Source organism: Linepithema humile, chromosome 3 (assembly GCF_040581485.1).
Source record: "Linepithema humile isolate Giens D197 chromosome 3, Lhum_UNIL_v1.0, whole genome shotgun sequence".
NCBI lineage: Eukaryota > Metazoa > Arthropoda > Insecta > Hymenoptera > Formicidae > Linepithema > Linepithema humile.
In genome coordinates, this window is record NC_090130.1 from 14,532,710 (window position 1) to 14,760,483 (window position 227,774).

The 227,774-nt window shown below is 31.4% G+C and overlaps 11 protein-coding genes, 5 long non-coding RNA genes, 1 other non-coding gene and 1 pseudogene across 28 annotated transcripts; 9 read left to right on the forward strand and 9 right to left on the reverse strand.

The window, feature by feature from the left end:
* Positions 1 to 271: 271 nt before the first annotated feature.
* Positions 272 to 1,501, reverse strand: LOC136998972 (putative uncharacterized protein DDB_G0291608). Its single transcript, XM_067352361.1, has 3 exons — positions 1,495 to 1,501; positions 574 to 795; positions 272 to 462 (listed from the first exon to the last, which is right to left on the reverse strand). Exons 1-3 carry the CDS (start codon positions 1,499 to 1,501, stop codon positions 272 to 274), a joined length of 420 nt encoding a protein of 139 aa, XP_067208462.1.
* A 2,237-nt stretch (positions 1,502 to 3,738) lies between these two features.
* Positions 3,739 to 23,228, forward strand: LOC136998767 (uncharacterized). Its single transcript, XM_067351949.1, has 6 exons — positions 3,739 to 8,306; positions 8,882 to 9,155; positions 9,224 to 9,297; positions 10,078 to 10,245; positions 10,335 to 10,429; positions 21,149 to 23,228. Exons 1-3 carry the CDS (start codon positions 8,291 to 8,293, stop codon positions 9,237 to 9,239), a joined length of 306 nt encoding a protein of 101 aa, XP_067208050.1. The 5' UTR covers positions 3,739 to 8,290; the 3' UTR covers positions 9,240 to 9,297; positions 10,078 to 10,245; positions 10,335 to 10,429; positions 21,149 to 23,228.
* Positions 23,229 to 23,235: 7 nt separating this feature from the next.
* Positions 23,236 to 38,581, reverse strand: LOC136998766 (probable serine/threonine-protein kinase tsuA). Of its 2 annotated transcripts, none has more exons than XM_067351947.1 (5): positions 38,463 to 38,581; positions 25,348 to 25,408; positions 24,126 to 24,358; positions 23,676 to 24,020; positions 23,236 to 23,566 (listed from the first exon to the last, which is right to left on the reverse strand). In XM_067351947.1, exons 1-5 carry the CDS (start codon positions 38,503 to 38,505, stop codon positions 23,343 to 23,345), a joined length of 906 nt encoding a protein of 301 aa, XP_067208048.1. In that variant the 5' UTR covers positions 38,506 to 38,581; the 3' UTR covers positions 23,236 to 23,342. The 2 variants fall into 2 exon arrangements, with proteins under 2 accessions (XP_067208048.1, XP_067208049.1); XM_067351948.1 differs by having other exon boundaries at positions 25,348 to 25,439; positions 38,463 to 38,570.
* LOC136998768 (uncharacterized) lies at positions 31,909 to 32,864 on the reverse strand. The gene is made up of 3 exons (XR_010889307.1): positions 32,567 to 32,864; positions 32,240 to 32,442; positions 31,909 to 32,164 (listed from the first exon to the last, which is right to left on the reverse strand). It is a non-coding gene; the product is annotated as an uncharacterized lncRNA (long non-coding RNA).
* Positions 38,582 to 40,217: 1,636 nt separating the features above from the next.
* Positions 40,218 to 41,877, reverse strand: LOC136998765 (uncharacterized). The gene is made up of 3 exons (XM_067351945.1): positions 41,518 to 41,877; positions 41,014 to 41,425; positions 40,218 to 40,873 (listed from the first exon to the last, which is right to left on the reverse strand). The coding sequence occupies exons 1-3, from the start codon at positions 41,727 to 41,729 to the stop codon at positions 40,334 to 40,336; spliced, it is 1,164 nt and encodes a 387-aa protein (XP_067208046.1). The 5' UTR covers positions 41,730 to 41,877; the 3' UTR covers positions 40,218 to 40,333.
* A 50-nt stretch (positions 41,878 to 41,927) lies between these two features.
* LOC105678942 (ran-binding protein 3) lies at positions 41,928 to 50,494 on the forward strand. 2 transcript variants are annotated; one of them, XM_012378672.2, is made up of 5 exons: positions 41,928 to 42,063; positions 42,292 to 42,429; positions 42,736 to 42,816; positions 43,479 to 44,173; positions 44,914 to 50,494. In XM_012378672.2, exons 1-5 carry the CDS (start codon positions 42,048 to 42,050, stop codon positions 45,223 to 45,225), a joined length of 1,242 nt encoding a protein of 413 aa, XP_012234095.1. In that variant the 5' UTR covers positions 41,928 to 42,047; the 3' UTR covers positions 45,226 to 50,494. The 2 variants fall into 2 exon arrangements, with proteins under 2 accessions (XP_012234095.1, XP_012234104.1); XM_012378681.2 differs by having other exon boundaries at positions 42,292 to 42,387.
* Positions 50,495 to 70,236: 19,742 nt separating this feature from the next.
* On the forward strand, positions 70,237 to 71,018 carry LOC105678882 (uncharacterized; annotated as a pseudogene).
* A 2,976-nt stretch (positions 71,019 to 73,994) lies between these two features.
* Positions 73,995 to 103,696, forward strand: LOC105678898 (titin homolog). Of its 3 annotated transcripts, XM_067351941.1 has the most exons (7): positions 74,897 to 75,210; positions 78,439 to 82,436; positions 90,243 to 90,344; positions 92,634 to 92,767; positions 97,139 to 97,633; positions 100,564 to 100,818; positions 100,891 to 103,696. In XM_067351941.1, exons 1-7 carry the CDS (start codon positions 75,128 to 75,130, stop codon positions 101,095 to 101,097), a joined length of 5,274 nt encoding a protein of 1,757 aa, XP_067208042.1. In that variant the 5' UTR covers positions 74,897 to 75,127; the 3' UTR covers positions 101,098 to 103,696. The 3 variants fall into 3 exon arrangements, with proteins under 3 accessions (XP_012234041.1, XP_067208042.1, XP_067208043.1); XM_067351942.1 differs by lacking the exon at positions 90,243 to 90,344 and having other exon boundaries at positions 74,898 to 75,210; XM_012378618.2 differs by lacking the exons at positions 97,139 to 97,633; positions 100,564 to 100,818; positions 100,891 to 103,696 and adding an exon at positions 93,298 to 94,785 and having other exon boundaries at positions 73,995 to 75,210.
* An 805-nt stretch (positions 103,697 to 104,501) lies between these two features.
* Positions 104,502 to 151,807, forward strand: Grip (Glutamate receptor interacting protein). 4 transcript variants are annotated; one of them, XM_067351943.1, is made up of 8 exons: positions 104,503 to 104,970; positions 105,249 to 106,425; positions 107,495 to 107,521; positions 107,891 to 108,442; positions 119,339 to 119,856; positions 144,416 to 144,735; positions 147,987 to 148,211; positions 151,215 to 151,807. In XM_067351943.1, the coding sequence occupies exons 4-8, from the start codon at positions 107,908 to 107,910 to the stop codon at positions 151,537 to 151,539; spliced, it is 1,923 nt and encodes a 640-aa protein (XP_067208044.1). In that variant the 5' UTR covers positions 104,503 to 104,970; positions 105,249 to 106,425; positions 107,495 to 107,521; positions 107,891 to 107,907; the 3' UTR covers positions 151,540 to 151,807. The 4 variants fall into 4 exon arrangements, with proteins under 4 accessions (XP_012234062.1, XP_067208044.1, XP_012234069.1 ...); XM_012378646.2 differs by having other exon boundaries at positions 105,249 to 106,213; positions 106,293 to 106,425; positions 107,495 to 108,442; XM_012378639.2 differs by lacking the exon at positions 107,495 to 107,521 and having other exon boundaries at positions 104,502 to 104,970.
* Positions 112,685 to 113,841, reverse strand: LOC136998663 (uncharacterized; the record flags this gene model as incomplete). Its single annotated transcript, XM_067351740.1, is given in 3 exon segments — positions 112,685 to 112,934; positions 112,936 to 113,781; positions 113,783 to 113,841. Coding segments are annotated over 3 exon segments (1,155 nt in total), but the record flags the coding sequence as incomplete, so codon positions are not given.
* LOC136998770 (uncharacterized) lies at positions 126,076 to 130,437 on the forward strand. The gene is made up of 2 exons (XR_010889309.1): positions 126,076 to 129,891; positions 130,272 to 130,437. It is a non-coding gene; the product is annotated as an uncharacterized lncRNA (long non-coding RNA).
* Positions 151,808 to 152,609: 802 nt separating the features above from the next.
* On the reverse strand, positions 152,610 to 177,030 carry LOC105678873 (solute carrier family 35 member E1 homolog). The gene is made up of 3 exons (XM_067351946.1): positions 176,271 to 177,030; positions 160,423 to 160,631; positions 152,610 to 157,762 (listed from the first exon to the last, which is right to left on the reverse strand). Exons 1-3 carry the CDS (start codon positions 176,596 to 176,598, stop codon positions 157,250 to 157,252), a joined length of 1,050 nt encoding a protein of 349 aa, XP_067208047.1. The 5' UTR covers positions 176,599 to 177,030; the 3' UTR covers positions 152,610 to 157,249.
* A 2,219-nt stretch (positions 177,031 to 179,249) lies between these two features.
* On the reverse strand, positions 179,250 to 183,411 carry LOC136999044 (uncharacterized). Of its 2 annotated transcripts, none has more exons than XR_010889456.1 (3): positions 183,064 to 183,411; positions 181,151 to 181,368; positions 179,250 to 180,969 (listed from the first exon to the last, which is right to left on the reverse strand). It is a non-coding gene; the product is annotated as an uncharacterized lncRNA (long non-coding RNA). The 2 variants fall into 2 exon arrangements; XR_010889457.1 differs by having other exon boundaries at positions 181,138 to 181,368.
* Positions 183,412 to 183,627: 216 nt separating this feature from the next.
* On the forward strand, positions 183,628 to 185,334 carry LOC105678891 (uncharacterized). Its single transcript, XR_001101759.2, has 2 exons — positions 183,628 to 183,780; positions 183,884 to 185,334. It is a non-coding gene; the product is annotated as an uncharacterized lncRNA (long non-coding RNA).
* Positions 185,335 to 187,153: 1,819 nt separating this feature from the next.
* On the reverse strand, positions 187,154 to 188,672 carry LOC136999042 (uncharacterized). The gene is made up of 3 exons (XM_067352441.1): positions 188,500 to 188,672; positions 187,800 to 188,096; positions 187,154 to 187,736 (listed from the first exon to the last, which is right to left on the reverse strand). Exons 1-3 carry the CDS (start codon positions 188,565 to 188,567, stop codon positions 187,445 to 187,447), a joined length of 657 nt encoding a protein of 218 aa, XP_067208542.1. The 5' UTR covers positions 188,568 to 188,672; the 3' UTR covers positions 187,154 to 187,444.
* Positions 188,673 to 188,816: 144 nt separating this feature from the next.
* LOC136999043 (uncharacterized) lies at positions 188,817 to 194,967 on the forward strand. Of its 2 annotated transcripts, XR_010889455.1 has the most exons (4): positions 188,817 to 190,111; positions 193,131 to 193,720; positions 193,866 to 194,581; positions 194,644 to 194,967. It is a non-coding gene; the product is annotated as an uncharacterized lncRNA (long non-coding RNA). The 2 variants fall into 2 exon arrangements; XR_010889454.1 differs by having other exon boundaries at positions 193,131 to 194,581.
* A 7,801-nt stretch (positions 194,968 to 202,768) lies between these two features.
* Positions 202,769 to 202,841, forward strand: TRNAV-GAC (transfer RNA valine (anticodon GAC)). Its single transcript has one exon. It is a non-coding gene; the product is annotated as a tRNA-Val (tRNA).
* Positions 202,842 to 218,439: 15,598 nt separating this feature from the next.
* Positions 218,440 to 226,948, reverse strand: snsl (snustorr snarlik). Of its 3 annotated transcripts, none has more exons than XM_067352443.1 (6): positions 226,833 to 226,948; positions 224,014 to 224,155; positions 223,752 to 223,832; positions 221,651 to 221,781; positions 221,394 to 221,555; positions 218,440 to 219,787 (listed from the first exon to the last, which is right to left on the reverse strand). In XM_067352443.1, the coding sequence occupies exons 2-6, from the start codon at positions 224,063 to 224,065 to the stop codon at positions 219,572 to 219,574; spliced, it is 642 nt and encodes a 213-aa protein (XP_067208544.1). In that variant the 5' UTR covers positions 224,066 to 224,155; positions 226,833 to 226,948; the 3' UTR covers positions 218,440 to 219,571. The 3 variants fall into 3 exon arrangements, with proteins under 3 accessions (XP_067208544.1, XP_012230251.1, XP_012230249.1); XM_012374828.2 differs by having other exon boundaries at positions 226,767 to 226,930; XM_012374826.2 differs by having other exon boundaries at positions 226,624 to 226,929.
* Positions 226,949 to 227,774: the final 826 nt, after the last annotated feature.

Genomic DNA, 227,774 nt, shown 5'->3' on the forward strand with positions numbered 1-227,774 from the left:
TATAATGTTATCACATAAATTAGATTAAAAAACATATTATTAATAATAATAATAAATCAATAAAAAAAATATAAAATGAAAATATAAATAAAAATATAAAAAATAATAAAAATATCGTCAAAAATAATAAAAATATAAATAAAAAATACAAAAAAAATTTTAAAAAATAAAAGTTTGTTAAAAAAATAAAATTAATATTAATATGAAATTAATATATAAAATTATTTTTATATTTATCTAATATTTTTTTAATTTATATAATATTTTTTTATTATGATATGGCCTCTTCCGCCCTGGCCACCACTCGGTCCCCACCCACCTCTGCCACCCCATCCACCTCTGCCGCTCCATCTACCTCTGCCTCCCCATCCACCTCTGCCTCCCCATCCACCTCTGCCACCCCATTCACTTCTTCCACCTCGCTGGTGATACCAGCGAGCGCGAGACTTTCCGCCTCCTCTCCTTTTTTCTAAAAAATAAGCACATTTACAGATAAGTACTATATTAAATAAAACAATCATGCATATAAATTAATCATTTAGTTACAAAAAATAAAAAAAAAAAATAATGTACCTCTTGTTTGTTCCTCTGGCTGCTGCTGCTCTTGGATATTTTCTGTGTTTGTATTTTGCTGCTGCTGCTGCTGCGTTGTTGCACCACTACTTATTAACAAATGCAGCTGCTGCTGCATTTGTACCAATTTTTCTTGTTGATGCAACATTTGTTGCATCAACTGTTGTACAGCAGCATCTTTCTCCTCCAGCGTCATACTTTCCACTCTTTGTGTCATGTCCTCTGCAAAAATTAATATATATTTATTAAATTAGTAATACATTTATGAGTTTAAAAAAATAAAAACTGTTATATATGTATAAGAGAGGAGAAAGAAACTAAAGATTAAACATTTTGCTAACAAAATAAATAACATGAAAAACGGTAGAAGAATTATGAGCTACAGCTAAATAATATGTGTTAACCTTTCTTATATTTACAAAATTGTCTTTAAGAATATAAACAGTTGACTATTCGACCATTCTCAATATACATAAAATTAAAAGAATCAGCAATTTTAATATTCAAAATACATAAAATTAAAAATTTTAATCTTTAAGCAAGATTTAATGTAAATTTTTTTAAAAAGCTATGCTACTTGAGAAACTTGCAACATAGAAACAATAGATTGAGATTAGCGATTATTGGAGTAACGTTATATTATAATAAAGATTCTCTATGTAAAATAGAGAAAATATTAGGAATAGGAATAAATATTAAATATTAGGAAAATCAAATTGGAATTATTTTATTTGAAATAAGATAACGAAATGTATTAATTATTCCTAATTCTTAACACATAATTCTAGTCATAATCAATCTAGTCATCACTCTTATGCCGTTTTTCATATTATTTAATTAAAAATTTTATTTTTAATTAATAAATAATAATAATTTATATCTCTTATGATGATTTTAATAATAATTTAATTTTCTACTTACGATCCATATTTCGCAATATTCTTCAAATTGACTTTTCCGTCAAGTGTATTAACTGATAAGGAACCGAAGGAACTAGTCTGATCTCTGTTTGTACGCGACTTATAAACACAATTGAGGACGCGGATCAACGAAATCGCTCTGCGCTCGAAATCGTGTAAAAATATCGTCTAAACGTCTCAAAATTAGAAAGTCGCAAAATTAATTTTTCTTAAACATAGGCTTGTAGAGAATGACGAGACGAAACTTTTTTCTATTTGCAGTTTTTTTGTTCGATGCTTATTTTTAATAATAAAAATAAAAAACTGAAAAATTTTTATTCCCAAATTCAATAAGATTTTAAGATATAAATCGTCGTAATTTTGCCAAATTTTGTTGAAATTGTTTAAAATTTGGTATACGCATGCAGTATAGTCTAGTGATGCCTACAAAACAATAAAGAGCTGAAAATCGCCTATTGTTTAATAATAATTAATTGCAAATTGAGGCCAATTGGTAACCACGTTTCTTTAGTTTCGCCGACAAAAAGTATCGAGGGAACTTGAAATTTGAAACAACTTCCAGTGAGACATTTGTTCCTCACTATTGAAGGAAGATTTCTGAAAATTTTCAGATCGATTCATTGCAAATTTGCGGAAATATGCATTTTATAAGAAAACATGCGACACCGTCGATGATAGGTCCGTGAGCGCTGAGCACCATCAGGCAGCATACTCGAAGTTCGGCTTTCAGTCACATATTTATAGATAAATAAAATATTACTAACATGTCTGCAAATGACATCACATATGTATAAAAGAAATATATAGAAAGATTAATGAAATGTGGTATAATAGGGCTCCTGGCGAAGGTCCACTAAAAAAACCTAACGCGCCGTTAGTGGAACCTCGAAGGTGGTGCGGAAGACCACTATTAATAATACTATTATAATTACTAATAAATACTATTATAATTACTAATAATACATTATTTTTACAATATTTTAACAAGAGTACAATAAATCTGACTGCATTTATAATATATGTTACCGTCTCCTCCACTCATCTCCATAGTACAGTAACTTTTGCTAATATGCAGTAGTTTAAAATAAATAATTAAAAATGGAATAAAATATATATATATATAATATGGCATATGGAGCATATATCATAGATTGTTGGTGTGAAAATTTTAATTATCTTTTATATAGAAATAATTCGTCTACATTTGACACGTTAAAATGTACACCGATCTCAGATTGAGATACTAGAGTGTACGAAAATTAAGTACATTATTGATCTCACTATTCGGATTCTCCGAATGTACGAATAGAAAATTATTGAACGGGAGAAAAAATATCAGGACGCGAGTGACTAATTGTAAGTTGGGAAATAATTAAAAATTTTACAGGTATGTAAAATCTTTCGAGTCGATAGACATAAATGCCAAAGCAAGCATGGCTAAACGAATAAGGCGAGTGGCAAGAACATAGTATATGTTAAATTTACACTTTGTTGCAATATTGCAAAATAACTTCATTTTTCTATTGACAATAGCAAATCTGAATTATTTCAAAAATTGTTAGTTTTAACATATGCGAATATTATTAATAAATATAAACTATTATTTTTTAAGCAAAAAAAAGATTATTTGATAATTTACACTGTTAGAAACAAATGCGGAAAAAAGAAAAGAAAGTTGCGAGAAGCAAATCTCGAACACGGGATTTTTCATATTCCAGCCACATGCCTTAGAAACACTTACTTAGCATTTATCGTCTGTTGCGTCGGCTCGGTGAAAGGGAGACGGCGTTCTCTTCCATTGGTCGACCGGGTCGAGCTCACACGGATAGGGTGACGTCATCGGTTCTCGGTTGTATTAGTGTGATGCCGCCGCTCGTTTCTGGCAGCATTGCTCGCGGCGCTCACGGTGACAATGGAGAGATGGGAAGAGTAGTGGCCCGCGGCGGAATGGCCGGGCGCATGTGTTATTAAGAAGACAAAAGAAAGTAGACTCTGGAAACTCGGTCTCAAGCGCTCGAGCATTTGTTTCGGGCCATCACTGTCGTCAGTCGTCATCAGTATACAATAGTGTTATCGTCATACTCATTCGCTTATCGTCCATGAGAGGATATATCCGCGAATTCGCGAGTTAAATGAATGCTGCTTTGTTTGATCACTATATATTATTATCACCGACCGCCGACGAGTCTCCCAGAGAACATCGCGTAATGAATAAATTCGCGTGTGTCACATTATAACAAAAAAAAGTAATATCTATCAAAAAATTACCTTTTTAAAAAAAAGGTAAAAAAAAGGCGCCAAGTACACGTTCTTGTCACAACCAAAACAAGTTATATTTTATTGCTTTTATTGCTTTATCTGTCCAAAAAATTGTCGTACATATTTAGAACCTTTCCAAAAAACCTGTCGTATATATCTAACCAAAACAAAAATTATATTTTATTGCTTTATCTATCAAAAAAATTGTCGTACATATTTAAAACCTTTCCAAAAAACCTGTCGTATATATCTAATAACCAAGTAGGACTAAAGAACTATGAAAAAAGTTGTTAACTATTTCTATAAAATTCTTCTATAAAACTCTTGTACATAAAGCTGTCGTATATATTAACCAAAAAAATTGTACTTTTAAAAAAAGTTGTATATACCAAATAAAACTTCGCTATATATTCTGCCTATAAAAGAGGTGATATCAGAAAATGACGCCAAGTTTAAATATACTTTTAAAAAAAGTTGTATATACCAAATAAAATTTCGCTATATATTCTGCTTATAAAAGAGGTGATATCAGAAAATGATGCCAAGTTTAAATAAAAAACCTTTCCAAAAAAGTTGTATGTATATATTATTCTATAAAACTCTTCTATAAAACTCTTGTACATAAAGCTGTCGTATATATATAAAAAACAAAAAATTAAAATAAAAAAATATAAAAAATTTAATCAAAATAAAAAAATATTTATTATAAAACGCAAAAAAACTTGGCGCTGCTACACTAAACTACATGTTAATTTCATTGCTTTATAATACTTTGTGGTGTAGCAGTGCCAAGTTTTTTTGCGTTTTATAATAAATATTTTTTTATTTTGATTAAATTTTTTATATTTTTTTATTTTAATTTTTTGTTTTTTATATATATACGACAGCTTTATGTACAAGAGTTTTATAGAAGAGTTTTATAGAATAATATATACATACAACTTTTTTGGAAAGGTTTTTTATTTAAACTTGGCATCATTTTCTGATATCACCTCTTTTATAGGCAGAATATATAGCGAAATTTTATTTGGTATATACAACTTTTTTTAAAAGTATATTTAAACTTGGCGTCATTTTCTGATATCACCTCTTTTATAGGCAGAATATATAGCAAAGTTTTATTTGGTATATACAACTTTTTTTAAAAGTACAATTTTTTTGGTTAATATATACGACAGCTTTATGTACAAGAGTTTTATAGAAGAGTTTTATAGAAATAGTTAACAACTTTTTTCATAGTTCTTTAGTCCCACTTAATTATTAGATATATACGACAGGTTTTTTGGAAAGGTTCTAAATATGTACAATTTTTTTGATAGATAAAGCAATAAAATATAATTTTTGTTTTGGTTAGATATATACGACAGGTTTTTTGGAAAGGTTCTAAATATGTACGACAATTTTTTGGACAGATAAAGCAACAAAAGCAATAAAATATAACTTGTTTTGGTTGTGACAAGAACGTGTACTTGGCGCCTTTTTTTTACCTTTTTTTTACCTTTTTTTTAAAAAGGTAATTTTTTGATAGATATCACTTTTTTTGTTATAATTTTGACTATAAATTGAAACTAATTTAGGATACTCAGAACAGAAATATTAAATTTTGAGCTATTTAATTTCATTTTATTAGACAAATCATACAGTAAAGTCTCAAAACAGTTGTCACATAAGGCATAATAATAATTGGTATAATTGTATAAATTTGTTCAATTTTACCACACATTCTGTCAAAAAAAGTACATGTTTCAAGACATTAGTGTATAATTTGTCTAAAATAAATAAAATTAAATAGCTCAAAGTTTAATATTTCTGTTCTGAGTATCCTAAATTAGTTTCAACAATATTTATTTCCAGTCAATTTTATATAATTCCAGTTTAATAATTTGTGTTTATTATAATGTTTCTTATTTTCTATGGATTTCTTATTTACTATGATAAATATTTTGTATGGATAAATATTCAATAATATACCTAAAATACGATCTGAACATTTTCTTAATTCTCTGCCCACACTGTAATGTGAAAAAATTTTCTTAATTCTCTGCCCACACTGTGACGTGAAAATAATTTTGTTGTCAACCATAGCGTTAACTACAGAAGGTGACTTATGCTATATTTAAAAAAAAATATAATTTTGACTATAAATCAGAACAGAAATATTAAACTTTGAGCTATTTAAGTTTATTTATTAGACAAATCATACACTAAAGTCTCAAAACAATTGTCACATAAGGCATAATAATAATTGGTATAATTGTATAATTGATATAATTGTATAAATATAAATTTTTTCAATTTTACCATGCTTTCTACATCTTCTTCAAAAAAAGTACATGTTTCGAGATATTAGTGTATGATTTGTCTAAAATAAATAAAATTAAATAGCTGAAAGTTTAATATTTCTGTTCTGAGTATCCAAAATTAGTTTTAACAATATTAATAATTTCCAGTCAATTTTATAATAATTAAAAAAAATATAGCATAAATCGCCTTTTGTAGTTCCATCACAATGTGGATAGAGAATTAAGTGTAAGAGAATGTTTAAATCATATTTCAGATATATTATTGTGAATTTTATTTATCCATAGACAAAAAAATTATACACATAAACTCGACAAGAAATCTTGCAATACACAAAATAAAATTGACTGAAAATGATAAATATTGTTAGAACTAATTTAGTATACATAGAACAGAAATATTAAACTTTGAATATTTAATTTTATTTATTTTTATATATTTAATTTTATTTATTTTATATATTTAATTTTACTTATTTTAGACAAATCATACACTAAAGTCTCTAAACAATTGTCACATAAGACAGTGATAAATGTTATGATTGTATTTAATTGTTGTACCATATATTCTGTCAAAAAAGCACATGATTCAAAACTTTAGTGCATGATTTGTTTAAAATAAATAATCAAAGTTTAATATTTCTGTTCTATGTATACTAAATTAGTTCTAACAATATTTATCATTTGCAGTCAATAATTAAGTCGTGGCGGAATAAGCAAAAGCGGAATATCCGTAACTAATAATTATTACAATTAAATATTGCGTATTATTACATTTTTTAATATTTTTATATTAACCAGTCAAATTTTATTTGTGTATTACAAGCTTTCTTGTCGAGTTTGTGTTTATTAATATTATAATTAAAATTTGCGTATTATTACATTTTCAATTATTATATTAACCAGTCAATTTTAATTTATGTATTACAAGATTTCTTGTCGAGTTTGTGTTTATTATTAATAATTATTATCAATTATTGTATTAATTTTATGAAAAACATTAATCTGATAGTAATGATAATAACCAAACATTTTTATATTACACCAAGCGAAGTATTGCACAAAAATTTTCGTGTTACACCAAGCGAAGTATGCGCAAAAATTAAAATTGACTGGAAATTAATAAATGTTGAAACTAATTTAGGATCTGACAAAAAGCACATTAGTATTGTCTAATATATATATTAAACGCGAACATTCTCTGTTGTTTCTTTATAAAATCACACCTCAATAACCAAAAACTCTGTGTAAAATCAACACATATATATATATACATTTATACACTTATTTCACTTAATACGAATTTCTAACAAATTTAGTCACTCGCACTACACTGCTCTGGATAAGTACTCTTAAGTATGCATAGTGCAAATGGCCAAATTTGTTAGACCGAATTCACTATAATTACTTTTTTTTTATTTTAACACTTTCTGAACTGAAAGGTTATGTAAATGCCAAACAAACGTAAGCGCGCGCCGCGCGGCTTCTCAGCGCCATCAGCGCACCTAACGTCAGAAACTTGCAGATTCCACCATCTGCACAAAGTACACTTTCTGTCCACTAATTATCTAACTACAGAATACTGAGAGTGTACACTTCTGCATTTTAAGATCGAAAAAAATTTTTTTTATGAAGAATACTATTATTTTTGATATACACTATCTTTATTCGTCTCCACAACACGTTATATATACATTTTACGTCCGATACTAATATATAAATGTAATTAATATATACATCAAAACTGCGAGCTGACAGGTCTGAGCGCCGCCATGTTAGAAAATGTTGATGACGCTGACCAATAAGACACGAGCGACATACATCTCAACGCGACATCCTAGCGAGATGATTTTCTAGATTTCTCGACTTTAAATGCATATATTTATTTTTATAAAGCACACAGAGCAAAAACAAGCAGACTTTTCTTATGTAATTTGGGTATGCGCTATCGATTGAGCCTATTGCCAACTCAATCGGCTCAGCCGTTATCGAGATCCGATAATCTCGGCTCGTCTCAACTTTCGGGCTCGCGTAAAGATACACGGTCGGTCTTGCGCTACGCGTGAACTTGGCGCGAGACACTACCGTGTCTCTTGATATTTAAACACGTGTTCGCATCACAGTGCAACGCAAATAATCCAGACAGCATCCATAAAAAATTTTAGCGGAGATGTTGACAAAAAGAAAAAATACAAAGAGTATTGCAATGGAAACATAAGCGGGATATGTACAGCAAGGATGCACTTTGTGGAAAGTGAGTAATAATATTAATTTCTATATTACACAGATTGTCAGATAGTTTTATATTTTTTTCTATATAAATATTATATATATATATATATATATATATATTAATATGTCAATAATATATTTGTAATCGATTTTGAATGTTTCTTTTCTGAATTTATATACAATATTTATCAGTCTCGGCACATAAATAAAAAATATTTTTTACAAAACTCTTGAAGTACTTTTAATTTAACAGAAGCTTTTTCTATTTATATAAACTATATATAAGAACTATTTGATTTTTGTGCCGATTGGAATGTATTGTGTTTTATATATGTACTTCACATGCTTTGTATTGTTTTTTTTGTCACGACGACAAATAGGCCAGAGCTGTTTTATAAGACTTCAGACATAAGACAGTATTGTGCGTCACGTGTTTTAAAGTAATGCACAATACTGTCTTATGTCTGGAATCTTACAAGACAGCCATTCTGCTTAGGCCCATAGTCGTATACTATACGTTATTGACAACAAAAAATTAATAATAAATTATAATAAAAAATATTTATTTTTGTACATTAACAAATATTAAATGTGTAGACACGCAAGAGAAAGCTACAGAACGAATACTGAAAGAAAGAAGAATAAATATTCCGAAGCATCTTATGACTGATACTACGACTGATGTCGACAGCGATAATACTAATGTTCAGCAGCCGACAAATAAAAAAAGCGAACAGGAACGTCAAAAAAATATGACGAACATATTGAGGAAAAAATTAATTGCTTCCGAAGCTGCATCAGTACTGAAAGAACAAAATTTAAATCGTATTAATGTATCAGCATCTGTTGAGACGAGATGCAACGAGAACCGGTAAATACCACTGCTCATATGTAGAAGAAACTTGTAATTGTGAAATAATGCTTATAACATTTTTTCAGTTACCTAAAAGGATGAACGTAACACTTGAAAAAACACCAGATGAAAAAAAGGGCCTTCCAAAGATGCAGACAAGGTAAATTACAAATACGTACATTTGAAATTCTTTCCAAGTAGATACAACAACTTTGCATACGAATTTGATATGAATCGGAAAAGGAGAAAAGCATGTAATAATTGAAATATGTCTTTATGAAATGTTAAATTGTTATGTAAATAGTATAAAATAGTCTAATAGTTCAAAAAATAGTCAAAAAATCGTGAAATTGTTAATAACAAATCGGAGAACTTGTTTAAAGCGCGTGAAACTGTTCAAAATTGTTTTACAATGTTTACCGAAATGTTATGCATTGTCAGATAATTTCCTGATTTATAAACTACTTTTTCATTCTTAAAATACTTCTCAATTGCCAAAATACAATTTTTTAAACATTTAAAATGTTTTTAAAAGTATTATGCGTTTTTTAAACTTTTAATTTTAAATTTTTCCATTTTTTAGACGACTTGCCGATGTTGTACACAAAATTTTTACGATCGAAATCTTTTTAAAGTTGTTCAACAGTTTCATGTGTTTTAACAAATTCTTTGTTTTTTGTAACATTTTTCCGTTTTTTGGACAATTTTCTTTACTTTTTAAATGTATTATTAATATAACAATTGTAAGTTTGTAAAAATATTGTTCCAGCTTTTATATGTTTTTATGCTTTGAATTTCAAAATGTTGGATTATAGCTGGACACCCTTTTGTATAGAAATCAATATATAAATAATGTTTTATATTTAATATACTATTCAATATAATATTTTATACGTTTTACAGTGTTTAATATTAATACATTTATTGCAATCATTTTCAGATGTTAATGGAAAAAGATCAAAAAATTGATTATTTGCAAAACGTCTTTTGCAAGTCGAAAAGTTGCTGGAGAGCGAGCAGGCAGAAAAAAAGGAATTGTTCTCCTGAATTTAGAAGTTGAATTTAGAATTGCAAAAAACCGTTATTAATCAGTTCGCAGCCGCACAAAGTAAGTTATACTTTTATATACAAATTTATTGTATTCTATTTACAATTACTAACATTTGACATGATTCCTTGTTTTGTTTCTCAAAATAGCTTCAATTTCCGATTTAAATGCTGAAATAAAAAGCACAGCGAAATCCGCAGGAAAAGAATGCGCCGACGTGCTAGGAAAAATCGACGATGAAAAGGTAAAGCAATTTATGAAAAATGATACGTAGTTTGTTACTGTTATGAGCATATATAAAAATGGAAAGGATTAAATGCTTATACATTTGAATCCTGGTTTCAGTTGAAAAAGGTGAATAGAAATGGAAAGGATTAAATGCCTATACATTTGAATCCTGATTTTAGTTGAAAAAGATGGATAGAAATGGAAAGGATAAATCCGGATCGAAATCAGGATTCAAATGTATAGGCATTTAATCCTTTCCATTTCTATCCATCTTTTTAAGCAGGGTTGTGAAGTCTTTCAAGAAAGCATTGTAATTCTTAATCTTCTCATAACCATGATAAATAGCAATCATGAATATGTTTTTTGGATAATCTGCCAATGAACAGAGAATGGGATAAACGTGACTTCGTGAGCTTTTACTTAATGGTAGACCGTCAATATTTACTAATAGCTCAATCTTTTCTAAAACATCGCCAATTGAAGCACTTAATTTTTGAAGTGCACTTTCTAATCCCAAATAGGAATATGTTCCTGATTCCATATTCTTAAGAATAATGTGACGAGGAGTATTAAAAAATGTTCTTGGATCATTCGGTAAGTTTGAGTGCTCTAGATACGGTAATGTTTTAAGCATTTTTAAAAGATCTCCCATAGCTACATGCGTTATGTTATATTTATGTGCCCACGAACGTAATTTATATGAAAATTCTACTGGAATATCATTATTTTCATTTAAGTGAACATCTTCATCGTTATTGATAGGTATTGGGACATTGATCTCATCATTGGTATTAATTTCTTCTGGAACTTCATCTGTATTACAATTTGTAATATTTATACGTACCTCATCTGGTGGTTTTGGCATTTCATTATCAGAAGTGTCAGATAATTCTCCGTTATATGGAAAAATCTGTGCTTGAACGTTTTCCAAAGTATCACTCACATTTTCCCTTAAAACTTCCAAACACATTTGTGTGCCTTGTGCTACTTTTCTGTAGAAAGTCGTATTTGAACGCTTGCGTTTCATCGTATGTTTTAATAACTTATTTAATTTTTTTATGCTTTCTTTAATGATGTAATTTTTTTATAGAGGCGGTAACGAACTAAATATTTCAATGATGTAATGAATTTTTTAGGTTAGTCTTAATCAATAAAAAACAGAAAATGCGTATGCACAAAAATGTACAATATGAATGTACAAAGAATATTCGGTGGATATTTAATGAATATTCAGCGAACATTCAAGTAACATTCAGAGAATATCCAGTGAACATTCATAAGTACTGTGCGGTATATTGAGCATGTTCTGTGAATGATCTGAAAAGATATCACCAGAGTATGTATCATAGAGAACATTCAAAACCTGCATATTCATAAAACATTCATAGAACAATCTTTGGGAATGTTCTTTATTAGTCATAACTGGAACGTTCTATTAATGTGCGTAGAACATTCAATAGAAATATTCCTTTTCAGAATATATTTAGAATATAAATAGAACGTTCAGAGAATGTCTTGTGCTATCTGGGTTTATACGTAAACTATAATAGATGCAAAAATACTCGCATATTAAACACGAATGCAAGCTAAACAGTAAAAACAATCTTTTCATCTATAATTTGAGAAGACTATAGTTATGAACCGTCGCAAGAAAGTGTGCAAATTGTAATCTTGAATTTTAGAGTACAATTTACGAAAAATTACGACATAATGTAAAATGAACAAAGATATACATTTTCAATTAACAATCTAACATATATAAAGGAAAGGCTCAAATGATAGCTATCACATAATATAATAGAAGAGCATTGAGAGCCGTCGCGGGATGTTAGTGCGGAATTTTAATTTTTCTTAAAGAAATTAATTTATTAGTCTACGTGAGACAGTTAACTTTGTACACCGATTTCTGGTTCGAGATACTTAAAGTGTATGAAAATTTTAGTACATTGTTCTCACATATGGAGAATCAGTACATACTTAATCAATAGACCATGTTATTTCATAATCGGGATATGATGCTATTATTTTTCCATCGCAATACAAATATTTGTTTTTTTAACAAGCTTGCCAATCTTTTTACCAAATGTGGAAAATCAAATGATGCGTAATATTTTTTTTCATTATGTATAAAATATGTCTTATCTGAGTGCACACCAAGTTGAGCATAAACGCTTTGATTAGATGGATCTTGATCGCACGTTATAAGTCGTACATTAGCACCCGTTTTGCTCAATCTATCTAAGCATTCTTTCATTAAAATCACTATTTCTTCCGCTTTTATACATTTTCCTGGGAGAAAATATGTTAGCGGTTGACGCCATGGATGAGGCGCATTTATACTATCCACACAAAATACAAATACGCATTTTGTCCTTTCACTTTTCCTTCCCAAGATCAACGAGTCCTTCTATTTGATCCAGACTAAATGAGTATTCTTCATATGATTTTATATACATTTCATCCCATTTTAAAGCACAAACTCTTTGTTCTACAGGCAACTTTGAAATTTTTTCCTGCAATTTGCGGAATATAACATCACAAAATCCTGGCATTATATTAAATTCTTCGTGCCATCTTCTAATAGTTCGTTCTGCAGGAAAATTGCAACCTACCTTTCGTAAACGACGCAATGCAGATGCCGAATAATAAAAAAGCTGTTTCGAAAGAGTTTTTTCTTCCTCTGTATATGCCGCATGTGAAGTATGGTGTTGTAAATTAATCATTGCTTTTGCAACGAGATGCAGATTTTGTTCATTAATTAAATTTTGTATTTTTTTTTTATTTATTTTTTTTTTATTTATTTTTTTTTTTTTTTTTGGTTCTTTGCGACGTTGTGAACGCAATTTTAAACGCTTTATAGTCTGCCGCAAACGAATATTTTCACGTTTTAAACTTTTAATTATCTTTTCTGGATTATATTCTTCTTCACAATTTTCTGTCATTAACAGATCACACTTATCAATGTTTTCATATCTTACAGGTTCTAAATGCATCCATTCTGTAATACCTTCCTCTTCTAATGATTTGTCAAAATTTAATTTTGCTGGAAGATAAGTTTGTTTGAATCGATCTAATAATTGATTATTTATTTTATCATTATGTTTGATATTAAATGATGTTCCTGCAATTGCGTTATTATATGTATTTTCTACTTCTTCCATTTCTTTTATTTGGTTTTATTCTTTTTTTGCTCTTTGCATCTCTTCTATTTCCATAGCTGCCTCAGATTTTTCTTCTAAATTTATCAAATCATTAAATCGAATTGGCACAGCATCGCGTTTTAATGTTTTCTTGCCTTCTCCCTTAAATGAGTTAGCATTAAATGATCTGCACACAGACCAGCACGACGATATGAATTGACAGTCCATTTTTCTAATTTAATATTCCCTAAAATAAAGTAATGAAAAACGATTGACAAATAGTAAATATTTTGAAAGTACTTTCAAAACATAATTATTTTATTTTCAAATAATAAATGAGATAATAATTGAGGGCGCGCATCAAAGAACTCGCTCTGCGCTCAAATCGTGTAAAAGTATTGTCTAAACGTCTCAGAGCATGAAAATTTTGAAAGTCGCAAAATTAATTTTTTTTAAATATAGACTTGTAGAGAACGACGAGACGAAACTTTTTTCTTTTTGCAGTTTTTTTGTTCGATGCTTATTTTTAATAATAAAAATAAAAAACTGAAAAATTTTTATCTCTAAATTCAATAAGATTTTAAGATATAAATCGTCGTAATTTGGCCAAATTTTATTGAAATTGTTTGAAATTTGGTATACGCATGCAGTATAGTCTAGTGATGCCTACAAAACAATAAAGAAGCTGAAAATCGCCTATTGTTTAATAATAATTAATTGCAAATTGAGGCCAATTGATAACCATGTTTTTTTAGTTTCGCCGACAAAAAGTATCGAGGAAACTTGAAATTTGGAACAACTTCCAGTGATACATTTGTTCCTCACCACTGAAGGAAGATTTCTGGAAATTTTTAGATCGATTCATTGAAAATTTGCGGAAATATGCATTTTATAAGAAAACATGCGACGCCAGCAATGATAGCTTTGTGAGCGCTGAGCACCATCAGGCAGCGTACTCGTCGTTCGGTTTTTCAGGACTCGATTTTATAATAATTTTTTACAACTTTAACTATTGTTATTTGTTAAATTACTATCGTCCTAAAAACCGCGTCTCTGGAGTGTATGTGAAATATTTCGAAATAATAATAATAAAAGTATTTAATTAAGAAACCGTATAAATAATAGTTCATCATTTCGATATTTCGTGAGAAGTGAGCGATTGTTCAAATGTATAACCATTAAAAAATCATTATAAAATCGAGTCCTGGAAATCCGAACGGCGAGTACGCTGCCTGATGATGCTCAGCGCTCACAAAGCTATCATTGCCGGTGTCGCATGTTTTCTTATAAAATGCATATTTCCGCAAATTTTCAATGAATCAATCTGAAAATTTCCAGAAATCTTCCTTCAGTAGTGAGGAACAAATGTATCACTGGAAGTTGTTCCAAATTTCAAGTTCCCTCGATACTTTTTGTCGGCGAAACTAAAAAAACGTGGTTACCGATTGGCCTCAATTTGCAATTAATTATTATTAAACAATAGGCGATTTTCAGCTTCTTTATTGTTTTGTAGGCATCGCTAGACTATACTGCATGCGTATATCAAATTTCAAACAATTTCAATAAAATTTGGCCAAATTACGACGATTTATATCTTAAAATCTTATTGAATTTGGAGATAAAAATTTTTCAGTTTTTTATTTTTATTATTAAAAATAAGCATCGAACAAAAAAACTGCAAATAGAAAAAAGTTCCGTCTTGTCAATCTCTACAAGCCTATATTAAAGAAAATTAATGTTGCGACTTTCAAAATTTTCATGCTCTGAGACATTTGGACAATACTTTTACAGGATTTCAAGCGCTGGGCGAATTCTTTGATCCGGGCCGTCAATTCTATTGGCCGGAGCACAGACTTTTGCATAAAGCATAACGCATAAGCATAAGGAAATTGATTGGTCCATTTCCTTATGCATTTGCTTATGCTTATATATAGACCAATCAATTTCCTTATGCTTATGCGTTATGCTTTATGTAAAAGCTTGTGCTCTCGGCTTATCTATCTGTTACGCTCGGTCGACCCACTGAACTTATTTTTAGCCGAGCGCGCGTCACACAGGTACAGCGTTTCGTGTGTGCGTGAGATGTGCTTGGGCTCGAAATCCCGCTGATCTTATCCGCACGCGCTTATATTGTACTTTATTTAACTATTCTTTAATGTTTTTTTTATAAACTTTTTATATCAAAAAGTTTAATTTTTTGTGAAATCTTTACATATTCAGCAAGCACTAAAATACATATTGATGCGCGAAAGATGCCGAGATCACCTCTCTATTGGGCAATATATAATTACCAGGAAAATATCAGAATAACAAAAGTCTTAATTTATTTTATCCATAAATTCTTAATACGTTCTTTAGCCTATTAAAAATCAAATATCAAATAACTTTGCTCCACAAGATATCAAAACTCGAATTAAGAGTATCATTTTTAAATCATTTTGTAAACAAATTTAAGATTGCTACTTTTACTTATACATTCGACAGCAAAATTAAAGTATCACTCATTCTGCTCTCTAAAAACAGGCAAATTTCGAAAGAGTGTAACTTTGTCAAAAATGATCATAATGAAATATTCCATATTCAAATTTTAAATTTGAAATCTTTACTTTTCAGATTGGTACTTTATTAAACAAGTTACTGATTTTTTACGAAACTATACGGATACAAATAAACAATGCAAAATGCGTTAAATTTCAAAATTTTTGTATGAACTTTGCAAAGTTCCATGACATAAATTAAAAATTGCACACAAATGCGGTTTATAGCTTTTGAAAGTGTTAATATTGAAGCAAAAATGATTTTTTTTACTTTAACATTGATTAATTTGTTGAAAAAATTGCACAACGTTCAAACGAATAAATTAAAGGTAAAGATTTATGCTTTCAAATAATGTAAACCGCATTTGTATGCGATTTATAAATCACGCATTGGAACTTCTCAAAGTAAAAAATTTTAAAATTTGACGCATCTCTATTTGTATTTAATGTAGCTTTGTAAAAAATCAGTAAGTCATTTACTAAAATACCGATCAAAAGTAAAGCTTTCAAGTTGTAAAATGCTTCTCAGAACATTTTATTATGCCTACTTTTGACGAAGTTATAAATTCTCTTGAAATTTGGAGGGCAGAATGGGTAATGCTTTAATTTTGCTGTTAAATGTGTATACATCAACACATTATCATTGGATATATTTATATCATTTAAAGAAACATTTCTTATTTTTATAAACACGATTTCAAAAATATGCAAAAGTATGCTTTTAAAAAATAACTTATAAACAAAACTTACCACTGTTGCGTATCTATAATTTTTGTCTTGCATCTTGCTTTGATGGAAATCTAAATAAATGTGAACCTGTAGTATATTGTCCGTTACGACAGTTTTTATAAGCACATTTATCATAAATTGTTTCCATTGTCCACTGATCATTTATTATACTTTATTTAATAAATGTTAAATATGTTTCATAAACTTTTTAAATATAAAACTAAAAAACTATATAAATTAAAGGATAAAGTTCCGATTAGCGGAACCTTTCGATTTTTTTGAAACTACACTATTTTTTGTATTTTTGCACGTTGATTACAAATATGATAATGAAAATCGCCGACAAGGTCATTTTCAAGGTCAAAGCATTAAAAAACTAAAAAAATATCACTTTTTTAACATTATTTCAATAAATATTGACGTAACAAACAAATGTTTAAAATAAAAGTTGTAGTTCTTGTAAAAATACATTATTTATGTTCTATGCATTTTTTGTGTAAAACTGATAATTTTCGAGAAAATTGACGTTAAAGATTAAAAACTTTGGTAAACAGGTAGGCCTTAGCTTGCATGCGCATGCCGTTCAAGAATATAGCGGCGTGTGTGTGTATACAATTTATGTATATTTATTAAATCTTTGCCTTGCTAAAAATCTAATGAGTCTACAATATACTAAAAATATTAGATACTGAAAAGATTAGCAAGACCCCTACGCAAGGTGAAGAGCATATTGTGTTTGAAAGTTATTTTAAACTTCTATAATAGTGACTAGCCATGTGATAGGCGGAGGGAGAGGCAGAGCCCCTCCCCCCTGCACCCCCCTCCCCGCCTGCGCTTTCTGCCCCCTCGGGGGGGCTTTGCCCCCCTCAACCCTCCTTTTTTCGTCCCCCCAAACCCCTCCTACCTGTTTACCAAAGTTTTTAATCTTTAACGTCAATTTTCTAAAAAATTATCAGTTTTACACAAAAAATGCATAGGACATAAATAATGTATTTTTACAAAAACTATAACTTTTATTTAAAACATTTTTTTGTTACATTAATATTTCTCGAAATAATCTCAAAAAAGTGATATTTTTTCACTTTTTCTGACCTTGTTTTGACCTTGAAAATGACCTAGTCGGCAATTTTCATTATCATATTCGTAATCAGCGCGCCAAACTACATAAAATAGTGGAGTTTCAAAAAAATCGGAGGGTTCCGCTAATCGGAACTCCACCCAAATTAAATAACAATTAAACAAAAATAAAAGAAAATATAAAAACAATATTTTATAAAACGATAATATTGCAAAATGAGAAATGTGAAATGAAGTTGCACGGTAACACACAGACTTTCCGTTGCACACTGACTATGAGCGTAGCGTATTTATCTCAATTTTTACCGAGATGCTCGCTGCTTACTTGTTTTGCTAGGACAGTGCTCGGAATTTGTTGAACATTTCAGCCGATTTCCGCGGTATACCCCTTTTTTTGTCTCTATACCGCGCTTGCTGCAGCCGCTAGGGTCAACGCTGCCGAGCGTTAGGAGCGGCACTATTTAATTATGAGTGGATTCTTCTCCCTATTTATTAAAATTTTTAAAAATTTATTAAAATTTTAAAAAATTTGTTAAAATTTATTAAAAATAAATTTATTATTAAATTTATTAAGTGAAAATATTTCAATAGATTTCCACGTCACCCATGAGGTACTAATGCTGACGCGTTTTTTTAAAAGTGGTTTTTCCAGTAGATCCGCTCCACTGAAGATAAAAATGCGTCAGCATTAGTACCTCATGGATGATGTGGAAATCTATTGAAATATTTTCACTTAATAAATTTAATAATAAATTTATTTTTAATAAATTTTTTAAAATTTTAATAAATAGGGAGAAGAATCCACTCATAATTAAATAGTGCCTCCTAACGCTCGGCGGCGTTGACCCTAACGGCTGCAGCGAGCGCAGTGTGGAGAAGAAAGAAGGCGTATACCGCGGAAATCGGCAGAAATGTTCAACAAATTCCGAGAACTGTGTTAGGAGATTGTTTTATAAAACTATAATCTCTCTCAGGACTGTCGATGATATATATATATACTGTAAGTCACAAAATTATTCGCTCAGTCGAGAATGCAACAAAAATGAATGAAATAATGAGACAACAAAGGACTTTTTGAAATTTTTTAATTTGGAAATACATAATTTACAGTTCAATATAACAGAATTGTAAAAAAATTTGGAACATTGTGGTTTATAATTACAGAAAAACAGGTTATAACAATTCTTTACACGTTTCCACGTCACAAAATTATTCGCTCATTTTGTAGAAATCATTATTTTAATAAAATTTATACTTAGTGAGATATCCTTTTTGTTTTATAGCTTCGGCAAGTCCTTTTGGCATCGATCCTACTATTTTTTTTCAAATAATTGCTGTTTATTTTTTGCCATTTCTTTTGTAATCTATTTTGCAACTCAGTTTTGCTTGTAATAGAATGTTTGCGAATTTTATCCGTAGTACTCTTTGAACTGTTTCGTGGGAAACTTCTTTTTCAGAGAAATTTTGAAGAAGTAAGTTTATTCGGGGAGCACTTATCTTCGGATTTTCTTTAACTTTCCTAACTTTAACTTTCCTAACCAATCCTTTATAAATCAGATATTGTCAAAAATTATTTTAAAAATGTTATTTATAAAAGATTGATAAATAAAAATATGCAACAAAAATGAATGAAATAATGAGACAACAAAGGACTTTTTGAAATTTTTTAATTTTGAAATTCATAATTTACAGTTCAATATAACAGAATCGTAAAAAAAATTTGAAACATTGTGGTTTATAATTACAGAAAAGCAGGTCATAACAATTCTTTACACGATTTCACGTCACAAAATTATTCGCTCACGCTATGAACCGACTAAAACAAATGCAGTTTACTAACTTCGATGGGTATTTGTTTCTGATTGTTGCTTAAGATAGTCAGTATAACATAGAAAAGCGTTTGCTCTTCTGAGAAATTTAATAATTTCTTTCTACCACGGCCTGTTTTATTTTCTATTCGTCCTTCTTCTTCGTATCGTTTAATAACGTATCGCGCCGTCAAATAACTTTTACGAACAATACTTCCAATTTCTCTTAAAGATTTACTATTTTTTCAATAAAAAATAATTAATTTCCTAACTTCAAGATTTGTTTTTTTGCTTTTTCTGCCCATGATAATGAATTATTGAAACGAGAAGTTATAAATGAAAATCGATGCTTACTGAATGCTTTTCTATGTTATACTGACTATCTTAAGCAACAATCAGAAACAAATACCCATCGAAGTTAGTAAACTGCATTTGTTTTAGTCGGTTCATAGCGTGAGCGAATAATTTTGTGACGTGAAATCGTGTAAAGAATTGTTATGACCTGCTTTTCTGTAATTATAAACCACAATGTTTCAAATTTTTTTTACGATTCTGTTATATTGAACTGTAAATTATGAATTTCAAAATTAAAAAATTTCAAAAAGTCCTTTGTTGTCTCATTATTTCATTCATTTTTGTTGCATATTTTTATTTATCAATCTTTTATAAATAACATTTTTAAAATAATTTTTGACAATATCTGATTTATAAAGGATTGGTAAGTACACAATTTTTAAACAGAGCAATTTTTAGGGTAGTCATATTTTAAAAAATAAACAAGTATTCGATCCGACCAATATAGTTTCAAGTTTTATGACACGGTTTTTTTCAATTGATATACAATATTTGTTTTAGAAAAAATTAAAGTCTTCCAGAACAAGCACACAAAATTTTGTGTATGTGTAGTGTTAAGAATATAGAATTAGATTTTAAAACTTAATTGTTAAATGAAACTTTGTGCAGTGCACACTTGCTTGCGGCGGTTCATGACTATAGTCCTCTCAAATTATAAATAAAAAGATTATTTTTACTGTCTAGCTTGCATTCGTGTTTAATATGTATTTTTACATCTATTATAGTTTACGTGTAAACGCCCAGCCCTGGCTTTTAATATTCAAAATAAGTTATTGGTCATTACTGTATAAAATATCTATAAAAGTTTATCATCTTTTTAAATATTAACAAAAATGCAATACTTTATTTACACACACGCACGCACACACACACACACACGAAATTATAGAAGTAATTTATTAAAATAATTTAAATGTACATTTTCAAATTACACAGGTTATTGAAAATAACTGATATTTTGCTAAATAAACTGTAAATGCAAAAATAAATGCTACAATACATGTATTTACAATACGTGTGTATTTATATTTCAAATCTGATTGATATACATAATCATGTTTTACAAGTATGCATTACCGACACTTTGTAGATATAGCACATATCGGAACCAAAAAGTCGTGGACATAGCACGGAAGAGACCCAAAAGATCGTGGACATTACCTACGGGATTTGTGGACATTGGCTACGTAGTTCAATGTGCACGTTTTGTGCACATAGAGGCGCTAGCCCACAGAACACGAAAAATGCGGGCATGTCCACTCTCAGTCTTCTCTCTGTTAAGCCTTGTGTCCACGATACTAGAACTCGGTCCGAGATCTCGGACTGAGGGAAAGTTACTAGAACTCGGATCATGTACACACTGCATTTGGATGCAAAACTCGAATAAGAAGCTCAAACGAAAAAATGCGATGCGTCCCATTTTTTGGTACGAGTTATTGCGAGTTATTAGATTTTACTAGTTTCTTTTACTATCTGTCAAGACAAAATATAAGATACTTATAGTGATACGAGATACTGTGAACAATATAAATAATATTTTAGTAAGTAATTATAGAATTGAAAAAATAAGAGAAATATAATTCTTAAATAAAATAAATTAATAAGATTAATAATTAATAAGATTTACATAAGTAGTTATTATTAGTTTTAATGCAGATTAAATTAGACATTAAAAATATATTATAACCTATATATACATATTATTTTTCAAGAAAAGTATAATAATATATAAAATTGATTTTCAGAAAAACTTCTTTTATAATAAAAAATGGATAATAAAGAAAATGTTAAAATTTTATTAATGTTATATCAACAACATTCTTGTTTATATGTTACAAAAAGTGTTGATTATCATAATCGTATGAAACGAGATCAAGCTTTACAGATAATCTGTAATCAGTACAAAGAATTAACAGGACAACCACTAACAACTGAAATTGCAAAAAAGAAATTAATAATTTAAGATCACAATATCTGGACCATCTAAATAAAATAAAAGATTCGAAATCAAGCGGTGCATCACTTGATGATATCTATAAACCAACTTGGCAATATAACATAGATCAGAAAATCATCGTAAAGAATCGTAACTCGATTACAACGCTAACTATATTCAGCCAAGTATAAATATTATTGTTCGAGGACTCGGACCGAGATCTCGGATTGAGTTCTAGCATCGTGGACACAAGGCTTTATAACTACCGATGTTAGATGCCGTGTAAACGCTATTTTACGACGAAGTAACTACATCGATGTAATAACCACAGATATCTATATTATAACTAGATCGCTAACTTGCTTTAAATACATAGGGCGGTATTCATAGTCCGTTTTTATATTCAAAATCGTCTTAAGCACGGACAGTGATGCGATCTTTCCCACAGCGGTCCCGGCTCGGCTGTGCTCGGCTGCCTCACACAACCTTACAGAAGCGCTACGTCACGTATCCGTGTGCACACGGATACGTGACGTAGCGCTTCTGTAAGGTTGTGTGAGGCAGCCGAGCACAGCCGAGCCGGGACCGCTGTGGGAAAGATCGCATCACTGAGCACGGACTTATATTCGCTCTCTTCGTCACACATAGATTGTGTCTGACGAAGAGAGCGAATATAAGTTTGTACTTAAGATCTTGAATATAAGAACGGACTATGAATACCGGCCATAGCCCCAAAATCTATGTACTAAACTTTCGCGCATGCGTAACATTGGTAGACAGCGTAGACAATAATTATTGGTTGATGTTATGTATAATCTGTACACATATAAGTATGAAACTTGTATATATAATATTATAATAAAATTTTAAAGTAATATGCAACTTTTCTCATCTTTTAAGTAAAAAATTAGCTCCTAAAAATAAAATAATGTAAAAAATATTCTTAAAATATGCAGTATATTAAAAAACAGACAAAATCAAAAATGTTTATAGTAAAGATATATAATTTTTAAGATAAAAAGTTAAATATTTAAAACAATTATTTTAGCTATATTTAGTTAGCAATGTTTACACAATTATAAAGTAATAATGCAATTTTGAAAGAAATTTAATAAAGATTTAATATCTTTATATAAAAAAGAAACATTTGTTAAAAAAAAACAATATATATTTTAATAAAAAATAAATAAATAAATATATATATATATACACACACATATATATTAGTATACACACACAAATATAGCAAACTTATTTAACAGTAGGCACACAAGATAGGATATAGGTATAATATATTGAACAGGATATATGTTAGGTATAACATTCATCTCTAATTACATAATAAACTCTAGGTTTTAATATTTGTCTCTTTACGTTGTACACTTTTAGTTAAAGCTTTATTTTTTTTCCTTTGAAGTTCTATGTTTTTTTTAAATTCAGCTTTGTTTTTATTAATAATTATATGAAACATGTTTGCTTGTTGTTCTAATCGTTTTTCTTGTGATATTTCTAAATCTGTTATATTCTGTTGTAACATTTTATTTTGTACTTTTAACTTCTCACAATTTATACCTGTAATATATTAAAAATAATTAAATAATTATAAAATGTATAATTTTAATACATAATAAATAATAACTATTACAAAATTGTTTTTAAATTACAAAAAATTTGTACATACATTTTGATATCACAGAAGAAACACTTTGTTCCTTATCAATAAGCATATCGTTTTGATTAATTTCTTCTTTATTATTTTGACTGTTTGTTGCTGTTTGTTCCTCATCAATGAGCATATTGATCTGATTAATTTCTTCTTTATTATTTTGACTGTTTGTTGCTGTTTGTTCCTCATCAATGAGCATATTGTTCTGATTAATTTCTTCTTTATTATTTTGACTGTTTGTTGTTGTTTGTTCCTCATCAATGAACATATCATTCTGATTAGTCACTACTCTTTCTTTATCATTTTGATTGTTTGTCGTTGTTCGTTCTTCATTAATAATAGGCAGGTCTTTATTATTATCTATAATAAATATTTATATTATTTTGTTTATTACTGAATGTAATGTATGCTTAGTATACTTAATAATAAATAAAAAATTTTAATACATAAAATAATGTTACTCACTTTCGTTAATTTCATCTGCTTTAGCTAACAATTGGACAATATTTTTATGTACATGTTGAGTTGGGAATGTATCAGGTTTTAAAAATTTTTTGCCAACATGCTTTGTATGATTAAAATAATCATTATTTGTAAAATGTAAACTACATATTCTTGCATTTGAAAAAGAAACTAAATCCTCTCTTCCAGCAGCCGCAATCCAATAATGGAAATATTTTTTATTTGACGATGGAAATCTAAAATTATATTATTAGAACACATTTAATTTCTAAAAGTAAATAGTATGAAAAGTTTTGGCCAAAAAATATTGTACATTTATATTATTAATGTTATAAAACAAATAAATCTTAACTTAAATATTAAAAATTATATAAATACTCTCCGTATGGACATATCAAAGTTTTATTCCATCCTTAAGGACTTCAACTTTCTAATGGGACACCAAAACATTTTATCAAACTTTATATTCTTTGGACCTTCTTATATTCAACTGATATTATGATCAAAGGTAAATGTTGCTCTGTTTTTCTTGCAAATTATGTGACTAACGTCTTTCCATTCGTGTGTTGGGTTAAATTCGTTTCACATTTTTATAATAGTCTCTATTTTATTTCTTTTATTCATAATTTTCATAGATTGACCGATCACTCGTCGGCTTCTTATTTCCTTGCAATCCGTTAAGCATAGTGAAAGGGTGGCAAAAAGAAAAATGTCTTCAGAGCGTTGCTGTTGCATGTCGCATATTAGAACACATTGACTTATAATTGGTTCGAATTTTGAAGACACATTTACTTCTACATTTTATCATGGACACGCAAGTAAGATCTTCTAACCTGCATTTATTATACTATGACTTTGCGTTTGCGATACTAATTCATTATTATTTTAATTTACTTTGTATATTTTATTTTACAACGAACTTTTAAAATTTTGTCAACCGATATGCGTTAGCCTTGCGGAACATACTTGTTTTATTATTGCATGTTTCTTTTGTAACGTTTGTTTACTTATTTTGATATTATCACTGAAGATGGCCGAAATAAATGTGCCGAAACGTTTGAATTGACAATTTAGTTACTTATTATTTTTTGAGCATCTAACACCCGGCTCTGGGTCAATACAGCCAATTTATTTTTTAATAAATACTCTCTACAATACTAAAAATAATAAAAACTTTGGTTATTTAAATTAAACTCTTTAATTAATCTAAAAGATTAATACTTACCTATGAAATGTTATACGTGAATGTTTCTTCCAAGAACTTTTGCATCCTTTCACACTACAAACTGTAGGCATTTTGTATAAATTAAAATCTGTCTAAAATTTATAACCTGTTTATAATAATTAACCTCACAGGAGTAATAGTCAACAGTCATGCGCCATACTACTTTTCTACCAACGTCACGCATGCGCGACCATCGTATTACATGGTTTTCGGGAACCAATTTTATGTACAACATCAATGGAAATTAGCGATCTAGTTATAATATAGATATCTGTGGTAATAACTTCGGTAGTTTTCCACCAAGAGACACAAGCGACACAAAAGTATTATTCTCTTTGTTGCTCATTGAATATCGAACAAAGACAGAATGATACTTGTGTCGATTTGTGTCAACTTGTGTCCTTTGCTGGAAAACAACCATCGTCATAAAATAGCTTAGAACATATATACTGGAAGGGGCATAGTCCATCTAAATATACATAACAAAAGTGTCCCCTACATCTATCTATCCTTGTCTGTACGAAATCGGTCAATGCGCTTGCGCGAATAAATAACCGCTTAAGTTGAAAGTAGAAAGATTTAAAATAGGTGGAAGGCATTTGAAAATTTGATTATAACAATTTATTCTTTAAGTTATATTATAATATAATTGCAATATATTATAAATTATATATAATAATATGTAGTAATATGTAATAATAGTCTTGCAAAATAAAATAAAAATAATGATGCACATAACCAAAAACAAATACTGTAATAAACAATAATTATATACAGGATGTACAGGATGAACTAAAATAAGATAACAAACTTTGAGGAGCGAGAACAAACATAAAAAAAAATTTGACATCAACATATGTCCGTCAAACCCACTGTTACTGATATAAAATATATATTATTAATGAAAAATAAAAAAGTAATATTTATTATTATGTAATATTCTCGCTCCTCTAAAGTTTGTTATCTTATTTTAATTATATCTTGTATATATAGTAACTAGTACAATAAAAATTATTATAATAAATAATAAAAAAAATATTTAAAAACTTCATTGATGTTTAAATAGTATTAGTTTTGTATACTTTTTTATGATTATTTCTTTAGACTTGATTATATTAGAAGGCTTGTCATAGATAAGCTTGTCTAGTTTGTCATCACACACATCAACATAATCGACGCATGCGTATTGCAATAAAATGTACAGACAAGGATAGATAGATGTTGAGGACAACGGCAAGTCAGCTATGCCCCTTCCAGTATATATGTTTTAAGTAAAATAGCGTTACACGGTATCTAACGTTAGTAGTTATAACATCGATGTTATAACTTCGGCGTAAATCGGGCCGTGTAAACGTAATCATTGATATATAAATTGTAAATCATATAAATTGATATAAATTGTGTAAAATCAGGAAATTTTCTTTACGATTAAATTTGATTCTACTGAATTCAACGTATGCAGTGTGAACAGCATTTTGCATGGCTTCGTACCGTCAGATGACGGACGACGCACGTCGAATGCAGTGTGAATCCAGCATATTGTGTCACTGCTCAGTCCAATCACAGATCCGATTAGGGTGCAGTCCCATTGAGCACGGATCGGAATGACGGATCGGATTTCTCATTAGAATTGAGTGTTCCATTCACGTTCCGTTCCGTAAAAAATTTCTCTACCAGTCCCATGTAGCAAAAACGGAACGGAATGTTGCCTCGATCGCAAGTAAATGTACTTAATTACGTTAATATTTCGTTATTTACATGTGGTTGAAGCAATTATATATATAATTTCTGCAATTTTCTTGCAAATTACATTGCTATGAGTACTTAAAAATACTGAATTATTAGGGTGCCGTTACATACAGCCCGTAATCCGTAATCCGCACCGGAAGTCCGCAAAAGTTACTAGATATTTCGCCCGTAATGTTACGTGTGTTTTTATCTCCTTGTGTCCCATGGAGCCGTAATTCCATGAAATTTCCGTAAAAGTTACTACAAGTTGCTAGTTATTACTAGTAATGCTTTTTCTAATTTTATTTATTTAACTAAATTTGACGATTTAATTAAAACTTTTGTTAAAATTATAATATATTCTGTAGTTTTCTTATGAATAAAATACAAATAAACAATTATAATCTGTTAAATAAAAAATAGTACTACCGTTACGTCTGTATTTACTGCTTCATGGGACACAAGGAGATAAAAACACACGTAACGTTACGGACAAAATACCTCCCGGTAAAAAATTTCTCATACATAATTAGACAAAAATAGTACATATCTAATTATACAAAATTATATACCGAATTTGTCCATACATAAATAGATACACCTATATATAAATGAATATGAATATATATATTTATATATGATTATATAAAGGTGTGTATGAGTAAATATACATTTTCTTGTTTCATTTTGTTGTGTTTTTATTGCGCAAACATAAAGTACATAATCATACATACATCACATCATATATATATATATATATACTCATACAGTACACAAAGATTGCATACACATTGCATCAATCTTTCATCGCAATGTTGCAATATTGCAAATTCACTGCAATATGTTGTTGCATCATTGCTGTGGGATTGCAGCAACGTTAAAATGTCCGCTTTTAGGAAGATTGTAACGAAAGATTACAGTAATATTGCAATGTAATGAATTTGCAATAATGCATTGTTATTGCAATCTTAGAATAATGTTGCATATATTTTTATTTATTCGGACATTTATCTGTCCAATTTTTGAACAATCAGTTCAATATCTGAATTCCCTGTGTTGAGGTCGTATCAGAAAAATTAAACTGATAAAAATAATTACTATGTCTTTAATCTTACTAGCCACTCTTTGCAAGTTTCATATAATCATCATGACTAAAACTTAAATACGAGATAGATTTTGCAACGCGCGTCGCATAGCGGTAAACGAACGAACTAGCGATTACCGAATATTGCTATTGCAATGTTACTGGAATGTTGCTGTCACATTCTCATGAAATATTACAATTACAGGTTGCAATAATGTCTCAACAATATTACATTGCAACTTGCAAGATTGTAACATTGCTGCAATGTAATTGCAATGTTCTGTGCTGTATGGGCAGTAAGAGTGACTTGATGAGGTCCTTTCTTAAAAATCTCTTCTTTAAATACCCCAAGCACTAATTTTCGAACTATTTGTATCATTCATAAAATGTATTTATATCTCATGTTATTTATTTTTCTCATATTATTTAGAAATACAATAAATAACATATATTTCTTATAAATGTAAAATAGTGTTTTTTTATTTTATTTTGTTTATATTCCTCTCTTGCATGCACGCGCGCGATGAGAAAAAGGTATAGAAACTTTTAGAAAAGTAAAATATTTTTAAATCAAGGCATTAAGTGAAATTAAGGAAAAAGTGACACAATTAGCCAGAATTTCTCGTTTATACAAAATCATATACAATTGCGTATGACTATATCTGAAATTTGCTTCTTACTTATATATGTTTATACATGATGCAAGACTTATACATAATCATATATTAGACTAACAGAGATTCATATATAATTATATATAAAATATTGTGGACATTATATATAAGTATGTATAAAAAAGTACTTACATGTAATTCTATACTGCAGTCGCTCCATTTATATATATATATATATATATAACGTTTTATATTTCGTCATGTATAATTATACATATTTTTACACAATTATGTAAAATATTGTATAACTCTATTAAATGCTACATAATTATATATGAGAAATTTTTTACCGGGCTAGTAACTTTTGCGGACTTCTGGTGTGGATTACGGATTACGGGCTGTATGTGACGGCACCCTCAGAGTGAAATATATTTTGTAACTAGATTTCCGTTCCGTTTTTGCTACATGGGACTGGTAGAGAAATTTTTTACGGAACGGAACGGACACATGTGTGAAGAAACGTAAACTATATTTTGTAACAGACAGTTTTATATTAGACAGTTTTAACCTCAATGCGACTAAAAATATTCTAAATTCATAGAGATGGATGAAAAAACAGTTTTATTAGTCATATTTGGCACTCATTTTGGCTTGTTACTAACACTAACATCGTTCCGAACAGTTCCGGATGTTTTAAACAGACAGAAATACGCGTTCCGATCGGAAGAAATAGCAAGATCAAAAATTCACTAGAATTCTGGTGAGAAATCCGATCCGTCATTCCGATCCGTGCTCAATAGGACTGCACCCTTATGCCCGATTCCACCAACGTAGATTAACTTTAATCTCGGTTCAATTTACTCTTTACCTTTTTCTAATTCTTAAAACTAGAAAAAGATGAAAAGTAAGGCTGGCGTCACATAGAACCCGTAATCCGTAATCCGCACCGGAAGTCCGCAAAAGTTACTAGGGATTGCGTCCGTAACGTTACGTATGTTTTTTCTCCTTGTGTCCCATGGAGCCGTAAATACACACGTAACGGTATTACTATTTTTTATTTAACAAATTATAATTGTTTATTTGTATTTTATTCATAAGAAAACTACAGAATATATTATAATTTTAACAAAAATTTTAATTAAATCGTCAAATTTAGTTAAATAAATAAAATTAAAAAAAGCATTACTAGTAATAACTAGTAACTTTTAGTAACTTTTACGGAAATTTCATGGAATTACGGCTCCATGGGACACAAGGGGTGTTTACGATAATTCAAGTTCGAGTTAGTTTCACTAGGACCGACAATGAGATATACATAACCATCTAGAACCTTTATGATTCATGACAACTCAACGCTGTCTTGTATTGCTTGAGTTAAATTCATTGAATTTGTTGAGTTTAATAAATATAAAATTATATACATATATATATAATTATATCTATTAAAGAGGTATACCAACATACATACCAACATTATTTGTTTCTTTCATAGATTGATTTGCAGTTAACATTTTTTTATTACAATAAAATTTGCTCTATAAACTCAACAAATTCAATTAATTTAACTCAAGCAATACAAGACAGCGTTGAGTTGTCATATATCATAAAGATTCTAGATGGTTATGTCTATCTCATTTTTCGATCCTAGTGAAACTAACTCGAACTTGAATTATCGTAAACACCCAAGGAGATAAAACACACGTAACGTTACGGACGCAATCCCTAGTAACTTTTGCGGACTTTCGGTGCGGATTACGGATTACGGGTTCTATGTGACGCCGGCCTAAGGGTGCCGTCACATACAGCCCGTAATCCGTAATCCGCACTGAGGCCGGCGTCACATAGAACCCGTAATCCGTAATCCGCACCGGAAGTCCGCAAAAGTTACTAGGGATTGCGTCCGTAACGTTACGTGTGTTTTATCTCCTTGTGTCCCATGGAGCCGTAATTCCATGAAATTTCCGTAAAAGTTACTAAAAGTTACTAGTTATTACTAGTAATGCTTTTTTTAATTTTATTTATTTAACTAAATTTGACGATTTAATTAAAATTTTTGTTAAAATTATAATATATTCTGTAGTTTTCTTATGAATAAAATACAAATAAATAATTATAATCTGTTAAATAAAAAATAGTAATACCGTTACGTGTGTATTTACGGCTCCATGGGACACAAGGAGAAAAAACACACGTAACGTTACGGACGCAATCCTTAGTAACTTTTGCGGACTTCCGGTGCGGATTACGGATTACGGGTTCTATGTGACGCCGGCCTGAAAGTCCACAAAAGTTACTAGGTATTTTGTCCGTAACGTTACGTGTGTTTTTATCTCCTTGTGTCCCATGGAGCCGTAATTTCATGAAATTTCCGTAAAAGTTACTACAAGTTACTAGTTATTACTAGTAATGCTTTTTCTAATTTTATTTATTTAACTAAATTTGACGATTTAATTAAAACTTTTATTAAAATTATAATATATTCCGTAGTTTTCTTATGAATAAAATACAAATAAATAATTATAATTTGTCAAATAAAAAATAGTACTACCGTTACGACTGTATTTACGGCTCCATGGGACACAAGGAGATAAAAACACACATAACGTTACGGACGAAATACCTAGTAACTTTTGCGGATTTCCGTTGCGGATTACGGATTACGGGCTGTATGCACAGACTTCTATATATTACTAGACTGCTAACTCCTTATGTATAAGGCGTCTTCATTTCTTATGTACGAAACGATACATAAAGTATTCCTTTCTGCGCATGCGCTTTGTGATGTATGTCCCTACATGCTACACATTCACATATAAACACACATACATAATACAATTAACTAATATCTCGTCCAAAAAACAGAAATCTATTAAAAAAATAATAATATTATTAAATAATATTATTAAGCTAAGTTAATTTAAATGAATCAAGCTTTATAAAATGTGTAGTATGCAAAACATTTTATATAAAAATACTAATGTATAACACTAAAATTGTATATAAGAAATATTATTTTTAATGTTTAATGTTTTTGTATATAAAATATATTATTTTTAATATTTTTATTAAATGATATTATAAAATGATTGATATATGTATATAAAATATTTTAAGGATAAATAAAAAATACACACATTTTACATTTATATTTTATTTTTATATTATTTTAATTAATTACATATAAAAATATAAAATTATTACAAAATAAATCAAAATAAAATTCATATATTAAATAATTTTCTGATTTTTATATAATATATATTATAATTTATTATTTTTGTACCTAGCTGTATCGTATTGTATGTTGTATCAGCAGTATCATATTGTGCAGTAATATCTGTTTCACTTAAAGTTTGGACATCCAAATTCTCGCTATTACATTCATTTGAATCTAGATAAATCAAAATAAAATTCATATATTAAATAATTTTCTGATTTTTATATGTGCAATTGTTGATATACTTACTTGAATCTTTATCAGAACTTTGATCATATAAATTTTGAGTGGGTATAATATCTGCTTTTAATCTTCTCACTTTTGATGTATTTGCAAAATCACTATCAGTAAAATGAAATTGGCAAATACGGCTTGATGATGTTGGTATCCAATTTGTTCTATTAATTGCTATTATCCATTGTTCCAATAAATAAGGTATACTTATAGGAAATCTAAATTATTTAACAATTTATTAACATTGATACTAAATATATTTAGAATTTCTTTTAATGATCAAAAAACAGCAGTGTCACGACAATATAATTCTACCACATATTTTTATTAAATAATACTTACTTAAAGAAAGAGATTTTGTCATTTTTCTTTCTGTATACTGCTGTGCTTTTGCAATTTAAAACAGCACATTTAAATGGCATTGTTGACTTCTTTTTATGACGTTTTTATCACGTATCGCGGATCACTTTTCTCATGTAAAAAGATTAGAATTATAGGTTAGAAGAACCGTATTATGGAGAATATATTGACTATATATATCTTTTTGCTTCTGCGCATGTGCACAATGAGACACTTTAACACATGCTTTTTGGGGCCATAGCACATAAGCGAAATTTGGGAAGTTAGCAGTCTAGTAATATATAGAAGTCTGTGGCTGTATGTGACGGCACACTAAGTTGAACCGAGATTAAAGTTAATCTACGTTGGTGGAATCGGGCATTAGTTGTCATCAGTGATGCGATATCTACTACCGGGCTCGCGGCTCTCGTGCCCCAACACAAGTAAGAAGCGCTTACGTCACGCGTCTGTGTGCGCTCGGCCGTTCGGCTATAGAGAGAGAGCGGACGTCTCTGTCTTGCTACCATCGAGCCGACGTAAACACATTGCGGACGGCTAATGCTCAGAAACAAGCGCTTTTAATCGAGTAAGGCGAGTGCCTAGCGGATTCGAAGTCCCGTATTCGAGACTTGATTTTCGCAACTTTTTTTTTTCTTTTTTCCAAATTTGTTTCTAACAGTGTAAGTTAGTTAATAATGTTTTTTTGGCTAAAAAATATTATTTCGTATATTAATAATATATTTGCATATGTTAAACTAATAACTAATTATTTTAAAAAGAATACTAATTTGCTATTATAAATAGAAAAATGAAGTTATTTTACAACATACATATTGCAACAAAGTGCAATTTAACATGTGCAATTATTGTTAATAAATATAAAATAATATTTTTTAGCCAAAAGCATTATCTAATGATTCACTTGATGGTACAGTGCTAGAAACAAATATCGAAAAAGAAAAAAATGTTACAAAAGCAGTTTTCAAATACAAGATTTTCAATATTCCTGCCACTCGCCTTAATCGATTAGCCACGCTTGCTTCTTAACATTTATCTCTATCGAAAGATTACACACCTGGAAAATTTTTAACTATTTATTTTAAATTACTGCATATTAGCAAAAGTTACTGTACTGTGGAGATTAGTGGAGAAACGGTAACATACAATGCAGTCAAATACATCTTACAAATGCAGTCAAATAGATCGAAGATTTATTGCACTCTTGTTAGCATGTTAAAGTATGTGTAGCGTATTATTAGTTCATTAGTAATTTTAAGTGTTATTAATAGTGGTCTTCCACACCACCTTTGAGGTTCCACTAACTAGGCGCGTTCGATTTTTTTTAAGTGGACCGTCGCCTGGAGCCCTATCGTACCACTTTTTTAAAATTGAAATTCAAGATAAAAGTAATTATTATTGTTTTGATGTTGATGGACCATCATCTGCAATATGTAACGTTATATTTTTTTTTATTTTCCCAGGACTACTGGCGTACAGTGTCTTTGCCGACATCAAAGACAAATGCCTCTCATTAATGTCCATATTTAGCACTGTTTCCTTACGCGATTTTAATGCTGATTTTAAAACACAAAGAGCGTTAACATTGGTGACCGTTTGTTGCGTTTTTTGGTTTTTAAATCAGATAAAACTGAAAACATCCTTTCAGGATCTGCATTAGAATTAGGCAGTGTTTGAATAGCATTCACCAAAGATTTCATATTAGGATATTTTATAGTGTTGTTACTTCGTAAAATTTTTTTCCACATATCATCAAAATTTAAATTAGAAAAATTTATTTTGTCTGTCTCAGTAAAATCTTCATGTAATTTCAACCATTCTTCCCGCAAACCGTTTTCGTCAAATCCGCCTATAGTTTTGGCAATAAAAGAAACATCGTTAAATGATATTTTTCTATCATTATCTGATAAAGCTACATTTGCTTCTAAAACTGTCAATGTGGACAAAAATTTGTCATTAATTGGTAATCTTTTACTAATTTCTTCAGCAGCGGTGACGTAAAATTGTAAACAATTTTCTCGTACATTTGTAATTATGTTACATTTGTAATTGTACATCGTGTCTGTAGATCCTTCTTTTATTAATTCATCGAGATATTCCTCGCATTCGGATCCCAAATTTATTTCTTGTAAAGATTTTTGATTCTCTTTTTCAGAAAATTTAATATTAGTACATACGGTTTTCAATAATTCTGGCTTCAAAAAGTATTTGCATATTGTTGTTAAAAATTTTACTGACTTTGGTTGCAATAAATGAATTCTTGTTTCTGTTGCTTGGAAAAATGCATTAAATGAATTAAAATAATCTAAAATATGCTCTAAAAATAAAAAATATGCTTTTACATCGTAACTTCCCATGACAGACATTAAATCTTTTGCAGACTTTGATTTGTCTGCCAACGCCATATCAGTGAGAAAAAGCTTAATAGCATCCCAAGATTCAAGAATTCTTTCAATACATGAATGGCGAGAAAGCCATCGCGTATGAGACAATTTTAAAATGTTGTGACTTGTTTCCAAAAAGCAATCACTAAAGTCTCTATAAATAGCTGAACGCTTAGGACTACTATTAATATAATTTGAAATTTTTTTCAAAAATTCTTCGCAATACTCTGGTATTTTTGCACATGCAGAATGTGCAATCAATGCAGCAGAATGGCATGGACACGCAAATGTTAGTAAATGTTTACAAGTTTCTTCTAATTTTCTTTTAAATGACGTATATTTTCCTACCATAACAGGCGCATTGTCACATGATAAAGCAATAATATTTGTAAATGGAATCTGTAATCTCCACATCTCATTTTGAAATGCATGAAATATTTTGTCCGCACTGCTACTTTTCGCGTCAATATTAATTAATTTTACTAATTGCGTGCGAATATCTAATGTTTCAGAATCAACAAATCGAACAAGAAACGTCATCCACTTTTCATTAGAAATATCAGACGTTTCGTCTATAAAAATAGAAAATTTGGTATTTCGAATGCTTTCAACCACACGATCTGTTTCTATTGGGCATAGTACATTTGAAATAATGTTTGTACATTTCTTTCGGCTCATACTCATTTTTTGTAATACGTCCGAATCCTTTCCTATCTCTTGGAAAAAATTGAGAATATCTTTCGCAGTTTGGAAAGGAATATTTCTATCTGCGATCAACGCTGCATATCGAATTTCTGCCAATTTTCTTCGCTCTTTAAGTGAAATCGATTCCGCTATCATATCGACATCTTCGTCTGTTTCTTGTTGTTTGTTTTGTTCCACGTGTTTTTTAGAAAATGCGTGACGATATACGTTAGATAAATCTCCAATAAATGATTTGTTGCAAAATGTGCAAAAAAATGCACGCTTGTCATTTGACACTTCGCGTAACCATGGCTTAAATAATGCTATATCCAACCATTCTTTTTGAAATTTAATGTCATATTTTGAAATTTTGGTTCTTGGACTTATATCGTCATCTGATATATTTTGTTTTATCTTGTCCTTATGACTCGCAGAATTTGCATGTCTTGCAACATACGATGAATAGCAAGACATTTCTTTATTGCATATAATACAATAAAAAAGACTTTCGTCCGATGATACTTTACGAATCCAAGGTTTGAAACGATCATCTTGAAGCCAAGATTCCGAAAAACTTCGTTTACGTGTATTTTTTGCCTTGTCACTCATTTTTATAGTAAAAAATAGAAGTTAGCGAATAATATAGAATAATTTGAAATGCACGATCGCAGTCGGAATCCCTGCAATACGAGTTAACTGTCTGAACACGAAAATATTACAAATGCATATAAAATATAAAATATAAATAAAATATTTACTTGCAAGTATAAAGTAACAGGACTTTAAGACTCCAGTTTTGTTTGCCAATGCGCCAATAATTAAAAAACTATATAATAATAAAACATTTAAAAAAATATAATAAAAGAAAAAAGAAATATAATTTATATCTCACTAGTTACGGCTATAGTATCTCCTTCAAACAGCAACACGCAGCGAAACAATGTCTCGTAAAATATTAAATTATAATTATTATAATAATTATAGCACTGGGAAAATAAATATACGTATTCAACAAAGATTTTCAAAGATTTTTACTGGACTGTAACCGACGGTAACAACCAAGAAAGTGAGCATTGTGTTTTGATATTAGGAATTATATTTTATAGATGTATACAGAATTGATCGTGAGACGTGCGAGTGAATAAACGCAAAATCTTGAAACAGACGAAGACGGAAGAAGTGTGTTAAGATTGCTGTTTTCGTATTCAGCTGTTGTTGTATTCAGCTGTTTTAATAGAAAAATAAAATATGTATATACAGAAATTGTTGAAAATTAAATTACATATAACACTAAACTTTCATACATTTATTTTCAATAATTTCTTTATACATTTTATTTCTCTATATGTACTTTATACTACTTTATAACAATTTTCAAACCATAAAAGAATTTTTTAATAGACGGTCAAGAATTTAGAGAAATTTACTTTTATTTTAACTTTAATTATTTATTTTATTTTTATATTTATTTCTTTTATTTTTGCACAAGATATGGTCCATCAACATCAAGACAATAAAAATTACTTTTACCTTAAATTATAATTTTAAAAAAGTGGTACGATAGGGCTCCAGGCGACGATTCACTTAAAAAAAATCGAACGCGCCTAGTTAGTGGAACCTCAAAGGTGGTGTGGAAGACCACTATTAATAACACTTAAAATTACTAATGAACTAATAATACGCTACACATACTTTAACATGCTAACAAGAGTGCAATAAATCTTCGATCTATTTGACTGCATTTGTAAGATGTATTTGACTGCATTGTATGTTACCGTTTCTCCACTAATCTCCACAGTACAGTAACTTTTGCTAATATGCAGTAATTTAAAATAAATAGTTAAAAATTTTCCAGGTGTGTAATCTTTCGATAGAGATAAATGTTAAGAAGCAAGCGTGGCTAATCGATTAAGGCGAGTGGCAGGAATATTGAAAATCTTGTATTTGAAAACTGCTTTTGTAACATTTTTTTTCTTTTTCGATATTTGTTTCTAGCACTGTACCATCAAGTGAATCATTAGATAATGCTTTTGGCTAAAAAATATTATTTTATATTTATTAACAATAATTGCACATGTTAAATTGCACTTTGTTGCAATATGTATGTTGTAAAATAACTTCATTTTTCTATTTATAATAGCAAATTAGTATTCTTTTTAAAATAATTAGTTATTAGTTTAACATATGCAAATATATTATTAATATACGAAATAATATTTTTTAGCCAAAAAAACATTATTAACTAACTTACACTGTTAGAAACAAATTTGGAAAAAAGAAAAAAAAAAGTTGCGAAAATCAAGTCTCGAATACGGGACTTCGAATCCGCTAGGCACTCGCCTTACTCGATTAAAAGCGCTTGTTTCTGAGCATTAGCCGTCCGCAATGTGTTTACGTCGGCTCGATGGTAGCAAGACAGAGACGTCCGCTCTCTCTCTATAGCCGAACGGCCGAGCGCACACAGACGCGTGACGTAAGCGCTTCTTACTTGTGTTGGGGCACGAGAGCCGCGAGCCCGGTAGTAGATATCGCATCACTGGTTGTCATAGGTAGTTTTCCACCAAGAGACACAGGGTGTTTACGATAATTCAAATTCGAGTTAGTTTCACTAGGGCCAAAAAATGAGATAGACATAACCATCTAGAACCTTTATGATTCATGACAACTCGACGCTGTCTTGTATTGCTTGAGTTATATTCATTGAATTTATTGAGTTTATTGAGCAAATTTTATTGTAATAGAAAAATGTCATTTATTATTATTATTAATTATATTATTATTAATTTATTAAAGAGGTATACCAACATACATACCAACATTATTTGTTTCTTTCATAGACTGATTTGCAGTTGACATTTTTCTATTACAATAAAATTTGCTCAATAAACTCAACAAATTCAATGAATTTAACTCAAGCAATACAAGACAGCGTCGAGTTGTCATGTATCATAAAGGTTCTAGATGGTTATGTCTATCTCATTTTTCGGTCCTAGTGAAACTAACTCGAACTTGAATTATCGTAAACACCCACAAACGACACAAAGGGTGTTTACGATAATTCAAGTTCGAGTTAGTTTCACTAGGACCGAAAAATGAGATAGACATAACCATCTAGAACTTTTATGATTTATGACAACTCGACGCTGTCTTGTATTGCTTGAGTTAAATTCATTGAATTTGTTGAGTTTATTAAGCAAATTTTATTGTAATAAAAAAATGTCAACTGCAAATCAGTCTATGAAAAAAACAAATAATGTTGGTATGTATGTTGGTATACCTCTTTAATAGATATAATTATATATATATATATTTATATGTATATAATTATATTTATTAAACTCAACAAATTCAATGAATTTAACTCAAGCAATACAAGACAGCGTCGAGTTGTCATGAATCATAAAGGTTTTAGATGGTTATGTATATCTCATTTTTTGGTCCTAGTGAAACTAACTCGAACTTGAATTATCGTAAACACCCAAAAGTATTAAGCCGAGAGCACAAGCTTTTACATAAAGCATAACGCATAAGCATAAGGAAATTGATTGGTCTATATATAAGCATAAGCAAATGCATAAGGAAATGGACCAATCAATTTCCTTATGCTTATGCGTTATGTTTTATGCAAAAGTCTGTGCTCCGGCCATTATTCTTTCTGTTGCTCATTGAATATCGAACAAAGACAGAGTAATACTTGTGTCGATTTGTGTCAACTTGTGTCCTTTGCTGGAAAACAACCATAAGCACCCTATGGCTTAGTTTACACCAATTGTTTAGTACGCGTACCAAGTACTAAATCAGCTTCTTTGATTGGTGTAGATTTTACACTAAACGATTTATACCTATCGGAGAAGCAGATTTAGTATTTGGTACGCGTACTAAACAATCGGTGTAAACTAAGAGTGCGTTCGAAAATAAGTTTGGTTGGTGTTGGGAAAAAAGATAAAGTTGGCAGTATTGAAAATTACCAGTGCTGCGTTTCGTTTCTTCCACTGGGATCATTGGAATTATACGTTATACCAGGGATCACTGAGGTTTGTTGAGGTTATTAAGGACATAAAAAAATTTGCTATTTGAGGTATTATGAAAGAGGTAAAGAAGAAGTAAAACATATTTTATAATAATATGCTTTATCTATATATATATAAATAAATATATATGCTATAGTTATTATATGTAATAATTAATGTAATCATAATTAAATACAGTAAAACAAATGTATTCTAACCTTTACTTCTTTTTCTCTTTTTTATAAATTATTGTTTCTTATATTTAAATGTAACATAATTGTGTAATATTTACAGATCACTTCTCTTGTTACTTATTATACGTCTCTTAAACATATATTTAAAAAATGAAGAAATCTGTGCAATTAGTTAAGAAACACAACACTCGTCAATTGAAGTTGCTTGATGAAATAACCAATATAGAATATATAATAGAAGTTAATGAAGAAGATTTCAATCGCGCTTATAAAGGTATTATTTCAATATTAAACAGTTAACTATCCAGATAAGAAAGCATGCAAAAATAATTATATATTGTTATAATAAATATTAAAATGTCAATTCATTTTATTTCATTTATTTATCATATATTTTAAAGAATGCTATATAAAAATTAATATACTTTACAAATATTTATATATTTACACATATACGCACACTACATATTAATACAGAAACTAATTCCTTTCTTGAAAATTATTATTTGTAATTATTTCCATTAATCGATTTCTTTTTATATTTCCTTCTTCTCTCAATTCATTAGTAATAGCTAACGGTTCCATTTCGTGTAGCATGTCAGGTACAACAATAGGGATTTCAATAGCATCATTATTCAATAAACAAATGTTGTGTAATACACAACAACTAACTACATAATATGGAACTAAATCTGTCCTTGTCATTGGTAATTTATCCAATAAATAACGCCATCGTCCTTTCAATAATCCGATTGCTCTTTCTACGGTTATTCGGGCAGATGACAAATAACGATTAAATTCTTTCTGTCTCCTAATTAAATGACCATTATTGTAGAATGGTACCATGACATTTTTTTGTATACTATACGCTGCATCACCTAATAAGTGACTGTCTTCGGGGAAAAATTCTGGAGTACAATATTGCTGCACTCCAGAATAAAGAAACACTCGCATGTCGTGCACACAACCTGGCATTCCAGCAAAGACATGAATGAAAGACAAATTATCTTTACAGATTACCTAGAAAAAAAATATAATTCTTAACAAACAAAATTCGCTCTGTTTCTACATATTGTTCATTCAATTTATATTAATAAAGTTTGTAATATTTATTATCTCTTAAAATTAATATATTTAATAAAAAAAATATTTTTCCTTACTTGTAATTGGATGGAGAATCTGCTTTTTCTATTTATATAACTACTAGCATCTCTTTTTGGCCGGGCAATATTTATATGTGTCCCATCAATGATACCTAGGACTTTCGGAAATCCATATAATGTCTGTATGTTTGTCCATATTGTTTGAGCTTCTTCATAGGTAGGCCATCTGATGAAAAGATTTCGAAGGCCGTACAATGCTCGAACAACTCTTTTGACGCTAAACCACGCAGTTGATCTGGCAACACCAAATCTTTCACATATGGAGCGATAAGAATCTGGTGTTGCCAAAACATAAATAGCTATTAATAACTGTTTTGTTGTATTGATTTGTTCTCTTCCCATGAATGGAAAAGATTCTAATTTGGATCCAATAAAATGCAATAAAAAATAAAAAGTGTTACGCTCCATCCTATAACAAATAATATCACATACATTATTATTAACATGAATGTGTGTTTTATATTAATAATGCTATAATTATAATAAAGTTATATGATTTACCTAAAATGTGATTTAAATTCAATATTTGTATATCTTATAACAACATTTTCCAAATAATTTGTTATTTTTGGTACTATTCTCCTTTCATCTCTATTGTTACCTCTATTATCGAATAAAATATTTTGCAATTCTTCATTATCATCACTGTCTGAAGAAGAGGAACTACTCGAAGATTCAAACATGATGTTTTGGAATATAATATATTCTTCCATAATAATAATCTAATTGCAACACTTGAAATAGGTTATTTATGTTTTTCGTATAACGCAGTGATCCCAGTGGAAGAAACGAAACGCAGCACTGGTAATTTTCAATACTGCCAACTTTATCTTTTTTCCCAACACCAACCAAACTTATTTTCGAACGCACTCTAAGCCAATGACGTGCGTCTGCTTTGACACGTATGAGCGAGACACCGAGCCCCGCAAATCTATCTATCTATCTCAAGCTCGCTATTTACCAACGTAGTATGGCAGTACACATTCCAATATAACTATAGTTCAGTGGTCTGTATTCATTTCGACAGAAAAATGGCGGATTGTAAAGGTGCGTTATGTTTATTCAGATTTGATTATATGTGTACAAAAGTGTTGTGAAATAATATCGAATAAATATTAGAGATGCTTTGTGTCGTGTAAAATTGTGCAATGTATCGTATATCATTAATATAACACTTTGTTTTTTCGCAAATTTTTTATTTATAACCGTTTGAAGATTGATCAACTAATTGTTTATGATAATGATTTTAATTGTTTATATTTGTGTTGTATTTAGAGAGTACAGAGAAAACCGATCATCCACCACTTGTTCTGAAAGTCGATCCACCTGAGGAGCCACCAAAAGACAATACTGAGGGAGATTCAATGAACAGTAATTCAGCCATGCTAGCTGACTGGAATACACATACTAATAGTTACCTTAAGATATTGATGTTTTATCTTGCTTGAAGAAATATTATAATTGGAGCACTTGATTAATTTTTAGAGCTGCAAGGCGTTATAATATTTTAAAATTCAGTGTTTTGTTTTATAGTAAATTGTGCATTATATATTGATTTTTTCAACTTTACTTTTATTGAAGAAAATTAGACAACTTGAACAATCCAATATATTACTTTCTAGAGCAAAACCTTTATGACTAAAAAATTGTGATCTTTTAAAGGTTAATGCAATAATATATTTAATCACTTAGTAATGTAATAAATTTTAAATTTTACAGATGAATCAGAAAGTCTTGCAGTGGAACCAAATGATCAGAAATCTGAATCTATAGCTAGTAAGCCTCCTAATAAAAAACATTGTAAGTTGTATTATTTGATAAGAAAACACTATTGATGTTTTCTAGTAAGAAAACAGAGAGACACTGTGTCACATAGTTGAACATAGTACATGACTAATGAAACGTCATTGATCTTTGACACATACTAATTCACTCCAATGTAGATTTTTTTATGCTTAACAATAATCTTTATATTTATCACTTTTATCTTAAGTAACTGTAATATATAATGTCTGTAAATATTAAAATGGATTATCTATCTATTATAATTATAATTTAATAAAAAAGTAAACTTTTGTTTTCATATAGTGATAAATTCTATTATGTTGTTAATAACTCATTGATCTATTAAACTTTAAGTAAAAAGAAGATTAAAACAAAAATGGTATTTCAATACTTAATGCTTCTAGCGTAAAAATGTTTAAAATTTTTTTAATTGACGACTATGATTCTGACACAAATATTTTGACTTTATAGGTCTGTTCTTTATAGCTGAACTAGTGCAGCCAGTATTTTCAGCTATAAAAAACAAATCATATATTAACTTTGACTGCACTGTCATTGACTTGTAGCAGCTTATGTCATTACAGAAAAGGATTCATATCAATATTATATCATACTGTCTTGACTATATCTTGGCAGAATGTACCATATAATATGATTTAATATACATATATTTATAGGTTCTGTGTTAGCTGCTTCAAAATTTGGGAATTTATTTGGCGTTAATGAATTCTCAAGTTCTGTACCTAATAAATCAAAGTCATCTATATTAAGGCCGTCGCAATTAAGCGCTGTCACCAATAATTCAACAAGTGTTACTGACAAGTCTGTTTTGCAACCTGCAAAGTTTCACAATCCATTTACAAAAGTTACCAATAATTCTATAGAAGAGGATGAGTCTTTAACAAAAAACAATAAAACTGAAACGAGTAAAGATTCTAAAAGTGAAGAAAAGCCTACAGAAGACACAAAACCAAAATTCTTACCTCTGGGTGCAAGTACAAAAGAGAACGAAAATAATGTAAATAGTACTGTAGCACCTAGTGCTTCTACTCCTAGCTTTGTGTTTGGTCAGAATTTAAAGGAACGTGTCACTGTTTCAAATGATACAGAAAGTTCAGATAATTCTGAGAAAGAAGAGGTGAAAAACGAAGAAAGTAATGAGAATGGATCTTCTGAACTTTTATTTTCAAATGCAGCTACAAATTGTCGTACCACAGTGAGACCAAGTTTAACATTAACTCAGGCGGCACAAGTATTGGAGGAGGCTAATCGTGCAAACAAGAGAAAATATAATCAAGTAACATTATTAACTGGTGAAGAAGGAGAAACAAACATTCTTCAAATTAATTGCAAACTATTTGCATTTGATAAGGTATGTATAAGGTTATATAGAGTTTTGAATTGTGGATAACTTAATTTTTTAAGTATTAATGACACATAAATGCATCATTTCAAAAAGTATGTTCCACCTATAGGATTTTTGTAAAGCACAATATCTGCAAGTTTTTGGAATTACTGAATTCAAATCTCTACTTGTAATTTTTGAACTTAATATATGACAGACTTAATATAATAAATATAAACTTGAAAAATTTTATTTTTACCAAACTTGTAATTTTTAAGATTTTTTTGGCTTTTTAATTCGAATTTGACATCCACATTTTAAAATTGAAAAATATATTTTTGGAAAAAACAAATATTTTTAAATTTTAGATTATACATTTGAGTTAGGTACAATTCTTTAAATATAATCATATTTTATCTTAACTTTATTTTTATTTATAAAATTTTAATTACAAAGTTTACATTTTATTTTGCAAATCAAAGATTTTTAAAACTCCCCTCCTTTGAAAAAGTTTGATATAAAATCTATTATTCAAATTTCTAATTGAATATACGTTTTAAAATTTCAAAATTTTGGCTGCAGATATTAAATTCAGCATCTCTTCAGCATCAAGAAATTCGTCAAATATCTTTATATGTTTTTTTATAACAATTACTTTTAATAATACAATGTTTTTACTTAACAGTTAAACGATTAATATGAATAGTTATAAATGTTATATGAATTAAATTATCGTAATCATCATATCGTTTATTACTGTATTGCAGACCAGTAGTAGTTGGCAGGAAAGAGGGAGAGGTACACTGAGACTTAACGATCGGGACGATGAATCCCGTTTAGTTGGTCGCACTGCTGGAACACAAAGATTAATTCTGAATACGAAAGTGTGGCCTGGTATGACCGCGGAACGGGCTGGACTTAAATCATTAAGGCTAACTGCAATGGATGTTCACGGAGATATTCGAATTTTTATTGTCCAAGCGGCACCTAAAGAAGTCGATCAATTGCACAATCTTCTGTTGCAACGACTTAAACGTGCACAGGAACGCCACCCTAAAAAATTAGCTACAGACCACTGACGACCAATCTGTAATTCTTGCGAAGCGAGTGCTTTCGTTAGCTTTATTTATGCAACATAGAGATCATGTAAGAAGAGCTGGTCCTTTAAAAATACAAGGCTCTATCTATGATGCACACAATAGAATGGCTATGTTTTGTGCTTCCTTCCGAAGCTGCAGTTCTCGGCGATTTGACACCAGTTTAGTGGGAAGAAAACAAGGAAGATTAAGTCACGATGCGTGTGCAAGTTGATTCTCTTGTAAATTGATATTTTTAATCTCTTTCTCGCGAACACAAAATCTTTTTTACAATCATTTCCAATTGATAATTTTTCATTTGAAATTTAATATTTCTTCAATCAGGGTGTCTACCTAGAAATCTTAGAATTCTTTTCTGCCCGAGAAATCAGAAATTCTTAGAAAATTTTATCAAGAAATTTTGTATAAATTATTGAATCCTATATGATTTTGCTTTTATATTATGATTTAAGAGGTTGATCATAATATCAAAGTCTTCCCTCTTTTTCCAGTATGTTTCCAAACTTAATATTTAAAAATTGGATTTTAAGTTATTCTTTATGAATAGGAAGTATTAAGTTTGTACAACGAACAAATTTATTTTAAATTCGAAAATTGATTGAAAGTGCCTGGAAAATAGATTAATTTTTTCTTACGTTTAATTAGTCACCCTGTAAGTAAAGATATATTTGTTATAAAAAGTAGATGGAAATTTTGAACAGAAAAAGGCTATAAAAACCAAAGTGTGGACGTCGGAGTGCAAAATATTATTAATCAATATAAAATTACCAAAACGTTTGGACCCAATTTTAGACCATCATCAGTCTGATAGGATTGTAAACGGTATGATGATAAAATGCGTAAATAACATACAAAATGTTTTGGTAATTCTATATCGGTATCACTACTTCGTATTAATTGATAATACATTTTTTTGCGCCCTGAATCCGCGCTTTGGTTCTTACTTCTTTTTTTCCATTAACTTTTTTTGAACAGTATAACGTAATTTCAATGATACATTAGTCACTATTACATATAATATCAATTATATGTAACAAAATTGCAAAACAAATAGCAATTTACTTTTCGAAATAATTTTTTATATATTTTAGTAAGTTTATGTTTACATTGTGAATCATGCGAGTTTTTGCAGTAAACATTTTTCTTTTTCAAAGGTGATGTATTGCATTAATCAATCATAAATTTGAACAAATAGTTTGCGTTTATATTTTATTATTAAGAAATGCATAAAGATGGCTGGAGAGAAACGTGTTACTATTTATGTAGCATGTATTATTGCCGTTACTTGTACTTTAACTTGTATTTAGCAAAAGATTCGTGGAAATGTACAATACGACGGCATTATATAATATTACAATGATATAAATAATAATAATAATGATAATAATAATAATAATAATAATAATAATAATAATAATAATAATAATAATAATAATAATAATAATAATTAATAATAATTAATAATAATAATAAATAATTATAATGATAATAATAATAATAATGGTGATGATATATTATTATTACAATTAAGAATACGTTGTTTTATTTTAGATGCAAATAAAATCTTCGATTTAATAGCGAAAGAAAATTTCTATTTATACTTTTTTTAATCCTCAGTGTTACAAGAGAATAAGCTATTTTTAAATCTAATTTCTGATTTTGTTTGTCCATATTATAAAGCTCATTTTCTGTGCTCCTTGCGTAAATGGATCGAGGGGAATAAAAATTGTATGTACATTTTGAATAGCGATAAAATATTTTGACGTTTTCTTACATTTATTTACTAATTTTTCAAGAGTGTTATATATGTTGTTTGAAAATTTACTCATTAATGTTATGTGTGTATGTATATGCACGCATGCGCGCGCACGCACACACACGCACGCACGCACACATACACACACACACACACACACGCGCGCGCGCGCGCGCATATATGTCGTATACTAATGATGTGTATATATATATATATATATATATATATATATATATATATATATGTCATTTTAAAAGAAGTATTTTTTATCTATAAGGCCCTGACAAAACATGGTATGTAGAATTGCTGAATTCGAATTTCTTATCAAAATTTTTGAATTCAATATATAACATACTTATTGTCAATATAAAAGGCGTAAACTATTCCATTTTAATAAAACATGATTTCTATGAATTTTTACAGTTTTTAAATTCGAATCTGACATTAAGAATTGAAAATTTGGGAGAACATTATTTTCATAAAACACAAAAAGAATAAATTAATATTTTGAAATATTAATTTACACATATTTAACAATTATTTTTGAATTTAATTACATTTTATCTTGGGTACTAATGTGAATTACCAAAGTATTAGGTACTGTAGTTTTTTATTAGTTATTCTTAAATCACAAAGCGCTTACACCTTGATTTTTAAATTAAAAATTCATAAAATTTCCTAAAAAAATTTTATATGAAATCTATTGTTCGAATTTCTTGTTGCTTTATTAAGTTCACGATTCGTAATTTCAATATTTTGACCAGATTTAAATTTATCGTCTCAAGAAATCTTGAATATACAGAGTGTTTCGTAATTCGCGAATCAAGATTATAGCATAAAAATTCTCAAAAAATAAAATAAAGTTCTTTACAATTTTTCTATTTAAGCAATAGTTTTTGAAATAGGATTTAAAACTGGTCAATCAGACTCTAATTAAACAATCTTGGTCCCTGAGCGCGCGTATAATAATATTGTTGATTCACGAATAAGTGACCACTTAACAGAGTTTGATTGATCAATTTTAAACCCTTATATTTCAAAAACTGTTGCTTGGATGGAACAATCATAAAGAACTTTTTTATTTCATTTTTTGAGAATCTGCTGTAATATTTAATGCTATAACATCTTGATTCACGAATAAGATCTTACGCACAATAGAGAAAATATTAGAAATAAATATAAATATTAAATATTAGAAGTAAGAAATTGATATTATTTCATTTCAAAACAAGAAAATGAAATGGATGAATGTATCATGAATTAGGAAATAAGAATTAGAAATAATTAATCCATTCCGTTTCCTTGTTTGAAGTAAAATAATTCCAAATTGCTCTTTCTAATATTTAATATTTATTCTTATTTAATATTTAATATATCCTTAATATTTTCTCTATTGTGCGTAGGGCCTTACAGGACACTCTATACCTATACAATCTTTACGTAAGTTTAATGGTTTGTTTATAGAAATTAATTTTTGTAACGAAGTGTTTTTATTTGTTAACAGTTAGAGTTATAATATTATTATATGTTATTAATAAATTGATAATATTTAGTCTGTATATATGAAATATAAAAAATGTATCACTCATTGGTTACACGAAAATAGAAATGTTCGTATGTGGAAAACTTTTTTTGCATACCGTCTTTACATAATTATATTACATATGAAGATATGTAGTTCATATATTAATGTGGACAATAAATCAAGTTTAACAGAAATATGAAATCATAAATTATTCAAGTTTATTGTCGACTATTTATTTTTAAGATATTTTTTGATTGCTTTTTTCTCGAAATAATTAATATAATTGCTTTTACATAAAGATATAACATGTGTATTATTTTACTTTTTACATTCTACTTATAAATAATACATTGATAATATGTTATTTTACATAAAGTAGAATTTTTTATTTTTTTAAAATTGTAACAAGAAAACAAATTCAGATGATTCTTGATCTCTTTGTTTGAATCGTATAATGGAAACGTGAAGTGCTCGGAACGATACTTATACGATATTCGTGTTGCATTTAAAATAGAAAAAACTATATATAAAAAGAAAAAATTTTCTAATGTTGACGAATGGATACATAATAATATTTCTAATAATAATACTCATCTAAGGAGTCTCTTCAGTAAGAGGCATTAATGCAGAAAACTTTAATAATAAAGCTTTTTATTTTAATAATTATATTTTTATTTATAAATTTAATTTTTTAGAAAAATTATTGAACTTTTCAAAAAGGTATGAATTTGTTTTTAATTGAGCAAATTTTAATAATATTGTGAATAAAGAGATTAATAAATATAATATGCATCCAATTCAATTGTATAGTTGTTAAAAAGATATTGAAAAATGGATAAGATATTATTAAAGAATTTTTAAAAATTTTATTAAATAGATTTTTTTTAATATAACGAATAATTTTTGTATAAATTATTTTTAAATATATTATAAAAAATGTAAAGATATTTAGTAAGAAAATAAAATAAATAAAGTACATATATTTAAAAACATTGGAGTTTGCTTTTTAAAAAAAAATAAAAAAAAAATAGAAGAAATATAATGAGAAAATCTGTAATTATAATTTAAAAAGTGTAATTTAATATATACAATTAAATTATACATATTTTTCATTTCTTTCGATAACAGATCATATCATAACATATTGAGTACTGCTTGTGCACAGTTTACGAAACACCACTATCGGAAGGTATATTATTGTCATTTCCGCATATCGATTTCACCTTCCAGCCTGGAAAATATGTATTTGAGTATAGCTATTACGGAGAGAGAGCTTCGCGATATTTAACACAGTTGGCGTGATGATCGTACTGTGCCGCACGAATGGCGGGCAGCATTCAACAGACGGATATTTATAGACTCGAAGTTTCCTGCAAACCCGCGACGGTCTAGGCGTCAAAATCCAGTTTCTACGTTTATCTCGGTATCCGTCCGATGTTCGTCGAACTCGATTTGACGGATGCGCGATGATGCGATATTACGAACAACCAGTGACGGACGATAATGACGCTACGTATCACTAAGAAAATTACGGGAATTCTAATGTAAGACCGGGACCAGCTGTGCCGCATGCCTGTCGAATCGTTAGATCATTGTCAGTCTTTCGCGACAACATATTCTGCTTAGCTTGATATTGTGCGTTTTTCGGTACCGCACCGTCTTCGTTGCGGCAAGCCGAATTACAAGCCGCCAATCACAACGACGCCAACGACACGATTATCGTCCCTTCAAAAGCGCAAAAGAAGAAAAAAAGAACAAAAGAGAAAGAAAAAAAAGAAAAAACCGCATTTTCGAGCGGCAAGTGATAAGTTGTTTGAAATCAGAAAATGAGTCACAACATTATTCGATCTATAGTTATGCGCACAAGGACTTTATTTAACGCATTGTGTGAAATGTTTTTGGCCCATTTAGTAGTTAAAGTAACGTGAAAGACAAAGAAAGAAAGAGAGAGAGTAAAAAAGGAAAAAGGAAGAAAGAGGAAGATAGAGAGAGGAAGAAAGAGGGGAGAGAAAGAAAGAGGAGAGAGAGAATAGGGGGGACACTCATCCTGAAGAGTGATTATTGTTTGAGAATTGTTTGTCATTATTTTGACTATTTTTGCATGTGTTTGCCAATTTTTATTTAACATTATGATTATCGATGGTGGGCGTATAAAAATTACTGAGTGACATATTCACCTTTTTTTATCATAATAAGCTAAACTTGATAAAATACTGTTTTTTGCATTCGTCTTGGTGATATTAAAGATATTAATATAATTAAAAATATGTATTTTATTTTCTAAAAAAAATGTTCAACGCAATAGAAAAAAATATTAGAAATAAGAATAAATGTTAAATATTAGGAAGAGCAATTTGAAATTATTTTACTTCAAATAAGGAGGTGGAATAAATAAATTATTCCTAATTCTTAATTCTTAATTCATGTGTTAATCATTCTATTTTCTTGTTTTGAAATAAAATAATTCTAATTTCCTATTCCTAATATTTAATATTTATTCGTATTCCTAATATTTTCTCTACTGTGCGTTGGCCAAAACTTGTTCAAATACGTGAAGTTGTAGTAAATACTACGTTTGTCTTTCGCGAAGAAAAAAACTTGGGATTGCAGATGTAATCATAACTCTATGGACGCCGTGGACCGATATACATCAACAGGGTTGGACGTTCAATAATTTATAAGTCTATATCTACGCATTAATAACGCAAATTATATCTAGCATGTCGTTTATAACGTACATAAAATGCATTTATAACGTATAATTTATGGAATACAATTTTGCATTTTTATTAAAATTTTATTAAGTAAATTTGTTTAAATTTTTACCATAAATATGCAAGATAAAAGTATGTTTTTTATTTTAGAGGCAGCATTTTTAATATTTCAAAAATTTCGATAGCTTGTATAGCATATTACACAATTACATTTAATACGTCAAACGTTTGTACTATTGCATTAATTTTATAAAAATACATATTACACTTTTGTGTAGAACAATAAAAAAATGCTCTGTTATAGTAATATATAATAATAATATAATATAAGAATAATAATACAGTATGCACAACAATTAAAGGAACGCTTTAAAACTTGCAAATTTTACCGATTTTCAAGAGGTTGTATCTTAGCTTCGTAGAACAAATTTTCTAGATGCGTTTTAAAAACTGAAGCTTCGACTTTAAGGTGAGTAGAGTGACATTGTCCACTCCATGAAACTTTCTTGTGAGAACCAAAATCAGGTCTTGCAAAAAGCCTGGACATTTTACGATTTTGTGGCTTTCCATGGGAAAAATAAGGGTGGGGCGAAAAATATTATCACATAAGTTTTGAAATCGGAAACTTCTTTCAAATAGTGGCAGAAATATTATTGCATTTTGCAAGATTTTAGTAAATATCGCCGGCAGTTAGCGTTATCCGATGTAAACAATAAGGAAGTTGCTCGGTCGGATTTTGCACATCGTATATAAGGTATATGTGAGTGCAGTGTGAAATGTGATGCGTGTATATATGTGTGTTTGGAGTGTGTGATTTGTGTGAAATTGTGTGTTTGAATGATTTTTGTTATTCGACGTGTGTGAATTATATTGAGTGTTGGATGTCTGAATGTGATTGATGTGTCTGTGTATGCGTGCGCGCTATTAATTTATAATTACTCACATTCAAATATTTAACATTCAATGTTATTGATTCATACACATTTAAAGAACAAAAAGCACTTAAACAATTTTTTCACATATTGCATACTCTAAATACACACATAATGTGCAAAAGCCGATGGAGCTTTCCATCGTGTACATTGGGTAACGCAAATGCTGTTGGTATTTACCCAAATTTTGCAAAATGCAAGGATAACTTTGAAGCCTGATAGCTCAGCTTCTAGATATGATAGAGCAATATTTCTGGCACCATATGAAAGGGAAAGTAAGTCTATGTTATAATATATTTCGCTCTATCCTTGTTTTTTTTCAGTGGAAAGTGACAAAGTCGTGAAGTGTTCAGGTTTTTTGTACAATCTGATTTTGGTTCTCACAAAATAAAAAAAACCATTTTGATGAGGCGGACAATGTCACCCTACTTATCTTAAGATAGAGGCTTTATCTTTTAAAATGCACCTAAAAAAATTGTTCTACGATCCCCCAAAACTGAGGTAGGTTTCTTGAAAATCAGTAAAATTCACAAGTTTTAAAGTTCCACTAATTGTTGTGCATATATGCTTTAATATAACATTGTTAAGTTATATATAATAGAAAATATTAATTAAAGGCATGTTTACATTTTTGTTAATTTGTCATCTTGCAACATATCATAATAAAAATGTTGACGCAAGAGATTATTATTTATTGCAACTTTTTAATTAAACATCCAAATTAAGATCCAAATTAGATATCTTAATTATTAATTTTTATAATAGTTTACATAGGTTTTATAAATATTAAATAAATAAAATATAAACAATTGATGAAATATATGGCACAATTCTATATACTGATAGATTAATCTTTGAAAAATGCACATCAATTCGACATTAAAAAAAATTTTAGGATTTTCGAGAAATGTCAAACGTGGGTTTTTGTGTTGGCTTTGCTCTTATTCCATTTTTAAATATAACATTGCGCGTATGACTGGTATGGGACGTAAAAGATGGTAGAAAATGAAACCAACTGATAATCCAAAGCGTATTTCTCGCAACGCATATTTCATGCGTAATTGATGACACAACGTATGTAGGTGCGGATTCGCAATCGCACGACGAACGGTTATTTCCGGAATACAACGGCACGTCGATAAACCGCAAAACTATTGGATATATATAATGACATAAGTTTTACGTAAATTTCGCATTGGTTCGTGTTGCCATTCGTCATCAGCAATTAATCGATATCCGTTAATTTCACTGCCCCATTCGACCCATTGATTCGAAAACATTAAAATTCACAACACACATATACTTATGATCGAATTATATTCGCGCAGATATATTAATTATAAAATAAAATTATAAATTATGAATTGAAACTATAAATTATAAAATTAGAAATAGAAATGGTGCAACGATAGTACTGTATCGTTATGATAGTTGATGAAAGGAATACTAATAATAAAGTGAAGTTAAATCTGGCTGTCAATAAAGTTGTGGAAAATGATGTTCACTGGTGGCTCACACGCGAAGAGAAGGAATGCCGGTGGTGGCGGATCTGGTTCTTCAGGAAGAAAATCTTCTGTAGATCATCGAAATTCTGCTGCGCGCAGTATCGGCGCGGAAGGATACACGTACAGGTGAGCTATTCGGTACGTAAAAATCTATGTTAAGGCATGTGCGTCATGATAACAAAACAAAAAACAAAAAGTACATATGCAAATTGGAAAAATTTTTTAAATGTAAAATATTTTAAATATTTTAAGAAATCTAAAATATTTAATTTGTTTATTTATTTATCCGTTTATTGCGTAAAATTTCTTAGTGCATTAGATACTTTAAGTAGATAATTTATTTACACCGGTTATGTTGGTATAATCTTGTGATATATTTGACTTTTCGTCAACTTTCTTAAGACGCAAAGTATGCGTACATGAGAAATGTCCTGGGGATCAAATGATTTTAGGACGAGAGTGCCAACACTTGTGAATCCTACGGAATTGCCGCCTACAACCTCGACACAGAGTAAAACTTATATCTACAGAACCAGAGTTCCCCGAAGAGATCCTACAACGGAATCAACGTCATCGACGTCCCCTCTGTTGCGAGAGAACAATGTCGGACGTGCCATCACGAGAAGAAGAGGAGCCGTTAAACATAATAAAGTGCATGTTGTGCGAGGTCACAAACTTGTGGCCAAATTCTTCCGGCAACCAACATTTTGCGCTTTCTGCAAAGATTTTTTGTGGTAACATTTTATTTCTTTCTTTTTTCTTTTTTGGTTCTTGAATCAATATCTTTTTCACGGTTTTTGAATTCTCACTTTTCTATTATTTAAAATTTTTAATAGCACAACTGTATTGGATGAGTACTGAATTCATAAAATTAAACATTTTTTTGTTGTCTGGAAAAAAGTAATTTTTTTATATGTTTTTATATCCAAATACAGCTTTACAAAAAAACTATTTTACATTTAATAAAATCAAAGAAAAATATGTCCAAATAACAAATTTTGCCATATTTACGATATTATTCCGAAAAAAATAAACCTTTTTTTTAAATAAATATTGCGTTATTTTAAAGTATTAACTACAATATTTAAAATAAATAAAAGAAAAGAAAATGTAAAAATACGAAGAAAAGAGAATTGTGATGTAAACAATCTCTATGATATACTGTGAGTAATCATATTGACTAGAATTAATGTCAATCATGCGGCTAGATTACTTGTTAGAGTTAACCCAGACAGCACACATGTCCAAAATACATCCAAAGGATATCCAGAGGATGTCCTGTCGTCCCAAAAACGTCTTTGGGATATCCTCTGGACATCTTTTGGATATGTTGTGCTGTCTGGGAACTTACAATAAATACGATAAATCTTACACAAAAAACACAAATACAACAAAACACAAACACAACATAATAAAACAAAAGATCTGCCCATACAAAGATATATTTATTGAAAAATTGTTTTTTTTTAAAACCAATAATAAATCAGTTTTAAACAGTAGTAAAGAAACAAAATAAAATTTATTTAAAAGAACATAATATTTTAAGATAACAAACAAAACTGCAAAAAAAATTTTTTTTAATAGTATTGTAAATTTCGCAAAAATAGCTATTTTTGGTATCTTTTTCTTTAATTTTTTCCAAATTTTGATGTGGTACACGTTTTTTGAAATTGTATTCGGATTCAACATATAAAAACTACGAAAAATTATTCTTTTTTTTCAAATACCTATGCAAGTTAATATTATCCGTTTGCAGTATTTTAAGAGGAAAGACTCATTAAAGTTATATGCAGGGCTAGGCAAAAAGTATTTGGAATACAAAATACAAAATACTTAATCTTAGTATTTTGATAGATGATTGATAGTATTTTATATTTTGTATTTGATAGAAGATTGATAGTATTTTATATTTTGTATTTCAAATACTTAATGATGTATTTGACTCAGCCCTGATTAAGATTGACAGTATTTTGTATTTGTATTTCAAATACTTAATGATGTATTTTGTCCAGCCCTGGTTATATGTGACACATTTTATTTATATTGAGAAAATGTTGTTTAACCAGTTCAGTGGTAGACTTTTCCGAAAGATTTGTGCCAAAAGTGGTAAAAGTCAAAAGTTAAAATATCGAAAAACGGTGAAACATGGGTTCAAAGTTTTCGAAAAAGCAACTTTTTGAAATGGGTGTGACCCCCCCTCGCCCCTCAGGGCGTGGCGGGAGAGGGCAGAATAGGGGTAGAAAATGTTAAATGGCACTATAGATCGAGTGGAAACTCATTTGAAAGGGCGAGAACAATGATTTTTGAAAATATTTACATTTCAAGACGGGCACAATGATTTTTGAAAATGTTTACTACGATCTTCCAGTCAAAAGTGGAGATAAATAAAAAAAGGGGGGTAGAAAAGCTATCACCTCCGATTTGGCTTATATTCAGCCTAAATACTTATTTTATCTAGTAAATAATATTCCAAAATGAATTTTTGGCGCAAATGCCCCCTCCGCCCCCAGCCCTCAAAGGTTCAAAAGTAAAACTGTTTTTGTTAATTATTTCAGAAAGTATTTATTGTACGGAAAAGTTGTCAAACAAAAAATGAAGCTCATAAAAAGCTCTATAAATAAGGTCTTATACATATTTTACCTAACTCCAATATTTTAGTCGTTTTAACAATTAACAGTCGCCATATTGGATCCGCCATTTTGAATTTTGCAATTTTGACATCAGATTCGAATTCAGCAGCCCAAAAACCCTTAGGATATCAAGTTTTATACAAATCTGTTGAAAATTATTGGAGTTACTTAAAAATGTACATATATGATACAATATCACGTTTGGCATTTTTTTTTGTACATATATGATACATTACCACTCAACTGGTTAATACACTTTTAGTATAACCAATATAATCAATATATTTAACCAATATAATCAATTAAGTCAATACTTTGTGCTACTAAGAATATATATTTTGTACTGATTACTGACAAAGAAATTTTCTTAATCGTTTATTTTCCATTATAGGGGTTTTGGAAAACAGGGATATCAATGCCAAGGTAAAGCTTTTATTTCTTATTTCGCAAAGTTTATTAATTTATATACAACAAAACTTATAACGGGATTCTTTTTATTACAGCGTGTCAAACTGCGGTACATAAAAAATGCCACGACAAATTGTTAACCAAATGTCCCGAAAGCGGGAGAGAATCGGAAAATACAATAGTAAGTATTGATATCTATAATAAAAGAATAAAATTTATAAAACAATTCTAATATTTGTATTAAGATAAATTATTTCGAAAAGCTCGTATGATACTATCAAATATAATATAATACTGGAGCACATCGAGCCGTCGCAAATATTGCTGCGAAAATTTTATTATTTTTTATATAAAAACTTATTCGTCTACATTGAGATGTTAAATTATACACCAATCACAGATTGAGATACATAGAGTGTACGAAAATTAAGTACATTGAATTCATATTCTGAGAATCAGAATGTGAATAGGAAATTATTGATGGAAAGAAGAAAGAACGAGAGAAAAATTTTCATACACTCTATGTATCTCAATCTGAGATCAGTGTACAATTTAACGTCTCAATGTAGACGAATAAGTTTCTATATAAAAAATAATAAAATTTTCACACTAACATCCGTGACGGCTCGATGTGCTCCAGTATTATATAATATTATATTTGATAGCTATCATACAAACCTTTTTCTTGTATTTAAATCAGGCCGGCATAAAGACGCGTCTATCTTCTACTGAATTGTTTATTTCCTAAACCAACGGGAGTTAAATATTAGAAGTGTGGAGTCTGAGTAGTTTAGTGGAAAGAATAGTCGTCCGATAAGCGAAAGACTCGGGTTCAAATCCCGGCTTAGCCATCCCCCGGCTCGCATCCTGATATTTTTTCTCTCATTCTTCCTTCTTTCCTTCTTTCCAATAATTTCCTATTCGTACATTCTGATTCTCTGAATGTGAGATCAATGTAATTAATTAATTTGTAATCAATGTAATTTGTATCAATGTAATTAATTAATGTAATTAATTTTTGTACACTATATGTATCTCAATCTGAGATCGGTGTACAGTTTAAATTTACGCGTCTCAATGTAGATGAATAAGTTTCTATATGAAAATTATTTTGATTTATAATATATATTATTATACTTATATTACTTATATTAATTTTATTATTATTATACTTATTATATTATATTTATATTTACATGTCATAAAAGTACACTTTAGTGATATAATAGACAATGCAGTATTGCAGCGATAATTTTGCAATTTATAAATTTTATATTATCTTCTTTATTTATTTATTTGATTGCCTATTATTTACTTATTGTATTTCTGTTTATTAGCTACTTATTTTATTATTTATTTAATTTTTTGCCATTTAATTTTTTGAATTATATATTTGTTTCATTACAGTACTTAAGAGAACGTTTCAAGATAGATGTGCCCCACAGATTTCGCACTCATACTTTCATGTCGCCAACTTTTTGTGATCATTGTGGATCGATGCTGTATGGATTGTTTCGACAAGGTTTAAGATGCGACGGTAAGCATATGATGTACTATTGAAAGCATCTCCTTAACAGCGTATAAATTACACAATTGAAAAAAATCTTTAATGCATCTTGACTGGTTTAAGTTGTTCTATTTGCATATCAATTGATTGACGCGGACGGTTAATTCGACACATGACACGCGCGAGCAGTGTTTTTACTTGAATAGCATTAACATATATGCGAGAATATTGTAACACAATCACATTCTTACATTTCAGCATGCTCATACTCTTTTTGCCTTGCATGTTTCGCGTCTTAGATTTTTAATGTAAATTTAGACAAGATATAAGCACAAAATTTAATTGCTAGACAGCTTATTGATATTATATGTATTTTGTTGTTATTGTTTATGTATTTTTTGTATGTATACTTATGTATACCAAAATATTCTTATCAATATATATTTATATTGATATTGATATATATTTATATCATTGTTTATATGAAATATTGTGCGATAATATCTGTAATGCTTTATTGGAAAAAGTCTGTTTAATGAATCCCCAGCAAGATCGATTTGAATTTTATTTAAACAAGTTTGATTAAAAGGCTTAAATTTTTCAGTAATTAAACATGATTTTAATATTACTTAAAAAAAGTAAAATATAATTTTTTTAAGAGGAAAATAATGGTATAATTTTTATGTTGATCTATTAATTCTTTTATCAGCGTGAATAATAATTAAAATTAAGTGTATATTTATTTATCCACTGATTAATACTACAAATATATGAAATAAAATTATAATATATTGTTATTACGATGAGAAACCGTTGTGTGCACAATTTGTTTTCAATTTTTTCATGATTTGTAAAGATGCAGTCTAGCTTATGTGAACAAAATCATAGGATGATGTTAGGAATCTTTAAAAAAAAATTACAAGTTGTATTAATTCAAAATTTTACAAATAATTAAAATTAAGGTAAAACTCCCGTGTAGAGGAGGCTCCTCCAATGATCTTGATCTTGACATATGTTGATGAGTCCTGAACAATCAAAAGGTTTTAGCCGTTGTTCGTTGTTTATTAACAAGTTATTAACAAAAAAACTTACTGAATAGATCATCATTTTTCGACATCGTTTTCCTTGTACATACATTTGAGAAGTAAACATATATGATGTGTGTTATACACAAATATCTAGCATATAATACAGTTTACTGTTTTGTTTTGGTTTTTTCGATCAAATACCTTATCGATCCAATAGTCAGTGCGTCATATAGTTCTGTATCAGATGATTGGATTATTTGAAGATTTTGTGAACTTTCAACATGCGTTTGCGAATTTCTCAATATGACACACAATTTTCATTCTTTGTGGAACTTTTTGTGTGAAAAGAAAGTCGTTCGTAGTGAAGTAACGTGTTCAAGATGTCAAAATTTGTTAATACTAGTAAACAGTTCCGAAAATCATTTATTTCATTGTACGAAAAGCTATTATAAAGTTATTAAAGGTCGAAAGCTACGAAAAGTAACGTGCAATTTTAAACTCATGCATTTCACAGATATTTGAACGAACGTATAGATCTAGCACACTGGATCTAGTGAAAATTTGTCGTTTTTTGTTGCGTACTTTCTAATGCTACAGCCACCACGATATAAATTCTACAAAATTGAATTGCAATTGAATAATAACGCTGTAGTCGATTGGACGAATTTTTGTCGAGAGGTAAATAATGTACTCTTTACTTTATTAATTTATGTTTACTCGTAATATTGCGTGTTTCTTTGCTAAATCAACTCTAGTTGCTTCAACAGTGGCTTTTAACGAAACAAGAGCCAATTGGTAGAATGAATAAAATCGTCGAACTAGATGAGGTAAAAATAGGTAAAATACAATACTGGACGCATAATACGAGGCTAATGGGTTTTCGGTGGTATTGAGAGAAATACGAAAAACGTTTTTATTTTGCCTGTACCAAGTCGAAGTGCCGAAATACTATTGCCGATCATTCAGAAAAATGTTGCTCCTGGTTCAAACAGACAAATGGCGTATGATGCTTCACGTAATGAAAACAGATACATACATCGAACAGTGAGCCATGCAACTAATTTTGTCGCTCTAGAAACACGAGTCCATACACAAAATATAGAAAGATTATGGAAGGACATAAGAGCAAATATTCCTCGCTACGGCCCACGCGATTAACATTTCACAAATTATCTTGCTGAATTTTTATTTAAAAAAATATAATATAATTCCCACACAGCATGCATATCCAAAAAACGTCCAGAAGACATCTCAAAGATATCTTTGAGAGATACGATATCTTTGGGATGTCTTCTGAATGTCCCCCGGATATGCATGCTGTGTGGGTTTAATTAATATAATAATATAATTTTGAACGCATCGATGCCTTCTATGAGATAATAAATTCTATGTGCACACGGTCACAGGAATACCTTAACACATGAATTTGTCAACGAGTGTCAAGGCACATTTGAATTGGCTTGTAAAATTCACACTCGTGCAAGTTCATGTGTTAAGGCATTTCTGTGACCGTGTGTACTTATTAGATCCATCCAATATAGTTTAAAATTTTGGTGAATAAAGTATTAAAAAAAAAGAAAACTAGTTTTTTTTTCCTTTTCGTATCACATACTATCGTACATGTGGACCTCGCTTCGCGCGAAAAGTTGCAAACTCATGTGGAACAGTATAATTATAAACCTCGTTTCACGTCTGAAGCACCGGGTGATGTGAGCTGGACCTCGCTTCGCGCAAAAAGTTGTAAATCCACGTGGAATCGTATAATTATAAACCTTGGGGTAAAATAGTCAGCGTTGTCATATAGTTTTGTATCAGACAGTTGGATTATTTGAAGATTTTGTAAATTTTCAACATGCGTTTGCACGAATTTCTCAATAAAAATAAGTAAAAAGTAAACACATGGACGGGGGAGGGGCTCCACCCACGCATTCGATTTACTACACATAAATAAATAAATCTGCTAAAAGTACGCTCTATTAAATGTACATGGTGTCAGAAAATTGCGTTCTACTCATTAAATTTTTTTACAGTAACCAACAGCATTTCAGTAACTTTTTTTAAAAACTTTAATAACTGTTTAATAAACAACGAGTAACGGCTGAAACCTTTTGATTGTTACTAAGGACACTGACCTCGACAACAAATGTCAAAATCAAGATCATTGGAGGAGCCTTCCCTGAACGAAAGTTTTACCAAAATTAATGTTTTATATACAGGGTGTCCGATAATTGCTGAATCACCTCTCGGATGCAGGTAGAGCGGGTTAAACCGAGTAGAAAAGTCCTCTATCATTTTTCGATTTTTGTAATAATTAATGAGAAATTAATTTAAAAATATCGGCCAATTTGCGCGAGTTTAAGTGCGCAGCGAGAAGAGACCCGTAGCGGTACAGTCCACTGTTATTTGGTTACCAGACGCGCGATGAAGCGTTGGGAGGAGCGCTCTCTACAATTGACAACGGCAACATACGAGCGGTGCGTAACGCTAGATCCTTGCGTTCTAGCGACCACGTAACAATGCACTGTCTCTTCTCGCCGCGCGCTTAGACTTGCGGAAATTGGCCGATCTTCTTTAATTAATTTCTCATTAACCAGTTGAGTGGTAGACTTTTCCAAAAGATTTGTGCCAAAAGTGATAAGAGCCAAAAGTTAAAATATTGAAAAATGGTGAAACATGAGTTCAAAGTTTTCGAAAAAGTAACTTTTCGGAATGGGTGTGGATTCCTTCTCTACGCCCTGGTGGGTGAGGGGGGGGGGGGGGCAAAATAGGAGTGGAAAATGTTAAATGGCACTATGGATTGAGTGGGGATCATTTGAAAGGGCATTTCAAGACAAAAACAATGATTTTTGACAATGTTTACTACAATTTTCAAGTTAAAAGTGGAGATGGGTCAAAACAAGGGGGGTGAACTTTCGAAAAGCTATCACCTCCAATTTGGCTTATATTCAGCCTAAATACTTATTTTATCTAGTAAATAATATTCCCAAATGGATTTTTGCCCCCTCCGTCCCCCAGTTCCCCTCAAAGGTTCAAAAATAAAACTGTTTTTGTTAATTATTTCAGAAAGTATTCATTATACGGAAAAAGTTGTCAAACAAAAAATGAAGCTCATAAAAAGCTCTACAAATAAGGTCTTATACATATTTTACCTAACTCTAATATTTTAGTCGTTTTAACAATTGACAGTCGCCATATTGGATCCGCCATTTTAAATTTTGCAATTTTGACAACAGATTCGAATTCAGCAGTCCAAAAAACTTTAGGATATCAAGTTTTATGCAAATCTGTTGAAAATTAGTGAAGTTATTTAGAAATGTACATATATGATACATTACCACGTTTGGCACTTTTTTTTTGTACATATATGATACATTACTACTCAACTGGTTAATTATTGCGAAAATCGCAAAACGGCAAAATGGTACAGCACTTTTCGACTCAGTTTAGTTCGGTCTACCTGCTACGAGTGCTTTGTCAAAATTTTTGGGACATCCTGTATGTATAGGATGTCCGGTAAAGAACCTTTCTCGGTTTAATCCGCTCTACCTGCACTCGAGAGGTGATTCAGCAATTACCGCACATCCTGTATATACGTGTACACATACAGTCAAAGAAAAAGTGGTACAATAGAAAAATAAGAAAAAATTATGAAACTTTAAATTCTTATAACACAGTTAATACTAGGTGCGCAATTAAGTTTCCGGGTTTTTTTTTATCAATGCAAAATGGAAAATTTCAAGAGAAATACAAAAAAACGGTTTATTCAAAGTATCGTCCCTCGCTAGCTACACATTTTTGCCATCTCTCTGGCAATACATGAATACCGCGACGATAAAACGACGCGTCTTTGCATCGAAACCATTTATCCAATCAGTTTTGCACTTCTTCGAAATTGGCCAAGTGTAGCCCAGCTAAGCCATGTGCCATCGACCGGAACAAGTGATAATTGGAAGGGGCCAGGTCTGGTGAATACAGCGGGTGCGGTAGCAGATCCCATTTCAGCGTTTTGATGGTGTCCTGGACGATGGAAGTGCGATGGCACGGAACGTTGTCGTGCTGCAATATCACTCGTTCGTGTCTCGTGTCCCATTCTGGCCGTTTTTCGAGCAATGCATGGTTCAAATTTATCAGTTGTTGTTGTCTTGTGTTTGCGTATCATTTTCATCCAATAACGCTTGCAGATCGGCGTCCTCAAATGTTTTTGGTCTTCCGGAGCGCTCCTTGTCCTCAGTGTCGAAATCGCCATTTCTAAAGCGTTTAAACCAATCTTCACAAGTAGTTTTCGATTGTGCATGTTCGCCGTAGGCTTTCTCAAGCAAACGGCGTGCTTCAGCTGCATTTTCTTTCAAGTTGAAGCAGAAAAGCAAAGCTTCCCGCAAATGCTGTTTATTTGGCACAAAACTCGACATCTTTATTGTTAGAAAAAATATTTTTGCGTTGCAATATGTGTTGGTATTATGACTGGTTATTGTTGACAGATGTCCAAGTTAATAAAAAAACACAACTTTAGACATGTATATCGACTACATGTATCGTTAGCGCCATTCATGTGTGAAACCCGGAAACTTAGTTGCGCACCTAGTAATTATCGTGTCAAGGTACTTAAAAGCGAAAATAAAGCTTGAAGTCTGTATTTTGAAAAACTTTTAATGCCGATTGTGTGTGATTAGTTTTCCAATGGCGGATGATACAGTAAAGACCTGCAAAATTAATTAATAGAGAGTCCAATTTTCTGAGTTGCACGGAGTGAATTAATTGATGTAGCTTAATGGGATAAAAAGCGCGTGAAAGTTCAAATTCTCTCCTTCAAAATGCGCTATTGCGGAACTTGATACGATAATTTTTCGCTGAGTTATGCTAATCTGGATTTTATACCAAATAATGATAAATTGTGGTTTAAAATGCCGCCGTTATTAATTCGAATCATTACAATTCTGTTCAAAATGTATCGGTGTGTGTGTGTGTGTGTGTGTGTGTGTGTGTGTGTGTGTGTCAGAGCAGAGATGAGGACCCCACGGTTCGTCACTCCCGCAGTATTTTATGACTCCTCTCTGCCGTGTGTTTATGTATTCACATTATTAACACACTATTCCAATTAATACAAAAACATACACAGCATCCACCAATGTCTTATCGCTGATGCAGGTTTCACGTCTTCAATTCAAATAGTATTGTGTTTTTGGAAAATTGATTAGATTTTGGTTCCTAATTATTAGAAGAATCATAACGCAAGTCAATACTTATTGAGCCCAACTTGGGACTTGAACCCAATATTCAATTTAACCATCAAATCGCCACCTCTAAATCTTAAAGTACATAATTTTTTCTAGAATTCGTCAATTTTTAAGATTATATGCCCAAAAATTGACGATTTGTAATGAATTACATAATAATAACTTCGATCAACGTTTTGGGCCTGTTGGAAAGGGTTTAGCAGCAAATGACCAAGAACAAAATTGTTTTATTTTGAGGCCAAATCTGTAGTAAAAAATGGGGATTTCTATTTTAAAAAATTAACTTAGACCCTACTAGGCCTAACACGGACCTCGGACTCAAAATCTAATAAGATCATCAATTGGCCCCCTTTAAACCCTCTAACTTTTATATGAAACATTTTTCTTTAAAATACATTGTTCAAGAGATATTTGTGGTCGTCGTGAGATACAATAAAAAAACGGGGGACAATCATATCTCAGAACGAGCTTTGCCGCTTATAGTAAACAACTCCCCGCGCGCCTAACGACCATGATAGCTGGACGATCGTATCTTGCTGCGCGTTTGCATTTGACAGTAGGCTGGACACGCGCTTATTCAGCGATCTTTAGTAATTAATAACTCGTTAACTGTTGCGAAAATTGCAAAATGGTACAGCACTTTTCGACTCAGTTTAGTTCGGTCTACCTGCTACGAGTGCTTTGTCAAAATTTTTGGGACATCCTGTATGTATAGGATGTCCGGTAACTCACGGATCAACTCTCATGAGCGGATAGAACACATTAAACAAAACAGAAAAGTTTTTTACCATTTTGCAATTCTCGCAATAAATATTTAAGTATTAATTAAAAAAAATAGCATAAGCGCGCGGCTAGACCGTAGGATGTAACTGTAGGCGTGTCAGCGGCGAGTCACATGTCGCACGGCAACGAAATGTTTGGCCGCGCGACGAGAATCGCAGTACGCACGAACAGTAGCAAGTGGGCAGAAGCCTACAGCTATATCCTACAGTTATATCCTACGGTCTAGCCGCGCACTTATTCGGCAATCTTTTTAAATGAATACTTAAATAATTATTGCGAGAATTGCAAAATAGTAAAGAACTTTTCTGTTTAATGTGTTCTATCCGCTTAAGAGCGTTGATCCGTGAATTATCGGACACCATGTGTATAAGAATAATCCATTTTAATCAATCCATTAGATTATCTCAAAATCCTTAAGTTTAAGAAAAAAATGTTTGAGACAAAAGTTGTTCAGTTACTAAGGGGAAAGAAGATGGTGAGCTTGGTTAACCTAAAAAAATGCCATTATAGTCAGGTCAAATTCACCTAAAATTTTTTAAATTAAAACCTTCATTTTTCATATCATATTTGTATAAGTGACTTCAAGACATTTTCAAAACACTATAATAAAGTATTTTTTCATTAAGTACTTTACGAGTTATAAGGCTTGAAAGTTAACAGGTCAACATTTAGTCAACCCACTATCTTAAAGTAATTAAATTTGAGATAAAAAGAAGATAATGACCTTAGTTGACTTTGACGTGCTGTCCTCAAGCTAGGTCGAGGTCACCTTGAAATTTTTAAATACATTTTTTATTCCAATTTTACTTTTAGCGCTATCCAGGACCAACGGCGTGAAGTAGTTTACTGTTCCCTTTGAGTTGCTTTATATAACGTGAGTTCCCCTTGTCGCTCACGATTTTTTCTAGATTTATTACAAAAGATTAAACAGATTTTCATTTTCTCGAATACACAACGCAATTTTCTTCTGGAAATATCTGACAGTTTGTAATAACAATGTTGAACGACGTAGAACTTTTAAGTGTGTGTGTTTGGTGTGGCATTATCAATCGCTGTCTTTTATCGACTTGTATACAAACGCTTTTGACAAAAATAACATGTTCATCTTATTAGTATCTCTGTTCATTATACGCCGGGTAGTCACTGACAATGAGTCACGACAGTAATAAAACGTTCAATTCAACAATCTGTTTCACACATCTGCCATTATACATACATATGTATGCATGTATGTATCTTGAAAAGATACATATACAAGGTGTCCGGTAATTGCTGAATCACCTCTCGGGTGTAGGTAGAACGAGTTAAACCGAGTAGAAAAGTCCTCTACCATATTGCGATTTTCGCAATAATTAGTGAGAAATTGATTAAAAAATATCGGCCAATTTGCGTGAATTTAAGAACGTGGCGAGAAGAGACCCATGGCGGTACTACTACTGTTATTTGGTTACTAGGCGCGCGACGAAGCGTTGGAAGGAGCGCTCTATATGACAACGGCAACATAGGAGCGGTGCGTAACGCTAGATTCTTGCGTCCTAGCGACCACGTAACAGTGGGCTGTCTTTTCTCGCCGCGCGCTTAGACTCGCGCAAATTGGCCGATCTTCTTTAATTATTTTCTCATTAATTATTGCGAAAATCGCAAAACGGTAGAGGACTTTTCTACTAGGTTTAACCTGCTCTACCTACACCCGAGAGGTGATTCAGCAATTACCGGACACCTTGTATACCGAAGATATAGATGATCTATAATAGATCTATTCTGGGTAGATTGAAAAGTTTCCGGAATCGCCACTAGGAGGTTGCTTTTTTTCAAATATTTTTATGTCGCTGTGTTGGCAATTCTTTCATATGAATTGACTGCAAATGTCAAATCGACCTGTCAAATAGTCTGGTTTTGACAAGTATTCAAGTCAAACACCTTTGTGTGTTTTCAATAATGGATAAAAACGAAATTCAAGCGGTCATCAAATTTTTCCATTTGGAGGGAAAAACCGCAACGGAAATCAAATCGAGGATTAGATGCTGTTCTTGGGGATTCATCACCTTTATTTTCCATCGTGGGTTTTTGGGTTTCGGAATTCAAGCGTGGCCGCATGCACACAAGTGATAAACCACGTTCAGGATATTTAAAAGCACCAGAAATTAAGGTTAAAATCCATGACATGGTTTTGATAGATTGCCGAATAAAAGTGCATGAAATTGACAAAACCGTGGGCATCTCTTATGAATGAATAGTTCATATTTTACATAATAAATTGGGCTTAAAAAAACTTTCTGCAAGATGAATGTTGTATTTGCTCAATCCGGAGCAAATGCATCATTCATCCAAAAACGCATTCGAGCCCGAATCTCAGCCGATTGTTTGGAAGTGTTTAAGAGGAATGCAACGGATTTCAAGAGACGATTTGTGTTCATGGATGAGACCTAGATTCATCACTACACACCATAAATAAAAATGCAATCAAAACAGAGGATTAACGGTTATTTTAGGGATCTCGAAGAAAGTCACTTCCGGGAGGAAATCGAGAAACGTTGGACCAAGTGTGTTGAGCTTATATATATATGGTAGATTGAAAAGTTTCCGGAATGTCAATGAAAACAAAATAAATCTGATTCAAGTTATATTTTATTTTTCAATATAATTCCCTCGAAGCTCAACACACTTGGTCCAACGTTTCTCGATTCCCTCCCGGAAGTGACTTTCTTCGAGGTCCCCAAAATAACCGTTAATCCACTGTTATGTATATATACAGGGTGTCCCATTTTAAAAACCCCACGTGAATAACTTTTCAGAGAGACATTTTCAAGAAAAATGATTTAGGTCAAAGTTGTTGGGTTTGGAGGGGGACATCCGATGATGACATTGGTTTAACCTAGGGTGTACATGCCAAGGTCATATGGAGGTCAACTTTGTTTTTTTAAATAGAACACCCTATTTTTTATTCCAAAATCTAATAGCTGGTGTCAAGAGCATTTCAAAACACTATAATGAAGTTATTTTTTTTGAAAATGTCTCTCTGAAAAGTTATTCACGTGGGGTTTTTAAAATGGGACACCTTGTATATTTATAATGTTATGTTTTCTGATAAATCAACATTTAAATGTACTGTTGAACTAAACAGGCGTAATTGTCATTACCCAGTCAGCTATTAATTCTTGTTAGTATCGGCAAATAGATGCTCAACATCGCTGGAATATAAAGTTTGATGTGGCATTATCAATGGTTATCTAATAGGTCCATATTTTTTTATGAAAATATATTAACAGAGGAAACTTTTTGGAGTGCCTACGAGATAAACTTCCAATTTTGCTTGAAAATGTTGATTTACATACAAGGTAAAGAATGCGGATTCAGCTAGATGGGGCGGGACCACACTATGCACGAATTGTAAAAAATTATTTAAAAAGGTACTTTAATAGAAGATGGATTGGACGAGGTGGACCCGTACCATAGCCCCTGTGATTGCCAGATTTAATTTCGCTTGACTTTTATTTGTGGGGGTATTTAAAGAATGTTGTCGATGAACAGGAACCAACAACTAAAGAAGATATAATCAAAAGAATTCAAGCAGCTTGTAGAAACATACGGAATGTGTTATTACAAACTGTCAGACATTTCTAGCAGAGAATTGCATTATGTATTTCAGAAAATGGAAATATCTTTGAACATCTGCAATAAATTTGGAAAAAATCATGAGAGGTAAGAGGAATTCATGTTAATAAAGCACCCCAGAGGGAATAAAAAACTACTACGTTTACCCCGTTCCCGGGTAGCGCTAAAAGTAGAATAAAAATAAAAAATATATTTTTAAAAATTCAAGGAGACCTCGACCTAGCCTGAAGACAGCATGTCAAAGTCATCCAAGGTCATTATCTTCTCTTTGCCTCAAACTTAATTGCTTTAAGATAGTGGGTTGACTAAACGTTGACCTATTAATTTTTAAGCCTCATAATTCGTAAAGTATTTAATGAAAAAATACTTTATTATTGTGTTTCGAAAAGCTACATAAATATGAAATAAAAAACTGGGGTTTCAATTTAGAAAATTTTAGGTGACCTTGAACCTTAACATCTTAAAATCAACCAAGATCGCCACCTTCTTTCCCCCTAGTAACTGAGCAAATTTTTGTCTAAAACATTTTTATCTTAAATTTAAGGGTTTTATAGGTGAGATATTCTAGTGGACTGATTAAAATGGACTATCCTGTATATTATATACAGGGTGGGCCAAAAGTCTGGACACACACGTAACTTTTGAACGGATCGAGGTAGAGAGTTAAAATTTGGAGAGATTTGATAGGATCATGAACGCTATTGTTTATCAGAATGGCATCCATCCCCCACCTTTTTGGGGCAAGGGGGCGGGGGTGACTTAAAAATCTTAAATGGCATGAAAAGTCAACTGGGAGCTCATTTAAAAGATCTTTTAAAGACAAAAACAACGGTTTTTGAGAAAGTTTGCTACGACCCTCCAATCAAAAGTTATGATTATGTAAACAAAAATTTGCATTTCTTATTCTTTGCGTTATCCAAAGTCTACGGCAAGGACGTGACGGTTATTAGAACCCGCGTGTTTGTGTTTGTGTGTGTGGATGAGTGGGTGTGTGTTTACAGTAAGTATTCAAACTGTCGACCTTCTACAGTTTGACAGTGGGCCAAACGATTGTAAAAACTAGTTGTAATGTTTTGTAATATTTCGGTGGTAATTAATGCCACTTTGTCGATAATTCGTAGTTGCAAGTCATTAAGACTTTGAGGTTTAATTCTGTACATTCGGTCTTTTAAATAATCCCAGAAGAAAAAGTCTAGGGGAGACAGGTCAGGTGACCTGGGTGGCCCCTCGATTGCGTCTCTCCTTCCTATCCATCTTTCAGGAAAAGCGTTGTTTAAAAAATTCCGCACTTGTAATCTAAAATGTGGAGGGGCATCGTCCTGCTGAAACCAAACTGAATCAAAATCTGGATCGAAAATGTTGCGAAGAATTGGTATAATATCGTCTCGGAGCATGGCCTCATACTTTTGTGCTGTTAGATTTCCATCAATGAAGAATAGCCCTATTATGTGCTGTCCAACTATTCCCGCCTAAACATTTTTGTGGATGTGTCAATACGTGGAACTGTTGTTATTGGTCGCAAGTTAATCCTCACTGGTTGAGAGAAATGGATCATCAACATATTTGGAAGGTGAATGTTTGGTGCGGCATTATTGGTAGTCAGATCGTAGGTCCTATCTTCTTTGAAGAAAATTTAAACGGTAATAGGTATTCAGCCTTGATAAAGACAGATCTTCCTGTCTTATTAGAAAATCTATCTCTGCGATTGCGCCTGGATATGTGGTTCCAACAAGATAGATGCCCGTCGCATACATCAAGAGTTGCCCGTGCAGCTCTAAATACTATGTTTCCCAATAAGTGGATAGGCAAATACGGTCCGATCAATTATCCACTTCGATCACCGGACTTTACTATCCTAGATTATTATTTGTGAGGAAGGGTAAAAGACTTGGTGTACCGTAAATGTCTAACTACAAGGGATGATATGATTCGTAGGATAAGAGAAACAATTCAATCTTTAAGTAATGATGAAATTCTTCGAGCAACCAATTTCTTCCAAACCAGAGTAGATGCTTGCATCGCAGAGAATGGTGCTCAATTTGAACATGACATTTGAACAAACACACACACCCACACACACATACACACATACACACACGCGCGCGCGCGTGCGTGAGAGGCAAGGGGACTCACGTAAATCAAGCACTCCGATGGAATCAAATTTTCGTCACGTCCACGCCGTTGATTCCGGGTAACTCTAAGAACGAGAAATGTTCATAAACATGTACAAATTGATGCATGATTCTCTTTACGAAAAACAAACATTTTTTTTTAATTGCTAAATTTCTTCAAAAATTATGGATTTTCATGAAAAACGTGTCAGACAATTTTAATGCAGAATTTTAATGTTTTTTCAGAATATGCAATGAAAAATACTACATTTCATTTAAAAAAACAAAGTTGACCTTCATATGACCTTCAATTTTACCTTCATCAAAAACTCAAGCCCACCATCTTGTGTTCCCCTCCGAACCCTACAACTTTTATCTGAAACATTTTTCTCCAAACTCAACAGCGTTTGAAATATTCGCCTGGCTAGATTAAAATGAAACACACTGTATACACACAAAGGATGTCCCAAAATTAGACCAACAAACTTCAGGTTAGGTTATAAAAGACACCAAAACAAACCAATTTTATCAATAAACCCATGTCCGAATGTGCCAAATGATTTGCCATTTTGGCACTAGAGAATTAAAGACTAAGACATTGTTTGATTAACAATAAGACATTGTTGACTAAGCTCAGTATCACAGTATTCAGTATTCATTCCACGTCACACTTAGTATTTATCATTGTTAGGTTGAAATTTGTTTTAAAAAATGGACAAGTTTTCTTATGAAGAACTGGTCCATGTGTATCTGATTTATGGAGAAGCTAGATGTAATGGAGAAGCTGCACGCTTGTATAAAGAGAGATATCCTCATCGTCATCATCTTCATCATACTATCTTTGCGTCCGTTCATCGTCGTTTTCGAGAAGTTGGCAACCTGATGCGCACTGATGGTGCGATTGTCCAAAAGAAACACGCATTGCAGCATATGAAGAAGTCCTGAACCGCAAGCAAGAACTTCCACAAGTGTTCGCGCAATTGCACGTCACATGGGGGCTGCTAAGTCGACGGTATGGCGTGTTTCTTATGACCAACAAGTTCATCCCTACCATAACCAAAGAGTGCAAGCGATAAGTCCTGCCGATGAGACTATCACTTTCGAATCGTTTTCTTCCGTTGATTTTTGAGTGCAGCCTGACTTCGGCAGAAACGTATAGTTCACGGATGAGACATGTTTCATTCGGAATGGTTTCTTCAATAGTCGCAACAGCCACATCTGGGCTGATGAAAATCCTCATGCTACTTTTGGACTAATGCCAGTTTGCCATCAACATTTGGGCCGATATTATCGGCGATAATTTGATTGGTTCATACTTGCTGCCACCTCATTTAAATGCTTATATTTATCTCCAATTCCTGCAATATGTTCTACCAGATCTTTTAGAAGATATCCTTTTGAACGTACGATGAGACATGTGGTTGCAATATGACGGTGTATCTCCACGTTTCATTTTGGATGTGTGCGAATATCTGGATCTGAATTTTTCGAACCGCTGAATTGGAAGAGGAGGTTCTGTAGCTTGACCTGCGCGATCTCTTGATCTTACTCTTTTTGACTTTTTCCTTTGGGGTTATGTGAAATCTCTGGTGTACGAGACTCCTGTACTTGGAGAGGAAGATCTAGCGAGAGTGATGGCCGCTTGCGCACATGTGCAAGCTGTTCTGAGAATATTCCATGGGTCCGTAAATCCATGAATGAGTTGGATTGCATCCGACGATGCAATCTTTGTATGGAAGTAAATAACTGCCATTTTGAACAAAATATACTTCATACTGCTGCAAAAATATACTTCACTTCAAAAACCATTTTAGTGCTAAAACGGTTCAAAAAATTTGCAGACACGGATTTATTGATAAAATTGTTTTGGTGTCCTTTGTAACCATCTGAAGTTTGTCAATCTAATTTTAGGGTATCCTGTATAACTGATATAAGGTGTCCCACCAAAGTGGTCACTCCCTTTTATCTTTTAAATTAAAAGAGATAGACTATAACAAATATATATCAAATTAAATGGTTCAAACTGAACTTTATTGTGAGCATAATAGTTGCTTACAAAAGCTATTTGTGTTAATGAATGGAGAGGTATGCATAATTTTTTTATAATAATGTGGATATTTTAATGTAAGAAAAATTGTAGCGCTGTTTGAAAAGAATACAACGATGTATGAATTAAATTTAAATATTTTACATATTATACGAGTTTTATCGACTTGAAATATCGTGGGCGACGTCTACCTTTTCACTTTCGGCCCTGCGATATGGCCAACATGTGACTCGTGCGTTAGAAATTGACGTATGTCAATTGTAGCGCTGTTAATTATTAATTAATTATTGAAGTTTGCCATATCGCAGAGCCGAAAGTGAAAAGGTAGACGACGTCCGCGATATTTCAAGCCGATAAAACTCGTATAATATATAAAATATTTATATTAAATCATACATCGTTGTATTCTTTTCAAACAGCGCTACAATTTTACTTACATTAAAATATCTGCATTATTATAAAAATTATTATAAAAAAATTATGCATACCTCTCCGTTTGTTAACACAAATAGCTTTTGTAAGCAACTATTATGCTCACAATAGAGTTCAGTTTGAACCATTTAATTTGATATATTTGATATATTTGTTATGGTCTATCTCTTTTAATTTAAAAGATAAAAGGGGATGACCACTTTTAGTGGAACACCCTGTATATTTCAAAAGATTAGAGTACTTGTAGAAATTTTAACATTTGACAATTTTTAACAATAATAATAATTCACTGATCGGGAAATCTGGAATGGATCATTACTTTCTTTCACCATAACAATGGTTCTATTTCTATAGCAAAAAAAGTCCCAGTAATACAATAGTCATTGTGAGTCTATTGTGATGTCACTGGGTTTTTTTTGCTATGGGGGATGTCAAAAAGCAGTATGATATAAATTGGCAAACGGATAAAATATTAATTTTTTTAGAAGTTTTATTAATATTACAGATTTGTAAACCAATTTAATAACAAGATATAAGAGACAACAATTAAAGTTACACAATTTCTTATAGACTTAAAAAAGGCATAATATCTATAAAAAATTATCTTTTTAAAAAAAGGTACAAAAACGATTCACAAGTACATGCGATTACTAAAACAGTGTTGTTAGAAAAATTCTATAGGTTTTTATGGACATGTAAACAACACTGTTTTAGTAACATGTGTACTTGGCGCTTTTTTGTATCTTTTTTTTATAGAAAATCTATGGAAAAATTCTATAGGTTTTTATGTCTAGTTATTTATTATTATATTTTTTCTTAGAAAAAAATTTTATTTTAGAAAAAAGCTATCATATATTTTATTTATTAAAAAAACTATTGTATATATTATTTGTATTATGCTATAAAAAATATAGTGTTAGAAAATGGTGTCAAGTGAGAATAAGAAATTATACACATTATTACTACAAAAATAGAAAATTGTTTTATATTTTATACAAAAGATATATATAAAGTAAGAAGCAAAAACTTTTTTTATTAATAGTTATTAAAAATAAAATCAATTTTTTTTGGAATAACGTGACAAAAATGATTACTTTAATATGTTTTTCTTCGATTTTCTTAAAATTCTGCAATATACACTCTTTGAAGTCAGATTTGGATTCAACGCACAAAAAATTTGGAGAATAAGTATAACTCACAAAATAATTTTTCTTTTTCTAGCAACTAAAAAATGTTTAATTTTTTATACTATGAATATTATATACTTGATGTTTTAAAGAGACAGATAGTTTATCTTGTTCCGCATTCTTTGGCAATTACCAGCTGTAATAGCCGCCGTGCGTGCGCGGCTTATTAAAGTTCGGGTAGTATACTTAGACGCGTTAGGAAGCCTCATATACTAGAATTCTATTATTACACCGGGTCGCCGGCTTAAACTCAGTCGGTTTTGGCTCCCTGAACCGTGAGAACCGCTTTTACTTTTCGACACACCTGAGAGCTGCCGTGAGTTCGTCATCGTAGTCGGTTCGTCGCTGCTAAAAACGCAACGCAGTCAGTCGATCAATTGCGTTTCTTACGTTCGTCGTCGTTACTCCCGTTGTTGTATTGTCGAGCGTTACTATTAATGCTTTGTAATTAAAAAAAATAAAGTGTAAAAATGCCGTACTACAATGATGTCCCGTTTTACTATGGAGGAGGAGCTTACGCAAATCACAGTTCGTTAATGACGGGCACGGGACGGTAAGAATAAATCAGTGTTTTATTATAGCGCAATCACACACAAAATGTCGTAACATTGTTGTTTAGATCCAAAATTTAGTCTACTAGAAAACAATTTTTAAAATTTTTACTTTTATGTTGTTTAATATAGAAGTTGATAAATAATAGAAATTAATAAATTTTATTTTATTTTTTATCTTATATGTTCCTTTATAATATTTTGGAAATTGATTGGTGGAAATTTTTCGCAAAACCGTTAGACATATATCGAAAACTTGTCGAAAATGTTATCGTAAAACGATTGAGAATATTTCAGAAATATGATTACAATAAAATGCAAAATACACAGAATCGCTATAATAACGACAGGCAAATTTTTCCCTCGTTTATCTTTCACATCAATAGTTTTGGCAAGAATTTGCGATTTGTATGATCAATATATTTTTCATTGAGTCAGTTATTTACACGATAGCATTACAATTAAATAATTTGAGAGAACAAACAGTAAGGAAGAAATGGAGAAATAGAAGAAGGGGAAAGAGAGAAAAAATAATTTAAATTTAATTATTGTGATATAGGAAAACAAAAAGAAGAAACTACTTACTAAATTACTTACTAAATTCGTAATTAGCGTGTTTTGCAAAATAAAAATTGCGCATATATTTCAAATATATTTTTATTGAATAAAAATAGTATTAGTACATTTTATTTTGTCTAAAATAATTTTGTTTAATATATAAAGATATGTACATATATGCTGGAAAGCATTTTGATCAAATTACATTGTTTTTACTTGTATTATTATTTTAAAATACTTTAGAGCAATATTATCCTTTTTTCTGCAAAAAATTATTCTGAAACGGATGAAATGTGTAAATTGTGTTAATTGTAAAATTTGTATACAAAATGTATAAATTGATGCTATTTCAATGTATTTCTTTAGAAGAAACTTTAAAATTTCACAATATTTTTTTCGTCCAATTTTTGTATACATATAATACGTATACATATACCGGCAAAGCCCGAAGGATCGGTAACTCTAACTAGTTAAAATTATCAAGTTTTAAGCAATGTCTGAAATGAAACTTTATTTCGGAATTTGCCTGAAAACAATTTAGGTAACCTTAAAATTGCTTAAAGTGGTTTATAAAAAATAAATAATAAATAATAAATAAAGGTTTTATTTCGAACATTGCCTTAAACGCTCTTAACAATTTTAACTTTGCCTAGGCAATCTTAGGATTGCCGATCTTTCGGGCTTTGACGATAACATATATATTTTATATATAAAATTACACAAAATATTTTTTACATACTAATAGTTTATAAATAAAAATAATAAAATATGGATCACAAATTTTTCGATTTTATGTGTGTAATTACCAAAAATTTTTTCTAGAGCACGTTATCGAAATAACATCAATTTATACGTTAAATGATCATACGCATCTTCAAATCAGCCATGCTTGTTTTCCACTACCTAACAAGTGTTCATGAAATATTTTTGTTCTGCAACGTAATGAGGAATGAAAATAAGCATTTGACGTTAGAGCAAATACGCGGTAATCGATCGAAGGGCTCATCAATCGATACGAACATATTACATGTGCGTGCGAGTTATCAGATGAACGAAACGTCAACCATTATGCCCTAACTAGACCAGAGATGATCCTACTTGTGGCTCATTCGAGTGCATAGTTTGAGTGCATAAACAGACCGACCGAATCGATTTAATTGGATAAAAATAATTATTTGATATGGTTAATACGATTGGAAGTCAACTTTAATATAAGTTTAACCTGTCAACCTATGCACTCAGATAAGCCACAAGTAGGATTATCCTCCGGTCTAGTTAGGGCATTAGGATCTGACATAAAACAATATGACATCTGACGGCAAGATTTAAAACTATAATTAGATTACACTTCTCTGAAGAAATTGTACAGTATACTGATTTCCTTTTTTAATTATAAAAAATAATATAATGGAAAGTAATATTATTTCACAATTAAAAAGTTGCTTGCTTAGTTTATGGTTATAAAAGTAAATTTCATAAAAATTTATATTTTTTTAACTTTTCAAAAGCAAACGCATGCTGCGTTTATATAGAAAATTTTTTTAGAAATCTCAAAAAAATTGATATTAATTATTTAATATTTAATTCATTTTTAATATTTTCTTATTTATTACACTTCGTAGAATGTATTTTATTTGAATTTGTAATTTATTCTACGCTATATTAAATAAACTACGCCTCCATGTTCCAATAGGCAATTTATTAAGATTTAAATGTATATATTTTTAAAATCTTTTAAGTATTAATGATACATATATGCGTTATAAAGACTGATGGTTAGTTTTTAATTTAAAAAATGGTTTTTATTTATAACATTTTTTAAAACATAATATTCGTAGATTTTTGGGATTATTCAATTTAAATTTCTTGTCAAAATTTTTGAATTTAATATGGTAGATCTAATATAGCAAACAAATTTGAAAAATTATTCTACTCTCTTCAAACTTGATTTTTAAGGAATTTCATAGTCTTTGAATTCAAACCTAACACATCAAACTTGTAGAAAAATTTAGAAATTTGCAAAAATATTTTTCTAAAGAAAATTTTTGCATTTAATCATATTTCATCTTAGATTTTATGTTCTGTTTTATAAATTATAAAATTTACATCTTAATCTGTAAATAAAAGATTTTTGAAACTCTGAAAAGTTTTATATAAAATTTATTTTTCGAATTTCTATAATAATTATCACATTGTGTCCATAATTTAGAATTACAAAATTTTTACTGTAAGTTTGAATTTAATATTTCAAAATATTTCCATACTTTAAATAAATTAATCTTTAAATAAATTTAATTGATCTTTTTATATAAATAAATTATTTTTAATAATAAAATTTTTATTTTTTAACAATAAAAGAGTTAATCGTCGTATTTTGTCACAAATTTTACTTTTATTCTTAAAATATGTTATTGTATACAATTGCGCGACAAATTAACGAATTGTATGCTGATAATAATGTTTCTTCAAGTAATAGCATTGGTATTAAAGCTCAAAGTTTCTAACGATCGGTTTTGTGTGTGATATAATCTTAACTTAAATACCCGCGTTGTTTACAAAAGATATTCGTCGAAGGTTCCGCGAGAAAAATATCCGCCAAAATAAAAATAAGTTTAACAAAATGCATATTTTACGGTGGCGATGCCAAACAAAATATCATAATGTTCATACAGAACACCCTTCCACCTTCCGTTGCCACGTTTTGCACCACATTTGTCGACGATCTCGGAGTCTCCGCTCAATCATCTGCATCGTTTCTCACCGATTTCTATGAGGCACACGAGACGAGTGATCGACACAGCGGACATCGATGTTTCGACACCAAGGATTCTATCACACGACGGACATCGTCCCAGGAATCGCTTGCGTCGTGACCGGCCTACCATCAAGATCAGATCGCAGGCTTTGAAGGACAATCCTGCGTTACGAAAACACAATGAGAAACATGAGAAGTCGGTGGGCGAGCTTCTCATGGAGAAATTCTTGATTAAGGATAAAAAGTTGAGCGATGATAAAAATCAACAGGTGCGTTTATATCATCAAATCAACTTGGATTGCGACGAGAAAAGTGAGCCTCTAGAGCGGGAAGCTCTGCAGAAGCGAGTCACACGTAGATTTACGCGACGTCGATCCTCCACTGACCTCGACCCTGAACAGCTGCGGCGCGAGGCCACTTACGCGCAGGTACAAGCAAAAGTTTTGGACAACCTTGTGGCCGAAGAGCAAGCACAAATTGAGAATGAGACCCGTTGTGGTACTCTAATCAGGAAGGGCACGACGATCAACTGTTCTTACTGTGTAAACAGCGCTGATTCCGACACGATGACGCATGAAGAGGAGGAAGCGGTCGCAACAAGGATGAAGAAAGCTATGAAGAAAGCAAGGAAGAAGAAAAAGTCGATCGTTGATAAGATCACAGACGATGTTCTCGATAACAGACGATCGAGCACCTGTAGCGACACATCCACCGATTCGCGAATAGAAAATGAGGTGAAGCCACAGATGTTTAAAATTGAGGCCTGTAATAGTGCCGGTGATTTTTCTACGATTTGGGTGAATGCAAATGTCGAAAACGAAAAGTGCAAATCGACAACAGTTGACGAGTTTAAAGGTGAAATTCAAAATGGCAGTGCGTCTCCGAGGAGCGCGGACGAAGCGGAGACGCAGATAGTGTTGTCTGTGAAAAAACCTTATGTAAAGGATTCGTCGAGCAATAGTGTGTACTTAACGATGAGAAAGCCTACGGAGAAACTCGATGAGAAACTCGAAGAACTTGAAAAACTTGACGCAAAGAACGACGAAAGTCAAGTAAGCATAATAAATGGCTTCGTCTATGCGACAGATAATTTTAAGAATGATACATTGGAGAGTTTAACAGGCAAAAATTTGTCAGAATTGAACGGAATTAAGGATACAGCTTTAGAGAAGATTGCAGATGAAATAGAATCTTTGGTAAAGAAAGATGTTTCTTTTTTATCAAATGAAAATTCACGAAATAAACAAGACATTGTCTCAAGAACAAAAAGTGACGTACAAAACATCGATGCTGAAGACAATTCCTCAAAAAATATCGAGACGAATCTTATGCAATCAAGTACTTCAGCATTTGTTTCGACAAATGCGCAACAAAACAACATGCAAATCAAACAGTTGTCATTATTGAAAGATACTTTCGTTACACGTACAAAGAAGGATAGAGGTCAACAGAATGACAGTGCGGTTGACTCCATGAAAACAAGTCTAGAAGTCTCTTCTAGTACCAAAACAGCAGAATTTTTGATTAACAAAAATTTGGTAGCTTCAAAAATGGACAAATTTGTGGAGGAGAAAAACAGATTGAAATTTTTGACGGTATCGCAGAATCGCGATATTTCGATTGAAGATGGCAATAACGCTGATAAAAACAACACGAATAGCGCGATGCTCGTGCTTAACAGTGCGGCTTGTCGTCTGCCAAAAGCATCTAAAATTAATGTGGATAGAAATAATGCCGTAGAAGCGCCAGAGCTTTCGTTACGAGAGACGACGGAGTATCTGGCAAACTCGCCGAAAAGTGCCGAGGACGTAGTCAGAGCTGCCGTGTTACCGGGAAAGAAGGCAAACAAAGCATTGAATTTGGCCCAAGTTCCTTCCACTGACTCTCTGAAGAAAGCCAATGGCGTAGACACGGATAATAAATCAACCTTCAAAATTGACGCGTCTCAACGCAATAACGCGGCCAAGTTAGAGATTAAAAAAATGACCTTGCTCAAGGAAACAAACTGCGAAGTGCGTATTAACGACCATAATGAAGAAATGAAAAAAGATATCGATTTAAAGAAAGCATCAAGAAACAATGTGGGGAAACCTAATGAAAATACATCATATGATTTATCTTTACAACCATCTGTTTCTTTGGAAAAGATGGAAATAAACATTGAGACATCAGCCGACGTACCAAAAGAATCAAAACTACTCAAAGCTGACATCAAGAAAATTAATGGCGTCGACTTGAGAAAGGATACGTCAAGAGACTCCGAGTTATCTAGTTTTACGAGCAAAACGGCGAAGCTTAATAGTGCAGAATCTAAAGTGAAAACTTTGCAATCAAAAACAGCTATGAATGAAGCCAGCAACGCGACAGATTTGAAAAAAGTCGGTAAAAATTTGGGCGTATCTAAAATTGTAGAAGTCGACGATGGCAAACTGACGTCTCTTCATAAAAAAGACATCAATGCACCAAGAATCTTGAAGAAAAATATCTCTGTTGATTCCTTGAAGCCGACTAATGAGTGCTCATCGAGTTTGAGCAATCCGAACAATCTTATAGTTTCACAACAACTCGCCTTTGCCAATGGAAAAGACAAGATTACACCTATTAAGAAAACGTTAAAGTCGTTGAAGCCTTTAAATAAAGTGATGGAAGAGAAGCTAACGATTAACGCAAGTTGTGAGAAATCGCCGCTGGAGGACGGACAATTATCAAAGAGTGCCTCCACCGAATCTATCGATTTTTGGAATGAGATTAAAGCACCAGAGAGTCCCGAAGCGACGATGATTGATTTCAAAATTGAACAAAAGACAAATTTAACGATACCGAAACGAGTATTTGACGATTCACCGGTGAAAGAATCCGATAGCGAGAAAAATGATGTCAGTGTTAAAATAAATGTCGCGACATCTAGCGGTCCAGCAGTCATTGAAGGCGAGAGAAAGGAAGGAAAAATTGTTCTGGAAAATCTGGGAGCGAAGAAAGCGGAAGCCGCGAAAGAAAAGAACTGCACACTGGTGCAAAAAACAGCGCCCAAGAAGAAAAATCTTTCGATAGTGATTGGTGCAAAGAATTCGAACTCGACTGTGAAAAAGGCACCGTTGAAGCGTGACAATTCTATTAATTCAATACAATCTGATTTGACAGATTCAAAAATATCTTTTTTGATACCTGAAATCACTGTGCCGATCATAAATATAATCGAAGTATCTAAGTTGTCGGAAAAATCCGAAAATTGCAACATTGATGAGGAACACGAAGATCCTAGTACACCAACGAACGAGTTACTACCCGCTCCTTCCTTGACTGGGAAAATTTCGCAGTGCAATCAGGACGATTTGACAAACGCCGACGACGTGGAAACTCCGGTTGTATCGGAGGAGACCAGCTTGACTACTAGCCCCAGTCTCAGTCCGCAATCCTCAAAGATAAAGCGCACGATCAAAAAGAAATTATCAACCAAGAAGACGTCGTCGCCGCCAATAAAGAATAACAGAGAGACGAAGGAGGCTCACAGCAATGAATCAATAACGAATCAACAGAATACACACAAATCCGAGAAGCAACTTTTGGCAAAACCTTCGACGAAAACGTCACCCAAGTCCAGCCCAAGGAACTCTCCGTCGCAGCGACCGCTTGATCTCATCAGGATGTTCTACACGACACCGTCGGCGTTGCTCACTGCGACGCCGCGTGATCTCTCCAAAGTTAGACGGGCAAAAATCAAGAGGCGACGGCATCATTCGAGGACGCCTTCTGTCAGTAGCGACAGCACCGGAAGTACAACGAGCACCGCCACAAATGAGAGCACGGACGGCAGCGGTTCAACTTGTACTGAGCTGGATGATGATGCTGAACACAAGAGAATGAACTCGACAAGGAGCAATGATTCCGGATTCGATGGTTCACCAAGGATTTCGAGTACTTATTTTGCAATTGTTTGTACATCAAAGATTTACCGTCCAGACAGTTTCGAGATTTTTTTCCTTATCGGTCAAATTACATAGATTAAATTAGATGGATGTGAAATGTTATTGCAATTATAATCTTTACGAACCGCTCAGAAAGTGTCTGGAAAACATTGGGTTAAACCAAAAATTTGTTCGAATTTTAAGCCAGAAATGAAACTCAAATATTAAATAATAATATATAATTAAATTTAACAAGAAATTAAATAGTTAGATTGACGCTAAAAGTTTGCTTTTTTATGAAAATTTATTTTAAATAAAGTTATTAATATTCTTTCTAAAAGTTCGAAGTTTTAAAAATTACGTGCACAAAAAGTTGTTTTTAAATAGAAAAGTGTATCAAAATTTATTTTAATCACCTACTAATTGTTAGTTTGAAATTCTATAATTTTGTCTTGAATTTTATTTGTCACTTGACTTGATTTTACTATCTTGTATTAAATTAACATTTAAAATATAAAAAATTTCTATTATTTTATATTTAATAAGTATTTTCTTTGTTTATAAATTATGAATTTCTTATTCTTTAAAATTATTTTAAACAATTGAAATAAATAATAATCAAAAGTTGCAATGTCAGAAGAATATGGCGGCTGACATAAGATATTTTAATTTAATAGCAACAATTTTTGTCAAAAGACCAACAATTTATATTATAATATTTATAATGGTGTATAATGGCAAAAATGCACTTTCACATCTTTTATGTTCACACTCAAACTATGCGAGTATTATTTAGCTCGCGCGATGTTTTGTTTAATTTACTGAAAGGAAGTATCTATTAATCATATACTTATAATTTGTTAGGCTCCAAATATCATTGGTAATCCAAATTATTTTCAATATTATATATTGACGACGTTCGAAAAAACTTTTGGTTCAACCCGATACTAACACGATAGTAATACTAATTTATTTGTATTGTGTTTAAATGTTTCTCATTATTTTCGCATTTTCTAGCAATATTGCATGTATGTACTTGTTATGAAGTTTGGCAGAATCTAACTAAATTGTTAATATTTTTTGCGAAAAACATAAATCGGCATAGCATAGTACACTGTTGATACAAGTACATAGCAGTAGAATTAAAATATATGTGTAAAAATATTATGTTAAAATAAATCATAGCTATCGGTTTTGTAATTAAAATGTTTTATGTTAATGGTTGAAATGTAGACCCTTTTTTTATTTTTATTTTTTTTTTAATTTAATTAATTAGATTAATATTAAATTAATAAAAAAATTATTTATTATGTAATTAAATGTACTAACTTTATCACAACTAATTTTTCTTAATTAATTGTAGTAAATATATAATATTATAATTATATTAAATTTAATGCCAACTGCTAGAATGTAATTAAATGTAATTATTTAGATAAAATTAATAAAATAAATAATACATATGTTATATAAAATTTTAGAATTTAACAAAATAAAAATTGATATATATTGTGTTTAATTAAAATAAAAAAATTTTAAATGAATAGAAAATTAACATATAAAAGAATTTTAATTTTCTAAAAATTTTCTAAATTTAATCAATTAATTGAGGGCCTGAGAAACATAGTGTAAGTTAAAATTTTCAATTTTTTAAAAACAGGTTTTTTGCGTTTATTATCATAAAAAACTCAATACATTTTATTAAGAAATTATGAGAGGTCTAAGGACTCAGAAAACCATTAAGATATGTCTGTGTTTAAAAAAAAAATGGAAAAAATAATTATTTGTAATTTTAAAAGGAAAATAATGAGTACAAACAAACAAAAATTCACATAAATAAAGTTCATATTTTCACAATAATTCATTTTTACACACACACATGTTACACACAGTTTTCTTCCTGTTCTTTCTCCTCTTCATCATCATCAGACAGTGGGTTATGATCTTCTTCTTCTTGGGAACTTCTGATATTCTTGAAGAAAGAATGGTGGACTGGTGGGATGTACTTGAGTAGATATAACGTATCTCTTTTCTTTAAGTAATTTATCACACGTAGGCTATTCTTTTTTTGTACGATGATCGCAAGTTCTTTGGTCGATCCTCTTTGTTTGATGTAATATTCAGCTCACTGAAGAGCATGTCTTCATTCAGTGTGTATTTATACAAGATCGAGAATGGTTTTTCTTTTTCGTAGCAAAATCACTGTATCTTTAATCAGTTTATATTGTGATCTTCAACGTCTTTTTTGTGTTTTGTTATAGCTTTTTCAAGAGCATCAGTTTGTACAAAGTCGTGCCGTTGCATTTTCACAAGTATAAATTTGTTGTGTCATCTAGCGGTCTGTATCTCTTTGTACCAATCTTCGAGAGCATAAATAGACTTATTTTGAGAAGTAAGCTCAATGAGGACAAAATCTAAGTCGTTAGGAAGAAATAAGTGGCCGCAAACCATGAACTTGTAATTTATAACTTTTACAGTCGTTTCTTGAGTTACTTTCAACAGTGATAGCAAAACCTTTATATTTCTATTTGCCCCGTGCATATATCGCTATAAATAACCATGTGTTTTTTTTTGGTTCGGCTTATTATATTTTGTAAGATATCTCGAAGATATCTCTTGCGAACCCCTAGTGATGGTCTCATCCCAAACATACATGTACTCTAAATTTTTACTAACATCATGTATGCCCAAATTGTAGCAATACATGTTACGCCTATAATAGGCCTCAGATACACTAAGTTTTGGAAATGGCTTTTTGTAAATCTATTGTCACAGTGTATAAGTTAGCATTCTCTTTAGTTTTTTGGCTATCTAATTACAGACTATATCGGACTTTTTTTGCTTTTACTAAATACAAAGAATATTGAAGCTCCAAATCTTTTCCTGATTTTGTTCTACATCAACCAACTATTTATATTCATTACATGATTTACAAGTATCTTTTCTGGGGATATAAAAATTAAATTAAATTCATTGTTGAAGATAAGTCTGTAAAAATACTCTTTAACAGGATTAATTTATTTTTTCTCACATCATTCTTGATAAAAAGTTACATTTTTTAAAAATGTTTAGCTCAGGATTAAGATATTTCCTGTTTAGATTGTTTTGGCCAGTGTAATGGCTTTGAAATGCAGAGAAAAGGTTTATATGATCTTTTACTGATTGTTTCGGGGGTAATCTTCTATGCTGTTTACCCCTTAAATCTTCAGCTGGCGACTTTCCTTTCTTTATTTTCTGTAGAATCAACTTTCCATCACTTACAAGAAAAGTGTCCAAAAAGAATTTTTTGCAAACCTGGGCCATATTACCTTCTTTTTGCATAGTGTATAAGTTTGAGCTTTGTTTCTTTCCTCTAGATTTATTCCGAGACTGCCTTTGCTTAACGGGCGTCTGCTGCACAAGACTACATAAATATGCATTCTGTTTACCAAAATCGGCCATTTGTTGAAAACTCTCAAATTGTTCATGTCTTTCATCTTCAGTGAATGATTTGATACATTTTCTGAGCATCTATAATCAGTGTTCTGAAATTTCTTATTTTCTACCAATATCTCTTTACTATTAACATATGGTTTGCCTGAATTACGAAGCCTCTTTGCACTAGCTGTTTTAGACTCATTCCTTTGACGTTTCTGAGGTTTGAAAAATATTTCTTGGCTTGGCTGTAAAATGTGGTTGACCTCTCCGTGATCTTGATTCATTGAAAAAGTCGAAGACACAATAATTACCAAATAAAACAGTTTTATTGATTGGATAAACTAGACAGACCGTCGTACATAAACAAGGATAGACACCATATTGACAAACATCAATCACAGTCAACTATTCAGAAACAAAGTGGTGTAAGTCAGATTTGCAATATGATTCTATATATACATAAACAGTTTGTTCTCTTTATTAACTACTCTTGTGCAAAGTGCTGTTTGTTTACCAAATAAAGTGAAGTTATGACTTAATTCACTATAAAATTAAACAGATTGATACTTTCAGAGTTGGAAAATATGATTAACTCAAAATATTAAAATTTTGACTTACACCACTATGTTTCTCAAACTCTCAATTAATAAATAAAAATTTTAGTAGTGGCTTAATAAAATAATTTTTTAATGTTTATTTAAAATATAAAAAATAATATAAGAAAATAAAAAAATGTTACAAACAATTTTTAATAAGATATTAAGTAAATAAAAGGAGAGTAAAAAAATTTTGATTAAATATCAATTTAAAATTCAAGATAAATTTTTTAATATTTAATAATAAGATAAAAGTAAATGTAAATTTAAAGTTAAAATCAAGAATAAAAAAATCTATGTTAACACGAACTAGGGACTTTGTCGAAAATTAAAGGGTATTCCATCAAATAACTATACACTATTTTCAATTGTGTGACGAAGTGTTGATCTATATTTTTTTGTTGAAAAGCATCCTAATATTATTTGTTGAAAAGCATCTAATGTTATTATACGAAAACTTCATCCCAAAGATATCCCAACGACTAGATTATCTTGCTTATTGTTAGATTGCATGTTATTTCATGTTTTTCAATGCTAACAATAATTTGAGTTTTTAATAACAACTACATTGTTAAATACTAGATTTACTTCTACATTTTGTGTGTTGATTTTAAATTAAACAACGTTATGAACGGGTAAGCTAAGTGATAAAACCGTGATATTTTTCTTTCAACACGTTAAAATATTTTCAAATTCGAGAAACTCAATCACATTTTTTGTGTCATATATTTCACGTGATGTTGATGTTTGCAGTGAAGACAACGATTGTAATGACGAAAACGATCGTCATTTTAGCGCTATTAAAATGACATACGGTTGTTGCCGTAATGTCAATGACATATCTTTTTCTATTTACGCAGAAAGATATAATAGTATGTAAGGTGTACCTATAATGTTTGGTCAAATTTGGCAGTGTATTCTATAAATCGTATTGATAAAAAAGCATACAACACTTAGATAGTATAATACATCAGTAGAAAAATTCCAACATTTAATTAAACTCACACACCCATACACATACACACACACACATACACATGCTATAGAATCACTCAGAAAAATACTTGAACAAGTACTGGGAATACAGACAAAAAATTGATTTTCTATATGATTTTATGGTAAATATGCATTTTTTAGATTACACCTCACCGATTTTGTCGCCATTTAGATATGTTGTAGGGAAGGTTATTCTGAGTAATTCTCTGCAAAAATCAAATAGAAAACGGTATTAATTTAGGAGATATAACAAATTAAAGTTTCACAATTTTAATGCTTCTTTAAATGTTATAAATTGATATTACGAACAGTGAAGTGAATAATCTGTTATTATTTAATTAAAAGAGTGTTTACAACTTTCACGCGTGGAAGAGCCCCTCTCTCTGCATCTTCACTTCAAAAAGACTGTAACCTAACCTAACCCAAACCTAATTCTGATTAATTAATTGAAATAAGGTTTGGGTTAGGTTAGGTCAGATTTTTTTGGAGTGAGGGTGCAGGGAGATGGGTTCCGCTCCTTCCCCGCCAACGTTCCATAAATATTTTTCATCAGAAATGAGAAGAAATAAGGAAAAGTAATGAACTACATGTATAAAGATAATATTTTATTTGTCTTTTTATTATAGTGAAGGCGGATAATGTTTTGCCATGATATAAAAGAAAAAAAAACACTTCTATGCGTTCTGTAAATGGAAATTTTCGTTTAAAAAGAAACTCTGCAATATAACCGGCATGTTGAAATTTGTTAATCAACTACGAGAAATAGGTAAAACTGACTGTTGACAAAATATCTATGATTATGTAGCTATTCTTTAAAAAATGTAAACAAAAACTTTACATACCGCGTTTGTATACAAACACGGCGTATATAAACTTCACTATTCGTAATGTCAGTTTATAATATCATAAGAAGAGCATTAAAATTGTGAAACTTTAATTTGTTATATTTCCTAAACCAATGCCGTCCCCCATTTGATTCTTACGGGAAATTACTCAAAACAATCTGCCCTATAACATATCTAAATGGCGACAAAATCGGTGAGATGTAATCCAAAATGCATATTTATCGATTGTATTAATTTTAATATATTGTTACTTAATGTTTAGCAATGATCTATTTTTATACAAGATAGAAAATATGGTACATGTGAGTATAGAGCAATTCCTAGTTAAAAATTAAGTTGAAATTTTGAAATAAACTTTTTTTCGTATGAAGCTTTTTTAAAAAAAACAACTTTAAAATTCCGTTGAGTACGTATGTATCTCATAAATAAAAATCGATTGGTATAAGATTAGATGATCTTGGAGGCCAAGACACTATTCCACCACAATTGATCCAATAATTGTTTGTTTTATTTAAGAAGTTCTAGATTTCTCGGTTATTTATATAAAATGTGATAGGAGCACTATGATGTTAAAAATTAATTTTTTTTTATTGAAAGAGTTATATAAAAGCATTAGTTTATGATGCAAATAATAAAAGACTTGATTAATTAAGAACTAAAATTATTCAAATTTGAACATATAAAAACGCAATATACACTAGAGTTCATGAGTTCCTGAGAAAAAAATGGTATAATTGGTCAGATGTAAATATATATAATTAGTTATGAAAAGATCTGATAACATATGTAATTTTATATGATCATATAAAATTACATATGTTATCAGATCTTTTCATAACTAATTATATATATTTATATCTGACCAATTACACCATTTTTTCTCGGATTATTACGTAAAAAAATACAACTAACAATAAGTATTAAACAACGAAAATCAAAAACAATTCAGATTAACAAGAATTTTTTTTATTTTTCCAAAAAATCTATTTTATAACTTTGAATGCGTTATGCATATACAAAAACACAAGAAGTAGCGGTTTACTAATCTGTAAGATAAATATATAAATTAAACAACGTCACGAACGGGTAAATTGAGTGATAAAACCATGATTTTTTTTCAACACGTCAGAATATTTTTAAACTCGAGAAACTCGATCATTTTTTATGTCATATATTTCATGTGATGTTGATGTCTGGTCTGCAGTAGTGAAAACAATGATCATAATGATGAAAACGGCCGTACATACATTTCAGCGCTATGATTTACGGTTGAGCGTACATACGTAAAAAGAAATTTCAAAATTGTTTTTTTGAAAAACAAAATCTTATACAAAAACAATTTATTTACAAATTTCGACTTATTTTTTAAGAAAAAATTATTCTATATTCATATGTACCACGTTTATCGCTGCATTATGGCATTTAAGTTTATATAAATTTTAATATAAATTATGTATCTATAAAATTAATATAATTTATGTATATTTATATCCTAATACAAGAAATAACACGTTGCATATGTATGTCTTGAATTACTCGTTTAAATAAAAATAAATAAAAATATATAAATTATATATTAATTTGGTTAATATATAATTTAAATATTTTAATATTTTTATTTTTTTCTATTTTAACATAATTTAAATTACGATATATTGTTTCTTGTATAAGAGTATACAAATGTAGAAATATGTGTATGTTGGATAAAAACCTTACTGTTTTTCGTTTTTATATGGTTTATCCAAATACTTTTATGATTATCGTGCTATCATGTTTTTATTATAGATAACATTATTTAATAACGTAATATGCTAGTAAATTTCAAAATTATGAAACATCGAAGATCAAGACTGCTTGCAATGTTACAAGATGCATTAAAGAGTAAAAATGTTGCATTTTAATATTAGGTGAATTTTGAAAGTATGTATTTTTTCATCACTTTGCGATAAAACATTCCTGTAGATTGTGATATGGCCTGCCATAAAAAGTGCGAAAAGCTGACAGGAAATCTATGTGGATTAAACCAAAAGTTAGTCGCGGAAGCGTTGCTAGCTTTGAAGAGAGGTGAGTAGTGCTCTGAATACTTCGCATTGTCCATAACACTGGTCTGCAAAATTTAATTTATTTTTATTGTCTGGAAAAGAAGAGGAGTTTTTCGTACTTTTTTGTGCACTGAATTCGATCTCAAAAAGTATACATCATATTGGGATTTTGAGAAAATCAAAACGAAAAACATGTAAAATAGGACAAAGCATTTTAGCCATGCTAAAAAAATAAGTTCTGAAAAAAATAAGTTTTTTCTTTAATAACTATTTAATAACTATTACGTTATTTCATAAAGTATTAATTCTCCTCTTTAAAATGTACAAATAAATTGAAAAAAAATAATTGTAATGTAGATCACTTTCATAGTAAAATTAATGTCACTTATACCACTAGATAGTCTACTAGATTATCAACCTTAATTAGTTGATGATAAATATGATCTGAAAATCTCATATAGAAAAACAAATAACAACACAAAAGATCTGCTCATACAAGGTATATTTATTAGAAAGTTCTTTTTTAAATAAACCAGCTTAGAAAAATAGTAAGAAGACAAAATAGTTTATTTAAAAAAAAAAAAAAAACATTTTAAATAACATAAACAAAACTGCAAAAAGAATATTATTTTTAAAATACTAAATGTAAATGTAAATTTGGCAAAAATAGTTATTTTTTAAAGTTGGATTTAACGTATAAAAAGTACAGAAAATAGTTTTTTTTTGGGAACAAGAAATCTAGCAGTGCTATCTGCAAAGTAGTATTATCTAACTGCAACATTTTAAGAAGCATGACTTCACACGTGGCACTTTTCTTCATTTTTCGTCCGATTCCATGCTTATACGAATACATAGGTAATTTTAAGCGGTCAAAGTTATTTTTAAAATATGTTACAACGGCCAAACTGCACTGTCAAACGTTTTTACGTGCCAACAGCAATATTGAAGAAGACAATTAGCAAGCAGTTTTATATAGTCGCAAGAAATTTCTTTAAAATACAAAAAAAATCTTTATATTCTATTATTATTATTTTCACACACACACACACACACACACACACACACACGCGCGCGCGCGCGCGCGCGCGCGCGTGCGAATATATATGCTATGTAATAATAATATATGTGTGTGTGTATGCATCTGAAAATAATAATAATAGAGTGTGAGGATTTATACACATATATATTGTTTATAAATTTATATACTTTATTTACTATTACAGATAATGTTATACATTCCCTGTTTTTCTATATTTAGCATCGATTCTTTTATGTTTATTGCATCCAGAAGTTGGAATCAAATTACTGCCTCAGTTAAGCAGATTTTTTAAATGAATTTGCGAGACCAATAATATGTACTCTAACATATAATTACGCTGAGAAAATAAGTGGTTAAATACATTTAATTGATAATTATTACTTTAGTTTAAATATTTAAATTAAATCTGCATCGGTAATATTATTAAATTTGTATATTTTAAAATAAAATAGTTGTATTGATATATTTAATTTAGTGAATCATAGATTTTATAGTTTTAACCAACACGTAGTCAATCTGAATATACATATATACATATACATATATACATATATATATATAAGTTTTTAGATATAAAGATACAATGTATCATTTAGTGTATTATTGTAGAGTATAATTTATTTACTTACTGTAGAGAACAGAAAAAAAACGATCGCATCACCGTTTTGTTTATGTAAATAATAAATAACAAAGTAAATAAAAGTTATACTCTCCATTATATGTTTGTATCTAAAAATTTTTTTTTTATACCTAAAACATTCAAGTGCAATTTCTCGAGAAATATCCACTCAAATTAAAAAAAATTACACACAATTGTAAAGAGAATCAAAAGATCTTTAAAATAATGGACCACTAGACCCTATTGTCATTTAAGATTTTTGAAGAACTACTCCTACAGGGAGATGAAGCAGTACCGTTGAATTTATCGTATTTACACGTCTCCCTCGAAAACAAAGTTGACCTCTTTTGGCATATTTCGCAAAAATCATTGTCATAAAATAAAAGGTGGAAAGTTTTATAATAAACACCCTGTATATATATAGCAACAGTATTGAAACAAATAAATAATACAGTCAATAAACTAAATTAGTGTAATATTATTTTGTATTGACTAAGACGTTTAATTGTATCAAAAAATATTTTTTTTATTCATAACTTTTTTTCTCAGTGTACGTATAAAAGCATGCACATCTCTAATTGTGATCTATTATATACTCTATATTACTCAACTAAAATCGTGGATTTATTAATGTAATTATTATTTATCCTTAGCACCTTCGCAATCATCGGAGAATCAACGTAACTCAGACTCCTCGGATCATTTCCCGACTGGTCGAATAACACCACCGGCGACAAACTTGCCAAGGTTCAAGAAGTATGCCGTGACAGACTTTAATTTTCTCAAAGTAAGTCCAAACTATAAATTTGCGCCGATAATTTCGTCAGCGATGAGATGTCTGTATTATTTTAAACGAAATTGGTGCTCGTAACATTGCGTTCGCGTATGTCTAATCTTGTTAATTCATACTACACCTGTTCTCCACTTGGTAACTTTTCGTTTGTTGCGATATGCATTAATACGCTCTATTCGGTTTTGCTTTGAAAAAAGCTAGCCAACTATTCCTAGACTATATTACGTGTCTGATGCATATAATCGTGTTGTACGCCTACATATGCGCACGTGTCCTTCAAGGGAGTGCTATAGAAAAGTAAATTTTACATTTTTTAATCATTTTCTTATTGTTACGATTTGAATATTTGGATTAATTTTCCGTAAAATTGATAAATATAAAAAAAATATTAAATAGAATAAAAAGTTTATTCAAATGCTGTTAACAGATGATATTGAAAATGATTGGCATTACCAACGTCATTTGCAGCCTAATAAATGTATAGATACGTATATGATTGTATAGATATGTATATGATTTAACAGATTTCTTTTCCCGGCCAATTAATGGAAGCATCATGCAGATCAGCTAAATAATTGAATTATACAGGGTGTTATTAAAATAAGGGGACAAACTTCAGGGGCCAGCATCCCACACCAAAACAAGAAAAAAAGTTCATATCAACATACATCCGTAAACCCACTGTTACTGAGATACAGCTCAAACGAAAGTTCGAAAGCGTCAAACTTTGTGTAACAAAATAGTTGCAAATGTTTAGATGTCAGTGTCTCTTATCTCCCCTAGTTTTTTATCTATAGGGACATTTAAAGTCCTTAGTTTATAAAGTTCAAATCAACAACGAAGATATGCTACGCCAATGCATCTTTACTGCTTATGAAACCATTCACAACCAAGATCTTTGAAAGAGTGCGACAGATCATGATATATATATATATATACAGGGTGTCTCATTTTAAGTGGGCACCCCTGTTAACTTCGCAAGAAATGGTTAGATAAAAAAATATTTTCTATAAAAGTTGTTGGGTTTGGAGGGGGACATCTGATGATGCCATTGGTTTAACCTAGGGTGTACATGCCAAGATCATATGGAGGTCAACTTTGTTTTTTTAAATGGAACATTCTATTTTTGATTCCAGAATCTAATAGCTGGTGTCAAGTGCTTTTCAAAACACTATAATGAAGTTATTTTTCGTTAAGTACTTTTCGAGTTATGAGGCTTGAAAGTTACAGCATTTTGACTTAAAATACAAAATATCTTGTAAAACATTCAATTTTTGGAAATCTTATCTTAATACTTTTATGCACAAAATAATGAGACGAATCAATTGGTGTATAAAGAAAACACATAGTTGCTTTCAAGAAAAAATATGTAATTTGCAACATGCAACTGCATACTTTTTTTTAAAACCAATGTGTTTTCTTTATACCAATTCATTTGTCTCATTATTTTGTGCATAAAAGTATTAAGGTAACATTCTCAAAAACTGAATGTTTTACAAGATATTTTATATTTTATGTTAAAATACTGTAATTTACAAGCCTCATAACTCGAAAAGTACTTAATAGAAAATAACTTTATTATAGTGTTTTGAAAAGCTCTTGATACCAGCTATTAGATTTTGGAATTATAAATAAGATGTCCATTTAAAAAAACAAATATTGACCTCCATATGATCTTGGCACCCTAGGTTAAACCAATGTCATCATCGGATGTCCCCCTCCAAACCTAACAACTTTTATAGAGAATATTTTTTTATCTAACCATTTCTTGCGAAGTTAACGGGGGGCCCACTTAAAATGGGACACCCTGTATATATATATATATATATATATATATATATAGATTTCTTATCTTTTAATAAATTAAAAATTATTTTTTAATATTATAATTTTATTAATTTGTATTCAATAAGTATAAGCTGTTTTCAAAAACTTTAAAAAATGTAACTCTTTAATGTATTAAAATATATTTTAATATATGATATGATAAAACACAACTAAATTTATGTTTTTATTAATTTAATTTACTTATAATATTTAAAAGTAAAATTTTCTAAAATAATTAAATAATTTAAAAGTGAAATTGTCTAATAAGAAATATAATTTAATCTATTATTTTATATCTATTAATTTAATTGATTAAGCTCACGATTATAATATTATTGCTTTTAAATAGAAGATATAAATTATTTAAGATATTTTTTAATGAAAGAGTAATGGAAGTTTTACATTGATAGAATAATGAAGATAACTTAAATATATTAATAGCTTAAATATATTTGTTTTGATAGCATACATTCTATTAAAAAATATAATAAAATTGTATATTAACATTTAATGTCTAAAAATAAGTTTTATTTCTTGCTCAAAGTTTAAAGAAATTTTTGGTTTAATCAAATATAAATTTTAAAATTTTTAAATTTGTGAGACCATATAATATGGAATTCTAGTTTACATGCATACCATATGATGTTTTACATATGTTACTTCAATCCGATACACATAAAAATATTCTTTTGCATACCCGCGCGCGCGCATATATGACGAATCTTTTATATGCAATACATTTAATCTAAAAAGATTAGTGTTTACGCCGTTGTGTATCGAATTTTGGCTCATTTCCAAATGGACCATAATATGTTTTACCACAATATGTTTTCACGAAAATACAAAATACATGGCGCGTACAAGAATTTTTATCAACGAACACACAGAAAAGCATCGTTCACGTTAGTCAATTTTAGATATAAAAACCGTTCTGAGAAAATTGATTTTTACAATGACAGGTCTGTTTTTCGTTATTTTTCTTAGTAATAGATTAATAATTAAATTTTAGGATGAATAATGTGTGGAATAAATGACATTTGATTTATATAAACCGCCCATGCAATCCTTATTAGCGAATAGAAACAGATTCCAGAGATTCACGGTTCGGTTCGCTAAAAGCGAAACTTGGCTCGAAGCGCGACGAGAAACTAATCTGAAAATCACGTGTATTTACATCACGCAACTAGTTGATTCATGAGGCATCGCCAGAAAATCACAGTGAACAAGATGCAAATGTTAGATTTTCAAGTTTACGATCGGCAAGCGAGTACAATGTCAGGAGCATACTTTGTCTTGTTTCCATTACGAGAAACAATCGTGCATTATTGTTAACATAATTTGTGAGAATTCTTTGTGAAAACAGAATTCAATTTGTAGTATGAATAGCAACGTAAATATAGATTACCAGAATTAGCATTGCATAACGTATTATTTTTAACGTTTAGATATGTATGTGTTGAAGTTCGTCATTCAGTTTTTCAAAGTATTCACTTAAATTCATTATGTGTTTTTCCAGCAATAAATGAAAATACATAGCGGCCACAATATAGTTTTAACCCATTAATTGTTAAGAAATAAACGTTTTGTTACTAAAAATAATTTTTATGCAAAAAAAAAAAACAAATTTATGTAAAGATTGTGTCAAGAATATAATTTGTTGAGACGCTGAATTTAAGTATGATAAAAAATTGGAATTGCAAATCATGAATTCAATGAAGTAACTAGAAATTTGAACAATTTTATATAAAACTTTTTCAAAAAGTTTTAAGATGTTTCAATTTATAAAATTTAAGATGTAAATTTTATATTCCAGAAAAAAAATTAAAATGAGGTAAAATATAATTAAATTAAGAAAATAATTCTTGAAATTTAAATATATTTAAAATTAAATTTTACAATAAATTTTATTCTGTGTTTTATAAAAATAATATACAGTAGACACTCGATTTTACGAATTAATAGGAGAATAATGATCCAAAAATTCCGATTGTCTGGATTTTCTAAAGTTTATTATAATTGGTGAAGCGATCTTGTTACCGTGTTACGTTAATTGATAATGTGCTGGGCTGGAAACCATTGCAAAAAGGGCTAATGCAACAGTACTATTGGAGTGTGCTGGTCCCCTTAATCGATATACATCGCCTATTAGTTACCTCACGGTTTTACTACAGGTCATGCAAATTTTAAATGTTCTTAAAGTTCTCAAATTTTGTCCAGATTTTCGAAAATACAATAAATTAAAGTCCGTAAAATTGAGAGTCTACTGTACTCTTAAATTTCAAAATTTTGATGTCAGATTTAAATTTAGCGATTAAAAATCTATAGATTCTATGTTTTGTGGAAATCTCATAAGTGGAAAATATTTCCTTCTTAAGTATATATGCGTCATCGACGCTCAAGAAATTAAAGAGCATCGGAATGCTCTGCATTAGTTGAATCTTTATTTATCAAAATAATTATGAAATTTTATGAGTTAAATTTAAAAATCTTATACAGTAAACTGGAACGTTGTTTGTAAGGAATTCTGATGTTTTGCAGGTCCTGGGTAAAGGCAGTTTTGGCAAAGTTCTACTGGCGGAATTACGCGGCACAGAATGCGTATACGCGGTGAAATGTCTGAAAAAAGATGTTGTTCTCGAGGATGACGATGTCGAGTGCACGTTGATCGAGAGGAAAGTCCTCACACTGGCGACGAGACATCCGTATCTTTGCCATCTGTTCTGCACCTTCCAAACCGACTCGCATCTCTTTTTTGTTATGGAATATCTCAATGGAGGCGATCTAATGTTCCACATACAGAAATCCGGTCGATTTCCCGAAACACGTGCGCGTTTTTACGCTGCTGAGATCTGGTCCGGATTGAATTTTCTGCACAAAAAAGGCATTGTATACCGTGATCTGAAATTGGACAACGTGCTACTCGACTTCGAGGGTCACATTCGAATCGCAGATTTTGGCATGTGCAAACTACAAATCTTCCTAGATAGAACAGCTGACACGTTTTGCGGCACGCCAGATTATATGGCACCGGAGGTATATTGTCATTGATTTAAAATTTATTTTAATTTTTTGTTTTGCACTTTTTTGTACCATAATAAATAAGATTATTTTAATTGGACTGGATCACAAAATTTTTCTCTTTTTTCTAAAAAAAGAAAAAGCTGTCCATAATGTTGTGTACATCGAATTTGAATTTGGTATGCATATCACATTAGGATTAAAAAAAAATTAAAGAAAAATATACCAAAAATAACACAAACACAAATTTCAACAATATTTACATTATACTATTTTTAGTTATACGCTATATCTAAAAAAATTTTTTTTTTTTTAATAATTATATTACATTATTTTTAAATATTATAATTTTTTTTTTAAAACAAATAAAATAAAAAAAATAAAATAAAACAAAAAATAAAATTTTAAAAATTATAAAAAGAAAATGTTTGATATAGACTACGTGTGATACACTCTGAATAACATATTGAGTGGAATTATTGTCATTTATACGGTTACATGGTCTACTTTACAATTAGTAAGTTTACGATAAATACGATTTGTAAATTTTACATAATAAAAGCAGAAAATAATAAAACAAAAAAGCTGTCGATATAAAAATATACACAGATATAACTTTTACATTGCTTTAATATAATAGAATGTAACACACAATATAATACATATATACGTTGTACATAACGTAATTGTATGTAATAGGTTAGTTGTAATTTTCTCACGTGATATTGCAGTTATATCACATAAATATAACGCAGTATTAAAATGTAATATAATTTTTATATAACTGTTACTTGATTAGTTATCGTATAATTACATTTTTATTAGGTTTAAATTACTATCTTGTAATAAATGCAAATCCCAAGAACAGTTCTGTGAATTAATTCTAAACAAAACTGAATAAAATCTTTCTATAAATACATATTTTGTTTAGAATTTCACTTAGAATTAATTCAAAGACCTGATATTTCTGAGAGTTGCATTTATTACAAAATGGAAAGATATAAACAGTTAAAATATGTGGTAATAATAAAATTATATCATAATTTAAAAAAATATTTTATTACTTTAATATTTTATTAATACTTTTTTACGGAGTTGCAGATCTTTTGTCAAATACTGCGTATTTTTTAAGCAAAAACCGCTAATTCCAATCAATAAATTAACACATCCCAAAATAAATAAATAAGATCAAACTTTGAAAATCAGGAACAAAAGAGCCAAGGCAACATGTACGTGCAAAACATATATTATAAGAAAAATATAAACATAAATGTTTCTGCTTTTATTAGACCTTCTTCAGTGTCATGACAATTAGAAATTGTACATAAATCTAAAATTATGAGTTGCACGCATTTTGTAATATACATATAATTATTAGCATATTCAAATTAAATTAAAATTTTTACTATTATTTGAAATTACTATTAACATGTCAATCACAACGTTATAAATTTTATAATTTTGATCTGAATATGCTAATAATTATGTTACAAAATGCGTGCGACTCGTAATTTTTAATTTTGTGTACAATTTTTAATTGTTATGATACTGAAGAAGACCTAATAGAGGCAAAAACTTTTGTGTTTATATCTTTCTTATAATATGTTTTGCAGGTACATCTTGCTTTGACTCTTTGCTACTCCTCATTTTCAAAGTTTGATATTATCATCAGAGTCTACATAATTAAATTTTAAATAAATAAGATATAAGATAAATATCAAAGGAGGAAAAGTCAATCAATTAAAAATAAAGTATGATAAACTCGCTCCAAACTTTTTCACTGCCGGATTGATTTACTTTAAATTAGGTTGAAATTTATTGAATTGATGTAGATAATATTAACTTCTTTGTTTATTCCATTCTAATTATAAAGAAATATAAAAAAAATACACTTATGTTACTAAAATACACACCAATTGATAAAAATAATGTCACAATACGGCACAGTTCTTGAAATTATATAATAATATAATTATTTTCACGATTTTCGTGTATGCAATAATAACTGTCAAAAATTTTGCAATGACTGTTATTCACGACCAGTGATGCCATTTCGAGCTCCGAGCACCATCACGCAATGATGTGCACTCGGAGCGCACACGGACGCGTAACGTGGCGGTTCTCGCTTGTGTACGTGATGTTACTTGGAGCTCGAAATGCCATCACTGCTCACGACTCACGTCATGAACTGAACGCAACAAATAAACCAATAAAATCAATATAACACCAAATTTTTATATAACTGTTTTAGCATAACCAGAAAATAATAAAGTAATGTAACAGTTTTAAAACACAGTTATATTGTGCCTACAAAAAAAGTTATAGAATTTTAACGTAAATAAAGTTATATTTTGTGTTTACTGGTTACAATTATATTCAATGTTTGTTCATGTTTCAAACAAAGTTTTAAAATAAATTTCAAAAATTTATTATTTTAAATATAATATATAAGAGATATATAGAAAACCGTCGCAGGTTGTTGGAGCAAAAATTTGACACATAAAAATTTATTTGTCTACATAGAGACATATTAAATGTACACCGATCTCAGATCGAGATACTTAGAGTGTACGAAAATTAAGTACATTGATCTCATTTTTCGAGAGTCAAAATGTACGAATTAAAGGAAATTATTTAATTAAAGGAATTAAAGGAAAGAAGAAAGAACGAAAAAAAAAATAGGGCGCGAATGGCTAATTATTTTAAGTTATTAAAAAAATTATTATTTTGAGATAGCGTAAATAAAACTGCAAAAACATATTTTTTAGAATAGTATTAGAATAGCATATGGCAAAAATTGTCGATTTTGGAATATTTTTTCTTTGATTGCTTCAAAATATTTATGTAATACGCACTTTTAGGATTGAATTCAAATTTAGCACATAAAAAACTACAAAAAAGAATTTTTCTATTTCAAACTTATGTGATGTTATTTATATTTGTAGGTTATAAAAGGACTCAAGTATAATCAAGCCGTGGATTGGTGGTCGTACGGTGTTTTGTTGTACGAAATGCTAACTGGTCAATCACCATTTTCCGGATGCGACGAGGATGAATTGTTTTGGAGTATTTGCAACGAACGGCCATTCATACCTAGGTATTTGAGTCAAGAAGCTAGCGATATTCTGATCTGCTTGTTGGAGAAAGATTCTGGAAAAAGACCGCCTGGTCACGAGATCGCTATGCATGCTTTCTTTCAGGTATTTCACGATAACATTTAAGACGGAAATATGTTCTGTGCAATTTGACGATTAAATACCTATTTTCTACAGCATTTGCCTTGGGATCGATTAGAAAGGAGACAATTGGAACCGCCTTTTAAACCAGCGCTTGATCATACTTTGGATACGAAATACTTCGACACGGCATTCACGACCGAACGTCCGCGACTCACGCCGGTGCCTGAGCAAATCCTGATTTCGATGGACCAAGGTGTCTTTCGTGGATTTTCATACACAAATCCAAACGCGACAGATTAATATGTGGCAACGTTAAGCAGGAACATATGATGTTAAAACCAATGATATTCATTATTTTTTTCCTTGCTGATTGTCTTGTGACGTGAAATAACGAGAAAGAGGAGATCTCATATTTTTGTTAATTCTCATAAATTCGATGAGAGATTCTCGGTTTATGCGTTCCGAAGAGTGACGCAATATATAAATGTATCACATTTTAAAGATACATATTTGTACGAATGATGCAAACTGTGAAAAAAGAATTGTGCTTAAAAGGCACAAAGTAACGATTTTAAAGATACATATTAATATTAATATAATATATACTTAAGTCCGCTTTAGAAGATCATCTATAATTTGTGGCAAAATTCGAGATATTAAAATCTGTTTATAATTTTATGCAATAGAAAGCAGATAAAGATTTGGAATACATGCATACAAAATGCATACCACTGATACAGATTTTGGGCATGTAAATATTCTAATGTTTCAAATGTTTTAAAATTTTATCTTGCATTATGTCACGAATTAAAAATCGTTATAACTGAATTTTATCGATAAGAAAGTTAAGAAATAAAACAATTATTTACGAATTATCTAATATTTAATATTATTTATGTGTACATACATATATATTAATTATACCAATTACATAAGAAATATAATATATACTGCTGACTTTATAAAATACAAATAATTATACAAGATATCACAAAATTTGCGAATTTAAATAATATGGAAGTTCAAAAAATTCAATAACAAAAGTCTTTGCAATTTTTTATTTTGAAAAATAGTTTTTAAAATATAAATCTATTTCAAATAAAAGAATTACAAAGATTTTTGTAATCTAGTTTAAGAAGTTTTGAATATTTTGATTCGTGAATTTTGAGGAACTCTGTATACCAATGTATGTATATAGAAATAGATTCATGCGTCTACACACACACACACATACGCGCGCGCGCATATATATACATAAATAATCATATAACTTTAATAAACTTATATTAAATAGTTTCTGAATAATTGTTTTGTTTCTTAACTTACATCGGACTATACACATATACGAAAAATTGCGTAATAATGCAAATCACAGATGGCTAAGGTAACATAAGAAATTGGACGTCTATTTAATTAATGTTCCTCAAACTATGCACGGAAAGAACACTTTTGCTGAAAGATCTAAAAATTGTGCCAGATACAGATCTGAAAATAAATTTTGTTGAACAATCAAAATTTATCAATAAAGCACTTGATCTTTTTCATATCGCAGAAAAAGACATCCATCAACCAAGATCGAGTGCTTTATTGATAAATTTTGAATATCCAACAAAATTTATTTTCAGATCTGTATCTGGCACAATTTCTAAATCTTTCAGCAAAAGTGTTCTTTCCGTGTGTTTATTCGTGCGCACGGATTATAAACATAAGTAAGAATACATAGATTTTTATATTGTAGGCATTGAGAGAAAAATAGAAATGATAAAACAAATAACTGTGCATGTAGTTGACGATATTTATTTAGTTCAACGAGTTCTTGTAGTCGCAATCAAATTGCTCACCATCGGTCGAATAATGTACGCTATAATTTTTTAAAGCTTGAAAGATTCCATATCATCAAAAAAATTATGGTATCAGCAATATAAATAATAATTAATTAGAACACAATATTGAAACAGAAATAAATTAGAAGTGTTTTGAACATATATGTGTTCAAGTAAGTTTAAGCAAAACTTCGATAGAGACACGTAAGTAAGATAAAACTTTTTTATTTTTACGAGAGTTTGTCTTTCTGTATTTTGTCTTTGGGTTTTCATTAAATTTGACATAATATATTTAAGATAAATCCCGTGCAGAGAGTATATAAATAAATGCGTAAATAAATGCAGAGAATTTAATTGATACGGCATGTATGGTAAACGCACTTAAGTGCAAATAAGTTTAAGAATGTTTACACATTACAATATTGGCTAAAAATAAATTTTAATTGTGTAAAGAGTTACAATATTGCAAATTAATATTGTCAATTTTAATGCTTTTATTAAAAAAAAGTTACTTTTAGATAATATTTGTTTTTTAATTAATAATAAAGAAAGAGAGAAAATTTTTGGACGTGAATACTCTTTGAAATTAATTGCAAAAAACAAAATAACAAACAAATGCCGAATTATGAATGTCATAAGAAGTTGCGTAATACAATAATTAAGTTTTTGCTATTGTAGATAAATAACTTTCAAATTAATGATTCAAATAAAAATTTACATAAACATTTATTCGAATTTTGTTAATATCAAGAGACATGATAGATTTAATCTGGCAACGTTTCTTTTTGTCAAAATTATCAAATACTGCAATATACAATTTTTTATAAAAATTAATTTAAACACAAAAATTAATCAAAAAGTTGTACTTAAGTTTTACACAGATATTAAACACAAATAATAAAACAATCTACATATTAATGTGTGGAATATTGGTGTTCAAGGCCAATGCTTGATTTTGGTAAGCTCTCTTCTTTTTTTCACTTTGTTGATTTATTAACACAAACGTTTCGGTCACCGTTGCTATCTTCTTGATTGATGTTCTATGACAATCTATTAAAGTTTTACAATTTTGTCAATGTTTTCACATTCTCTATATCCTTAAATTCGTCATCGTTATGTAGTTAATATAGTATTACGTAGTGCATAGCGCCTGATTCAGCGGAATTATTGATTATTGTCGTTATTAATTATTTTGCACGTTGTGAAAGATAATACTGTAATGCATCGCCAAAAGGGTAAACAAAAAACATGTTAATATATTTTCATCCCGATATAAATTTTGGCAATGCGATAAATTATCCACGCTCGCGTACGGATATTTAACTTTCTCGGTTTCACGTTACTGCGTGTAGGGTTATTAATATATGAAGTGCTTTATTATTTTGGCCAACGATAGAGCCTCGAGTGTTTTTATCAGACAGACACTTGCTTCCATTTAAATTTTGCGTTATCGATTTAAAGCTGTTTTGTATTATTTTTTATTTGCTGAAGAGTCAAAATTTTGCTTTTGCTTTTGATTTCAATTTGCCTTTAGATTTTTCGATTAATTTTCTATTTGCAGATTCTAAAGGATCGTAATAGATTTAATTTATATGAGAATTAAGCTTTCTTTTGCCTTTTCAAAATAATAGTAAATAAATAATTTCCTATTTAGAAAAAAAAGGAGCGTTTAGCAAATCCGAGTAGAATTTAGTGATTTTAGATTTAGAAACTGTAGATTAAATAAAATAAAAAAAGATTGTTTTGAGTATTTATTGCATTAAAATAAATATTAAAATTGAAACATTTAAAAGTTTAAATTGAAAGCAGGAGAAAAATTTTGACTCGGATGTTCTTTCGATTAATATTCCTTTTATCTTTCCTATGTATGAAACTTAGTTTTTGTTTTCTATTTATTACTTTTCTAACATTTATTTCAACTTCTCTTTTTTCTTTTCCTTGTCTCTTATCGTTTTCATGAATCTCTTTTAATGCATTGCAATTTGTATTTCTTTTTAGAGTTTTTTCTTTTAATCCTGCAATCTTCTTTTTTCGATTTATCATCCAATTTTTCTTTCTTATAATTACATTTTTTTACAAACTTTTTCTCGCTTTTTCACTTTTTTTGCAATTTGTTTTTTCTTATTTCTCTAGATCTTGCGTTCTTAGTCGCGTACATTTGGTTCGGTGCTCGCCGCAGCTAACTTTAGAATGTCGAGGAATTGGCAAGCCGCACACTCGACAGAGCATTCGCCAAGATGAAAGTGATGGGCTATCGTAAGATCTTTATGGGGTCACCGCATGGTGATCTCCAGTGGCTCCTCTTTGCATAAATATCGCGCGTGAAGAAAAGTATAAGAAATAATAACAAGTAAGTGAATTAATAGATATTTTGAACGAAAAATATGATTTAATGTTAAAAAAAAATGTCCATATTAACAATAAAAATGTACATATTTTGTAGAGAAAAAAATTGAATTAAAATTATTGAAATAATCTAAATTAAGATTTCATGTATTTGTTGCTAAGAAATTAATATAGTTAAACTGAAAGAATAATAAAGTCTAACTAAAGTATTAGTATTATATGAGAACAAAGACTCTTTGAAAGCGTAAGTGACTGTGCAATTTCCATGAATCGTCATTGCAGAATATGGGAGAGAGGATATAAGAAGCGAAACAGAAAAGAGCAAGATGAGAAAGACGAAGAACAAGACGAGAGCAAGACGAGAAGAAAAATCAACGTTAAAGAGCGAGAAATTAAGATTAGAGATATATAAGAGAAAGAGCAAAAAGCAGCGGATTAAGAGAATCGGTCAACGCTCTTTGAATCTATGAATGGTCTGCTTTGTTAAACGATGATATTATGTTCCAGACAAACATTTCCATATGAATTTTGTAGAAATCTGTTGTCATATTTATTTCTTTCAAATAACGCGCTAAAGGAATGGTTACTTCTGATTGCGTATTAACAAATTAAAATTGTAACCAATGTAATCAAAATTTAATTGGTTATATACTATTGAAATAATGCTATATTTAATTTGATTAGAGAAGTATTATATAAAATAAAAAATATATTATTTTATAAAATTTTAACAATTTTTAGCTGATACTGTATGTCTAATCAATATACCTTTAACTTTTATGATATTCAAATGTGGGCGTTTTAGACGAACGCAGCTAACTCTAAGATATAATGAGAAACGTAGTCCTATTTGATCGTCCTATTAGATGTTACGATAACCACGGGGCGCCTGCAGGGCCGCACGGCATTCTTCCAAAAGCAAAGGTACAAGTGTCGATTGTATAAATAGATTCCCCCGTCTGCGCAATGATGCGGCCCTATATTGGAGGAGTTATTTTTGAGATCCATCCAGCGAGAGTTGTTACAGTTCTGTGCTCAGTTTTAAGGAGTTTCACTCGCAGCGAGAGCGCGGTTTCGTCGCGAACACTCTGCGTCGCGGATAATCGAACAAAGACATCAAGACGATTTGTTTATTGCGCGAGCAAAAATATCATCGATTATGCCACGATCGATTATGTTCTGACCTTTCGCGTACGTGAATTATTCTTTTATTTCTGCCAGTGAAAAGATTTATTTCTTCTAATCAAGTTAGTGCTTCAAGAGAAACATATATTTTCGGTTTTTACATGTGTGATAGTTTTAATGAATTTGTTTTTAAATATTAAGATGAGTAGAAACGCACACTGTATAAGTATTTTCCTTCTTAAATAACACTGCTCTGCATGGATATCTGCTGTTGTTTGGGAAATAGAAGGAGGTTTTCGTCGTTTTTTATATGCTGAGAATCCGGTTTTAAAAAGTACGTACCAAAGCTTTGAGAACATCATAGAGAAATATGCCAAATAGCGATTTTTGTGATATTTACAAAAATACTATTCCAAAAAATATTTTTATTTAGTTTTATTTGTACTATATTAAAATATTTTTGTTAAAAAATTTTTTAAAATAATTTTTTGAAGCCAGTTTATTTATATTTATACTCAACGATTAAAAAAATAATTTTTAATATACATTTTTTTGAATGAATAGTTTTCTTATTTTGTTATTTTATGCTTATCCTATATATGTATATAAAATTTTCAGACTGTACTTATCGTGAGCTTACTAATAATAAGATAGACCGTTTAGCTGTACACTGAAAAAATAAATGACTGTAGTAATTATCACTATATTATAATTTATAATGTTTTTCGGCGCCAAATCACATATTTTTATAGATATTCTAATTATGCAAATTATAGCTAATTCAACACTGCTATTATAATCATTATATTAATTTATACAACTAAATATATTGGTTGTTATACTCCGAAATAAAATTTTTTAGATAGTAAAATGTATTATTTTACTATATTTTTATTTTAAATTATTATAACTTATTTATAGTAAAACTTTTATATTAATTATATGGTTGTTAGCACTATATGTATATAAGATTATTATTGCTAACATTATAGTAGCAGTTTTTATAAAAATAAATATCCTGTTTATAATTATTTTACTATGCAATTATAGTTCCAAATATCAGAAGAGAAATACTTTTCTCTCAAGATATGAATGATATTAATTCTACTTAAAATGTATCACCTGGGAGTAGTTTACATTAAATTTCTTTTTTTATTTTATTATATTTCTTTATTTTGAAGGAAAAAATTAATATTTAAAGATTTTAAAGGACAAAATTAGTATATAAAGATGGCATAATAATTATAAAAGAAAAGAATAAATTTTTTTTTTAAATAGCATAGCCAAAATGTTACATTGTTTTTGGCATATTTTTCTCTGATTTTTTAAAAATTCCTATATGATATGCATTTTTTGAGGATTTAACGCATAAAAAATTATGGAAAAATACTTTTCTGTTCCAGATAAAGAAAAATGTTTAACTTTGCAATGTAATTAGTTTTAATTCAGATAATATTGTTGACGGATTGTTGTTTAATCCGTTTGACGATATATGGTATATGTACATTATGTACAGAATAATATAAAGTGTTGATGTATTGGTGTTAGTATAATTTGCTAAAGATGCACGATTGCATCAAAAGCGAGTAATATTCTGAAATTTTCGAATAAACTGCAACTGATTTATGAATAATTAATTGCTCTTTGTCCGAAAGTTAGAAAGACAAGAAATTCTCAGAAAAATCAGCAAGCAGAATTATCATCATCAAAAGATTATTTCTCTCTTGGAGAGTATCAATATCAATTTCTTTTATAATAATTAAAGCAAAATACATGAAATTGCGGTTTCGCGAATCAAGATTATAGGTCGACAAGGATGTTTAGCTCATTGAGGCTGGCGACTATGCGCTCGCACAAGAGCCGTGCCAGGCCAGGAAGCATCGCCACTTCTGCGAGTTCCGACTCCACTAGAGTGGAAGAAGCAACCGTACAAGTACAGTACCATCCGCACAGCTTTCTATTGTTGGATGATCAAGAGACGACGAACATTATCAGTTCGTCGTCACCTTCCAGCGTCTCGTCAAAGGTGGCACAGGTACGAGTGGAGCGAGAGGATGGCAGTCTCGGTGTGACTCTTCGCGGAGGGGTATCGCGAGCTTTAGTAGTGACAGGGGTGAAAGCGGACGGTCCGGCTGCCAAAGAAGGAAGAATTAGACCCGGTGATCGATTGCTAGCGGTGGATGATACTGAGCTGCGAGGACTCACTTTAGCAGAGGCGCAGCGAGCGCTCAGAAGGAGCTCGGATGCACCTGTCGCATCTCTCACGATCGAGTACGACGTCGCAAACATGGAGGAAGCGCGGGCGGCTAATTCTGGTCCGCTGCTCGTACAATTGGAACGCGGTCTCTCGGGTATTATCGTTTCTTCTTTCCTGAATCAAAATTTTTTTCTATTTTTGATCTAAATTTTTAAGTGTTTTAACTTTAACGCTTATATTAATCAATAACAATTATATAAGAGCAAAAGAACCAAAGCAAGATTACAACGTAAAGACTGTAAAGACGCTGAAAATGATCTGACATAGATTGAAATGTTTGTCATATTTATACTTATACAGAGTGTCTTAGAATGATGAGACGCCGCTGATTCATTTAGATCGTACAGTCAACGGTTTAGCTGCACGCAACGCGCTATCATTCAATCCTTTTTAATTAATATCTCACTTATTATTGCAATAATTGCAAAACAATAAAGGACCTTTCTGTTCAGTTTACCGCACTCTACCTATACACGAGCGGTTGTCTCATCATTCTGAGACACCCTGTATAACTCTTGAAATGCATAAAAATGGTATACAAAAATCTTGCTTTGGCATTTTTGCTCCTATATAACTATTATTGCTTGTGATAATCACACAGAAAAAAGCTTATTAAAAAAGCTTATATTAATATGTATTTTGAATCTTAAAATAACTTTTTTCGATTACTAGAAAATGGATTATAAATGTCTATATAAAGATGAGTTATATCTTAAAATATTGACTAAATCGTAGAATTTCATAGTCTATTGTCTTATTTATTTAACAAATTTAGATAAAACCTAGATTTGTCTAATTATCTTGAAAGTTTTTTAATTCATGTTTAATTATATTGATTTTTACAAAAAAATGCATATTGTAGCATTTATTGACAAAAAACAGGTTGCAAAAAGGTCACCCATAGAAATTTTATTTTTTATGGGTAATGACCCTCCATTTTTTTAGACTCTTTCAACAGAGATCAAAAGTTCAATCTGTGAGTTCAACCCAAAAGTTCAACCCAAAAGTTCAACCCAAATTGTCAACGTTTTTTTATAATTTTTAAAAATAATTTTTTTTATATTTATATATTGATTCCTTATTTCATGCTTGGTCATTTTCCTAGTTGAGTCTACGTCTAGCGCGACAGTCTATGACTTTCTGCAAAAGAGCGTTGGGAGGCTCTATCATGAAGATGAAATAATTATGAAATAATTCACGCGACGTTTGGAAAAGGTACAAGAGTAGAAGTTAACGATACAATCAATATATGCCCAAGATGCAACATGCAGCGAATAAACATCAAGCGAACATGAGCAAGCAATAATAGAGTCTCCCAACGTTCTTTTGCAGAAAGTTATGGACTGGCAATCGCGCTAAATTCAATCGAGGAAGAAGCCCAAGAATGAAATAAGAAATCAATGTATAAACGTAAAAAAAAATATTAAAAAAAAGGTTAACAATTTGGTTCACAGGTAGAACTTTTAAACTTTATCAAACGAGCCCCCCTCAAAAAAAAACAAAAAAAAAACGAGAGGTCACAATCTATAAAAAATAAAATTTCCATGGGTGACTCTTTGCAACGTGTTCTTTGGCAAAAAATTTTTTTGTACATTAACAATAAGTAAAAAATATTCTAAAAAATATTCTTGCAAAACTTGATTAGAATTTATCTATTGGTTCAAAAGTTATTCTGCCTAAGACTGCAGCATAATGTAATAGTCATTATATAATAGATATTATGTAACTTATTTGCGTAATTACGCTTATAGACCGCGATTCTACAATTTTGTTATTTTGTTGCTTATATTTAATTTTTTTCTCTTTCCTTTTTATTTCTTTAGCCTTCATTATTTATTTAATGTTTCAATATAAAATAAAAAATATATTGTGTCTAAATTTTAACGAATATTATATTAGTCAACATATATTTCCTTAAGTTTCTACTTAAACCAAATTCTACTTAAGTTTTTTAAAAGTTTCTGCTTTCAATTTTTTAAATAGAAAATAATTCATTTACTTGAAGTGTAAAGTAAAAGCTTATTTCTCGTATAAAATAACTTATTACAATTTTTAGAATCTATAAATAAGAAAAAAGATGGAGAGTAACAGCGTAAAATTTGAATTTAAGTAAGACGTGGATGTTCTCTTTTATCTTTATAATAGTTGCGAAATCTAAAATTATTAATTCGTAAGTGTATGTGATATAGAATTGCGCATAACGCCATATCAATTTATTTAGTATTTTATTAGATGACTCGGTTTTGCTTTGTTCTTTTGTTTTATTAATCGATTCAAACTGCTTTAGATTTTCTATATAAATGTTTTTATGTTCAAAATTAACGGTGAGATTAGTAAATTTTTGATGATAAAAAAGATTTTTACTTATAATTTAGATTATTAGAGAAAAAATAATAATACTAAACTCTCAAGTTGTTTTTGTGTTTTATAAGTGCGTGCGTGAGTGCGTGCGTGTGTGGTGTGCGTTCCTAACTAAAAGTTGAAAATAAAAAATTATATCTATTACTCTACATATGTGTTATATAATAGAAACTGCTTATATATCTGATATCTGATACAAAAGTTATTCGATAAATAAATAGATAAATTGTTATTACTTAAAAACTATCTAAACAATAAATAATAATAACAAATAGTAAATAATAATAAGTTAAAATAATAATTTTACAACAACCATTTGGTTTTACCAATATAATAATAATGATATAATAATAATTAATGTAACTTTTATTTCATTTAGAACAATAATAAGACTATGTGACAAATGCACGTTGTAGGACTGCGTGATTAAATGATTAAATTTTTTATGATGAAACTGACTGACAATGAGATCTATTAAAAACTATCCAAAAAATATATTGTTCATCAATGACATTTGTTTTTTTATTTGCAAATTGATTAATCTATTTATACATAAATACACTAGGCAAGAAAATTATCTCAACAGTAAATTTATATCAAAATTTCGCATAACTTTAAATAATCGTAACTCCGTAAAAAATTGTCATATGTGAAAAATTTTTGTTTTATTTTGAAGCTTAAAGTCTCCACTTTAAAAAGCATTTGTCAAATTTTGAATTTATTCTTTCCCCCTTCTACTGTCTTTTCAAAAGTAAAGACGTGTTACGTCTCCAAAAAATTGCATAGTTTGACGTACTCCACGAGATGGAATAAATTTTTTTCGCAAATGTCACTATCACCATCGTAAAATTTGGACTTTTCCTTGCAAATTAAAAAAAAGAGGTTTATACGATTTTTTTTGCGGAGTTATGGCGTATTAAAGTAACCTATGCATTTTTGTTCAGTTACCGCCAGCATTAGCATTAGGGAGGTTGCTGGTCGGACTTTACGCATTGCGCGCGCGCGCGCGCGTGTATGTGTGCGGTGTGTGTGTATGGTTTGGACAAGAGGAATGTGGATACGTTCGCAATTAAAACCACGGAACCACTACTAGAAATCATCCTGCCACAAGGCGGGAATAAGCGTGGTTTTAAGTGCAAACGTACTCACATTTCTCCTTTCCAAACACACACACACACACGCGTGCGCGCGCGCGCGCGCGATGCGTATGGTCCGACCAGCAACCTCCCCGTGGTGTGCATCGAGTAATGCTAATGCTGGCGGTAACTGAACAAAAATGCATAGGTAACTTTGATACGCCGTAACTCCGCGAAAAAAAGATCGTACAAACCTCTTTTTTTTTAATTTGCAAGGAAAAGTCAAAATTTTACGATGGTTATAAGGTAAATGTCCCAAAAGTTATCTCGTCGGGAAAATAAACTAATAAATTATCGATACATATGTCACAATAAGTATAAAAAATTAATTTTATTGAAAAAAATTTGAACATTTAAGATTCTGATAAAATTAAATTTTTTTACTTTTTTAAAAATTCTTAATTTATTTATTATATCTTTGTAAACATTGTTTCTGTACCATTTAGTGACACATGAATTTGAAATTGTCCCAATTTGTGACACATGCTGGTCTATATCACTGATAGATGATAGACATACAAACATCCCTATTACTGACACATCGTCGAAATAGGAACGTCCCTATTACTGACAGTCGTAGAAATAGGTACGTCTTTTTATTGATACATAATGAACATAAATGGACATAAAATTTTGACTTATTACCGGTTTTGACATTAAATATTTTTATTGAATACAAAAAAGAAAAAGCAATACATATTATATATACTTATATTATATATACTTATGATATCTATCTATCATTATTTTAATCATTTGCAGCTTTACTTTCAATTTCTCTTTTTATCATTTAGGATAAAGATTTTCTTTATTGTGGTATTTATATTTTGTTTCATTAACTAGCTGTTATACTGCAAAGCATCCACAGAAAATGGGAAAAGTCCACATGCTCGAAATCCATTAATCATTATTTCTGGAACATTCAAAGTTTGTATGCTTTTGTCCAGTAGTGGCCCAAAGTCTTCTTTTCTTAAGCGTTTTCCAGATTATTCTATACGCCATTCTTGCACCATTTTCTTCCAAGCCATTTTTAATGGTCAAAAAAATGCTACGTCTAAAGGTTGCATTAGATAAGTAGCATTTGGGTATTGCTATTAATTCGATACCATTTTGAATACAAAATTGCGATAATGACATTGTTAAATGGGAACAATGACCGTCGACATACAAAATAACAGAACGAGGAATCTCATTTTGTAAAAGCTATGGATGAAATATATTGCTTATATATTCAAAAAATGTTTCCGCTGTCATCCAGCCTTTATCAGATTTTTAAATGCCCCAACTATCTGGTATACTTTGAAAAATATTATACGGAATTCGTTGATAGGGAAACATAATCATAGGAGGAGGCAATTGACCATTAGCAATGTCAATTGTCATGAAAAGAACTGTTAAACATTTTTTGTCGTCATTTTGTGTAAAATTATATACGGCTTTATCGCCTCTTTTTACTAGAACGCGTTCTCCTTTTGGAGAAAGAAAGAATGCTGATTCATTGCAATTAAATATTCGAGATTTATCAATATCGATGAGTTTATATTGTTTCAAATGTTGCTTTACTTCTGCAAACCATCCTCGTATTACTGTCTCTGTTACAGATGCTCGATTATGAGAAAGATTTTGTGAAATTCTTGATGTAATTTCTGAATGTCGTCTTAGAAAAGATTCGTACCAATGGCGTCCAGGTCGTCCATCCTTGAATGGTGTATCTCGTGCCAAACTTTTTATCAATAATTGCACACTATTAATTAATTGACTTTTTGTAATAGGAAAGCCTCGCTGATTAATATGCATAATCCATTTCACAATTTCAGTTTCTTTATTTTTAGTTAGAAATGGTGTCGGACCCACGTTTTATCCAATTGGCAATTTTCCTTTGTATTTATACAAAAGTGTTCTGGGTATGCCCATAGTTTTACTTACACTGCTGATAGGAACGGACAGCTCTAAGAGCTTTTTCGAGGTCATTATCTGAATATTTTTTCTCGATTTTTCAGTTGCTATGTCTCTAAATAAAACTGTTTAAAATAATTTCGGATAAACTTCCGAAAAGCTATCACCTCCGATTTGGCTGATTTTCAGCTTAAATACTTATTTTATCTAGTAAATAATATTCCCAAATGGATTTTTGGCGCAAATGCCCCCTCCGCCTCCCAGCTTCCTTCAAAGGTAAAACTGTTTTTGTTAATTATTGCAGAAAGTGTTTATTGTACAGAAAAAGTTATCAGACAAAAATTGAAGCTCATAAAATGCTCTACAAATAAGGTCCTATACATATTTTACCTAACGCTAATATTTTAGCCGTTATTATCCAAAATCTGGAGGTAGTGTGTTCTGTTCCCCTGCGGGGGGCTCCACCATAAAAAAACTATACACATAGGGTTTGAATTGAATTTCGCGTTGCGTAGAAAGTGTATGCGTGAAGGCAGAGTGTTCCGCCCTCCTGCGGGGAACTCCACCATAAAAAAACTATACACATAGGGTCTGGATTGAGTCTCGCTTTGCGTAGAAAGTCGTAGAAAATCCATGTGGAACTTTGTTTCGCGTTGTAAAGTGTATGCGTGGATGCAGTTGGTGCCGCCCCTCCTACGGGGGCTTTTACAAGTTTTTTGATAGTAACGACTAAAATATTGGAGTTAGGTAAAATATGTGTAGGACCTTATTTGTAGAGCTTTTTATGAGCTTTATTTTTTTGTTTGACGACTTTTTCCGTACAATAAATACTTTCTGAAATAATTAACAAAAACAGTTTTACCTTTAAAGGGGGCTGGGGGGCGGAGGGAGCATTTGCGCTAAAAATCTATTTGGGAATATTATTTACTAGATAAAATAAGTATTTAGGCTGAATATCAGTCAAATCGGAGATGATAGCTTTTCGGAAGTCCACCCATAATTTCATAAGGATATATACTTAAAAAATAATAGATAATTATTGGAATATCACAAATTGATAAAGAATCATAAGTGTCTTATCAAGAGACACGGTAGTGTCTCGCGCCAAGTTCACGCGCAGCGCGAGACCGAACGTGTATCTTTACGCGAGCCCAAAAAGCCCAGAAAGCCGAGATTATCGGAACTCAATAATGTCTGGGCCGATCGAGTTGATAATAGCCTCAATCGATAGCGCATACCCAAAATATATAATAAAAGTATGCTTGTTTTTGCTCTACGTGCTCTATAAATAAACACATAAAAGTTTAAAGTTAGAAATATCAAAAAATTATTAATTTTCTAGGATGTACAGTTATCATTTTTTATCACTAGATGGCTGTTGACATGTTAGTAGTTAGGTTTATGTTGGTGGCGCTATCACAGATAGCCGCGCTTACCAAATAACCTTTCAGAAGATGTGTCAAAAGAATAATAGCAAATTCGGCCACTCGCACTACCTTGCACTGGTGCACACTCAAGGCTGCTTAGTGTTTACCAGTTTTTTATTAGTGTACAACAGAGCAGTGTAGTGCAGTGTAGTGCAAGTGATCAAATTCGTTATAAGTGTATATGTATGTATGTATATAGGTTATAAGTGCTGTGTTTTAATTTTACCATACATTCTGTCAAAAAGCTTTAGTGTATGATTTGTCTAAAATAAATAAAATTAAATATCTCAAAGTTTAATATTTCGGTTCTACGTATCCTAAATTAGTTCCAACAATATTTATAATTTTCAGTCAATTTTATATATTAAAAAATATAGCATAAGTCACTTTTTATAGTTATCCTAAATTAGTTCCAATATTTATAATTTCAATTTTATATCCATAGAAAATAAGAAACAAAAATTATAAACATAAACTCGACAAAAAATCTTGTATACACAAAATACACAAAATAATATTGACACAAAGTAATACACAAAATAAAATTGATTGGAAATTACAAATATTGTTGGAACTAATTTAGGATACATAGAACAGAAATATTAAACTTTTATATTTAATTTTATTTATTTTAGACAAATCATACTAAAGTCTTGAAACGTGTGCTTTTTTGACAGATCCTAAATTAGTTTTAATATTTATAATTTTTACAATCAAAACAAAACAGTATTGTTTTACTTTTTAAAAAAAAAGCTGTCATATATATATTACAAAAAAAAAATAATATTTATAAAAAAGTTACCTTTTTTTAAAAAAGGTAAAAAAGCGCCAAATACACGCTCTTGTCACAATTAAAACAAGACAATATTGTTTTATCTTTCAAAAAAATTGTCTTATATATTAAATCTTTCAAAAAAACCTGTCGTATATATTAAAATTTTTCAAAAAAACTTGTCGTATATATTAAAATTTTCAAAAAAAGCTATTATATATACTTTCTACAAAAAAATTTATCAGGAAATGGCATCAGTGGGACTAAAGAACCATGGAATGAAAATTGTACACTATTTCTATAAAACTCTTCTATAAAACTTTTGTACATAAAGCTGTCGTATATATTAAAAAAGATATCTTTCAAAAAAAGCTGTCGCATATATAATTAACTATATTATATACTATATTTTACCATATTTTACATACACTATACTATATATACTATATATATTATAAAAATATAAATACATAAATAAAAAAAACAAAAAATAAAAATAAAGAAATAAAAATAATATTAAAAAAATAAAAATATTTAATCAAAAAATAAAGAATATAAAAAAATTTAATCAAAATAAAAAAATATTTATTATATAAAAAACGCAAAAAAACTTGGCACTGCTACACCTCAAAGTATTATAAAGCAATAAAATTAACATGTAGTTTATTATAGCAGCGCCAAGTTTTTTTGCGTTTTTTATATAATAAATATTTTTTTAAAAATATAATATTGGCTCAAATTATTCAAATAAATTATTAACAACAAGCTACAGAGCCCAAGCTGGATTTTCGTGCTTAATTTATTAATATATTATAACAAATGTTTAGGTCAATCTAGACGTTTCGACCATCTGGTTGTGGTCATCTTCAGTAGTTAGTTATTATAAAATTCGGAACATATTAATAAACAATCGTTACTTATAAAACTAATTCGGATATTACAATCTTCTTATATTCGTTACATTTAAAAATTGTTTAGAAGGACAACACATCTTGAAAGTCATGCCTCTTCTAATAACACCAATCTTAAGATCATCAGGAAGGAAATCATGTTTTACATTAAACATACACGATGTCCTTTTTAAGATTTGAATTGTGGTTGATTGCAATTATTCTCAATGCATAGCAGTACCGTCATGTTGTGTTTTCGTGTAAACTTTCTTATTTTAAAAAAACTAAGAACCAAAACTATTCGGTGTAACGAGTCAGTTTGCTAAAAATGATATTGGAGGTCCGTGTCGTTTGAGTGGACATGGCAAACATTTGTTATAATATATTAATAAATTAAGCACGAAAATCCAGCTTGGGCTCTGTAGCTTGTTGTTAAATATTTTTTTATTTTGATTAAATTTTTTTATATTCTTTATTTTTTGATTAAATATTTTTATTTTTTTAATATTATTTTTATTTTTTTATTTCTATTTTTTGTTTTTTTTTATTTATGTATTTATATTTTTATAATATACAAAATATGGTAAAATGTGGTGATACATCTAGTGACAGTTGTATTAATTCCTAATTTTTGTTCTTACCTGTACTCGCTGTCACTACGTGCTCAGTTTATTTTACCTTTGTATTATTTTACTTTTGAATAAAAGATCCTCGAGTTTATTACGAAAGTACGAGTTCGCATTTCTTTGGATTCCATTGCGGCGACTCTTGTCCCCACACCTTTTACGGACTTAAACATAACAATTTATAGATTAGGAACTCGTATTTGTATTAATTTTCTAAATTCTGGAAGGATAAGTTATGATATTGATGCCATTCCTTAATTTAATAATGATTGATATTTATAAATTACATGTCTTCTTTAAAAATAGATACGTTTTTATCGTTTTATATCATATTTGTTTCGATTGTCAGTAATAAAGACAAACAAATATTTTTAGTACCAATTAGTGACACATGTATTAACTAAAAAAATATGTATTTTGTGATGTTTTCAGTTTACTCACAATATTTCTTAATATCTACTTAACTTTGGGTGCTTATTTTTTATTTACTTTTAACTTAATAATAGCTAGAATCAATCGACGAAGGGACCGTCGATTCATAGTCGTCGCCTCATAAGATATCAGTAAGCAACTGCTCGATTTGCCACAGTTCGCAGCATGCTTATAATCATAATATTCTAGCGTTTACCAAAGCGTTTAATTTTATTCAAAATTCATTGTAATAGATAATATGTACAATTTAGAATACCAACACATTTTTTAGAATGAACATTGATCAATATTAATTGTTTTATTGAGTAAAAAAGACACGATTGTCACAAATTGTGACATTGTCACTAATTGGGACATTTATCTTAGTGACATTTGCGAAAAAAATTCATTTCACCTTGTGGAGTACGTCAAACTATGCAATTTTTTAGAGACGTAATACGTCTTTACTTTTGAAGAGACAGTGGAAGGGGAAAAAAATAAATTTAAAATCTGACAAATGCTTTTTAAAGTAGAGACTTTAAACTTCAAAATGAAACAAAAACTTTTCAAATACAACAATTTTTGACGGAGTTACGATTATTTGAAGTTATGCGAAATTTTGATATAAATTTACTGTTGCGATAATTTTCTTGCCCAGTGTATTATATTATAATTTTTATCAACTTCTTTTAGAAATTTTGAAGTAAAATAATTGTTTTATTTTATTTGTTGAAGAACTGTCTCAATACAGTTTATTTATAATGTTGCTAAAAATTTTTAAACAATAGTGTTTTTTTTTTAAATTAATATCTGAAAATTAAAATATGTACTAAAAATTAGAATAGAAATATTGAGAAAATGAAAAAAAGAGTATTGAAATGAATTATTAAGTTATCTATTAAGTTTGGAAAAAATACACTTTTTTTATGTATTTATAAAAATAAAAGTTTTTAAGAAAATTTATAAAATCTTTTTAAATTGAAAGGAAAGAGAGAAGGGGTGAAGAGGGGGAGAAGAGAGAGAGGGTGAGGGAGGGGAGGGGGAGGGGGCAGGAAGGGGGAGAAAGAGAGAGGGGGGGAGATCGGTAAAAAGTATGAGATTTATTCTTCCAAACTAGCTCTTACATTCACTTAAATTTTGTCTTTTGCTGAACTCATTTCTAAAGGTTAAAATTGTCTAAGCCGCAAATACTGAATTAATCAATGCATTGTTTTTATTTTGTGGAAAGTGCGAGGAAAAATGTTTAGGTACAATTTTGAGTGATGCTAATGTAATTCGACACACCTTATTCTACATAAAACCACATTTTGCAAAGATTGAGAAAGGGGACTTTTCTTATGGTTTAGACAATTTTCCTTCAAAAATGAGTTCAACAGGTGTCAAAACATAAAAAAATGTACATTATGGAGGAACTGTATTATCATTAGATTAATTGAAATGTTAATCCGAATCATGGATTGAAAATTTTCAGGAGAATTGGGTTTAACTGTAAGAGAAACGTCAAACGGCGTCTATATTGAGAGTCTCCGTCCGGCCACCACAGCGGATCGCTGTGGTGCTCTGCAAGCAGGAGATCGACTGTTAGCTGTGGATGACACACCCATCCAGGACGCGGTGACTGCTGCCAAGCTGTTTAGAAACAATTCTGAAAGCTGTCGCATCGCCAGATTGCAGATATTACCGCGACCGCCGAGTGCGAGGACGGTCAAAAAACGGGCACAGCCGCAAGCACAGCAAAACTCGAGTCAGGCCTTGCAGATGAAGGAGAGTTTGACCGTCGTTCTACGACCAGATCATCGAGGCTTTGGACTCGTACTCAAACCGGCTGAGGATCGCATAAGTTATGTAGTGAGTTTGTTGGAAGCTGGCGGTCCAGCGGAACGAAGCGGTGTTCTTTTGCCTGGTGATAAGGTGATCGCAATCAATCGGAGAATGTTACGTGATCTACAACAGACAGAAGTAGTCAACTTGCTAGAAACGTCGCAAATGGTAAATGTTTTTTTTAGCTTTAAACTTTACATAAATAAGTATACGAGGGTAGTTTAAAGAGTAAAAACATCAAACACCATAAAAACTAAAAAAAAAATGTTGAAATTCGGTATTAGGTGAATAAAGTGAGTTTATTTGATGCATGATAATGATAGCAGTAGGAAAATATAGGAGAAAAAAAGTAAAAGAAGGAGAAACACACATAAGATAGGCTGTGTTAGAAAGTGGGAAGATAAGATATAATAGAAGAAAAAAGGAAAAAAATAATAAGAATGGAAATGTATAAAGTGGGCTCAGATTATCATCCAGATAGTTTAATTAAAAGAAAAAAAAGGGAAAAAGATACGGACAAAAAAAGGAAATATGAATAGGAATGAGAAGGGAAAAAAGATTCTTTAAAAGAAAGATAAGAAGAGTAGGATGGATGGAAAAAATATACAGGAAGAGATGGAAAGAATCTAAAAGTAAAAATTATAAAGGTAATAGAGAAGACGGAATAAGAAAGGGAGGGGAGGAGAAGAAATGAAAGAGGATGATAGGATGAAGATTGAGTGAAGGAGAAAAAGAATTGAAAAAGAAATTGAAGAAAAGAGAAAAGTAAAAAGAAAATACAAATGAAAAAGAACAAAAGAGAAATATTATAAATATAAGAAGGATGCAAAAAAAAGAAAAGAGAGGAAAAATATTATAGATAAAATTGGCAGATGAAGTAAAGAGTGATTCTGCCAAATCTGTTTGAGAGAGATAGTAAATAAAGAGAAAAAAAAGAAAGAGAATGAAAAAAGAAATAGGGGTAATTAAATGGTAGTAGTATTTCATGGTGTTATTGAAGAAACACATTACATCATTATACTTATTAAGACATTTGTTTCGCATAAGTTTTTATATTTTGTTATCATAAAATTTTGTTAATTGTGCACTCACGAGCACGATCATAGCGCTACCTTTATTTTTATTTCTTTGTTTTCGTTGAATTTTTTATTCAGTCAGATGATCTTTAGGGTAGTTCAACGATTTCTCAATTATTCAAGATTTATTTGAAACTTTAAGAAATAAATGTATGCAATGTCAGGCAATATTTCAAATTTTTATAGAATTTTTAACCATATAGTTATTTAAATATCCTTTATTTAACAATACATTCACTCAATAGTTTTCATAGATTAATCACATAAAAGTCGGATAATTTTATCTAATTAGGAAAACTTATCAAATTAGAAAAATAAGAAAACTACTTTCAAAATATTTGCAAAAAAATTGAATATAATTAGATAATGTATTAGATATATGTTATAAAAATCGCATTTAAATTTTGCAAACAATTACCCCGTTGTTGAATAATCATTATGATAAAAATGACATAATTTAATATTGTGCGTAGAGAACAGAAGGACGCAGCAAAAAAATAGTAACAGCGTATAACGATTTTTCTTGCAAAATTTGATATATAAAAACCAATTTTTAGTTTCGTAAAATAAATTTATAAAATTTTTTATATTTTGCAAGCCAATTTACATAAATAATCTCTAATCAATGTTATAGTAATGTACGTGTAAGCATATATCGTCATTTACGTATGGACAGTACAGTCAAGTAAAACAAAAACTCTTCCATCTACTGTTTCCTTTACACAACATTTTTTTTATATATCTAACTCTATTTAGTAGTAGTAGTAGTAAGGATATCGGGTGGAGCTAGTATACAGCCTCTAATGTCACTTAGATCAAAAAGTTCTTTTGTGACTCCCTACTAGTGTTGAGGTTTAGCTTGTCAAGTCAAGCCCAGCATTCGCCGCCAGCTATAGCTGTTAACCCTCATTTTGTTCAGATCCTTTGGCTCAGGAAACATAAAGCCTTAGGATTTATAGTACTTTTTAGTGCTAGGACAGGGCAATAACACAGGGTGCGATTGCTATTTTTTTTTCCTCTCTACATTGCCTGCATTTTTTCTGCTCAACTAGGTTGTATAAGTCTGCGTTAAGGGGCACATGTGCTATTAGGAGGCTGATGTGTATTCTCAGTCTCCTTTTGTTCATTGTCAAGAGTTCATCTGTCCTACTTAGCAGTAGTTGTTTCATCAGGAGCTTAGCTTGGCGACAACTTCTTCCCCAAGAAACTAGGTATTCTCTTACACGATAACTCTTGATGATTCTTTTTCCGACAACAAAGAGGATGCCAACAATCTGCTCGGTAGGGTTCTTACAAGTTCCCCCTTCGCCAGATCATCCGCCATTTCGTTGCCGTGTATACCTTAGTGTCCAGGTATTCATACTAGGGTGATCTTGTTATGCTCACTCAGTTTTTGAAGTGCTAACATGCAGTCCCATACCACGAAAGATTTCATGGTAGTTTTAGCAAAAACATCTATAACTACCCTACTATCTGTACAGATGAGGACATTTCTGTTTTTTACCTCTTTTTGGATTTGGATGTTTACGCATTTAAAGATGGCTAAAACCTCGGGTTGAAATACCGTGACCAGCTCTCTCATGGGAATGCTTTCTCCATGGGAATGGTTTGTTTTTGAACCATAAATACTCACTCCAAAGCAACCATTCGTTCTTGATCCATCCGTGTCCACATTTGGATGAGAAATTCAGTTTACTCCAGTCCTTACTGGTTGATATCTGAACTTTAAAAGTTTTAATTATCTGATGTTTCCTGGGTATCCTATTTTGTTTTAAGGTAAAGGGGCGTCTATGGAGAAACACTAGTTCAGTATGATCTAATCCAATATGTCTTTACTCGCCCTGACACCTTAATCTGTATGCCATTAGTCTGGCGATGTTGATGATCGTATGATCTAGAGGAGAGAAACTAAGTGTTATCTCCAGCGCTTCAGTTGGTGTTGTTTTCATGGCCTAACTTTATTTATTTTCTATATTTTTGGCAGTAATTTTATTTGAATTATCTTAAGGATAAAAATAAAATAAAAATTGTTTTTTTTAATTGAGATTTGGAATGAGATTGGAATGTGTGAACAAGATAGTCTATAACTTATAGATATATAATTTCTCGTTAATTGTAATTCAATAAATCACAAAAACTTGTACGTAGGATGAACAAATATCTTAATAAATAAGTGGTAATTATACAGGGTGTTCCATTTTAATTTATCAACTTTTTTATTTTCGCAGGGTAAGGTGAATCAAAAATATGTTCAGATAAAATATGTTCAGACAAAAGTTGTTTGGTGTTAAGGGAGTTATCTAACAGTGATCTTGATTTGACCTTTGATTAAGGTTAGAGGGGGGTTATTTCAAGGTCAACTTTATTTTTCTAAATAAAAATCTTTATTTTTTAAAACACATATAATGGAAAGGCTCATATGATAACTAACAAATACAATATAATATAATAAAAGAGTATTAAGAGGATGCTGGAGTTACCGGCCGGACATTATATTTTTTCGAACAAAAATATCTTTTTATTGGTTGCATAGAATTGTAAATCCTTTTGCAGGATTAAAGTGTACAGAAAGACGGATCTCGGACTGCTCGACTTCATTCGAAAAAAAAGAATTAATAACAAAATTTGTTTCTATTTATTAATTTCTATTCTGCTCTTAGGATAACATATTGTATAGGGCTATCTATTTTCGTTTTTTATAAAAGTTCAACAGTTTTAAGACGCTGAATAAGAGCAGCCCGAATTGCGGACTGCAGAATAGAATGTTATGGAACCATTAAAATTAAGCTAAAAAGTCTAATGTAAAAAATATTCTTGTCCGATTATTTTTACATACGTGTGCGTCCAATATCGGTATAACAGACGAAAAAACAGCAATAAATTAGTTCCCGGATAATATCAGAGAGGCGCTGTATAGTTCTCAGTGCTATCTGTTATATACATAAGAATCTTTTAGGTTAGTGTGCGTGTGTAGTTATGTGTGTGTATTATTTGCTAAGAAACCTGACTGAAGATAGGTTGAAGGCACTCCAAAGGATAAAAAAGTGTATGTATCATATGTATATTAATTTTGCAACATTTTTGCAACATTTCCATTATTTATTGTAATTACATACACTTATATTCTAATTTCTGTAAAATACTTTAATTCATGTGCTTTATGTGTATATATTATGTATATTATGTGCTTTATATATGTATATTTACATCAAAATATCTATGTAAAAAGTTAATATCATTTTGTATATTGTATAAATATTTTTATAATAAATGAATACGTCTTATAATTTATATTATGTATAAATAAGTTATATGACGTATGACATATGTCATATAACTTATTTATAAAACATGAAATATAAAGGTATTTTTAGTTTTTTGTATGTATCATTTGTAAAAAAATCTTGATAAAAGAGACAATATTAATTTTGTGATTTGTAATAATCTGTTTCAATATATACTTCTTTTAAATACTTACAATTAGCCTTATTTTATGCGTTTACTTTGGTATCTAAAATACACATCAAAATATAAAATTTATTTCTATTACAGTAGAAAAAAAATATGTTATTATATATAATGTTCAATTTTAACAGTTTTTATTGGACTGTACTTTAGGTAATATTATATTTTGCCACATTTCCGTTATAAGACAATGTTTCTTTTCTACTGTAATAGAAATACATTTTCAATTTTGATATGTATTTTAAATACCAAGTTAAGCACATAAAATAAGGCTAATTTTAAGTATTATTTAAAAGAAGCATATATTGAAACAGATTATTGCAAATCGCAAAATTAATGTTGTTTCTTTTATCAAGATGTTTTTACAAATGATAGACACAAGAAATTAAAAATATCATTATATTCCATGCTTTAGAAATAAAAAATATGGCATATATCATATACGTTTTTTATAAAAACAGTATACAAAATAGTGTTAATTTTTTACATAGATATTTTGATATGAATATAGCTAATATGGAGCACAATATACATAATATATACTTATATATATATATATATATGTATATACATAAAACACATAACGTAATAAAAGTATTTTACAATAAAAAATAAGACAAGGCGATCTAACGTGTGCTGGCGATGTAGAAATAGAAAAGTCAGAAGCGATCTAACGTGTGCTGGCGATGTAGAATTAGAAAAGTCAGAGGCGGCCTACCGTGAGCTGACAATTTTTTATAAATACAATTAGAGACGATTTAACGTCAACTGACAGTTTAGAAAAAATAGAGCCAAAGACAATTTATTCGTGAGCTGACAAATTGTAAGAAATATTGTCAGAGACGATCTATCGTGAGCTGACAATTTTTAATAAATACAGTCAGAGGCGATCTAACGTCAGCTGACAATTTTTAATAAATACAGTCAGAGGTGATCTAACGTCAGCTGACAATTTTTAATAAATACAGTCAGAGGCGATCTAACGTCAACTGACAGTTTAGAAAAAACAGAGCCAAAGACGATTTATTCGTGAGCTGGCAAATTGTAAGAAATATTGTCAGAGGCGATCTATCGTGAGCTTGCAGATTTTAAGAAATACGTATTTTTAAGTTTGTTATTTACTACAAGTGTCGTCTTTTAATGTTTTATTGGATAATTTATAAAATTATTTCACCTTTTTTTTCGCAATTGAAATTCTATCGTATGGCTGTATGATGTACATACGAGACGAAATAGACTTATACAAGGTGTCTAATAGATATAAATTAGATATGATAAAATATTTTATTTGAAAAATGTATATATAATACTATATATCTAATTGGAAAAAAATATTATATGCTTTCTCTATTTTTATTCTTATGTAATTAATACAAAATAAATAAATAAGTTAATTAATTATTCAATACATACATATACATATTGAATATAGTTATCTTTATTTTATATTTTATATAATGACCGAAATGATATATACTCTCATTATTTCAGTCATTATCATATAAAATACAAAATAAAGATAACTATTTATTCAATATATGTGTATATGTATATATTAATTAATTGATTAATTAGCTATTTTGTATTTACTACATAAGGATAAAAATAAGAAAAATATATGACATTTTTCTTATTTTTATCCTTATGTAGTAAATACAAAATAGCTAGCAAATAGTGATATATATAGTATTATATGTATATTTTTTATTTATTATTTTGTCATATTTAATTCATATTTATTTGACACCTTGTATACGCCTATGTCTTCTCGGACATTATATTGCAGCCTTGCGACGAAATTTCAGTCGAGGAAACAAGCGCAAGCATCGTTTGTTTACAAACTATCCGATCACATATACACAGACCACACGTCAGTGTAGTGAGTTACCACTACAAACAAATGCATACACACGAACGTACGCGGCATATGCCCTATCTACACCAAAGGATAATCCTGCTTGTGGCTCATCCGATCACTTTCGCCTTCAGTATGATTTTCAATGTGTTTCAATGCGTCTACATTACTCGCTCGGATGAGCCACAAGCAGGATCATCCTTCGGTGTAGATAGGGCAATAGGTCCGTAGGCTACGCCGATAATGTCATTTCATTTCGATGGAACTAAAAATTAGAGTGATATTATCGGCATAAGTCATAATCTAAGTATGAATGTATTGTGTATGCGTATGTGTGGTGCGTGTATATATTCGCATATTATTGTATAGCGCCTCTCTGATATTATCCTGGAACTAATCTTCTGTTATTTTTTCATCTGTTATACCGATATTGGACGCACACGTATGTAAAAATAGTCGGACAAGAATATTTTTTACATTAGACTTTTCAGCCCAATTTTAATGGTTCCATAACATTCTATTCTGCAGTCCGCAATTCGGGCTGCTCTTATTCAGCGTCTTAAAACTGTTAAACTTTTATAAAAAACGAAAATAGATAGCTCTATACAATATGTTATTCTAAGAGCAGAATAGAAATTAATGAATAGAAACAAATTTTGTTATTAATTCTTTTTTTTCCAAATAAAGTCGAGCAGCCCGAATTCCGTTTTTGTGTACACTTTACTCCTGCAAAAAGATTTACAATTCTATGCAACCAATAAAAAGATATTCTTGTTCGAAAAAATATAATGTCCGGCCGGTAACTCCAGCATCCCCTTAAGAGCCGTCGCCGGATGTTTGTGCGAAATTTTTAATTAATATTTTTTCTCTCTTTTCCTTTCTTTCCAATAATTCCTATCAGTACATTATGATTCTCCATATGTGAGAAAAATGTACTTAAGTTTTTGTACACTTTAAGTATTTCGATCTGAGATCGGTGTACAATTTAACTGTCTCATGTAGACTAATTAATTAATTTCTTTAAGAAAAATTAAAAATTTTACACAACATCCTGCGACGGCTCTTAATACTCTTCTATTATATATATTGTATTCTTTATTTGTTATTGTTTTTTAATTCCTTGAAAAAAAAAAAATATTTTTGGTTATTTTTTCAATTTTTCATTGAAACTTTTAATTTTCGAGATATTTTATTTCAAAGCTTTAAAGCGGCTAAAATCACATATTCACTTTAAAGCCCTAAAACTTCTAAAATTAACGAATGTTTTTGTTTTTCTATTCTAGGAACTTATCGAAACCTAATACAATATTAAACCTATTACAACTTATCTTCAGAGATTTCTAAGCCGAGTATCTGAAGTGAGTATCTGGAGTATCTGTCTGCAGGTTGCAATTTATGCAAAACTGGTTAAATAATCAATTTCCAATCCGATGGATCGGTATAGGTAGTCAGACACATGAATAAGCTCCAAGATAATTCAGGAAGTTCTCATCGAAAAAGATAATCAGTATTTTAAAAACGTCTCGGCTACAAAAATATGTTAAAAAATATAGGTTTTCTTTTAAGGAAACCAAGGTGACCTTGGCGTGACCTTGACGCCTTCTCCTAAGGTCAAACAAATAATTTTTTATGACCCCCTCAGAACTAAACAAATTTTATCTAAAACATTTTTCACAAAAATGCGTCATTTACAAGATATACGAGGTGGGCAATTAAAATGGGACATCCTGTATACCCATTAGAATCTAATAATCTAAATTAAAATCTAAAGTAGATTGTTCGAATATTAAAAAAAATTGTTGTTTCGTATACACATCAAAGAATTATTTATTCCGAGAAAAATGCTTTGTCTCTTTAACATAAGTAAAGCATTATAAGTTTCACGAATCACATGTAATTTTTGAACGCCAATAAGAATTCATCAATAAGAAGTACAGAATTAATTCCTCGTATTTTTTCAATTTAAAAATTTCCAAGAAAAGTTATTTTATACTGTTGTGTAGCAGATGTCATGTAGTAGATATTTTCTTCTTGTTTGTGTTATAGAATTATTGTTAAACACACAGTTTCTATTACAAATTTATAGCTTCAATATCTTGTTACATGAATTTCTTCATTTGACATACAGTAATGATGATCTTATTAATTATTTGTATAAAATGCAAATGATACGACGAGAAATTGTGTGTCTTCGATGCCAAAAAATAATACATACACGTAATTGTTCATTTTAATATTCAAAACGTTTTATAATGTATTTACATATGTATTTACGTGTATACTGAGAAAAATATTCTTCAAACCGTCTATTCGAGCTTGTAACCAAGCAGATTGTTGAATCTACCGGATTCTGGTTGAATCTACCAGAATCTTGTTACATTAATAATAATTCTGGTAGATTTAACTAGAATCTGTCTATTTCCAAAATCAAACAGACGGTTTGTTGAATCAAACAAAACATTTTTCTCAGTGTAGTAAACTAAATGCGTGAACGGGGGAGGAGCTCCATTTCTTCGCTTTTACTCTTACCCTAAAAAAATCCTAACTTAACTCAACTTTTACACATCTCGGAATAGGATTAGGTTAGGTCAGGTTAGAATTTTCGGGAGGGTACGAACTTTCTCTTCCTCCCACGCATTTTGTTTACTATGTTGAAATAAACAAATCTACTAAGAATACATTTTATTAAACGTACATGGTGTCAAAAAATTACGTGTAATTCGTAAAACTTCTTTTATTAATAACTTTTTAACAATTTCAGTGAACTTTTCCGAAGAGTTTGTACCTAAAGTGGTAAGAGTCAAAAGTTAAAATATCGAAACACGGGTTCAAAGTTTTCGAAAAAGCTACTTTTTAGAATGGATGTGGATCGTCTCCCACACCCTGGGGGGAGAGGGGTAGAATAGGGGTGGAAAATATTAAATGGCACTATGGGTCGAGTGGACTCATTTGAAAGGGCTTTCCAAGACGAGAACAATGATTTTTGAAAATGTTTACTACAACCTTCCAATCAAAAGTTACGATCGTGTAAATGTGGGGGGTCGTTAAAATATTTAACCAGCTAATGATGGAGGTGAAAAAGAATTCTTTATTTCGACATTTGAAAAAAGCCTTCGTGTACCAAGTACTATGCGAATATGTTAGAAATGATTGGTTTAAACAATTAACAGTCGCCATATTGGATCTGCTATTTTGAATTTTGCAATTTTGACATCAGATTCGAATTCAGCAGCCCAAAAAACTTTATGATATCAAATTTTATGCAAATCTGTTGAAAATTATTGAAGTTATTTAAAAATGTACATATATGATACATTACCATATTTGTCCCTTTTTTTGTATTGTATATGATACATTACCACTCAACTAGTTAATAAACAGTGATTACCGGCTGAAACTTTTTTTATTATTCAGGGCTAGGACTTTGTTAACATGTGTCAAAGTCAAGGCAGGTGATCTTTTATTCTTCAATTTTATCATATTATGTTCATTTATATATAACCCCAGTCAACAAAATGTTGGCAGCCTATCAGCAGTTTGCGAACAGATTCGCTCAGAACTTGGCAGCAGATACAGTGCCATCTGTGTCCGCATTAAGTTCGTGTTCTGCCGGCAGAACCTGTCGACATAGGTTGACAGTAGATTGGCGGCAGAAAACGAGCAGGATCTGTGCAGTGTAATTTGATGTCAGATTGTCGGCAGAAATCGAGCAGAACCTGCCGTCACAATTTAAATGAAATAGCGGCATTTAAATGCTTCATTACAATCTTACATTTCTCGTTTCGCTTATTAAAAGTAGTAAATGAGGTATGCAAAGTATGTAATATATATTTGCTTTATTGGGACAAAAATACTTATGTTTTAATAAATTTATTAGGCCAAATCCCGAAATTACTGCAATATCGGGTCAACTCGCGGCGAATTTTCAATTTCAAAAATCAGTTTAATGTTCTGAATCTCCTATGAGGATTGTATCAGATTATTGTATTAAACTGATAAGCTTAATTAAGCCATTGGCTACACTTTATATGCATTGATGAATCTTATCTAATCTAATCGTAGATGAATCTTGAGTACAAATTTATATATGAAGAAACACGCCGCATAGCGGCAAACAACATCAAATTGCACTGCACAGATCCTGCTCGATTTCTGCCGCCAATCTGACATCAAACTGCGTTGCGCAGGTCCTGCTCGGTTTCTGCCGCCAATCTGCTGTAATAATTCCGAGCAAATCCTGCTCTGTTTTTGCTACTGATCTGCTGTCAAATTATGTCAGCAGGTTTTGTAACATTTCTGCTGATATTCTGCTATCATCAATTAATGTAACAGGTTTTGTATATAATCTGCAGTCTTTCTGCTGACAAAAATTTGTAGCAGACGTTTCGCAATATCTCTTCAAACAGATTTTGCTGACTGGGACTATTCAAAACAAGAATATATACTTTTATTTAACATTTATATGATAAAAAATATTATTTTAATAAGACAAAAGCACCGATAAATTAATTAAAAAAAATAAAAATGTTTGTTAGAAAACGTTGCAACAGCGTACAATTCTGTCAACACTGATACTTTGTCAGTTATTTTAAATTTTCAATCTTATGACATTTTATTATTTATTAACTATTTTCAGTAAAAAGTTATGGTTCAGTAAAAGGTGATAATGGTGCAATACAATGGATACGATGGTTAATAATATTTACTTTAATTAATTTATTGAACAAAAATAATAATACTGAGGATGACCTAAACTTAAGGCCGAAACATTTGTTTTTAAATTTCTTACATTGTGAACATGAGGTTTGAGCACTAAGCTCTGCTTTTGGCTCTATCAGCATTAATAATAAATTGTAAAAAAAAAAATAAATTGAAATAGAAATAAGTGACTAATTATATCAGTTCTTTTATAACTACTATACAAAATGATTTGTATAAAGAGAGAGCAATGTAAATATTTTCAAAATTTGAGGACATATGAAAAAATTGTTTATACAAAAAATGTTCAATACTGAAGGGGACATCGCAACGTCGTATACACTTTTTATACAAACATGGTGAAAACGATTTTCTCGTAGGGAACGATTTTTTCGTAGGTTAAGGAGATCAATTTTAAGATCAATTTGATTTTTTTTATGGAATGTTATATTTTTCATTACATTTCTTATAGCTAACGTTGAGACGTTTTCAAAACACTAATTACAAATTCCTTTGTGATGAGAACTTCTTGAGATATTTTTCCTTTTAATTATGATTTCCGGCAACGAAAATTAACAAGCGTGGTGAGAGCAGGGATAATACGCGAGCAGCGAGCGGGCAGAGACACGTTGGGCTGGACCGATCGATAATTTTCTCGTGTTCTTTGTTTTTATAAGTTTTTTTTATAAATAAAATTATTTTATGTCAAGAAAATGTCACATTATCATTTTCACACCACCTTGCAGTAGATAGTACGGTGCGTTTTTTTTTTTTAAGTTTTCTCTTGTAGACCTAATCCACTTTCATAATTTAATGCAGAAACTGTTTGAACTGGCTTCTTTGTTCTTAAATGCACACTTCTGCTCTTTGTACAATATTGCGCATCGCACGGTGCGCCATTTCCGGCGTGATAGTATTAAAAGCCGCGAGAATTGTTTCGCGTACTTCATTTTCTGTACCATCACGCCGATGTTCAAGCAAATTTTTAATGTAAAGCCCCATACAAAAAAATCGAGTACATTAAGATTTGGCGACCGTGCCGGCTAAGTGATTGGGTCACCTCGACCCATTCATCTTTCCGGAAAACGCGCGTTTAAAATTTGTCGTACCTGCTCTATTTGGCACGAAAAATGTGCATTCTGTCGTGCTGAAAAATCAGCTCTACTCATACATGGAGAGGAAAAATCTCGAGGAGTATTAGCAGCTGATTTTAAAAGAATTCTGCATAGATTTGTTCATTAAAGTGCGACGGAAAGAAGTATGGGCCGATATGAAATTCGCCGACGAATACATTTGGAGACAGCTGCGAGAGGAAAATTCTTAACGCACATAGCTACTCACCACTCTATTCGTGATTATTCTTGTCCCGACATTAATCGACCAACAATATTGAAATGCGTCCTCGCGAACGGCGTGCGGATTTTTTTCTTGTCAATAAAAAATTTTTTTAATTAAACACGCCGTTCGGTGTAAAGGTGGCTTTGTTCATCGATAAAATACGGTCTCAGAAATTCAAATTCCGCCGATACTACAAGAGGAACTCTATGCCCATAAATAATATAAAAGCATCGTAAATGTCAAATAAAGATGATTAAAATACCTTCACAAAAATAGATGCACCGTTTTTGATCTCTCGTAAAAAGCTGTTGCACTGTTGATAGTGATATGGTTATTGCGTATTGATGTAATGTACGATATCCCGCGGATTGAGAAAGACCGAGCGCACAAGCCGCACGGCGCACGCTGTTGCTGGAGTTTTCTTCAAACGCACACAAGACTATCTTCATCGTTTACGCGAAGACGCCTTGATGCACCACAATTTCGGAAACTTGGCAGAAAAAATCCTGTCTTCTTCGCATGTCGTATACATCTATCGATTACTTGTCTCGATGGATATCTTTTGCCCCTGGTGCACTAAGAAGTGCGATGTTTTTGTCTTAAAAAAGTAAAGCATCATATGGTGTTGTTTGATGTTGTGAGTTTTGTTGCACTCCTTAGTTACGGTCATTTGGTTGTTTATTAGACGTTTTTATTTTCTTGCGAGAGATTAAAGACTTTGTGTTTACATGTCTCTGTCAATTATGGCAAGGTTTACAACTGAGGAATACTTCGAAATGATTGTCAGTTATAGGATGAAAACCGGAGGAAATACTCGTGCAGGTGCACGAATTTTCGCGAAGAGATTTCCGGGATACATCGATATGCAACAGCTTTTTGCAAGAAATTAAGAATGGCGCATCTACTTTTGTGAAGATATTTAATTAATCGTCTTTATTTGACATTTGCGATGCTTTTAACATACATTATTTATGGACAAAACGCACAGGGTTTCTCTCGTAATGTCGGTGGAATTTGAATTTCTCAGACCGTATTTTATGGATGGATAAGGCCACCTTCACACCAAACGGCGTGTTTAATTAAAAAATTTTTTTATTGTGACAAGAAGAAAATCCGCACGCTGTTCGTGAAAGTGCATTTCAATATCGTTGGTCGATTAATGACGGGACAGGAATAATCACGAATAGAATGGTAAATAGCTATGTGCGTTAAGAATTTTCTTCGCGCAGCTGTTTCTAAATGTATTCGTCGACGAATTTCATATTGGCCCATATTTCTTTTTGCCGCACTTTAATGGACAAATTTATGCAGAATTCCTTCAAAATCAGCTGCCAATACTCGACGAGAACGTTCCTCTCCATGTATGAGCAGAGCTGATTTTTCAGCACGACAGAGTTCCTGCACATTTTTCGTGCCAAATAGGGCAGATACGGCAAATTTTAAACGCGCATTTTCAGGAAAGATAAATATGTCAGGGTGGCCCAATCACTTGGCCGGCACGGTCTCCAGATCTTACCCGGTAAAAAATTTCTCATACATAATTAGACAAAAATAGTACATATCTAATTATACAAAATTATATACCGAATTTGTCCATACATAAATAGATACACCTATATATAAATGAATATGAATATATATATTTATATATGATTATATAAAGGTGTGTATGAGTAAATATACATTTTCTTGTTTTATTTTGTTGTGTTTTTATTGCGCAAACATAAAGTACATAATCATACATACATCACATCATATATATATATATATATATACTCATACAGTACACAAAGATTGCATACACATTGCATCAATCTTTCATCGCAATGTTGCAATATTGCAAATTCACTGCAATATGTTGTTGCATCATTGCTGTGGGATTGCAGCAACGTTAAAATGTCCGCTTTTAGGAAGATTGTAACGAAAGATTACAGTAATATTGCAATGTAATGAATTTGCAATAATGCATTGTTATTGCAATCTTAGAATAATGTTGCATATATTTTTATTTATTCGGACATTTATCTGTCCAATTTTTGAACAATCAGTTCAATATCTGAATTCCCTGTGTTGAGGTCGTATCAGAAAAATTAAACTGATAAAAATAATTACTATGTCTTTAATCTTACTAGCCACTCTTTGCAAGTTTCATATAATCATCATGACTAAAACTTAAATACGAGATGGATTTTGCAACGCGCGTCGCATAGCGGTAAACGAACGAACTAGCAATTACCGAATATTGCTATTGCAATGTTACTGGAATGTTGCTGTCACATTCTCATGAAATATTACAATTACAGGTTGCAATAATGTCTCAACAATATTACATTGCAACTTGCAAGATTGTAACATTGCTGCAATGTAATTGCAATGTTCTGTGCTGTATGGGCAGTAAGAGTGACTTGATGAGGTCCTTTCTTAAAAATCTCTTTTTTAAATACCCCAAGCACTAATTTTCGAACTATTTGTATCATTCATAAAATGTATTTATATCTCATGTTATTTATTTTTCTCATATTATTTAGAAATACAATAAATAACATATATTTCTTATAAATGTAAAATAGTGTTTTTTTATTTTATTTTGTTTATATTCCTCTCTTGCATGCACGCGCGCGATGAGAAAAAGGTATAGAAACTTTTAGAAAAGTAAAATATTTTTAAATCAAGGCATTAAGTGAAATTAAGGAAAAAGTGACACAATTAGCCAGAATTTCTCGTTTATACAAAATCATATACAATTGCGTATGACTATATCTGAAATTTGCTTCTTACTTATATATGTTTATACATGATGCAAGACTTATACATAATCATATATTAGACTAACAGAGATTCATATATAATTATATATAAAATATTGTGGACATTATATATAAGTATGTATAAAAAGTACTTACATGTAATTCTGTACTGCAGTCGCTCCATTTATATATATATATATATATATATATATATAACGTTTTATATTTCGTCATGTATAATTATACATATTTTTACACAATTATGTAAAATATTGTATAACTCTATTAAATGCTACATGATTATATATGAGAAATTTTTTACCGGGTAACGTACTCGACTTTTTTGTATGGGGCTATAGTTAAGAATTTGCTTGAACATCGGCGTGATGGTACAGAAAATGAAGTACGCGGAGCAATTCTCGCGGTCTTCAATACTATTACGTCAGAAATGGCGCACCGTGCGATGTACAATATTGTAGGAAGGGCAGAATTGTGCATTCAAGAACAAAGAAGCCAGTTCAAAACAGTTTCTGCATTAAATTATGAAAATGGATTAGGTATACAAAAGAAACCATTTAAAAAAAGACGCATTATCTACCACAAGATAGTGTGGAAATAATAACGCGACATTTTCTTGACACAAAATAATTTTATTAAAAAAAAAAAAAACTTATAAAAAGAAAGAACGCGAGAAAATTATCGATCAGTCCAGCTTCATGTGCCTCGGCCCGCCCGCTATTCGCGTATTACTCCTGTTCGTACCACGCGTTGCCGTGTAGTTCTCGTCGCAGTCACGCCTAAAGCGTATAGTCCACGGTCTAGCCGCGCACAACGCGCGATTATTCGTCAACTCTTTTTAGGTTAGGTTCCAAAATTTTCCTCTCCGAGCAAAATTTTACTCGATGTAATGTAGTATACGTTACGTGTATTATATATTTCGAGTAAAATTTTTTTTGGAAGGGATGTTTTGGAACCTAATCTTAATTAATATCTCAATTATTATTGCGAAAATTGCAAAACAATAAAGGACTTTTTTATTCAGTTTACCGCATTCTACCCGCACACAAGCGTTAGTATGAATATTATGAAACACCCTATATGTACATAAAAAATTAGATGCGCTATTGCCACATTTCTCATGCGATTTATATCTATTGCAGAAAAAAATACATGTTTTTGAGTATATTTTTTATAATATTTTTAAAATGAATTGTGATTGTTACCTTCTTGCCCGAAATAATTGCGAATTTTCCGCATATAACGCTTAATTGGGCGCACCAATCGTGTATTAATCTCATGGATCAAAACTCAAGGAATGAACTTGTGAATCGAACAGTTCGGGAGTCAGATAACGAGTCAACGGCTGGAAGGGTCGCTTTTATATCATTCGCAAAACAACCACTCTTTGACTCTTTTTTTGGTTAAAGAAATTAATCTCCCCAGTGAACAAGAAATTATTGAAAGTTCAGAAATAGGATTAAAAATTATTGAAAAGAATTAAATAGAATTCAGCATCATCGTAAATGAATTCTTCTCAGTAATTTTCAATCCCATTTCTGAACTTTCAATAATTTCTCGTTTACTAGGTCTATTATCGAGGACGAAATCTTGTGTGTTTTTCGAATTGATAACACAAACCTGCATGGTCCTGCATTCTGGAAAAGAAAAGTTATTTCCTACGTAATTTTGTGCGCTGAATCCGAATCCGGCAACAAAATTGCTCTATCACATCAGGTTTTTGAGAAAAATGAGGTTAAAAGGGTCAAAAATGACGTTATTTTGGCATATTTATAATTTTTTTCGCAGGTTAAATAAATTTTTTTTTTTACCTTCATTTACGCCTTCTTAAAGTGCCAACTTTGACCTTCAAAACTGATTTTTTAAAACTCTGTACGATTTTTTTTCGTCGAGTTAAGCTCTTCGCTGTCAGAACGAAGAATAACATTTCGTGTAAAAAATGTTTTTGAAAAAAAATTACTAGGAATTGCATGATAATTTTAATAATCAAGATTTTTGAGGTCGCTGAATCAAAATCTAAAATCAGATTTTCAAAATTTAAAATGGCGGATCCAATATGGTGAACAAAAGTGATTATAATCATTCATTTCTCACACAAATGTTCTTCTTCGCCTGACAGCAAAAAGCTTAACTCGACGAAAAAAAATCGTACAGAGTTTCAAAAAATCAGTTTTGAAGGTTAAAGTTGGTACTTTAAAAAGGTGTAAACAGAAGTAAAAAAAAAATTTATTTAACCTGCAAAAAAAATCATAAATATGCCAAAAACGTCATTTTTGACCTTTTTAACCTCATTTTTCTCAAAAACTTGACGTGATAGAGCAATTTCGTTACCGGATTCGAATTCAGCGCACAAAATTACATAGGAAATGACTTTTCTTTTCCAGAATGCAAAAAAAAGTTAAAATGTTGCAGCCTTGTGTAATTAGGAACGAATGAGTGAAGTTGTGCAAAACACAAAAATAAAGATTTGATTAAAACTAATGAATTTAATGAATAGAGTAGAAATAAATCAAGGTTTATAGAATTTCAATAAGCATTAATGTCTTACAAGTTATACAATTTACTTCATAGAATGTCTTAATAGGATGCTGGAATGACAGTCGAACTTCAACGCCATCATTCAACGAGAAAACATCATCATTTAAATAAAACTAAAAATAATATTGATATTATCGACATAATGTCCATGTATTTGTTTGTGTTTGTAATTCACTACATTGATGTGTGATCTATATATACTCGTCAGATGGTTTGTAAACAAACAATGTTCGTACTTCTTTTCTTTGAAATTCTATCGTAAGACTGCAATATAATGTATGAGACGAAATAGGCATAATAGGTGTCAAATAAATATTAACTAAATACGACAAAATAATATTTAAAAAATATGCATATAATACTATACATTTGTAAAATTATTTAGAAGGAAACTCGTTGCTTTATTTCAATGACAAGATAAATCCTTGAAGAGTATTGACCTATATTTGAGCCAGACCTCTTGTGATTATGTCAGGAAACCGTAAAAAGGGATGATAAGGAAGACCAGTATAATGAGGAAAGCCAAGATCATGTGTGAATGTCTTTAACATTAAAATATATTTCCACTTGAATGTCCAATACACAAATCATATGTTTTAACGCTAGACTGCACGCGACTACACGCACAATGAATGTACAAAAACGTAAACAAAACAAAGAAAGTAATAATGACGACGCACGGCAAACCGAATTGAACTGTGCAATGACCCAAACTCGACTTTTTCGATGCAACGCTCTCTCACAGGCACAGTGATGACGCGGAATTTCAGTAACAAATTGAGAGGGAAAAGCAGAAGTGATATGTTGAAGAGAATCCTTCACATAAAATTTCTTGCGACTCAGAGTTTAACTTTGCGAGGACACAGGGAGTCACTTCAACTAGATGATGACTCCAATGTGGATAATTTTCTTGACTTACTGAAACTACTGGTCACTTTGATCTTGTCATAAAAGAACACCTCACTCATGTGGAAAATCATTCTGTATAAGTTCATTTATTCACCTGATAGCATCTATTTGTCAGAATTTACTGAGAAGCATTCGTAAAGCCAAGTACTATGGTTTCATGTTCGACTCGACTAATCAAGTACACCGTGAACAGATGTCAGAATAGTGAAGTACGTGGAAGTTGATTATGAGAGAAAAACAGTCCGTGTTAGAGAATCCTTCCTTGATTTTATCCAGATAAGCTGGAAGGATGCTGAGAGCTTCGTTGAAGACATCTTCAAGCAGCTAGAGAAGGTCGAAATGAAGCAAATGATTGTCGATCACAGTGCTATGATAACATTGCTGTGATAGCTGGACACAAAAGTGATGTTTATCAAAGAATAAGAAAAAGCAACCTGGCAATATTTGTGAATTGCGATAATCACTCACTCAACTTAGTGGGTGTACATATAACGAAGCAGGATCAATGATGGTCATGTTTTCTGGGACCATCGAAGTTCTCTACGTATTCTTCTCTCGTTCAACACAACACTGGAAAAAATTAAAAAATGACGTACCTGTGGTTGTTAAGTCGCAGTCCGAAATCATGTGGAGTGCAAGGACAGAAACAGTCAAGCCCGTCAACAGGTATTTTGAGGAGATATTTCAAGTTCTCCAAGACATAATAAACAATGAAAACGAGATCAGAATAAAAAGTGACGCAAGGCAGCTGTACAACCGTATGTTGAGTTACGATTTTTTAACTTTGCTAAGATTTTGGAACAAAATACTTATTCGCATTAACCGTGTTCAAAAGAGGCTGCAAGATCTTAGCATAAACTTCCACGATGCTGCTCTGGATTTGAAAGCCCTCCGAGATCATTTTGATGCTGAAAGAGAAGTGTTGATTAGTGAGTCACTCGAAGAAGGTCTCGGTGTTTGTCAAGAATGGAATGTTGAAGTTGAAAGATGTCAAAAACGAAATGAATGGCTAAAAACGCGAGAAACACTGGAGTTAACAATTAAGGAGGAAATGGAAAGAATCATGAAAGGAACACTAGACAGGAACACTTGATAAGGGTGTCTTTCGACGAATGTATCGAATCGGTCTCTTTTGTATTTTGTTTGTGGGTCTCAAAACTTCCTCTTTGCAGAAGGAGAAGAGTGACAAATCATTTTTTAAAAATCGCTTTAGGAACGTTCAAACTTCATCCAGCTCTTTTATTTTAATTTTTTAAATGTTTATTTTATATTTTAAACATTTTATTTTTTTATTCGAATCTTATTGTTCAATCACTTTTTTTATTAATAATAACATTTTCATGCACGACGTCATAAGTGTCCATGTATAAAATATGAATTTTGATATTAATTTTTTTCAAAACTAAATGATCTAATAATTCGAAATTTGAATGGTATATTATACCTAAACAAATAGTCATTATATTATTTTATCTAGCAAACCTTTCCAAACTAATAATAAAATAAAAAATATTGTCAATTTGTTAGTAAAAAAAAACTATTAAAGGTTAGACTACATTACTCTAAAAAAATGGAGAACACTTTTTAGACACTCAAAATCAAGCAATTTTTAAACTGTTATAACTTGGTAAAAATCATTGCAAATCAAAAATTAAAAAAGCGTTTTAAAGCTTCATATTTGTACTTTTACATACTTTAGATTTCTCTTGAAAAAATTTTTTATTTTTATACTTCTGGATCCGAAAAAAAGAATACGTTATTCTGTTCCTTAAAATTACGCATTTTCAACACTCTGCAGCTCAATAACAAAATTTTATTCAAAAAGTTCATAACAAATGACAAAAATTGCTACTCTTTACCTGCAAAACGTGTGTTTAAAAATGCTCCAACAATTTTTTTAACCGTGTTGCGGGACTTTGAACATAAACCTGTATTTTTATACTAATACTATTACCGATGGTAAACGTTATTATTTACAAAGTTAGTTTTAAAGTCGTGTAATTCGGCCAAAAAAATCGTAGTAATATTTTTAAACATGCGTTTTGCAGATAAAATGCAGTTTTTGGTATTTGTCATAAACTTTGCGAGAAAAAATTTTTTATTAAACTGCAGTGTTGAAAATATGTAATTTTAAGACAAAAATAGTGTTTATTTTTTTGAGTTCGGAATTGCAAAGATAAAAAATTAAAAAAAAAATGGTTACAAGTTACGTGAAAGCACAAACTTTAAGCTTTAGAAAATTTTTTTGTCGAGTTTTAATATTATTTCTAAAAATGCAGGTTAATCTTCAAAGTCGTGTAACTCGGCCAAAATAATTATAAAAATATTTTTAAACACACGTTTTGCAGGTAAAGCGTAGTTTTCGCCATTTATCACGAATTTCGAAAAACATTTTGTTATCGAGTTGCAAAGTGTTAAAGGTACATAATTTTAAGAAATAAAACAATGTATTTTTTTTTCGAGTCCAAAGTAATAAAATAAAAAATTTTTCAAGAAATGGCCTAAAATACGTAAAACTTCAAGCTTTAAAAGTTTTTCTTTTTTTGGTCTGCGATGATTTTCTGTCGAATTACAGCAATTTGAAAATTGCTCAATTTTGAATTGTTCTCAAGTTTAAAAATTGTTCTCTATTTTTTTGTAGAGTAGTGTAAAAAATATTCGTAAATTTGAAATTTATTACTTTTAAATTTATTACTGTTAGATTAAAAATTTTTTTCTACGCAGATATTTTTTTCGAATGTCAGTTTAAACTCAAATTTTTGCCGTAAAAAATATTTTGTTTAAAATTAATAAAAAATATTGTCAATTTGTAATTAAAAAACCTATCAACAATGACAGTTGCTTACATGGGCGGAGACTTCTGTACGGAGCATATAGAAATTTCACAGGCCAAATATCTGACTTGTGAAATTCCACATGCTAGATTTGAGAAACAAAAATAGAAATTTGTGCGAATTTTAACAAACGTGGATAGAAATAAGTAAAGACGCAGGCCCTACGCTACGGGCTGCAACCTTGCTTATCTGATGTTCTTTTCTTTCTACCGCGCTGTCCGCGCAGATTACGTGCGTGTTTTTTTCCCGAGTCTCCCCTAAAGGACCGTGTGTTTGTGGTAATGTACCGGTTTGCCAGAGTGTGTTGTATAATATAAAAAGGAAGGGATAAAGGACTAATATACTGTGGACAGGTTCGTAGTAAGAAAGTGGAAAAGAGATGATGTACCTGATCCTGATCCGTTTCTTCGAAACTTTTAAAATTATCATATTACCTGCTAAACTGTAACATTTTTGGTGCGTTTCAAGAATATTGCCTAGTTATTTTATTTTCAGACAAAGAAATACCAGAATCGTACAGTATTTGATAGAAAAATTATTTGTGGTTGAGTTTAAATTCTCTTCAAAAGGTTGTTTGCAAAGTGTGCATTGAAGCGGTCGAAAGAAAATTGTTATTATCCGCTTCTGCAAACTGCAATCGTGTTCGAGAGGCATTTGTCAAGAAGGGATTTGACTGCTGGAAAAACGCTGCTGGGAGATTTAAGAAGCATGAAAGCACTGAATTTCATCGGGAAGCAATCCAATCTTTGTCCACTGTAAAAGCGGTCAGTGTAGTGCAAAATCAAGTGCAAAGCTCAACAAGATGGTGGCCAATCGTACAGCCTTACGAAAAATATTCACCACTATTTCGTTATTGGCTAGGCAAGACTTGAATTTGCGAGAACAAAATAATGATGAGGAATCGAATTTCCAACAATTTTTAAAAGACGACGCGCAGACAACGTTCCAGAGCTGAATAGGTGGCTCAAAAGAGAAAACTATACATAGACTTCGCATCATATTGTTGATGAGATTCTTGCAATGATGGTCGAGCAAGTCGTAAGGCAAAAGCTGGATGACATAAAAGCTATACGCTACTATTTATTGATGCTGGATGAGACATCGAATGCATCAAGGTTAGAGCAGGTAGCTGTTTGCCTGCGAATAACTCTTGAAAATCTGGAAACGTCAGAAATATTTTTGGGTTTTTATGAAACCGTAAATATAAAGGCCGAAATATTATTACGCATTACCCAAGATATTCTGGGCCGATATGAGCTAGACATATTCAACATGCGGGGGCAATGCTATGATGGGACAGCAAACATGAGCGAACGAAAAACAGGCTTACAAGCTCGCATACGAAATTTGGAACCCCGGGCTCTTTTCGTCCATTGCAGCGCCCATAATTTGAGTCTTGTCGTTCAAGATGACAGCAAAAAAGTAACGTAGATTAAAAATTTAATGGGGATTGTTAGAGAGCTTATAAACTTTATCAGAGATTCACCGAAAAGATTTTCGAACTTCAAAAATTTGCAATCTGACAAGAGTCCTATCTTATCTCCGTTTTGCTTGACTAGGTATTTAATATGTAACTATGAATTCTCCTATTTATCAGTGTATTTATTATTATTAACAACTGTTATTTAATAATTTGGTGTAATATTATATTTTTGTAGATGGTGTATGCGTGTCAAATCGTTAAAAATGATTTATAATACACAAAATTATGAAGCAGTTGTGATCTTTTTCAAAGAAATGAAGAATGATCCTGATGTGGAGAACAGTGCATCGTCAAAAGCAACTGGATTTCTCAAACAAATGCAGTCGTTTAAATTTTCTTTTGTTGCGCTTGAAGAACATTTTCCTCACTCTAATTGAGATGTTTGAAAAAATAGAATATTTAAACGCCGTATTGCAGAATGCAGATCTTTGCATCAACTCGCACGATACAGTTGAAATAATGATAAATATTCTCACACAAACGCGCGAATCAAAATTTGACTCGATTTGGGATAATGCGATAGCAGGGGCTAAGGCGCTGAAGATCCCAAATTAAAACAACATGCAGAGCACACATGCAACACTCCGAAGGAGTTTTACAGACGACTTTTCTTTCAAGTTTTCGATCAGGTTTTGATGTCGTTAAATTGTCGGTTCGATTCTGACACCAAAACTTTATTAAACAACTTCGAAAATTTCGCGATCGGCAAGAAGTGAGTGAAAGTTTATAAAGTTCTTCATTTTTACAATCACTCAGTATCGCTAAATGCCACAAATCCGTTACAAGCAGATTTCGACGCAGACAAATTAATCCTGCATCGGAATATGTTTTTGAATGTTGTTGCCAAAAAAAACTTGAAAATGAAGTCCTTGAAAAACGTAGTCGCGTTCTTAAAGGAGAATCAATCGGTCCGTGATTTTGTTCATGAGTACACAAAAAATCATCAAAATTTTCTTAACGATACCAAACTCGATCTGCACCTGCGAGTGGTCTTTCAGCGTACTAAGACGTCTGAAAACGTATTTAAGAAGTACAATGGGCCAGAAAAGACTAAATAACGTGGCAATAATGCACGTTAACGAAGAGCTTGCACAACTATAGATATTTTAATGGACTAATTTATTTGTAAAAACAGTGCTCGAGGAACGTGCTTCGCAGTTTCAACTCAATAATAAAATGCATTTATATTTATTACTTGTACGAGCGTAACATATATGTATATTTCTATATTTGTATACGAAAAAAAAATCAATTCGACATTTACTACTCCCCCCCCCCCCCCCTCTTTCCCACGGTGTTGGTACTCCACATGCAAAAAAATTACATGTCTCCGCCCATGGTTTCTTACGATATGAATCAAGCGCAACGAAAGAAACTAATCGACATCGCGAAAAAGCGGCAACAATGAACTTCGATACTATCAAAATATCGGATATGTTTTTTTTAAGAATGGATTTTTGCTAAATGTTTTATTACACACTACAATATAGGTGTGGTGCTGCAAAAATTACATCGTAATTATCGTACTTAATTAATAAATTAGTTAAAAATTGTTATTAATTTTTTAATTTTTAAAATAAATTTTGTACCGGGTCACTTTAGACCTACTTGTGTTACGATTTTTATTTAGTAAGAATGTTTCTATTCGATTCTTGAATATTTTTTAAAATTTATATGACATTTATACATATATATTTATTTTCTACATTACTAAAAAGACGAAATATCTTCTTATTAATTGCTTTTGTACATTTTTGCACGACCAGATTGAGTTGGTGATAGAATACAAAGTGGGAGGCCCAGTGGTGCCGAGTTCTGGAATCTTCACAGTGAGGGTGGCGAGACCACTTGGCGGTCAGCCCGATCTAGGTCTCACAGTGAACGAGGATTTGGTAATCACAGAAGTTCGTCGAGGATCACTTGCGTACCGAACGGGTAGTTTAGCCCCAGGAGATAGATTACTCGCAATAGACGGACAAAAATTGGATCCCGGAGATTTAAGACAAGCCGCCCAATTATTGCACCAGCCTGGTAGTTCGGTAGCTGCTTTAACTGTTAGAAAACCGGATCTTAATTCGGAAACAAGGTATCTAATAATATACGTATTAATGAAATTAACATAAAAATCTTGTAAAATGTTATACAAAAGTTTAACTCTTTAAACACCATTATTTAGGCAAAGAAATTTGTATTTTTAACTATATTTTATTTTTATTCAAAATTTATTATTTATTAATCATGCGTCTATTAATACCTTAAGTTTTATTCATATTACATCCTTATTATATTTGTACGTATTTTTGTCCCAAATCAAGATATTATAGCATAAAAGTTTTCAAAAAATAAAATAAAAAAGTTTTTTACGATTTTTCAATCCAAGCAATAGTTTTTGAAATGTATGGATTTAAAACCGACCAGACATAGTTAAGCAGTCGCTTGAATTCTTTGAGTTGCGCACAGAATAAATCAGACACAGCAGGTTGAATGAATCGGACACAGGTCCAATCGGACACAATGCCAATCGGACACAGTAGGAAATGGACACATGCTCCGTGACAGTTTTTTGTGAAAAATATTAATAATCCTCGCACTAACATTCAGCGATTGCTCGAGATGCCTTTCAATTTGTAGTAATTTGATTAATTGAAAGTACTATTACGTCCTTATGGTCATTGGTTGTCCCCAATAAAATAAACGCATCATTTGTAATAATATAGTCTAATTTAATCATATTAAGCAAAATTTTATCATTATGTGATTCATATTCACAATGAAAACTCCATTTTGGCATACATTGTAAGACCCATAAAATTTGCTGGGCAGTCAACATGTTAAAATTTTGAAAATAATGGAACATATGTATTGTAAATAACGACAAGATATAAAAAGTTTATGTAACTAAAGAATAAAAAATACAATATAAAAGAAATATATTAAAAAAATAGTTTATTATACAAAAATTTATTATACAAAAATTACATAACATTCTTTGGCTACAATTTCAAGCTCTCTTCAGTTTGATAAAATATAAGAAAGGAGAAAAATCTTTATATTTCCTATTTAAGCTAAATCTTTTTCTTTCTAAACCTTCTTTACCAATAATTTGTCAAACTGAAGAAAGATCAAAATTGTAGCCAAAATGTTTGTTATTTTTGTATATTGATTTATAATATTATATTTTTGCACTACTGATTCTTATTGTCTTTTTTGTCATTGTTAATCTTTAAAGAACAACATTACATTATTAAAAATAGTTGTTGGTAACATGTAAATAAAAATTACAAAGTATACAGAACCATTAGGATTTAGTTGAAAGTAAATAATATTGGCTGCGTTCGGGGAGCGCGCTATCAGCGCTATTGCGTCTTCTATCTTTATCGCTCATTAGACATAAAACAAGGATAAAATGACACAATTGCGCTGATAGTGCGCTCCCCGAACGCAGCCATTATATTTTTCCTCCTCAATTTCGGCGATCATTTAACTGATTACGTTCCGGTACTTGAGAGCTGTCAATTTTATTTGAGCCGTTGTACAAGCCGGTTTATGAGTATTAAAATAAACGCGCTAATTGTAAGCATCAAAGAAAAAGTATTTCTTATCGAGTGCTTCTATAGTAGAGGCAAAAACTATACTGAGACGTATCGTTGATTCCGTAGTAAATATGGATCTAAAAAAGTTTCAAACGAAATTATACTCACAAGGTAGGCTTCTCTGGAATCGCCCCTTAACCTAATCTAACCTACACATGCTGGTGATCTGAGATATTATTCATTTTTTGATATTTTTTTGCAGGATTATTAATAATTTTAGTATGACACTTTGAATGATCGTAGATATCCGAAAAAAAATCCGAATGTATTGATTGCCGTTCTTCTTCACCTCCAAAAAGTCTCCGCGTGGACTACGATTTTTGTAAAAGAGTCTATCTGCAATTTTTTGAAGGGACCATTACCGGTGAAAGTTATAAAGAGTTGTTGGAGACTAAATTCTTTCCTCATGTAAAGAAACAAGGATTAGTAAAGAAATTTCATTTTATGCAAGATGACGCGACCCCACACCGTACTCGCAATATTCGAATCGATATATAAAGTGTATGACAACAGGGTGGTTAGGGGTTAGGATATCCGAAATTCGCTCATGGAGTTTTGGAATGGTTTAATCTGAAATGGTACGTCGTAGTATGATAGTTCTTTGGCAAAAATTGATCTATTTTTGAAGACTTTTCAAATGGTGCGTCTCATTATTCATTCGATTTGAACCCGTGCGATTTTTTCTTCTGAGAATACCTCAAAGACCAATGTTATGCTGTACAGTCTCAAAATACCAAAGAGTTGATAAATAGCATTTGAACATGCACTCGCAGCATTTCTACAACCATGTTGTTTCTAAAAGTTTTCGAAAACGGTTGTAACTCTGTGCCGATTCCGATGTACAAACATTTTGAAAACATATATTATTAGTTATGCGCGCAAGCAAATTTTTGTCCCTTTTTTAATAATGTGTATTTAAATTATTAAAATATTATATATTTATATATTATATATTATTATTATATATTTGTTTCATACTTATGGTAATAAAATTTGATAAGTTTTCGCTACAAAATGGCATTTTATTTATTTTGTTCGGTCTACTTGTTACGAAGTAATAACCACATTTACTTTCAACTATAATAAATCCTAATAGTCACCCTGTAAATACAATAAATATTATTTGGTGCATTATAAAAATAATTTTTTCTTAAATTTCAAAATTTTGATCTCATATTTGAATTCAAAGACAATAAGAACTCTTAAAAATAAAATTTAATAAGAATATAATATCTTTTCAAAGAGGTCACGAGCCCATTAAAAAGAATCTTCTTTTTGCACAAAAAAATTATGTAGGAGACGCACTATTTGAAGTCTTAAAAAATAGATCAACTTTTGCCAAAAAACTATCATGCTACGATGTACCATTTCAGATTAAACCACTCTGTACGAGTAAATTATTTCATTTTTATAAATAAAATGTTGCGCTGTAAAGTTAAATTCGAGATACCGTCACGGTCAAATTTTTCATTATAATTTAGAAAATTCGAAAATTCTCAGAAAAGAAGCAACAGAAATTCAAAAGTACATTTCTACACTCTAGTTATGAATAAATGATAAGATTCTACGCAATCTTTATTACTCAAATTATATGAGAAGAGCAAATATTTGTTAAAATCGAATTTCTACTACTACTTTTTGCTACGATTGTACATACAAAACATCCTTAAAAGATTAAAGTAATTGTTCCAAACAAATTTATCTTTAAATTAGTACAAGAATGTTTGAATGAAAAATTTGACAGAGATTATTGCAGGGAGCTCAGCATAGGTAGTGACACAATCCAGCTGCAATTTCCAGCTAGTGTGTTACGTTCGGCCAGAGAGAGCCTTCCGAGCGTAGACAGTGCAGTGGATTCTTGGGGAGAACTCGGAGAAGGTGGTGGTGCCATGCCGGAGATACTGAGACTTTGGGATACCGTCTCTGTAGACAGCGGACAATTGGATCTATCGATGCCATCTTGTCCAGGGTATTGATCAATTAATTTACAATCATAATTCGATTAATTTACAATTGATACCTACCAATTCTCTAGTATTTAAAAATCGTTTTTTGTGGCTTTTGTTAAATAATATTAACACATTGCGGGTCACAAAAATTCTCATATTTATATTGTTGCACTCAAGGAATAACTCGCAAATGTTTTTCTCGTGGAATTAAGAGCAAATGCTAAGGCAGAGACTTGGAGAAGTCTTTTTAAAGGATGATGAGTCCACGAAAAGTTTTCCCCTTTTGTCCGAAGAAAAGCAGCAGCAGAAAATTGGCAATTTAAAGATCGAGAGGTAGGATTTTGGTTTCCTGTGAGAAGAGGATGAGTTGGTAAAGAAGATTCGCGCTGAGCTCATCAAAAGAGATTTAGATTTAGTCAGTGATGTTCGTAACTTGCAGCAGTAGTTCAGAGTAGGATAAGAAGTCATTGGAATTTCTGAAAGTCACAAAAGGAGTACTAAGAACATTGCTTCCTTAAGTGTCGAGACGACATTTTTGAAGAGGGGGATAATGTTGTGCCCGCGCCGTCTGAATATTGTCGCCTGATATTACGCTCGTTCGGGAAGCTGTACTGCGTGTGCCTTTGACTATGAAAATATGGACCGCTAGAGCCAACTTCACGTTGGTAGCCAAGATCTGTGGCGACACCGTGTGACAATGGGGCCGGAAATAACAAATCCATACAATAGTGTGCGTGTCAAAGGTGCGTGGTGTTTAGTGCATGATATCGGCTTGAATCTTTGACAATAATTTAAATATATAAAAATAATGTTATATTGTTTTGTGAAAGGCTGCAAATCGAAGAAATATAAAAAAGGGGAAATAAATGACTCAGCCTGCAGTTTTACGGATCTAATCCTTGCATTCTTCTTACGTACTTTGAATTTCCCGCAATTTGCCACACGGGGCGGGGTCAAAATCTCGAAAAATATCGAAAGATGTTGGATACATATCCTTATACACGGGTTAGATAGGAAAAGTGGAGGTAACTAGCAGTCCATATTTTCATAGTCAAATGCCCCGTCTACACGTTGTCTTTAAGATAGGTCTTAAAGATAGTTTGACACAGCTACACGTGCAATTTAACATTAGATCTCTTCAACACACTATCTTAAAGACAGCGTATAGACGGGGCAAAAGGTGTGTGCCGTGAAAAGATGAAGATGCATTGCCTAGTTACGGTGTCAACAAATAGACAGATCAGAGTCGTGCATAGCTCTCGGCATCATAAGAACGTGCAACAGGTAATCTTCCGAATTAAAAGAGCTGTCATTGCGTCTCCGCTTGTAAATAGTGTCAATTAAACCAGTGTTTTTCTTAAATTGTGTTCCTATTTCATACGTGTACGTATTCACGAGATACTCCGCGGGTGCAACAATATATATAGGACATAAAAATACCTGTCCACTAAATACGACTAGCAATAAAATTGGTAATATATTAAGATCAGTGATACCGGTCGGCAACCGCTAGCTACATAAAATCATAGTGGAGGGGGCACATAAGCGAAAACCGTGACCGCTCCGCACTCGGTTCAATTTCAGCTAATAAAAGAAAGCGACATATAGTTTTTTGTTTCGCTTCTATCGAGCTGGCAACAACGGGCGATTAATATTAATTGTAAGTAAGTAGTAAGCATGGTGAGTGACTAGAACAGAGCTCGGAATTAGTTGCACATTTCAGGCTGATTCCCGAGACGATACCTCCTGTTCCCCTACTACCGCCCGGCCGCTGGCGACCGAGCCGCCGATAGCTCTGGCTCAGGAGCGTTTTATATTAAAAATAGGCTGGGTTGTTTAGGCATCACTCAGAAAATCGTAACATTTTCGCTACATAAATAATGTTTATTTTTATTAATAATTGAATATATACATATATTATGTATGAATGAAAATAAACATTATTTATATAGCGAAGAAAATGTTACGATTTCCTGAGAGATATCTAAACAATCCAGCGTATTTCTAATATAAAACGCTCCTGAGCCAGAGCTATCGGCGGCTCGATCGCCAGAGGCCGGGCGGTAGTGAGGGAACAGAAGATGTCATCCTGGGAATCGGTTCGAAATGTACAACTAATTCCGAGCTCTGGACTAGAATATTGGAGGTCTTATATCCAAGACCACTTTTTGCAACTTTTTTTTTCTTTTTTCCACATTTGTTTTTAATAGTGTATAATCAAGTAAATTATTCAATAATGTTTTTGGTTAAAAAAATATTATTTTATATTTATTAAAAATATTTCCATATGTTAAATTAATAATTCTAGAAAAAATACTGATTTGCTATTGACAATAGAAAAATGAAAAATTATTTTACAATTCTGCAACAAAGTTTATTTCTGTATTACATAAAATTACAATGGTACATAATCACAATTAAATTAATTATCGCTTTCAAAATCTTTTTTGAAAAAAGAATTTTTACACACCTTTGGATGATATTTATCATAAAAACATTGAAAGTACCGATTTACGATTGGGTTTCAATATTTTTATGATAAATATCATCCAAATGTGTGCAAGCATTCTTTTTTTGGAAAAGATTCCGATAATTAATATAATTGTAATTGTGTGTCATTGTAATGTATGTAGTACAGAAATAAACTTTGTTGCAGAATTGTAAAATAATTTTGTATTTTCCTATTGACAATAGTAAATTAGTATTTTTTTTCTAGAGTTATTAGTTTAACATATATAAATATTTTCAATAATATAAAATATTTTTTAACTAAAAAAAAACATTATCTAATAAGTAATTTGGTTGTATATTGTTAGAAACAAGTGCTGTTAGAAAAAAGAAAGAAAAAGTTGCAAAAAGCGGGTTTTGAATAGAGGATATTTAACATTCTAGCCATTAGTCTTATTTGATTAAAAAATGTTTGCTGTTTACAATAGTTAATTTCCAATAAAAATTAATTTACTCGCTAATAATTATTCACATTTTATGGTATTTTATGTTGATTTCTTATGGAAAATTCGTAGATCACAAGAACGCAGCAGTGGTTTCGACAGTGGGACCCAGCAGATAGTGCACGTGTCGCTGCACAAAGATTCTGTGTACGAAGATTTCGGCTTCTCGGTATCGGACGGTCTTTACGAACGAGGCGTTTACATAAATCGCCTACGGCCTGGCGGACCTTGCAACGGTGTTCTTCGACCCTACGACAGAATTCTTCGCGTCAACGAAACCAGCACGGAAGACTGCGACTGTTGCTTGGCCGTACCGCTTATCGCAGCGGCCGGACCGCGTCTAGATCTGACTATTGCAAGATCCTTAGCTCCACAGAACATTCTGAAGACTTTATAAATCGATACAATGATCTTCAATCAACTGTCGATGACGACTTAATTCAATCTATTTATTATAGCAAATATCTTAAATATTTTCTAAAACATTTAATATTTTAAAGATAATGCAAAATAAATATGGACGTGCCATGGTTCCAGCAGTTGCATTTCTAAAATTAAATTGTAATTTTATACAAACAGAGAATGATATGAATATAACACTTCGGATATATTTTTGTACACATGTATTTTATTTATAAAAATAAATTTATAGATTGGGTTTTTCAGCTAAGACATCCTCTCCTACATACAATTCATATACACGCGCGTACATTTCTCACATACAATCTACGCGTTTCTGTATAACATCGGCACTTGTACAACATATTTAAAACTTTTTTTTCACTTTGCGCGCGCGCGCAACGGTCTAGTAGTTGAGGAAGTATAAATAAAATTGGAATAGCACTAAATATAGCCTATGCCAATGTCTAAATTGTAAACACATAAACCTGTCGTGTTTTATCTCTTAAAAAATAAAAACGTTTTATTATCAAAAATGATTTCTATCGAAAAGTAACTAAATTTATGTATGTACATATTGTATGTATTTAAAACTTTTTTGGAACGTTGATCAAACTAAGGCACTATAAACATGAGTATTCTCGTCTGCGCCATTTTCGTTCCATTCCCCCACTCCTTGCCCTCTCGCCCCTTTGCCGCTGAGCTGAGAAGTTTATGATGTTTATGTGTTCTAAGCTGCTCGAACTTTGTAGGGACTAAGAGGGCAAGGAGTGGGGGAATGGAACGAAAATGGCGCAGGCGAGAATACCTGTATCTTTAGTGCTCTAATCAAACATGTCAAAATTTAAAAAATTTGAATTACAAGTAAGTTTGTATAATCTTAATATATGGTAAATTTAATTCAAAACTCTAATAATAAATTTAATATTGTTTTAAAAAATTTCTAAAATTAACTTAGCAATTAAAATTAGAAATTAAATAATTAAATAAAATAATATAAAGTAATGTTGACTGTTTATTTATTCAACAATTTGGAGGGAAAAAACAAACTACAAGAACCAAAACCAGTTAACCTTGCTCAGAGTTTTATTCCAAAACGTAATATTTACTACTTACACGTTTCGACCATACGGAAAGATGTTTTGGTTTTATTTCATATTACGAATGACAATTTTACCAAAATGAAGTTACATCATAGATAACATTTTTATCAAAATAACAATAGTTTTAAGAACATCAGATTTTTGCATGGAGGTAGACGTTTATGATTTAATATGAAAGAAGACACAAATTGTATGTAATGAAGAGAAGAATGAAAAGAAGAATTGATTTTATAACTACAAAGCTGTTATAATCATCGCGGATTCACATATCAGGAAAACTGCGTATGTAATATTATAATTAACTGTGATATTACATTCAACACACACCAATACGTTTTGATACGTTTAAATTATGACAATATGAGATAAATTTTATATATTAATCACATTGAAGAGGGCCATACTTAACCAGTTCCGGCTCTTTTGTTTTTTTTCTCCTAATTACAAATTAAAGTAAATTTTATAATATATAATATAAGAATAAAAAATTTTTAGGTAAAATATGATTAAATTAAAAAAATAGTTATTGATGTAACTTAAATGTGATAAATAAATAAAAATTTCGGAATATAATACATTTTATTTTTTTAATTGATAAAAATGTAATATTTAAAAAATATTCTTTCAAACTCAAAAATTTCGATGTCTAATTAAAAATTATAATTAAGGAGTCAGACCGGTGTGACTTGCCGAAAAAAAAAAAATAATTTTTAAGCGTGGATTACCGAAGAAATAAAAAAGCTATAGACTTGTGGTTTGGTATTTTATTTAAGTGCACATTGAAGATATAAAATATGTAAAATGAAAAGAAAAATAATAATTTTAAAACCATTTATTAAAACATTATTTAAAAATAATTTTTTTTTGCACCGATCACTGATGTCGTTGATTCCGCCATATTGGATTGTCTAAAACCAAAAAAAAATATTATTACTTAAGTGTATTATGTATTCCCTAAGCATTAACCAAGCTTTTTCAAAATTTATTTAAATTTGACTGAAAAAATATTTTTGAGTTTTTGGTTTGATTTTTGGCACAATTATTGTTAATTAATTTGTTAGTATTTTGCAAAAAAATAATGATATTGTGAAAATCCTCGGTCAATGCTTAGGGAATACAATACACTTAAGTAATAATATTTTTTTTTTGTTTTAGACAATCCAATATGGCGGAATCAACGACACCAGTAATCGGTGCAAAAAAAATTTATGTTTTAATAAATGGTTTTAAAATTATTATTTTTCTTTTTATTTTACATATTTTATATCTTCAATGTGCATTTAAATAAAATACCAAACCACAAGTCTACAGCTTTTTTATTTCTTCGGCAATCCACGCTTAAAAATTACCTATTTTTTCGGCAAGTCAACACCGGTCTGACCCCTTAAGGTTCTACTTTATATTTCAAATAGACAGTAAATGGATGATTTCTTACTTACAGATTCAAAAGAAAAATTTTCGTCAAACCGAGATAGAATTTAATAACATTTTAATCATTTCAATAAAAAGTTGTAGATTAAGTAAAATCGAAACAGATTGTTTGAAATATTTAAAGCGTTAAAATAATATTTCAGACATTTAAAAATTGAAATAAAAAGTAAAACAAAAATTCGATTCGTCTCATGCTTACCTGACTAACGCTAATTGGACCAGCAATTAGCTAATAGATCATAATTTTGACTTGAAAATCATACCTTACCAGCAGGTTCAATATTAAAATTAACAAATTAAACGGAGCTTACCGTAATAATCATATTGCATAGAAATATATTAAATTATAGTTAAGAAATAATGATTTTAGTATTAACCAGTTAAGTGGTAATGTATCATATATGTACAAAAAAAAGTGCCAAACGTGGTAATGTATCATATATGTACATTTTTAAATAACTCCAATAATTTTCAACAGATTTGCATAAAACTTGATATCCTAAGATTTTTTGGGCTGCTGAATTCAAATCTGATGTCAAAATTGCAAAATTTAAAATGGTGGATCCAATATTGCGACTGTTAAAACGACTAAAATATTGGAGTTAGGTAAAATATGTATAAGATTATTGTAGAGCTTATTTGTAGAGCTTTTTATGAGCTTCATTTTTTGTTTGACAACTTTTTCCGTACAATGAATACTTTCTAAAATAATTAATAAAGAGTTTTATCTTTAAACCTTTGAGAGGGGCTGGGGGGCGGAGGGGACATTTGCGCCAAAAATCCATTTGGGAATATTATTTACTAGATAAAATAACTATTTAGGCTGAATATAAGCCAAATCGGAGGTGATAGCTTTTCGGAAGTCCACCCCCCTTTTTTGATCCACCTCCACTTTTGACTGGAAGGTTGTAGTAAACATTTTAAAAAATCATTGTTCTCGTCTTAAAATGCCCTTTCAAATGAGTCCCTACTCGACCCATAGTGCCATTTAACATTTTCCACCCCTATTCTGCCCCCCGCCTCCCAGGGCGTGGGGGGGATCCACATCCATTCCGAAAAGTTGTTTTTTCGAAAACTTTGAACCCATGTTTCACCGTTTTTCGATATTTTAACTTTTGACTCTTACCACTTTTGGCACAAATCTTTCGGAAAAGTCTACCACTGAACTGGTTAAAATCAAAGAATATAAATCATCACATCTTTCCGCAGCATTTATACGAGTCAAAGATACACTGAGAAAAAAACATGACTCAATATGTTTAATTGATAATCATTTTTTAAGCTCAAATATTTACATATTTAAGTCAAACATATAAGTAATTTCAACAAATCGCGTAATTCAAACAATATCATTTTGTTAACCTATTTAATTCTACTAATTATAAATCTTATAAATCTTATAAAATACATATAACTAATATGTATTCAATTTGGTGAATGTTTAAAAAAACGCAGTCAGGTTCGATCGTTTTGACTTTCACACATGTTGTTAAGACCATAATCTTGAGTAATATTCTACAAGTTTTAGCCGACGCTCATTGTATGTTAAAAAGTTATAAACAAAATAAGTTTATTCATCAATAAAAGATACACAATTAGTTCATCGTATTGCTTTAGTTTAGGAATTCTGAGAAAAGTCAAAAATATACTGTAGTCATGTAGCAAATATTTTCCTCTTGCTTGTGTTATAAAAGTATTGTCAGACACACAATTTCTGTTGCAAAGTAGTCTCACATGTTGTTACAGAAATTTCTTCATTTGACATGCAGTAATTAGAAGGTTTCATTAATTAGTTGTGTGAAAAGCAAGTGATACAACAAGAAATTGTATCATATATTCTTGATGCCAAAAAATAATAGGTATACGTAATTGTTTATTTCAATATTTGGATGGACTTCCAAAAAGCTATCACCTCCAATTCGGCTGATATTCAGCTTAAATACTTATTTTATCTAGTAAATAATATTCTCAAATAGATTTTTGGCGCAAATGCTCCCTCCGCCCCCAGCTCCCCTCAAAGGTAAAACTGTTTTCGTTAATTATTTCAAAAAGTGTTCATTGTACGGAAAAAATTGTCAAACAAAAAATGAAGTTCATAAAAAGCTCCACAAATAAGGTCCTATACATATTTTATCTAATTCCAATATTTTAGTCGTTATTATCAAAAAACTTGTAAAAGCCCCCGTAAGAGAGGCGGCACCCACTGCATCCATGCATACACTGTACAACGCGAAGCGAGGTTCCACATGGGTTTACGACTTTCTACGCAAAGCGAGATTCAATCCAGACTCTATGTGTATAGTTTTTGACGGTGGAGCCCCCCGCAGGGAGGCGGAACACACTGCCTCCAGATTTTTGATAATAACGGCTAAAATATTGGAGTTAGGTAAAATATGTATAGGACCTTATTTGTAGAGCATTTTATGAGCTTCATTTTTTGTTTGACTTTTTCCGTACAATAAATACTTTCTGAAATAATTAACAAAAACAGTTTTACCTTTAAGGGGCTGGGGGGCGGAGGGGCATTTGCGCCAAAAATCCATTTGGGAATATTATTTACTAGATAAAATAAGTATTTAGGCTGAAAATCAGCCAAATCGGAGGTGATAGCTTTTCGGAAGTTTATCCCAATATTTAGAACATTTTTACAATGCATTTACATTTATTTACATGTAATACATTGAATGCGTGAATGGGAGCTGTACGCTTTCTTCAAAAAATCCTAACCTAACTCAACCTTTACATAACTTATTTTGCTTATAACTTTTTAATAAATAATGAGCGACGGCTATAATATTGTATATTTGTTACTCAGGACTATGGTCTTAACCACATGTGAAAATCAAGACAATTGAACCTGAACTGCGTTTTTCTAAACAGTTATCTAACACATATTTTAATAAAAAAATATTTGTCTGATTTCACACTTTTTTTCTCAGTGTGTGAGTGTATTGCGTGTAACTTAAAGAACATCAACTATTATGTATATAATATTATTAATGATATAATAGTGGGTCACAAGAGTTTCTCTTGTATATCTGGCCGATTTAATACAAATCACAATAGTATTTTACCGTGTGAGTAAAACTAATCCATACTAATAGAAAAAAGGGATTAGACTTCTCTTTTATAGGAAACTCGCATAAATTTATTGAAATAAAACTATCAATGAGACTAGACTGCGAATGATTGAGGTTGTCTTCCGGCAAATCCATTTATCATAAAGGAACTGCTGTTACCATTCTGAAGTGGACCATAATATTTTGGAAGAATCGTTTCCTTCTGTTTTTCTATTCTTTGATCATACTTGGCCTTATTGTAACACAACACCCCTAGTATAGCCATAGTCATGCCAAATATGTTCAACCACGTAACCGGATTGCCGAGTATGAGTAACGTCACCGCTATCACAAATATGCGTTTGCTCGCGCTGGCCACTGCATACGTTAAAGGAGTCACGATAGATAATACTGAAAACGCAATAATATTTTGTAACCAGTTAAGTATGCCGTCTAGAAACAATAGTCCTAGCACATGATAGCTCATCTCTGTAGACAATCTTGTCATCGACTCGTACACCAAACTGCGTAGATCATATACGATCCAAATTGGCAAAAACATGAACAGCGCCAAGCGACCGAGTATATGCAGCAGCCGTAAGTGATGTATTCCCGTGTCATGCAGCACCTATAAGGTGAAAAGATCAAGATTTAGATAAAATATGTATAGAATAGAATAAACTTATTCAAAATTTGTAAAAAATTTTCTTCTTAAATTTAGATAATTATTTACAATTAGGGAGCTACCACTGATTTCAATAATTTTTACCTATGATATCAAGGTCATTATCTTAAATTAGAGCTCGGAATTAGTTGCACATCTCGGGCCGATTCCCGAGACGACGCTTCCTGTTCCCCCACTACCGCCCGGCCACTGGCGATCGAGCCGCCGATAGCTCTGGCTCAGGAGCGTTTTATATTAGAAATAAGCTTGGTTGTTTAGGCATCTCTCAGGAAATCGTAACATTTTCTTCGCTACATAAATAATGTTTATTTTCATTAATAATTAAATATACAGGGTGTCTGGCAATAATCGCCCCACCGGTCATATACAGGTAGAGGAGGTCAAATCGAGTAGAAAAGTCCTTTACCATTTTTTAATTTTCATAATAAGTACTGAGTAATTAACGAAAAAAGATCGGCGAATCCGCGCGAGTAAAGCGCGCGCGGTGAGAAGGACGTCCCACTGCTACGCGATCACTAGGACACAAGGATCTAGCGTTACGCGCCGCTCGTATGTTGCCATTGTCATTTGTAGAGCGCTCCTCCCAACGCTTCATCGCGCGCCTAGTGATCGCATAGCAGTGGGATGTCCTTCTCGCTGCGCGCGCTTTACTTGCACGGATTCACCAATCTTTTTTCGTTAATTACTTAGTACTTATTACAAAAATCAAAAAATGGTAAAGGACTTTTCTACTCGATTTGACCTCCTCTACCTGTATATGACCGGTGGGGCGATTATTGCCAGACACCCTGTATATATTACATACATAATATACAGGGTGTCCGATAATTGCTGAATCACCTCTCGGGTGTAGCTAGAGCAGGTTAAACCGAGTAGAAAAGTTCTCTACCATTTTGCGATTTTCGCAATAATTAATGAAGAATTAGTTAAAAAATATCGGCCAATTCGCGCGAGTTTAAGTGCGCAGCGAGAAGAGACTCGTGGCGGTACAGTCCACTGTTATTTGGTTACTAATGCACGCGATGAAGCGTTGGGAGGAGCGCTCTACAATTAACAACGGCAACATACGAGTGGTGCTGAACGCTAGATCCTTGCGTCCTAGCGACCACGTAACAGTGGGCTGTCTCTTCTCGCTGCGCGCTTAGACTCGCGGAAATTGGCCGATCTTCTTTAATTAATATCTCAATTACTATTGCGAAAATTGCAAAACGGTAAAGGACTTTTCTATTCAGTTTACCGCACTCTATTCGCACACGAGCGTTGGTACGGACATTATAAAACACCCTGTATACAGGGTGTCCCGTTTTTTTTAACAAAGCGCTCGTGTGCCGGTAGAGCAGACCAAACTAAGCTAAAAAGTCCTCTACCACTTTGCAATTTTCGCAAAGGTTAACGAAATATTAATTATTAAAAATCACCGAATACGAGCGCGTAGCGAGATAGGACCGCCCAGCGATCACGGCTGCTAAGCTGCTCTAGCGCGACGCGCTGCTCGCCGCTCGCGCGTAGCCATGCCGCTTCCAGTAAACAGCTCTCCAAGTGCTTAGCAGCCGTGATTGCTGGGCGGTCCTGTCTCGCTACGTGCTCATATTCGGTGATTTTTAATAATTAATATCTCGTTAACCTTTGCGAAAATTGCAAAGTGGTGGAGGACTTTTTAGCTTAGTTTGGTCTGCTCTACCGGCACACGAGCGCTTTGTCAAAAAAAACGAAACACTCTGTATATATGTATATATATAATGTAATAGTTATGTAGCGAAAAAAATGTTACGATTTCTTGATAGATGCCTAAACAACCCAGCCTATTTCTAATATAAAACGCTCCTGAGCCAGAGCTATCGGCAGCTCGGTCGCCAGCGGCCGGGCGGTAGTGGGGAAACAGAAGGCGTCGTCTCGGGAATCGGCCCGAAATGTGCAATTAATTCCGAGCTCTGAAATATAAGATAAGTTTACATTACAAGGAAAACACACTAGTACTAATCTCATGTGATTGGTGTATTTCTACCAATTTGCCAATATTGCCAATATAATGAAAATTTTATTGTATTTTAACATCTCATGGTTAACAATAGATATTCTTGTACTTCAAATACTTCTAATTTTAAAATGATTTATATACTGTTGTACTGACTTTCTCGCAACTATAAATATATTTTATTATTTTTGTAATTTATAGTTTTATTTGGCATAATAAAAAATTGAAAATAAGTTTTAAGAAGCTTATAACAAAATAGCTCTTATAAAATATGTAATAAAAAAATCTTTTTAAATTTCCTATTAATCCTATTAAATCTCTAGTTTTTTTCTTTATTTACACAACTTCGAATATTAGAAAAGTAAAGACCTTATCCAATAATTTTGTAAAATTTGAATTTGATTAAGTAAATTTATGAATTTCTAATGTTATGATGTTATGAAATAATTTTTATTTAATTTTAAAATCAACGAAACCTTAGCACTAAATTATTCCAAACTCTGTTTAACTTGTTTGAATGTCTATGCTATTGATGATAAATCACTGGCATTAGTGATTCAATTTTTACAATTTATGACAAAGATTATTTTTAATAGAAATCCTTTAAATTTTTGTGAACTTGCATTACCTTTTTTGAGTAGATGTTCTGCAAAGAAAATGCCATAGTGGATGCTAACGCGCTAATCAGACCGATCATATTGAAGCTAAGTTCTGTCAACGTGGCAATTGCTACGCCACCAACTATCGGCACAAGACTCAAGTAGATCTTCCATGTTTGCTGCTCCCGCAGTATTATTCTTGACAGAGCTACCGTGAACAACGGCATTGTAGCCTTCACTGGGACAGAGCCAAATTTTAATTAATATAAAAGACTAAAACAAAAACGGAAAAATAATGCTTATGAATGATCAGGAATGCTTTAGCACATAAAATTGCAAATAGACTCGTTTATATAATAGAATTAAAATTTTCCTTCTTTATATTTTTATTAAATTTAAGAAGTGTTGAAACTGTTGTTGATTGATCTCACATTGATCTCAGTGTGCTCATGCATGCTAGAATTATTTTTCTATTAGTTATGCTAAACGGTGCGCCAGTCATTGTTCACAATGTTATGTGCTTTTTAATGAATCAATTCATAAATAAGTTCCATTTTATTTAAAACGATATTTTAAATAATGATACAGAGTGAGTTGCAATGTAACTAGCATCTCTACTATATATAATATCTACTTATATAATTTTCTTGCTGTGTAACATGGATTTTATGTCTGTTAACCTGGCACACACTAAAAATCGTATTCGCATATATGACCAAATTAAGTGTTAATTAGTTGCTAATTTATTCCTCATTTCAGAATTTATTACACCAACCAATTCGCAGGAAATTAATATTAAAAGTGGGAGTGCTGGCACTTAATGTTAATCTGAAAAAACATGTTTGAAGAAAAACAAATAAAAAAACAAATGCATCAGAATTTTGCCATATTTTTGCTCTAACATTGTGCAAAGAGATTGCTAGAAAATTGAATTTAAGTTAAAAAATACAAATGATTGATGCGGCGCTGAATATATCTCAAATTCTTAAAATGCTGTATCTTGAACCCTTTAATGTACAAACAAAAATTAAAGAGGTACAAATGAGTACAAACGATACTCTTTCGAATACCGTTGGCCGTTTTAAAATATCTTAAAAATTGACAGAGTTACTCTCTTGGTTGGTTATCAAAAATTAAAAAAGGTTATATTTTCGAATCCTTTGAGATACAAATAAAAATTAAAGTGATACAAACAGAGGTGTGTAAAGTTAGTACTCCAACATAAAAATTTCAGTTCTGATTAGAGTTTTAGCTTTTTTTGAAGAGTTCTAGAGTTCCCTTTTATTTATATAAAAAGTTCCAGTGATTCCGGACACCTCAATAGAGTTGAAAAATGGGGTAATTAACGTCACACCCGATTTCAAGATCGAATAATTCTGATTAACTTAAATATTTTTTTTAAAACACTCTAAAGTTTCCCATAAGTAAAAAATATTTTTAATATTAGATTAAAAAAATAAAATATATAATATATTACAATTTTTTAAAGACTGATTCATTCTGACGATTAATTACAATGTATCTATGCATACTTAGGAGTACTGTATAATTTTTTTAAATATTTGTCCAGAAAAAGTTGAAAAACATATCTTTAAAGTAAATGCAATAACATAAAATTTTCTAAAAATTAAAAATTATTTATAAAAGTACTCGATAGTTCTGATTGGCATTTTAGAAAGTTAAATAATTTAATAGCAACCGTGGCTCTTTTATTATCCAATAATTTGAAGGAATAACTAAAGCTACAAGAGCTAGAGCCATTTAACCTTGCTTAATTTTTATTTTATAAACGTATTGTTTACAACATCACAAATGTTTCGGCTAGTCGGATTGTGGCCATCTTCAATATGCTAATGTACAATTTAAAGTATGCCTAATTATGATCTATATATTTATATATTTTATCGCATCTATATATTTTCAACACAATTTCACAGTTCGTAAATCCGTTTAGATCGATTATGTTACATACGCTTTTTCGAATCGTGATGTGAGGATCCATGCTATTTCATTCAAATAAAATAGCTTTATTCAGTTAATTAAAAATATCTCTCAAGTCATTCCGTCGAATTAGTTGATTAGGATATAATTTTATATTTAAATCATAATCGCGTCGAACTCAATGCAAAATCTGATGTGCTTGTTAATAATATCATCCTGATAAAACTGTCGTTTGAAATATACTATTTTAGTAAGTATATTGAGAGTATGAAGATAATTCCAATGAAAAAAAGCGATCCAATCAATAATTAATAAAAATTTTTAAAATATTAAAAATTTTTTAAATATTTAAAATTTAGTTTAGTGAATCTTCGAGGTTCAATATCTTATTAATTATTTTCGGATTACATTTTTTAGAATTACCTCAATATATTTTCTAAGAACTACCGAGTACTTTTAAAAATAATTTTTGATTCTTATGTTAAAAGATTTTGTGTTATTACATCTTCTCTTTAAAAGTACGTTTTTCAAAATACAAATAATATTCAGTTATTGTTCTTCACTTATTAAAATAATAATCGTGTTAAAATCAAGCCAATAGAGGAGGAGCCGGATCAAGTTGCTCAAAAGTTCATTTATTAAAAATTGTTACATACGTTTCGGCCAAAGGATGTGGCCATCTTCAGTGTAAAATTGACAACAAAAAATGTCATAAGTAGAGAAGCGTTGAAAAGAACAATTAATATACAAACGCTCTCCAAACGTGGTTATGATTTAGAAAACGCATCCTGTTAATGTAACGAAAATACGAATTAGGAGCATTCTCAAAGTCCAAAAAATTTTTTGAAGAAATTATGTGTATAAATACCTCTGATACTATGGTTCGTACATTTTTTTGTAGTTAGTCTTATTATATATGTGTGAAGCCACGGACCATCTAACTTGCAATTAGAGAGAAACAAACCAGATTTTTAAAAATTAGTCAAAATAAATACAATTTTGGCGAATAAAAATAAAAAATAAAAGTAAAAATAAGATAAAAAACATAAAAAAATAATAAATTAATTTAAAAAAAAATTTTTTTATACCTTGAACGGTCCGTCAAAATTGTGTAAAGAGAATAGATGTTAAGAATAGATATTTACAATAATTTTAAACATATTTCGGATTTGTTACCGATGAATCTAACTTGCGAATTTTTCACTGGTCAGGAGAGACGAGTGTCGAGATTATTGTACTAGAGAATTAGGGATCATGATCGAAAAATCGATTGGCTTATTGCACTGCAGAACAAGGAAAAGAAATCTAGAATTAAATCTATTAACTATTCCTTTCACAAGAGTATAATTGATGATCCTGTCGATAAAGTATGGTTTTTGGAAAAATCGGATAATAATAACAACAAAAATATTACCATAAACATCACACCTGATAGATTTGAATTCACTAATGAGTTTGAAAAAATACACGATAATTGGTTTCTTAATATCTCTAACTTTACTATTCCAAATGAAGTAACTCTTCTATTACAATTGGGTGATAGATTAAATTTGCCTACAACTAACGAAAAACAGATTTCATTTGAATTCATCAAAAATATAGAAAGAAATATAGAAAGATACGATAAAGAGACTCAGTGTTCTGTAAGGAATAAAGCTACGTCGATTATCGATGATCTTATGATATCTTGTAATAACAACGACTTTCTGGTGGGGTCGTGGCTCAAAGTAACAAAGAAATTTATTAATGATAATCCGGATGTTATCTTCACAAGAGCTGATAAGGGAAATGTCACGGTTGCGTTAAATAAAAACGATTACATAAATAAAATGGAAGATATTCTTTCCGACACAGACACTTGTCACATAGTTGAGAGGGACCCAACCAGAAGTTAACTGAAAACGTGCGGACTCTACTTTTAAGATGGAAAGGAAGGGGCTATATTGACAAACACACATATTTTCATTTACTAAAAACAGACGGGATTTTACCGAGAGCTTATGGTTTACCAAAGATCCACAAAACTGGTTTTCCACTCAGACTAATAGTTTCTTCTATTAACAGCCCTTTTTACAATTTAGCCAAATACATGCATGAATTACTTTACAATAGTTTAAACAAACCTAACAGTTATATAAAAAACAGTTTTAGTTTAGTCAAAAAACTAAATGGAAAACACATCAATCCAGATACTTGCATCGCTTCGTTAGATGTGGTACCTTTATTCACTAACGTACCTGTTGAAAATACAGCTAATAGCATAAAAAAACGGTGGAGTCAGATAATGGGTCATACATCCATATCACTCAATGAATTGGTTATGGGTATCACTCTGGTCTTAAATTCCACGTTTTTTAAGTTTAACAATAAGATGTACAAACAGGTTTTTGGTACACCAATGGGCTCTCCGTTATCCTCCATCATAGCGGACATTATTCTGCAAGACCTATAATGTTTAGCCATGGAACGTTTACCGTGCACACCGTCTTTTTATTATATGTAGATATGTTGACGACATCCTTATTGCAGTCCCAAATAATCTACAATACTAAATGAAACTATTACTACCTTTAATTCCATACATCCAAGATTGCAATTCACACTGGAAGTGAGTAATAAAAATCGGATAAATTTTCTGAATGTTTTAATTATAAATGACAACTTGAAGATTATTTTTGACATTTTTCACAAACCTACATACTCGGGAAAATATTTAAATTTCCATTCACACCATCCTTTAACGCACAAAAAAGGCGTTATTTTTGGCATGATTGATAGGGTCCTATGGTTATCTCATCCACAATTTCAACAGAAGAATTTGGAAAACATAATAACAATTTTGTTAAACAATAGTTATCCTTTAAATTTCATTTTCTCAACTATTAAAAATAGAATTAAATTTCATATACACAAGAATTTTAACAAAAATGACAACAAGAACAACGGTAATAATAATAACAAAAGAAATATTTTTACGATTCCATATGTGAAAAATTTATCCGAACAATTTGTTCAAATTTCAAAAAAGAACGATTGCATGTTGGCCTGTTCATGCAACAATAAATTAAACAAATTTATAAAAACCGGAAAAGATTCTTTGGATATGATGAACCAGTGTGAAATTGTCTATAAGATCTCATGTAAAGACTGTGACGCTACGTACGTAGGACAGACCAAAAGACAATTACGGACTAAAATAAAAGAACACAACAGATATCAATAAAAAATCAGGCTTTTCCTCGGTAATTTCTTGCCACAGAATGGAATTCAATCACGACTTCAAATGGGACAAAATCGACATATTAGACAGAGAACCTTGCTATAGCAAAAGATTAACTTCCGAAATGTTACACATAAAAAGACAGAATACAGGACTAAACAAACAAGAGGACACCGAATTATTACCGGAGACATATCTACCAATACTTAAAAAATCCCCCACCCTGTAATCTTCCTCATAATCTATCCCCTCTTTCCTTTCCGTCCTACATCTTTGCCAGTCGAGTCCCATTTACTGCCGTGGACACATGTCTCATTTTTAATTTTTCTTTACACAATTTTGACGGACTGTTCAAGGTATAAAAAAATTTTTTTTCAAAATTAATTTATTATTTTTTAATGTTTTTTATCTTATGGTTTTTATCTTTTTACTTTTATTTTTTATTTTTATTCGCCAAAATTGTATTTATTTTGACTAATTTTTAAAAATCTGGTTTGTTTCTCTCTAATTGCAAGTTAGATGGTCCGCGGTTTCACACATATATAATAAGACTAACTACAAAAAAATGTACGAACCATAGTATCAGAGGTATTTATACACATAATTTTTTCAAAAAATTCTTTGGACTTTGAGAATGCTCCTAATTCGTGTTTTCGTTACATTAACAGGATGCGTTTCCTAAATCATAACCACGTTTGAAGAGCGTTTGTATATTAATTGTTCTTTTCAACGCTTCTCTACTTATGACATTTTTTGTTGTCAATTTTACACTGAAGATGGCGACATCCTTTGGCCGAAACGTATGTAACAATTTTTAATAAATGAACTTTTGAGCAACTTGATCCGGCTCCTGATCTATTGGCTTGATTTTAATACGTTTTTCAACTTTTTTTGGACAAATATAAAAAAACTATAGAGTACTGCTAAGTGTGTATAGATATATTGTAATTAATCGTCAGGACTAATCAGTTTAAAAAAATTTTTTTATTTTTTAATCCAATACTACACATATTTTTTACTTATTAGGAACTTTAGAGTGTTTCAAAAGAAAGCATTTAAATTAAAGTTAAAAAGGTGTTGCTGATTGAATAATCACAAATCAAGATTATTCCTTGCAAAAAATCCAACCAAAATTTTAACACGTAACCTACGAGATTTGCTAACAAGATGGAAGAGGAGTTTACATTAATGATTTGACTTATAAATCTTTGTTGATTAGTGATAGGATCCTTCCGAGAGCCTATAGATTACCCAAAATTCACAAACCTAATGGCCTCCTGAGGTTAATAGTGTCATCAATTAATAGTCCTTTTTACGCAATAGCTATTTATTTTCATAAAATCTTATAAAATAGTTTACCTAAATCAAATAGTTATATTCAGAATAGTTTCCAATTAGTTCAAAAGTTAAATGAAATTAAAGTTAAAGGTGATTTCTAACTAATTTCGTTAGATCCCACACAGCATGCATATTCAGGGGACGTTCAGAAGACATCCCGAAGATATATCTCTCAAAGATATCTTTGAGATGTCTTTTAAACGTCTTTTGGATATGCATGCTGTGTGGGTGTAGTGTCTATGAATATTCCTTTAGATCTTAGGAACATTCCTTTAGATTTAGCTATTGATAACATTTCTAAGAAGTGGGAAGTGATTTCGAAGAACACATCTATTCCAATAAATAAATTTCTAATTGGAATACTAGTGGCTAATATTAAATTCAACTTTTTTTAGTTTTAACAATAAAAACTATAAACAGATCTGTATGATTCCTATAGACTTTCTCTTATCTCCTTTAATTGCTGACTTAGTTCTCCATTTATCGAGGAAAGGGCGATTGAAATGTTACCAGTGTCATTTTCTTCTTATTTTAGATATGTTGATGATATAATTTTAGCAGCTCCTGCCAATTCTATGGATTTCATTTTCCGGGTATTCAACTCTTTTCATGATAGGCTTAAATTTACTATAGAAATTGAGACTCAACCGCGTTAATTTTCTTGATGTTACTCTGATTTTGGAAGAAAGAAAAATAGTTTTTGATTGATTTCGGAAGGTTGTCCCTTCGGGTAGATTTTTAAATTATCATTCCCATCACCCGGTAGCCCATAAGAGGGACATAATTTTGAGATTAACGGTTCTTACTTTCCTATCCGAAATTCCATCACAGGAACATAATATCAATCGCAAATATTTAAATAAATAAATAATTTTAATAAATGGTTATCCTTTAAATTTTATTTTTTCGACAATTTATAAAAGTTTCAGATTCTTATTTTATGATAGGACTAACTATTCCAATAACAATCACAATAATACTGACTCCGGTAGGAATGACAAAAAAGATTCTTTGACTGTTTCTTATATTAAGTCTGTTTCCAAAGATTTTGGTTCGATAGCGAGAAGTTTTGACATGAGGATGGCGTTTTCCATTTCAAATAATTTAAAAAGATTTATCAAAACCGGTAAAGATCAATTAGATAGTCTGTCGCATTGTGGCGTCGTTTATAAGATATCATGCTTAGCTTGCGATGCCACATATGTAGGTCAGACTAAAAGGAAATTAAACACGAGAATAAAAGAGCATAAAAGTGACAAAAAGAGTAACTCTCCATCCGTAATTTCCAGACATTGGTGGGAATCACGAATTTGGACTGGAATAATGTTAAAATTTTGGATGAAAAGCCCTTTTACAATAAGAGATTGATCTCTGAAATGATTTACATTAATCAGTTGAGTGGTAATGTATCATATACATATATACAAAAAAAAAGCGCCAAACGTGGTAATGTATTATATATGTACATTTTTAAACAACTCCAATAATTTTTAACAGATTTGCATAAAATTTGATATTGCATGGTTTTTTGAGCTGCTGAATTCGAATCTGATGTCAAAATTTCAAAATTTAAAATGGCGGACCCAATACGGCGACTGTTAATTGTTTAAACCAATAATTTCTAACATATTCTTATAGTAGTTGGTACACGAAGGCTTTTTTCAAATGTCAAAATAAAAAATTCTTTTTTACCTCCATTATTAACTGGTTAAATATTTTAACAACCCCCCCACATTTTAGTTTACACAATCATAACTTTTGATTGGAAGGTCGTAGTAAACATTTTTAAAAATTATTGTTCTCGTCTTGGAAAGCCCTTTCAAATGAGTCCCCACTCGACCCATAGTGCCATTTAATATTTTTCACCCTTATTCTACCCCCCCCCCCGCCTCCCAGGGCGTGGGGGGCGATCCACACCCATTCCGAAAAGTAGCTTTTTTAAAAACTTTGAACCAGTGTTTCACCGTTTTTCGATATTTTAACTATTGACTCTTATCACTTTTGGCACAAACTCTTCGGAAATGTCTACCACTGAAGTGGTTAAGCGTCAAAACACGAGAATCAATAGTCAAAGTGACACAGACTTTTTATCCGAGTCATATTTCCCGATCCTCAACTTATTCTCCCCCTTATAAGTCACATTTCCTCTCTTTTTTTCCCTGTTTTCCTAACATCTCTTTCTCTACTTTTTTCCCGTTGTTATATCTCGGGATATCCCTTCTCCCTTTCGTCCCCTATCTCTCTGGATATGTTTCAAATAATGCTAACATTAACATTCGGACTTGCGATTAAGTAATATTTGAGTACCTGCCTCTTCCATTCTTTTGGCTCTGGCGATATGGATTAATTATGTATGTTAAAATTCATCTTTCAATTTTATATATTTACCCATTACTTTTTAACTAATCATTAATTTATTTTAGTTTTAACGTTTCAAAATGTCTTTTTAATTCTTCCAATATTGTGGTCGTTTCGTTCTATGGCACATCATATATGAAGTAGCATAAAAAAATTTTTTCAGTTATTTTTACTTTTTATATTGTGAATAATATTTAAATAATGGTCATATGAATTGATTTTCAGTTTAACTCTTCTACGGTCTCTACTTAATGCGTTACATATTAATTATTGCGTTGAATTATATTTTTTGTAAGGCATATTTGATTTTATTAAATATATATTGTTTAATGTACATCACATTGTAATAATCAAGATACGTTTATGTTAAATTTATTTATCTATGTTTCACTAAAGATGGCCTGATGTCAGGTCGAAATATCTGTATTTGATGTTTTTATAATATATTTATTTCGCACTAAGAACTAGCGTTGGCTCTTGAAAGCATTTAAGCTATTCGGAACTATTCGATTTTGAAATCAGATGTGACGTTAACACCCCATTTTTCAACCCGAATTATGGGGGTGTTAATCGTCGGAACTCTTTTTATACAGAAAAGGGAACTCTAGAACACTTCAAAAAGAAGCTAAAACTCTAATCATAACTATGAAATTTTTGTGTTGGGATGCTAATCTCACAGCCTACAAATGAGTAAAAACGGTACTTTTTCAAATGATATTAATAAAATTAAAATATCTTATAGTTGGATGATGACCAATTTTAATCCCTCTATAATTTTTAACTCTTTGAGATACCAAAAAAGTGTAAAACAAACAAAGTACAAACAAGTTATATTATTTATTTTTATATTTATAACGTTAGTAGTCAGGTGGCCAGGTTCACAACGATGTAATATCTCACGATACATGAAATAAGTTTACAATATAGAAAGCTATCGTGATTGTTACTGCGTTTGTGTTTTCTGAACGTTTATTCAATGTCGTGTAACATAAACATATTTTGTATATTTTGTATGTATATTTAATATTTATACTAAAACTCAAACTTTATACTAAAAAAGATTTGAATATGTTGTATTGATTTGTATGTATTTGAACAGTTTAAATGTAAGCTTAAGCAATGGTCAATTTGTGTCAATGTCTAACCACGCAATATCTAAATACGCTGTTCGTGTTACTTTTGTTTTCGCCGATCGTCCAAACTTTTTATTGCCATGCGACACTCGCTGCTAACAATGCACGCTTAGAGTGTACATTCAGTGGTCTAGCCGTGCGAGGTGCGCGCTTATTCGCCAAGTGTTTTTAATAAATATTTCAATAATTGTGCCAGTAATTAATAGATTTGTTCTTTATTGCTGCACTGAGTTCACACTGCACTAAACTGAACAAATGCAAGCGGTGACAAGTTAGCATAAGCAAATATAAAGAACGTTTTGCAGTGATCAATTTGGCACGTCTCATGATCTCATAAACGAATTATTAAACTTTTCAGATCAAGAAAATATAAATCTAATGCCACCATTTAAACCTATTTCGGATGACAATAATGATGATAATATATATATTTTATGTGCAATTTATTATTATTTATTATTATATTTTAATAAAATTGAAATTTTTTGAAATTTTAATTTAACCAAATCTAATCTAACAATTACTTTTTTTTTAGATTTTGATAAGTTACGATAGTTACATCCAATTTTTGAAATATTACAAAAAATTGAACATATAAAAGTTAATAACTATATAAAAAATATTTGTTCATAATTATGATAATATTTTTCAACTATTCTGTATATAAATTTATGATAATTTGTTATTAACAATAAAAACAATTTTGTTACATAACAGCATAAAAAAACTATTATTACAATATCTACTAAAAGACCCATTTGTATCCTAAAAGCAGATTATATATTTTTCTTCTTTTGATCAATTTTTTCTTTATCATCTTTATTTCTAATTGCCCAACATTTGATATCCAGTCTATATGAAATATGCAGTAAGCATCTGATTCAACAGTGCAAATATGACAATCCGAAAGAATAATGCTCCATTTTTACTGTTCTAGTTTTTGCTGAATTGATATCATTCATGCTGCTTGGGAGAAGCGTTACATATATAACATTTCATAGATAATCTCGTAACTGTCAAAATATTACATATTTTGTTATCAACCATAGTTAACAACAGTTTATAAGTGATAAGAATACTCTCATCCAAGATAGATGGTGTCAATAAATATATCTGATTTGAATGTCTTTTATGCAAGATTTGACTTTATTTTTTTCTCCTTTAACAAATTTAAATTGGATTGGTCTGTAAAAACGGGTAAAAGAAGGATAATTGCCATAATACTTCATTATTTGCAGAATTATAATTTTCTATTGTCACAAGACTGTTTATAAATACATTAGTATTATTTTTCAATGGATTGCTAAAATTTATTTTATAACGAGACTGGTCGAATGCTCCATCACAGCTCCATTTAGATATCATTATTAAGGCTCCTGGGTAGTCACCGCAGCCATATTAGATTCGTGACGTCAGAAGCGAGAAATGACACGCCGAGAATTCTTGCGTGCCATTTCTAAATAAAATGATAATTTAACAAAGTAACACTCTAGATCGCTTTAAGACACCTGTAAAATTGTCCGAAAACTATGCTTTTTCCTTGACAGGTTATAAACAATCGTTAAATCAACCGTGAAGCGAAGCCTAATTATGCGAGAAAACACACGGTTGACAGCTGTCTGTATGAGTAGAAAATACTCCTTCTACGTTGGGCTTTCCCTGCTAATCTTAGTTTTCGGATAATTTTACAGGTTTCATGAACACGTCACATATCACAGCACTAACATTTAACGAATATTAACGAAATGGCACGCAAGAATAAATTGGGTAGTCAACATGTCATTTTTTCACGTCTAATAGTTCATCGATTCTCCACCTAAGACGCTGCATGAGAATTTCTGTCATATGGACATGTCGGTAACGGTACTAAGCTATATATATTCTGTATTTATCGCGTTTATTTTTTTGTAAACAAATTTTTGAATTATAAATTAGCATTTTGTATGTTATTCAGTAATTTACTTTTATCGTATCAATTGATTAGGTCAAACTGTTACACTATTTACTTATACAATAAATCGACTAGGTAAATTCGACTAGGTTTTTATTCCTACCACAATTATGTCGCCAATGTCAACGCGGAGTTCACGGCTACGGGACCAGGAGCCTTAAATTTTTTGAATTATTTGAATCAAAATTTCATAATTTTATGAATCTGAGAGCAGTGTGATTTAAGAAACTCTGCAATGATATTTTTACTTCATCATCAGATATTTCGATCAATTCGAGAAGACTCTCTTTTTTTACTTTCTGAATTTGAAAATAACTAGGCCATACAATAGATCCAAATTTCGTAACATTTCGTAAAATATTATATTGATATCGAGTTAATTTTGCAGAGACAAATGTAGCTAGTGCAGTCGTTTTATCAACTGATATAGTTTTATTCCTAATTTCTTTATAGAACTGTCTCACCTGTTTCACGTGTTCTGGGTTTTTGAATAAAATCATATATAAATTTCTCCATAATAAAATCGATCATTTCTGGGTTATTTCTTATTTCCTGAGTTCTTCTACGTTTATGTCTTTCGCCTAATTCTCCAAAAGATTTAGATGTATTTGGAAGTACATGAAATGAACTAGGAAACAAATTTAACATATTATCTGGGATCTTAAATTTCTTATCAACCACCCCTTATTAGCTTTAATAAATTTTGCATTGTCACGATTATTATATAACCATCTCGATTTCAAATGTTTCGTATAATGTGATACTTTATACTGCAATTCTTCAAACGCAATACGAGATAAATGAATTTTTTGATTATCCGTTATCAAACGCGTTAAATTTTTATAATCAAAAATATCTATATTATTTTCTCGCATAAAAACAATAGATCTCCATTTGTTTAAAAATTTTTCATGATTTTAAATAAATTAAATCTTTCGTAAATGACAAAAATTGAGGGGTTCGATTACAGGTAAAAATTTACGTATTCCACTAGCAGAGTGTGGAGACGGCTCTCTCTCTCAATTACTCCTGCAGCGGCCTGCAGGATATACATTATTATATGTACTATTTCATCGAATCTTGACATCGAGAATCGGAAAAAGCTCTGCAACATCTATTAACAGACGAAGATACAGCAAAACCGCTATATATCGTGTGCGACGTGATTCCGAACTCTGTTATAATGCCTTACCGTATTATTGTAACTTGCAACGCAATTTTTTCATAAACGGAATGAGAACAATTGGGGATTTCTGTAAACTAGACACTTTACACAATCGATTAATATATTGTATATATTGAACCGTTTTGGACCGTTAACTTATAAGAACTTTGAAAATAAAACTTTAATTTTGTTCAAAATGATTAAGGAAATTGATTATATATGTACTTATATATATTAGAAGACTAAGGACTTTTAACTAACGTAAATATTATTAATAAGGTTTGCTAAATAATTGCTAAAATACATTTTATATGGATTTCTTTCTATATATAACTCGCGATGTTTTAAAACTAGGCAACAAAATTATCAAAATTCTTTCATCTTCTTAGTACCAAATTTCATCATATGTTTTCTACAACAATAATAAGTAAAATAGATTTTTTTAAATATTAATGGATATATTGATTAGTCATCTAAATAAGAATAAATTTATTTTCAGAATTTAAAGACGTTTTCTTTCTCCTTCGAATGTCTGGTTTTTGATCGCATCGCCCCACTGTGTGGCGGTACTGTTACTTTCAAGTCTCATAACTCGAAATATACTTAACGAAAAAATACTTTATTATAGTGTTTTGAAAGCTCTCGAAATAAGCTACAAGAATATGCAATAAAAATGGGGGATTCCGTTTAAAAAATTCAACTTGACCTTTATATGACATTGGGGACTCCACCCAAAGTCAAACTCTCATCACCATTAGGTAGATTTTTTTAAGCCCTACAACTTTGCTCGTACATATTTTCGCTATAATTGATTGTTTTCGAGATATTTTAGTATTTCCGGACTTTTAGAAGATCCTATATACGTTAAGCGTTAAAACCTTACATTTTTTATTTCAAATTTTAGTTTTGAATTAAATTTTTATTTGATTGATCAATTCTCTAATCGACTAATAATTTATTAGAAATTTAGGAATAAATTATATTTATTCGAATAGCTTTAGATTTTTATCCAGTTATTATACGCTCATGTTCAAACATAATGCATTTGACCCAAAATTGCCTGTCGAAAGTAAGATACTAATAATATCGTGTTTATAGAAGACTTTTTATAGAATTGCATTTTTTTGTAAAAAATAGCATAGCATATAAAAAACGTAAGTAGTAAGACTATGGCAGTGAATAAATTAATTACAGTCATGCATTCTCGAGAAAATTTGACGATGATTGACTAATTTGTTTACTGCTTAAGTCTTATTTAAACTATTGCACATGCAATAGATATAAAATAAAAATAAAAAATGAGTACTGATGAAACTTTTACATGCCCTTATTTTTCTTGCAAAATATTATTTTGATGAAATAAAACTGTAAATTTTGTTTTTTTATGAAATCATAGAAAAATAATTATAAAACAGATCTTACATTAAATACTACCAAAAAATATTTTAATTAAGTTTTACATTCAATATTTCTAAAACAATCTTTTATTTAAAAAAAAAATAGATTACATAAATAGATTACATAAATAGATTCATGTTAAAATGTAAACATAACTTATGTTAAGATGTGTTAAAATGTATAAATTTATAATTATAATTATGAACTGTATAATTATGAGCTACTTTTTTATTATAGATATGTTGATGACATAATTTTAGCTGTTTCCTCTAATTCTATAGATGTTATTATTGGAATTTTTAACTCTTTTCATGACAGATTAAAATTTACTGTGGAAATTGGTGCTTTCAATCGCAGTTATTTTCTAGATGTCATTATGATATTAGAAGATGGAATGATTATCTCTAACTGGTTTCAGAAAACTACTTCTACAGGGAGATTCTTGAATTATTATTCTCACCATCCTGTCGCCCATAAGAGGGGTATAATATAAATACATATAATACATAAAAAGACGAATTCATCGCCATAGCATTATGTATCATTTTAATTATATGATCTTAAGATAATTCAATTAATAATTACAACATAATGAATCTATCATCGATACCTAAAGCAGTAAGACCTAAACGTAAACAAACATGACTGTATTAAGGAACATACAAGGTAACATACAGAGTCCTTTATGTATGTTTCAATTCTTCTTTACGTATTTCGATGACTACTATTCTATGTATTCGTGGATTATGTTGTAAGTATTAATTAAATTATCTTGAGATCTTTGAGATCGAATAATCAAAATGATACATAATGCTATATCAATGAATTCATCTTTTTATGTTTTACAAGAATATAGAAAGAAAAATGTATGGTTGCGTTAAAAAAAAAAAAATAATTTGACTTCGATTTTTTGTTAAAAAATAAACAAATTTGAAAATTTTCTTGCGTAAATAATTCTTTATTAAAAACCAACAAACTTAGAAACTTTTTGTTGTCAATTCATCGGAAGTATCTCAAAAACCGTGGCGACCGATTCGAGGAACACCCTGTATAATAGTACCTTTTAATTTTTGGTACGCAAAAAATCTTCCGCACTTGCTATTAATGTTTCATCACGTTTCATTATGTTTGCATAATAGCGGACGTAAGACAGCTACTCTTTATCATTACTTATCTCATTCAATAAATTTGATGATATTATATAGTATATTTCTGTGGTAAATTTCTGTATATTTCTATGATGATAAATAATATGATATTTAATGCAATATGTAGTTTTTATTCTTCATATAAACTAGTAAAATAGTATGTGTGTGTTTAAGTGTGCGCGTCACACACGTGACCTGTCAAAAGCGTGTCATAAATATATATACCAGTATGAGCGTAAGAAACGGGCACTTTCCAAATGCTGACGTGGCTGAACACGTTCGCGAGAAACTTGCCCAGGGCTAAAGGAACGATGAGCCGCAAATAGTAGCTCCACGTTATGTTGGACGAGTACCTCCTCACACCCCACAGATTAAAGAACGGACCAGAGTAGACGGTAATCGAGGTTAACTGGACCATGGTGACGGTGAGCGGATATGGAAAGTCCGATAACAGCATCTTGCCGACAACGTTGCTGCTGCTAGACACCACATACCACAGCAAACACAAGAATAACACCGTCACTACTTCGCGATTATTTCGACTATCGTCCATAATGTTCGTACGAGTACGACAAAGAGAGCGAGCGATGTCAAATCTCACTCCCAATTCTAACTCGTCGTCTTATTGCGCATGCACACTCGCGGCGTACGTAATATATAAATAATATTCAACTGGATTTTTTCCACATTTGCGCACGTCGTGGTCCTCCGTAATCCTCTGACAATGAGTGAATCCAAAGAGGATTAGATAGAGTGGAAAGTCCTATAAGAGCGCAATGTATTTTTTCGTATATAGAAAGTTTGTTCGTGTTGCATGTCCCAACATGTCCCAATCTATAGTATACGTAACGTAATACTGTAGATTGAAGCATATTGGGGCATGCGACACGAACAAACCTAGAGTCCCTATAGATATAGTCTGGCCACGTGCGTGTTCCTCCTTATTGATCGAAACAAAATTTGGAAAAACATAGCGGAACCAATAGAAATTGTTATGGGAAACATAATAATTTGAAAAAGAATAAAATAAAAAAATTTATAACAATTAATATTATTCTTTTTTTAGAAATTTTTAAATTAAAAAATAAAGAAAAACTAACTAACTAATAATACCCAAAATAATATAACAATACTTAAATATTCTATATTACATTAACATAGTAAATAAAACTCATTATAAATAAAACTCACATTAATAACACATAAATAAAACTCTCTATAAACATTTTGTAATATTACTTAATTATAAAATGCATAACCATTGTTTTACTATTGTGTATTGGTTTTACTCGGTATTTTGTACATACAATTTTTATTCTATATGCAATAAATTGTCTCATAATTTTTAAACTTAATTGATAACAATTTTGAAGGTTTGCACAAAAAACATCTTTAATTTTTTTCATAAAAAAGCTAATTAAATTAAATTTAACATTATTTAAATGAGGCAAATATTGCCGAATAATAAATTCCATAGTTATAAAATATTCAAAAACATCTGTGGTTACAAAAAATAATATTATTTCAAAAACATTTTAAGTAAATAAATTTTGCATATTTAATATTTGCATTATATTCAGTTGAGCCTGCAGAATTTAAACAAATTGCACATATTGCATTTTTTCCTGTACCAATATTGTGAACTATATAACCAGCTATATTATATATATAATATATTTAATTCTTTGTTATTAAAATATATATGTTTTGAAAAAATGTTAATAGGAATATTCAAAAACTGTTCAACAACTTTTTTTCGGTTTACTCAAAAAACTCTAAAATTGTCTATCATCTTAATCATAATTGGAATATTTTGATAGTTGAATATAGCGAGATATAGAAAATTCTTTCAAGTCTTGCTTGAATTGTAAAGCATTAGGTATTTCATGTTTTGTTCTTATTCCTGAAAATGAATTTTCTATATAATCCTGCGTGAACCGACTTGTTAAAACATACACATAGCCTTTTTCATTTACCAAATATTTTGTTAACTTGATAACAGATTTTGTAGTAATTATGATACTATATTGGATGGATTTGAACTTGTGATTCTGGCCTGTTGCAATATTTCTGAAAAGTTCTATAATTGACTCAAGAAACTCAATACTTTCATTATATGTGTTTTCACTTTTTTTATTGCCTGACGTTTTACCCAATGCTACTCGTTGAGATCGTGACGTTACCAAGTGTGAACCAAGTTTGAAACAATTTGTATAAATGATGCTTTTGTATTATATTCTATTTTGCATTTTTCTTCAGAAATATGAGTGCGCTGCTAACATACATGCCCATGACATTTTTCGTTGTATTAACTTTCATTTTGTTACATTTATTGGGAATAATATCACTGTGTCGAAGTTTAGGAGCTAATTTGAAGGATAAATTCTCCTGTAGTTCAATTAATTCACTTAAATGCTTGCATTTTAGAACGTAGAAAAAGATATTTATGTACATGCACAAATGTCTGCACAAATGTGTGCATCAGCGCAAAAAATTATTTTTGTTTATTGTCTACGTAATGATATATAGAATTATGAATTATATATGTCATTACGTAAAGATAATTTTCGTAGAGATAATTAATAAAGAAAATTTTCTACCTGAAATGTTTCCAAATGCTTTCTACATGGCTTGATTTACCAGTCCTACGTTAGAAGTTATAGTATGTACATATAGACCGATGGATTCTGCTTTTTTAATTATTATTTCTATTGTAACTTTTAAAGTAGCACCGTTAAATCCATTGGGCGTGTAGTAATAGGCAACAACTTGTTTTCACGATGAAAAAATATCAGCAAGCATAATAACGAAAGCGTGCGTTGTTTTTTGTATTTGTCCTGTAAAAGAAAGCATAATTTTTCTACAATTACAAATACAACCCTAACAGCACATGTAGATACTGAGAACAATCTGAGAATATCGCAAAAGTATAATTGTAATATTCTCAGAACATTCTCAAATGTACTGCGATGTACGTAGTACGTTCTAGGAATCATCGTATGTCCGCGGTATCATCTTCCATAGAATTTCGCAGGAAGGTCTATAGTTTAAAGACAGTATCAAGATAGGATAAAAATGGGAATGGTGCAGTAGATCACATATACATGCACACATTTACACAGCCAAGCGCTGAAACGCGCACGTGTTCATATATTGTATAGGATAATTTAGATTAGGTTAATTAATCAGTCAATTTTGTATTAATTGATATTTTTATTTCAAAATTACGACCGTAAGCGTAAAAATATTTACATAAAACTTACAATATAAAATAAAGTTCTAGAAGCCTAAGCTAGAGAACTTCAAAGGAACAATACTGCGAACTGAAAACAGTTTTATGTTAAATCATCTTTTTAAGACATTGTTTAAAAAATAATTAAGAAAATGTATTGTATATTTAACCAAGAACCAAAAAGATGAGAGGCAATTATAATGCAAGTTTACGAACATAACCTTAAAATATTTTAAGCAAAATAATTTAACAAGTACATAAAAAATAATAAAAATATTACAAAAATCATATACAAACACTATCTAGCTCTTACACATTATTCACTATTTTGTGAAATAAAACTTAAAGGAAAAAAGGATTATCTTCGATATCAGTAAAACTTCGGATACGTGGTGTTGCGTGGTGTGACTTGATGCCGGGCAAGCGGGAAAAGACCGGAAATAGGAATTACGTATGTAAATGGCGCAGGTTAGTGCTGGTCTCGTCAAACCTGAGATTATACGCGCGCGATAGAAGTGCGTATGTATCACTTCCGTACGTTTGAGTCAAACCTGAGATTATACGTGTACGAAAGAAAACCGAATAATACTGCAAAAGATATTATAGGATTGATCTCAGTATTTAACGGATAATCACAGTAGAATGAGTATGAAAATGGGATGATACGCAGGATATCGTGTGCTGTTAGGGAAGCAGTTTGAAATTTTTGCAAAAGAAAGAGAATCAGGATTTCCTATACAGGGTCTCCCGTAAAAACCGTAACAACGCTTAGGAGTATATTCCTGAGATAATTCTGAGCAAAAAATCTTAATACCAAAATACTGAGGGTGTAATGGTTTTTGAATTAAAAGAATTTAAAGTTAGCGAATAAGATAGCCTGAAATTTGCGCGCTCAGGTGTATACAACGTACAGTGATAAAAGAGAAATTGACTATCGCTCCCTTGTTGTCAGTATTAATATTTGGAAAATAAATTTTTCATATATTAGCATTGCCAATATATGAAAGAGTGGAAGAATCAAAATGTTCTCCAGGTACTATACTCATTTCATCAATAGCAATCGCAGCATCTTTTTCTTGATCATCTTTAAATAGAGATACTTGTTTCTTTAAAATATCATAAACATCCTTTAATATTCCTTGTTCAAAGCTAATGTCTTCGTTGTATTCATTGCCGCCACACGAAAACTTCAGTTGTAATATCTTAAGAATTGTATTGTTCGACCATTTAAAGCCACGTGAATTTCGACCAAGAAGAAAAATTGAATTTGATCATCATTGAATATTCGTTTCAGATTTAATTGTAGTTGTGACTTTAAATTGTCTCGTACGATTTTTTTCTTTTCTTTTGTCAATCTTCTCACATGTTTTTTTAATATTCTTCTTCATTTTTCAATTCTATTAATAATTACGTTTGCTTGCTGTAGTTTTAATGTAGTTTCTTGTGCTCTCAATTCAGCATGTTGAAATCTTTGTTTCAAATTATCATTATCACTTTTATTATATATTGTGCTTTGATACATCTCCTGTTGCAGATGATTGTTTTTTTTGCTTCTGTGAAACTCCTTTCAGATGAATTTGATGTTTTCATAGGAAGATGTTTCTCCGGGCTGATTTTATTATCATCAAACAATTCATTATCTGAAACTGTCTTCAAAGCTGACTTGTGATTTTTAACATTTCTTGTATCAGCCTGCAAGTATAAATTTTATTATTGTATAAATTTTATTAGTATAAATTTTATTATATTTTATTATTATTTTATATTCGTTCCGAAAGCGAATAAACCCAATTTTCGATTAAACATATGTTTAATCCAAAATGGTTTTAATCTGACCTAGGTTCTAATTATAAAGCATACCACGCATAAATACATTTATGCAAGTAGTTGAACCAGAGAGAAGACTGGAGAAGACCGAGAGTGGACATGCCCGCATTTTACGTGTTTCTGTCCGCTAGCGCCTCTATGTGTACAAAACGTGCACATTGAACTACGTAGCTAATGTCCACGAATCTCGTAGATAATGTCCATAATCTTTTGGATCTCTTCCGTGCTACGTCCACGACTTTTTGGTTCCGATATGTGCTATATCTATAAAACACGGTGTAAGAATATAAGGTGATTTCACGTCAACAAATTTTTGTGATTTTCCTGTCATTGTTTCACATTGAACCGCTAGGTGGCTACGTGTTGAGGGACTTTAAATATATATATATACATATATATATATATATATATATATATATATATAAATTTTATTAAAATTTTATTGTCCTGCGGAACTTAATTATAAATATTCATTTTCTTAAAAAAACTTAATTTTCTATAAAGACTGGAATACATTATTAATTATTTTTTCTGCAAATTTAACTAAGAATAATTTGTTATAAAAAAATAAAAAAATATTTTGTCAGTAATATATATTTTTATACACAATGTTAAAAATTTTATTTTAAAAAATTTGTATTATTTAGGACTATAATTATATATAGATGTGCTTTAGAGATTCGTCATCTATCCTTTTCTATCCACATCTATCCATATCTTCTATTCTTTTTTACTTGGGATTTTGCACCAACGTGACATCTTGTGTGACATGCCTTAACTATGATATCTTGATCACAGATTTTTTGATAGAATACAATGGGCGGTATTCATAGTCCGTTCTTATATTCAAAATCGTCTTAAGCACGGACTTATATTCGCTCTCTTCGTTACACATAGATTGTGTCTGACGAAGAGAGCGAATATAAGTTCGTGCTTAAGACGATTTTGAATATAAGAACGGACTATGAATACCGCCCATTGTATTCTATCAAAAAATCGTCTTAAGACGATGCTGGAGTAGTACTGTTTTACCGACGAAAAATTAATTTCGTAGTTTAAGAAAATTTTTTTATTGCATGTATAGAATTACAAATCCTTTTAGGTGATTAAAGTATACATGCTAAAGAATCGGCTGGTATAACATTTAAAACAAAAAACAGAAAAAAATTTGGAAATTTTACCGACAAGCTGTCGGTGCATACAAATATTTGTTTAATATAAAAATTATACAGCTTGCAGGTGCAAAATTAACATTCCGGCCGAAAGAGAATATATCAAAGATTAATAGGGAACTGTTAGAATTGAGTTCAGAGATGTAGTCTAAAAATGTTTCCTAAATTAGAATTTATGCAAAGCATGCGTGCAATATAGACGATAATAAGGTAAAAAAGGGCAATAGATCAGTTCCGGGATTTTGGGATAGAGGCGCTATACAGTTCTCAGTGCTATCTGTCATATACAGAATCTTTTAGGTTAGTTATGTGTGTGTTAGTTGTGTGTGTTAGTTGTGTGTGTGCGTGTGTGTTTGTGTTATGTGCTACGAAACCCGGCTGAAAAAAATGAGTTGAAGGCACTCTGAAGGATAAAAAAGTGTATGTATTATACATAAATTTTGCAACATTTTTGCAAACATTTACATTATTTAGTTACATACATTAATATTCTAATTTCTGTGAAATACTTTTATTCAAGTGCTTTATGTGTATATATTATGTATATTATGTGCTCCATATTATGTATATTCACATCGAAGTATCTATGTAAAAAGTTAATATTTTATATATTGTATATATTTTTATAATAAATGTATATGTCATATAACTTATTTATAAAGCATGAAATATAAAGGTATTTTTAGCTTCTTGTATTTATCATTTGTAAAAAATCTTGATTAAAAAAAGCATTAATTTTGTGACTTGCAATAATCTGTTTCAATATATACTTCTTTTAAATACTTACAATTAGCCTTATTTTACCTTGGTATCTAAAATACACATCTGAAAGAAGCCTTACGAAAATCTTTCGATCATCGACTTCTTAGTAATATTAATTTCGACTCGACTCTTTTATTTCAAAGTTTAACGTATTCGACATTCGAGTACGACACGACCTTGTCCGATTAATACTGATAAATAAAGTAACTGTTTTTGAGGATGGTTATAAAATGAATTAAATAAGATCGACACTGATTTTATGTGATATTTAACAAATTGTCTTTATGTAGAAAATACAACTGTGCGAAAACGACTGAGTTTCGATTTAATAAATTCGGCCCGACTGTCTCTCTATATTTTTCGATTAGTACGACTGTTCTGGCTGGTTCGGCGATAGAGAGTGAGATTCGATCTCCGGCTCTCTCGCAGGTCGACTTCCTCGAATATTCTCGATCCTTAGATCAGTTACAATTTAATATGAACAAATTATGAGGAGCGGGAATGCGTGCGCGCAGGATCTATTTTATCGAGGCGCTGCTCTCGATCAACCGGCTGCCGTCCGCTGGCGCCGTCTATCGGATGCTATTGCTTGCACCTTACAGCTCGGCCGTCCTGGCGCTGGACTTCGTCCCGAAGTTCTCATATGTGCAATTGTTGCGCAATTTATTCCATGTGCGGTATTGCGAATCGAAGTGTAACAGTTTGTTGTAGCCGATTCGACATTTATTTCCACAAATCTGCAGTAAGTTTTATACCTTACAAGCTTCACTATTTTAGCCCTAAAACATTTATTATTATTATTTCTTATAATTAACGACTAACCTAATAACAAAATTATTTTGTAGATCAACTTTCGCTTAGTGATTCATCGGGAGGACTACATCGGATCCAAGGCTTTAGACGATCGCATGACAATATCGTATTGAGCGGCTTCGCTGTCACGTTAAAGCCCGGTATGTCCTGAACCACCCCACATAGCAAAGATCTCCCCAGGACATCCCAATTTGATCGAAATGGTCCCAGTTTGATCCAGAGCAAAACGTTATCCGTATGATTACCTGAGGATATCCCGTGTAACATGTCCTGTGCATATCTTATGTACGATCTCCGCAGGACATCCCATTTTGATCAAAATGATCCAAACGATACAGATCGATAATAAATAATCATTCGTAGGATTTCCTGAAGATATTTCTAGTACAAAAAATATACGTACATTAAAATTGCTTTTTCTTCAAATTTAGCAAAAGATTTCTTACATAAATATTTTTTGTAAAACATTTTCTTTTTGCTTAATTTGAACAGAAAACAAATTTAATTTTGAGTGCATGCGTAGACACACATGTAACATACAAATATAATTTTAATCCGTCCATTTGTTAAGATCAAAGTACAAGTATAGAAAATATTTATTTCTATTAAATGACGATACTAGAACTTGGTCATCGAGTTCTTGGTTCGAGAAGCCAGTATATATAAGATTACCGCTTTTTGATTACCTAACCTTTCTCGGATCGACAACTCGAATCGAATTCTAGTGTCGTAGATCGGTGAACATTGAGATTAACCATCGACATATAGAATGGACTGAGCATCGCGATGGGTAAGCGCGCGCCTGCTTTAGAGTGAGAGGTACTACATCTAAGGCCTATGTTTGTCTCTCTTTTTGCAAGGCCGTCCAAATAAAATTGCGGACCATGCGCATTTTTCTATGAAATGTGTAGTCAATAGATTTTTTTAGAATTTATTTTAAAATTTGTTTTAATATATTTAATATATTTATGAATAAACAATAAATTTGCTTTAATTTATATTATATTTATATTAATATTTTATTAATTATAAAGTTTTATAAATAGATATATGTTTACAAATTTTATTATAAATATTATTATTATCTACACACTATATTAATGTTATAAATAATAAAAAAATTATATTGTTGATATATAGAAAATTTTATTTATTTACATTTATAAAAAATTACAATACTACACATTATTATAAAATATAATATGATATATGCCACTTACAGGATATTGTTATAATTATATGTATAAAACAAAATTTTATTATATAATATTTATAGTTACATGTATTTCTTATATTTCTTATATCATGTATTTCTATATCTATCTTATATCTATTGATGCATAAATAAAATTGTTTTTGTTAACTTATGTCTTATTCTATTTATGACTGCAGATTTTGTCTTTGCTGCGTGATTTAATCTTATTTTTAAAAAATTAACAAAAATTAATTTTATTAATTGATATCTATGATCGTTTAAATAATTTTGTTCAAAACAGTGGTCCTTATAATAAAAAACATTACTCATTACTTTGCGTAAACTTTTCATTAAAAGAAACTGTAAAAGATTTTTATGTTGAGAAAAAATATTATTTTCCCTAAAAGTAATTTCACCTATTTTACACAATAATATTACATCAGCAGATGCATTAATTAAACCACCTCTTGATTTTAAATGCTGTAATTTTGAAAACGTTGTGTCACTGTGTAAAAGAGTCAAACAGACATTGCATGATAAGTTTTTTGATATTTTACGTACTATAAATCCTGCAATATAGCCAAGTACATCATCAATATAATCTTTATTTATTACCTCAAATAGAGCATAAATATTATAACTGTGGTCATAATTTATATTATTATTCAAAATATCAATGTTATTTTCTTCAGTTATACTAATATTATCAATATTATCTTTATGTATATTGGTGGAAGTAATATTTAAAAAGATAGTATCGTCTAAAGCAACGCTATTTGCATATTTTGAACCGCTAACTTGTGCATGCGTTAGCAATTTTTTAAAGACAGCCATGAATTGCGTACAAGTAGGGTTGTTATTATGACCACAATGATTTCGTACTGCAGAAAAAAATAATTCCAAGTGGTCCTGGGATAACTTATATGTTAAAAAATACGACATATTACTGTTTTCTTGTATCCAATTTTTAAATATTCCTACAATACTATTTAAAGTAATAATTAACCCAAAAAATCCAGTTTTGCGTTTTGAATGTAAAATTGAAACTCCTTGATATTTTAAAGAAAATATATAATCTATGAAACAATTAATTTTTTGTGTAATTTCTGTTAAATTTTTCGTAGTAATAGGTTGTCTAGATGGAGTAATACAAAACTTATTTCGAGAATTTAAGACATCAAAAATATCATTAAACATTAAGCAAAATTCTTCTGTTGCCTTACTATTTGCGAATTCCGGGAGTTTAATAGATTCTCGGAGATACTGCATACCTTTTGACACACTATTGCTTAAAACTTGAACCGCGAGACAAACTTTCATTTTTTCGTTGTACCAATTTAAGTGTCGAAGTCTAACTTTAGTATTTACATGTAATCCATATTTTTCTTGTATGCGTATCAATTTTTGTACAAAGTCATATTGTATCTCTTCGTTATTCTTATTTTGAAGAACTTTATATTCAGCAAAACAGTTTCTAACTAATTTAATCATATGACATGCATCTAATATGATATATATTCGTTTTTTAGTAATTGGATGCAGAAAGAATACTTGCAACTCTTTATCAACTTGTAATTGTGCACCTAATATATTTGCCATAGTAAAATTATATTGTGGACCGTCAAAAGTTAATGAAATTATGTCAATACCTGTTTCATGGATACTTTTTAAAACGTTTGTAATAATATTAGCACGATCCCTTGCAGTCAATGCATCGATGAAATAATACGCAACTGGTATTTTCCAATGTTCGTTAATAGCTACTGCCATAATAACAACCACTTCTTTAGCTAAAGGCAATTCATCACTATCTAGTTTTGTCCCAAAATTAATGAAACCTATGTATTCTTTTCCATTAAAATCAATCTGTTTTTTTATAGACATATCATCAATTTGTAAACCGCAAAGAATAGTGTAATTCTTTTCAATAGCTTCGCGTGCTTTTTTTGTTAAACAATCTAATGCAGGTTGTGAAATTCCGGAGGATTCATCGATAGAATAGTACCATTTACGGATTGTGGAAGGATGTGGTAAAATATTTATAAATGATCTCCGAACGAAGTCATTTAGGAGAGTAGAAGTGTAATGTGGTTGCAAAAGTTTTCAATTCTGGAGGAAAAGCATTAAATTTATGCTTGTGTGAAAGTACTTTTTGTACTAATGCTACAAGTGCAGGAGATTCTGTTGACTAGAAAAGAATAGATAATTTTGATACGTATTAATGTACACATAATTTACAATGATCACGACAAAATAACTCTCCGCAGTGGGTATTTTTGCTAAAAATATTTGCAATAATGAGAGCAATGTAAACAATACATTCTACATACATACATACACATATATATATCGCCATTATTGTTTACATACATTGTAGAATGTATTGTTTACATTAAAACTAATTACTTACTTGTAATATATCTCTAGCTGTGCTTGTTATTAAATTATTATCTTTTAAACTCTTCATCAGTGAGCGTAAATCTTTAACTGTTTTCTGTAGTTTTCCGACTTTATCTCTAAATCGTTTTATCTCCTTCCGTTTTTCATGCAGTTCTTCAATGAGTGCTTCCAAGCAGGTTTCTGCTTCAAACGGTGATTGTGAAACCTGTTTGACGTCTATATCACGAAATGTTCTAATATTTTTTCGAGGCACTACTTCATCTTCAGTTGCCTGTTCCATTGCTAAGGATCTTAAGCATAAAAATAATAACACTTATCAACAGTAATTATTCAATATTTTGTTTGTAAATTACCTTTTCAAACATGTATGTTCCTTGTTGCAGTATTGTGTACTTTCTATGCTCTCTTCTATGCTCTCTTCTATGCTCTCTTCTATGCTCTCAGAGTTGCTACGATCAGTGGTTTCTCCATTTTTCTGTAAATTTATAGATGGGACTGCATCAGATTTGATATATTTTCTTTCCCCAACAATACTTTTTGTGAAATCCTGTTCATTAAAATGTTTTGAACACACTCTTGCATTTGGACTGATCTGCTTGATGTTTAATGCAGATAACCATAATTTCTTTATGTGTTCTTTTTCTGGAACTCTGAAAATAATGATAATGTATTACTTTATATTGTATAATTCAATTATTATTATATTACAAAATATTTAAAATAATGTTCTAAATATCTCTTATCTGTAAAACGCATAATCTAACCTAACTTTTTATAATTTTATTTTACACAATTTTTATTACATACTATTACATATCTTAATTTTATTATATATATAATATATAATTTTAATATATATTTAACAAAACTATGCAAGTTACGTATATAATATAATTACGTATATAATATAATTATAATATAATTACGTATATATAATATAATTATAATATAATTACGTATATAATATAATTAATTATTATACAGCTTTAAAACAATATGTTTAAAGAATGTGTTACAATAATGTCCTATAAAAAATACTTTTAATGTACTTACTTATGCATCTGTATATCCTTTTTATTTTTATCATACGTAATTTTGCACACAAAACACCTTAAAACCATTTTTTAATTTTTAAAGATAAAGATAAACGTTTCACGTTATTCCAAAGCGAGTAGGCGAAGGTGAGGTGTCAAATTTAATGCTATGTTACTGCTAGAATTCTGGAGGGGGACGAAATAACAAATTAGAAGCTTGCAAGAGAGACAAACATAGGCCTCAGATGTAGTACCTCTCACTCTAAAGCAGGCGCGCGCTTACCCATCGCGATGCTCAGTCCATTCTATATGTCGATGAGATTAACGCAGGCAGTGAAGTGTGAGTTTTGTGCTGTGATTCTCCCTTAAAAAACGGAAAAAGACGCATAAGCGATAACATATAAGGCGTCAGAAACTATTAAATTGACAGATAATTATTAAAATCTAAAATTATTATATCATACGCAGGTCATCTTTCTATATATATCATAAATAAGGTTATGTTTGAGAGATGTTGGCTAGTAGAACACCACTACTACAATTTTTATTTATATATTTTATATTAATTTTTGTGCTACATATTGTATATTTATAGCACAATTATATATATATGTATATATATATATATATATATAAATTAATTGATTAATTAGTTATTTTGTATTTACTACATAAGGATAAAAATATGAAAAGTATGACATTTTTCTTCAGTGATATATATAGTATTATATGTATATTTTTTATTTATTATTTTGTCATATTTAGTTTGTATTTATTTGACACCTTGTATACGCCTATGTTTTCTCGGACATTATATTGCAGCCTTGCGAAGAAATTTCAGTCGAGGAAACAAGCGCAAGCATCGTTTGTTTACAAACTTCCGATGACACACGTACACAGACCACACGTCAGTGTAGTGAGTTACCACTACAAACAAATGCGTACACACGGACCTACGCGGCGTAGGCTACGCCGATAATGTCGTTTCATTTTTAGTACCATCGAAATGATGGCGCTTTCGCGTCGGAGTTCGGCTGCCACTCCAGCATCCCCTTAAGGCGATGCTGGAGTAGTACTGTTTTACCGACGAAAAATTAATTTCGTAGTTTAAGAAAATTTTTTTATTGCATGTATAGAATTACAAATCCTTTTAGGTGATTAAAGTATACATGCTAAAGAATCGGCTGGTATAACATTTAAAACAAAAAACAGAAAAAAATTTGGAAATTTTACCGACAAGCTGTCGGTGCATACAAATATTTGTTTAATATAAAAATTATACAGCTTGCAGGTGCAAAATTAACATTCCGGCCGAAAGAGAATATATCAAAGATTAATAGGGAACTGTTAGAATTGAGTTCAGAGATGTAGTCTAAAAATGTTTCCTGAATTAGAATTTATGCAAAGCATGCGTGCAATATAGACGATAATGAGGTAAAAAAGGGCAATAGATCAGTTCCGGGATTTTGGGATAGAGGCGCTATACAGTTCTCAGTGCTATCTGTCATATACAGAATCTTTTAGGTTAGTTATGTGTGTGTTAGTTGTGTGTGTGCGTGTGTGTTTGTGTTATGTGCTACGAAACCCGGCTGAAAAAAATGAGTTGAAGGCACTCTAAAGGATAAAAAAGTGTATGTATTATACATAAATTTTGCAACATTTTTGCAAACATTTACATTATTTAGTTACATACATTAATATTCTAATTTCTGTGAAATACTTTTATTCAAGTGCTTTATGTGTATATATTATGTATATTATGTGCTCCATATTATGTATATTCACATCAAAGTATCTATGTAAAAAGTTAATATTATTTTATATATTGTCTATATTTTTATAATAAATGTATATGTCATATAACTTATTTATAAAGCATAAAATATAAAGGTATTTTTAGCTTCTTGTATTTATTATTTGTAAAAAATCTTGTTTAAAAAAAGCATTAATTTTGTGACTTGCAATAATCTGTTTCAATATATACTTCTTTTAAATACTTACAATTAGCCTTATTTTACCTTGGTATCTAAAATACACATCAAAATATAAAATTAATTTCTAATTCAGTAGAAAGAAAACATTGTAATCTTACATCAGAGAGGAATGGTAAAATATCATGTATATGTAATAACAAATAAATCACTTTTCCACTGACATTATACACAACTTTGCAGAAATAAATTTATTCTGTGAATTTTGAATGTGTAGTGCAGTTTAAAACACACAGTCGAAATATGTCTATATTTTTGAAATAATAGTTCTGATTTTTCATGAATCACGGTGGTTTTATAAGATGTTCAATTTTAACAGTTTTTATTGGACTGTACTTTAGACAATATTATATTTTGCCATTTCTTTCTGTTGTAAGACAAGAATGTTTCTTTTCTACTGTAATAGAAATACATTTTTGATTTTGATACGTATTTTAAATACCAAGTTAATCACATAAAATAAGGCTAATTGTAAGTATTTAAAAGAAGCATATAATAAAACAGATTATTGCAAGTCACAAAATTAATGTTTCTTTTATCAAGATTTTTTTACAAATGATAAACACAAAAAATTAAAAATATCTTTATATTTCATGCTTTAGAAATAAAAAATATGGCATATATCATATACATTTATTGTAAAAAGAGTATACAAAATGATGTCAATTTTTTAGAAAGATATTTTGATATGAATATAAATAATATGGAGCATATAATATACATTATATATATATATATATATATATATATATATATATATATATATATATACATAGAGCATATGACGTAATAAAAGTATCTTACAATAAAGAATAAGACAAGCCAGAGGCGGTTTTCTCGTGGACTGGCAATAATAAACAGACTGGCATTAGAGAATTCTTATTCTTCTCTTCAAGCCAGAGGCGGTTTTCTCGTGGACTGGCAATAGAGAATAAGACAAGCCAGAGGCGGTTTTCTCGTGGACTGGCAATAGAGAATAAGACAAGCCAGAGGCGGTTTTCTCGTGGACTGGCAATAGAGAATAAGACAAGCCAGAGGCGATTTTCTCGTGGACTGGCATTAGAGAATTCTTATTCTTCTCTTCAAGCCAGAGGCGGTTTTCTCGTGGACTGGCAATATAAAATAAGACAAGCCAGAGGCGGTTTTCTCGTGGACTGGCATTAGAGAATTCTTATTCTTCTCTTCAAGCCAGAGGCGGTTTTCTCGTGGACTGGCAATTTAGAATTACAAAAGCCAGAGATGATCTAACGTCAGCTAACAATTTTTAATAAATATATTCAGAGGCGATCTAACGTCAGCTGACCGTTTAGAAAAAAGAGAGCTAAAGACGATTTATTCGTGAACTGGCAGATTTTAATAAATATTGTCAGAGGCGATCTAACGTCAGCTGACCGTTTAGAAAAAAGAGAGCTAAAGACGATTTATTCGTGAACTGGCAGATTTTAATAAATATTGTCAGAGGCGATCTAACGTCAGCTGACCGTTTAGAAAAAAGAGAGCTAAAGACGATTTATTCGTGAACTGGCAGATTTTAATAAATATTGTCAGAGGCGATCTAACGTCAGCTAACAATTTTTAATAAATATATTCAGAGGCGATCTAACGTCAGCTGACCGTTTAGAAAAAAGAGAGCTAAAGACGATTTATTCGTGAACTGGCAGATTTTAATAAATATTGTCAGAGGCGATCTAACGTCAGCTAACAATTTTTAATAAATATATTCAAAAGCGGTCTAACGTCAGCTGACGGTTTAGAAAAAAGAGAGCTACAGACGATTTATTCGTAAACTGACAGATTTTAAGAAATACGTATTTCTTTTAGTTAGTAATTTACTACACGTGTGGTTTGTTTATGTTTTATCGGATAATTTATAAGCATACATTTAACCTTTTTTCTCGCAATTGAAATTCTATCGTATGGCTGTATGATGTACATACGAGACGAAATAGACCTATACAAGGTGTCTAATAGATATAAATTAGATATGATAAAATATTTGATTTGAAAAATGTATGTATAATACTATATACCTAATTGGAAAAATATGTTATATGCTTTCCCTATTTTTATTCTTATGTAATTAATACAAAATAAATAAATAAGTTAATTAATTATTCAATACATGCATATACATATTGAATATAGTTATCTTTATTTTGTATTTTATGTAACTGAAATGATATATACTCTCATTATTTCAGTCATTATCACATAAAATACAAAATAAAGATAACTATTTATTCAATATATATGTGTATGTATATATATATATATATATATATATATATATATATATAATATTATTTTATTTATTAGTTATTTTGTATTTATTACATAAGGATAAAAATATGAAAAGTATGACATTTTTCTTCAGTGATATATATAGTATTATATGTATATTTTTCATTTATTATTTTGTCATATTTAGTTTGTATTTATTTGACACCTTGTATACGCCTATGTTTTCTCGGACATTATATTGCAGCCTTGCGACGAAATTTCAGTCGAGGAAACAAACGCAAGCATCGTTTGTTTACTAACTTCCGATGACACACGTACACAGACCACACGTCAGTGTAGTGAGTTACCACTACAAACAAATGCGTACACACGGACCTACGCGGCGTAGGCTACGCCGATAATGTCGTTTCATTTTTAGTACCATCGAAATGATGGCGCTTTCGCGTCGGAGTTCGGCTGCCACTCCAGCATCCCCTTAAGCACGGACTTATATTCGCTCTCTTCGTCACACATAGATTGTGTCTGACGAAGAGAGCGAATATAAGTTCGTGCTTAAGACGATCTTGAATATAAGAACGGACTATGAATACCGGCCAATGGTCGTGAAATCACCTTATATTCTTACACCGTGCTATAAAGCATTGAAATATATACCATACTGGAAGGCGCACAGGCTATCCCCTCCATTCGACAAAACGGTCAGACAAGGCAGTGATTCGGTACCGGATTTCTCTTTCTATCTCGTCTACTCTCGACTAATAGTAGCTGTGAACACGTGACCGAGACTGTTGGTTAGATAGAGAGATCCGGGTCCGAACAGCTATCTCCATCTGACCGGTCGAGAACAAAGGCGTGCTCGTTCCAGTATGGTATATATTTCAATGCTATAAAGTGTCCGTAATGCATACTTGTAAAACAGTGTAGCCAGATTTGGCCCGGTTTTTCGCGTATGCGCGACGCGGCGAACGCAGTGAAGTGTTTCAGTCTAGTAAAAGAGTATACCATATGGTACCCGTTTATTTTAAAAAATTATTATTTTCTGAAAAATCAATAAAAAAATAAAATATATTTACATATATTTATATTTTCATATACATATACATATATATATAAATATATGTAAATATACTTAATTTTTTTATTGATTTTTCAGAAAATAATAATTTTTAAAATGAACGGATATTATATGGTATACCCATAGACATAGGAATATAGAGACCGAGCATTGTTGCGGGGGGGAAGTTACTGCGGGACGGTGCAACGAGGTAAAGTGTGCCTAAATTTGATTGGCTATTAGTTTGCGCAAGCGCGATGTAAGTATCGTGCGACTTCCAGTAGAAGGAAAAAAATAAACTCAACCAATTCAGCTATAAAAAACGCTAATGTATCTTGCGAGAATCAGAGTGAAAATAGAGATATAAAAATAATAGAAATACAATAAAAAGTATAGCAGTATTTATTAAATTAAAATGGTGCAGTGTTACGTGCCACATTGTAAAAATCGTTCTGACTGCCAAAATTGGAAAAAACAACTTAATATTCCAAAAGTTACGTTTCATAGGTTAAGCATATAGATTTTGTATTTATTTAAAGTTTAAAAAAGCTTTAATATTAGTTGATGTCTATGATAGTTGTTTAAAATATTTTATTGTGTATTTTTTAGTTTTCCAAAGAATAGCTCTATTCGCAATTTGTGGATAGATATTTTGCGTATTGATCAATCTATTTCATCCAGTGCACGTATTTGTTCCGCTCATTTTAAGAAGGAGTCTTTAGATAGGACAAATCCGTCATTAATTCGATTGAGGCCAAATGCATTGTCATTTAGTAGCGAAGAAAAACAGGAAGAAGACTCTTTTGTTGCATGTTGTAAGTTATAAAAAATTATTCATATTTATGTAATATTATTGCTATTATTATTACATTTTCAGCACAACCTTCAACAACAGCAGACAAAGCACCAATAGTGAAACCATGTACAGAAGACAAAGTAACAATGGTATCATTAAAGCGAATATATAATTCACCAGAAAAATGCAGATTAAGACAACAAATCAAGTATCTAAAAAAGAGTCATGCAAAGAAAATACGAGGTCTGCAACAAAATTTACGTCGACGCATCGATCAAATCACTACATTAAAAGACGTTTTGCATACGTTACAACAAAAACAACTAATTACTGAAAATCAAGCTGATATGTTACATAATTATTTTGTAATAACATAATAAAAATAATAAATAATTGCATATATAATGGTTGTAACTTTCTTTAAGTGTAATAACTTTATTTATGTGTTGACCTTTATATGTATTTTACATATATTTTACATGTCTTTTATATTAATAAAAATATATATAATATCCCACATAGCAAAGATCTCCCCAGGACATCCCAATTTGATCGAAATGGTCCCAGTTTGATCCAGAGCAAAACGTTATCCGTAGGATTACCTGAGGATATCCCGTGTAGCATGTCCTGTGGATATCTTATGTACGATCTCCGCAGGACATCCCATTTTGATCAAAATGATCCGAACGATACAGATCGATAATAAATAGTTATTCGTAAGATTTCCTGAAGATATTTCTAGTACAAAAAATATACGTACATTAAAATTGCTATTTCTTCAAATTAGCAAAAGATTTCTTACATAAATATTTTTTAGTAAGACATTTTTTTTGCTTAATTTGAACAGAGAACAAATTTAATTTTGTGTTCATGCGTAGACACACATATAACATAGAAATATAATTTTAATCCGTCCATTTGTTAAGATCAAAGTACAAGTATATACCCTAACAGCACATGTAGATACTGAGAACAATCTGAGAATATCGCAAAAGTATAATTGTAATATTCTCAGAACATTCTCAAATGTACTGCGATGTACGTAGTACGTTCTAGGAATCATCGTATGTCCGCGGTACCATCTTCCATAGAATTTCGCAGGAAGGTCTATAGTTTAAAGACAGTATCAAGATAAGATAAAAATGGGAATGTTGCAGTAGATCACATATACATGCACACATTTACACAGCCAAGCGCTGAAACGCGCGCACGTTCATATATTGTATAGGATAATTTAGATTAGGTTAATTAATCCCCTAACAGCACATGTAGATACTGAGAACAATCTGAGAATATCGCAAAAGTATAATTGTAATATTCTCAGAACATTCTCAAATATACTGCGATGTACGTAGTACGTTCTAGGAATCATCGTATGTCCGCGGTACCATCTTCCATAGAATTTCGCAGGAAAGTCTATAGTTTAAAGACAGTATCAAGATAGGATAAAAATGGGAATGGTGCAGTAGATCACATATACATGCACACATTTACACAGCCAAGTGCTGAAACGCGCGCGCGTTTATATATTGTATAGGATAATTTAGATTAGGTTAATAATTCAGTCAATTTCTTATTAATTAATATTTTTATTTCAAAATTACGACTGTAAGCGTAAAAATATTTACATAAAACTTACAATATAAAATAAAGTTCTAGAAGCCTAAGCTAGAGAACTTCAAAGGAACGATACTGCGAACTGAAAACAGTTTTATGTTAAATCATCTTTTTAAGACATTGTTTAAAAAATAATTAAGAAAATGTATTGTATATTTAACCAAGAACCAAAGAGGTGAGAGGCAATTATAATGCAAGTTTACGAACATAACCTTAAAATATTTTAAGCAAAATAATTTAACAAATACATAAAAAATAATAAAACTATTACAAAAATCATATACAAACACTATCTAGCTTTTACACTTTATTCACTATTTTATGAAATAAAACTTAAAGGAAAAAAGGATTACCTTCGATATCAGTAAAACCTCGGATACGTGGTGTTGCGTGGTGTCACTTGATGCCGGGCAAGCGGGAAAAGGAATTACGTATGTAAATGGCGCAGGTTAGTGCTGGTCTCGTCAAACCTGAGATTATACGCGCGCGATAGAAGTGCATACGTATCACTTCCGTACGTTTGAGTCAAACCTGAGATTATACGTGTGTGAAAGAAGTGCGTACGTATCACTTCCGTACGTTTGAGTCAAATCTGAGATTATACGTGTGCGAAAGAAAACCGAATAATACTGCAAAAGATATTATAGGATTGATCTCAGTATTTAACGGATAATCACAGTAGAATGAGTATGAAAATGGGATGATACGCAGGATATCGTGTGCTGTTAGGGTATATGGTTATATTGAAATGATCTTCATGTGACCTTAAAGAACATCGCGAAGGTCAAGTACTTTTCGAGTTATGAGGCTTGAAAGTTACAGCATTTTGACATAAAATACAAAATATCTTGTAAAACATTCAATTTTCGGGAATCTTACCTTAATACTTTTATGCATAAAATAATGAGACAAATCAATTGATATAAAGAAAACACATAGTTGTTTTAAAAAAAAAATATGCAGCTGCATGTTGCAAATTACATATTTTTTCTTAAAAGCAACAATGTGTTTTCTTTATATCAATTGATTCGTCTCATTATTATAATACGTTTCACATTAATTTTTTATGTTTATTTATTTGTATAGCACTGACCATTATTTTACATTTACATTTATTTAATTTTTTCCTTCGTAATATGTAGAAAAATGTGCTTTTTTAATATGCAATGAATGAATAAAATGTATTTACATTTATTTTCTGTGTATGTATTAATAATAATATATTAATAATATATTAATAATTACATTCCCTTGTAGAAAGAAATTAAAAAAAAAAAATTATCGAGACTCGAACCAGCAACGTTGCCGTTACGAGTCTAGTACTTAATCGCTGAGCTACGTACTCTTCGATTTTATGCTCTACGCCATGTGTTAATATAACGCTTGGGATTCTTTAATCTCGATTTTCTCGCGAACGCTTGAGAAGTGCATCTTATCCGTTTACCCTGAAACACTTGACATGATACTCTATCGATATACGGAGTTTCAACAAAATCGATTGGTATCACGTCGTAGTCTCCCCTTGTGAGTTCTGTTGTACTGCAATGAAAAACGAATTGGTGCACGTTGCACTGCAATCATTGAAATATATGCTATACTGGAAGGCGCACAGGCTACCCCCTCCATTTGACAAAACGGTCAGACAAGGCAGTGACTCGGTACCGGATTTCTCTTTCTATCTCGTCTACTCTCTTAGCTGAAAACATTCGCCTTGCGCACACATATACATATAGGACAATTTGTTATCTGTCAAGCATAGGAAAAATTTGTGGCCTAAAAAATTGTTTAAACAGTAGTGATAGCAGTATGGAATTTTCTTTTCACAGGTATTAAAATTAAAACTGATAAATATATTATTTATATTTTATAATGTATAAATATATATAGATATATATGTATAATTATGTGCGTGTGTGCATGTGCTTGTGTATGTACATTTTATAGTATTCAATAAATATTTTTCAGCTTTCCTATAAAAGATAATAAAAAATATAAAAAATGGATAATGTCTATACCAAAAGATTTGTTGAACTTGCCCCTAAAACAGCACACATATATATGTAGCAAGCATTTTTCACATGATTCCTATGTATTACGATCAGCAAGAAATGTATTATTCAAAGATGCAAGTCCCTCAATTTTTTATATAACATCTAGCAATGATGCAGATAAAGAGAATATTGAGGTATGGTTTATTGAAAATATTTTAATTTACTATTGTAAAAATAAATTTTTTCCCAGACACTGTCTATAACAGACACATTTTCAGGATCTCTAGGATCTTCTTCCAATTTTAGACATGCATTCTGTCAAAATTATAATATTTAAACAAATAAAATATAGTAGTGTTTAAATGTATTAAGTTTTTTTATTTAATATATATGTATACATACATGTTATACATTAACAATTTTTATTAAACAATATACATTGTTTTTATTAAATAATTTTATAATATAAAAATAAATTTCAACATATAAATTTTATAATTATCCAACAATTTCATTTTAAAGCATAAAATTTTATTTTTATGAAGGCGAATGTTTGTAGAACTGATAGTAGCTGTGAACACGTGACCGAGACTGTTGGTTAGATAGAGAGATCCGGGTCCGAACAGCTATCTCCATCTGACCGGTCGAGAACAAAGGCGTGCTCGTTCCAGTATGGTATATATTTCAATGACTGCAATAGAGAACGCTTTGGTGTCACTAGTATACACTAGTGCAGAAAGTTCGGCAATAAAGAACAAACCTCTCGTGTACATACATATGATATACGCTGATGTAGATACATTTGTGGATATACATAAGATATCGTATGGATATACATACAATGTATATTCGAACGAGATCGCTACTTGTATATACATAGGCTGCGTTTCGAAATTCACTGCCAGTACTGAAAATCTACAATATACGTTACGTAAACTGTAGATTTTCAGTACTGGCAATGAATTTCGGAACACAGCCATAGAATATACTTCGTGTATATTCCATGTGTATACATGTAACGTACATACATACGATATACGCTGATATAGGTACATTTATGGATATACATAGAATATCTGTGTTTCTAATTGTAAGTTTGCATGGCGCTGGAATAGTCCATTAAAGGGATGTCCTTCAAACGCTTGGTTTCTGCTCCTTGAATATCGTCAACAGTGTCAAATCGGGTTCCTTTTAATTGTACTTTTAGCTTAGGGAGCAGAAAATAGTCGGGAAGAGACAAATCCGGCGAATACGGAAGGTGGTGCAATGTCACGACCTGCTTTTGCGCCAAAAATTGTTTAATTATTGCTGCCGAATGAGCCGGGGCAGCATTAGTTTTTGACCAGGGTCATTAAACATTAATTGCACAAAGTGTCTTTGTTTAATGACGATTGAATGCACACTAGCGCCATTTAGCATAATTGTTAATAAAGGTTTCTAGTGCAATGTTCCGCTGCGTCCCGGTGTGTAGTGCTAGTAATACTGTCGTAAAAAATTCAGTCCTAAAATTTTTTTACCACACCGTGTACATAGAATATACAATATACATATATGTATATACATAGGACGTACATAGAATGTCCTAATGTTTATTGGGGGTACTTATACAAACAGCGGAATAATTCATTTACGAAAAAAAAAGTAAGTGCCGCGCACCGCCTTGCGGCGGTGCGAGAATTAACGTTAATTATTATTATTATTATTATTATTATTATTATTATTATTATTATTATTATTATTATTATTAAATCCTCTCTGCTATAATTTATCATAAGTCCCAGTTCAAATCTGGAATGACATTTCGCAGGAAGAAATTAGGGCCTGCATTAACATGGGGAAACGGCTGCAAGCAATCGAGCAACGCGGAGGCAACACGCGTTACTGAAATTTACACACAGCCTCACATAGCAGAGAGGGTTTGGAGTCATAAAATACAGCGGAAGTGACAAACCGCGGGGTTCTTATCTCTGCTGTGACGCACGCACGCACGCACGCACGCACGCACGCACGATGTGCAAAATCCGACCAGCAACCTTGCCGTGGTGCACATCCGGAAACGGTAATGCCGGTGATACATGTCAAAAATGCAAGGGTTACTTTAAAGTGCTGTAACTTTGCGAAAAAAATCGCAGCAACCTGCTTTTTTTTACATTAAAGGAGAAGATTTGAGCTCTATACCCCTGCAAACGGCAAACCCAAAAAAAATTTTAGCAAGTCCGTGCATTCCGTCAAACTTTGCAATTTTGAATATGACAAATATGCCCTCAGATTTAAAGGGTTAACAGTCGTTGGGGTGCATTAAACTTAAAATCGCGCAATAGTATCTTAAAGTAGAGATTTCAAGCTTTCATTTTTGAAAAAGTCAGAATCCTATGATTATTTTTCGCGGAGTTATTGTCCGCCAAAGTTGATCAATTTTTGCTCAAATTTTTCTATGCTATAATTTACTTTTAGCAGTGTATACAGGGTGATTCAAAATAAGTGTATGTCCTTAAAGAGACATATTCCTCAGCGCATTCTGAGACAATTTTTTCTTTGGCAAAAATTTTTCCGGAGCTTAGTTTTTAAGATACAAAGGAAAATAGGAAGTGTATCATGAGCCGAGTACAAGAGACAAGCAGGGCCGGCGCATTCACCGAAACGCGGGTGTTTACGTGAGGCGCCTGCTACAATCAGCTGACAGCTGACGATACACAAACACACACACACACACACACATCTCTCTCTCTCTCTCTCTTTCTCTCTCTCTTATGCATACGTACACACACACGCACCGCACACGCACACGCACTGCAGACGCACCACACACACATCACACACACGCACACACCACGCATGCAACAGACAGACAGCACACGCACGTATACATGTACATTTATTCATGCACTTAAAAATGCGTGAGGGGGAGGGAGAGAGAGAGAGAGAGAGAGAGAGAGAGAGAGAGAGAGAGAGAGAGAGAGAGAGAGAGAGAGAGAGAGAGAGAGAGAGAGAGAGAGAGAGAGAGAGAGAGAGAGAGAGAGAGAGAGAGAGAGAGAGAGAGAGAGAGAGAGAGAGAGAGAGAGAGAGAGAGAGAGAGAGAGAGAGAGAGAGAGAGAGAGAGAGAGAGAGAGAGAGAGAGAGAGAGAGAGAGAGAGAGAGAGAGAGAGAGAGAGAGAGAGAGAGAGAGAGAGAGAGAGAGAGAGAGAGAGAGAGAGAGAGAGAGAGAGAGAGAGAGAGAGAGAGAGAGAGAGAGAGAGAGAGAGAGAGAGAGAGAGAGAGAGAGAGAGAGAGAGAGAGAGAGAGAGAGAGAGAGAGAGAGAGAGAGAGAGAGAGAGAGAGAGAGAGAGAGAGAGAGAGAGAGAGAGAGAGAGAGAGAGAGAGAGAGAGGTGTGTGTGTGTGTGTGCATAATTTGTGTATCGTCAGCTGTCAGCTGATTGTAGCAAGCGCCTCACGTAATCACCCGCGTTTCGGTGAATGCGACGGCCCTGCTTGTCTCTTGTACTCGGCTCATGATACGCTTCCTATTTTCCTTAGTATCTTAAAAACTAAGCTCCGAAAAAATTTTTGCCAAAGGAAAAATTGTCTCAGAATGCGCTGAGGAATATGTCTCTTTAAGGACATACACTTATTTTGAATCACCCTGTATATACAGGGTGGCCCCGAACGTTTCGACGATATTTTGAGATCTTATAGGAAATTTGATTCTAAATCAAAAATTTCCTATAAACATGGGTCGAAAAATGCTTCCTTAAAAAGTTAGCGCCCAAAAATCTTTGAAATCACGGTTATTTTATACATTTTTACAAATATTAGGGAAAGTATGCGTTTTTTAACAAATAGTACCCAAACAAAAGTTGTAGAGAATTAAATTATCTTTCAAATGAGATGAAAGCAACTGTAGTAGTATGGTGTCGAGATAGCCAGTTTCAAATGTACAAAAAAGTGTTTATTCGGATATCGATAGTAGAGCTATTTAAAAATATTCTTTATTTATGCTGATATAGCTTCGCTAATTTTTAATGCTTATCTTGCTTGTTGGTTTTTCAACTAAAAAAATTTTTCTTTTCTGCATTGTTTAAACCAATTACCATAGAAGGATAAAAGGAAGAGCAGAAGGTGAAAAGAAAATAAAATGAAAAAGAAATAAAACTTAAAAAATTTCTAAAAAAGTAATAGAAGTAAAAAATAATCTTTTTCTTTCAAAAAAATAAAATGATTCTTCTTTTTAAACTAAAATAGCATTGTAGTAGTAGAAAATGAATAACAACGTGAAAAAAACTAATTATTCTCAAAATGTCCCCCTCCAACTTCAATACATTTTCGGCATCGAGTAGTGACTGATTTGGTCGCATTACGGATTTCCTCTCGATTTAATTTTAGTCGATCGAAAGCCGTGTTTATCAGTTGGATCAGATGTTTACGAGACTCGATTGGCGTTGAGTAAACTTCATTTTTCACTCTTCCCCATAAGTAAAAATCTAAAGGGGTTAAATCTGGAGATCTAGCTGGCCACTCCACAGATCCCCAAGATTTTGTCAATGGTATTTGAATTTAGATATAAATTACCTACAGAATTGTTGATTTCCTAATCTATGAGAGATAAATGTTAGAAGCGTGGGGTCTAAGTAGTTTAGTGGTCAGAACATTCGCCCGACAAGCGGAAGACCCGGGTTCAATTCCCGGTTTAGCCACTCGCGCCCTGATATTTTTTCTCTCTTCCTTTCTCTCCAATAATTCCTATATGTAAGTTAATGTTTCTTGATATATGAGAACAATATACTTATAATTACAGTCTCCTTTTCGAATCTGAGATGACCGGTACTTTGATTTCTCACATAGCAGTTTTTTGCACAGCCTCATAATGTTACCAGTGACCAATTTGTACTAATGATAATTCATGTCTCACCAATGAATCCCAGCACGCGGAATTAGATTTATACCGAAGATGATCGGAAATGCCGATCGAAACGTTTAATTTTTATTCCTGATTAGAAAAGGAAAAAAAAAAATTTTTGTTTGGCAATCAAGATCCTGCTGCGGCCTTTGATCCTCTTATTCCATAACTGTTAAATATACTTATAATTTCGTACACATTAGGTATCTCGATCTGAGATCGGTGTACAATCTAACTGTCTCTTGTAGACTAATTTATTAAAAAATTCTTTATGAAAATAAATTAAAAATTCAGCACTAACATCCTGCGACGGCTCTCGATGCCATTCTATTATATTTCTTAGATATAAATATTTCATCAAAAATCCTGTGGACAGACGAGAGCACCTTTACTAGAACGGGAGTGTTCAATTACCACAATTCTCACTACTGGTGCCACATGAATCCTCATCGTCCTCGAATATCATCTTTTCAGCATCAATTTAAAGTCAATGTTTGGGCAGGTATGATTAATGAATATTTAATTAGACTTCACATCCTGACCGCATCAATGCACACCAATTTTTACAGTTTTTGAATAACAATCTATTTGATCTATTGCGAGATGTGCCTTTAAATTTTCGCTATGACAATTAGCTGCAGTTGGATGGGTGCCCAGTTCATAGTGCTCGTATTGTTAAGAATTTTCTAAATCAGCATTATCCGGAAAAATGGATTGGTATAAACGAATCAATTGGTATAAAGAAAACACATAGTTGCTTTCAAGAAAAAATATGTAATTTGCAACATGCAACTGCATACTTTTTTTTAAAACCAATATGTTTTCTTTATACCAATTCATTTGTCTCATTATTTTGTGCATAAAAGTATTAAGGTAACATTCTCAAAAACTGAATGTTTTACAAGATATTTTATATTTTATGTCAAAATACTGTAATTTACAAGCCTTGACACCAGCTATTAGATTTTGGAATCAAAAATAAGGTGTTCCATTTAAAAAAACAAAATTGACCTTTATATGACCTTGGCATGTACACCCTAGGTCAAACCAATGTCATCATCGGATGTCCCCCTCCAAACCCAACAACTTTGGTCTAAATCATTTTTCTTGAAAATGTCTCTCTGAAAAGTTATTCACGTGGGGTTTTTAAAATGGGACACCCTGTATATAAATACTGAGTTGTCCGCTGTCTTACTAACTATTAACATCTAATTACAATAATTACAGTCTCAGAGTATTGACCTCAATTATATTCTATTGTATCAAACGAAATTTGCAATGTATTTCACTAAAGTATTTCACTGAAGATGGTCAGATTGTGACCAAAACATATGAAAATTGTTTAAATATAGAGATTATATAAAACAAGTATAACTGGCGTTGGCTCGATATCCCCTTCATCACATCATCGTTAATTTATTATTACGAGTTTATACATTTTTATACTTTAATATAATTTAACTCAAGTGTGATGTGTGTAATGCCTCAGGAGGAAGCAGGAGATTTAAACGATCCAAGCCCGTGGGAAATGGAAAAAGGGGATGTGGATCAGATTCAATATATTCCACGGTGGAAATGAAATTTATCTCGGAAAGATCGTCTGGATAAAGGAGGTCGTTAGAGATTTGATGAATTAATGTATCTATCGATGCATAGGATTCGGCTGGAGAGAGTGGTCTTAACTCAGGAGAGGGTTGTCGAGGTTCAGGAAAGGGATGTCTCGGCAGGAGATTCTGAGGATTTTGTTGTAAAGTGTCAAGTGTATTTGTTTGAATGGACCGGGTGTGAATAAATTGTCGTATGTGTCAACGTCTTAAGTTTCTTGTTGGCCTCAGAGCGTATCTTAAGTATGGCGACAAGAGGAGAGTAAATGAAAAAATGTCGAAGATGAATTGCTTCGATGGCCTCAGGTGATTCGCCGTTCCGGCAGCTCGGATATCACTAATAGTGAGAATAAAGAGGGTTCGAGGTGTGAAAAATGACTACTGACTGAATGATTTGACGATGAGAGAGGCCAGGGACGGAGAAAATAAAGGACTGTAAGAAAGGACAAAAAAAGAAACTAAATAAGAAAACTTATTGATTAACTGATGCGTGGGAAGGTTTCGCCGAATGGTAGTCATCCCTGATCATCCCCTTAGAGGTCGAAGTTGGCAGTCTGGAGTCGCAGAATTTGTTCCACCAGTAACTCAACAAAATTTACTTTTAAAGTTTCTGCGAATCGCATGACTTTTCGACAATTGACGATTTTTTTCACGGAAAACAACTGGGGGGTTTTAAAAATAAACTTTTTTTGACCAAAATCGAACTTTTTTCTGAAAGTAATCGTCTCGGGTACGGTTTATACCCCTTTTTTGGGATGGATTCATCAGGAAAATTCTAGAATTTTGACAGGGGACAAATAGGAATTAATTTTACAAAGAAATTTTAATGCGGGGGAAGATGGCGTCACTTCCTGCAAATAGGTTTAGGGATTAGATTATGATGTTATTTATGATAGAGATGTTATAAAAGGCCCTAATGGATAAGAAGTAGCGTTGCTTTGGATTTATACGTAGTAAGGAGTAGGCTTCAGATTACATAATCAGGTTCGTGTTAATTAGCTCGATGCGGTGCATCTCAGTATTCTAAAATCTAAGTGGGCGTAATTTCTGGGGCCTAAGACGAGCTAGTGAGTGGTTCATAAAAGCTGTTGACCTAATTCTAGAATGTCGAATTGGAGGGTTAAAGTTCGGTGGTGTTTAGATTCTCTATCTTCTAGGTTCCCACCGCTTAGTTGACATTGTTTATGACTGTCGCGTGCCCTAATGCGTTTAAGGTTCCTAGACTGGTTGAACACGTGCGCGGCGTCAAATTTTTACAGCTTTTTAAGCGCTCGCGGTTTAGCCGCGTATATTTTTTTTATCTATTTGTCAAGATTTTACTTTGAAATCCAAAAGTGTAAGCTAGCTACCACTATATGACAAGTTATCTTATGTTTTACGATTTAAAGACGTCAGTGAGCCCGGTTCAAAAACAAATTGCATTTTTACGACCGTAGCTAGTTACTGTGAGTCTCCCTTTCGTCGTGCGTCACCTTGTCGTGGTGAAGGGGCTCATTGTGGGGCGGTCCATCCGAATCTTCCTACGGTGCTAAGAGTGCACAGTTCCTTCGTTGGAGGGAACAAGAGGAGCCCAGCGACTCCTTTAGGGACTTGTCCCAATCGCTGGTAGGAGACGGGGACTCTGACTTTAAATCCCCGGTTGCCTGAACCTGTTAGGCGTGGAAAAACACGCCATCAGGATAGAGGAGTAAACCTCGATAAAAAAATCCGGGACCTGTCCAGTCTCGTTAGCACGCCGGTGTTCCGGCATAACGGCTAGCCCACGGACTAAGAAATAAAGGGACTGAGTCTAAAGTCCTAGTTTAGGCGAGAGGGGATGGTAATTCAAGCGTGCGGGGGGGACTGCTTTCCGCCATATTGATGTAGCGATTCTCACACAGAGATTCTGTGTCTGTGACATGGTTACACTTGTGTAGTGGTGCACTAGACATAACGAGTGACAAGCGTAAAGAGATTAGGCGATTTTATTATTGTTGTACTATAAATTTTATAAAATACCTTAACTTTTATTACTCTGAGGCTCTGCATACAGTAGACAAAATATTAGAAATAGCAATAATCATTTAATATTAAAAAGAGAAATTATTTTATATCTAACAAGAGAATAAAATATATTAATTAGTTCCAATTCTTATTTCTTAATTCATGCATTAATTTTTTCTATTCTTTTTATTTTTAAAATAAATAATTCCAATTTCTTATTTCTAATATTTAATAATTATTCCTATTTCTATTTCCTATTTTGTTTATTGTGCGCTGGATCTGACTTTCATTTCTCACACATACGCAAATAGTGAGTTCTATGTGTGGTGATTACTAAACGAATATGGCGGCCCCCCCCCCCCCGCCGCAAACGTGCTCCCCCGGTACAGCTTGTGCTCCGTCCCTCTATTCCTTAGTCCGTGGGCTAGCCCCTCATCGCACGAGGGGGGCCGTGGCGGCGTACACTGTAACCCCAAGGGGCCGGGGGACCGTGCTAAAAACACAAGCTGCGAGGGTGGTAAAACCTCTATAAAAAGACCCGGGTTGGTCGGACTCGTTAGCCTTGGTAGGCAGCCGATCTAGAAGAAGGCAGTCCGAGAACAAACTCGGAGTAGAGGTGGAGGGAAAGGGAGTCATTCCTCTTCCCAAAAGGGAGGGAGGCGTGGGCTTTCCGTCGTGCTCGGCCGGGGGTTGGCCGGCCCCGCGAACGGCATGTCATTCATCTACATCATTCATACACACATACACGGACTTTTGGCCCCGCACTTCCTGGGCGCCTTCACTTCGTGAAGATGTTCGGAAGTCGGGACCATGCATACTGGCGGGGAATTCTCGTGCATTGAGAGATGCGGGGAGGTTCCCGTCCGCCCAAAAAACACACTCTCACATTTGCACTCATGCATATCCATTCATCTGTCATTCACGCACATACGTACAGTCACACTTACACGATTTCATACACACGCATTACGGTAATGCTACCGTAACTCACACGCACATACTCTTTCGCACACATACACTCACACTATACTCACCTTCATGCTCAACTTCATCACTCTGTCCGCCTGCGCTGGTCTCTGTGACTTGTCCGCTTCCTTGATGGAGCGGCGGGTTGGCATGGGTGGCGTTCGACGGTGGCTGCGGCGGGAAGCGTCTTCCCGGGGGGAATGCGCATTCCTCGCTGGGGGCACGTTTCTGCTGCATGCTGGTGGTTGGGGGCTGCCGCATGTCGGGCCTTCGGCAGACGGTCGGCGGAGTCGAGTTTTCCCTGGTCGGGGCGGTCCCCGAGTGGGCCAGTCGCTGGTTGGGGGTCCATGAGGGGTTAGGTTAGGAGGAGAAGGGCGACCAGACTCCTTAACCCAATGGAACTGCTGGCTAGAGGAAGGCAAATCTTGTAAAAACAACCCGGATGGAACAGACTCGTAAGCCTTGGTCGGCAACTGTTCTAAGGGAAGGAAAACCCCGGCTCCAAACCCGCAGAAGACAACTGCGCTAAAAAATAACAATTAAATGGATATACGATAACGACAAGGAGAGAAAATTTACCACCTCAGGAGCTTCGGAACCCCAGGGGCTGGCGAAGGGGGTATCCAGTCCCGGTGCCCCCCTTGACGTAATCGCACGACGGGCCATCCACGGCGTGCCATGCGGGCGCTGTGGACGAAATGGTTACCGCGGATGGCGGTCTGTGGGCTGAGACCCATAGAATTTAAAAAATTTTCTTTGTCCTCCTGGAGGAGATTAGAAAAGGTCGCGCGCAAGTGCGCTATAAGAGAGAGAGCAAAGGCCCCGGAGGGAAGAGCAGTAAGCCCTCTTCTAAACCGGAGGATGGGACTGCGCCAGGAAGGCGTGACGCCTAGACGCAGACCTACAGGTTGGGCGGGCGAACACCCGTTAGAAAGGAGGAAGTGGAAGGAGCAGTGGACCCCCCTCCCAGATGCTACAAGTGCCTCCTGAGGGGGCACGAGAGGTGGTGGTGCCCCTTAGCGGTGGACCGCAGTAAGAACTGCCTCCACTGCGGGGACGCCGTTTAGAGGAGGGCGTGCTGCCCCGCCTGCGAGGAGGAGGGCAGGGATGCGGCCCACCGGATTGGTGGTCGCTCCTGCCCTGTCGTCCCTCCACGAGGGAGACGATTAAGGAGGAAGAAGAGAGGGGGAGGGAGGCCAGAGAAAGAGGTGGGCCCCCCGAGTCCTCTGGTTATGGAGATGGGGGGGGGGGTCAGCGCTCTCCTCTGAGAAGGACGGAATGGATAGGGGGGGGGGGGCGAATCAACGCCTTCCCCTTGTCCTCACTCTGAAGGAAGTGGGAGAAAGTGTCGGCAGGCCTGCCGGCACTCCTTTCCACAGCAAAAGAAGAAGGGGCGATCACTGGTCGCCACGGCGCGGGGGGCGGTTTTCCCGAGCGCCCACCCGCGAGGAAAGGAGAGGGGCGCGAGAGGAAAGAGAGCGGGGGGACAGATGGATTCTCCGCCCTCCCCTGCGCGACCGAGGGGGGGAGCACGAAGCCCCACCAAACCCTGGTGGCGGTATTGCACGGAAGAGGGGTGGATGCCATACCCGTCAAAAAGGTGAGGGATCCCCCCAAGACAGGGAAAGAGGAGAGAGGCGTCAACTTCCCCCCCCCCAAACCCTTTCGGTCAAGGAGGCGGAGGGGGTAAACAAGGCCCCTAAGGAAGAAAGAGGGAAGGATAAGGGGCGAACAGTCGTCGCCCCCGATGCTGCCACCGGCATCGCTTTCCCCGACACAAGGGCGGAGACGAACACCAGTCGCCACCATGTGAGCGAAGAGGGGACAGCTATAGCGCCCGAATGCACGCGTAGAAAGGAGAGGAAAAAGGAGGGGGAGAGAAAGGAGGGACGAAAGGGCCCCCCATCCTTCCCTACTTAACCGGAATTCTGGGAACGAGAACTCCGCCTCGTAGAGAGGGATTTGGCGGAGTGGGGGTCGGGGGTCATATCCCTAAGACAAGGGGAGGGTTCCCTCCCCCCACCGCCTAACCAAGACGACGACTGTGGCAACACAGCCGGGGTCTCGAGCGGGAGAGACTTCGCTTGGGGGTGGGTCTAGAGGGGGTGAGGCCCCTTTCAAGTGGAACGGCGAGATACCGCGGTGGGGGCTGATGGGAGAGTCCCAGCTTCCGCCGACGGTAGAGGATGTGGTTCGGTGGATAAAGAGGGGATGGACAGATCGGGGATACGGTCCCACCCACATCTCGTGCGAGCTCCAAGGCGCCCCGGGAAGAAAGGGCTAAAGGATAGAGATGGAATATTCGGGTCTCGACCACGTGGTTGGGACCAGAATGATAAGAGAGGTGGCGGCGAAGGTGGTTCGAGAGTCCCCACACTGGGAACTCACCTCGGAGATCCGGCTGGTAAACCGGCCTTCGGCTCCGAGACCGCCTTCAAAAGCTGTCAAACCTCCCCCGTTACTGGGGGAGGCAAACAGATTCCTCCTGGCCGGCCTGGGGGAGTGCCTGGACGGGGGTCCAGACACCATTCCCGCCTCCCAACAACCCGAGGGGTCGCGGCGGGGTAGTGGTGACCTTGCCGCTAAGAGATAGATAGGCCCTGGAAAAGAACAGTGCCATAACGGCACTAGAGAAAGGGCCGCTTTTGTGGCGGAGCTGGGGGCACCCGGGAAAAATACCGCTGGGTGTGCCCTGGGTGTCCTCCGATAAAGCCCGAGAATGCTCACCGGTGGGGTTTTAGTGGGTAGGCCCGGATGTTCCGGGAGATTTCCACATAACCCGCGGTACCTCTCCCGAGGCCGCAGGTACCTATAAAAGGTTTCTCTATCTAAAAAAAAAAAATGTTACTGTGAGTCTTGATCGGCCAAAACGGTTTAGATTGTCAGGGCCACTTGTTACTTTTACTCGAGATTTCGTGAGGAAGGTTAGGTTCACAAAATCTCGCAGGAAAAACAACTTTATTTTTTACACTGAGAGAAATGGTTTTATTATATTAATAAAATGCTTTTGATTGACCGTATTTTAGTCAAACGAAACAGAATTTCTGGTTATCGTCACAAAATTTTACATTTTATAACAACACCGTTTGGTTAACTTTACTATAAGGATCTGAATAAGTGTTTTCTTGTTGGATCTACAAAACTTCTTGTTATATTTACATAAATCGCAGCGCTCCGCAATAGTTTCGTCATCACTCACTAAACGGTTGATCAACTGTTCGCCGCATTTATTTGTTACACTGCTACTGCGTCTTCGCTACTCGCGACGCAGTAACAGTGTAACAAATGTAGTCGAAGCAGTCTCAACTGATCTCGCCGAAAGTTTACGTCGCGTCTTGGAATCCATTACATATGAATATTAGTTAGGCGTCGTAAAACCATTTTCTCAAAGACTTAATATTTTATCGAAATACATATCCCAATTTTTATTTTTTGACCTTCTGTTCAATTAAATTTTATGATTATTAAAATCTTGATATATAATATTAAATTCATATTTTGTATGCATGCCAGTTGCGTTAAAATTCATTCGTTATAGCGCCACTTGCAGCGCTTCTACCTTATGGTATTGACATCTTTCGTTAATTCTACTAAATAATATTAATTAAACATTTTGCAAAAACTCAATCACGATAATACAGTAGTGCATCATTTGCTTAGAATTTCAAAGGCTCTACGAGAGATGACACTACAATAATTAAAGCGACGCTGCACTTTTTTTCGCGTGCAAAATTTGTATATGTACCCCGTGGTTCGTAGTCGCGACTGTCACGCATTTTCTGTTTGTGAGCCCGGGTGCAAGACGCCGTCGGGGTCGTCGTCGCCGGGCCTCGATAAAGATGAAGCGAATGAAAAACGAGGTGATCAGTGCAACTGTCGACTCTTATTTAAAGCGACGTCATTGATGGCAGAAAACGAGAAATAAGCACCTATGTCTGTCGTAGACGTCTGTCGTGAACGTACGGTAAGGCAAAGAAAAACGTAAGTCGTGAAAGGTTATTGTGTGGATACGTGTGGATACGACTACAACATACATAAGTGCTTACGTCTCAGTCTCTGCCATCAGCCTTACATCCGAAAAGTTTTATGATCACGTGGTGTTTGTTTCTTTTAATGAAATATATGTATACTAGTGATGCGATGTTTCCTACTGGGCTCTCGACTCCTAAGCCCCACGCAAACGAGAAGCGCGTACATGATCTCGCTTGCGTGGGGCTCGAGAGCCGGGAGCCCGGTAGGAAATATCACATCACTGAGTATACTTTAAACCAAAATATATTGTTAGTATTTTACAAAAACCACACCTATCCGAACTTGTTTTTTAACTACAAAGTTGTGTTAATCTAACAAAACGGTATAGTAAAGTTAATAAGAAATTCTGGTAGATTTTTATAAACCTAACAAAGATATGTATAACAGTAAGGTTAACAAGAAATTCTGGTAGATTTAAACAGGATGGAATTTAACATATTCTTCTGGTAATTCCAACAACAAATTCGTTTCATCCATTTTTGAACAAACGTACTAGTAGAATCAACCAGAATTTCTTATAATACAACAAAACTTTTTTTCCAGTGTAGTAATTTTTAGAAATTTTTCTTACGCCATGTTTAAGTTTGATATTTATTATATTAGTTCATACGAAAAGAAAAGAATCGTGGAGTCTGGTCAGAATGTAACATTAGAGAAAGATCTTTTTCTTGACGCCACTGTTACGGATATTGTCAAAAATATACACTGGAAAAAAAGTTTTGTTGTATTATAAGAAATTCTGGTTGATTCTACTAGTACGTTTGTTCAAAAATAAACGAAACAAATTTGTTGTTGGAATTACCAGAAGATTCTGTTAAATTCCATCCTGTTTAAATCTATCAAAATTTCTTGTAAACCTTACTACATCGTGTTGTTAGATTTACAAAACTCTACCAGAATTTCTTGTAAACCTTACCACATCGTGTTGTTAGATTTACAAAATTCTACCAGAATTTCTTGTTAACTTTACTATATCGTTTTGTTAGGTTAATACAACTTTGTAGTTAAAAAACAAGTTTGGATAGGTGGTTTTTGTAAAATACTAACAATATATTTTGGTTTAAAGTATACTCAGTGATATGATGTTTCCTACCGGGCTCCCGGCTCCTTAGCCCGGTAGGAAACATTACATCACTGGTATACATATATTTCATTAAAAAAAAAAAACACCACGTGATCATAAAACTTTTCGGATGTAAGGCTGATGGCAGAGACCGAGACGTAAAAACTTATGTATGTCGTAGTCGTTTCCACACGTATCCAATAACCTTTCACGACTTACGTTTTTCTCTGCCTTACCATACGTCCACGACAGACATCTACAACAGACATAAGTGCTTACTTCTCGTTCTCTGCCATCGGCCTAACTAATATTCCGTAATGGATTCCACGATGCGACGTAAAACTTTAGCGAGCTCAGTTGAGACTGTTCCGACTGCTTAACGCCATTGCTTCGCGAAAGATCTAATGCGCGCGATACACGCCGCGAGTAGCGAGGGCGCAGTAACAGTGTAACAAATGAATGCGGCGAACAGTTGATCAACCGTTTAGTGAGTGATGACGAAACTGTTGCAGAGCGCTGCGATTTATGTAAATATAACAAGAAGTTTTGTAGATCCAACAAGAAAACATTTATTCAGATCCTTATAGTAAAGTTAACCAAACGGTGTTGATATAAGGTGTAAAATTTTGTGATGATAACCAGAAATTCTGTTTTGTTTGACTAAAATACGGTCAACCAGAAGAATTTTGTTAATATAATAAAACCATTTTTCTCAGTGTACGCAAAGCTATTCCAAGATTTGGAAATAAATCAATAAGGTTATTTGCAAAAATATATTCTAAAACAGTTAATGAATTCATCTTCTATTAATGTGTGTGTTATATTTATGTTGATAGTCGACAACATACAAGAACAATATGATTGTAAATATTTTCAGTCTAGGATTCATAAATAAAATAAATTAAATTATATTGACTTAATATTTGTTTTTAATTTGGCAATTTATTTCACAAATTTGCCACCTTTTTTATTGTACCGCCCGGGTACGGCGCACGCCTTGTACCCCGGGGTTGACGCGACCTTGTAAACAAGCACTTGCAGCATTTCCTGTCGCAAAAATTTCTTAGTGTTTTTGAAATCTTTTTTTACTAATTTTTATAATTTACTAAATTAATTTTTTTTTAAATTTTGATATTTAATTTCCGACACTCTTATTAATCTTTACCGTTTGATTGTAAAAAAGTCATGCAAAGGAAAGAGAGTGAAATACATAAGACGTAACATTGTCGAAGTTTTGGGTATCAAAGAAAATTCGTAGGTTTATTATTGTTTTCAAAAGTTTGTGATTTTTATAATATTTGAATTTTTTCTTCGACAAAATTTCTACTAGAAAATATTATCTGCAGATTGCGTTATTTGTATTATCTCTAAAACTTTTTCTTTTTTGAAGATTATTATTACTGTCTCATTTTTGCAAGGTTTTAGATTTTAGTGGCATAAACGGTCTAATCAAATATGTATCTTTCTAAACAAAAATTTTGTAATCAACGCATGTCTGATTCTTTTTTTGGAAAAAGTTTTAGTTTTTAATTATGTATTATCGATTTTATAGGCGATTTTTTTAAATCTTTGATGTTCAATTTTAAATATTTTTTTTTATGTTTGTCATTTAATTGTGCAAAAATTATGCTAAAGAAAAAATATGGAAACGTAATACATATCTCTCTTCAAAGTCTTAAACATCTTTGCAGATGTGTGGTGACCATGTCTATTGTTCTTCTAATACTTTGATAGCGTTTCTGGTGGCCTTTCACCAAGCATCTCTATCCTCAGTTGCCCTCGCCGCTCCCTTCATATTGGTATTAAGGAGCTGTCTAATTGCATCAGTCCAACGGGTCGGTGAGCGACTCCGTCTCCGCTTTCCCTCCAACTTTCCCTGTATTATCAGGTGTTCCAGATTGTTGCTTCGATTTATGTGGCCGAAGAACCTGAGGATACGCTTGTACACCTGACTAGACAGTCTTTGCAGTGGCTTTATTTCCGCCAGTATTGACACATTTGTTCTTCTGGCCATCCAGGGAATCCGCAGCATCCTTCGCCAACACCACATTTCAAAGGCATCCACCCGTTGCCACATGCAAGGTCCATGTCTCCGACTTGTAGTGGAACACCGAGAACACCAGCTATTTTTATCCCTTCTTGTGTGCGTTTGGATGGTCGCAGATAAGCTCTGATATTTGTTTCTCGTTTCGGGGTTATTCAACCCCGTTGCGAGTACCTTTCTTCTTTCTTCTATCAACTTAAGAGTGCCATCAGAGATCCAATCCTGGTGTTTAACGCGCTCTTTTGGACGTTGTGTGTTCATCAATGATGCCCTAACAATATCTCTGAAGCGAGTCCACATTTCATCTGGGCTGGCCGCCCCTGCACTCCCATCTGGTTCCATTTTCTCTTCCACTTGTCTAGAGAAGGCATTGTTATCAACAATCGGTGATAGTTTATCAGTGGTTGCGTTCTTCCTGTAGACCTTCAGCTTTATTCTGAACTTGAAAACCAATAGTTTATGGTCCGAGTTGCAATCAGCCGCCGGCAGCGTCTTCGCCGATAGTATCGGCGCGGTGATCTCCACCTTTCATCGACCAAAATGTAGTCGATTTGATTTTCGTAGTGTCCATCTGATGAAGTCCAGGTGTACAGCTTCCTTATATGTTGCTGGAAGATCGTATTCGCGATTGTGAAATCATTGTCAATGCAGAACTGGATGAATTTGTCACCCCTTTTTCCGTTCTCCCACGCCATATCTCCCCATTACATTACGAATATGGTCGTCTCTCTTCGTGCATCCCACCTTTGCATTCCAGTCTCCCATGATTATGGTGAGCTTTCGCTTGGAGATTTTTTGGATGGTTGTTTCGAAGGATTCATAGAAATTGGTTATGTCTTCCTCTGTAGCATCAGCTGTCCGCGCGTATACCTGGATGATATTGAGTGCACAAGGCGTAGCTTCAACGCGTACGGACATGACACGATCACTAACCGTGTCATAACCAAGGACCGATCCGGCCAGCTCATTGGATATGATTAGCGCCATGCCGTTACTACTCCTATCCTCATTACTCGAGAAATAGACTGTATAAAAACCGCTCTAAAAATGTCCTCTTCTCCGCCAGTGCGTCTCCGTAATTCCTGCCAGCTCTATGTTACATCTTGTCAGCTCCCTCTTTAATATGTCCAGTTTTCCTGCCTGCCTCAGTCCTTGTACATTCCAGGTCGCAAAGCGGGAAACGGTTCTGCCCTTATGGTTAGACACTCTGGTCGTACATTTTGCATGCGGAGCCCAGTGGTCCACTTCCCCATGCCCGGTTGCCAACTTCTCATTGCCTACCCCGGACGCAGAGCAGCGTCGATTATCAGTTGATCGCCAGATTCACCAAATCCATTCTTTAATGACATAATGACATAGACATAATGCTCATGGGAGAAGTAGTGGGGCAGTAGATTCTGCTGTCTTTCTGCATCGCAGTACTCCAACCGTTGTAGGCTGATACAGCCACGCTCAGAATAGTTTACTTCTAGGCCTTTGCGACGTCTATCGTCTCTGCCCTAGTGTAATACTAATGGCACTGCTGCCCACCATCAGGTTTCGCCATATCTGGCTACCCTTACTTAGTTTGGTGTTGTGTGCCGAAAGACCACAACGTAATAATTATAGGTTAATTAGGCAATAACAATAATAAACATTTAGAAGACCATTAATCGAGGTCACTTCTCGAGAATCCTGTGACAAAAGTTATTTAATTATTAAACAATCAGACGCTGACGCGAGCACTCGTTCTTAGAAGCCCGAGTGTCACTTGTGTCTAAAGTAGGTTAAACAGATCAGCATTTTGGTAACACAATGGATCGATATAGTTCAAGTCTCATTGTGTTCCGAATACTGATCCGTATAAATTAAGGCGGCACACAAGGCGCCGCGGGTTTTTATCAGCAAAATTCCGGACGAAGCACGACACGTCGCGTACACGCGTAATCGCAGTAGTACGGTCGCCGAGTGAGTGAGGTGACAAGTGTAAAACAAAATACCAAATAAAAGTTATTCTATCTATTCAGAAGTGCATAATTATTCTAAACTCTCCGAGCCAAAGCCCCCTTGACCAGCACGGCGAATCCCGAATCTTTACGCAGCGCCTACCGCTACCGAAGTAGGCGCAACATCGGCCTGCAAGTCAATGCAGTTGCCCAGGGTGTGGCCGTCTTGGAGCCATAAGTAAAAGTTGAGTTTCATACGAGGACCAGTTGCTCCGAGTCATTCTTCTCTGGATGTGACCGCTCTTCGCCAAAGGTACTACCTCTGTATCGAGCCCCATACACTTCCATACACTCCCGTAGTACATATAAACCTTTCAAAAAAATCTGTCGTATAGATATATTAAAATTTTTAAAAAAAGCTATTCTATATACTTCTTACAAAAAAATGTGGTATCAGGAAATGGCACCAAGTGAGACTAAAGAACTATGAAAAAACTTGCACACTATTTCTATAAAACTCTTCTATAAAACTCTTGTACATAAAGCTCTCGTATATATAATTAATTATATTATATACTATATTTTATCATATTTTACATGTACTATACTATATATACTATATATATTATTAGATATACTATATATATTATAAAAAAATTTTTTTAATATTTAAAAAATAAAAATATTTATTAAAAAACACAAAAAAAGCGCTGCTACACCTCAAAGTAATGAAATTAACATGTAGTTTACTGTAGCAGCGCCAAGTTTTTTTGCGTTTTTTAATGAATATTTTTATTTTTTAAATATTTAAAAAATTTTTTTATAATGTATATAGTATATCTAATAATATATATAGTATATATAGTATAGTACATGTAAAATATGATAAAATATAGTATATAATATAATTAATTATATATACGAGAGCTTTATGTACAAGAGTTTTATAGAAGAGTTTTATAGAAATAGTGTGCAAGTTTTTTCATAGTTCTTTAGTTCCACTTGGTGCCATTTCCTGATACCACATTTTTTTGTAAGAAGTATATAGGATAGCTTTTTTTGAAAATTTTAATATACCTATACGACAGATTTTTTTGAAAGGTTTAATATATACGACAATTTTGTTGAAAAGTAAGACAATACTGTTTTGTTTTAGTTGTGATAAGAGCGTGTACTTGGCGCCTTTTTTTACCTTTTTTTAAAAAAGGTAATTTTTTGATAGATATTATTTCTTTTTTTTTAATAATATATATACGACAGTTTTTTTTATTTAATATATACAACAATTTTTTTGAAAGGTAAAACACTGTTTTGTTTTGATTGTAATAAAATTGACTGGAAATAATAAATATTGTTGGAACTAATTTTGTATACATAGAACAGAAATATTAAACTTTGAGCTATTTAATTTTATTTATTTTAGACAAATCATATACTAAAGTCTCTAAACAATTGTCACATAAGACAGTGATAAATGGTGTGATTGTATAAATTTTAATTTTACCATACATTCTATTAAAAAAGCACATGTTTCAAGACTTTAGTGTATGATTTGTCTAAAATAAATAAAATTAATTATCAAGGTTCAATATTTCTGTTCTATGTATATACTAAATTAGTTCTAACAATATTTATCATTTCCAGTCAATTTCATTTTGTGTTTTACAAGATTTTTTGTTTAGTTTATGTTTATAATCTTTTTTCTATGGATAAATAAAATTCAATAATATACCTAAAATATGATATAAACATTTTTTTACACTTAATTCTCTGCCCACACTGTGATGTGGATAATTTTGTTGTCAATCATAGCGTTAACTACAGAAGGCGACTTATGCTATATTTTTTAAAATATAAAATTGACTGAAAATTACAAATATTGTTGAAACTAATCTAGGATACTCAGAACAGAAATATTAAACTTTGATCTATTCAATTTTATTTATTTTAGACAAATCATCCTCTAAAGTCTCGAATCATGTATGAATAACCTGCAAAATAAAAAATTTTCAAAGGTGTAGTAGATACTTACTAAGGCATTCACATTCACCAACATATCACTTATTTCATTTAATATGAATTTCTAACAAATTTGGTCACTCGCACTACACTGCTCTGGATTGATAAGCAGTCTTGAGTGTGCACCAAAGTAACAGAACAATGTAGTGCGAGTGACTAAATTTGTTAGACCGAATTCACTATTATTACTTTTTTATAACACTTTCTGAAAGGTTATGTAAAAATGTCAAATCGTAAGCGCACGCAGCGCGGCTTCTCAGCGCCATCAGCGCACCTAACGTCAGAAATCGGAAACTGGACATTTTAGCAGGACATTTTAGCTGGACATTTTTATCGTATTATTTTAGACATTTCGACTTTGGACTATTATAACTTTTTTTCTACAGCACCTACAGTAAAAACAAGCATACTTTTCTTATATAATTTGGGTATGCGCTATCGATTGAGCCTATTATCAACTCAATCGGCCCAGCCGTTATTGAGATCCGATAATCTCGGCTCGTCTCAACTTTCGGGCTCGCGTAAAGATACACGGTCGGTCTTGCGCTGCGCGTGAACTTGGCGCGAGACACTACCGTGTCTCTTGATATGTAGTATATAACAAGTTCTAACATGCAAAAAATATGCCAAAAATTTTTTTTTTCTAAATAAGTATTGCACTTTGTTTTACGAATCAAATTTATAATTCCGGTTTTAAATATTCTTAAATATAAATATGCAAAGAAAACTTGTACTAAAGGAAAATAAAAATACAGGAAGAGAATTCTATAGTAACGTTGAACAATTATATATAAGTACAATAAATTTTATTATAATATAATTATTAATGATAGCGATAAAAAACTAAAATACATACATAATAATCGCAAATGATCAAATTTATTAAATTTCTCAAGTTTTTAAATTTTTATTTATATTTTGTGACTTATATAACTTAGTCAGCTCTTCTACTTTGTCCTTCTGAACGCCAGAGTTAACTAGTGGTTTTTCTATCCTTTGTTGCATTATTTTACCATCTATATTTTGAATTGGACTTAATTGCACGTTGTGTTCCGATGATTGCGATATCTCCTCCCTCCATTTTGTTAACCAATTATTGGCAATATTCTAAGAAGATTGAAACATTTACTGTCATTAAATAGAAACTTTCTACACATGATCATATTTATTAAGACAAGTTTAATTTTTTGGGATATTTTGTTATAAGAAACATAAATACTATAAATTATTTTATAGGACGTATTTAATAAAATTATTTTATATAAAAAATAGTAATAAATAATTCTGATTAGAATAAATCATAGTAAATCCAATCTTTTTCTATGTATATCTATCATTTAAAAATTGAAGTAAGTTTCAAAATTTATTTATATTAAAGATATTTAAGAGTGCTTATTTAATAAGAATATTTACTTACAATTATAAAGTTATTTTATTAATTACTTATACAGAATGTCCTATTTTAATTTAGCCCCCCCCCCAAAAAAAAACTTTTATTTTTGATTGTAAAAAAAATGCTTTAGACAAAAGTTGTAGGGTTTGGAGGGAGAAAAAAGATAAGGATATTGATTTGACCTTGGGTGGAGACGCTTCAGAGATTTGAAGATCAACTTTAATTTTTTAAATAGAACCACCCTAATTTTTTTATACAAATCAATTCCTCGTATCATTCGTCGTAAAAAGTTATAAAGGTAGGATGGCCAAAAGTTGAATAGTTTACGAGATATTTTATACTTTAATTTGACATGTAACACGAGAGGTCCTTGCACGCGTTCTAAAACTGCGACCTTGAGGGGGTGCTAACAAGAAGTCACGGTGGCGCTAGCAAGAAGTCACGATGGCGCTAGTCGTTGTAGAGCAAGTCATAAAGAAGGCTGAATAACTTAATCTATATCAGAAATGTACAATATCTCAGTTTTTTCTTACTTAAATTCTTCTTTGAGCGTCGTACAACCTGTCAAGTACTCACATATCCCAATTGATTGTTACAGACATAATTTTACATAAACTATGAAATATCTCGTTAAATATTCATTTCTCAATTATCTTACCTCAACACTTATGCACAAAATAATAAGAGGAATCGATTGGTGTAAAAAAACACATAGTTGTCTTAAAAAAAAGATATGTAGCTGAAATAATATCATATTTTTTTTAAAGACAACTATGTATTTTTTTACACCAATCCACGATTCCTTTCATTATTTTATGCGTAAAAGTAAGATTGAAGTAAGATAATTGAAAAATTAATATTGCGATGAATATTGCAAGGAATCGATTTATGTAAAAGAATTAGAGTGATTCTATTTTTAAAAAATAAAGATGACCTTCAAATCTCCGAAGCGTCTCCACTCAAGGTCAAGCTAATATCCTTATCTTTTTTCCTTCTCCAAACCCTACAACTTTTGTCTAAAGCATTTTTTTCTATCAAAAATAAGTTTTTTTTAGGGGGGCGGGGGGGTAAATTAAAATAGGACACCCTATATATTGCTAAATTTAATACTTATATATTATTATGTTGCTGCTAATTTTTAAGATTTAAAATTAGTATTAAAAATTTTTTAAAATACTTTTCTGTCAAAACGACTATATTCAAATTTTGTATAAAAAACATTAAAATATCTAAAATTATGTATTAAAACATTAAAATATAAAATTATACATTAAAATTACTAACAATTAGAACATTGGAAATAGATAATTTTTTACTTACATCCTGATTTTCCGACTTATTCATTGCTTGTACTTTTTTTAAGTTCTTTTCCATTGCTTTGAGTTTATCCATTTCTTTCTGAAGTCTACGCTCCAATTGATATTTTGCTACCGCTTGTGCTAATGGTCCTAGCTCTCCTTTCATTGCGGCACTAAACGTTGTCTGTTTACGAAAAAAAATTTTTTTAATTAAAATTTTTTTAATTTACAAATTACGCAGCAGTACATATTTAGTATACAAATTGTAAAATCTCTTACATCTCGTCGTCTTTTAGCATCACTTGATGTACCTATTGGATCTGTTTCAGTTTGCGGACCTAATTCAAACAGCATTTGAAAATCTGCGTGCTCACCTAGCCGAAACCCTATGCCAAACCTTGAGTCGGTTCCTGTATTTTATTTCATAAAAATTTAACTTCTGTTAATCAGGATTAAATTATTAGAAATATAAAAATGTTAAATTATTAATCAGAAATATAAAATGTTTTGCACACTATGCTTTACACTAAGCTGTATAATTGAATCTGTAATATGTATTTATATCATATGTTTTCCAATGCGTATAAATACTGAAAAACAACTATGAATCTTTTATATATGACGGACCATGAGGCGCGTCCCAATAATCGAAAGTTCAAGCCGCGAAGTGTTTTTCAATAGTCAAGAGTATGAGTCGCGAGAGCGCTTTCATCACCACGCGGAAATTGCTGACGTTTTGCTAATAATTTTGCAATATATTATGTTATTATCAATTTGCTTAAAAGTTCCTATTTATTAGCAAAAAATAAAAAAAAGGTATTAAATTAATTTTTGTAATATAATATAGTTTATTAATTTAAATACAAATACAAATTAAAAAAAATTAATTTAATAATAAAGTTTGGTATAATATATCTCGAAATAAAAAACTGTACATAAACCAACATCGCATTTTTTACCCGTTGACCATAGTCTTGCAGAAAGAGTTAAAAATCAAGTATTTGGATTTGCTAGTCATTTAATTCACGTTTTCTTCTATCAATAAACATCATAAGCTTTAATTTTTGCGTATGTTCTTTACTTTCTCAGATAGTCCACAATAACAATTTATTTCTAATTGAAAAAGTGTAAATATGGTTATCATTAATTGGTTGGAATATAAATATCTTGTTTGAAGAGTTTAGAACGCTAAAATAAGTTGTAAACTTTACTTTAAGTTAAGTTAATAATTGCATTATTAAATATATTTTTTCTTAAATAATATAATATTTTAAACACAATCCAACATTACATTGAGGACAATAATAATTTGTTTTTCCGCAATGCTTCTTCTATGATAGAAGGTTTTCTTTTTTTATTGTTGTCAGGGCTAATCTAACGGACACGGCAAAGTATTTAATAACTAACTTTATTCAAGTAACTTACTATATATTAAAATGAACGTGCAGACAAACAGAACACTACAAAATGTATAGAGCGCGAAACAACTCAAGATAAGAAAAAAACATAGTGAAACACAAAACAAAACTAACTCATAGGGAGAGCGACACACTCATTCGGATTAGGTCCATTTCTAACAATTGCAATTTAGACATATAAATATTCCTCATATATGTAACGACTAAATAAGCGTGGTTGTTGAGAAGATTGGCGGTGCGCAAAATGTCAAGATAAAATTTTTAACAATGTAATTATATTACAAATAAATGAAAGCTACCACAAGCCCAAGCTAGATCTAGTTGCTCATTAATTAATTTTAAAATTTATGTACACTGATGATGGTTAAGATAAATGTGCCGAAACGTATGTATATATTGTGTCCTCGTCGTTTTGATTTTTGTCACCTGGTATTGCGTTTAACAGCTGATGGAACCGATTGATATATTGATTTGCGGAGTTAATAAAAGAGAATAGTTGCTAGGAAATTGTAAATATTGATTTATAAAATTAATAAAAGAGAATAGTTACTAGGACTAGGATTGTAAATAAAGAGAATGGTTGCTTGGTTATTGTAAATAAAGTAACGGAGTCAGATTTTTGGGAGCTAGCGAAGTGTGCAGACGCGTTTCTGCTAGCTTAGAGATGTTCGATATCTTTCAGTACTGTTCTGTAAAGTTCTGTTCAGTGTTGTGTAAATTAAAGTTTCTGTTGTGTTTAAAAAGTGTTCCTGATTCAATTTTCTTTTGCGAGTGTCGATTGTGACGTGTCGAGAAGATCGTTCGCGGGCGCAACAATACATTATAATATAAAAGAATATATGAGTAACTAGATCTAACTCGAGCTTGTGATAGCTTTTATTTATTTGTAATTTATTAGATAAATATGTAAGTCCAATTACATTGATTAATATTTAGTGGAATATAACTATATATGTGTGTACCTTTTTTGACTGGCGGTATATTCGAGTAAAGCAGGCTCAATATCGTTGGGACTTCCTCAGGAATGATTAAACTTGAAGCATCTAAAAATTTTGCTTTTGTATATTTGCTATTTGTTAAATATAGACGATAACAAATTTGTAAAAATAGCTTCCTATTAACATAATGATAACTGATTATTCTTTAACTACAAAATTTTTTATTTCATAATTTTTGTTCTCATTCTAAGTAGATAAAAGATGTTACAGATTAAACGACACTTACCGTAGAAGACTAGCAAGAGCAGTGATCGTGTTATCGCGGTCTTTACGTTCATCGTCAGTACTTTGAAAGGAAAATCTTTGCATGCACACCGATCGCTTATGTGCTCCACTAAAGCATGTCTTTGTTAGCTTCCACAGGTATTCTGTAATCAAACGCGGTAGATAAAAATTATTTCTCATGATGCAATATAATATTTTTATAGTTTAAAATACTAATTGAATATTAAATTGTTACATTAATTCCTCCATTAAATCAAGGAACTAAAAAAATTCTTAAACCTACCCCCCAAAGAAATTACATAAAATAAGAAAAAATAATTTTGAAATTAAAATTGAACAAATTTATTACAAATGTATGTATATTAAATAAATATAAGAGGAAAGACATCAAAACGTTTTTAAAAGATATTTTTTAGCTAAAAATTTTAAATAAAAATTTATGTGTGTATATATATATATATATATACTAGAAACTATCCTCTATCAAATGGTATCATATTTTTTATAATATTCTTCATAACTTTCAAGAAAATAATGTTTTTATAAGACATACGAAAATTGGGCTGTAAAAAATTAGATTTCAAAACCGGCATATCTGTTAAAAATTATAAAACAGGTCAGTAATATGGAAATGTACTACAATAAATTGTTGAATGATACAATAAGATTGTTGAATAACACAAATTTATTGGAAATTTTGTATTAATTACATCCTACATTAGAAAGACACAGATATAGAGAAGACATGATATTGCAAAATTTAGTATTACAATGCATAAATATCATTTTGTAATACCTGTATAAAAATAAAATATATAATATAATAATCCCTTTATAGAAATAAAGATATTTTTAAACTTATGGTGTGATATGATTTTTGGTCATAGAGTGTCGCATGTAGCGCCCATCACAGGATATGCCGGTTTGCGGTACACTGTAATTAAATTTTCCAAATCGTATTGTGAAAAAAAAACAATAAAGTTAAAAATAAAAATAAAATATTTTTAGAAAGCATTAGAATAGCTACAAGCTTGATATTATCAAAAAAGATAATTATTGTTATTTAGACTACATAATTTTCGAAATAAAATCATAAAAATAAAACTATAAAATTTTATGATCTTTATATTAGCTAATTTAGCATCTAAATAAACAGAGAATATATGAACTGTACAGTTTTTAATGAGTTAATCAGCTAAACAATTTACGTTTATATAATTTTTGATAAAATATAGCATTTTATTTCTGAGAAATAGGAGTATATCACTTTAGAAGGCCTATATCACATTCGGCGCCTTTTTTCTAATAATAAATACCAATTCAAATAAACAAAAAAAATATCAATAAAATTGTTTAGAAAATAAAAATTTTTGTTATATAATAATAATATGATAATTTAATAATATATAATTATATCAATAATAATATATACTATTGCACAAAAAATAATTGACACTTTTTAGATATTCAAAATTAAGCAATTTTTAAATCGCTGAAACTCGTCAAAAATCGCCGAAAAAATTAAAAAGCATTTTAAAGCTTGAAGTTTGTTTTACGTGTTAAATTTACTTTTACGTGTATTAAGCTGTTGTTTTTAAATTTCTTTCCACTTTTAAACTAAAAAAAAAGAACACATTATTTTGTTTCTTAAAATTACGTACTTTCAACTTTCTACAGCTCGTAAAAAATGACAAGTACCAAAAAACTAGAACGTACACATATATAATGCGTTTTTTTTAAATTTTGCTACGATTATTTTTAGCCGAGTTACGCGACTTTGAAACTAAATCTGCATTTTTTATACTAATACTGATGCCGATAATAATCGTTATTTTTCACAAAATTGGAGAGTTGGTTAAAAGTACATAATTTTAAGAAACAAAAAACATGCTTTTTTGTGCTTAGAACTATAAAAATAAAAAATTTTCAAAAAAATGGCCTGAAGCACGTAAAAGTACAAACTTCAAGTTTTAAAATGCTGTTTTTAATTTTTTGTCTGTTATGATTTTTTGCCGAGTTTTAGCGATTTAAAAATTGTTCAATTTTAAGTGTCTAAAAAGTGTTCTTTACTTGATCAAATTATTAACTTACATTAATTTATTTAAAAAAAAATATTAATTACAAATATTTCCTCTAATAAAAACATTAAAATTTATATTAACTAAATCTCTTTGAACATTTTAGTATAAAATGAGAAATACATTGTTTTTAAATCTTAATAGCTTTTAATTATTATTGTATAGTCAATGCATTTTTAATTGTTTCAACACAATAAAATGTGATGCAGCATAAACTCGGTGATGAGCTAATGGTAGTTGATATTTGACCACAAATTTATGCCAAATTCAATTCACATTTAAACAATTATTACTATTGCGTTCACACATTGGCATTTGCGCATCTTAAGTTTCTTTTGCTAGTTGACTAATTTATTAGCTGCTGCCTAAGTAAAGTCAGAATTGCGTGAAATTGAAAAGTGAAACTGTCGGGTAATCGCAAGCAATGTCTATCGTTCTCCAACGAGAAAACACGAATATATATTCCCGCATTAAGCACCGCATTTTTCACCGGTTTTTTTATATCATGCACTATTTCGGATTATATCACTCACATATTTGGGACTGTCGTTTCTTCAATAAATTGTTTTTTTTTTTCGAATAAGCACGTGTATCGAATTGGCGAGTATAAAATGAGAAAACTTCACGACAAAAAAGATAGTTCACGTCGTATGACAAATGCGCTCCTTAGGCTTACGTGAAAGCGAAATTTGGAGGACCAACTCGACAAACAGCGTTCGCCGATCAGCGTTGTAAACTTAACTGAAATATCGTTATGATATGCGTGTGTCTTCGGCGTCGCACATGCCGATGCGAGAAAGAGTGCTCGCAGAAGTACTTTTGAAGTGAAAGGAAAGGCAGCAAGATCGAGGTCACTCGCGGCCAAACGAGTGACGATATTGACTCTTGTTGAACTCTCTCTTACTTATGGTTTTTTTTTCTATCGTCTTTGTCGCATGTTCATTGTGCAAGAATATCATACATCTTTATGCATTGATGCAATCACTGCGAAGAAACTATCGTTGGACGACCTCGTGCTACTGATTTTTGATCGGCAACTCGAGGATATTATTCTGCGATATGTCGCACAAGTTACACACGAGAGCATTTTAAGAATTGCTATTAGAAAATTACACCGGAAAATGATAGTTAAATTACACATGTACGCTTGGTTCGGCGTCTCGTAATGAAAGGAAAACTCTTCGCTAACAGGATATAAATATAGATTAACATCTTTCACAATAACGGAACGCATCTGTCATTTATCATTTTCTTGTGTTCGTTTACAAAAATTTGAACGATTAACTGTAACAACAATATGATGTATGATAAATAAATATAAAAATTTGAACATTTTAAACATAAGACAATTTTGCTTATCTTAAGCGTTCTGATATCTCAGTCTATAATTTTTATTATACAAAATATTCTTAAAAAATAAAGATTTCTTTATTTAGCTAATTTAAAATTTATTTTTTTGTAATAAAAAAATTGAAACATTAACAATAATAATTAAGTAAAAAAAATAATTTTTAAAAAAAATTTTTTTGACGAAACAAATTTCTGAAGCCAAATGGCGACCAAAGATTAAAAACATATCTTTCAACTTATTTTAATCTGTTAACTGCCAAAGAAAGAGAGAGGGAAGGGGATAAGAGAAGATTGCAAGTTATGATGAAAAATAAAGATTCGTAGCTCAAATATT

Excerpts from the sequence above, each read along its gene's own strand:
- LOC136998972 (XM_067352361.1), bottom strand. Across the intron at positions 463-573 it reads GCCAGAGGAACAAACAAGAG|GAGAGGAGGCGGAAAGTCTC; the intron begins GTACATTATTTT and ends TTTAGAAAAAAG.
- LOC136998766 (XM_067351947.1), bottom strand. The coding sequence starts at position 38,505 with ATGTCAACTGCAAATCAGTCTATGAAAGAAACAAATAATGTTG. Across the intron at positions 24,021-24,125 it reads AGCAGATGAAATTAACGAAA|ATAATAATAAAGACCTGCCT; the intron begins GTGAGTAACATT and ends TATTTATTATAG. Across the intron at positions 23,567-23,675 it reads TTCTTCTGTGATATCAAAAT|GTATAAATTGTGAGAAGTTA; the intron begins GTATGTACAAAT and ends AATATATTACAG.
- LOC136998765 (XM_067351945.1), bottom strand. The coding sequence starts at position 41,729 with ATGGAAGAATATATTATATTCCAAAACATCATGTTTGAATCTTCGAGT. Across the intron at positions 41,426-41,517 it reads GAATTTAAATCACATTTTAG|GATGGAGCGTAACACTTTTT; the intron begins GTAAATCATATA and ends TATTTGTTATAG. Across the intron at positions 40,874-41,013 it reads GATTCTCCATCCAATTACAA|GTAATCTGTAAAGATAATTT; the intron begins GTAAGGAAAAAT and ends TTTTTTTTCTAG.
- LOC105678942 (XM_012378672.2), top strand. Across the intron at positions 42,430-42,735 it reads CTGGAATACACATACTAATA|ATGAATCAGAAAGTCTTGCA; the intron begins GTTACCTTAAGA and ends TAAATTTTACAG. Across the intron at positions 44,174-44,913 it reads AACTATTTGCATTTGATAAG|ACCAGTAGTAGTTGGCAGGA; the intron begins GTATGTATAAGG and ends ACTGTATTGCAG.
- LOC105678898 (XM_067351941.1), top strand. The coding sequence starts at position 75,128 with ATGCCGTACTACAATGATGTCCCGTTTTACTATGGAGGAGGAGCTTAC. Across the intron at positions 90,345-92,633 it reads GTTGCTAGCTTTGAAGAGAG|CACCTTCGCAATCATCGGAG; the intron begins GTGAGTAGTGCT and ends ATTTATCCTTAG. Across the intron at positions 92,768-97,138 it reads CAGACTTTAATTTTCTCAAA|GTCCTGGGTAAAGGCAGTTT; the intron begins GTAAGTCCAAAC and ends GATGTTTTGCAG.
- Grip (XM_012378639.2), top strand. The coding sequence starts at position 107,908 with ATGTTTAGCTCATTGAGGCTGGCGACTATGCGCTCGCACAAGAGCCGT. Across the intron at positions 108,443-119,338 it reads ATTGGAACGCGGTCTCTCGG|GAGAATTGGGTTTAACTGTA; the intron begins GTATTATCGTTT and ends GAAAATTTTCAG. Across the intron at positions 144,736-147,986 it reads GATCTTAATTCGGAAACAAG|AGATTATTGCAGGGAGCTCA; the intron begins GTATCTAATAAT and ends AAAATTTGACAG.
- LOC105678873 (XM_067351946.1), bottom strand. The coding sequence starts at position 176,598 with ATGGACGATAGTCGAAATAATCGCGAAGTAGTGACGGTGTTATTCTTG. Across the intron at positions 160,632-176,270 it reads CGTTTCTTACGCTCATACTG|TGAAGGCTACAATGCCGTTG; the intron begins GTATATATATTT and ends GCTCTGTCCCAG. Across the intron at positions 157,763-160,422 it reads AGAACATCTACTCAAAAAAG|GTGCTGCATGACACGGGAAT; the intron begins GTAATGCAAGTT and ends TTCACCTTATAG.
- LOC136999042 (XM_067352441.1), bottom strand. The coding sequence starts at position 188,567 with ATGGTTTTAAGGTGTTTTGTGTGCAAAATTACGTATGATAAAAATAAA. Across the intron at positions 188,097-188,499 it reads AAGGATATACAGATGCATAA|AGTTCCAGAAAAAGAACACA; the intron begins GTAAGTACATTA and ends CATTATTTTCAG. Across the intron at positions 187,737-187,799 it reads GAACATACATGTTTGAAAAG|ATCCTTAGCAATGGAACAGG; the intron begins GTAATTTACAAA and ends TTTATGCTTAAG.
- snsl (XM_067352443.1), bottom strand. The coding sequence starts at position 224,065 with ATGAACGTAAAGACCGCGATAACACGATCACTGCTCTTGCTAGTCTTC. Across the intron at positions 221,782-223,751 it reads TATACCGCCAGTCAAAAAAG|GAACCGACTCAAGGTTTGGC; the intron begins GTACACACATAT and ends AATAAAATACAG. Across the intron at positions 219,788-221,393 it reads ATAAGTCGGAAAATCAGGAT|AATATTGCCAATAATTGGTT; the intron begins GTAAGTAAAAAA and ends CAATCTTCTTAG.